This window comes from Abramis brama (genome assembly GCF_963993115.1).
Source record: "Abramis brama genome assembly, chromosome: 3".
Lineage (NCBI taxonomy): Eukaryota > Metazoa > Chordata > Actinopteri > Cypriniformes > Leuciscidae > Abramis > Abramis brama.
The window spans coordinates 35,143,727-35,430,910 of record NC_139965.1 but is presented as its reverse complement, the minus strand read 5'-3'; the positions used below and the strand labels follow the sequence as shown (position 1 = coordinate 35,430,910).

At 38.3% G+C, this 287,184-nt stretch overlaps 10 protein-coding genes across 12 annotated transcripts; 4 read left to right on the top strand and 6 right to left on the bottom strand.

Moving 5' to 3' along the window:
- The first annotated feature begins 4,025 nt into the window (after nucleotides 1-4,025).
- Nucleotides 4,026-14,966, top strand: nae1 (nedd8 activating enzyme E1 subunit 1). The gene is made up of 20 exons (XM_084107909.1): nucleotides 4,026-4,155; nucleotides 4,538-4,641; nucleotides 4,742-4,802; nucleotides 4,971-5,001; nucleotides 5,090-5,161; nucleotides 6,451-6,530; nucleotides 6,707-6,816; nucleotides 7,028-7,137; nucleotides 7,248-7,310; nucleotides 7,408-7,471; nucleotides 7,566-7,657; nucleotides 7,740-7,799; nucleotides 10,125-10,258; nucleotides 10,490-10,565; nucleotides 10,665-10,704; nucleotides 12,106-12,192; nucleotides 12,372-12,464; nucleotides 13,280-13,394; nucleotides 13,780-13,829; nucleotides 14,714-14,966. Exons 1-20 carry the CDS (start codon nucleotides 4,106-4,108, stop codon nucleotides 14,821-14,823), a joined length of 1,602 nt encoding a protein of 533 aa, XP_083964035.1. The 5' UTR covers nucleotides 4,026-4,105; the 3' UTR covers nucleotides 14,824-14,966.
- Nucleotides 14,967-73,989: 59,023 nt separating this feature from the next.
- Nucleotides 73,990-75,738, bottom strand: LOC311079103 (uncharacterized protein; the record flags this gene model as incomplete). The annotated part of the gene is made up of 1 exon (XM_084108299.1): nucleotides 73,990-75,738. The coding sequence occupies one exon, from the start codon at nucleotides 75,736-75,738 to the stop codon at nucleotides 73,990-73,992; it is 1,749 nt and encodes a 582-aa protein (XP_083964425.1).
- A 7,088-nt stretch (nucleotides 75,739-82,826) lies between these two features.
- dync1li2 (dynein, cytoplasmic 1, light intermediate chain 2) lies at nucleotides 82,827-102,879 on the top strand. 2 transcript variants are annotated; one of them, XM_084110143.1, is made up of 13 exons: nucleotides 82,827-82,957; nucleotides 83,594-83,667; nucleotides 84,193-84,309; nucleotides 84,630-84,860; nucleotides 90,360-90,526; nucleotides 92,195-92,288; nucleotides 93,711-93,846; nucleotides 93,994-94,105; nucleotides 94,200-94,259; nucleotides 95,900-95,941; nucleotides 96,191-96,308; nucleotides 96,951-97,085; nucleotides 99,528-102,879. In XM_084110143.1, the coding sequence occupies exons 1-13, from the start codon at nucleotides 82,863-82,865 to the stop codon at nucleotides 99,635-99,637; spliced, it is 1,491 nt and encodes a 496-aa protein (XP_083966269.1). In that variant the 5' UTR covers nucleotides 82,827-82,862; the 3' UTR covers nucleotides 99,638-102,879. The 2 variants fall into 2 exon arrangements, with proteins under 2 accessions (XP_083966269.1, XP_083966270.1); XM_084110144.1 differs by having other exon boundaries at nucleotides 99,533-99,692.
- Nucleotides 102,880-106,106: 3,227 nt separating this feature from the next.
- cmtm4 (CKLF-like MARVEL transmembrane domain containing 4) lies at nucleotides 106,107-127,486 on the top strand. 2 transcript variants are annotated; one of them, XM_084109736.1, is made up of 4 exons: nucleotides 106,107-106,864; nucleotides 114,232-114,408; nucleotides 123,323-123,421; nucleotides 125,397-127,486. In XM_084109736.1, the coding sequence occupies exons 1-4, from the start codon at nucleotides 106,679-106,681 to the stop codon at nucleotides 125,559-125,561; spliced, it is 627 nt and encodes a 208-aa protein (XP_083965862.1). In that variant the 5' UTR covers nucleotides 106,107-106,678; the 3' UTR covers nucleotides 125,562-127,486. The 2 variants fall into 2 exon arrangements, with proteins under 2 accessions (XP_083965862.1, XP_083965861.1); XM_084109735.1 differs by lacking the exon at nucleotides 106,107-106,864 and adding an exon at nucleotides 108,554-108,773.
- Nucleotides 127,487-127,857: 371 nt separating this feature from the next.
- On the bottom strand, nucleotides 127,858-139,782 carry cmtm3 (CKLF-like MARVEL transmembrane domain containing 3). The gene is made up of 5 exons (XM_084109737.1): nucleotides 139,542-139,782; nucleotides 129,557-129,712; nucleotides 129,359-129,454; nucleotides 129,107-129,221; nucleotides 127,858-128,836 (listed from the first exon to the last, which is right to left on the bottom strand). Exons 1-5 carry the CDS (start codon nucleotides 139,656-139,658, stop codon nucleotides 128,808-128,810), a joined length of 513 nt encoding a protein of 170 aa, XP_083965863.1. The 5' UTR covers nucleotides 139,659-139,782; the 3' UTR covers nucleotides 127,858-128,807.
- A 717-nt stretch (nucleotides 139,783-140,499) lies between these two features.
- cklf (chemokine like factor) lies at nucleotides 140,500-141,879 on the bottom strand. Its single transcript, XM_084109738.1, has 4 exons — nucleotides 141,699-141,879; nucleotides 141,171-141,326; nucleotides 140,975-141,070; nucleotides 140,500-140,794 (listed from the first exon to the last, which is right to left on the bottom strand). Exons 1-4 carry the CDS (start codon nucleotides 141,756-141,758, stop codon nucleotides 140,681-140,683), a joined length of 426 nt encoding a protein of 141 aa, XP_083965864.1. The 5' UTR covers nucleotides 141,759-141,879; the 3' UTR covers nucleotides 140,500-140,680.
- Nucleotides 141,880-144,184: 2,305 nt separating this feature from the next.
- Nucleotides 144,185-147,745, top strand: tk2 (thymidine kinase 2). The gene is made up of 10 exons (XM_084109734.1): nucleotides 144,185-144,474; nucleotides 144,741-144,778; nucleotides 144,903-144,977; nucleotides 145,099-145,152; nucleotides 146,012-146,101; nucleotides 146,268-146,341; nucleotides 146,449-146,537; nucleotides 146,659-146,738; nucleotides 146,914-146,994; nucleotides 147,160-147,745. Exons 1-10 carry the CDS (start codon nucleotides 144,321-144,323, stop codon nucleotides 147,244-147,246), a joined length of 822 nt encoding a protein of 273 aa, XP_083965860.1. The 5' UTR covers nucleotides 144,185-144,320; the 3' UTR covers nucleotides 147,247-147,745.
- Nucleotide 147,746: 1 nt separating this feature from the next.
- LOC311079996 (uncharacterized protein) lies at nucleotides 147,747-151,097 on the bottom strand. Its single transcript, XM_084109733.1, has 2 exons — nucleotides 150,357-151,097; nucleotides 147,747-149,700 (listed from the first exon to the last, which is right to left on the bottom strand). Exons 1-2 carry the CDS (start codon nucleotides 150,693-150,695, stop codon nucleotides 148,447-148,449), a joined length of 1,593 nt encoding a protein of 530 aa, XP_083965859.1. The 5' UTR covers nucleotides 150,696-151,097; the 3' UTR covers nucleotides 147,747-148,446.
- A 6,022-nt stretch (nucleotides 151,098-157,119) lies between these two features.
- Nucleotides 157,120-220,504, bottom strand: bean1 (brain expressed, associated with NEDD4, 1). Its single transcript, XM_084109826.1, has 6 exons — nucleotides 220,112-220,504; nucleotides 219,475-219,549; nucleotides 218,504-218,632; nucleotides 181,419-181,619; nucleotides 178,726-178,867; nucleotides 157,120-159,908 (listed from the first exon to the last, which is right to left on the bottom strand). Exons 1-6 carry the CDS (start codon nucleotides 220,137-220,139, stop codon nucleotides 159,551-159,553), a joined length of 933 nt encoding a protein of 310 aa, XP_083965952.1. The 5' UTR covers nucleotides 220,140-220,504; the 3' UTR covers nucleotides 157,120-159,550.
- Nucleotides 220,505-230,872: 10,368 nt separating this feature from the next.
- cdh5 (cadherin 5) lies at nucleotides 230,873-245,745 on the bottom strand. The gene is made up of 12 exons (XM_084107902.1): nucleotides 245,350-245,745; nucleotides 241,360-241,587; nucleotides 240,875-241,157; nucleotides 240,450-240,563; nucleotides 239,744-239,911; nucleotides 239,455-239,636; nucleotides 238,384-238,640; nucleotides 238,105-238,241; nucleotides 237,347-237,459; nucleotides 237,142-237,244; nucleotides 234,767-235,009; nucleotides 230,873-233,697 (listed from the first exon to the last, which is right to left on the bottom strand). Exons 2-12 carry the CDS (start codon nucleotides 241,585-241,587, stop codon nucleotides 233,213-233,215), a joined length of 2,313 nt encoding a protein of 770 aa, XP_083964028.1. The 5' UTR covers nucleotides 245,350-245,745; the 3' UTR covers nucleotides 230,873-233,212.
- Nucleotides 245,746-287,184: the final 41,439 nt, after the last annotated feature.

Genomic DNA, 287,184 nt, shown 5'->3' with positions numbered 1-287,184 from the left:
AGTTAATCTCCAACCCTAATCAAAGACACCTGCCTTTAATTTTCAAGTGATCCTAAAGACCTTAATTGGTTGCTTCAGGTGTGTTTGTTTAGGGTTGGAGATGTGAAGGACAGTCGATTGGGGTCACCCCTGGCCTAAATGAACTCTGAAGATAGCGTGGCTGGCATTACCTTCGTCATGTGGCTGACATTTAGCACTCGACACACTTCATTTATAATTAGGCCTATAACAATCAGAATGTAAACGTGCGGCAACCTACTGTTTTCTTTGTATCTTTAATTCAATTTATTTCACCGCATGTACTGTCTAGTGTGGCGTTTGCTAAAAACAAACTATAGGCTAGCCTATAAGGAATATTTCCTGTTGGGTTTAAATAACTGCAGGGACAGGACTAATTGTAGGCAATGAATATAAGCCTAGATGATAGCCTTGTCTTGGTGAGCTCTTGCGTCTGAGGCACCAGGGCATGGTTGGTAATCAAGCACTGACAAATGTAAAAGAAAATCAAGCTTTTATTATTATGACAATATCACTGAAAGACTTCAACCACCTACCAATAATTATTCTTAACAATAGGCTAGCCTATAGCCTACTGATGTTTTATAATGATAAGAGAATTTTTTTTATCACTTTTACTGTTTGATGCTGAAAAGGGGACCGAATGAAAAAAAGACAGCAGTCATGTTAAAGGAGTAGTTCAAACTACTTAGTTTACTATTTTAATACAAGTAGTACATTTTTTAGTTTATGAAAGTACACACTGAAGTGTACTCTCAGTAAACTATTAGTTTATACTGCAAGTATACTTGTAAGTTTTCTTTAAAGGGGTGGTCGATTATGATTTCACTTTTTTAACTTTAGTTAGTGTGTAATGTTGCTGTTTGAGCATAAACAACATCTGCAAAGTTACAACGCTCAAAGCAAAGGGAGAAATTTGCTTTTAAAGGAATCAATTTTTAAGGACAACAAACGGCTGGTAGGAACTACATGACATTCCTCCCGGGTTAGTGACATCACCAACCCTAAAATTTACATAAACCCCGCCCCCAGAACACGATTTATAGATTATCAAGACAGAATATGCTAATCAATGACTAGAAGATAACTACACATAAGCTACATAAATTCATATGTAAAAGATTTTGACCTGTTAAGCAATCTCGTGTTTGCTGTGTAGTTTTTTCTCTCTCTAATGAATCACAAAGCTACAGCAGTTTAAGCCACTGTTTGACATTCTGTTTAAAAAAGAAAGAAGTTGTATACAGTGTTTAAAAAATGTACACCTAGTGTTCAGGTTCTTGCAATACTGCAACAAGTTATTGTTTTCCACCGCCAAATAACAGATTCTAGTGAGATAGTATAGTAGTTATGTGAAAACAGCTGTGACAGCAATAAAAATTTCAACGCCAGCAAAATGTGCACTATGACAAGACATTTACACTTTGCTCTAACAGCATGCTAGTGCTATTACAAAACATTTGATGCAATAAAAATAATGTGTTTGAGTCAGAACTGCTGTCTGGGAGACTCTAGAACTGTAATTTCCAAAAAATAATATAACACCAAAATAGCTACTTAAAAACCTTGGCTGCCATGGTACAGATAATACAGTTGTAGAGTACAAGAAGAGTACAGTGCAACTATAAATATTATAGGATATACCGTAAAAGAGCAGTCAGTGAAGTTGGAGATGTTGTATATTGTATGTTGCTTTTATCCAAAGCAACTTACATTGAACATACATTGTATTAGTTCATGCAATCCCTAGGAACTAAAGTGAGAAAAAAGTACTGAACATTGCTGAATGATAACGATTTTGAGATAGAAAAAAGAATAATAATATTGCTGGATCGTGCTAGTCTGATGCTTTTTGTTTCTTGAAGGCCACTGAGGAGGCGGTCGTCATCAGGTAAGAAGCTGTCATGATGATGCAATGATGTGAGGTTGTAGTTCATTTGAGGACTTGATGAGAAATTCTTTTATTCTCTCTCTTTATGTGTGGCTCTCTCAGGGTTGTTAGATCGAGTGTCCACATCAGCAATATTATCCAACCCCAGACGCCGAATCCTGTCAGAAGATACCGGGTTTGTCTGGTAAGTCTTATCTGGTACCCCAAATCATACCCAAACCTGTATTAGCTGACTTAGCGAAAGAGAAAGCCAGAGAAGAGAAGAGGCAGGAGATGAAGTAATGATAATAATATGAGCAGGGTTTATTGAATAGGGAGAGTGGAGTAAGTTGAACCAATTTTTTATTTTATTTGTTTTACTTATGTGGTCCTCAAAGAGAAAATTTGGCAGAAGTACAATGAAAAGTAATTGCAGGATGTTTCCTATCATTTCAAATGACCAGAATGCATCTGTGACAAAGGGTTCTAAAAATGTGGCTTCTTATAAAAAAGTGTTCCTGTGGCTCAATTTACCCCAGGTTTGGGATAAGTTGATCCGACTCAGTGGGTAAGTTGCACCATCTGGGTGTAAACTGACCATCCAACTGAATCTGAATTAAATCCATGGCATTTTTAATTTAATTTAATTTAATTTAATTTAATTTAATTTAATTTAATTTAATTTAATTTAATTTAATTTAATTTAATTTAATTTAATTTAATTTAATTTAATTTAATTTAATTTAATTTAATAATGAATTAGAAGGAATGAATAAATGTCACTGAAACTAATAAACATTTTAGTCAAAAGGTTCTTGGCATAGTTTTTCTGCAATGTCAGCATTGACTACAATGAAGGAGGAAAGATAAATGATTAAGCATCTTCTGGTTCCTATCAGAGAAGGATTTGGTGTATACTTGTACATTGTTCCTAAATAAACAAAAACAAAAAAAAGATCAACTAAACCAGTTGCGTAATATTACATTGAAATTATACCAGTTTATACTTCATAGATTTAACTTAACTACAGTGTCTTATGGTGGGGTAAGTTAAAACGCTGGCTCAATTTACCCCACAGTGTTTGGCTCAATTTGCCCCATAGCTGCCATTTAACAAAACTAGCTAAGCTAAATTATTTGCATGGTTTTATACATAGCTAAATCACCAATATGGATCATAAATATGTTTAGACCTGAACAAATTTGCTTTGATGTAACAGCCATTACAGTTAACATTTTACTTTGACAAGCTATAAACAGTTTTTAAAGTAAATGGGTGCTTCCCTCTCCTCCCATGTGTCTTCACAGTCTGGCAGAAATGATGGGTAGTTCCAAAATATATGGTTACATAACAATAAATGTGTATAGTTGCCAAGATAAAGGTGGTGGGTCAACTTACCCACTGGCTCATCTTACCCCAATCCCCCACCCCCAATCTTATTTGCATCATGTAGCTTATCAATTCTACCAGACTGCTTCACAACAACATCCCATGAATCCTTGAAATCACAATATTACCCTCTTTCCTTATTTGTAAAGACAAACATTCCACATTCCATGAAACCACACAGTAAGATTAAATAGCAAGCTGCAACTAAAAGCAAGGAAATAAATAGGATATAAAAACAAAAAATGGAATGATAAATGGTATAAATCAAATGGAAAACTACTTGAATGATATAATGATTACAAATAGTTATAAAACACATAAGAAAATGAATAAAATAAACAAAACACAAATTTGCTCTCTTGAAGACAAACACACAGGTCGAAAAGTTCTTTTGACTGATGATGCTGACAGCTAGAGATTCAAGAGGAGCAGGAGTCATTGTGATTTTTGTTGTGATGTAGGCTGTTTTGTAAAATGACGTGGTGTGATTGACCCGAATGTCAGCATTAGTGAATTCATGTAAAGCCACCCTTTGTCAATCAGTCAAGTGATTCATCCTTTTCGCGTAGTTATGCACAAATCTAATTCTTGAAAAGAAAAGAAAAGAAAAGAAAAGAAAAGAAAAGAAAAGAAAAGAAAAGAAAAGAAAAGAAAAGAAAAAGAGCTTCGATATTCGTTCACATTTTAAGCAGCGCAATGGCTCCACCTCCTGCTCAAACGGAAGAAGAACATGTCTGTCTGCATCGAATCTGCGACTGTCGATCTGAAAATTGTGAAACAGCGGCGTGCCGGTAGGATCAAGCGGCCACGGACAGAAACAGAGGACCATGACAGACCTCAAAACGAGCAAAGAGCAGAAGTATGATCGACAGCTCAGGTATGTATATATATCAGCCTGTTTATTAAACCACAGAATAATGCAGTATACATGCACAGTGATTCCATTTCATCATTAGTTTTAGCCTTTCGTATTGCATGAACGTTGACATACATAGAGGCCCATTGGTCATGGCAAGAGCTTTAATCATGTCAGAGTTTCATCAGATTCATCATATTTTAATTCAATACTCTACTACAGCATAATCAGTCTAACTCCATAGCCTGGTAATAACATAGCTAAGCAGAAACCATTGATGTATTCATCAGCTTGACTGTTGTCTGTCTGTATACAGTATGTATTTCTCAGATGATGTTATTATAGCTATTCTTAAACATTAAACACCGGTTATTGAGTGTTGGTTATTATATGTTTGTATCAGGTTGTGGGGGGATCATGGGCAGGAAGCACTTGAAAATGCCCATGTGTGTCTCATCAACGCCACTGCATCCGGCACTGAAATCCTCAAGAACCTTGTCCTGCCAGGTATCAGTCTCTCACTCACTGTACACCTCAAATCATGACACTGGGGATCTGTATGGTTTGTTGTGTTAAGTTAACAGGATATTTTCTGTTTCCTTCTTAGGAATCGGAGCATTTACCATAGTCGATGGACACAAAGTCTCAGGGGAAGATGTTGGAAACAAGTACATTTATTGGCCTCATAATCATTCTCTTGGTTTCATAATAATCTCAAGTAGATTTTAAGTTTAAGAAATGCAGTGTGATGTACAGTATGGATAAATATACCAGATTGCACAGTGTAGAAAATGCTTCTGAAGAAGACATGGTCATGCTTTGATCTTTTTCTGCAGCTTTTTTCTCAGTAACAGCAGTATTGGGAAGGTAAGTAGATCTGTGTGGGTGTTTCAATTAAAAATACTTTACAAACCTAGTGTGACCTATTCTGAATGATGTTGTGTGTATTTTGCAGAACAGGGCTCAGGCTGCTACTGAACTGCTGCAGGAGCTCAACAGTGATGTGTCTGGAAACTTTGTGGAAGAGGTCAGTGTTAATGTCATAAAATGTATTTTGGTTTTACTACCAGTATTAAGACCAGGGGCCAGATGCATAAACATAGCCAATATGTTAAGACTAGTGTGACCAACTAGCAGTTAGTTAGGGGTAATCAGTCTTGCTTTTCGCTATCAAATTAGACCAATATATGTTTTTATGTAACTGACAGTCTTCTTGACAGTTATGAACAGTCTTAAAGAAACAAAAATGATGACTGACTTGTAGGACTGTAGTCTTAGCAGTTTAAGCAACCGGCACCAAAGTTAAATTTAGATATTTTTTTTTTATTAACAAAAATAAAAGTTTTTTTAATGACCTTTTTATTTTGTTGTTTTATATGTTTTATTACTTTTTCAATTTTCACTTTTTTTTCTTATCAAGAATATAGCCAGGGTAGCTGGCATGGCATTAAACTATAAACAGTCAATCAATCAATCAGTCAGTCAACTATCAGCATTATGATGTGTTAGGCCTAGTGTCTGCTATACACAACCAGTCAAAAGTTTGGACACACTTGCTCAAAACTATGAAATTGAAAGTATAGGAATTATGTAGTGACTGAAACAAATCAAAACAATCTTATTGTTCAAAGTTTCCACCCTTTGCCAATATTATAGCTTAAAATTATAATGTTAGTTTAAAAAAATCATTAACTGCCTTTCAAAAGTTTGGGGTCAATCGATCAATTATACTTTTATTCTGAAATTAATACTTCCATTCAGCAAGGATGCATTAAAATGATAAAAGGTGACAGTAAAAAACATTTATAATGTTACAAAAATTTTAATAAACGCTGTTCTTCTGAACTTTCTACCAGTCAAAGAAACCTGAATTTGTTTTACAAAAATAATAAGCAGCACAACTGTTTTCAGTATTGTTATTAATAAGAAATGTTTCTTGAGAACCAAATCAGCATATTAGAATGATTTCTGAAGGATCATGTGACACCAAAGACTGGATCATTAGAATAAAATATATTTTAAAATATATTAAAATAGAAAACAGTTATTTGACAATATGATTGCTTTACTGTATTTTTGGTCAAAAAAAAAAATACTTGGTGAGCATAAGGGACTTAATAATTTTGACCCTAAATGGTTTGAACAGTAATGTAAGTTGGTGCAATTTTTTTTTTTAAACTAATAGCGAGCATTTAATCGTAAGCCTTTATTTTAAAAGGGATTTAATATTGTGAGTGACATAAATTCAGTCAAGTGAGAGGTAGTGTGTCTTTTCGAGGTTTCATCTAAGTATATCTATTTTTTTATTATCTTCAGTGTCCCGATAAGCTTTTGGACAACGACCCTGAGTTTTTTCACAGATTTAGTCTGGTAATTGGCGTCCAGCTTCCAGAAAGGTATTACTAAAACACAAATCTGAATATATTGTGCCTTTATTATTAATTTTTTTTAAACGCATTACCAAACAGATATGTAAAAAAAATACATTATGCTAAAATTTGATGGGTTGTATTATGCTGTTTTTTCAAATCAGCTTATATTAACGTGTTATTTTTTATTTATTTATTGTCAGCACATGCTTGAGGCTGGCCACTGTGTTATGGGAGGCTGGTGTGCCGTTCCTTGTATGTAGAACATATGGACTCATTGGTTACATGAGGCTGATTGTAAAGGAGCACACAGGTAATAATCATAGTTTTTATATTTTATATAATAAGCAAAACGTGTTTTTATTGGCAATGCAATAGGATGTTTGACTTGTGGTCCGACAACTTGCTAGATGGACTAGTGAGTTTATGTACAATTCTTTCCTTTATGAAAGACTGTGAATAATGTTTGATGGACAGCGGCCTAAACCAGTCTTATTATACATAAAGACTTTCTCTCACTGTAGTGGTGGAGTCTCATCCAGATAATGCCTTAGAGGACCTGAGACTAGACCAGCCGTTCTCAGAGCTCAAACACCACGTAGAGTCCTATGACCTGGACAGCATGGAGAAGAAGGTCAGATTAAAGATGATGACAGAACGTTGTCTTTTTGTTTTATGTGACTGAATTTTTAAGGTGTGCATGTACTTAAAATTGATAGCAGTTTAATCTTTATTTTGTTTTAGGATCACAGTCATACACCATGGATTGTTGTGGTTGCCAAATACTTGGAAAAGTGGTATAGTGAGGTAATTTTTGACATACTCTTAAAAGCTTTCTGACCATGAGACCTCCTAAATGTCAGACATTTCGATTTATTTTATTTATTTTATGTTTTGGATCCAGCACAACTCTCAATTACCGAAGAATTATAAGGAGAAGGAAGCTTTTAGACAACTCATTAGAGAAGGTAATGTGTCATATCAGAGATTTGCCATGTTGCCATTTCATTTTCCTTTCAGCTCGGGTCTCGTTTGTTGAGGGTTTTTCTTTCCTTTTCTCAGGAATTCTAAAGAATGAGAACGGGACGCCTGAAGATGAAGAGAACTTTGAGGAGGCGATCAAGAATGTGAACACGGCTCTGAACCCCACCAAGGTGGAGCTCCTCACATTTGAAGAGTTAGAGTTTGTGTTCCTTACATTTGATTTGAATTGAGCTTTGTCCAACTCTGATGTAGGTCTCCAGTGCTACGGAGGACATTTTTAATGCTGAACAGTGTGAAAACATTACCTCACAGGTTAGTAGGAATATGCAAAACTACTCCTAAACTGCCTTTTTCCAACATTCGCATACGGTTGCTGCATTTGGCTCCTAGTGGTAATCGGAAATTTCAAATGAAGCAGCTGTTATCTTCCACTTATTCGCTGTGGTAAAATTTATGAATAATGAATGCATGAATATATCTAAACTAAATAAATGACCATCAATATGTTTGAAAGCAATACGTAGTTTGATTTCTAATGTTACCCTTATAAAATAAATATTCTGGACATAGTTATTTATAACTGCCCATTTTACAGAAATTGTTTTTAAAGAATAATGTTTTAGTGCAAAGTTGTTGGTAATTCTCACCTTGTTCTCATAGTTTTGATTAGAATACATCAGGTCAGGTCAGGCGGTTACATACGGTCTAGCGGCAAATGTTCAAATATTTTAATGCAATTAAAGCTCAAATCAGATATTAAAATTCTGTATGCATATACTATATGGTCAGAACACCATGCAGTTTTGCCCTTTACTGCACTTTTTTATTTTTCTGCTTATTTACCAATAGTAGCTAATGAATTCAGATGTCTCGTGCATTCATGGAAAATAACTTGCTTCCACATAGAAAAATAAGATAATTATGAATTTTTGTAATGTGGATACATTTTCTTTGATTTAAAAATGTTATCTGCCATGTAGATAATTTGTTTCATCACTTTTTTTCTAGTGCTGTCAAATCGATTAATCACAATTCTAACATAAAGAACATGTGTTTTATATATATATATATATATATATATATATATATATATATATATATATATATATATATACACACACTCACCTAAAGGATTATTATGAACACCTGTTCAATTTCTCATTAATGCAATTATCTAATCAACCAATCACATGGCAGTTGCTTCAATGCATTTAGGGGTGTGGTCCTGGTCAAGACAAACTCCTGAACTCCAAACTGAATGTCAGAATGGGAAAGAAAGGTGATTTAAGCAATTTTGAGGGTGGCATGGTTGTTGGTGCCAGGGCCGGTCTGAGTATTTCACAATCTGCTCAGTTACTGGGATTTTCACGCACAACCATTTCTAGGGTTTACAAAGAATGGCGTGAAAAGGGAAAAACATCCAGTATGCGGCAGTCCTGTGGGCGAAAATGTCTTGTTGATGCTAGAGGTCAGAGGAGAATGGGCCGACTGATTCAAGCTGATAGAAGAGCAACTTTGACTGAAATAACCACTCGTTACAACCGAGGTATGCAGCAAAGCATTTGTGAAGCCACAACACGCACAACCTTGAGGCAGATGGGCTACAACAGCAGAAGACCCCACCGGGTACCACTCATCTCCACTACAAACAGGAAAAAGAGGCTACAATTTGCACGAGCTCACCAAAATTGGACAGTTGAAGACTGGAAAAATGTTGCCTGGTCTGATGAGTCTTGATTTCTGTTGAGACATTCAGATGGTAGAGTCAGAATTTGGCGTAAACAGAATGAGAACATGGATCCATCATGCCTTGTTACCACTGTGCAGGCTGGTGGTGGTGGTGTAGGTGTAATGGTGTGGGGGATGTTTTCTTGGCACACTTTAGGCCCCTTAGTGCCAATTGGGCATCGTTTAAATGCCACGGCCTACCTGAGCATTGTTTCTGACCATGTCCATCCCTTTATGACCACCATGTACCCATCCTCTGATGGCTACTTCCAGCAGGATAATGCACCATGTCACAAAGCTCGAATCATTTCAAATTGGTTTCTTGAACATGACAATGAGTTCACTTTATGTGCATCCCACAAATCTCCATCAACTGCAAGATGCTATCCTATCAATATGGGCCAACATTTCTAAAGAATGCTTTCAGCACCTTGTTGAATCAATGCCACGTAGAATTAAGGCAGTTCTGAAGGCGAAAGGGGGTCAAACACAGTATTAGTATGGTGTTCCTAATAATCCTTTAGGTGAGTGTGTGTATATATATATATATATATATATATATCTATATATATATATATATATATATATATATATATATAATGTATATGTATGTGTGTGTGTGTGTATAGCACACAGATATATTATATAAACACAAACTTTTATGTTAGATGTTAGATGTTTTGACAGCACTTTGTGCCCCTTTCTGAAAATACGTAGTCACATGCTACCAACAACTGCAGCAGATCTCCTTATTTAAAGTGTAAATACATCCCCTTGTAAGGAAACATCAATCTGTTTTATGTGTGATTTTTTTTTCTTTATATATATATATATATATATATATATATATATATATATATATATATATATATAATATCAGTTTATGATCTTTAATTTGTCTTATGATAGAGCGCATCCTTCTGGGTGATGGCACATGGAGTGCAGGACTTTGTTCGGAACGAGGGGAACGGAAACCTCCCTGTGCGAGGAACCATCCCAGACATGATCGCTGATTCAGACAAATTCATCAAGTTACAAAACATGTAGGTATTCAGCTTTCAAATCAGAGTGAGTCAGGAAACTTCATTAGTAGTGATGTGTTGAAATTTAAAGTGAAATTTCCTGGGATTGTAAATTGACAAACAGTTGATACTGGTCAGGTGATTGCTATATCAGAGTAGAATCATGTGAAAATTATCTCTTGGCTTCAGATAAAATTTCCTACTGACTGTGTTTTTGGTAAAATGCCATTTGTTTGACGCTTTCAATTTCAGCTACAGAGACAAAGCCATGAAGGACACAGCAGTTGTGTCCAAACATGTTGAAACGCTTCTACAATCAGTTGGCAAGGTATTCGCATAATCAACATACCCTTGTGTAAAAACTTCAGTTTATCTCTTTTATTTGCACATTAACTCTAATGATCTGAACTATATGTTTATTCCAAAGACTCCAGAGAGCATCTCTGAACAGGAAATCAAACTCTTCTGTAAGTACAGAATGCACACTTCCATAATTTGCTCTCAGATGAGAACATTTTCAGTTTTGGGGCTTTGTCATGAAACTAGTATTCCAACATTAAAAGCTGGATGCCCAATGACTTTCTCCAGCTCAACAGTGATAAAACTGAAGTATGCCTTAAATTGAACAGTATAGTCCACATTTTCTGAAGAGACACAACTGCTTTTTACGCTGAACAGATTTAATTTAGGCTTTTATTCACATATGAACATTCATCAACTCACACATCAGTTATGATCAACAGAACCTCAAGCATGTTCTCTTGACGTGCGAGAACCAGTGAGGTTCATTCTGTTGTAATGCATCATATCTGAGCTTCCACCAATGAGGTTTGTTCTCGCACATCAAGCATGTTCCGTTAAGTTTGTTTATGTTCGCTGATCAATGTTTATATGTGAATAAAATTCTAAATTAGTGTTGTCAAAAGTACAGATTTCGGTACCAAGTTGTGACGCTTTGAGCACTGTTGAGCGGAATCGTAAACGCATCTGATTGATCATTGTGTTCATGCGCTCATCCGATATGTCTGTGATTGGCTACAATGATCAGCACTTCAAAATGGTAAATGGACTGCATTTATATAGCGCTTTCACAGACCTATGGCCACCAAAGCGCTTTACATAGCCTCACATTCACCCATTCACTCGCTCATTCATACACCGACGGCAGTGTCAGCCATGCAAGGCGCCATCCAGCTCGTCGGGAGCAGCTGGGGTTAGGTCTTGCTCATGGACACTTCAACACTTGGTCAAGTGGAACCGGGGATTGAACCACCAACCTTTCGGTTTGTAGACAACCTACATGAACCACTGAGCCACTGCCGCCCCACACACATGTTGTCCCGCTCAAAAACATGTTGTAACCAAGTCTGTACTGTTGACAACACTAGCCTAAATTCAATCTGTTCATATGAGGTGACCGCGTCTCTTCAGAAAATGTTGGACCGCTCAATTCATATGGATTCGTTTTGCGATCTCTTTATGAACCTTTTGAAGCGTCAAAGCGTAGATGCCAACGGAGGGACAGAAAGCTCTCAGATTTCATTCAAAGTATCTTCATAGAAGACAAACGAAAGGCTTACGGGTTTGGAACGGCATTAGTGTCATGAATTAATGACAGAATTTTCACTTTTGGGTGAACTATCCCTTTAAATGTGCTTCAGAAATAAAGTTTACTTTTACTAACACTGAAAAATCCCATGATCTACTGCATCATGTTTCCTATTCCATTAGTATGTTTGCATGCATGATGTTCATGGTTCCAGCAATTACTGTTTCCCTTTTTTGGGAATGCTAACGGGTTGCTTTCTTCACATATTATGAACTTCCTTGGGTAATCCCTATGATGTGTGGTGTTTTGTGTCCCACAGGTAAGAACGCAGCTTTCCTCCGTGTAGTGCGCTGCAGATCTCTGTCAGAAGAGTACAGTGTGGACACTTTCAATAAAGATGAAATCAGTATGTTTTCTCTATGGTTCTCCTCCTGACTATGGTTTATCTCAGTTTGTAAATGTTATGGTCACTGTACAGGATTGTTTAGATGGATTTACTAACATAGAATACGATGGTTTATTGTTGTGTACATCCATGCTTGGGTGTTGCTGTGTGTATTTAAGCAGTTGTTTCTGTCTCCATAGCATCCTGTATGGACAGCCTGGACAGTGAGATGGTTCTGTACCTCATGCTCCGCTCAGTCGATCGCTTCTATCAGCAACACTCACGTTACCCAGGTCAGAGGAGTTATCAAAACGGGCAAAAATAATTGGTCATTAAGAACATCTTAACCACAGCATGGTGTTTAAAATATCCCTCAAGCTTTTAAATCCCTCATTGTTTAAGTCCTCAAGCATTTTTGTATGATAAACTCTACCTGGATTTGTCATTATTATTATTTTTATTTTATTTTTTTGGGGGCGGACAGGGTACTATGGTACCATCATTTATTACTGTCATTCAGCAAGGCTGCATTAAATTGATCAAAAGTAACAGTAAAAACGTTTATAATGTTAAAAAGATTTCTAGTTCAAATAAATGTTGTTCTTTTGAAATTTCTATTTATCAAACAATCCTGAAAAATATATTGAAGTTTCCACAAAAATATTAAACTGATTTGAACATTGATAATAATAATGTAGTATCGTGAGCACTGAAAACTAGAGTAATAATGCTGAAGATCCAGCTTTGTCATCACAGGAATAAATTATATTTAAAAATATATTAAAATAGAAACCTGTTGTTTTAAATTGTAATCATATTTTAGAATATTTGTACTTTTTTATTTTTTTTACATATTTTTGATCAAATAAATTCAGCCTTGGTGAGCATACGAGACTTCTTTCAAAAACATTAAAATCGACCCCATACTTTTGAATGACAGTGTGTGTGTGTGTGTGTGTATACATTTATATTTCATTTTATATATATATATATATATATATATATATATATATATATATATATATATATATATATATATATATATATATATATATATATATATATGAACTCTGTTACTCTGATATTATAGAGTATAATATTTTCTCAGGTGTCTACAATTACCAGGTGGAGGAAGACATTAACAAACTCAAGCTGTGTGTAAACAGTCTTCTACAGGAGTACGGTCTGAACGTCAATGTGAAAGATGACTACGTCCATGAGTTGTAAGTTTAAGCTCTCAGAACTCTTTGGATTGAAGCAGTGCAAACTAAATATTTATATTAAAATTTGGTAAAACTTTATTTTACAGTGTCCTTGTTACATATGTTACATGTACTTACCATAGTAATAACAGTTAATTATGCATAATTATATGCAACTAAACATCAACCAAATCCTAATCCTACCCTAACCCTATAGTAAGTACATGTAGTTGCTTAATATTGCTCAGTACTTAAATATATAATTACTCTGTAACAATGACACCTTAAAATAAAGTGTAACCTAAAATTTGTTTTGTAATATTGATAATAAAAAGCACAAGTTCTCCTGGTCACTCTGTTTATAATCAAATGGTAACTGTGTAAATGTTATTTTCATATCTTTCAGCTGCCGTTATGGAGCTGCTGAGCCACACACTGTCGCAGCTTTCCTGGGAGGTGAGTGTTTATTTATGTATTCAGAAGCCTGCAAAACACTCCATCATACACTCATAATGCATACTGTGACATCCTCTACTATATGGATTTTATTGTATAAAGGCAGATCATATTCTTCTGTACTGCTGGCATTATTATATTCATTATTATATAACTGTCAGATAGCACTTAAAAAACTTAGCAAAAGCCAGGTGTAAATGCATCCAAGATGCATTGATCTTTTTTGAGTTCATTTCGTGATCGGATCAGCGGAACCACATTTGCAGGTGGTCAGGGATAAATTCTGACCACATTCAATGAAGATGTAAATGCTAATGTGTTTTCGTTATCCGTATTCAACTGCTTAAGTAGATAATCATTATCTGTCACTCACAGAGTGGATTGTAAATTTTCTGTCAGACTCTATTTATTTCCATCTGACATTGATGTGATTCATGAAATTCTTACCAAGCCATATCTGCTTTTTCTTTTCTGCTGTCACAGTCAGGAAAAAGACAAAAGACACTGTAGTCGTATGGTCTGGTCAACCGATTTTATTGAACAATAACCTATGAATTATTCATTTGAATCTCTAGTTGCTTTCCCCAAATCCAGGCTCATGTCTCTGTCTTTGTCTTTGTCCATTTGCATGGAAGCATTATTTTTACTTTTAATTCCTATTTAGCATCCTTTACTGACAGAATCTTTCTTAAATAGTGAACATAGAATTAGTCAATTACTGAAAACACTCGGTTAATCCAACCTTAAATGTATTATGTAAGTGACGTTTCCACTGCCATCTCAATCCAGTTACGTAGGAGCATTATTGCATATCTATAAACCATCCAGATATGAACGTGGTAATGCCATTTGTCAAGGTGCCCTTTGTCTGTCTTTTGTTGCAGGATCAGCGGCTCAAGAAGCCATCAAAATCATCACGCACCAGTTTGTACCTTTCAACAACACGTTCCTCTATAACGCCATGTCACAGACCTCTGCTACTTTTCAGCTGTAGATCAATCATCCCATATCTGTTTGTTCATTCCTCTATCAAAGTGTTGGCACTCAAGTTTGTTTATACTTGCTTTGATGAATGGTGTCGCTTATTGACACGACCAGAACTGATTCTGCACACTGAATAAACCGTGTATCTCCAAAGCTTTTGTATGTGTGCTCTTTTCACAACAGACTGAATGTCTCTCTTCACTGTCATACATGTACATACATTTGTTTCAGAAATGTCCTAACCAGCTGTTAGACCATTTTATAATTACAATGTCTCTCTTTCTGTAATCTCCCTGTGCACTCAGCCTTCATTGTTAGATATAAATGCGACATTTTGTAGAACTACTGTTTATATTTGTCATGTAATTTTTCTAAATATGTCCCAGCAGTGCTAAGCTCTAGTGTGGTGCGCTGCTGCTGTTTGTTTGAGTAGATTACAGTAGTTATTTCCTGTTGTAGGGTGGAGTGCTGTGTTTCTATGGCCGGTCTAAAAGCAGACTGCTGTCTGTGGTTTGCAGAGAATAGCTAGGTTTTCCTCACAGGGAGTCTAGACGCAGGAAAGGACACAATCAGTGGCATGTAAATGTATATTTTTACTCATTCCCAAGCCTCCAAGAATCTAAAACTTTCTGAATGATCTGGTTTACCCAGGAAAATGTTTAGGAAAAGTTATAGAAAAGTCAGGACACTCCCATCTGTGTGTTTTAAAGTCTAAATCCAGTGGAGGGCACCCTCCCTCTTTTTTTGGAGCACATTCTGACCCATGTTTTTCTTTTTTCTTTTTTGCACATTCCAATGTAGAGTGAATAATTCATAACTGCAGGCTCTCCTTAAATTGATTTGTTGAGGAGGACGATGTTAATAAGAAACCAAGCCACGTTGTTCAGTTTCCACTTAATTGTTTTCACAGAAGCGGAAATGTCTCCTCTCTCCTGACTAATATATAGATGACTGTGTTACGAAACTTTCCCTGTGACCCGTGAGGAGGATGGTGTAACTGGGCCGTGTTTATGAAGGATTGCTGGGCTCAGCCTGCAGCTTTAAGATTAGATTAGATTCAACTTTATTTTCTAACCCAATGTAAATTACCCCAAGGTGATTTACCCCTTCTAGACCAAAAGTGACATTGAAAGCATGACTACAACTAGCAGACTGAAACCATCTCATGGATCTCTTGTTTGGAAACACATATGTCCAATATCCATATTGTTCCCCTCATGTGCACGGTTTGGGCTTTTTTGGCAAAATATTCAGTTGGGATCATACTTGGCAGTGTTATTTACATTACAGTATGTATTAATATATTAAATTAGCTTTTATTTTTAGATTGTCAGTTTTCATTCTAATTTTAGTTTAAGTTTTAGTCATTTCAGTAGTTATATATAAATCTATAAAAATGTATTGTTGTAATCACAACTTAAAATTATGTATTATAATAACTTTCCTGGATTTAATTAGTTGAGATTACTAAAATATCCAAGTTGTCACTTAATACACATTTCAAGTATATATATATATATATATATACTTGAAATGTGTATTAAGTGACAACTTGGATATTTTAGTAATCTCAACTAATTAAATCCAGATATATTATATATATATATATATATTATATATATATATATATATATATATATATATATATAGTATCTGGAGCAAGATGTAGTATACTATTTTTTTCTATAAAAGTATAGAAATTATTAGTTGAATTATTATTAGTCTATAACTACCAATAAGATTAGCAGAGACAGTAAATATGTATTGGGTTGCAAGCTAACAAATGTAAAACAGAAAACATAGCACAAACAGTCACACTTATTATTTGCTGATTTCCTTTTTTGATGGGATAAAAATAAAAACCGTTATATGATTGAATATAAATACCATTAATGGTTGAAGATCACTATGTAAATCTTCACAGTGCCTACAGTTTGGATCTTTCAATGTCATTCAATATTTCTGGTTCACAACTGTTGTTTCTTCAAGTTGCTCACAAACTCCAGTTTTTTTTAGTCTTTACCATCTACAATTACAAAATCAAGACACAGGTTAAAAGCAATAATATAAGCAGATCTGTTGTTTTTTGCTTTATTTGGTCAACTATACTGAACATCTACCAAGCTAGAAAAAGGACAAGAAAAATATGCAAAAAAAAAAAAAGAATAAATAAATAAAATGCGAACAACATGTATGTGCTTGTAATTCAGACTCCAAACACATATTGATTTAGCAGATTCATAACCAATCCTTAACCGCTCCTTCAAAGGCCACACTCCAATGCAAACGGCTTGTGCTATAGTCAGTCTGTGGACGCAGGGAAAACTACCAAAGCAGTTGTGCACTTCAAAAGGAAGAGACTCCAGTGAACAAAATATATGAGTGAGCAAGAATGATTTGTTCACGTGAAAGATTCATTTAACTCAGAGATTCATTTATGAACCATGTTTTAAAACATCTGCTGAATAACCCATTATCCTTTAATGCAGTTTCTCTCACCCTGGTCCTGGAGAACCCTCAACACTGCACGTTTTACACTAATATAGCACAGTTCCTAACAGCTAACAGATATGCTGGCCTTAACAGACACCACTAGTACACACACAGATCTACTAGTAATAGAGAAGCATATAGTGCATGTAACATATAGGGCTCTAATTGACTTACAGCTGCTCATATCATGTGTTGTTTACTTTTAAATGATCCTCATCATTCTATGTCAGTCCAGCAGCATATGTTGATTTTTGAAATTAACACAACTGTCCCTGAAGCCTTGAAGTCTTCTCTCACAGCTCCACAATTTGCTAAGCCAATTTGGAAAGTTATTCTTGATTGATCATGGAGCAGCGTTGCCCAAGAAGAACCAGGGCTCTTTCCACACACCAGAGGGGGTTCTCTTCCACTCCAGACTCCTGTGAGCTTTCACATCTGGCAGCTGTGATCGGGTTGGATCACACTTACAGCTGTATCTCTGCGGTCTCTTTAGTGCACGCGTGTCACCAGGAAGAGCCCGTCTCCATCCATGGCTCCAGTGTGCAGGGCTACCAGGACATTTACCGTTCTGTGGCGGAGCCCATGATGAAGACTCGCTGTGGTCGGCACCGTCCCTACAGTCTTGAGCTGTGCCTGACGGTCAAGCAGCTGTGGGAGATACTCAACTGCCCTTCACTGGTGGAGACGGAGCAGCCCGATGGACGTGTCCTCGTCACTGAGAGCTTCTCCACACCCAGCAGAAGAAGCTTCGCTCCAAAAAAATCCATGTGGACATCAAGCCCCTGAAGAGCCCCTGCCCGAGGAACCCCGAAGAAAGAAGCCCAGACACTGAGACATCACAGTGTCACATGGAGGCTGGAGTATTGCACAACGGGGCCTACGTATGTAAATACTGCACATTGCTGTGTGATTGTCAGTACGTTGATATGCGGTTCCTAGGTTGTTCTGAGTGGTTTTTAGCTTTTTGCTTCGTGGTTGTCAGGAAGTTTTGGGTGGTTTCTTGTGCGTTGACATGCGTTTGCCAAGTGTTTCTGCATTGCGTTGTTGTTAACCTGTTTCATGCAGTTGCTGGACTTCATCCATTGCTACGTGGTTGTTGTGATGTTTTCAGTAGTTGGTTGATATGCGGTTGCTTTTAAGCAGTTAGGTTAGGGTAGGTTAGGGTCCCTCACAAGGTTTGCAGCTTGATGTGCTGTGAGGGCTTGTGTGCATCAGTGATGCTGAGAGCTACACCACTGTACTTCACAACTACTGCTAGGGTCACCCATAGTGGACAGGTCTCAGCTGAGATGCCAGACGAAGACAAACCACCTGATTATGGACAGCAGCAGATGCTCCTGGCAGAAGACCACAGTCTTGTGACGATGACAACAGCAGAATTACGTGAATGGAAGAAAACTCAGATAATGTGTGGAAGTCATCGATGGATCGGTGGAAGCAACCGTTCGGACGGCACAAGGTAATGCAGAATGGTTTAATATTAGCAAAGGTGTATAACAAGGCTGCAATCTTTCCTCAGCATTTTTGTAAAAGCGTTCAGCCAGTCACATCACACTGCTAATTATATTATATTATAATTTATTAAACGCTTGCATACCTGTGATAAATATCAAATAAATGTATGTATTTGTTTATATGATCACATAAATACAGGCAAGCAGTGAAAATGATTAAATTACAACAATTGCAATTTATAACAGGCAAACACTATCACAGTAATTTGAACTTTGTAAACCGAGGCTTAACAAAACTGAGTCTATAACATGCTTTGTGCATCAATAATCAAAACGTGCATTATAAACATAAAAACTAGCTGCGAGTTGATTAAAATAATTAATCACGTTTAATCGCAGATTATGAAAGTGCTGCCTGAAATCTGAATCTCTGTATGCACCTTTGTACCTGTCAAAAAAAAAAATTGTTTATTATTTATTATTATTATTATAATGATATATTAGTCAAGTTCATGTTATGTTTTAATATATATATATATATATATATATATATATATATATATATATACAATTGGGATCGTAGATATAAGGGGATCATACACCCACCACAAAAGATATTTTGAAAATGTTTATTTTTGACTGGACTATCCCTTTAATGTCAGTAAGGTTGATTTCCTTCAGGCCATGTTTAAAGAGTGGTCACATAATATAGACCTGTAATCAGTTTTCAAGGTTGTGATCTACCACTTATGAATAGACTGTCCAATGAATAGGTTGTTAAAGAGATTAGAAGGGGTATCTTGAGTGTAGAAAGAAACTTGTCTATGTGTGTAGAAATCATCAGTGAGGGAAACATCTAACAGCAGATTGTAGAGCATCACTTACCTGTCATTACTGATGTCAATGGCTGGTACAGAATGACCGAAGAAAACAGCCATCTAGATGGACAGAGAAAGACACTTCAGACTGCATATAAATGCATATGCACTTTTACATCTATGTGTATATGCAGCAACTCATCTGAATACTCAAACTTTTCGAGTCCTGAAGCGATTTACAGCCTGACAGACGTATACAGCTACCCTGGAAATCCAGAGTTCTCGCGAGAGCACAAGGTGAATTTGCTCAGGGAGTTTACTCTGGCGTTGAGTAATGATGCTCATTAAATATGCCCTTGAATCCGAGCTGCACCAATCACATCGGGTTATCTGATATAGGCGGGCCAGAGGCGAGCTAAACAGAAGATGACAGCGCTGTGATGTCGAAGTCATTAGTAAACATTGCAAGATGGCTATGGATGAACACCAGTTGTTTGAAACGGCTTTGACCGCTACAATGAACGAGTTAGACTTGGCTTTTTATCTAAAAGAGAAACAGAAGACGGCGCTCAAATCGTTCCTTTGTAAGAAGTGCGTTTTTGCTGTTTTGCCGACCGGATATGGCAAGAGTCTAATCTACCAGTTAGCTCTGCTGGTAGCTAAGGTATGGGGCTTGTTGTGATTGGTCGTAGTGTTATCCAATTGCGTGCAGTGAGATATTCAAACGCATGCTTGGTGCCGTCCCTCGAGCTGGTCAAGTTTCATTAGTTGAAGACAGACCATTAATCTTTCAGATTTAGGTCTGGATTTCCAGGCTTGTATACAGCTACTATGATTTGAATTTTAATCGACAATATTTAGCCTATAGAGAAATTTTTACTCCTCTTCTAAAAACATTGTCAGGGCAATAATTATATCTTGCAGTGTATTTATGTCGTCATATTTTCATCTACGTTTAAATTAAAAATGTTAAGGCTACTTATCGTTTCATACATCGTTTCATATTTTTTGCTCTTGGTCGCTAAATTCAAAAAAGCATTCAACAAACATTTTCGTCAGTGGCTAGGCCTACTGAAAGTATTTGCAAATCAGTCAAAAAGACAAATGTCTTCGTATGGCTTTAATGATAGAAACAACTACAATCCCATGAAGCATTGCGAATAACAATCGAAAAACTATTGATTTAAAGTTGCTTGTGTATTCAGAAACAACATATTTTACATGTAGTGCAAAATATCCATCTATGTACACATTTTTTGATAAATAATGTGGATTGATGGCTTCAATAAAAACATAGGCCATATAGCTAAGTCTTATACAACCTCGTAGCTCACAGCAGGTCTGTCTTTAAAGCTAATAATGTATAATTAAAATTAAATTCTAATTTTATTAAAATATTTGGTTTTGGATATTAAACTTGGGTAAATTCTGCATGAAGCCTTTTTTTTTTTTACTGCAGAATTATATTGCAGATAATAATAAGTCTCTCACATTTAGCTATAGACTATGATACAAATTTGAAATAGATGTAATTACATGCAAGTATTTTTTAAATATATAACATACAATGTAAAAACATGTAGCCTATACACAATAAACGCATTGTATCAAATGAGTAATTTAAATGTTACATTTAATATAAAAATGTGTTTTTATAATGTGCTTTTGTCATTTATATGTCAGTTTTTTTTATCAGGATTATATTTTGTTCTGCTTAGTTTCATTGTGGTTTGGTTTGGTTCTGTTCCGTCTTTGTTCCCTGAATTTATATGTTGACCTAGTCACCTCCCTAGCTTCCTAGGTCATGAATCAGTACATTGTGTCCACAAATTTGGGCACTGGTAAGGACAGCAAGGACCCTGCACTACACACTGGGACACTGTTGACTCTATTTCCGGATACAACATCACTACTGGTATTTATGAACAACAGCATAACTGATTTATTTCTGACATTATGTTTTAATGTTAAAGTACATTATGATAAATACTTTGCTTGTTACAACATGTTTACACTGAAAAAAAGTACATTTATTTATTTTAGTTCCACTTGCAGGCCGCACTGGATCGATAAACATTAAGATGTTTAGTAGCCTATCACATAAAATATTTTATATTTATAAAATATAGTGTCTTTCTGAAACTAAAATCCTGCTGTAGTATGGATGAAGGTTTCTCCTGATGATTCTCCTGTCTTAAATGTGTAAAGAATAAGGTCTGGAGTTCAGTGTGTCGTGCAGCTGTGTCAACATGTCCAAAGAACCATGTAGAGCAAACCAAATGTGGTTTTAATTACCATAATGCATTATATATGCAATAGTTAGTTAACTAGGTTTTTTAATGTCCTGGCCCCCATACCAATGATCACCAAGCCAGAGCTGGGTGGGGATAATACTCCCGTCCATGGAGGCCTATTCCATGCCGACCGTGGCCCCCACTACAGCGCCGCTGCCAATTCCAGTGGTCCCAAGTCCAAGTTATCCCTTTGTCCACAGCTCTGCCTTTGATGGCAACCGCCCTCCTGTGTGTTTGGGCCACACACACTCCTCCCGAGGTGGCGGCGACTGCTACAGCTCCTCCTGAGGCAGCAGGACCTGCTGGTGAAAACTTTGCACTGGCTCACCATTGCTCCACGATCCTGGCCCACCACTGCTCAACAGAGCAGGCTTGCCATTGCTCTACGGTCGGGAGCCGCCACTACTCCAAGGTCCAGGTCCTCCACCATGCCATGATCCAGGACCACTTCCACTGGACGGGCCTGGCCCTCCATCCCTCCCCCTGGACCACCTGCGCTCCACCACCCTCTTGAACTTTGAACATTTTTGGGTTTTGATGTTTTGTCTGGGCGTCTGGAGCCGCCCATAGAGGGGGGTGGGTATGTCACGGTTGGTTTTGGGTTTTGTTTGCGTTCATGTCTTTTATTTTGTAATCTATGCTCTTAGTTATGCTTCCTGTTTGTCATGTGCTTCCCTTGCTCCTCATGTATCTTGCAATCATGTGCTCATGTCTTGAGCTTTCCCTGTATGTGTCATGTTTTGATTGGCTGTTTTGGTCATGTGTCCATAGTTTTTATTGGTTCCTTGTCTTATGTGTCATGTTTTGATTGGCTCATTGTGTTCAGGTGTTTCTTTTTTGGCCATTAGTCTTGTGTGTGTCTATATAGATGGGTTTCTTGTATACAAACAATACTGGATGCACGCGCATTCAGGGGGCAAAACCGCTAAAAGGTGTTATGCCGAGTTCTGCATGCACCTTATGGTAGGTAACAGTCATTTATGCTGAGAAAAGAGGTGGATGCAAATCTCTGCAGGTAGCCAACAACATCTGTTCTGCCGAATTATTATCACCATTAATGAACCCCACAAATAATATTATATTGTTTACGTTTTTAAACAGTACTTGGAGGTGCATGCAATTCTTGGCATGTAACGTTATGCAGAACTCGGCATAACACCTGTAGAAGATTGTAACGTTAATAAACCATTGTAATTAACGTAGATTTCGCATTGTTTATAAATTCTTACAATCTGTATGGATCTGTTTGTTTGCGTTTCATTTGCATATTAATATAACATTATGTAAAACGTTTGCTAACAATAGTTGACTAGTAAGCTACGTTATAACATTAGTCATCAGGTCTCTGAATGAAACTGTCCAACTAAGTTTGCTAATCATAAATACCTGACATTCTCTATGAATTTATGTGTGACCATGAGGAAATGGCTAGCATCAATTACTTTGGAAGTCTAGGTAGCGTCAATTATAATTGTGAGACATTACCAGATCCCTACACTATTTCAGACCACGAATGGATCACAGATATGTCCAAGTGGATATGAAAAATACAGAATAAAAGGTTCATATTATAATAACTAAATATTACGTTGATAGTGTATTCAGGTTATTAATATTAATGTTCTTTTGTTTTTATTTTAAATGTTTTAATTATTAATATCAATGTACATAAAATGTACATATTAAATATAATATTTGACTGCTACATTAAATTATTGACTTATTCTAAAAAAGAAAAATGTCATAAAATATTATATGTACGTTTGATATTGTATTTGATTATTAATATGATAGAATAAAATGTCCATATTATATGGAATAAGTATTATATTAATAATATTTATTTTAATAATGTATTCAAATTATTCATATTAATGTTTTTTATTATTTTTATTTCAAATGTTTTAATTATTAACATTAATGTAAATTAAATGAATATATGAAATAGAATGCTACATTAAATTATAGACAATTAATTAATATAATAATTAATTTATTTGATTACTAATTTGATATATAAATTTGATATATAGCCTATTTGTGTTTGATTATTAAAGCTGCCGTTGACAATTTTTTTTTATCATATTCAGTGAAATCGATACTATAATCCGACAGAACAACATAAATAAAGTGGTTTTAGAAAAAACCCAGAGCTTCTAACTCCACCTGGGGCCTGTACCATGAAGCCGGATTAGGTGGCTAGCCAGCTATGTTTCAGCTTAGTTTCCACCAACCCTGGTGCTGAGTCCCAATTCGCCTACTTATACTACGACCTAAAAGTATGTACTTTTTTTGTGAGGAAAAAGTACATACTTTTGAGTGTGTAGCAAAAGAGTATGCACGTTCTGGGACATACTTCGATGACGTCATGCAACGTGAACTTGAACGTGGTTGCCTAGTTACGCACACCGCGACTGTTAACAAAACATTTTACATTTCATTCATTCATATCCAATATAATTTTATTTACTATTCCCATCTTTTTTTCCTCATCGTTTTTTTCCACAATACATTTACAATGTGTTCTACCAAATTGAGGAGTGAAGCAGGGCGTCGTCGTAGATTAACCAAACGCAGGTCGTTTGTGAGGCGGCTGGTTCTGACGTTCATGTGCAATCGTGTGCAATGTGTGTAACAAAAGCTACTTATTTTCTGAGTTAAAATATTTAAAGTTTATAGTATAACTATTGTTTAACATATTTTAAACTTAATTTCATCATTATGTATAATACTCAAAAATACCCCGATGAAAATGAACCATGCTTTTACTATAGTAAAAGTGTAGTAACCATGTGTCTTTTAGTTGGACTGATAAAGTTAACATTTGTACAGCCACAGTATTACAACAAATAAGTCAGTGTGGTTAAATTTAGGGTTAAACATTTGAATTCTTACACTTAAAAACTGAGGGCGCATCTCCGCTGCTGCGTCCTGTCATGTTTACATCATCACCACCATCACCACAAAGCTCCTCCCTCCCGCACGCAATGGGTTGTGGGCAATATTAGCCGTTAGAGTGTGCATTGATCTGCACTTCGAATTCTAACCGGAAATAGTAGACCATCCGGGTATCTTGGGAATACTCATTTCAACATACTACGATTTGGGACGTACTAATTCTAGTTTCGCATACTATTTAGGACGGATAGTATGCGAATTGGGACTCAGCACGGGTTTTAGGTACTATCAGAGCCCGTCTACGGAGAGCCTGCCCACTCCCTATTAAGCTCTATTGTACCGAATTTTGGTTGTAGTACCACCATAGTTCCACTGGGGGCGATCGCCATGAGTGCAAAATGAATGGGAGTCAATGGGGCTAGACGGCTAAATTTGTCTCTCTCACCCGATTGCCGTTGAGAAATCTCAGATCTGATTGTAGATTTTGCAAGTTCAACATGGGTTTTAGGTCGAAAGTTGAATAAACGAGTACTTATGTCCTTTTGATTTCTTACAGGTTGAGTTGTTGTTGCCCATAACACGCTAGCATTCTGCTAATGAACGCTGATTGGTCAGTGAAGGACTGATTACGACCAGAGATACCGCTTGATGGCATAGTGTCATCCGCAGCGGGACCAGAAACAAACAAAACAAAAACTCTTCTAGCACGCGTGTTTACCTGTGTCAGCTGTGTTGTCGATGCCTCGAGTGAAAAGAAAGTGCAGAGCGCGAACGCACCAGAGTGAGTGAAGGATTGCCGTGAAGCAGTATCTCTGGTCGTACGATGTGTATGACGTCATTGACACTTTAAAATAGTTTTTAAAGCAAATAAGTGACTCAAAAAAATCGAACACCCAGCAATGTGTAATTTATTTGCATCTCCTTTCGAATACAACATTCAAATTACTAGAAAAAAAATTATATCCTGAGAAAAGTGGATTTTTATTGGTATAGCGCCATAGACCTCCATTCATTCTGCACTCGTCCTGTGAGCGCCCTCATATGGAATCAGAGTGGAACTGCAACCAGTTCAAAAGCCGGAAGTGTACTGAGAGTGAAACTTCTCGCCATATTAGACATTCTCTGGTACTATGAAAGTAGCTCTTTAATCGGTGTTCGTTGCCATGGTATCTTACGCTGCACGGCTAACCTGCTCCGGGGCAGGTTATGTTCTGGATTCAAGATCTCAGACTTAAGTTTGACCAATCAGCTGAGAGCAAATAACATATAGGTAACGTAACCCAGCTAACAATGACCTGGCGGTCCACCAGCGTTTTTTGGGCGGCACAAAGTCAGCGGCTTGACACGGTCGGACCTCCGGCGGTACACCATCGGCAACCCGAGCAATCTGAAAATCCCGTCGGTCTGCCAGCGTTTTTTGGGTGGCACGCCACCAGCGGTTTTCCGCGGCTGGGCCACCGTCGGCACACCAGTGGCAAGCCGATAGTCGGTCCACGTGTTTCTGAGCGCTTACAGGACATCTTTAATTTATAAATGTATATTTGTTTTAATTTATATTTACAGTTTAAAAGAATCTGAAAGCACAAAATAAAAAAATGGTGAAACTGACCTAATAGCTGTAATTATATCAAAAGCAAAGAGTTGGTGGTATAAAAAAATACTGCCTATGAGCATTTTTAGCACGCGTTCAAATGAAATATGGGGCTTGAGTGTTCGTAAAAACAATTTAAAAAATCTGAAATTATAAAAAAGCCACAATTGTCCCACTATCACGTGCAGGAGTGGTAATTTGCACCTATGAATGGGTCATAGAACTTCAAAATTAGTTTTAAATTCATGATTTAATAATGAGATTTTTATTCAAGTAAGGTTCTAATTCTAGATGTTTATGTTTGTAAATGCTGTGTGACTTTGACGCGTTTTAATGTGCGTGCGCGTGAACACACGAGTCGCATTCAAACACTGGAGCGGAGATGAGTTGCCATGGAAACGGCGCGGGACCGCACTACTGCAACTGTCAGCAAAACTCCGTCTCTCGCTGTTGTTTTCACTGCTTTCAGGTGAGTTTAGCCTCTGTTCTTGACACTGCTCTTACTTGTAATTGACATGCTTCTGTTGAATATTTACTTTATAGAAATGGTTTAGTGTCTTCGAAAAAGTCCGTTAGCATGTCAACCGTTTTCAGAAGAGGTAACGTTAAGGTTAGGCTAACTTTATAGCTTGCTTTTGTTTATTAAAGTTTGGGCCTTTAATCACATCTTATGTGTAAATGAGAGGTTTTTATAGTATTGTAAAGATTTTGCTTGGAAGTGAGCTAATTTATTTAACCCTTAATCACTGTTCGAAAAGGATAACACTTAAGGTGTTTGGGGTCATTTTGACCCCAAACTTTTAAAGAGCGATTGCATAAGGAAATATACATTTTTATATGGAAAACTATATATCATTTTTTTTATTTACTTCTCAACTATACATTTATGCTGTGTTTTTGTGGAAATTTTGAAGTTTTTTACCTATTTACTGCACAATTACATAACTAGGCCATAAATTGGCTCATGAAAAATGATTTTTTAAAGAAAAAATCACTTAAATGATGATATTAATTCAATCTAAATGGTTTTTGGGCATTGCTTTATGTGTTAGGGATAGAATACTGCCATCTAAAGGTTAGTCGAAAAAACTTATTTCTTATGGGAAAGGAATTAAAGTGCAATGGCCAAATGTATCCAGAGGGCCATAGAGAACCATTCATTCACTCATTTTCACTTCTCCTCACAAATTTGATATATATATACATATATATATATATGAATATTTATTTAAACATTTTGAAATACATAAAAAATCTAATTATTATTATTATCAAATTAATTATTATAATTATATAATATTAATTATATAATTATTATCAAATTATTATATACATTTGCAGAACCATTACAAGTCACCACTATGACATGACTGTGTGTGTGTGTGTGTGTGTGTGTGTGTGTGTGTGTGTGTGTGTGTGTGGGAACAAGCTTGTTCCATGTTGCATATGTGACATTTTTCAGATTTATGCCAGTTTAGTTGATTTTATTTGCCAATTTCTATAAAAATGCTCTCTGTTGCAGTGACATACATGTGTGTGTTTGTGTGTGTGTGTGTGTATGAGATAGAAAGTTCGTTCCACTTTGGGTTTATGCTCTAGGACCAGACCTTGATTTAAATGTAATTTTTTTTAGATTTATGCCAGTTTTGTTTATTTTATTTGCCAATTTCTATAAAAATGCTCTCTGTTACAGTGACATACATGTGTGTGTTTGTGTGTGTTTGTGTGTGTTTGTGTATGAGATAGAAAGTTCGTTCCACTTTGGGTTTATGCTCTAGGACCAGACCTTGATTTAAATGTAATTTTTTTTAGATTTATGCCAGTTTTGTTTATTTTATTTGCCAATTTCTATAAAAATGCTCTCTGTTACAGTGACATACATGTGTGTGTTTGTGTGTGTTTGTGTGTGTTTGTGTATGAGATAGAAAGTTCGTTCCACTTTGGGTTTATGCTCTAGGACCAGACCTTGATTTAAATGTAATTTTTTTTAGATTTATGCCAGTTTTGTTTATTTTATTTGCCAATTTCTGTAAAAATGCTCTCTGTTGCAGTGACATACATGTGTGTGTTTGTGTGTGTTTGTGTGTGTGTGTGTGTATGAGATAGAAAGTTCGTTCCACTTTGGGTTTATGCTCTAGGACCAGACCTTGATTTAAATGTAAATTTTTTTTAGATTTATGCCAGTTTTGTTTATTTTATTTGCCAAATTCTGTAAAAATGCTCTCTGTTACAGTGACATACATTTGTTTGTTTGTTTATGTGTTTGTGTGTGTGTGTGTGTGTATGAGATAGAAAGTTCGTTCTACTTTTTATTTATGCTCTAGGACCAGACCTTGGTTTATATGTAGAAATTTTCAGATTTATAATGGATTTAATTTGATTTTTTTGACAAACAAAATTAAAAAAAGTCATTTTTTTCATTTTCCCATTCATTTTCAATGTGGGGTCATTTTGACCCCAAACACCTTAAAAGGTAAAAAAATTTTTACACACCTTTAGAACAACCAAATCAAGCCCAGTTTTTTTGTGCATGTTTAGATAGGTTATTTAGGAAAAGTCCCAGAGTTTCATGCCCCTGAGATGAAGGTAACATTTTTAAAAAATGAAAGAAAAGTCCAGTGGGGTCATAATGACCCCAAACACTGATTAATAAACGTACTGTTAATCGGTGACGTCACTTAAGTTAAGTTACATGGAGTGCTCAAATTAGCTGAAACTAGCTCAATGGTTAACAAATATTGATAAAAATTGTTCTGTGATTTCAGCAGCAACAAAATAATCCCTCTACAACAGAGGGAAGCTCCACGACTTCAACATTTCTGAAGAAAGCTGCTGCCAGAGAAGTGGGAGACACAGGTGAAGTGAGGAAGCTCTTTAAATAACTTCATCCATTTTCATGTCTGGAGAAGATGTTATTTTTCCCAAAAATACTAGTTGATGTTATCGCATTAGACTGAAACTTAGTGACTTTTTGTTCACAAAGGGTATAACTGCTTCTCAAATATTTGACAATTTTTGTTCTTTTTTACTACACTTGTGGTGTTCCTGGTCAAAAATGGCCTACAAAGAAATAGCTTATAAATCACTTGTTATGCTATATTATCACCCAATTTTGGATTCAATCTTTTGTCAACTTGTTCTCTTGCAATTAGGACTGGTTTTATATTTCTATTTGCATCTGATTAATCGTAGGCCTCATTTATCTGAGAGAAGGCATTTATGAATAATTTTGGAAATATTAAATAAAATATGAAAACATTTGCACTGTTATATCAAACTATTCTACTTTAATGTTTCACAAGGAAGTTTGATTTGTTTTGTGTGTGTATGAATGTCAGATGGATGAATTAATATTAGATGCAGGTCAGGGTAGGATCAAGTTTCTTTCTGTGAAAAAGAATGTGTGTAATACTCAAAATAGTTTCTGTGTTTTAATGTGTGTGTGTGTGTGTGTGTGTGTGTTTGGGTAGCGTCTGTATGCATTTGGGTTGTGTGTGTATGCATGTATTGACACATGCACAGGTCCAAGGGCTCGATGTTTGCAAGCACACATGCACATATGTGTACATGAACATAATGCACATGTTCATATTTTACTTAATATTTCCAAAATTATTCATAAATGCCTACGATTAATCAGATGCAAATAGAAATATAAAACCAGTCCTAACTGCAAGAGAACAAGTTGACAAAAGATTGAATCCAAAATTTGGTGATAATATAGCATAACAAGTGATTTATAAGCTATTTTTTGTAGGCCGGTCATTTTTGACCGGGAACACCACAAGTGTTATAGGGTTTTGAACACAACACAATGGGCCCTATCTTGCACCCAGCGCAATTGACTTTGTACACCGACGCATGTTTCATTCCTATTTTGCACCCACACACAGCGGACTTTTCCCTCCACAGATGCACGTCGGTAAATTAGGGAATGAACTTGTGCTCCCCGGGGCGGTTCAGCGCAAAGAGGAGGCGTGTTCCGGCGCAAACGTTCCCTCATGCTTTTTTGCAGGTTTAGAAAACAATTCCGCCACTGACCGAAAAAAAATAGTTTAAAGTCAGTGGCGCGTTGCGCATGTTATTCATATGCTATTTTAAGGGCGCATGCTTGGCCGTAATCAATGAAACGTGAGCACAACGCACACACACTTTGATTCTCTAATCCACACAGAAGCAGCAGTAAAGGGGCGGGGCTACATAAAGTCTATACTGGACTTCCCTTCATCTTTTATGCGCATTAATATCCTTATGGAAGAGTCCTGGTGGTAAGTTGGGGTTAGTCTTGAGCAGGAGTAAGTGCTGTGGGGTAAGAGCTTCCAGATCATTAATATCATTGGAAGGCATGGTAATAGGCCTACTATTCAGAATGGCTTCACATTCACAGAAGAACGTCTGAAGACCTTCCTCATCCAAGTTTTGTTCTCTCAGTGTAGCACCCATGATTTTCCTGATGGACCGGATGATTCTCTCCCACACCCCTCCATGGTGGGATCCGGATGGTGGATTGAATAACCATCTGATGTCACGTTAGAGCAAGCTGTTCTCGATTTGTGAAGTATTCCACTCCTTTATTGCCTTTCTGAGCTCATGATCAGCTCCATCAAAGTTGGTCCCATTATCAGATCTCATCTCCTTCACCTGACCTCTTCTCGCAATGAAGCGACGCAGAGCTTGAATAAAGGAGTCTGTTTCCAATGATGTTGCCATTTCTATGTGGACCGCATGACAAGCAAGGCAAGTAAATATCACCCCATATCTTTTTACAGATGATCTTCCACGTTTAATGTTGAATGGCCCAAATAGATCCACTCCAGTTCTGGTGAAAGGTGGCTCGTCTGGTACAACTCTGTTTCTTGGTAAGTCCGCCATCATTTGTGTGCCTGATGCACCATGCTGTCTTCGACAGATAGTACACCGTGACAGCATTCTTCTGATTGACGAGGGAGCATCGATAATCCAGTACTTTTGACGTACATGAGACAAGACATGATTACGTCCACTGTGTCCCAGCCGCTCATGCGAATCCTGGGGAATCAGATCAGCCACACGATGGTTCTTAGGCAGGATCATCGGGTGCTTGGCTTCGGCTGGCATGGATGCTCGACTGAGCCTCCCTCCAACACGAAGGATTCCCTCTTCAAGTTGTGGATTCAGTCTGAAGATTTGACTACTCTTCTTGATGGAGTCCTTTCTCCGAAGAGCAGATATCTCTTCCTGAAACCTACTTTGCTGACAATGGCTGATGATATCCGTCTCAGCTTGTCGCAGATTGTCCACGGTCAGGTAAGTCTGTTTGAGACTCTTTTTGTAGCTCAACATCTCCCTGTTCACTCGTTGTTGATCACTGTACAATCCATTCATCTCCTTTCTCTTCCTTGACAGGTTTACCAGGGTTCCCTTGAGTCGTGTGAGCCTTCACAGCCTTCTTGAGGTGTATCCATGAAGAATAGTTTTGAATTAGTTGTTGCATTGCATCAGTGCTTTCTTCTGCTGTTGTAGCATTGACAAGTATGCCTTTCTTGACCTCAGGATCTTCAGCTGTGAGCTCTTCTAGGTGATCATGCTTGTCTGGCCATTCCCTTTCAGGTTTACTGAGGAAGACAGGCCCTGCAATCCAAACTTCATGTTAACATATTCCAAGTGTCTGTTGCAATGACTTCACCTTTTCTTCCAAATCCGGTGGACATCTCAGCGCAAATTGTTTGACGAGCACTTCGTAGAGAAAGAGTTTTTAGCCAGACAAAATCCCCTTGCCTTAACTGATAGTTACTTGTATGAAAGATACAGATTTTCCGCGGAAGGAATGTCTTATCTTTGCAAACTTCTTGAGCCACACATAAAGAATTTAACACGTCGAATTCATGCACTTACTGTACCGCAAATTGTATTGCGTTGCGTTTTTTTTTTTTTTTGCAAGTGGTACATTCTTGCACGGTGGGTGACGCACAGAAGCTAGGGGAAAACATATGTTTGTCGAACCATTCGCAAGGGTCCTCGCTCTGCAGGAGTACATGAAAAGCTTCATTAATAATGTTCCCCGGACATTTATCGACCATGTCCATAAAAGAGGGCTTTTATAAAATTGCCAGTAAGATATATAGGGTGACATCACATGAACACTTTTTTTTTTTTTTTTTTTAAACAAATTTCACAAATGTACTATACAATATAATACATGTTAAGAATTATTTTGAATCTTTTTTATTATTATTCTGTTAATCTTATGATAGGATTCCCAAGTCATTGCAACATGTATGCAGTCTATTGCTCCAATCTCCACTGCTCTAGGGAACATGAGGCAGATTATGTTAATAGGAAGTCCTATCACAGCCAAAATGTTCAGGTAGAGATGATGTGAATATGTGAGATGATTATTTTCTGTGAGATGAATCTTTAAATTAATAGTAACTTTAACAGATATAACAATGATCTACTAAACATTTCATCTGCAGACGACTTGTGGTCATCAACATATGATCAAGTTTGGATGCCAAATGGCCTGGCTCCAGTGCTTGTCTTACAAATTTTCCATGAGTCTGTGTTGTGTCAGCACTTTGAGGAAAGCAAGTTAAATTTGGTACAGTACAAAACACTGTTAATTTGAACTGAGCTAGAAAAACCTACACAATAACCCCATCATGACCCTCAGATAGGGCCACAGCACTGCTTCAATGTGGCCCTCAGTAAAACCAGAGTGAAGATAGAGATGACCTTTGGCATCCTAAAGGCACATTTCAACTGTGTTCGGCGCTTCAGAGTCACCAGAGCGGGCATCACAAATAGTGGCTGCATGGGCCATTCTGCACAATATAGCCACCAGTAGAAAGGAGCGAGAAACACCACAAAACCAGCTTCACCCCGATGAAACTGACCCGATCACACTTGACCACCCAGCTGGTGCAGATGTAGATGCAATCACCATACAATATTACACTTAATAAAAGCACATTGAAACTGCAGATAGGTCTCAAACTGTTTTATCGGTTTTGTGGGATGGGAGGGAGAAAGAGAGCAAGAGAAAGTTGCATTAATAAATATTCATACTAAAGTGTTACTTGGTTAAATAAGTTATACATATATATATATATATAAATTCCATCTTCACTTTTATTTCCCCGTCTTTGTTGTCGTGGCTGGCGGCGCGAGCTGCTTGGCGGGAGCTGCTTTGCGCGAGCTGTGTCACGTGACGCCAAAGGTTTGGGGAGATCACGCAAGTTGCATTGCTACGGCCTTATCAAAGAACCTACTAAAATATGATTAGAGTCCGCGGGTTATGAGACGACCCGCGCATCACTATTTCCAACTATTAAATAAGGAGAAATTTGTAATTTAATTCGAGAAACGTCCCGTTTCTTTATTTCCGTTGTGTCGCCGCCAATGCCGTCATATCCGCGTTGTCCCTGGTTTCCGCTCGTGCTTGCCATGGCAACCAGAGCTATCACCAGAGCCGTCTGATAGTAACCAAAGCGACTGACGCGGACAACTTTGTAGTTCGCAATGTCTATTTGCACGCTGTTGTTGTTTCGTTCAAACATTATGGACCATGGCAAGCAGACTTTGGATAAAAAAAGGAGAACTAAAACGAGAATCAATATCAGCGCGGTGTTTTCGAGATGCCGAGAGCTCCCATAGACAGTATATAAACGAGAGCTCCACGTCCGAGACTTCGACCGCTCCTACATGTACTTTATTAAACAGGTGAGCACATTTACATAAAACTAATCTATGTTTTATAGTTCAACAATGATAAAATGTTAGAATATGATCTGTATGTTATTCTCATGTTGATCTAGCTTACTGCTAGTCTCATACAGACAGACTAACACATACATTTCAACACATTCAAATGCAGTTTAGTGTGATAGTGTAACGCTAGGTTCACACCGGACGCCGAAGCGACGCAGAACGGAAAATCACGCGCGGTCCGGCGCCTGCCTGTTCACACCAGACGCGTATTCTCCGCGGCGGTCGACAAGCGCTTCTGCTCAGTTGTTGTTTATTCAGAGCTGTTTTTTACATCGTGGGTAAGTATAACCTCATAAAATGAATACACCATGTTTCTGTAACCAAGAAGTTTGTACACTTCTTTTATTAATCCGTTTTTTCTTTGTTTGTTTTCATCTTTCTAGTCTGTTTAGATACACAAATATGATCGCATTTGTCACTCGCGGTATTTTAATTAGAAAATTGCTTATATTTTGGACGCGGATCACTCGCGGCTCGCGCAAAAAATAGACCAGACGCCGAAACTGGCGCTTCATGGCGCGGGTCGGCCGCGGCGCTCCGCGTCTGGTGTGAACGACACCATAGGTTAACATGGGCGCCGAAAGGAAGCGGCCTCCGTTCCGCGCCGCTTCCGCGTCGCTTCGGCGTCCGGTGTGAACCTAGCGTAATGTTAGACCAAGTGAAACAGCGCTGCGTTACCTCACAAGTTTAATTTGTCTAATAAACTGACCTGTGAGTAGTAATTCTGCGTGTAGTTCGGTAGAATGAAATGTCCATATTCCTTTTATATCCGCGGGACTCTCGTCGCGTTTGGAGCTGATAGCTGTCTCTTAGCAATCCCGAACTACTTCATATCACAGTCATGACAGTCATGATAAAAACATCGATGTATTCAGTCATCCATAAACATTATTAGATCGGTCGGCTTGACGTTGACGACAAGATCTATATAATAATTCTTAGCAAATGTTGCGTCATCAATCTACGCCTTTGTTATTGTAAATAGGTTAGCGACCCCTAGTGGCGAAAAATGCCATACTGTGCCTTTAAAGGCACACTATGCAAGATTTGTACCTTAATATAACAGCTTCGAAATCATTTAGATGGCAAAACCAGCAATGCAGGTTTGAGTGGTGGCGTCCTGACAAATCTCGCGAGAATCACGACTTGCTTTACTTCACGATGTCACATACATCAACAACATATGAAGCAGCCTCTATGGAAGACACTAGCACGCATTTCAGACGTGAATCATGGCAGAGTCGACGAAGAAAACGAAGAAAGCGCGGTTGGAAGAGTGCAGAGACGGCTCTGCGTGAGTGGTATTTACGACAGTAGTTAAATACAAGTACTCCACAGCGACTCTAGGGGTCGCTGTTTGAGAAAAATGGAAACTGCATAGTGTGCCTTTAAGAATAAAAGATCCATATTATTTAGAATACATATATGTAGACAAAGCTCTGTTTCTGCTAGATGTGCTGTAAAGAGTGCTGCTTTCTGCCCCCTAGTTGCGCGCGCATCTCTGTGATGACGCTGCACATAAACCCATCTATAGTCCTCATGTTTCATTGGTCTCTTGTCTAGTATTGTTCCCTGTAAACTGCTGTTGGTGAGTTTGTTTCTGTTCATGTTTAAGTTTATGGTGTCTAGTCTAGTCAAGCCAAGTCTTTATTTTGCATCTGTTCACCTTTGGATTCAATAAACTGCACATGGGTTCACGTCAGCTTGCCTAAAGTGGACTAACATTACACATGCATGCATTGCTGTGCCCTATTCATGTGATTGCCATAGCGATTACATGGTTGACACAATGTTCTTTCAGAAATCTGCAGTAAAGCACTTTACGTCTTCATATGAAGCTGTATCGAACCTGCATATCCATGTCCAGAATCCATTCCCTTTGGCAGAACTGCTGAACAGGGCAGCTCTTCTTCATTAATATGGATGACTGATGCCAGAAACACGCAGAGTCTCTCACAAACACGCCTGCTCTAGAGATAAAGAGACAGTGATGGAGCAATACTATCACCACATTCATTCACACACATACGGCATTCTTTCTCTCTCTGCCACGTGAGCGGGAAAGTCCAGGGCTCACTCAAATAGAGGAATATAAAGCTGACATGAGAAAATTCAATAGTAATCCATTGTTTGTGCTTGTTCCAAGATAGAAAATTGAAAATTAGAAAACTCAGAATCTGAGATGTTTGATATCCTTTAACCCTAATGTTGTGTTTTTTGGAAATTTTGACCTGCAGAGGATTTTCCTTTTCCCAAAAAATGTGAGGTAATGTTATCACATTTCAGACCAGGAGTTGCTGGGGATATAGCCCCATCAGAAATGTGCTGAGCACCGGCACAGCAATGTTTTAAAATATAATTTTAATATAATATAATTTTGGCAAAGCTGAATTTTCATTTATTACAGACTTCAATGTCAATGGTCCTTCAGAAATCATTCTGATACGCTGATTTGCTGCTCAAGAAGCATCTTATTATCATGCATAAATCAGTTGTTCTGCTTAATATTTCTGTGGAAATATTGATACTTTTTTTTTTTTGTCAGGATTCTTTAGTGAATAGAAAGTTCAAAGAACATAATTTATTTGAAACAGAAATCTTTTGTAACATTATAAATGTCTTTACTGTCAATTTTGATTAATGCATCCTTGCTGAATAAAACAATTAACATCTTAATTTCTTTCTCTCTCTCAAAAAACACAACTTTTGAACTGTACTGCATGTCTTTTTGAGTGTAATATAGAATTTCACTTTAAATTGTGGTCATTTATACTTTTTACTTTTAAAATCCTTAATTTTACCTGTATATATCCTAGTTCAATAACAGTTAACTTATGAAAGTTTTTACTGTAGCATTTCTACATATTTTTTCTTTTGTGTGTGCTGGAGCATGATCTTATGGAGCACAGGACAGAGTGCAGTCATGCTATATGTATATATTACCTCTATACATTCATTAACCTGAATGGTCAACCAAACACTCATATCATGAATAAACATACATTGTGTCTTTGTTCCATTCACACATTAATCTGAGCAAAGGACGCTAGGTGGTGCATTATCTGCACACACAGGAGGAGGTGGTGAACAATAGATGAGCTGGCCATGTTTGTGTGGACAGTCCACACCTGTAATGTGAAAATCAATGGGCCAATCTTGAGCACTGACACAGCACAAGTGCTTCTTTTCTAAACATTTTCGGTGCACTAATTTCCCATGCTAGTCAGTGAACGCTTATATAAATCAGCACATCTCTGCATACACTGCACCTATATTTGTATACATGTGATCTATGTCTATAAACACAGACAAAGGGTAAAGTAGGGGGCTGGGAAAAGGCAGGGAGGTTGCTGAAATCTGCTGATTATTATTTTGGATATTTGCCTGGCCGTCTGCCAGCACTGCGCTATGTCTCTCCATCTCTCCTGGGGTCTGGTGGAGCTGGGATGGATTAATAAAGCAAAACATTCCCTGAACATGTTGAGGCCCTTAGACAAAAATAATATAAAAAAAAAAAAACTGTGGCAGTACTACAATGATGGTAAATCCATGGAACTTTGATATATACCATAATATAAAATGATAACAATTTTCACATACCATGCTATTTAAATGATACGTCAAAAAATAACAAGGAATTCCATGTCCAAAAAACATGGTACTACTAAACCAAAAGCATGGTATTATCATGATTCATGTTTTTGTCAATGCGCTCCAATAGTATTATGGCAAAGTGAGAGTCTTTGAAGAGTCAATTAGCATTCTGCGTGGTCACTTAGTCAGTGTGCCGATGGGATTTTAAAGAACATGTGCAGTAGGAGGCATGAAACAGCCTATAGTGTCTTAACAGTTAGCTTTCAGAGCGCACTGGCAATTAATCAAGCTGGTAAAAAGGGACGTGTTTAAGGACAGAGCAAGGCTCCATAATGCCTGTGATGGGATCTTCAGGCTCATCCGTGACAGACAGGCTAGTTTATGGTGTGTTTATGTAACACAGCTGCGGTTACAGACACCCAGGCCCCTTTTCTCAGCTCTTTGCTCAGGGTCAGAGGTTGGGAGGCCCAATTTAGATCAATTCCTAGAGACTCACACCGGATCAGTGGATTATAGTAACTGTTAGCTTGTTCAAGAGATTTCAGTACTGGTATGCAGAGAGAGACAACAGAAATGAAAGCTTTAGCGCAAGTTCTGCCGGGAAGACTCAATTGTTACATCACTTATTACCTTCTCATCTATCCAATCGTGTTCTAATACTTGTAGTATAAAAGATCGGTACTTACACATGTGTAACCCTCCCCAGCCGGGTACACTTGTATAATACTATTAAAGGAGCCCTGGTATCCCAGCAGTAGTAAAGGGTAATGTCTGGTCCTTCCCATGAAGAATGGATAGTTAGCTACAAGAATACTACAAGAATAATTTGTTATAGCACAGTGCCTCCAATTAATAAACATATATTCTCATGTGTTTGATAAAAAAAAAAAAAAAACAGGTTGACCATAAGAAAGTTATAATAAACCCTGAGGTTTATTGAATAATCCCCAAACAAAACAAAAAATAAACAAAATAAAATAAAAATGAAACAAATGGCAGGAATATGAAACTTCAGAATAATTCACTAACACAGTGATAGAATCTTGAATGGTTCAGGGAAACCAATAGAATACAATGTTACCACATTTAAATAGTGCAACACTTAAAGTGACCCAAAACTCAGTAGGCTACTTCAGTGACTTAAAATAGTCAGACCCCCCAAAAAAATAAAAAATAAAAAATAAATACAGTTAACGTTACCTCAAATACAAGTGAATTACTCTTATTAATATCAATTAATACTTATTTTGAACATATGTGTCTCTTAAATTGACTCGTTCGAAACAAAACAGCTCAAATTGTCCTTATATTTCATTAGGCCTTCGTCTTCAGGCAGGAAATACAGATTCAGTACCCTCGGATTACCCTACGGACGGGGCCTTCGCCAAAGAACTTTATATCATAATATTTGCTTTCTGGGCTGTTAATAAATATATACTTGTTTCGGTATTTTGCCTCCCGAGTCTTTCTGGTTGAAGTACTGTTATTAGAAGGCCAATTTCTAGTTATGAAACATGCTGTCGGTTTGCTGGTCGAGGATTTCTAAGCTTGTCTGAACAATGCAGATCATGAACAGACTTGAAGTTCTATTATATAAATCTGAGATGTTTTCCTCATCCATTTTTATAGTGTCTTTGATTAGCACTTTCACTGGACAAATGAGTCTCTTTTAATGTAAACTCTTGTGAGTTTGCCCATGTTTATTTTTGTTTATTTACCATAAAAAAATTCTCACTTTAAAAACTTCTGTACATTATTTCCAGTTGGTATAAGTTTAAGTGGTTTGCACATTTTTGTGCAGAAATTGTGTGCTGTTTAAAAGTTTGGGGTCAGTAAGATTTTTTAAAGTTTTTGAAAGAAGTCTCTTATGCTCAAAAAGGCTGCATTTATTCAAAAATACAGTAAAAACAGTAATATTTTAAAAATAGTATTACAATTTAAAAATAACTTATTTTGTTTTAAAGGGGACATATTATGCAAAATTCACTTTTACATGGTGTTTGAACACTGATGAACATATCAAGCCTCCTTTATTTATATAGCGCTTATTGTTTCAAAGCAGCTTTACAGTGATAACAGGAAAATAATGCAACAAAGTTTGTTTCTGCTGTACAGCAGATCTAGAAGAAAATAGCGTCATAGTCCATCTTAAGTAAGTTCAGTGATGGTTCATTTTTGTTGTAAAATAGTTATTAATTTATTTCATTTGTAGGCTATATATAGCCGTTCTATATGTTATGTTCCATATATATATATATATATGTTCCGTTTTTGGATCTACCAATGAACATAAGAGTCTCCCGGCATCTGAGCCACTGCGGATGAAATTAGGTTAAACGTTATGAGAAACTAGGTTAAATGTTATGCTCGTGCAAAACATTTTAGGGACTGCTTCGCAAACAAGGGTCTATTCAACTCTGGATTTGCACAAAAGTTGATTCTGAAAGATGGGTTGATACCAGCTGTTCGTGCACAAACTTCATTTCCAGAACAAATAAGTATTGCACTTCATGTTTTGTGAATGTTTCCAAATCGCATCTCTGAATTTGCTTGTTAGCATGTTGTTACAGCTAATGTAGCTAAAGATGATTATATTAATTATAATTAACAAAACAATACCTGTTCTATCTCCATGCAGCATTTATTCTCTGGCTCTGTAAGCATCCTAATACAGTTCCCACATGTTTATAGATGATAATGACGAAACAAGCCAATCGATAAGTTAAATAAAGTTAACTCCAAAACAACTGCATAAATTCATAAACTAACCATTCAGAAACGTCCTTTGGCATTCTAAAAGTTGTAACTTCTTTCTGAGTCTCTCTATATGTGTCCGACTCCGGTTCGAACTGAACAGCATAGGCTGTGAAGCTGTACACCACTCAAGACAATTTCTGATATTTTGGCTGCCTGAGATTCTCCAGTTTTGTTTTTGCTGGTATTTGTGACAAATCAGGTCCTCCCTTGAAATCGGGTCTCTATCAACTATCAGTTAATGATTATATTAAAGGGTTAGTTCACCCAAAAATTAAAATTCTGTCAGTAAATACTCACCCTCATGCTGTTCCAACCCCATAGGACTTTCATTCATCTCTCGGAACACAAATTAAGATATTTTTGATGAAATCTGAGAGCTGTCTCACTCCTCCATAGGCTTCTATGTTACTGAAACTGGCCATCCCAGAAAAGTTAGACAATGTTTAAAATAGTCCAAGTGACTACAGTGGCTCAACCATAAGTTTATCAAGCGACGAGAATACTTTTTGTGCGCATCACACACACACGCATCACACACATGGCCAGCGTCGGCCAATAGTGAGCCTACGTGCTGATGTACAACCCAGACCAGACTTCTACTTTTTTAAATGCCATCGTGATGCCTGATGGCGACATATGCCTCCGAGACTTGAAAACTGACGGCAAACATCAAATGACGACTGAACGGTTTCCATCAATACTGCCGGTGGCAAATTCGCCGAATAACATACAGAGATAGCATAACCAACGAAGAAGTATACCGCCACACCTCGAGTCAGAGTGGACCTGTTTGCTGAACGACAGCATCTGCTCCATCTCCCACAACCCCGACTTCCAAAAGCGGCGATGATGTGTATGCCTGGACAAGACCGGAATAGGGTGCCAAAACGGAAGCCTGGCCGTTCGAAAAAGACTATCGAAAAATATCACGGGACGAAGCCGAAGTCGCCCCACTAGACCGAGTACACTGGAGGTCGCTTGTTGCCCAATGCGCCACTAGGCACAGGAGGAACTAAGTCTAAGTAAGTATTAAGTGAATAATTGAACATCATTACATTCTTTTTGTAACTGAAATATTTGGATATTTAACACAAAATTACAATTGATGTTTGTGAATACATGTAGGGTAAGTGCAAATGCGTGTATAAACTAAGCTATCAGGCTAATCAGGGATCTGTATGCTAGTACCTAAGCTAACTAATACAAATATTAATGGTCATTATAATGAAATTCAAACATCATTTATCATAATATGATTTTGTAGGAATTGTAATCAGGTGCAATAGAGAGTAGCTATTAAACATAATTTAAGTATTGGGTTTCAATTGAATCGAATAATTGAATGTATCTAATGATTAAAATGAAAAATAAAAATAATAATAAATACAATAAAGGTTCAAATGTTGACTTATATGTTACCAGTATGTGATTTTACATAGGCTAGTTACACTTTAGACTTTATTATGTACATAAATTGACCATGGTGAGCATTTTTAGATAGGTTTTCAACCCTGTTTTGTTTTTAGGCAGTTATAACTATATATGTATAATATAACTTATATAAAGTTTTATATATAAAATCCGGTACATATGGTACTGCTGCTCGTCACAACGGCTGTCACAGTTGCTAGGCGACAAAACCAGACTGTCCCATTGAACAACTCCCGGGACACAGCTAGCAACAATTTGTTAATGTGACAGTACATTTTGTTAGTTTCATTTTCCAAATAACCAGTGGTGGAATGTAATGACACACATTTACTCTGGATTAAAGTACAGTGAGGAAAATAAGTATTTGAACACCCTGCTATTTTGCAAGTTCTCCCACTTGGAAATCATGGAGGGGTCTGAAATTGTCATCGTAGGTGCATGTCCACTGTGAGAGACATAATCTAAAAAAAAAAATCCAGAAATCACAATATATGATTTTTTAACTATTTATTTGTATGATACAGCTGCAAATAAGTATTTGAACACCTGTCTATCAGCTAGAATTCTGACCCTCAAAGACCTGTTAGTCTGCCTTTAAAATGTCCACCTCCACTCCATTTATTATCCTAAATTAAATGCACCTGTTTGAGGTCGTTAGCTGCATAAAGACACCTGTCCACCCCATACAATCAGTAAGAATCCAACTACTAACATGGCCAAGACCAAAGAGCTGTCCAAAGACACTAGAGACAAAATTGTACACCTCCACAAGGCTGGAAAGGGCTACGGGGAAATTGCCAAGCAGCTTGGTGAAAAAATGTCCACTTTTGGAACAATCATTAGAAAATGGAAGAAGCTAAACATGACTGTCAATCTCCCTCGGACTGGGGCTCCATGCAAGATCTCACCTCGTGGGGTCTCAATGATCCTAAGAAAGGTGAGAAATCAGCCCAGAACTACACGGGAGGAGCTGGTCAATGACCTGAAAAGAGCTGGGACCACCGTTTCCAAGGTTACTGTTGGTAATACACTAAGACGTCATGGTTTGAAATCATGCATGGCACGGAAGGTTCCCCTGCTTAAACCAGCACATGTCAAGGCCCGTCTTAAGTTTGCCAATGACCATTTGGATGATCCAGAGGAGTCATGGGAGAAAGTCATGTGGTCAGATGAGACCAAAATAGAACTTTTTGGTCATAATTCCACTAAACGTGTTTGGAGGAAGAAGAATGATGAGTACCATCCCAAGAACACCATCCCTACTGTGAAGCATGGGGGTGGTAGCATCATGCTTTGGGGGTGTTTTTCTGCACATGGGACAGGGCGACTGCACTGTATTAAGGAGAGGATGACCGGGGCCATGTATTGCGAGATTTTGGGGAACAACCTCCTTCCCTCAGTTAGAGCATTGAAGATGGGTCGAGGCTGGGTCTTCCAACATGACAATGACCCGAAGCACACAGCCAGGATAACCAAGGAGTGGCTCTGTAAGAAGCATATCAAGGTTCTGGCGTGGCCTAGCCAGTCTCCAGACCTAAACCCAATAGAGAATCTTTGGAGGGAGCTCAAACTCCGTGTTTCTCAGCGACAGCCCAGAAACCTGACTGATCTAGAGAAGATCTGTGTGGAGGAGTGGGCCAAAATCCCTCCTGCAAGTGTGTGCAAACCTGGTGAAAAACTACAGTAAACGTTTGACCTCTGTAATTGCAAACAAAGGCTACTGTACCAAATATTAACATTGATTTTCTCAGGTGTTCAAATACTTATTTGCAGCTGTATCATACAAATAAATAGTTAAAAAATCATACATTGTGATTTCTGGATTTTTTTTTTTAGATTATGTCTCTCACAGTGGACATGCACCTACGATGACAATTTCAGACCCCTCCATGATTTCTAAGTGGGAGAACTTGCAAAATAGCAGGGTGTTCAAATACTTATTTTCCTCACTGTATAAATTTGAAGTACTTTAGATTGTTATTCAACTCCACTTCATCTCAGAGGCAAATATGAAAAACTGACTTTTACACATGGATATTAGATTTTGATATTAGATATCGTTTACAAAAATATGAACAGAATATAATAGAAACACAAAAAATGTCTTTTTTTTAAATGACTGTTTTATTTACAAATTTTAATTCACATAACCAAAAGTTTATTTCTCTACCAATCTGTCAAGAAGAGAAAACAATCTGTCCATGCTCTCCTGTGATCTCCTCTCTGTATCTCTCTCTGAAACTTCATGCCTTCCCTAAATATCTCGATCAGCTCCTCTTCTCGGTCTCGTTTTCTCTTGGCTGGTGCTGGTTCCTCGTTCTATCCTTCGCAGCCCGGGGAAAGGAGGACGGTAGGCAGGGTTACCACGGGCGGCAGTGGCTCAGTGGTTCATGTACGTTGTCTACAAACCGAAAGGATGGTGGTTCAATCCCCGGTTCCACCTGACCAAGTGTCGAAGTGTCCATGAGCAAGACACCTAACCCCAGCTGCTCCCGACGAGCTGGATGGCGCCTTGCATGGCTGACACCACTGTCGGTGTATGAATGAGTGAGTGAATGGGTGAATGTGAGGCAATATGTAAAGCGCTTTGGTGGCCATAGGTCTGTGAAAGCGCTATATAAATGCAGTCCATTTACCATTTTTTTTACCATTTACCAGGTCTGTGCAACAAAATAGCCCAAAAAGCCCGTCGGCTCTTCTCCATCGGGCGGCTGAATTCTCCACTGGATTTTTGCATCTGAGGGATGTTTTGGGGGTGTTGGAACCTCGAAATCATACTTACGGGGGTGGAAATCAACCCGTGTAAAAAAAAATTCCCCGCGGCAACAAATTAAAAGTAGCCCAATTCTGTGTGAAAACCTCAGACTTGGCAACACTGATGCTAGAAGGCGTTAGAAGGATCCTTAGACTTGGGACAGCCTTTGTCGCGCCGCTGTGACGCAATTGGCCTTCAAATGCGGCCTTCGGGGGATGCAGCCCCTAAATTGGGACAAAGCTAGTAGAGTATCCGAAGCATGAGCTGTAAACAAGGGGGTAATCCAGCATCCAGAAAGCGTACCTTCTATGGGGGCATCCATTGGCTAACAAGCCATCACCTGCTGTTAGCATTCCATTGACTCCCATTCATTTTGGCATCACTTTGACAGCGAATAACTTTCCATCTGAGGTGTTTAAAGACACTATTTGTCCATTGTTTATTTCTAAAGAAACACGACAATGTATAAAAGGCTCCATTACCTTGTATCTTATGGCCCCGTAGAAGCCGTTTTTGTAAAAATAGGCTAGTGATTGCGTCATAACCACGCAACTCTCTGTTGCACAGTAGAGAAACTACCGTATAGATAGGAGGAGAAGCTCGCAGTTCAATCGGGGGGACGTGGAGGCATAAAGTCCGATAAATTCAAGAATACTTAGAAAAAGTTGCTCCTGCTCCTAGCTCATGGACAGCTCCTACTCACGCTCTCCGTCTCTGCAAGATTCGGAAGGGAATGATTCAGATTTCTCTTGGCACAGCTACTAGAAGAACTGGTTACAACTGTCAGACAGGTTGCTCATGTCACATCTACATCGTCAAGCTCAGTTTGAGGCTGCGCAGTACGCTCAGCCATCAGGAAGAGAGTGCTTCTAATTGACTTCACTGGTTTCCATCGAAGTCTACGGGGTTGCTGTGTCTATTTCTTTTACTGTCTATGGCTGTAAAGGATCCGCCATCTTCTGGAAAGAGGGCAGGGAGCAGCAGCTCATTTGCATTTAAAGGTACACTCAAATACGGTCAATTGCAAATTGCTCAGAAAAACGCAAAAATGACTAATTTCTTGATGACTAGAAAAATGACTAGTGCTTTTAGTGTTTTCAGTGATGTACAGCATGTACATATCTGTTCATATCTAAAAAAAAAGAAAAAAAGAAGTGTTTTGGGGTTTCATGACCCTTTAATACTAGGTGTAAACAGAGCCTATGCTGATTTGGTGCTTAAACTATTTTTTTTTTTTTTTTTTTTGTAAATGTTGTACTGCTTTGAATAATAAAAAGTTTAAAAATAACTGCATTTATTTGTAATATAAATATTTTGTAGCAATGTAAAAAGTTTTTTTTAAAGTCACTTTAAAAAAAATGTAATGCATCCTTGCTGAACAAAGGTATTAATTTCTCAGATAAATAACAAAAATATAAATCAGAATGTGTATATTGTTTACTATTTTAATTGCGCGAATTATGTATTCACATTGTGCTTTACATTGTTGTGGACCAAACTCAAGATTTTCACACATCATTATATAATTTTATACTGTGACCAATTTTTTTTTATCTCCCCCTCTAGTGTGTCTTGTTACTCTATTCACACAAACACACATTCATCAGCTCCAGCTCACACTGAGACCAAACATGTAACACACCCTTAACTGGCCACCAGAACCCCGTGTTCATTTTATCTGCGTGTTTCTGTAAACAATGGCTCTTGAGAAGCCATACACTGTAAGCCCTCCAAAGCAAACTACAGCTAAACTATGATAGATCTCAGAGTGTGGAGAAACCCTCAGCATCACGAAGACCCTCATTCTTCAGAGATGTTATAAGTGTGGCAATATTTATCTTTCCATGACAGAGCTTTGCAAGTGTAACCACCATATCTCTAATTTTACACAAAAAAAATAGAAATACAATTGTAAGAAATACAATTCTGTACAATTCTATAAAAATTGCATATTAACATTTGTGCAACAGTTATAATATGCAAAACTACATTATGCAAAAATACATTTACACAGTAAAATAATATTACTGTCTAATCTTGTTGGCCTATGTATTTGCATTTTTTTTGCTGTTTAAAGTGAGTGGTAATGCAAACACAAATATTATTTGTGTTTGTCACAAATATGATTACAATTTAAAATAACTGTTATATTTAAAATTAAATTTATTCCTGTGATGAAAAGTGGATTTTTTTAGCTATCATTATTCCAGGCTTTAGTGTCACATGATCCTTCAGAAATCGCTCTGATGCTGATTTAGAAACATTTGTTATTATTTTCAGTGTTAAAAACAGTTGCGCTGCTTAATATTTTTGTGGAAACTGTGATACATTATTTACAAGATTTTCTGTTCATAAGAACATAATTTATTTTTTGTAACTATAAGTCTTACTGTCATTTTTGATCAATTTAACGCATGTTTGCTGAATAAAAGTATTAATTTCTTTTTGCATGTAATATGTGCGTCAAAACATGCAGACATAGCTGCCATTCTTATCACTGATTCCCCTTTTTTGTTTTTTGCATTCCCTTTCTCTTCCATCACTGTTATTTCTTTAAAGTCAAAGGCACACACACACACACACACACACACACACACACACACACACACCTGTGCTCAGTCACACACTTCCTGTTACTCAAACATGCTGTTTGAATTAATCATTCATAATTCACGTGCTGATAGTGAAGCTGTCTTTATTTCATCCTTGAGGCAGTGTGGAGTGTGTGAGAGTGTGTGTGTATCGAGAGAGGTGGGGGAGAGCTATCCGAAGCGCAAACCCAGTGACCCATACTGCAGGATGCACCTCCCCACTGGGTGGAAACATTCTGGAGGCCATGCTGGGAAAACAAGAGCCAGAGATGGAAAAGACTTCAAGAGCAAGGGGCTACAGAGAGAATTCACATATTCACATACATTGTCTTTTTCTCTTCCCTTCGAAAGTGGGGCCTCTTATCTTTACTTCAGTAGACTACGGCCTGGGTCAAACTGACAAATTTTATTAAAAAATCTCAACAATCCCAGCTATGCATGGAATTTCTTTTAATAACTAATGGCACATCCTTGAGGAAACACTAAGCGTGATAGTGTGCTTAGCTGGGACAGCATCCACTCTCTCCCTCTGAACCTGTCAGGCTCTACAGTGAGGTGTTGATGAGCATGGAGAGACACAGAGAATTCCACAGACAAGTGGTGTGGCCTGCAATTCTGGGGGTCATGGATGGAGCACGGTTGCTGCTATTCCTTCCTCTAAGAAATCATACCAGTAGCGGCAAAATCAGAGATAAAGTAGCCAATAAGGAGACACAACTTCCTACGCACAGGAACAGGTAGAAAATAAAAGAGTGCAAAAGATTATCATGTGAATAGAAAAAAAGGGTTAATTAAATTAATTTAAACACATGAGCATCTTAAAGGAGTTGTTCACTTTAAAATGAAAATTACCCCATGATTTACTCACCCTCAAGCATAGGTGTATATGCAGTGGCGTAACTTTGTTTTAAAAGGGTGGGACAGGTGGGGCAGGGGGGGAGGGGGTGGTAACTCAATGCTAAATCATAAAACAGATGTATGTACAATAACATTACGATGTCCAGCAATCGATTTAAATAGTACAGTGATTGGGTTTAATTAGTCGTTTAATGAGGCCTATTATATGTTGATCCGACTATTTTAAGCGTGTAATTAAATGGTCCAGGGGCAGAATTTTTGTCCAGCGTGTCAGAGGTTCTCGGTCCTAACCGCACTCGTATATTTTTTTATTTTTTTTTCGATTATGTTTTTCAGTGGTTGTATATCAGGCATGGACACGTTTGTGTGCATTTTGTTTTGTAATTTAACCGGAACGAATAGAGAGTCTCTCCACAACGGATTGAAGCGCGCGTCCGAGTGAAGACTGTGCGCGAGCCACAAACAAACACAGTATCCGCTCCACTGATCGCAGCAGCAACGAGCACTTTGATCACTTGATTTCAAAAACAACACATTTCAGCGCTAGATCGCCTCTTATTTGACAAACGAACGAAATTAATGCTCTGGTAGTTAACTGGAGATGTTTTGTTTATTTGTATTGGTAGATTTGTGCCGCGAGATGTTTCAAAAGTGGTGGGGACAATATCAACCTTAGCAAAAAGTGGTGGGGACATGTCCCACCTGTCCCACCCGCAAATTACGCCTATGTGTATATGACTTTCTTCTTTTAGACGACTACAATCAGAGTTATATTAATAAACACCCTGACGTTTCCGAGCTTTATAATGGCAGTGGATTGCAACCATCAGTTTGAAGCTCAAAAAAGTGAATCCATCCATCATAAAAGAACTCTGGGGGGTTAATAAAGGCCTTCTGGAGCAAAGCGATGAATTTGTGTAAGAAAAATGTTCATATTTAAAACTTTATAAAGCTTCTGGCCAAACGAACATACGGATTCGACTTAAGTCTAAAGCGCATCTTATGCGAGTAATGCAACGTACTGCTGAAATTTACGCTATGCCATGACGCACTACGCTACTTCTGACGTCATACAAAGTTGTGCTCTAGACACATGTAGACTGCATATGGCCGTTTGGCCGGAAGCTAGAATTTTACTTTGTAATGTGTTAAATATGAATATTTTTCTTACACAAACTCATCGCTTTGCTTCAGAAGGCCTTTATTAACCCCCCGGAGCCGTTTGAAGTTTGTTTATGATGATGGGTGGATGCACGTTTTTGAGCTTTAAACTGATGGTTGCAATCCACTGCCATTATAAAGCTCTGAAGCATCAGGGTGTTTATTAATATAAATCTGATTGCATTCAAAGTCATATACACCTAGGATGGCTTGGGTGAGTAAATCATGGGGTAATTTTCATTTTAAAGTGAACTACTCCTTTAATGTCTCAGCAGAGCTGAGAGCCCAGGTTATGAGTAATATGAAGACACCCAAAGGTTTCATGACCAAATATAAGCTTGTGGTCTTCCTGCATTCATGCCATTCCTTCTATGATTACTTTGTCATGGCTGATTTAACTTTAGTATATATTTTTTTTCAAAAGTACAAGGAAGGACATCATACCTAGATCCTTATCTGGTGATAGAGCACCATGTATCTTCTGTGAAAATGCTTAGGTTTTTTCCTGTGCAAAACTCACAGTCATGATACTATTTAGTTGTGTTTGCTTGCCAGGGCATTGCTGTATGGACATTAGGTGTTTATATTGGTTTTGGCATGTTACTCTTTGGTTGCTAGGGTGTTCTGGGTGGTTGCTAAGTGGTTGTTTACTGAACCACGTCAAAAGAAACCTTTTTGAAGAAGTCATGATATTCTGGTCTCTATGGCTCAGGTTCCTCCTTCAATACAACTACAAAGAGCACCAGACTGTGACTAAAATAGTCGCAAATGCGACAATAAATGATAATAAATTAAAATCTAGCCATCATTGTGCGTATAAAATACATATTCACAACAAAGTTTTGTTGTAATAAATGTCCATATGAAATTCCCCTTTAGAAAGCACCACTAATAATTTAAGGCTGAAAAGAACCTGCTGAGAACAGTAAGAAGTGCTAGACGGACTAATTTCCAACAGACCTGGAAGCTCTGCAGTCACTGAAAGCACTTCAGCATTTATGCAACATGAAAAAGATTAATCCAGGGTGTTGTATACGTGTGTGTGGATGCTGTGTGCATATGTGTGTGTAGATTTGTTAGGGTGTCTGGCTGTGCTGCTTTGCATGTGTCAGCAAGCTTGTATACACTGTGCCAGCATAATGCTACAGACCCACAATGCAGCAGTCAGCAAGAGAAGAGGGGGGGGGGGGAACAGAGAGCAGATGAGATGGGGAGTGGGTGATGGGGAGAGGGGGTCATGGAGGAGCCAGGTCAGAAATTTTTTTTTATGGGTGTAGAAATGTCTGTGTAGTGGACTTCCACAGCCACAGGAGGGAGCCGCTTCAGATATACCACAAAGGTTTGAAAGGAAACACATCCATGCACTAAGATAAGCTTCCTGAGAACGGCTGTTTAGAATAAAATGCTGTTTACTGAATACTGTGCACTGAACCTTATTTTGTTTAAATAGTAAGTAAAACAGTTAGCCTGGGTTTCCCCATGCTGCCTTGAGCGCAGCGCGATTTTATTCACGCTGCTAGGCAGCCTGGATACCATGGACCAGATTTTCGCCTCAGTGAGGGGACCAATCACAGAACGGGGAGGGAGCAGCAAGACGATGACGACGTCTATGCGACACACCGAAGCAGTTTGTTTATATCTAAACATGGCAGCAGACGCGAAGTTACCTTTCGATGCAGCCTTAGATAGTGTTCTAAGTAGTTTAGTCTTCTTCAGCCATCGTCTTCTTCCTCGTCGAATTTCTGTCGCTCTACATACGTCATCTGGTATAATTTGAAACGATTGGCTATGAGCTACGTACAGGCGCATTTGATAGACATTCGTAGCGCCCAATAAACGGCTCTGGGCATTCGTAAACCACGCCTCAAATACGAGAAAATGAACATGTGGTTCCCAGACCACGTCTCAATGAGAAAGAGGTCTGACGTTAGCCAGGCTATAAAACAGTAGGCATACTGCAACAATTAAGATATTTCAAACTCTAGCCAAAGTGAATGCCCTATGGCCTTATAACAATGCATGTGAGTGCCATTATCTTGTAAATAAAAAGTGAATTTGCATTTTTAATCAAGTGTGTGTAAAATTTAGATCAAACCTATTCCAAAAGCTATTAGCTCCAACACAGCAGGGTTGTTCACAATTCAGAATTCAATTAAATTCAATTTGATTTGAGCCATTTGCGAATTGTATTGAAATTCAAAGGAATTCATATAACTGCAGTTCTGTCATGGCAACTCTCTGAGAGATTGGCATGATAATAATGGATATGGCAATGTTAATGTATTTGGTCTTGGTGGAATAGATCTGCTACGCTGCTGCTGCTGCTGCAGTTCATCCATCCATCCATCCATCTTCTTCTGCTTATCCGGGGCCGGGTCGCGGGGGCAGCAGTCTAAGCAGAGATGCCCAGACTTCCCTCTCCCTAGACACTTCCTCCAGCTCTTCCGGGGGGACACCGAGGCGTTCCCAGGCCAGCCGGGAGACATAGTCTTTCCAGCGTGTCCTAGGTCTTCCCCGGGGTCTCCTCCCAGTGGGACGCGCCCGGAACACCTTCCCGGGAAGGCGTCCAGGAGGCATCCGGAACAGATGCCCGAGACACCTCAGCTGACCCCTCTCGATGTGGAGGAGCAGCGGCTCTACTCTGAGCTCCTCCCCAGTGACCGAGCTTCTCACCCTATCTCTAAGGGATCGCCCAGACACCCTGCGGAGAAAGCTCATTTCGGTCGTCTGTATCCGGGATCCTGTCCTTTCGGTCATGACCCAAAGCTCATGACCATAGGTGAGAGTAGGAACGTAGATTGACCGGTAAATCGAGAGCTTTGCCTTGCGGCTCAGCTCTTTCTTTACCACGACAGACCGGTACATCGACCGCATTACTGCAGAAGCTGCACCGATCTGTCTGTCAATCTCCCGTTCCATCCTTCCCTCACTCGTGAACAAAACCCCAAGATACTTAAACTCCTCCACTTGAGGCAGGAACTCTCCACCAACCTGAAGTGGGCAAGCCACCCTTTTCCGACTGAGGACCATGGCCTCGGATTTGGAGGTGCTGATTCTCATCCCAGCCGCTTCACACTCGGCTGCAAACCGTCCCAGTGCATGCTGAAGGTCCTGGTTTGATGAGGCCAACACGACAACATCATCTGCAAAGAGCAGAGACGAAATTGTGTTGTCACCAAACCTGACACCCTCCGGCCCCTGGCTGCGCCTAGAAATTCTGTCCATAAAAATTATGAACAGAACCGGCGACAAAGGGCAGCCCTGCCGGAGTCCAACACGCACCGGGAACAAGTCTGACTTACTGCCGGCAATGCGAACCAAGCTCCTGTTTCGGTCGTACAGGGACCGGACAGCCCTTAGTAAAGGACCCCGGACCCCATACTCCCGGAGCACCCTCCACAGGCCGAATGCCTTCTCCAAATCCACAGAGCACATGTGGACTGGTTGGGCAAACTCCCATGAACCCTCCAGCACCCTGTAGAGGGTATAGAGCTGATCCAGTGTTCCACGGCCCGGACAAAAACCACACTGTTCCTCCTGAATCCGAGGTTCTATTATCAGCCGTATTCTCCTCTCCAGTACCCTGGCATAGACTTTCCCAGGGAGGCTGAGAAGTGTGATCCCCCTGTAGTTGGAACACACCCTCCGGTCCCCCTTCTTAAAAAGAGGGACCACCACCCTGGTCTGCCATCCCAGAGGCACTGTCCCCGACCGCCACGCGATGCTGCAGAGGCGTGTCAGCCAAGACAGCCCCACAACATCCAGACACTTGAGGTACTCAGGGCGGATCTCATCCACCCCCGGTGCCTTGCCACCGAGGAGTTTCTTGACTACCTCGGTGACTTCAGCTTGGGTGATGGACGAGTCCACCTCTGAGCCCTCAGCCTCTGCTTCCTCAATGGAAGACGTGACGGCGGGATTGAAGAGATCCTCGAAGTATTCCTTCCACCGTCCAACGACATCCCCAGTTGAGGTCAACAGCTCCCCACCTCTACTGTAGACAGCGTTGGTAGGGCACTGCTTCCCTCTCCTGAGGCGCCGGACGGTTTGCCAGAATCTCTTCGAGGCCAGCCGATAGTCCTTCTCCATGGCCTCACCGAACTCCTCCCAGGCCCGAGTTTTTGCCTCCACAACCACCCGGGCTGCAGTTCGCTTGGCCTGCCGGTACCCATCAGCTGCCTCAGGAGTCCTGCAAGCCAACCAGGCCCGATAGGACTCCTTCTTCAGCTTGACGGCATCCCTTACTTCCGGTGTCCACCACCGGGTTCGGGGATTGCCGCCTCGACAGGCACCGGAGACCTTACGGCCACAGCTCCGAGCGGCCGCTTCGACAATGGAGGTGGAGAACATGGTCCACTCGGACTCAATATCTCCAGCCTCCCTCGGGATCCGGTCGAAGCTCCGCCGGAGGTGGGAGTTGAAGATCTCTCTGACAGGAGACTCGGCCAAACGTTCCCAGCAGACCCTCACAGTACGCTTGGGTCTGCCGAGTCTGTCCAGCTTCCTCCCCCGCCATCGGATCCAACTCACCACCAGGTGGTGATCAGTTGACAGCTCCGCCCCTCTCTTTACCCGAGTGTCCAAGACATACGGCCGCAGGTCAGATGAAACGACCACAAAGTCGATCATCGACCTACGGCCTAGGGTGTCCTGGTGCCACGTGCACTGATGGACACCTTTATGCTTGAACATGGTGTTCGTTATGGACAAACTGTAACTAGCACAGAAGTCCAATAGCTGAACACCGCTCGGGTTCAGATCAGGGGGGCTGTTCCTCCCAATCACGCCCTTCCAGGTGTCACTGTCGCTGCCCACGTGGGCATTGAAGTCCCCCAGTAGAACGACGGAGTCCCCAGTTGGAGCACTTTCCAGCACCCCTCCCAGAGACTCCAAGAAGGCCGGGTACTCTGCACTGCCGTTTGGCCCGTAGGCACACACGACAGTGAGAGACCTATCCCCGACCCGTAGGCGCAGGGAAACGACCCTCTCATTCACCGGGGTGAACTCCAATACATGGCGGCTGAGCTGGGGGGCTATAAGCAAACCCACACCAGCCCGCCGCCTCTCACCATGGGCAACTCCAGAGTGGTGAAGAGTCCATCCTCTCTCGAGGAGTGTGGTTCCAGAGCCCAAGCCGTGCGTAGAGGTGATCCCGACTATCTCTAGTCGGAACCTCTCAACCTCACGCACAATCTCAGGCTCCTTCCCTGCCAGCGAGGTGACGTTCCACGTCCCTAGAGCTAGCTTCCGTGTCCAGGGATCGGGTTGTCGAGGCCCCCGCCTTCGACTGCCGCCCGATCCTCTCAGCACCGGCCCCTTACGGTCCCTCCTACAGGTGGTGAGCCCATGGGAAGGTGGCCCCACGTCGCTCCTTCGGGCTGAGCCCGGCCGGACCCCGTGGGGGGGCATACGAGCCCCAACCCCGGGCCTGGCTCCAGGGTGGGGCCCGGCTGCGCCATACCGGGCGACGTCACGGTCCTCGGTTTAATTCTTCTCATAAGGGGTTTTTGAACCGCTCTTAGTCTGACCCGTCGCCTAGGACCTGTTTGCCTTGGGAGACCCTACCAGGGGCATATAGCCCCGGACAACATAGCTCCTAGGGTCATTCGGGTACTCAAACCCCTCCACCACGTTAAGGTGGCAGTTCAAGGAGGGGTAGTTCAAGTACTGATAATTGCTACTGTCAATACATTCACAGACATTGCTGTGAGCATATAAGACAAGCTGCTGCTGCACATGTAACATACATGATTTAACACCTGTAGCAGATCTATACAGGTGGAGCTGGGGAAGGTGGAGGGTTTCGTGCTGCAGACTGCTAACAGTAACTCTACCGCTATTTGTTTGAATGTTGAGCCGCAGCTCATTGGCCACTAATGCATAAGCAACCAATCAGCTGTTCTACAGTATGTAGATGATGATGTGATCGCTACCAAATGAGTTAAAGACCTATCAACCTGCACCAAAACTTTCATGCCAGAACTTGGTATTAAATGGATTTTTGAATGATAGCTATGATAGCTTAAAGGGTTAGTTCACCCAAAAATGAAAATTCTGCCATTAATTACTCACCCTCATGTCGTTCCAAACCCGTAAGACCTTCGTTCATTTTCGGAACACAAATGAAGATATTTTTGATGAAATCTGAGAGCTTTCTGTCCCTCCATTGACAGCAACGTCATTGCAACTTTCAAGGCCCAGAAAGGTTGTAAAAACATTGTTTTCATTTTTGGGTGAACTAACCCTTTAATGATAGCTAACATGACAAAGCCATGTTTGAAAGTTTAGAAGGTTTAAAAAGTTTTGGAGTTAGAAGTGTTTATAGCAGTGGTTCTCAACCTTTTTGACTTAAAGGAGATTCTCCAATACAATATTCAAATATTCGAAGGCCCCCTGTATTGGAGATATTTAAACTGGTATTTCTGCTGTAATTATGACAACACTTTCTTTCTTTCTTTCTTTCTTTCTTTCTTTTGCAGCCTTTATGACAGCCTTTTGACAGCAGTTTATGGGCAAAACATGTCTTTAAACATGTTCTTTCAGCTTTGAGATTGTGTTTAAACTGCAATCATTTTTATCATCAAAATAATTGCGATATGATTTTTCAGTAGTGCCATGGCCTGCCATGCCGGCAATATGAAGGCTTAAGCTTTAATACAGTTCTTGTTTTTAATACTGGCCTTGTGGTTTAATCATCTCAGGGTTTGATCACATTGTTGGCCAGAAATGAGTGTGTAATGCATGCACTCTCTTATGTGCTTTTCTCACTGCCAAAAACACTCTAGCACACTCACAGGAAGAGGTCAGTCTGCAGTCAGCTTTGTAATCCTAGACTATAGGGTGGATAAAACAACAGCTTTTTATTGTCTGTTATTAAGGGGATGTTATTGTTGATGCTATCGCTCACCTGCCTGTTTGAAAAATTTCAGATTATCAGGTTCATGCTTAACTTTGATCAGCACAGGTTACAATCCTCTCACTGAAGGAGATAGTGTTGTACAGAGATGACCTGCTTTCACTGACAGCTTTTGATTTTAATGTAGCTCTGAATTTGGGTAGAGGGGTGTTATCAGACGAGACGTCGACTTTCTTCCCACCAGGCAGACAGAGAGACAGACAAGGACCTCTGTCTAACCCCGCTGCATCAGTGCTGTGTTTGGCATGCTGCAGGGTCACAAAACGGGGATCAGACAGTGTTATGCAAGTGTTTGGGTGGCTGGATATTACTGTGTATGTGTGTGCGTGCAGAAATGGCTGCGTGTCTTGAAGGCATGAGTGCTCTCTCGCAGTGTGGTCGGTCTGTCTTTGTTAGTGTTTGTGTGAGCGACAGCCAAAACACTCCACGAATGTCCGTCGTCATCAGCGTAGGCTCTTTTTTTTTTTTTTTTATGGTTGCAAACTACAGCAAATCCAAAAACCAAATCCATCCTTTCCTCATTTCTACCTTCTCTCTTTCACTTTCATAAAAAGTATTTCTCAAAAAAATTAAAATAATGATAATTTAATTATAACATGTAATTTAATCCAAATAGGCTATCTTCAGCGGCTTCTAGAAAAGCATAAATCACATGCTGGATTATAATGAATTTGTGAGTGCTTAGTTTGGAAAACATATGTTAAAAATATTACTTTTTGTCCCTGGCAGCCTCATGGGAAGACAAATGGGGATTACATGTTTCGAGACCACAACGCTGAGTTTTTCAGATTTCATTACCTCCTTCTCTAGAAAAGCTTGCTGCTAAAAAATATTTCCACAATCCCTGAGGCTGGAGTTGTTATAAACATAAATAATAATGTTTTTAATGCACTTAGTTGTTTTGGACAAAGGTTTCTGCCAAGTGCATTAATGTAAATGTTCTCAATATTTCCAGAAATGTGTGCCGCCTGAGTGACTGTATAATATGTTTAATCCGGCCAGGTATTTATTTTTATTTTTTTGCACATAAATCACATTATCATGATGACCATGTAGTATGTTCTAGGTCTATTTGTGTTGGGGAGTCTGTGTTGTATTATATTGGGAAGTTACTTGTCCTTTCATTTCCTTTTTTTTTGCTTTTGTTTCCTAATTTCCTTTTTTTTTAAACACTCCTTGTCTCGATGGTCTCTCTCTCTCTTTGTCTCTCTCTCTCTCTCTCTCTCTCTCTCTCTCTCTCTCTCTCTCTCTCTCTCTCTCTCTCTCTCTGTGAAGTTTCATTCTCTTTTTCTTGTGCTTGCAGATGTGTCGTATCATGTTTGCATACTTCCTTTATTCCTATATTTATCTAAATACAGAACTGCTGAAAAGGCTGTGTATGAGGATGTGTGTGATAACACACTTCAGTGTAATTGCTTTATTGTCAGTACTAATGTACTAGTAGTAGGAACTGAGCTGCGCCAAAGGTAAAGGCCATACGTTTTATATAAAATCCAAACTTACATTAAAAACTATGTATGCATGTACACTACCATTCAAAAGTGGGGGTCAATAAAAAATCCTTTCTTATGATCACCAAGGCCAGTACAGTAAAAACAGCAATATTGTGAAATATTATGTTAATTTTCAAATGCAATTTAAACTTTTGAATGGTAGTGTATGTGTCTGCTTAACACATGATGAAAACAGCACATGACTATAAGTCCTCCTTGCTGAATGCATTGTTTTACTCAAGATAATGCTTTATGAATAATAGTTCATTAAGATCTCTTTATATAATTTTGATAATGTGTTGAGATTGCATTCTAGAGTGACTCCTTAATGGGGGAAGAACAAGAACAGTTTCTTCCTAATCAGATGATACTCTTCAGTAGTCAGTAGTAATCAGACAATTTGCTCCCCTATTTCAAATTCACCATCATGTCCAAGAGCATCGTATTCATAGGTTGCAAGTCTTGCTTGTTTTGAAGCTAGTGAAGGTAAGTAAGAGTGTGTCTTAGAGGAATTTTATATAAACAGGGTCAAATTGACCCATACACACTCAGAAGAGATGGTACCATTTAAAAAGTTTCTAATATGTACACTTTTGGTACCATACCTTTGAGGTACTAATATGCACTCTTTAGGTACAAAGGTGTACCTTTTGAAAGGGTACTGACCCAGTGACAGCTTTTTGTTTTTAGTGTATCGCAGCATTAGCCTACCTTTGTTATTCATGTACAAATCACAGATGTGCATGATAACATGAAGTTTCAGCATGAAAAGCTGCTTGTAAGAGGGTTAAAGTGGCCCGCAACAGCTCTGAGGGGTTGTCAGGAGACACGGGCCGCATGGTTCCAGTGGTTCTGATGGCCTCCTCAGAAACACATTAGTGGTATCAGGCCAGACCAAAGATTTCAAACATCAGAAAAACACACACACACATCACTCTTGCTTTCTCTAGTTTCTCCTCTCATAGTCTGTGTAATGATGTGAAGATAAGTGATATTAGCTAAAGCTTTTATGTGTCGACTCCAGCATTTGTAATTGCCCTTCAAGTGGTGCACTCAAGATGTCTCGATGTAGGAAATGTTCACTAATAACTCTTTTTGTTCTCTCTCTAGTTCTTCTGTTCTTTTTTTGTGATGCCTCTGCAGGATCAAGGTTGCAGGAGGCTTGATAGATGAGGATTTTCCTCTCTGCTCCATGCTTTGCTCTTTGCACCTGGGGGCACGGCTGTGTGGGCATATGGCTGGGCGGCAGAAGAGGAGGTGAGAAGTGTGTGAGGTTGAGAAAGGAAGAGGGAGTGACAGAGAGAAAGGATTTAATGAGGCCCAACCACCAGACTGGTAATCAGTGATCGCACTCATAGTGGGCCTTTTTGTTTGAAGCTTCACCGCAGGATCTCCCTCCCTAATGTGCCAACTGCCTTCCTCTCCATTTATTCACAACTCTCTCGCTCTCTATCCTCTGTTTCTTCCTCAAACCTCTCCTTCCTCTATGACACTGTCTCTTCCTCTCTTTCAGTCTCAATAAGGAGACATACTGACATATATATTCCAAATATATATTTATACAGTTCTAAAGTATGGAGGCAGTACTATTTTAGAAATTGATACTTTTATTAAGCAAGGGTGTATTAAATTGAACAAAAGTGACATTTATAATGTCACACGGGATATTAAATAAATGCTGTTCTTTGGAACATTATATTCAACAAAGAATCCTAAAAATGTATCACAGTTGCCACAATAACAATTTCCAACATGATAATAATAAGAAATGTCAGTATAAGGTCAGTAAGATTTTTATTTTACTCTATTTTTTTAAGTAATTAATTCTTCAATTCAGTTTCCAACACATGAAGCACAACTGTTTTCAACATGGATAATAAGAAATGTTTCTTGAGCAGCAAATCAGCATATAAGAATGATTTCTGAATGATCATGTGGCACTGGTTTTTAAAAGTGTATTTTAAATTGCACTAATATTTCACCAACATTTTTGTTGTATATTTTTATCAAACAAATGCAGCCTTGGTGAGCACAAGGAACTTCTTTCAAAACATAAAAAAATATTACTGATCCTAGGCTACATATTTTTTTAACTCTTTCCCCGTCAGTCACCAAAAGTTGCCAGCCACCGCCAGCATTTTTGATCATTTTCACAAAAGTTTTGTGGCGCCCAGAATATTTTGTTGTAGGCTATCAATATCTGAACATGCAACAGGCTATATCAAAATAAAGAACTGACCCTTTGCTTAAAAAATAAATAAATAAATAAATACAACGTTTGAGTTTCATTTAAAAAAACTACATTTTGAGCAAAAAGCTAAAAAATGTAGTTGTCAAAGAATATGTCTGGATCGGTTTTAGAAGGATGATCAAAACATAGATGGAGTAAATCGAGGCCATCAACACCCCTTACGCTCACATTATTTTACATAATGCATCTGCACTTTAACTTACATATTGTTTTGTTTCTGCTTCTTCTTCACCTGTGTTTTGATCAGGAGATTCAGTAGCCTACTCTATCTGAAGATGTGTAATAGCGCCCCCTACCGTATAACAGTGAAAACACTGAAAGCCGGAACATTCCGTCAATGGCGGGGAAGCTGTGGCAGCTGTATCCAAAATCGCATATATAGTAGGCGAAAAAAAAGTATTTGACAAAAGAAGTATGTCCGAAAAAAATTTAACTCATAAAAGAGTTCAAAAAGTACCCAGATGACCTTATTCTTCCACTGAGATTCTGAAGTGTGCTGTGCATACGATGGGCACTTTACTATCCCATGAAGGCAGAGGATTTGTGACTGGCTACGCCCGAAATCACATACTCTCTTGAGTAGGTACTTATTTTGAATAAGTAATTACTTCATGCCCGCTAAAAAGGTATGTTCTGTATGTTATGAATGAATTGAATCTGGACTTACTACAGTCGGGATGTTGTCATTATCATGTGACCAATCAGCATCAGTTGCATCGCTTCACTGCCATTCACAATTCCTCTCCCGTGGCCTCATGGGATAGTAAAGTGTCCATTGTATGCACACTTAAGAATCTAGGCGGAAAAAGTAATCCGGGTACTCTTTTAGGAGTAGGCCTACCTCGAATCTGGACATACTTTTGTCACACACTGATTTTTTTGCCTATTATAGTCATAGACAGTAAAAGAAATAGACACAGCGACCCTATTGGATTCAATGGAGAAAAGTGAAGTCAATTAGAAGCACTCACTTCCTGATGGCTGACCGTACTGTGCAGACTCAAACTGAGCTTGACGATGTAGATGTGATGTGAGCAACCCGTCTGTCTTCTAGTAGCTGTGCCAAGAGAAATCTGAATCATTCCCTTCCGAAACTTGCAGAGACGGAGAGCGTGAGTAGGAGGTGTCCATGAGCTAGGAGCAGGAGCAACTTTTGCTGTATTCTGATTAATTACTTTGTCATTTTGCCTCCTCGTCCCCCCGATTACCCGCGAGCTTCTCTTCCTGTCTATACGGTAATTTCTCTACTGTGCGACAGAGAGTTGCGTGGTTATGATGCAATCGTTAGCCTATTTTTACAAAAACGGCCATACGGGGCCATAACGGAAGATGCAAGGTAATGGAGCCTTTTATACATTTTCGTGTTTCTTTAGAAATAAATAATGGACAAATGGAGTCTTTAAACGCCTCAGATGTAAAGTTATTCACTGTCAAAGTGACGCCAAAATGAATGGGAGTCAATGGATTGCTAACAGCAGGTGGGGGTCCGCTAATCAATGGCGGCGCCCGGGGAAGCTTCAATGTTTTCCGAAACACTGCCCCCCTGATTATGGTTGGGAAGTATGCGATTTTGGATGCAGCCAATCACGTCACGTGTATAAATACACATTTATAGTAGATGTGAAAAATACTAACCATGATTATAAAGATAATTAAAAATGAATTATATATTTTTTTGCATTTATTTATTTTTCCTGCAGAACCCCTACCAGTTACATTGCTATTTATCTCATAAATTGGAATGGCAATGGTGAAATTTAAGGTAGTTTATTTTAGCATCAACAAACTTATCTTTTCTTGCACAATCAAAGGGGAAGAAAGAGCAGCATGCAATACTTCAGGTAGTGTGTGTTTCATGGAAAAACATGATCCTGTTTTCTCTCTTGAGACACGTTTGTTTGTCTGTTTATGTTGAGTGTCACTGCAAAGAGCGCTCTGAGCCTGAAAGACTGTAATCATCATCTAATGGACTGCGGCTAAGATAACCATTTCAACTCACTTTGAGTTTTGTAAACATAAATATAAGAATAATTTGCTTTCTGTTGTTACCAGTGTGTTAGTACTAACCCTATAGGTAGGGTTGTCACATTAATTTAAAGGGGTGGCACTAATATTTAAGTTGCGAACATCTAGATTGGACAAAATAAGGAAAGACTGAAATCTCCAAAACTGATAACCAGGAAATTTTCTAATCAGGAAATGTAAAAAAATATATTTTTCATGCAGATCCAATTAATGCACGTGTAGTTGGGGGAAACAGAAATGATCAAAAAGGCAATTGGCACTTTTAACGGTAAAGGTTTGTGAAGGTGATTGTAATGTCGATTTGCTGGAGTGCAGAACAGGGTTTGCAATGGTGTACGAGGTCTCATGATCTGACCGACAGCTTTCTGTTTGACTCAGACTCCGTTAGTGATGGTGAAACTGATAGTGTTGTTGAGCTGTGACATCCAAGCTTTATCAGTGTCATTTAGTGTCTGTGTGAGATTATGTATAGCTTGTTAGCATGTTAGCTTAGACAGGCCACATTTGTTCTGTCCTAAAGGCCTTTTTCTCCTCCCCACATCTACACACACACACACACACACACACAAAGAAACTCTGTACATTCACTACATTGTACCTGCATCAATGGGCATTAGCATATGTGTGTCCAGTGACAAGGTGTGACAGACAATAATAAAGAAAAAAAAAGCCCTGCAGAACAGATAACTGCACAACACACCATACAAACAGACATGAACTCTTATCTGGCAACACACCCAGACACCCAGACACACACACACACACACACACACACACACACACACACACACACACTCTCTCTCTCTCTCTCTCTCTCACACACACACACACACACACTCTCTCACACACACACACTCTCTCTCTCTCTCTCTCTCTCTCTCTCTCTCTCTCTCTCTCACACACACACACAGAGACTGTTATTTTGCCTTGTCTCCCTCAACTCTCTTCTCTCTGTCCCCGCTAACGGTCATCTAGTTGATAAATAATTCAGTGCGACAGGTTCTCTGGCAGCCCTGTCTTAAGTAAGCAAAGCCTCTGATTTAGCAGTGTCACCCTCATGCTTCTAAAATCCAAGGTCATCTCTTGTAGACTAAGGGCTGCTGGACAGAGGCATACTGCTGTTGCTTTTTTATGGCTAAAGTCAAACTGCTAGTGCTTCATGTTCAACAAATGAGACTAGTGAGTTTGCTCAGAAATTACAGTAGGCTACAAACATAGTATTATTGGAAAAACATGCCTATACCTAAAAACAAAACAAACAAATAGAGCTTGAGTGATCGAATGAAATTCAAGTGTAGTTCAGGCAGACCACTGATCACTAAACAATTTGTTACTCCACCTACTCTAATCAACTATAGTATTTAAGCTCATTCAATGAATGCTCCGCAGTCTGTCGCACAGACATTTACACCCACCTCCTATCTTCATCTTTCATATAGAAACTATGTACGTAATCATTGTATCTCCTTCTGTAAACATATGCTAAGAAACATTTGGTTATTAAAAGGCTTGGGGGATTTGTGTCTCAAGGATGTATCTCAGCTGTCTAGTATGGCAGCGCGAGCACCTTAGAGCCTAAGCCTCTCGCCAAATCCAAAGATTGTCAATAAATTTTATTCTCAAAGTGGTCCTGACTGAAATACCTCCGGTGTTTATCGACCCAGGATGTCATTCACTACCCTTCTCCTCATTATTATTTTTTTTTTAAGTTAGCTATATCAACCCTCTTAGTTTTCCTCAATTCATTGTTTTGTAATACATTTTTTTTGTAAAAAGTTAGGGTCGCTGACGACCCGAGGTATGTAGTAGTGTAAGTATATTTTTAAATATACTTTTTAAAATTAAGAATACTTTAAAAAATTAAATCTCAGATTATTTCTTTATTCCTCAAGGTGGCAATGTCTGATACACAATAATGACATGTTTCACGCATAATTCAAGTGCTTGGGTACGAGCTCAGAGACTTGTAGAAGCAAGCTAAAATAGCAAGTGCGTTTTTTTATCTCCCATATGCTTTTGTTAACACTATCGGTTAGGTTTAGGGTAGGGTTTATGGTAGGTTAAGTACATTATTTTCAGACATTATTAAGCATTAACCTTGGTACCACTTTATATTACGATCCACAAACAACTGTGTAAGTAAACCGGAGCAGGCAGTGCAGGAGGAGACGACCCTTCGGGCGGCCAGGGCGGAGACGACCCTTCGGGCGGCCAGGGCGGAGCTGGCTGAAGAGGCGACCATGGCGGCGCGGCCTCCATGGTCCAATTGCGGGACCTACTGCCCCCCCAAAATTTTTTCTTGGGGACAGCTACAGAGACAGGCTGGAGCAGGCACCGGCTCAGGAACAGACACTGGCTCAAGAACAAGCACGTCGGCGGCCATCTCTGGTGAGGGCTGAGGTTCTGGCATGCTGGCGGCTATCTCTGGTGAGGGCTGAGGTTCTGGGATGGAGACAGGCTCAGGACTGGGCAGAACCAGCGGCGGAAAAGTCTCTGTGCTGGACGGGACCAGCGGCGAAGGAAGCTCTGGACTGGACGAGACCAGCGGCGAAGGAAGCTCTGGACTGGACGGGACCAGCGGCGAAGGAGGCTCTGGGCTGGACGGGACCAGCGGCGAAGGAGGCTCTGGGCTGGACAGGACCAGCGGCGAAGAGGGCTTTGAGCTGGGCAGGACCAGCGGCGAAGAGGGCTTTGAGCTGGGCAGGACCATCACAGACTCTGGCTCGGCGGCGGCCATCTTGTCCAGAGACACTGGCTCGGCGACGGCCATCTTGTCCGGAGACATTGTCTCGGTGGCGGTGACCATCTTGTCCGGAGACACTGGTTCGGCGGGCGTGATGTGAACAGTCTCTGGATCGGCAGACGTGACGTGAACAGTCTCTGGATCGGCAGACGTGACGTGAACTGTCTCAGACTCAGCAGGGCTGACGTGAAGTGCAGGCTCGGTTGGACTGGCGTGAAGTGCAGGCTCGACTGGGCAAATGACTGGTTCGGTGGTTTTGGTGGAACGTGGAGCAGACCTGCGAGCTCCCCGGACGGATATCCAAGCGGGGTCAAACACTTTAGACGCCAGATCAGCACTGTCTGAAATAAGTTTTCGTGCTCTGGGCCATGTGATCTCAGGCACTGGTCCGAAACGGATACAGTGCTCAGCAGGGAGTGGTAATGTGGGTTTGCCTGGGCTGACAGTGTTGGGTGGGCTGGGTGAATGTAGGGCATACTTGGGAGTAAAACTCTCCCAGCAGATGGCAACTGCTTCTCTCCAGTCCAGCCCCGAGAAATCGGGGAGTGGTCGAGGATCGACGCAAATGGCTCCGATTATATAACCTGTTTTTAAAGTTTCATCACTCAGATCACAGTTTGTAGCTAGCTCACAAAGTTTCTCAGTAAACTCAAACAGATCGTGGCTTTCCTTCACTATCGCCGTGAGCCGATCCCAATACATCTTGAAGGACGCGTACTGCTGGATCCATAAATGGTGAGTTCTTCTGTTACGCTGACGGCTGAAGCAGATGCAGAAGCAGGATCCAATTGCAGCAAGTTTTATTGAACAAACTCAAAAGATAATAAACTCAGACAGAGACTAAGGAACAGGAACAGCCAACATACAACATTAAGAACTCAAAAAGACTGAAACAAGACACAGGGCTTAAATACACAGACAGACAAGCTAAACAAGATAACAAGGGGGCGTGGCTAATGAAAAACACCTGGGAAAACTAATCAACATAACGGGGAACTGCTAAACATAGAATGAGACAGGGGAACACAGACATGAATCGTGACAAGGTATAAGGGAACAATATGTTATGTTTTGGGTAATAAAGGGGTAACAAGCAGATATACAACCTGCAAAGAACTTCGTAAGTAAATCGAAATTACGGTGTACGTTTCTGTAATTATAGTGTACCTCCGTGTAGGTATAAGGGAACAATATGTTACGTTTTGGGTAATAAAGGGGTACAACCAGATATACAAGCAAATTATTTATAATGTAATTATTTTAAAACTAACAGGTACCTATTCTGTTAATATATTCCAGGCAAAAATTGTACGTCTGTTGTATATACATTTTTTATCACATTTCTGGCAAAATATGTTCTTGTGCAATGTAGTTACAAGGTAATTTTGACATCTGTGGGTTGTAAATTAAACTTATATATTTAAATAAATTGAATTTATTGGCTTTTCTTACTAAACTACTTAACGTTAAGCCAAAAAAAATTGTTTCTGCTATGATTTTAATTTAGAACGTACCATGTAGTACTTAGTACTTACCTTATCACATTGTATTGCAATGACACTTAAATGTCAGGGCAAATATACTGTGTAATTAAAACGTTTTTTTTGTTTTGTTTTTTTTATTATTTTTTTTAATAAGAGTACCTTTCTCTGTAATTACTGTGCAAATAGTGTTGTTTCGTATTGTTACATAGTAAGTAGTGTTTGTTACCCGTTTCAACTGTGTATTTACAGGGTAAGTGTAACTCCTGCGGGCTGTAAATTAAAGTGGCGCTTGTTACCCCCTTGTTCTGTGTAGTTACAGGGTAAATACAACATTAAACCAGTATGCTGAAACAGACAAACCTAGCTTCACCATTAGCATTATCAACAAATTTCTAAATTAGTACTTGTAAAAGAACAGTAGCACAATTAAACCAAAAACATTTATTAAAACAAGTTTAACAATAAACAATCACAATGTTGAAATGACATCAACACTGTACAAACTGTAAACAGAACAGAAATAATCTTGAAATCACACTGTACAAAGTGTATAAATAACAATAATCGCCAATAGTTGAACAGAGAAAACAAACAATTGGTTTAAACAAATTGTAAAAAAAAAAAACTTTTCTTCCGAAGTTGGGGATAGGAGGCCACAAATTGCTGCAAGTCCTTGGCCTAGGACTGCATAGTTGTCCCTGGGGTATAAGTAGGAACAGAAAACTGTTCCCCATCTGATGCTATTGTCACCTGTAATCACAAGTACAGAAATGTAGTTAGAATATCAAAAAAGGTTGCACTAGTACACCAATATTTTTTTGGGTATCACATAAACAGTGACGGCCCTATCATACACCCGGACGCAAGTGTCTTTTGCTAGTTTCAACCCGGCACAATGATAATTTTCACGTTTAGCGCCATGTAGTTTGAACATGCATTTGCGCCCGATTTTGCACCCATGGGCGTTCTGGTGTGAAAATGAGGTGTGTTCAGGCACATTGTTGGCGCATTGCTATTTTGAGGCAACTAAAATAGACTACGCCATTGACCAACTAAAACCTGCTCTAAAGTCTAAAGTCAATGGCGCAATATTGTTTTTGTTATTTAATGAGCGCATTAGTAATACGGGATGACAATGCGCGTTTGCTTATCACACATGGATGCGCAGCAGCACACAACCCTTTTTATAATATGAAAAATTAAAGGATTAAAATGTAAAAGATTATTATTGAGTCTCTTGGACATAAATGAGGACCGATTACGAGACAAAGCACAAGAACATATTTTGCCAGAAATGTGATAAAAACTTTTATATACAACAGACGTATAATTTTTGCCTGGAATACAGAATAGGAACCGTTTTAGTTTTAAAATAATTACATTATAAATAATTTGCTTGTATATCTGCTTGTTAGCCCTTTATTACCCAAAACTTAACATATTGTTCCCTTATATCTACACGGAGGTACACTATAATTACAGAAACATACACCGTAATTTCGGTTTACTTGCGCAGTTGTTTGCGGGTCGTAATATAAAGTGTTACCTTAACCTTTTAGCGCCCCTTACTGGAAATTTAATTTCCAAACTGCCCCGATACCTACAACAATTTTATCTTAAATGTAACAAAATGTTGCCAAAATCTGATTTGGATAAAACTGAGCATGCTTTTAGTGCCACTCACTGGGCATTTCACTTTGAAAGTGTTGCAAAATGTCCAAATGTTCTTTTTATTGTATGGGCAAAAAAATATTTAGAATTCATTTTATGTTCTTCAGAATTATACAGGTTTGGAACAACATTTTCTGCAAGATCTGATACCATCCCTGTAAATTATAGGTAGAGCTCACACACAGCCTAACATATACAATTATGCATTTCTCTTTATCTCACTCATTCTTGCTGCCTTCAGGCCATGTTAAAATGTTCTCATATATAAGAAAAGCTCACAATGGCATGTTTACCACTGGGAATTTCTTTAAGCACAGACTTTTCAAGCTGTTACTGTGCCAGCGTATGAATCATGGCGGAAGTGAATTTGAATAGGGACAAATTTTCAGTTTCAATTAAATGTGAATGTTGACTAAAGTTTTTGTGTACTTTTGATGAATAACAGTGATAAAGCCTGCCAAATAAACTTATTTAAACTGAATCTAGGCTTGTGTGACATTTCAGTCATTGTGGCAGCACAAACACGATGATATTCACAGATATTGCAAAGTTAATATAATAAAGAAATATTTTTTTAAACCAAAATCACACCACTTCTATGTTTATATGTGAGTATGATCTTTTCAAGATTACTATTTTTCATTGTGTGATAAATTCAGTTTGTCTGGAATAATCTAATCACTAGCCCTGTTTACACCTGGTATTAAGATGCGTTTTGGTCGATCGGATCACAAGTAGACAAGGAAGACACATTCCCGTTTACACCTGGTATTTTAATCTGTCAGTTTTTTCCACTTTCAGCCACTTCTGTCCTGATTTCTTCGAGGGGAGGGTCTACCGTCTATGGGTGGGTAAATGTATGTGATTTTTCAGATCTCTCGATCTAATGGACAAAATAAGCTTGTGCAATTTACATATGAATGCGCCCGGAGAAAACAGAAAAACATACGGAGAGCAGCAGCTTTCATTTCTGCCAAACGCTTGTTAGAAATCATGAATGGTGTGAGAATATTGTGCTTGGAATGTTTTTCATCTTCAAACCCAACTTGGGTCTCCAGCCAAAGTTGGCCAGTCTGGCTACTGCGCTTCCCATAATATTTACGCGTTAGGTCAGTAGGTGGAGAGTAGGCGATCTTTTGAAGCTCTTTGAACACATTTTGACCACATGAGCGTTTACACTACGAAAGCAATCCGGTCAAATGTGTTTTCGACTACCTCTGGAAGTGGTCGAAGGTGGAGAAGCTCAAAATGTTTTAGACCCCATTTACACCTGTTTTTAGCGTCGTCCACTTGTGATCCAATCGACCAAAACGCATCTTAATACCAGGTGTAAACGGCCATTGACAACCCAGTTTATTAGGACGTACATTTGACTTGCCAGCACGTGAATGTGGTTGTTTTGTTTTACTTGAAGAAGCAGTTCTGATGAGAAAGCACTGATACTTCCCTCTGATTACAAAATGACTGTACTGTAGGTTTCGAATACATTGAAACCAGTAGACTGTTTTCGGCATGGAAGGGCAGGAATGTGAGATTTCAATGGCTCTCTGTTTCTAACCTGCCTACATTACTGAGAGTTTTCTCAAGGTGACTGAGCTCAACATAGTTTTAATATTTAATCTTAAACACACACGCACACACACGCTTACATACCCAGTGCCACTGTTCACCTGGCTGTGTAAGGGAACGAGCATGCTGGGTCATCCAATCGTGTTCAGGGTGCTGATTTTAACTATGACATTGCAGGATACAGTTTGAGTGAGGGGCGTTGCTAAACCTTTTAAATACTGCTGTGCCCCAGTAAAAATATTACTGATAAATCTTCGACTGAAGGTATGGTTACCATACCAGCCTGAGAATCATTTTCAAGAATGCAGCAATCATGTCACGTGTTTTCTCTCTGCTGTTTATAATCAGAACTAGCCATAACAAATTTGCGAATTGGGTCTGTGCCCTAATACTGACAAAAGGCTAGAAACACTCCATGTGTGTGTTTGCATATCTACATCTAAAAATGTCATTTTAACCTTATAGCAACTGGCAAATTTAGTGATTTTCCAGTCTATAATGACTGGAGAGAGGAGTGTAACATCAAACACAATCAGTTTGGCTGGATCGTTGGGAAAATGATCGTTGTTCAGGGGAAAATGAGCTCTGCTTAGCATGTGGCTTCTGGTTCCTCCTTTCTCTGTTTAATGGTCTAGAATGATTGAGTGTTAGGGTATAACATTCTCTCCCCTAATGGCTGAGGGTAGAGGGAAGAGAAGAAGGGGGTTGGGCGGCACGACAAAGACACATCTACCCCCATAGAGGCTCCATGCTGGGGCTGTCACCAGTTCATACACACACACATACACACAACCTCCACTCTCACACTGTCTTCCCTTTCCTCACCTCTCAAATGTGCATTTGGCTGGGTCTGTTACAAAAGTGTGCTGCAGAGCTTGAAGAGACGATGGCCAGGCTGGGGAAATGTGCAATCTATATAGGCAGGGGGAGGGAGAGAGAGCAATAGAGGGGAAAGGGTAAAGAGGCAGACCCAGCCCTCTCTGTGGCCATTACGCTAACTCGTGGATCAACACTGGTTGTAAGTATGACTGAGCTCACGCTGAAAGCCTTCTGCAGACCCGCATATAATGACAGCCGTATAGAGCAGCTGCACAGATGGGCAGAGCATTGCCAGACCATGAATCACAAAGGGAGTGAGAGAATAAGAGAGGAGTAAAAACAATGGGAACCCCCCTTGGAGTTTTTGTAGCATTTTTTAACACTGGGTTTTTTTTTTTTTTTTCTCCTGCATCTACTGCTGCAATACTGATGTGACTGGACCACAGTCATCCGTTTACTTTCATCTGCAGGAATCAAAAGGTCTTCTTGTAGTCATGTGATATGGATTTAGAAAGAAACCACACTTTCTTTGTCTATGTCAGGGCTTTTTTTTTTTTTCTCCCTTTCACCACTTTACTTTCTCTCTCTTTTTTTTCTCCCTTTCACCACTTTATCGCCATTCAAATCAAGACATCTATGGGCATTTCCACCAGAATAACGTTGCAAAAATCTAACAATAAAAAGTAAATATGAGAGAAAGAAATGAAAGTAAATATTTGGTATTGTAGTGTACCAAATGTAGTGTATCACACAACAACATTTTTAGCACACATTTTGTGAAATTCTGAAATGCTCCCACTTTGTCTATTTGCGTGCTTTCCAATTTTTTAACAGCCTCAAAAATTGTTTAAAAAACAAAATGTAGGGCAGGGACTTTGGTTGTTGACTTTGGTCCATTCAATTTTGATTTGGATGGAGGCAGATCATAATTCGAGTCGCAGTTGATTGAAAGGGGCAGCTTTTAAGCAATTGGACTAAATGATTGGGAAAGTCTTGCATACATGACCAGAGAGTGTCATTTCACCGGAAGATCGAGTTATGACATATTGATTAAAAATTACAAGATAAAAAAAGAAAAAAGAAACATGCATGGCTGAATCATTAACAATAAGATCAATAAGAGGCATTTAGAAAATAGATGAAGTGAATATCCATTTCATGGCAACTTTAAATATTTTTAAATAACATAGTACTTTTAACACATGTGCCAGATTTGGCGTTGATTTATACCAGTGAAGGGAATTTTATATCATGGGGAGACAGGGAAGTGAAAGATCAAATGTCCTAATGTGTCAGGAACAGGAAAACACGTTGAGTTTTGTGCCAAGGCTCCAGTATAGAACACATAGTGCTGGTGTATCCAAGCACTGCAGCTGTGGCTGCACAACTATGCACTGTGTAGAGAGCCTTTAAATCAAGATGCAAGCAGGGCCTCTCATCTCTTGTGCATGAAAGCTAAGGAAAAGAGAGGGGGAATAAGGGAGGAAGGGAGCGGGAGAGAAAGTTGAAGGAAGGAAGGAACCTTGCTCCCCAAGCACAGTAAGATGGGATGAGGAAACAGGACACCTTGTACAGAAAATTCCTTACACTGGACCTCTCCCCTTAAATCTGCAAACCAGAGTTTATTTTTGATGACAAACAGCGGCTTGTGTAAAAAACCCTAAGAAATTACAGTGCAAGATATTATAGCGTTTTAATAATAATAAGTAAAATATTTTGAAAAATTTGTATAATGAACTTTCTTCAAAATATCTATATATTATTTTTTTTTGTTCTACAAAATAAAGTTATACTTGTTTGGATTGACAAGAGAGTGAGTAAATCATGATAGATTTTCATTTTTGGGTGAACGACCCCTTTAAATGGGCAATGCCGCTGCACAATATTTGTTTAAATAGCGTTTTTTCCACATATAATACGATCCATTCTCAACTCACAAATGGTAAAGAGAATAAGTTTTTCAGTGACTCTAAAAAACACTGAAGCCAGTGAGTTCATTCACCCATCCCACCACCACCCCCCTCAGTTTTAGAGAACATTCCTTTCATAAATCTGTACGCCTGTGTGTTTTTTTCTTTCTTTTTTTTTTAAGAAACCCGAGAATTCGTGCTTGGTATGTGGAGGAGCTCATTATAGTGCCTGCGGAGGGCACTTGGGAACCTTCAGATATTTCCAGCATCTTCTCTCGCAAAGCCTTTCTCATGCTTCTCACAGACACACACACAGTGGTACAAACATACCCTGTAATCAGTTCTGTGCATTAGCACTTTTTTTGTGCAAACCCCCTCTTTTCTTTTAGATAGTAGGTGAGAGTAGCATGTTTACAGTACTTGTTTTTTGAGCTCTTCATATTCCGTGTTGTTCATTTGTCCATGTGTTTTCCTTTCTATGTAGAGGCCATTATTTGTGTGTATGTGTACATGTAAAAATGTCTGAAGGTATTATCTTGTTTGTCATGGCCACTCTCTCCCTTTCTACACTGTGTCAGAGCTCCTCCTGTCAAGAAGAGACCTTTCAGTCCTGTTCTCCCCACTGCAGTCTTCTGCATTGTGCGGCATCACCCTCCTATTATCCTGAAACCTCTTTCCTCCTGTGAAGAATAAAAATCAGTTTCCCTTTTCTACCACAGCCTGATTGCTGAGTTAAGCCTCTGAACAGACATTTGCTTTCATGGACATGTTCCATGTTACTCAAAACAACTCGTGCCTGAGGCCCAGCCCCACAGAACAAATTTACAAAGTCAATGACTCTTGGGACATTGTTGAAATGGTGACCTGCCAATCAGATCTCTACTATCACACAAAATGGCGGAAAACAGGCCTTGAACGTAACTGTTGCAGCTGTCTACAGAACACCACTTTTGTATCAATTTAGAGTCAACGCTGCACATGCTGAGCACATGCTATTGAAACAAAATGTGTTTGCTCTATGCATTAGATTGCATCATACCTTTAATTGAAATAATCTTTTTATATTGAAAAACAGGTTCCACCCATTCAGCACAACATTCACAAAAGTGCAAAAAAGAAAAACAGTTTTTTTAAGGTATAACAGAGTGTTTTATTTTCTAAGCCAAGCCATTAAGTTAAAATGAACATTACCCACTGATTCTCCCAACATGAAAAATTCAAAATGCTTCATCCTCAAATCTCCGTATTACATGGTCTAAATTAGATTATATACTATTAAATGCTAATCCAATAAACCATTTTAATATGCATCAGGCTCAAACACAAAAGATGATTCTGTTCATTCAAATCATTTTTTACCATTGTTACTGTCGTGCATTTCTGTTCTGCCATCTTGTTTTTTATTTTATTTTCTGTTCATAAGTAATCATCATCTCCCTGGTTTACATATTCAGCCAGGCCTGCAAGCTCACCCTCTGCAATGACAGCAGGACACCGGCCACAAAGACTTCAAAGACCATCCTCTCTCTCTCTCTCTCTCTCTCTCTCTCTCTCTCTGTCTCTCTCTCTCTCTCTCTCTCTCTCTCTCTCTCTCTCTGTCTCTCTCTCTCCCTCCCATTTCCTTTTAGGCTTTCACTCTCACTGTTTCATTCTTATTTTGTTTCTCACACTTAGCTCTTGGGTGGTTGTATTTCTTTTTGGTTAACCAGAAATTCCTTTGCCTGAGAGAACACAACAGGCATTTTTCACATTTATTTTCAGAAAGCCCGTGTTGTCAGACGATTGTTTCATTTGTTTGTTTGCATCAATATGGGATTCACATTTAAGGTTTGTTTCTCAGATTAAATCGACTCACTGTGGCACCTCTACCATATCGCCAATCATAGCTGGGACCTGAAAGTCAGCATCCAAACTCAAGTCCTTTTTCATTTCACAGTCACTCAGCACTTGAGGGGGTTCTTTGTCCTTCACACCATTTACACATGCCTCAACCGGGGACTCAAGGACATCCAAAGAGCCTATGTCTGGTGCCTGCTCATGGCACTCCCCATTTACCTCAGGGGGGGCTGGCACAGATTCCTCTGCTGAGCCAGCGCTCTCACAGTCTCCATTATTCAGCTTCTCATCTATGACAGTCGGGGCAGTTTCCTCAAGGCAGAGCTCATTGGTCGAGGTTGATTCCAAGATGACAATTGTGGGAATAGACTCCTCTGCAATCTTTTGCTCTGTCGTAGGTTCGGGTTGTGTTGGCTCTGCGGGTGGCTCGGGATCTGCTTCTGTTAGTGTGACCTCAGGAAGTGCGGCAGTTTCAGATTCAGGCTCTGGGACTGTTGGGGTTTCTTCAGGGGTAGGAACAGCCTTCTCGACCTCTGCCGCACTCAATGCCTCGGAAACAGGTTCAGGCACTGGGGTAGACTCGGCGACGGGCTCTGGAGCTACTGCCTCAGTGACGGCCTCTTGTTCTGGTGTGACCTCTGTGGTTTCACTTACATTTGCAACCTCCTCAACAACCTTCTCTACTGCCTCCTCTGTGATAGGTTCTACTGGCGAAGCTGCAAGTTGAGGTGATGATACAGGCTCCTCTGGCACAGGGGCAGGATCCTCAGGTACAGCTGCAGATTCCTCAGCTTTGGGGACAGTTGCATGATCCTCAGGTGCAGCTGCAGATTCCTCAGCTTTGGGGACAGTTGCATGATCCTCAGGTGCAGCTGCAGATTCCTCAGCTTTGGGGACAGTTGCATGATCCTCAGGTGCAGCTGCAGATTCCTCAGCTTTGGGGACAGTTGCATGTTCCTCAGGTGCAGCTGCATGTGGCTCGGCCACAGCTGTTGGTTTCTCAGATAGTGTTATCGGTTCCTCTGCCACTGGTGCCTCTGGCACATTCTCAAGTTCTTCATGTGTTGTTGGAGGTTCCTCTTTCACTGGTGTCTTCACTGGTTCTTCTGTTGCAGCCACAGGTTTCTCTGTCACTGGTGTCTCTGGTGCAGCAGCCGGTTCCTGGAGTGTAGCTGCAGATTCCTCTGCTGCTGCTTCTGCTGCTGGTGCAGTTGTTGGTTCCTCAGGTGCAGCTGCAGGTTCTTTTGTCACTGGTTGCTCTGGTGCAACTGTCGGTTTCTCAGCTTCTGGTTCCTTAGGTGCAGCTGAAGTCTTCTCAGCTGCTGATGCCTCTGGTGCAGCTGATGGTGTCTCTACTGCAGCTGCTGGTACCTCTGCTGCCGGTGCCTTTTGTATAGCAGCTGTTGTCTCTACTGCTGTTGCCGACTCAGCTGCTGGCTTTACAGCTGCCGGTTCCTCTGGAGCACTTGCTGATTCCTTAGGTGCAGCAGTAGATGCCTCTGTTGTAGCCACTGGTTTTTCTGGTGCCGCATCATCCTTCTTCTCCTCTGCTTGTGCTGTTGAAGGAGATGCAGTTTTCTCAGCTGGTGCTTCAGACTCCAGCACTGGCGCTGCTGCAGCCTCCTGTGGTGCAGCCTCCGCCTCAGTCACAGGGCTCTCTGCCTTCTCAGATGGTTCAACTGCTGCCACAGCACTCTCCTCTTTCTTCTCTTTAGGGTCACTGACATCGTATCCCTTCTTCCGTTTGCTTAACTTGCCTCCCATAATGTCCTGTGGGAGCAGAAGAACATCTTATGTAAGCTATGCACATCACTGCGTTTCAATAATTGCACATGCATTTGGCAGATACTTTTATCCAAAGCAATATCCATTGCATTCATTCAGTGAATACATTTGGTCTAAAACTCCATCAGGCAAATAACCAACCTTCTTAGAAGCTCATTATGGATATGAAATTGTAAAATGTAAAATGTAAAACTACCAACATGACCCAGCCCATTTCTTCATTCTCATTCATTTCGAGCAAATGCAACCTCTGCCAAGGACTTTGAATGCAGTCCAGCTCTGTTAAGGAGGAGGTCAGTGTATTTTATTATATCTTAATTTTTTATTATATCAGTTTGTATACAGTTTTACGACATTAAATAAAAACCAATATCATTTCATATAAAATTATCATATAAAAGTCATTCACTTCTCTTAGCATGTTCCATGGTTTGGTTAGTATAGCTGCTTGGTTTGGGGAGGTGAAAAGATAAGATTCAAGGGAAAGGCTGATTATAGATTACATGAACTGAATCACATTAGGCCATTATCACAAAATTGATACGTTTAAATTAGGGTTGTCAAGCGATTAAATTTTTTAATCGAATTAATTAAATGATGTGCAGATTAATTAATCGAATCCATCGCAAATTAATCACACATCAGATTTGGCTGAGAAATTTACCCCAAAATATGCTATTGTGTTAAATTAGAAAAGCATCAAATATACTACAAAAAGTAGCTTTAAAAATAAATATTTTAATTGATTCAACTAGGAATTTATTACACATTATATATATATATATATATATATATATATATATATATATATATATATATATATATATATATATATATATATATATATATATATATATATATATTTATGTTCTGCAAAAGAAAGAAAGTAATACGGGTTTGAAACGACATGATGCTGATTCAATGTAAATAAAAAGATTTTAAATGAAATGATTCTCGTAATAACAAACTAAAACTTTTAGGTGGCGGTAAATGTCTAAATGACTAAGTTATTGAGTCATTCATTTATATGATTCCTTCAAATGGCTGATTTATTCAAGAAATAAGTAAATAGGTGTGTTGACTTAAGCGGTGCAGTGCAGACCGATCGGTGTATGACATCAAAGGAACGCTCTCGCTGTACTTTGATGTCATACACCGATCGGTCTGTGCAGCGCCGCTTCAAGTCATACACACCTATTATGAATGGGCCTTGGTTCACCCGATTGATTCGCTCAAAACGTTGATTCTTTTAGTAACGAAACACTGCTGTGTGTTGCTCGGAGAAGCACAACAGTTATGCTTTGGCTTTATAGGTAATATTTTCGTTGGCAAAATTGAGCAAAAAACAGACAATATTGTCTCTAAAATATAACACAATATTAACTTCTTATTTATTGAACTGTTGTATAAAATCAATGTCACACTTGCACTGGTGCTATTCGGGACAAGAACATCACTCGTGTGATATTGCTTAACTAGCCTAGTCCTACTGTATATCATATGATATAAATATGAGACAAAAACTCATATGATTTATAATAACATTATAATATTTTGCCCAAAAATCTTGATTTATAGGGACATTCTAACTGCATTCTATAGGCTACACTGGCCTGCGTCATGTTCATCACCAATCAACTGTATGAAATGTAAGACTTAGGTCTGGGGCGGGGCGGGTGCGTTAAATCATTTCAAAGCGTTATCTTTCCATAGCTAATTAATTAAATTAACTTATTAAATCGACAGCCCCAGTTATATATGGAATTGGTTTTAAATATATGTGAAATTATGAAAGTGTGAGGTAGATACAAAAAAAAAAAAAAAAATCTTGCAACTGATATGGTAACCAATTGCAACCTTTTAAAAATCTGCAGTTATTGCAACTCAGTTGACTAAATATCACTTAAGCTGCAGCATGGTGGGGTTACAATAGGAGCTGTCCAAAGTACTGCACTGGGGCAAACAAAGACCGGATACGCAGTCATGCCCCAGTCCAACCTGCAAATGAGTCCAGCTGCTGAGATGTGCTGCCTAGTGCCTAGTCAGCGCTCACTAAAGACAGTTTTTATTAGAGCCTCTCACAGCGCTCTGTGCCAGTATGCTTCACATTATTCCAGCAAATCTAGCTTGATGAAGTTACTCATTAATATGATGTAAATAAATCTCCATAATGACGGTATGAAAGTTATGTCCTTGAAGTCGTGGTGAAATAGTACACTGAGTCAAATTAAGCCTATCCAATTGCTGCGGGTTATAACAATCAATCATCAATGTGTAATGATAAGTGCTAAAAATGAAAAGCATAACACGAAATAGGACATTTTTATAGGCTGTATATATATATATATAAAAAAAGACACATACCGCCCACCCCCACGCTAGCACATCGATCAGCTCCTCCTTACGTCTGAATATTAATTTCTTATTAGTGCAAATTAACGCTATTTCCTTAACACTGCTTTCCATAGCAAGACGAAATACAAGGGGTTAAACTGGGTAAGAGCTACCTGTAACCCACAGCTCCATTTAAAGATAAATAAAATAAAAGCTTACTTATATTTAGCCTACTTTAACTCACATTTTGATCTCTCTCTATAGCCTACATTTAGGAAACCAGTCACACATTCCAATGATAATTTAGAAATATTAAATGTGACATTTGTAAAGTGACATTGAGATATTTCTAGGAAAACTTTTTTTTTTCTTAATAATTTTTAACTTAATAATCTAAATATGGTAGCCTATTGTGCATTTTTAGTTTTCACAAGTGACAAATGAGAATAACGAGAACAAAGAACGGCTCGTGCAGTCTGCATTGTTCAACCTCCTGCACCAATAAAACGCTTTGTTTTATAAGTGATTTTCCCGTTATTTAAAGAGACTATAAAATCGCGACTAACATTTTACTAACCTGTTTCTCAGTTTCTGTTGAAATCCGAGTGAAAGAGCGCGTTGAATGTACTTTCTTTTCTCCTGTAGTAGTGAATGTGATTCAGTCAGAGCCAGTCCTACTCTCTCCCTGAGGTCCAATCTGCGACTGGGCGTTTTTTCGTCTTTCACCCCTCCTGTTAAACCCACGGTTTGTGAGACATCTGTCGTTATCACAGCCTCTCCTGCCCACTGCCCACAATCCATATACCCTCCCTCTCCTCCTCCCTTCCCTTCCCTTCCCCCTCACGTTGGGTGCATATTTTAGCAAGATTAGATGGGCTTTATAATGGGTTTTGGGAATAATGCCCCCTTTTCTTTCACTTTTTGAAGTGATCACTATAGCAACCGTATTCCTTTGACTTGAAGTTGCTGCCTTTTTTCCACCTGCTTGAATGGTTTTAGCATGCATTTCTCTCTCTCTCTCTCTCTCTCTCTCTCTCTCTCTGTGTGTGTGTGTAAAGATAGGGGTTACAGCAATTCTCCACCCCCATGGCTGAAGGAGAGGAGAATGAAGTGAATTGTAAGCAGGGCCTTCAAATTCAGTTGCGAATTCAGACGTCCACAGACTGATCCTGTCCTAAGCAGTTATTCTGTAAAAGGAAGAACAACTTAATGTAACCATTGCTTAAAGACATAAAAAGTAAGGCATTTCAGCTGTTCTTATCTTGATGACGCAGAGTGAGTCAAATTATGCGTGTCTGTAAACCACCAGAGTATTGTTTTCTGATTGACATTTGTGTCACAAGGCAGAGAAGTCAAGAAAAGTGTAAGAGAGCCATGAGGTCATTCCTAATTATACATTCCACTTTAAGCGGTCTAATACATGACACTCTTGTGTAATTTGGCTGCTTGGTGTTAATAGTAAAGGCAGAGGTGCAATGAAATTCTACTAGGCCCGTTCATGTGTACCTTTGAAATATGTAAATAAAATGCCGAATACATACAAACATTAACTTTTCTTCTTCACCTTTTATAATAAGCTTCAGATTCAACAAGCATCTATTCTAAATGATGGTGCTCTCCAACCAAGCATATGTTGAGTATGTGTTGGAAAAGACCATTAAATCTGAGACAGAAATCACAGTAGTTGCAGTAATATTTGTGATTTTTAACATTACAATAAACTTAGAATCTTAATGTTGAGGAACAATGAATTACAGACCTATGCAAAAACAGAAAAATACAAAATTATGAATTAGACCTGCTGCTGCGCACATGTACAACAAAGGACGGTCTGTGACAATAATAATCAATCCTTATGTAGACAAGCCAATTATATATATATACAGGCTCATGATTAAATCACAGTGAGGGGAGGAATGAACCAGCGCCGCTCTTTCATCACTGTAGACACATGGAATGCTATGAAACATGGTCGTGAGAAACCAGTTTCCCCTCTGTAGTTCTGCGTGTTAGAAATTCAACAATCTAACACAGGATTTTACTGTCAGACACTAAAAATATGAGCTTGTGGTGACAAGTGAAAAGTGTAAATGTTTTGTTTTGTTTCTTGACAGTTTCAATTATCTACATTCATGTCTAAAAACTGCACAGTGTTTTGATTTCGGTCACATAGCTGGTTTGGTGGTAGTTTGTTAAAATGCCCAGCTATTCCAGGCAAAGAGTTCAAGGTTACAGAGTTCCCAGACTCTGCGAAACGCTGAAAGGTTTATGATCTGTGAGCTTCATGCCCTATAGAATGTTTGGCAAGCATTACATATCTGTGATTAATCATAAGTCTCATGTCAATGAAACAACAACAAAAATGTTTGCTCTGATGCAGCTTTCTTTTGGGCGGGAAAAGAAGACAGCAGCCTCTAGTGTCTGGAGAATGATGGTGCATCAGGAGTAATGGCCAGATCTCAAAGCCTGTGAACAAGTGGATGCGGATATTGATGAGAGACAGAATGACAGGAATAACATTTCAAAATAATAAGTCATTTTTGTTGCACAACTTCAAGTGGAAGCCTTATGAAAGCTAGATAAAAAAGATGAATCTTGAAGATCTGAGTTTAAGATTCACTGCAGTTATCTTGGTTATTAACTATATGGACAATAACAACTAATAAAAACTAATAAAAAAATAAAAAACTAATAAAAAACACAAAACAAAAGGCATACAATAATTAATTCAAATGTGATGTTTACAGTTGAGGGTTTGGTGCTTTGACTCTCATGTCAGTAAAAGAACATGTTTTCTTGACAGCAGGGTGTTAATGGCTAAAGAATAAAAGGAAGAAGGTCAAGTTACAGGCCTCTATATGAGTCAGGGTTTTGGCATGCTAATTCTCCCAGGAGACCCCCAGTCTTACCCCTCCGCTCTTGCCAGTGAAGCACAGTTTCAGTTTGCAGGGCCATATGGAGCAGCCTGAGGGAATCGCCTCTAGATGTAATTGTGGCAGTGCCTCAGCTGTCATCCCTTCACCCCAACACTTCATTTTGGGCCTGAATGATGTGTGGACCTTCATTATAACAGCACTTATAAGCACACATACATTAGGTGTGGTCTTTATTTTCTATTCTTTCCATATTTGCCTATTGTTGTTTTAGTTTACTAGTTTCTTCTTTGTATGTTTATATACCTGTTTAACCAGGTCATAGTTTGATCATTTCTTTAATGGTGTGATGCTCACCTTGTGTGTTCAAGTAGCTATCTGCTAATGGCACTTTTGTCTTGAGACACTTAAAGAGAAAAATTAACATGATAACAACAATTCTTTTATAACTGCATTTATTTGTCCATAAATTACTTTTTCATTTACTACTTTTACATTATATTAATTATTTTCGAATGTTTTTTTACATACCAAAGTTATTAATAAAAACGATGGAAGAGAGATTAATCTTATCTCTCAGTTGGAAAAATGATGGGTCTTAGCCTTTTCATAGTCTCTGTCTAAACTCACGTTGGCTTGTCATGTGATCGTTCCACCGGCAGATGTCGTCACTGCACTGCACTGCACTGACGTAAAGAACCCTTTCTCGCAAACAAAACAAAACAAAAAAACTTAACCTGCACTAACGATTAAAACTCAGTTCTTGAGAAAAAAATGTGTTTTATTTGGTTAAAAAGCGCATAGTATTTACTTGTGTATTATTCAATGTGTTACATATTTAAGTGCATTTAAGATAGAGTAACCTACTTTTCTAGAGTTACAGTTACAAAATGAATCGATAGATAAACAAAACAAAAGATTAAAATCTGCATAAAATAACATGTAGGCTACATCCAAAGTGTATAGACCACAACTTCTAGGCCTACTATAGACGTGTGACCTCTAAAGATAACAGATTAACACTTTTTAAACAGTATTTCCATCTTATTATATATTATTTTATTGTTTCTGTTTACATTTGGTACCAATACCCAAAACGATTTGTTATTTAGAGTAAAGTTAGGCCTTCTAACAGTTACCCATTCTTTGAAGACAGGTCCAAAATGACTAGACGAGGGTTTGGAGTAAATCGTACTTTATAACTAGTAACAACAGGCCTATATATTCTATAATAAAATGTGCATATGAAGAAATCCGATTCATACAGTCTATGATTCAGACGGGTTCGCAAACCATCGTCTCTAGTTCACTCTATATGCCGTGGGCCAGTTTCCTCTCCTATATTTAGATCTTCACCATGAAAAAGCAAACCGCACAACTGACCTCAGATCGGCGCGCTAATCACATTTACGCGCGCGGCAAAGTCTGAAATGACATCATTCAAGCCAACGCGGATAGTGCTGGCTTTTCAAATGCCTGACCATTATTACAAACATCAGGGCAAAGAGTATTTTATGATTTCATGTAAGCGAAGAAAAACGTGTCCTGTTCTTCTTTCGGATTTTTGTTAAGTTGTGTGTCTGTTTGTATATTGTTTTTATATTTCTAAGAGCACTGTGCGATAATTTATGACTCTTACTACGGCGAAGTCGTTCTTCATGAATATTAATTTGGTCACGCTGTCTTTGCTTTTGTACAACCCGAACCTGTCATGTGCCTAATTAATATTCATGAATCCACTTACAAACGTCTGCTTTTACTGGGAGGACGACAAGGTACGTAGTTAATATTAATGAGCTAGTCCTTCGCCGTAGTAGGATAGGTAGTTCGCGGAGCTTCTCGTGTGAGGTCCTCAGGCGCTCAGTGTGCGCCTCCCTTTGTGCATCTACACTCAAGATGGCTCCCGTTTTAGAGAAGAAGCTACTGGGCGCAGCCGGGACAGGCGACACTATGGAAAACAGTAACGAGGATGATGAAGGACAAAACCTCTGGTATGCTCGTACCCTCAAAGTGTCCAGAAGTGCAGCGGTTTGTGCAAGGAGTCCGTTAATTTGACAGTGTGAAGTGCTGCTTTGTCACCAGCCGGGTGCTGCCCAGTTCAGACGCCGGTCCCGGATGAGCCCAAAACACTTCACATAAATTTACAGCAAAGTCTGGATTAGGCTAGATTAGACCTTTACAGCGGGCTGAATAATAAAGAAAGTCTTTTGGGACGTTAAGACGCAGATTGTCTCGGTTTATATGCTCATGTCATGCTCACTTGTGTATGTTGTGTGCTATTGGCTAGCATTTAAACTCAACGGTTTTCATATTTGTTGTGTTTAGGTCGTTTCTCATGAAGCTTTGCTTGGCTAATTAAATTGAAATGCAGGTGATGATTATTGTCAAGAAACTGACTGTTGATTTGCGTTTCTGATGGGATCTAACGGTTGATTGACATCCATCTCTTGTGTGAGAGGTTCATTCTTGTAACGGCCTTTTTGTGGATGTTTTGGTAACATTATATTACCTAGTTGCAGGTATCTGCAGACGAAACTAAACATCCAACTACTTTCTACGCTTTAAAGCCCCTGTCTGCTAATGTCATGAATGGCAAGTGATCGGTGGTCATTTGTTTTGTTTTTCAGGTCTTCAATCCTCAGCGAAGTTTCCACACGCTCAAGCTCTAAATTGCCCTCTGGGAAAAATATATTGCTTTTCGGTATGTGACTTTTTTTTTTTTTTTTTTTGAATATTGTTTTAAATCAAAATTCATAGTTTATTACAAGTGTGTTTATGTTTTGCGTACAATATCGACGTACGCTGCTTCATTTTAATGTGCAAATTTCTTTGAATACAATGTATGAAGCTTGTAAAGGGATAGCCTAGTAGTTCATCCAAAAATGATACTTGTGTTATTTTTCTCGCTGTCACGTTGTTCCAACCCTGTATGGCTTACTGTTTTTTTTGTAGAAGACAAACTAAGATATTTTAAAGAATGCTGGTACTAATCAAACTGTTTTGGTTTATATTTTAATGTGTTCTACATGAGAAATAAAGTTATACAGGTTTGGAATGACACAAGTGAGTGAATAATGACAAAATCATTTTTTGGGGTGAACTATCCCTTTAACTTTATCCTAGGCATAAAGCTGAAATAATTTTCTTTGTCTTAACACTTAGGAGTTTACTATTCAGTACACCGATGTGTCATGATTTATGAGTGATATGATTTCTGGTGTTTTAGGGGAGGATGGTTCAGGAAAGACGACACTCATGGCCAAACTTCAAGGAGCCGAGCATAGTAAGAAAGGTAGAGGGCTGGAATACTTGTACCTGAGCGTCCAGGATGAAGACAGAGAGGGTAAGTGATTTAAACTGGGTCAAAGATAAAATAATTAACAAAATAATATGTAAGGATTATGAAGCTTTGGATGTTTTAATTGCCTGTTTTGTGTTAAAAGGCCGCACTATGAAATTGTATTGTTTTGCAAACAAATTGCATAAAGTCTAGAATGACATGAAAAATATAAATGGATAAAAAATGCAATAATTTTTTTTTTTTTTTTAAATACAATAAAAAGATAAATAGTTTATTTTATTTTGGGTACATTTACTCTGTATGTAGAAAATGCAGTTTATTCAGTTTTTTTTTAAATGTATATTTACAATAAACTCTTCCAGATTTAACTCGCTGCAGCGTGTGGATCCTGGATGGAGACCTGTACCACAAAGGCTTGCTGAAGTTTGCAGTGACCACTGAGTCGTTGAAGGACAGTCTAGTTGTGTTTGTGGTGGACATGTCACGGCCTTGGACCATCATGGAGTCGTTGCAGAAGTGGGCGAGTGTGCTGCGTGAACACGTGGACAAACTGAAGATCCCACCTGAGGAAATGAGAGAGATGGAGCAGAGGAGTAAGTGCTGTTTTGCTTTTTTGCTACTAGGTTGTAGTAGTATTAACACTTTGCTGTTTGTTTGTAGGGGTCATTCAGATTCAAGTGATATTATGGGTGATTATAGCGTGTGCATATCGGGAATATGAATGCAGTGTGCATTGCAGGCGGAAATATGAATGTTGAGACCGCTTAACATTTATGTCAGTTTTCAAATGTGCCTTTTCTGGTGAGAATCGTTCCTTGTCTTGTATGTTTTGATCATATGTTAATGTTTAGATTGTGACACTGGCTGCTACATTTATATATTGACAGTACAGTCAATGACAGATTGTGCAGAAAGTTGCGGTGCAGTAATACATACACTAATAAATCCCAGAAGGTGCAGAGGTTGATTTTTGGTTGGTTGTTTTTGATATAGTGAAGAATGTAGCTTAAACATTAAAGGACTTTTATTTATGTTGAGAATTCGGTAGGTGATATAGAAAGTCATGTGAATATAAGGCATCATATGCTTTTATTAAAATTATTTTGTTCATTCATAATCGAGTTTTATTATGAGGGTTATGAGAGCAGGAATGCCTGCACTGTAGGATGGTTTAATGACAGTCTGGTCTTTGTGCTTTAAATTTGCATGACCCATGTTGTCAGACTCTTGCTGTTAGAATCAGAGTGGTCACAAAATACTGCCTCACGAGGAAGTGTTAGTAAAATTAAATATTTGCTGAGAATCATCATGTTTTCAAAAACCTACATACAGATACACTGCAGTTCAAAAGTTTGGGGTCGGTAAGATTTTTTTTGTTGTTTTTGAAATCAGCATCTTACCAAAGCTGCATTTATTTGATCAAAAATACAGTAAAAAATCTAATGTTGTTAAATATTATTGTAATATTATTACAAAACTGCATGCACCCCCCCCCCCCCCCCCCCCCCATAATTCATGGAATAAAAAAAATGGAAATCTTTTGTAATATTATTAATGTCTTCACTGTTGCTTTTGATCAATTTAATGTATTCTAGCTGAATATATGTAATAGGCCTAATTACTTTTTAAATTGTACTGACCCCAAACTAAATGGTAATGTTTATCAGGGCTTGAAGTGAATATTTTGGATTTGAAAAGTTTTTTTGTAAATTTGGAGTGCTGTCAATACAGAGAACAACGACAAATATCGGTGTTGCCTACACCGTGTTATCCTCTTTTTAGAATTTGCACCCTGTTGACTTCAAGTTTTAAACCTGCTTTTAGCCTCTTAACATCCTTGATGTGTCATTACAAGTGCACAGGTCATGTGAGTGATTCCTTCAGAGTGAACACGGGTGAATCTGACTGCAGTAGATGTGAAAGATATGAATAAAAATGATGTTAATTCAGCCAGCGCACATACCTGTATTTACATCCTGTTTTCGGTCGAAGTCCACAGTAATCGATTGTCGAGTTCACGCGCATAGGTTTAGTTACCTATGATCACACGCGTGAACTCAACAATCGATTACTGTGGACTTCGACCGAAAACAGGATGTAAATACAGGTATGTGCGCTGGCTGAATTAACATCATTTTTATTCATATCTTTCACCGATGACTGTGAAGAGAGAGGCAGAGTGCTCCGACATGAAGTGAGAGGCTATTTCTGAGGATGACTGCATGTGCCCTATAAACAGGGCTGTGACAGCAGAATGGGGAAGTGGCTTGGCAATGGTACTGTTTTTTAGCTTGCATATGAAATACAAAGCCCAGTGGTTTTACAACACATTTGAATTGGTAGTTTTTGAATCTAGCTCTTTTTGTCCCCAACAGTATGACCACCTTATTGTGTGGCTTTCATCCTTCTAATATTTTTTTCATCATACAGAACATGCTTTCTGTGATGATTTTCAGTGTTTTACTTTTACAGTTAAAACATGATTTTAAATGTTTCATGGAAACATCATTCATATCATCCCCATGTTTTACAAATACATTCCCTATTTTAATCTATAATCTTGGCTGAAATAGGATCCACTGAAGTTGCCATTTTGATATTGGTGAGTGACCTATCCACTGTGCTAATTTCTGCTGTCAGAAATTGATTTTATTATACGCAACCAATCAAAAAAAATTTCCGTGGTGGACACATTAAATTGATCAGAAGTGACAGTAAAGACATTTATAATGTTACAAAAGAGATCTGTTTCAAACAAATGCTGTACAATTCAACTCTTTATTCATCAAAGATTTCTGAAAAAAGTACCAGGGTTACAATATTTTCAACATTTCACATGTTTTTACTGTGTTTTTGATCAAAGAAATGCAGCCTTGGTGAGCATAAGAGACTTCTTTCAAAAACATTGCAACAATCTGTCTAACCCCAAACTTTTGAACATGGTGTATATTTTATTTTTCAAGTTCACATCCCACAATTGCCAAATGTTGGATGTATTGAATTGGTGTCCAAACACATTAAGCCTCAATCTGCTCTCAGCTTTGTAAAACTGACCCACCCAGAAAAGGGGCCGTTGCTTCCTTAAGGAAGCACAAGCAGCCTCTGCTCACTCCTCACATCTGACCGGATTCAGTGACGTCAGCACTCTAGTGGGAAGGACAGTTCAGCCTCTCTTACAAGGCGTTGCATCATGGTCTGCTCTCTCAGACGTTCCTGACATTCAACTCATTGTTTTGAGCAGGGCATGAGCGCAACACCCAAGCACAACTCAAACCACTGTGCTAAAACATACCGTCTCACAGCTCTTAGTCAGCTAACACATTGACTGAACTTTTTTTTTTTTATGTAGAGTGACATCTGGATGTACTTTGGAAATCCTTTTTTTCATGTTGTTCAAATGTGGCCTTGTAACTGCTTTTCTTTTTACAAAAACAACACTACTTAATTGGCATTTACTTTTTTGTTTTCTGTCATCATGATTTTTAGATGCACTTGTTAGCACTCTGATGGCTTCATGCCTGCAAATGCGCACTGGATGAGTGTATTCTGTTGACCGTCCCCACCCTTGTTTGTGGAAGCTGGTCAAAGTCGACAGTAGAAAGTGATTGTAAACTTGTGCTTCTTTTGATTTAGGATATTACATTAAGTCATATGGATTAAGAAAGTTGCAGATTAAAATCTTTACCACAACTTCAGTGTTGATTGTCTGGTGAAAACAGGCTGATCAAGTTATAAAATAAAATAAAATAAAATTCACTCTGCCTGAGTTTGTTTAGAGAACTGTGGAGATTACATGAGCCGGCAGAATCAAGGGGTCTGCAGACGCTGCCATGTGATATTGAACTCTTGCCTATTGGCTATTATCATTTAAGAAGAATCACTAGACGGGTAATGTCGGCTTGCCTTCTGGAAATAATTAAAATTTCCTAATGGACTCTTTGTCCATAAAGAACACAAGTAGTTTATTGGTTTGCAACAGATTATCTTGAACTCTGGCTCCTGTGGAAACATGTACATACACTTCACATCGCTGGGTGTGGGTAACTGAGTGTGATATAAAGAGATTCATGCGTGATGAATCCAGTTTATACACTACCGTTCAAAAGTTTGTCATCAGTAAGGCTGCATTTATTTAATCAAAAATACAGTAATATTGTGTCATACTATTACAATTTAAAGTAACTATTTTCTATTTAAATATATATTGCAATGCAAATTATTTATTCCTGTGATGGCAAAGTGAAATTTTCAGCAGCCATTACGCCAGTATTCAATGTTACATGATGCTTTAATTATTATTATTATTATTATTATTGTTGAAAACCATTGTGCTGCTTAATATTTTTGTGTAAACCATGATGTAACACTTTTTTCAGGATTCTTTGAATAGAAAGTTATTTGAAATAAAAACGTTTTGTGATATAAATGTTTTTACTGTCACTGTTGATCATTTGAACATGTCCTTGGCTTGCTGAATAAAATTATTAATTTCTTAAACAAAATAAATTGTAGTGACCCCAAACTTTTAAACGGTAGTATATGTTAAATCTGCTTTTAGGACTGGCGTGTCTGTTATTCCAGCAGCATGTTGTTCCATTAACAGTACGCTAAAGGAAGTGGTGCAGCTTGCCTGGTTTCTGGGTCATCTGGAGCTGCATTCTTAAGGTTCCTGAGGAAGTTCCTCCCCCTTTCCCTCCCTCCCCACCTCCTCAATCTACCACCAATAAAAGACCATTCCAGCCACCTACTTGCGCACATCACCACCATGCCCTCTTCATATACTCCTGTGTATTTAACATTGTTTTGGGTTGCTGCTCCTGTGTTCTGTAATGTAGAGCTCAGACAGAGTCTTGAGAGTGTGCTGTCAGCTCTGTTCTCATCTGAGCTGCTCTTCTACAGGCATCGGCCACTCAAATGTGTCCATAACAAGTCATGATTTCAGGCAGTTTGAGTTACACAGATAATGAATTGTTTGGGCAAAAAAACATGCTACAAATCCTTGCCAATGTTAAGATTTATTTATTTATGTTTTTCTTTTTTTAAATGTAATCTTTTTTTTTTTTGGGACAGATTGTCTGTTTGGGTCTTATGTAACCTGACTGGAATGTCCTAAATCTGTGGATGTTCTATATATTTGTATGGCTTTTTATTGGCTGAGGCTATTTAATCCTTAAAGTGATAGTTCACCCAAAAGTTACATTTCTGTTCATTTACTAACCCTCGTGTATTTTTTAAATTTCGCTTGATTTAATTTTCCATTGAGGAACACACAATCACAGTCTCTTTTGTCCATTTTCAACCATTTCTGTCCTGATTTCTTCGAGGGGAGGGTCTATGGGTGGGCAGGTGTATGGGATTTTTCGATCTAATGGACAAAATAAGCTTGTGCAATTTACATATGAATGCGCCCGGAGAAAACGTATACAGAGAGCAGCAGCTTTCATTTCTGTTTTGACAGCCGCAAAACCAGACTGAATGCGGTGTGTGTGTGTGTGTTAGAAATCAGGAATGGTGCCGTGAGAAAAAATACTTGATACGTTTTTCCTCTTCAAATCAAACTTGGGTCTTTAGCCGACAAAGTTTAAAACCAGTCTGGCTACTGCGCTTCCCATAATGTATTTTGCGGTCGAATGCGTTTTCGACTACCTCTGGAAGTGGTCGAGAATGGAGAAGCTCAAAATGTTTTAGACCCCGTTTACACCTGTATTTACTCGTCCACTTGTGATCCTATCGACCAAAACGCATCTTAGTAAACAGGGCCTTATATTATAACTTTTACAGGTCCACTATTAATGCATTGTTGTGCCATTTAAAGAAATAACGAGTCGAACTTGGATGTTGATGATGGATGGATCCCATTGTCGTCTTATTGCTAGAAATCTATCTGTGTATAATCTGTAGCCTTTGCTTATTTAAATGTTGTCATGTCATGAATTTGTTGTAAAATGTTTAAATTGCATGTGATGTAAACAGTAATGTGTAATGTGATGCTTCTGTTATTTTGGACTTTATGATGTACCTACTGACACTGTTTACTGTAAATAAATGTTTAAAGGTTTGACCCTGCTTGTGTGTTGCTCTGTTCTCTGCAGTGGTTAAGGCCTTCCAGGAATATGTAGAGCCAGAGGAAGCCACGCCGAGCTCGCCCCAGAGACGAGGGCCAGCCGCTGCGGGAGAAGATGAGAGTGTGCTGCTGCCCCTGGGAGACAACGTCCTCACACACAACCTGGGCATTCCAGTGCTCATAGTTTGCACAAAGGTAAGTGAAAGTGATCAGATCATTTTTTTGTTTTATTATCTTAACATATCAGTATAATAAATGTAATAAATGCTTCAAAATGAATCACATTATTAAAGCACACTTTTTAATTATGTTTTGGGAGTGTTTGTAACACAATGTTATAGTCTGTGTGTGTGTGTGAACAGTCACTTTTGATCGATGTAATTTGTTCTTGCTGAATAAAAGTCAAGACAGGTTCTTTCAAGAAGGAAAAAAAAAAAAGTCTTACTGACCCCAAACCCCTTAATGTACGTCCTGTGAATAAATAGGAATTTGTAGGTACACTGTTTTGGAAATTTGAGTGGATATTTTGAGTTGTTTTGCTCAGTGTTAAGGGAATTTTGCTTCTGATGCATCGAGTGTGTTTATCCAGATGAAAAGCTCTCTTTATGGAGTCTCAGTAGCCCGCAGGTCCAGAGCTGCAGACTGACCATGCTCCTCTCACATGCTCTCTCGGATCAGAACATGCTCAATGTTCTCTACTATTGTTAGCCTCCCTCCAGCCCTGGGTGCATGCAAGACAACCTGTTTTTAAATGAGGGGGTTTAGGTCTGAGAGAAAAATGTTCGCTCTTTGTTCTCTTCGACGTCAAGAGGCAAAGTGATCAAACTGCCTCACCCTGGAATAGAGGAGAATAGAGCCTGATTGAATTTCAGAACATTTTCTTTCCAATTCACTTGAAAGCACAAAATTCATTCTAATCAATATGCATTAGCATCATCGTTACAGATCTGCGGAGACGGCAGCATTTCACTGGCCGTCTGCAACACCTATAAGGGGATAGTTCACCCAAAAATGAAAACTGTCATTTACTCACTCTCATGTTGTTCCAAACCTTTATGACTTACTTTCTTTCTTTAAGCACAAAATATATTTTGAAGAATGCTGAGGTCCAAACAACATTGGATGCCATTGATGTTCATTGTTTGGAAAAAAAAGCTTTTAAAATGATCTTTTTCAAGATGTCAGGAGTAGGTTTAGCTTCTCTATTTATAAATTGCATGGCTTCATTGTCACATTTGTAACTTTTTAAAAGTATTATAGACAGGATATGTTTATTATTGAGTGAGAGAGTATGTCCTGTGGTTCAGTAGAAGGTCAGCGGTGTTTGTGACATGCAGAGATGAGTTTGCATTTCCAGTGATGCTCATGGAAGCCTCCTGGATTAATAAGCAGTCTAGTCGGCACCTCCTCTTCCTGCCAAAACGATTATGGCTGGCAATCGGCCACAACCTGAGTCATTCACAAATATGGCTGCTGCTTCGTAATGAGTCCCATTGCGCATGTGTGTGCTTGTCTGCTATTTTTAGGATGGGATGTCTGTGTTACACCCCGTGGCTCAAAAGGGACGCAACAAAAATTGGGACACCCGAGAAAGCCAAACTGTTAAAGCAAGTTGTTTATTAACAAAAGAAAAAACTATAGAAAAACTGTAATCCATCCAACACTGGGGAAAACCCCATTAAAGACGCAGGTCGTCACAGTCTGTCTTTTAAAAACAAACAGTATCTTAGAGCTTCAGTACATTTAAAAAGGGATGGTTCACTCAAAAATGACAATTTCACTATTGTTGTTCAGGTCAAGTATGATGTTTTACTGCACCTAAGACACCTCCTCGAATGATTCATCTCTGTCTCTATCTTTTAGTGTGATGCAGTCAGTGTACTGGAGAAGGAGCACGACTACAAGGAGGAGCATTTTGACTTCATTCAGTCTCACATCCGGCGGTTCTGTCTACAGTGTATCCTATACAAAATTAGTCTCAATATATTTGCTTTTGTAATATTACTCTTTCCCTATACAGTACACTGTAAAAAATCCATGTAAATTTACAGCAAAAGACTGGCAGATGTGGTTGCCAGAAATACATCGTAATATTTCAGGTATTACTGTGTGGTATATTGGTCCTGTACATTTTCCAACTTCTAGTTGTATATTTCATCAAGTTATTTAATGTTAGTATGCCAATCTACTTGAAGTACCAAATACTATGTCTGGGCACCGTGGGCGGTATATCAAGTTTGTACGATATATTGATATGTTTTTTTATAAAGATATTGAAGGAGGCAATAACGTTCATATCGATATATCAGATATTTGTCTTGAACATGAGACGCTTTATTTTAAGGCCTTTTAAAACAACTCGTAAGATATTTGTTAAAGTGATAGTTCACCAAAAAAAAAAAATTCTGTCATATGGGTAACCAAACAGTTGATGGGCACCATTGATTGCCATAGTATGGAAAAAGATAATGTGGCTACAGTCAACTGTTTGGTACCAGCATTCTTCAACTATCTTCTTTTGTGTTCAACATATGAAAGAAACTACATTTTGCTAAAATATTTGTTGTTGGACAATGTGCCATATGTAGAATTTTAAACCTACAAGTAAGTGTATTTTTATGATAGCAGTAACTGCAAAGTGACTATTGTAATGGGGTAATGAAATAGCCTAATTAGTTTGTGCTTTTGTTATTATTTTCATTTTTAGTTTAGTGAAATTAACTTTTGCTTTAAAAATCATTATTTTTAACATTTTTAGAAAGTTTTTTAGAATGTAATGTAATATTAACCCTTTTTTTTGCACATATAGCATAGCCTACATGGTTACATTCACTATATTTGTCTTCATAGCCTTCAGTATGAACAGTATGTTTATAGGACAACATTGGACAGTATGTGAAATAACATTTTATTTTAAATACTGTTAGTACAGAATTTTTTTTTTATCCAAATAGAAAAAAGTAGAAGACATCTAGATATATATCGTATACCATTCAGCCAAAAAATACCAAGATATGATTATTTTTTTGATTTTTTTTGGCCATATCACCCAGCCCTACCAAAATCTGCTCTTTACCATAAAATGTACTGATAACCACCATAATAATTCAGGTGGTAAAACTGAAAGCTACATGATGATGAGTGAGTTTTTTTCAAAGGTGACCTGTCCGTAAAACGTGGCCACTGCTCGTTTATAGACATTAACTTAACAAAAAACAGAATGTAACACAATACTGCCCTAATGTTCTTTACTGATAACAATGAGAAGAAACCAAATTATTTACATAAAATATAATATGTGATGTATAATGCCGGGAATATTCCTGTAAAAAAAAAAAAATAAATAAATGGTGTACTCATCCTTAATCAAGTCTCACAGATGGAGCTGGCTTGATTTACACTTCGGTCAAAGAGGAGAAGAACATGGACCTTCTCTACAAATACATGGTGCACAAAATATACGACTTCCAGTTTACAACGCCTGCCTTAGTGGTTGAGAAGGACACTGTGTTCATGTGAGATCTCTGAAATCCCCTAAAAACATTGCATTTATCTTTTTATTATCTTATTTATCTTTTTATGCAAGAAAACCATGTCCAATTCAATTTGGTGCAAGTCCGTCAAACTAGTTTCTATTAAAACAATTTTAAATCTCTGCATAGTCCATCCGGATGGGACAATGACAAGAAAATTGCCATCCTGCATGAAAACTTCACAACAGTTCGACCTGAAGATCCCTTTGAGGACTTTATAACGAAACCTCCTGTACGAAAGGTGAGGAGAGAAAAAACCTAGGAATGAGATTTTGACCTTAATTTGTTCTGCTTGTGTAAAGTTTGCCTTTTTGTCTCCTTTTTTGTCTCTAAAGTTGGTGCATGACAAGGAAATTAGTGCAGAGGATGAGCAGGTCTTCCTCATGAAACAGCAGGTAGGAGAACAGACTTCAGTTTTAAGTTCAGGTTTTCTTCATTCAGTGCTGAAGTTACATATTAGAAAGGCAGCCAGAACATACCTCCACCAATCAAGTGATCTCTTTTCTGACGTCAGCATGCATTTCTCACAGTGCCCTCCGACTGTCTCTCATTAGTTTGATTACAGTAAAACCCATTTGACTCTTCAGTGTTTTCATTGGCTGACAGCTGTGCAGGATACTGTTTAATTACACAATATTTGGTCATTTTAAAACAATAATTCATTTCTAATGGACATTGTACACCAGCTTCTTGCATATTGGCACATTCTCTGGATGTTCACTTTGGGTCTTGTCAAATATTTTAATCAATTGTGAGCAGTGTTTATGTGAGAGGTTTTTATTGAGAATGATCTTTAACCCTTAAATGCATGAATGTTTCACCAATCATTATTACATATTCGAGTATTTAGCGACCTAACATGGATGGATCTCTACCTGTCTCGATAATATAAAACTCTCCTGATATTAGAGTAACAATTACAGAAGAATAAAACAAAGCATATTTTGTTACCTTTTGGATCTTGGAAGGGTTCAGTTTGAGCAGATGTTTTATACCATCGTCACAGTCCTCATCAGAGCTCATTTCCCAGTACATTCAGCATCTGGCTCATATTCATGATCTCAAACATATTCTCAAACCTATCATTTTCAACATCTTCAATATCAATATTTTGAAGTTGACGCTGACAACTTATTCACCAGATCCACCATCAAGTGACAGTGACTCTAATATTTGACTGTGTTCAGTACTTGCTCTGCAGTAAATCACTGAGTCATTTCAAGTTTTGCTGATGATTCTTCCTATTCTTTTGTTTTCTGCCTGTGGTAACTGAGTGAAACGTCACTTCATCATTGTGTATCAGTCGGAGATTGCCATCTTGTTGAAAAAGGTGTATTGAACTTATTCAATCATCAAAGATTAAATTATTGTTGTGCAGAAAAAATATACTTGCACTGTTACAGTGACCCTATACAATTTTTACAAAACATTTATGTGAAAACAGGCATTTATATATTTTTTTTATTGTTATATTGTTTATATTGAATTGATTGAGGAATACTAAGAAGGTTGTTGTCTAAAAATGAATGAGGAGGAGGGTAGTGAATGACGTCCCGGGTCACTAAAGCCCAGAGCTATCCATTTAAGGGTTAACAATATTAAGCTGCATGTAAACACGGTTACCGGCTCCTTTTGATTGCACCAAGTACATTCTTTAGTTTTATTTGTCTTTGATATGAAAAGATCACTGTCTGTGACATGGAATACAAACAAAGTGTTGTGTATCAGCTAGATAACTGTCGTTGTATAATACAATCTTGTGTTAAATGACATCATAGTGTCAGTTATAATTTAAAAAGTAGTCTACCATTCAAAAGTTTGGCATCGGTAAGAAAAGTCTGTTATGCTCACCAAGGCATATTTATTTGAAAATGTCTTTATCAGTTTTGATCAATTTAAGTACTAATTCCTTGGGGAAAAAAAAACATCTTACTGACCCCAAATGTTTGAACACTAGCATATGTATTTCAAAATAACGATTAAAGCTTTTTATTAATGTTTTACATCTCTCATGTCTTCTCTTACTTTATTACAGTCATTGTTATCTAAGCAGCCGGCCACACCCACAAGAGGAACAGTAAGTGTGACTTCAGACCGCACACTCACATCACACACTTAAGTGAGCTGCTTTGAGGATTTTGTGAGATAATATTTTGACACATATGTTTTAGAATTTTACAAAAGCTACCGAATCCTTTTGTTGGTTTAAATTGCATTTTAGATTCCTCTTTAGTGATTTGTGTATTGAGAAATCTAAATCTCCTGAATTGCTTTTGCATTTTCCTGATTCCTGTTTTTTGTTTGTGTTGTGTGTGTGTGTGTGTAGGAGTCTCCTGTCCGGACTTCATCTGGTTCACCCAGGCCAACAGGTCGAACAGGGCCTACAAATGTGGCTAGTGTCTCACCCATGACCGCAGTGAAGAAACCAGACCCCAACATGAAAGGTAATATATCTTGATGCAGAACCTAAATGAAGCTTTGTGATCTCATGGCTCTCTGTTCATCAGTGCGGCACAAATAACACATGATTGTGCAGTCAAGCACTTTAGCAGTCAAGTCGAAATATGAGCACTTTGTTCTCTTTCTCTCTCTCCCACACTCATCTCATTTTGCTGGATCATCCCTCTGCCTCTGTCTTGCAGTGTTCTTCTAACCTCTTTAAAACACTGCCCTCCTGAGGAGACCATTGGAATAATTCCCTAAACAATATATTTCTGCTGGTTCCAGTTGGTGTGGGAAAAATGAAATGTTCCCATCATTAAGCTCAGCTGGAAAACATATCTATACCAGCAGGAATAGATTCAAGTCGCTTTAATTAAATCAACTTTAATTGATTCTTAAACCTTCATGCCCTGTAGGGTATCAGGTATCATATTTCACATTTTTGAAATTTTTTCACCGTCGTTCAGTCAATAGCCAGCTTGTGAGCATTGTAGTTAGTGCCAAGGAACCATAGACCTTTCAGAGTTATAATGGTGGTAATTGTAGTTCTGGATGTGCTTTTCAGTAGCTCAGTGTAAATGAATATCAGTTGGGCCTCCCCATTGTCACTTGAGGTCATGATATTTAAATGTGTGTGTTTATAGGAGCAGCAGCAAATGAGGGAGTGCTGGCCAACTTCTTCAACAGTCTGCTAAGTAAAAAGACAGGTGCGCCGGGCAGTCCTGGGTCACCAGGGACAGGAGCAGGAGCGGCTGTACAAGGTTCTGCCAAGAAAACAGGTAAATTCTTCCTTTGCCAGCCTCAAGTCCAGGAACAGGTGAATCTCACAAAGTACTGCTATGTATGGGTCATATCTTATCCCGAAGTCTTGATTTTTATAACTAGATTACTGGATTGCATTAACGAGAGTAATATTATTATTATTATTATTATTATTATTATTATTATTATTATTATTATTATTATTATTATTATTTTTAGCAGTGAGAATTTGGGGAAATGTTTATTTTTGAAAATAATGTAAAAATGTACATAATTGTCATGTACACATGTACACAAATTGGCCTCAGTTTCTTTATGCAAAACACAAGTCGTCCCAAGACATTTGTCTGAATTACATGAAATCGGGTATGCACCATCTCAAGATATTCCTGTAAAAAGTTATCAAAATTAATGTAATTATTGCTGAGCAGTAGATTGATATATTTGAGTGTAGCCCATAGTGACTGATAGGCCTGTATCTTTTGAATGCAATGTCTCAAGTCTCAAAAACTTGGTAAACATGGAAAACATGACATTCTGAAGATGTTTTTGTCCCCCTTTTGATTTTGGGTTGAATTATGACTTGTACAATCCTTCATGAGGTTCACCTGGTCACCTTCTGTCATAATGTTCTTTTGTTCCCTCTGGACAATGCTGTTTTTTTGGAGTTTTACCCTTAGAGCCAGAGAGAGTAACCAGAAGGAATGGGCTGAAAAGCCTGTGTGAGTGACGCCACCATGGATGGTGATATCCCATACTCGCTGGTTTTCATACTTAGAATGATGTCAAATTCATACCAACTGCACTTTTCATTTATGATATTTTGTTACAGTTAGAGGTCGACCGATAGTGGATTTTACCGATAACGATAACTAAGGTTGGCCTGCGATGACCAATAACAGATTAATCAACCGATAGCTTTTTTAAATGAATACTGGTTGAAAACAAACATGACACATAAAATAGTGCTGAACTTTATTACAAAAATTAAAAAATAGTACTGAACCATGAAAATGTACTATACTAAATATAAAAAATATTAATATATAAATTATACTTTGATCATTATTTGTTAGTTCATAGTGCATTAACTAATGTTAAGAGATGTTATCTATTAGTAAATGTTGAAATTAACAATGAACAATACCTTTATCAACCTTAGTTGGTGTTACAAGTGGAATCTTATTGTAAAGTGTTACTATTTCATATACACCCAAACAGTCATGCTTGTAGAACATGGCCATCTTTAAATATCTACTCAAACGCCATTGCATTGAAATTAGACGCATATGTATATGGTATGTATACTCTCACACTTTATTTGCCTCTATTTTAGAACACTTGATTATCTAATCAAAATAGCTAAATATGTTAGTGACAAGTTACAGAAATCAAATAAGTTTCTGATTTGTTTGCATGTTTCTGTCGGCTACATGAACATATTCGTTTGTTTTCTCATGTCACTAGCTTTATATATGCAACTTCGCTACATAACGAATGCATAAAAGTGACCAGCTGGATATAAACTAATGCAAATAAGTGGCAACAATCGTGACATTAAACATTTGGGCTAGACTTGCGTGTATTTTTGTCACATTGTTTTAACCGCTTGAGGTACTACTAATGTTAGCATCATCCCAGCCTCGACGGCAAACATACTGCTGTTCTCCACTAATGCAGCATCAAGTCAACAAATTACTTTATGATGATGTAAAACCATGTACTGTGTAAATACCATTTTGTCTGTTTTAAATCCGCATCTGAAGTGTGCCGCTCTGCCTCAGCGCAGCCTCACGTGTCAAAACAAACTCCATGAGGCGTCACTAGCTGCATTTCCATTACCCTTCAAATTGCGCAAATTGAAATTGCGAATTGAAAATACGCCCAATGGAAACGCGTCAATTTCGCAAAAACTTCCATTTATCGCAAAAAAGTTTTTACGCTCACATGAGGTGGTTTTGCGCAACATCTGTAATGGAAACGCGCCTAATGATAGTTTTTATTTCGCCTCTAGAGGCCTCTCTCTTACTGTGAGACAACTCTTCTAGCAACGGACACAGCCCAGAAAAACTATCTGTATGTATTTTTTGCCGATAACCGATTGTTCCAGCAATCAGCAAATCCGATCAATCGGTCGACCTCTAGTTACAGTGATTTACATGAAGTTCTAATATATTAACACTTTTCTGTTCTTTACCTGCCGTTATGGCCCCAGCATGTAACTGAAATTGTGCTTTGATAAAGAACCCCATGCGGTTTTGTTTTCTTTCCCTTTTCATGCCTTTCTTAGTAAGTTTGCATTTGTGTAGCCGCACAGCATGTTCCTTTTGAATGCATACCAGCATGCAGCACTCATCCACCGAACTGGTTCCCACATAACCAACCTATGTTATTTTTATTTACAACACAGAAACTACAGGAGATTACTCTGTTTTTTTTTCTCTCTCTTTTTTTCCAAGGGCAGAAGCCGGGTTTGACTGACGTCCAGGCGGAACTGGACCGATTGACTCGAAGCCCCGACTCAATGGTAACGGCCAACAACACCCCAGCGACAGAGAACGAGGCATGAGCGCGTCAACAGCATTGTCCACTCTGGAAATCAACATGTAATGACATAAAGGAGAAAAAAAAAAAAATGCTATTCATGACCAAAATTCCCCCCACCTTGTGTGTCAATCAGCAAACAGACCGAACGTGTTGGGATTCTGTATAGGCTCTGATGTTATGGGGGAAAGAGAGGTAGATATTTGAAAAGATGCAACTGCTTTTCTTTGTTTTCATTTCCAGACCCTTTCTATGTTTGTTTGATTATTTGTGGTGATTAATTTTTGGTGTGGCATGGCAGGTCAGGTAATGGGTGCTCTCTCCTTGAGGCGGCAGTCAAACCTCTAAAGTGTGGGGCCTTGCTTAGCTTAGGACACCTTTAACCGCACCCATTCCCCTCCTCCTGACAAGAGCAGATCGCACTGCTGCATTCAACGCGCAGTCGCTTCCAGTGTTGAAATCTGCTACAACTACTGCTAAAAGCCTAAACATATTCATCGAAAACAAGTACTTGCAAAAAGTATATAGTGTGTACAAACATAGTTGCATTTATGCTGATGTATTTATAAAGAAGCAAGCAAATCAAGCTCGTTATTTTCTCTCTGTGTTTTATCAGTGAGACGTTAAGCTTCACTTAACACGGTTAACATCACTGATGTCATGACACTAATGACAAATACCCATTGGCCTTCAGCATACAGGAATGGCAGACATTGCCACACCGCCTCTGAATTATGTAAATATGCGCTAAATATTTGCTACACAAGCTTTGATTTGATTTTTGTATTAAATTGAGTTATTTTAACAATTTATGGAGAACTATTTCAGATGAAGCGAGCATTGATGAGTATCAGGCTGAGCTTTTTCTTTTGGCTATGGTTGTTTTTGGAGGAGAGGGGCAGGGCAGCATCTTTCCTAGTATAACTCCCAAGTGCCTGTGTCATAGTGGAGGTGCTTGTCTCCAAAAGAGGAATTGCACTGTAGCATCAACAGTCAATGGTTCTTTTCTTTTCTCTTTTTTTTTTGGTCCAGCTTCATGTAATTTATTTTTTTTGTCTGTGGTCATTGCTTTTTTTTTTGTCGCTAAAATTACACATTTTGCCTACTTCAGTGGCCTGGTTTCTTTTTTTTGCTGCCATAGAGAGCTTGCCTTTCTTTTCTTGAATGTCACTATCAACATAAAATGTGTTTAGCATCTTGACGGGACATTTCGTCCCACCCTCAAGTTTGAAATCGTGGCTTAAACCACTAGCACCATTCTCATGTGGCCAAGCGACCGACTGTACATCGTGTCTTTTGTCAGTCCTTACAAATGAGATATCAGATTTGTTTGTTAGCCATTTTTTTTTAAATATATATTTATATATAACTTGAGGACTGATTAATGTTGAACATTCCCGGTTTCTGCGCAGTGTAGGTGTCTCTGTAAGCGATCGACGCATGTTTGTTTTGTGTGCCCTGCCTCAGTGCCCACTGGAAGTGACGACTTTGCCTTCAGTGTAGCATTCACTGTTGTCACTCCACATGCTCTGTCTCTTCACTCAGGGTAGGTTTGAGTCCATATAACAGCCTCGTCCATCTTCATAGTCAATTTCTCAACATTTTCTTCCACTACTGATGCTGTATTGTATTGAATTCCTTGTTTCAAGCAAACTGTTTTCGGTTTTTCTTTTTTGGCCATTGAACATGTAACAAGTTTAGTGGGTTTAGCTTGACAAATCATCCACAGGCATGATGTAATGGTTTTCTTAAGGTTTTTAACCTTGCTGTTGTTGTGGAGAAACTGTAAATGGAGCAGCTAAAAGTGGCTTTTAAATGATCATTACAATTTCAGATGAAAAAGGAAAACGCAAAGAATTGGAATCTGGAACCAAAGATGTAGAATCCACATGTTATGTCTATGTCGAGTAGCTGCCCTGAATTTCTCCCAGGTGGCCGTTCTTGGCCGAGCCTGGAGAAGCCATCATTCCAGAACGGATCTTCTGTTTACTGTGGTGGTCTGTGTTCAATGTCCGATTATATATATATATTTTTTTCTTTCACTAGAGTTAGAAGTCTTTGTCCTTTCTTTTTAAGCTCTTCAAGGGAATAGACCACAAGACATGTTGAGTTCACTGTTGTTTTCCATGAACTTGTGTTAGAAATATGAAAAGAAAAATCTCATACCAAACTAGAGATAAGGAACTCGAATGAAATTTACATTTATTCTGCTTAATATTGCTTAACGGTTTCCATTTATGATGGGCAGGGCTATAAAGCATTTGCTGATATTCAAGCACAACATTAAGTCTGGACTATATACCTCTTGTTTTAGCGGTTAAGGTTTTACATCTATACAGACTGTGTGAGAATTTCTTGGGCTGTCACTAATGAAGCCTCCGATCGCATATAACATTCTACCTGCTTTTAAAAGCGCTCATAACCTTAAATGCACTTAAGATGCACTTAAGTATTTCATTGCATTCTACATTCGCTGTGTGACTGAAATCTCACTGTGTGTACTGAAGTATCACTGACACATTCCTGTGAACATGGCTCCTTTTTTCCACCGAAAGACGTGACGTTGTAACCGTTTTACTGGAAGCGAAGAACTGTTATTAATTCGTCTTAGTTCAATTTTTAAAAAGCAACACATTGTTCGCATTTAAACATTTCATTGTTTTTCCTACACAAATTTAGCTGGTTACTGATTTTAATAGTAGCTTGGTGCAAATATAAACAACAACTTAAAGGACTAAGAAATTGAAGAACTAACAAGCTGCTCCTGAGATGCCTGAAGTACTTGAAAAAGCTTCCTAACTCAGAACCCATCTGTTTTCCCAAAGGAGACACACAATGGATAAAAGATCTAAGGGTGGCCACCAAAAGAAACAAGTTTACTTGGCTTCAGCTTCATTGATTTCTTTCCCTCGGTTGGGGATGATTGCAATTATATAATGAACAGCACATTTTGTATGTATTTCATTCAGACTAGGATGGAAGTTGACCGCTTTGTTCTGTATAATCCTTCTAATATGCACTTACCCCTGTAAGTAAGAAAATGTTGAGAAAATATTCTGGCTTCCAAAATTTTCTATACAGGAATTGAAAGACCTTTCTATTCACACAAAGGACTGTTTGTGTGCTATACCGTAAAGTGAGTCTGATTGTATGGCTTTAACTTGATGCAGTATGTGGCCATGTTAAATCTTGCTTTTAATGCAAACAAGATAAGGAAATGTCTTTTTTTCAGTCCTGGCTTAAATAAAATACAAATCCAGACTACAACTATCTTGTGATTTTTGTTTGTCATGTCATTTCATTTCAGAAGATGCACACTATTACAGTACTGATTAAAACCTACAAATATTTAATGTTTTGTTTGCCATTATTGAGACTTGAACCGTTTCAAATGATCAGAGACGTCAGTTATCAGATGGTTTGGGAACCAAACCAGTAGGGTGCAGTGCTGTTCTCCCAATATCTATCCATTGTTTGGTGTCAGATGTTTGATGAAAATGTGTACATATGCATACATTTCCGAAATATAATCTTAAGGCTAAACACGTTCTATGTAAAAGTTCATAAAGTCATCGCCTATAACAAACTTTTTAATATAAAATGTTTCATGAATCTCTGTGAGTGTGTTTATTCTAAGTATACGGTTACTGTCAGCATTTTCACTTTCTTGGTTAAATCAATCTACAAACGAATTACTAGTTGTACAAGCTGATTTTTTAACATCAGAAAAAGTACCAACATTGCTGTCTAGGAAGGCTGCATACTAGTGTTTAAAAAACATGCACAATGTGGCAAGCTGATTTAACATTTATTTAACTAGCTAGTTTTTAGTTATTGTTACAGGTGTTCATACAATTTTTTTTTTTTAATTAGTAGTAAATAATCCTGTAATGACTACTGTCTTTTTTAATGTCAGCTGTAAGCAAGAGCGGGGTACAACCTAATACTTTTTGAATTTCTCAGTGTGTAATTACATATGGGCTTCAGTCTTTTTTTCACATTAATTAATTTCACATGTGTCTTGTACAACTATGCAGTCTTGTTTCATTAATACATTGTATACTACTTTTCCTTATTTACCCAGAAATAATGTAAGTGAAATGTGACAACGTGCCCCATAGGTGAGACATGTTGTAACAACCTCATGACAGCTTAAAATGCCACCGTATCTAACAAAAATATAAATACAATGGCTAACTTTCTCATATTAAATAATTTTTTAGTAATTAAAACAAAACTAATTTGGGAGTTTGACAATGAATACACTGCAAAACACAGCTATACAGCATAGTTCAAACGATATAGGCAAACAGAATGAAGACTGGCATTCAGACAATCAGAAAAACATCTGAAAACAACACATCCCTCCCCTACCTCCACACAGCTCTCACAGAACAGGAGACAAATCGATAAACCAGAATACTTTACATTTCTTAAAATAATTATTTCTGAACATTGAACATGGACTAAGTCTTTATTCCAGACATCCCACCTTTCCTGAAAGTTCCAGGAGTCTCCTACTCTACCGCCTAGAAATTAGTTTTTGCAGAGTCTTATTCACCTGTTTGGTATCGCAATAGAATTCATAAAAGTTCATAAAATATGTGAATTACATTGCTAATGTCATAACAGCACAGATCTAATAGTGGGGCGCAGTGTTACGCATAGGATTTAAACCTGGCTAGTGTCTTCTGCTAGTTAGCTAAGCATTAAATAAATATCTAAGCTATAACAGAAAGGATATTAAAATAATACCAGATATGCCTCATTTTAAATAAACACTAAAATCTTATATACATGAATTCAGTAAGATATTCACAATAGTTAAATGTTCAGCAATGCCTTCCAAAGATGATTTTTTTTTTTTCTGTTTAGTTATAATGGCACAAGAAACTACACTACGTTTCTGTGTGTTCAAACCATGTGTGTTACAACTAGCTCACTCTTCCCTATTGGCCTTAATAAGTATAGGGGAGCGCGGGGCACAACGTAACACGGGGCTAGTTGTAACACACTTGTTTTAAAGCAGCACTCAGTAGCTTCGGGATTTCTTCGCTGTATTCTCGCTTTTTGCTCGCAGGTTTCTCTCTAGAGCTCCCCCCACAGCTTCGGAATAGATATTTGACAACACTGTTGTAAAAACTCGTTGGTGATTCTCAGACACCAGAGGCTATAGATCAACGACATCAAAGCAGATGGGACATTCTTTAAAACGTCTTCTTCATTCGGGTTCGGACAGCGTGAGGGAGCGCAATAATGACAGCATTTTAGCAGATTTCTTTTGGCCGTAAAGCAATTGTTTACATCGCGAGACCTGATATCACGCGAGACTTCCTCAAAGTTGCAAGTGCGTATTTTCCGCTCACGGGCACCAGGGGGGTGCGAAACGACCACCATTCAACCCGAAATAAGTAATATAACCATTCCAATGACTCCGAAGCTGTTCAGTTAAGGTAAAAAAAGTTACTTAGTTCACCTTTAAATACTTCCACACATGCTAGGATGACAAAACTTGGTGTATTTACTAGTTGCCATATCAACACTATATAGAGAAAAAATTGCGCCAAAATTAAAAAAAAATTGGAAGATATCCATAGACATTTATTAAACCATAGCAAAAGTAAATTTCTTACTTAAGTTAATTTTTCATCTCTTTTTTTTTGTGTTTATTTAAAATTAGACAAATCTGATATTATTTTAATCTCCAATATGTCATTTAACAGTTTAGATAGTTCTTTAATGCTTCGCTAACTAGCAGAAGACACTAGCAGGGTTTAAATCCCAGTTGTGCAGGCGGGGGCATGTTGTAACACTGCGTTACAATGTGCCCCTATTAGAAATATGCTATTATATTCTATAGTTTTATTAATTTTATTGAGAAAACGTGAGAAAAAGGTGAATAAAGACTGAGAGTCAATGTTCAGAAATTACTAATTATTTATTTGTTTTGAACTATGTTGTATAGCTGTGTTTTCCTGTGTTCGTAGTCAAAACTCAAAAATGAGTTTATATTTAATTATTAAAAATTGCCATTATTTTATATGAAAAAGTTTTTTAATTGTATTTTATTTAGAAAATATTTTAGTTTGTCTTGTATTTTTTTTTTTATTAGATCGGATAACATTTTAAGCTGTCATATGTCATGTTACAATGTGCCCCTCACATGTTACAATGTACCCCACCTATGGGGCATGTTGTCACATTTCACTTTCATTCTTTCGGGGTATATCCAGAAAAAAGTATATACTGTATTAATAAAACAAAACCACATAATTGTACTAGACATGTGGGAAATTAATGTGGGAAAAAATAAATACTCTGAACCATAAGTAGATTTACACAAACTGAGAAAGTCAAAAAGCGTTACTTTGTGCCCCGCTCTCCCCTAGCCTACTAGAAAAGCTGGAACACTTACCAGCAACAATTGGAACACAGTGGTGAACAGAATGCCTGTAAAATTCAATATCAAATAGTTCCAATTGAAGTTAGTTTTAAGGAATAAATGTTAAAACGGCTTGCCATAGCGACACATTAATCTACTGTGTCGTCTCGCATTTGATGAATCTCATATTGCGATCTTCATCTGCATAAAAGAAGACAATAACTCAAAGCTTGACTTTATGATTACGACTTTTTTGAGCTTTTGTTTCTCTGACATAAGCCGTACAGACTTTACTTGAAAGCGTCTTTCCAAGCAGGATTGTAGTTTGGGGGCGGAGACTCGCAGCAACATTACATTCTGCATCCAGAAACTGTGAAATATGGACACTGCCATGAGAACAGTCGTGATCATTCGAGCTCGTTCAGCTCTATTCATTGCAGGATCCGAGCACAGCACAAAGGCAGGAATGGGATTGGAGATTGCGGAGAGGTGGATGTAGTGTTTGGGCTCTAGATCTAGGTCATACACACGGCTGGAGTTTACGGTGACCGTTTTGTAACGAGGGTTGTTCTTTGTTGAGACATTGTTTTCTGCCTGGCAGTTTTCAGAGGACCAGCGGACCACTGTTTCAGACCTAAATCTACTCTTGTATCTGGGCGGGACGTGGAGATAAAAGAGTTCAGCATGAGGAATAACGAGGAGGCAGAGGGCTTTGATGGCGAGGCCTCCAACACCTCGATGATTTCAGGAGCTAATAGTCCGTATCAGCCGACCACCGAGCCCGTGCACTCCAGAAACGTGTTCATGGCCATCAGGTGTGACCTGGACTATCTCAAATCACATTTCGGTATTTTAAAAGTTATCGAAGTGGTAAGTTCGAATAGTCACGGGGTTTCTCTTTTCCATGAAAAACTTATGAGCCTAGAAAGGTTTGCGTTACTGAACTTCAGCAAGGTGTATTGCAACTGAGTCAGTCAGTATTGACTTCCCGTGAGCAATATGACTTCAACAGAGCCATTGATCTTTCTTTCTTTCTTTCTTTCTTTCTTTCTTTCTTTCTTTCTTTCTTTCTTTCTTTCTTTCTTTCTTTCTTTCTAGCATTTTTTTTTCTTTCATATAGCATTTTTCTCCCCACATATTTGATTTAATATCCTCCCTGATTACATTCTTCTCATGTTAGACTTTATTGGTGTAAGAAAGACAAATTTCCCATCTTTTGGATTTTATTCAAGGTAAAATATTTAAGGCAAAACAGATGTCTCCATCATCCAAACAGTGTCATATATATATTAAATTATTTTTCCTCTCTCCACATATTTCATTTAGATATTTACTCCTGATAACATTCTTCTCATATTGGATTAGTGTGAGAAGGGCAGATTTCCTCTTTTTGGGGATCTAAAATAAAAATATTTCCTGTTGGATACATGCCGGCAGGCATCACAATCTCTGGAATGCATCGCTGACGGAGGGGAATGATGCCTGGAGTCTGAATGAATTAACTTTCAGATTGCACTTTAGGTCCACTTGATTGGCAAAACACCCAAAAATCTATAGAGTCATCGTGGTCAGACAAAACAGAAACTCGCATAAGAGCTTTCTGCCTGTGAACCTCTGCCAGATGTCGAAAAAGGAGTGGGAAGCGTAAGGAGAGAGAGAGAGAGAGAGAGAGAGAGAGAGAGAGAGAGAGATAGAGAGAGAGAGAGAGAGAGAGAGAGAGAGAGAGAGAGAGAGAAAAATGACTCTGTTGTTCTGCTGGCTCAGCAAAAGCAAAGCATCTCCTGGCCCTCATGGTGATGCACAGTTAAGAAACTGCATGCAGGCAGGAAAACAGAGTGAAACTAAGGAAGTCACAAAGGCTTGTGTACTCTGCCAAAGGAAACAACCTGTGTGCCAAGTACAGAAGATAGTACTGTCTGCTTAAAGATTGCTTAATGAATCAAGTTTTCTGCTTTTATGTGCGTCTCAAGGCTCAAGTGACTCAGATTTTAATCGGATTAAGTGATAATACTTGGAAGCACACATACTGTCTGACATAGTGGGCATGTGGAGTACATGCAAAACTTTTATCTTCATAAACATAATGAGTGGCTTTCTATCTATGCTGTTTTATGTGAACCAAGAAGATCATTTGCCTGTGGAGTCAAATTACAGGCAGGCACTGGTTGTATAGTAAAGCTCTGGTTATTGCTGACTTAAAAACAGCTTCTTCAACCTGTTTTGACTCTTATGAGAAAGACTGCAACTGATCAGAGATTAGGAAGTCTACCATAGGGATGGAAGTAAAAGTTGAAGAACAAGCCTCTAGTAGTTTGTTTAACAAACATCCTGAGGTGTTTGTTTTGTAATGCTCAGTGGAGGTCAAACTAGGGATGTGCACGAATATTCGAATTTTCGAATATTCAATCTGTAATTATTATTCGAAAAATAAAATACTATTCGATTTTATCGAATTTATGAAGCCCTAAATACTTTGCGGTTCGTAAATGCAGTGAATCCCTGATAAATCCCAAGCACTAACTCGCAGTTATAATTAAATGCACTGGGTGGCGCGTGTTTAACAAGTTGTTTGTATTTGATCATAATGTCGTCGTCTGCCTCGCGAAGTTTGGAATTACTAGTCGAAAATGAGGTTACTAAGATCTTACAAAATGGAATTACTTTTGATCAAATTAATGAATTAATCTGGAGTTATAATATCATCACCACAATGAGAAATCACATGAAATCCAAACAGCAGTCGACTGAGGAAAGACAGCTGTCCATCACTGCATCACAGGTAAGCACATGTAGTGCGAGTGATCTGAGATGATAACTTATCTAATAGCAAAATGATTTTGAGACATATTCTTCCTTTAAGTTTCGTTGAGGGAGAGGTTTAAGAACAGAAAACGCAAAGTGCTGTTAGAAACTTAGAACTAGAACACTGAAACGTCTGTCAGCGCAGCGCGTTTTCTCACTCGAGCATAAACTGCTGGCGGCGCCCCTGCGGTGAATATTATTGTTCTTCTCAACATTAACGTGAAACAATATAAACACGATAATCATATGCTGACTCGAGTGTATGTGTACGTTCTGTACGATAACTGGCGCAATCTGCTACTCTGCTTTATTAGGCGTTTTTTAGCGCAATTTTCCACCGGACAAAATTGCGATTGTTAACTCATGATTTCTGTTCTGTCTGTGCGCACCAATCTTGCACTTCTATCTACTCCTCAACCAGACCACCTAGAGACTTCGGGTTTTCGGCATTATGTTAAGGAAGGTCTAATCTCGGGAACGCACAAAAACAATCCAGGAAAAGATTTACTATCTCTTAGTGTTGTGATCCCATGAGGTCAGAAAATTGCGCTAAAACACTCACCGAGTTTTTATTACTTTTTTTTTTTTCGTTCGCGCTGCTTGAGCTGAAATCCTTTTGTTCTTTATATTTTTTTGTTTACACATAGGCCAACTGTTTTATGTTCTCAATTAAAAGAAAATTTTAACATATATTGTAAGCTTGTTGTGTATATTGTCAAATCGTAAGCTTCTTCAGAAATGGTGACAAAAACTTTTAAAAAAAAAATTAACTTAAAAAATAACGTATTTTTCGTTAAACGTCATTTAAATAAACGAATATTCGAATATTCGAATTTTATGATCCCGAATATTCGAATTCAATATTTTTGAAAAATGCCCATCCCTAGGTCAAACGCCTCGTCTATGAGTTGTTTCTTTACTCAGGTAGACAATATGGTATGGGACGTTTCGTACAGCTTAGTGAGAGGGAATTAATTAAAATAAAAGACTGATCTAAAAGCTAAACAGGATATGATTCAGAAAGTTCCCACATAACTTTTAAATTGCAACATTCCAGTGATATCCCTTGGGTGTTTTGAGACGCGACCATAATATCTCTGACTTGTTTGAATATGTGATCAATTATTCCTCAAAACAGAGATTTAATATATTACCCACTGCATATGAGAGAGGCTGTATCGAGCTCCGCTTTAGACTTTAGTTTTATTGTGTTCTTGCTTTTGTCACATTACTATGTTTTTGTGTGCGGTGACTCCTCTGGGCCTGGCATATGTCCTCATTCTGTCCTGCTAACAATCTGAGTGCTATTTGGATTGTTTGGAATTTTTTTGGGGGTTAAAAGGAGCAGATTGAGCTGTAGCACAGGGTTTTTCACATGGCTGCACGTTTCCTGCTGCTGGCTTGCCAAGAATATTCAACCATGGCTGTTTCTCCATGTAGTGGCCAATGATTTACCTAAGGCTCCCGTGGGATAAGGATAAGGAGGAGAGTATTTGACTGTTTAATCTTTGTGAAATGTTTTGTCCATCTGCAGATGTGGTTTTCTTGGCTAATATCAGTGAATCATCCATTCCATTCACAGAAGAACAAAAATAATCATTGGACTTTTGCATTCAAATATAATCTGTTGGGCTTCTACACAAATATAAACCTTAGTGGGCGTTTTTTAGGGGTTTACATAACGTGTTTTTGCAAATCTAGACAGAAAAGATGTGGGGTGCAAGCTGTCTAATAGCTATACAGTAAAGCAAAAGCATACTAATTAAAGAAAAACTGATTAAAGAAAAAATATATATTTTTAATTAAAGTAAATAACTATACAATAAAATAAGCATAATCTTGGTCAGTAAGGTATTTTTAATTTAAGGCTTTTGAAAGCCTCTAATGCTTACCAAGACTGCATTTATTTGATCAATAATACAGTAAAACATTATTATTATTGTATTATTATTTCTTTACTGTCACACCCTTAATAAATAAAAGTGTTTAATTTGTTAATAATTTTTTTTTAAACTGGCCCCAAACTTTTGAATGTTAGTATATAAGAAAAATTATAGGTAAACTAGTTGACCTCACTAATCAATTAGTCAGTTGCTCATCCCTAAATTAACTCTTTTAAATGTCCTTTGGTAGAGATACTATCCAACCTTTTGTTTTTATATGGCTTTCTTTTAGTTTGACCAGGAAGGACCCTGTCATTTTAGACTGTGGTTTTGAAACTATTGACCTTTCCATTGTCTGTGCGAGTTCTGAGAATGAAGCCACACCATTTGTATAAACTGCCAAGACTAGTCTTCAGTTAGACATACATTTTTTTAATGTTTTTCATAAAAACGTAGATTGGCCTAATTTGATATAAAAAAAGTAAGACTGAATGCCCCTTGTTGAACTGCTAGTAGTGGGTCATATACTAGATCTTTAGACACTGTCTTAACATATTGGCTATGTTTATGCAACTTGCCCTTGGCAGGTGTTTTCACCTTATGTCATCCTGACATGAGTAAAATTATAGATGTTTTGGAGCTGTCAAGTTGCATCATAAATATGTCATTTTACCTTAAAGGATAGAGTTTTTCCATTTTGATAAGGAACAGTTAAATATAATGAAAGAGCTCTCTGTAATGTAGCGAGTTGATGGACTCACCAGATGCTTTTTGCCTGTGTACTTCTCCACTCGCTCTTGTGAAACTTACGCAATGTGGAGAGTTTGCTTTTCTGCGAGCATCTCCAAGGTTAAGAAGCTTTGGAATAGTGGTTTAAATTTTGGTTTAAAGGAGCAATTCCCTTTAGGCGAGGAAAAGACTATTGGGTGGGTGCTGGAAGGCTCATTTCCAGCAAGTGGTTTAAATTTTGGTTTAAAGGAGCAATTCCCTTTAGGCGAGGAAAAGACTGTTGGGTGGGAGCTGGAAGGCTCATTTCCGTTTAAGGAGGAGCTCTTGGAACACAATGCAAGCTGTCAGACCACCCCTCCCACCATTCATTTTCTGGGCACAACAGATGGCGTGTGTACAAACTGGGGATTTGACTCCATGTGGTCATTGCTACAAGGAACTTGCTGATTGCCTAAAGTAGGGGGGCTCTGAAGGACAGCAGAATGAGGAGGAGGAGGGTGGAGAGTGACATATAAACATTACTTTCTGTGCGGCTGACACCTGCTGAATTGTAGGAGACAGTCTGTGCTGCGTTTATCAAGATCAATGCCCTCATCTCCAAATACACATCTTTTTGATGGTGTGATGCTGGCTCTGCTGGCACTGTGACAGGAACGATGATATGAACAGTCATTTATCTTTGGTACGCACTTCCCCAATGTGATCAGTGCAAAAAAGCCAGATGAGATGAAGAAGGGTTTGTGTAAGTAGGGGAAGTGGTCAGTAACAGTTGACACTTTGTGATAACGTTCAGCCTTCCTATGAAATTCTGTAGAATATTTAATTACATATAATTTTTAGAAGAAATCTACTGCTGGTGGCTATTTTAACTGAGTGCATCATGATGTAGCAAATTAGATGTGTTGCCAACTTGGGGGTCTTAAAGTTATAGTTTACCCAAAAATGATTCTCTTTTTTCTGCGGAACATCAGAGAAGATATTTTGAGAAATGTCTCTTTTTTTTCATACAATGGATGTCGATGGTCACCAAACCTGTTTGGTTACCAACTTGATTCAAATTGGGTTGCACAGAAGAAACTAAGTTATGAAGGTTTAGAATGACATAATGGTGTGCAAATGATGAAAGAATTTTTGTTTTTAGGTAAAATGTCCCTTAAACAAGGCACCTAACCCCACTTTGAGATTTAATGTTTGTTGCTTTGAATAAATGTTTCAGTCAGAATAAACCAACCAATTGGAAGGGGAGAGAACTAGGAAGAGAATGCAAATCGTAATTTGATAGTGCTTTCATGCCTTCACAAGCTGCTTTTGACTCAGAAGTTAAAATAAAACAATTCATAGCAATCACATTAACACATCATATTTTATTTTAAATGATATTTATTTATATAATTATTTAAGCCAATTTTAAAGCTGTAAGAAATACTAGAACATTGCATATGTATAACATATGCGCTTTACCTTATTAAATGTTTTATTTTCTGTATTTGTTTGTGTAAAGAAAAGAGGAAACTCTTTTGCATTGTAGATCAGGTGACTGATCTGTTCAGGTCTCATACTGTAATTGCTTTCATGCTGGCTGATGCTTGACTCGATTTGCATTTCAAATGCACAGCATGAGCTTTGGATTTTTGTTGAGTCTTATTTTCTTTATTGATTGACAAGTTGATTGAGAGTCCCTGAGCATCAATATTTTAGTCCACACATTAAAAAACGTTTTGGTCCCGTCCCAGTCAAATGGGGCCCTCAGCCCTTTGCAGTTTTCCAAATAGTCCACACAAGTTGGCAGTTGGATTTAGAATTTTATGAAAAATAACTCATGTTCACACTGCCCCAACAGACACCGACAAACGCTGATTGAACATGTTCAGTCAGGTGAGAACAAACCCCGACCAATGGCAACAGACGGCAACGGGTAACACACTGATCCGACAGAACCCAACAAACATGTTTGTTGGCGTTTGTCTGTGCGGTGTGAATTGGCCTTAATGCATAAACTGTTGAATAGCAGACCCAGCCGTCAAGTTCATTCGAGTTGGATCCAATTGGATACCCTACAGTGTCATGGTCCAGTGGATGATTTTGCTTTTATTTCTCAGCATCAGGAGAGGCTAAATTTGTCTGCTGACTTTCACTGTCGTTCCATTAGCAAGCCTACATCCAGTTCTTTATTCATCACAGAAATAATTCATTTCATAGGGAGTTTTCCACATTGTACTTCCATATCTAGATGTGTGCATCTTCTGCCATATGACAGCATCCGGTCCCCGGGCCAGCTGGAAATAGCCCCCGTCTGGATGTTGGAATGTTTTGTGGCAGTGGTTCTGTCTCCCCTGTTGGAGCGAGCCAACCTGTAATCTGTCTGAGGTTTCATGCTGGAGAGTCAAGGCTGCATAACACCTAAATAGCATTTTAACCTCAGAATTCTTCCCGTGCTGTGGTCTACTGACAAATGCGGCAGGAAAACATTGGTGAACCCTCTGCGACTTCACTAGGGTTCAACACACTCTACAAGGCCCTGTTATGACCATGTGGAAAACGCATTACAAAGTAAGCGCTGAATGTAGATGAGTCATTTATTCCTTGAAAAAGCCTTTCGAGAAAAATACTTTCTTGTGGTTCTTCACTGCTCTCCACAAAGGACTACATTGTATTATATTGTGGTCTTAAATCAGAGATAAATCTGTATAGTTGTATCGTTTAAGTCAACATCAGATGCTGGCTTTGATTTTCTGCTCGATAAAATGAAGGAGGTTGTTTACTGCTGGGACAAATGCTTGTCGTGTTATTTTAAAATAATTGTTTTTTTCCTCTCTGTTGCAGGCCCTGGCTCTCATCTCTTTCATCTTTATTGAGACCGTAATGATGTGCTCGCCTTGTGCCGGCGTCTACCTCTTTGAGTTTGTCAGCTGCAGTGCCTTCGTTGTCACAGGCGTCTTGCTCCTCATCTTCAGCCTGAACCTGCACACCAAAGTGCCGCATGTCAACTGGAGTCTAACAGTATGTCGTTCTTATTACCTCGATGATTTGATTTCCACACAAAACTTCAAAATCCTTCACAACATTAGACTTTTAAAGGGATAGTTCGTCCCAAAAATGAAAATTCTGTAATCATTTATTCACCCTCATTTTGTTCCAAAACTGATTTTGCATAGCCTAGCTTAGCATTATTTTATTTGTATTTTATTCATTTTAAGTCACTATTTAAATGTTTTCTGTGTATAAAGATTGTCCAATCCTGCTCCTAGAGGGCCAATGTCCTACAGATATTAGCTTCAACCAGCTCCAACACACTTGCCAGGAAGTTTCTAGTGAAGGGGTGTCCAATCCTGCTCCTGGAGGGCACAGTTTAACTCCAACCAAACTCCAATTAAACACACCTGAACCAGCTAATCAAAGTCTTAGGGGTCATTTAAACGACACTGTTTTCAACTAAAAACGGAAAACTTTTATGCGGCTTGGCCTTTCGTTTACACGACAATGGCGTTTTGGTGGCCTGAAAATGCAAGCTTTTGAAATCGGGTTTCAAAGTGCAAGTTTTCCATGCATAACACAGCGCTTTTAGTCGTTTTCACGGATCCTTGTGAGCAGGGATTGTTTTGACAACGTTGTCGCCTGTTTGTGAAACAAGCAAAGGAAAGACTTTTCCGTTTTTAGTACATTGTTGTCGTGAAAACACCCTTACTAGGCATACTATAAACTTCCAGGCAGGTGTGTTGAAGTTAAGCTTTGCAGGACAGTGGCCCTCCAGGAGCAGGATTGGACACCCCTGCAATGCATAATATTTTAAGAAGCGCATGTGATAATAGATAATGAGAAAGCATTAGTTATTTGTGGCATAAATGAAACTGGTTTTCTGTTGCCATGACATACTAGAACAAAGCTGCTCTCTTGTGCCCAGTGCTGCTGAGGAGGAGGCCATACACACGGGGTTCGTATTGCTCAGAATGGGAGCTTGTGTGCTCACAGCTCTCATTAAACCCGCTTCTAGCAAACATGAATTGCTGCTCATGGGAGATGAATTTACTGATTCACTGAAAGATTAATAAGGCATGGTTCCCTTTGTCCCCCTGCCTATACACACACACTCACACACAAAGCTCAGCATAATTGGACCTCAGTGCTGTGGATCTATTACAGAGCTTATGATGGAAAAGACTGTAGAGTTTTATTTCCAGAGCTGTGCATGTACCAAGAAAAGTAACAGCAACTCACATCCAACCATAACTATCTCATTGCATTATGGTATACGCAAGAATATGTGCTTAACCTCACACAGACAAGAATAAAGTACCTCTACCAATTTAAGTTAAATTTTCTGTTTTCTTTAATATTTAATTTGCCCACCCAGACGGAAGGTAGATGGAGAAAGTTGAACCCTTGTTTGCAAACTGGTTTCAAAAAGTGCTTTATTTATGCTTTTAACATAGCGATTTTGCTTCTCTCAAGTTAATAAGCATCATCTGCGATATTGCCCCACTGTTTAAATCCCCCAATCAGAGTTTTAACCTCTTAAATGGATATATTTTAGTGATCTCCATTGCGATATTCTGCTCAAATGACGAAATGTAATAAAGCTAAACATGAATCTTGACTATATTGTTTGCGATTATGGTTGCTGAATAGATGCATTTACACAAACTTTGCACTACAATGCAAAGTCTTTTTGTTGTTTTAATAGAAAAACATTCACATATTTTGGAATTATTTAGAATTAATATTATTAATTAAATGGTTTTAGCTTTTGTCAGAAGCTTCTTATGGTTTTACCAGTTTTCATAATGTAGGGAGTGTGTTAATGTATACGATAATTATGATCAGGAAATCAGGAAACTAGATGAGGTAAAATAAACTGTTGTGAGTATGAATATGAGCTGATGTTCTCTTAATGTTCTTCTCGTGTTTACTCAACTGAGAACAATCATCATTAATAATAGCAATTATAATTTTTGAGCAAAATAATCATGATTATCAGTTGAACCATTTATTGTGGAGCCCTAATTTAACCAAGTATGCATGGGTATATAAAAAAGCTTAGAGCATTAGGCTACATTTTGATTTAGGACAAGACCTTTTCTCTGTCTTAATTCTTTGACATGTTGCTTGTTTTGGCACTTTTTTGTTTTATTTACAGTGGAGAAATAAGAGGAAATGGTGGGGAATGAGATCAGGAAATGTTGAGAGCCGGATTGTGTTGGTCATGGGGGAGATATTAAACAGGGTTTTCAAGTTGTCCAGTCGATGCATGTTAGTGTACGCTCTTGCTTATTTTGAATACTGACGAGTTGGGGTTTTCTTGGTATTGCCATGGCTCATTGGAAGAACTGTGATCTTTATAACCATTTCAGCTGTGGTGGGGCTTTGGAGGTTTTGGACTGAGCATGATCCTGCCAGGCAAACCCCATGGGCCCAGGCCTCTCATTTGTTCTGGAATGGACGCACTTGGGACAGGGGTTTGTTCAGCAACAGCCTTGCTCTCCTGCCCTCCTTCATGTTTGTATCTCTGGCTTTCGTAACTTCACCACTGCTGTGCTTCAGGAACTTTCACATAACACAGCGCTAAAAGTCAACTGTACTTTTTGGTCCTGTAATTGTGGTCTCAGAAGAGGTTTTTTTTTTTCATTTTGAGATAAAATCCTTCCAAACCCAGCAGCAATTAAACTTCTCTCTATAAAGAGCAGAACTGTGGTGGACGTTTTAGGTCTTAAAATTGTTTTGTGCTAAATCTGTTATGTCGACTAACGTTGATTTAGTTGAGATGGCAGCAGATTGGAGTGTACACACAGAGCTAGCTAGTTGTTTCTTGTGGCACTTGGTTCCAGAGGGGCGGTTATGTGGGACGGTCCGTCTATTGTACGGCACCCCCTACTCCCGCTGAGTGCTTTGATGGTGTGATTCAGTGCCAGGCTCAAAGGGGGCTGGCATGGTGACTGACATTATTGAAAGTGATAGGTCAGTAGAATGAGCGTATTCAGCTCGCGGTGGTACGCTGGCACAATTGTACCAATTCACAAACCTTCTCTAACCGCACACATGTACATACATACATAGAAAAGCACAGCCAGTATTCACTTAACACAACTAGAAATAGATGGTGCATTTTAACAGGAGAGGAGGAGAGATTTGACTTTGTGAGGTGACAGGATAATGATTGGTTTTACATTGTGTGCTTTAATGGAATGGCCTCTTTGAGACTTGAGACGCATTACAGTAAACCTATGATTATGTGTCATTACTGAACATGAGCTACAGGCCGACTGAGAGAGGGTAAAGATGCATTAAAGATGTGTAATTTTGAAATCGGACTCATTAAGGCTTGTAAAACATCATACGTTATTATTCAACTAACTACGGCTGCACTCGAAAGCTGAAAAATGATGCCTCCGCAGGCAGCATATGGGAGGTACGGAGGCAACATGGCACGTCTGAAATAATCCCATGATCGTCTTCATCTGATCGTTTTTAGAAGGCAGCATTGATGTATCCTTCACTGCCTATGATATCACACTATCTGGTGCGTTAGATTCAGTAACAGTTCGGCGGTTGTTGGTCAGCCTGTGTGTAAATGTAAGTTTTTGACCAACTTTTTCCTCTTTCAATGTCTTTTTTTTGTCTTGTAGTAATTAAATATTTGCTTAGTTATCACCAAAGCTCTCTCTATTTTGTTGTAGATCATTAAACCATTATGCTTCCTCGGGAGTCCCTCTGGAATCAGTTTTGAGTGGTACCTTTGGGTGCAAATGCTGCCTGCAAATTCATTGCCTTAAAGGGCAGCCGTGTTATTGTATTATCAGGATGATTTCCCATCTACAACTTCCTTTTATAATGGTGGAAACTACCTAGGGAGGATCCAGATCAAGGACAATGGTTAATATAGCATCATGCTGTCTTTCCACACACAGAGCATCAGAGGCCCTGTTTACACCTGGTATCAAGATGCGTTTTTCGTCGATCGGATCACAAGTAGACGAGGCAGTCACATAACCGTTTACACCTGGTATTTTAATCTGTCTCTTTTGTCCACTTTCAATCGCTTCTGTCCTGATTTCTTCGAGGGGAGGGTCCATGGGCGGGTAAATGTTTGTGTTTTTTCAGATCTTTCGATCTAATTAACTACATAAGCTTGCGCAGTTTATATATGAACGCACCCGGAGATGGCGGAAAAACAGACCACACCGAACTCTGTGCGTGCGTGTTAGAAATCAGGAGTGGTGAGAGAACATTGTGCTTGGTACATTTTTTGTTTTTAAACCAAACTTGGATCTCCAGCCAACAAAGTTTGAATCCCGTCTGGCTAGCGCACATCCCATAATGTTTACGCATTAGGTCAGTAGGTGGAGAGTAGGCGGCCTTTAGTGGCTGTTCGAACACATTCGACCACATGAGCGTTTACAATACTAAAGCAATCTGGTCGAATGCGTTTTCGACTACCTCTGGAAGTGGTCTAAAGTGGACAAGCTCAAAATGTTTTAGACCCCGTTTACACCTGTTTTTAGCGTCGTCCACTTGTGATCCGATCGACCAAAACGCATCTTAATACCAGGTGTAAACAGGGCCAGAGAGGCCCAGCACACCAAAGGAAGGTCCAGGAAAAGCTTTTAGCAGCTTCATTTAAAGCTTAAATCTCACCACCGAGGCAGATGAAGAGATATGACTGAAACTTCAGGATTCAGGTTATATTGCCCTGCAAACTTGGAATGGATTTTTTTTTTTTTTCACATTTCCAAGATCTATGGGCCTTCTGTTGCCTAAAGCAGTGTGTAACTCAGTATTATGGCACCACTGAGAATATTTGGCACAGGCCGTATACAGCGCAGAAGCCTAATTCTCTGTTTCTTGCACACATATGCATATGCATGCATGTTTTTACATTGATTCTCTGCTTGAATATGGCTCTTGTGCATCAATAACTTTTTTGGCAACAGTTTGCTGAATGCTCTGTCCCCCATTAACACACTCTAATGGGTATAGAAAATGTGAGGTCTTTTTTTGAGGGTGATGCTGTCCAAGTGTACACTACTCTTTAAAAGTTTGGGGTTGGTTAGAGTTTTTTTTTTATATTTCTGAAACAAGTCTTAATGCTCACTGAGGCTGTATTTATTTTATATATATATATATATATATATATATATATAAAAAGATAATATTGTCAAATATTATTACTATTTAAAAACAACTTTATTCTATTTTAATATATTTTAATTCAAATATAATTTATCCCTGTGATGGCAAAGCTGAATTTTCAGCATCATTGCTCTTCAGTGTCACATCATCCTTCAGAAATCGATCTAATATGCTTATTTGATGTTCATTAAATATTTCTGAAACCATTGTACTGCTTAATATTTTTGTGGAAACTGATACTTTTTTCAGGATTCTTTGATGAATTGAAATAGAAAACTTTTGTAACATGATAAAGGCATTTACTGTGAATTTTGATCAATCCAATGCACCCTCGCTCAAAAGTATTTATTTCTTCTGAAAAATTCCTTTGTTAACAACTTGGAGGGCCGCAGTGGCTGTTAAATACATCAGAGATGTGAACCCAGTGTGAACACTACATGTCCCAGTTTTAGACCCCTCCTGAGGCCAGTTTGCCTCCTCTAGGGAACTTATGACTGCTTTGGTCTGTGTACAATTTCATATTACCTGCATTAACTTAAACGTTACATGTAAACCTCCATGATTATTTTTATGATACTATTGTGCTGTATGTTCATCATTAAGTAATTCTGTGGACTTAGTACTTTAGTTTAACCTCAGGCATATGCTTTGTGTTCTTACACTTAGAATATTTTAAACACGTCAGCAGTTTTTCACATTATGTGTGTTTCAGAGTTTGGTTTGGCTTGCATTTGATCCATCTGGTGAAGTATGTGTGAAGGCAAAGGCTGGCTTGGCATGTGTTTGAACGATTGAGACCGTATCCTGGTTTTGGCATATTTGTTAATGTGCTATATTGCGTGTGAGATGGGCATGGTTTCGCTTGAGTGTGTGTGGATGATAGAAAATCATGTGAGACTCCCATCATGGATTTTGTCACATGGGTGGTCATGCCTAAGTCACGCTGGAGTGCTTATTAGCTGCACACAGACAAACCACCCAGCTCCTCTCAAAGTATATTTATGCAAATTTTAAGAATAAAGCGAGAGAAACGTAGACTTTAATGTTCTGTAGTGTGGGAAATCTGGATGTTACCTTATTGCTTCAAGGTTCAACTTTTTTTTTTTTCTGCTACAAATCAGTAGTTTATATATTTACTTTCAATAAACGTACATGGTCACACTTTATAATAGGTGTCTTTAACTACTGTGTAGTTTGATCTAAGTACAATGTACTTATTGTGTTGATCTTGTATTGCACAACATTTTTGCTGATATTGAGGTGGGATACGGGTAATGTTAGGACAGGTTAAGTGTTATGGGTATGTTTAAGGGTGGGTTAAAGGTTAAAAGGTTCAAAAGTGTAATTATGGGTGTAATTACAGAAATTAATGACAGATGTAATTACATTCAGATAATTATAATAATATAAATACAATATAAAAACATGTATGTACATAAGTGCATTGTATCAAATGATTACTTTAAATGTAAGTACGTAGTAGATAAAGACACCTAATCTAAAGTGGGACGTTAAATATAATCAATTGTATATTTAATATAATAATTTTTAACAAAATGCTAAGATTTATGTTTAATTTTTTTATATTTTTTTATATTATATTATATGAAACATTTATATTTTCAACCCATTCTTAATGATGCATCAAAGATTATCATACATCATTTGTGCAATTTTTAGTTTATCTTAGTGCAAAAGTTTAATTCACAACAACAGTGTTCAATACATAACAGACAACCAAATGTTTAATTTTCCTAAGGCATAAAAACATGCACAAGGACAGTCAACAAATGTAGTGAACGCAGCACAGTTAAAACTTTCTTTCACATTGAGTGGTTGAGCCCTAGTCAGTGATCACATAGCATCCCCTTCCTCATCCAGCAGATTCACTGGCCACAAGCATCTTACTGCATGTACAACTGGAGAAGACAGTCTGTGTTCACTTGAAGACATCAAAGCCAGCGGTTCATGGTGCATCGGCCTGGGATGTGACATTTGAGGTGCCAGCCAGTGAGGTTCAGTTTGTGATGTGCTTTGAAGGGCCTGTTACATTTCACCCCCCACAGAGCCAAAGCTCAGAAAAAACCCACATCTATTCCAGACTCTGAACGCCCAGCAGACTCAATAGAGTAGGATTTCTCCTCTCCTGAAAACTTTGACTCTAATTTGTGAAAGTATTAAAGCTAAACTGTGACGTTATCGTTGCAAAGTGGTGGGTGAATTAATTGAGGTAAAACTGTAATAGCAATAAACAACATGGGAAAGAGATGCCCATCCGTCACTTCATAACTGCATGACTGTAAATGAATGACTTTATGGCCCAAATAAAAGGTACTCATGTGTTTTTGCGATCTAACATGAATGTGCAGATAGCAAATAGGTTGCACACAGCTATATTTACACGAGTCTTTGCGTGTGGTAGTACCAGGGGTTTTGAGTTAAGAGTGTTTAGTTATCATGAAAATAACAGGTTACTCTTGATAGAACTGGTTTCTGAATGATTGCCCTAAAGGGTTAGTTCACCCCAAAATGAAAATTCTGTCATTAATTGCTTGCCCTCATGTCGTTCCAAACCCGTAAGACTTGCGTTCATCTTCAGAACACAAAATGATGATCTTTTTGATGAAATCTGAATAGTTGGTTAATAGTCGGTGCTTTTGGCTCCCCCTGCCTGTCAAACTGCATCACTGCAGTCAGCATGACCACGCCTCACTGCCAGCTCTTCTCTGTTCACTCTTTGGTCATAAAAGGGTTTTCTGGAGTACCATATAACTCCAAACTTGTGAATGTGTAAATGTTGATATGACCTTTTTTTTTTTTTTTTTCATGAACTAACATGGCTTTTCTCTACACAAAGAATGTATTATTGTATGAGATGTCTCTTTTCTCCTGGAAACACAGCAATGAAATTTTATGTCTTATATTATTTGTCAGTTTTGACACCAGTCCCACATTTAAAGCAACACTAAGGAACATTTTTTACCTTAAAATAATGTTTCCAAAATCGTATCAGTGGTTCATCAAGTCGTAACAGGGTGAAAGGCACTTCTGGATTCGCTTTGCAGCCCTATATCTGCCATAACCACACTATGCAAGTTTGCCAAACCGGGTCGCGTTTCTGTAGTTCGAATGAGACATACAAGAAAACTACAAACTTGACTTGCTTTATGTCAAGCGTTACAATAGTCATTATTTAGTTTTCCTTCGTTTCCGATGATCGCAATACATCATGCTTTCATGAAATCATGCAACATACTCTACCTTGTCAGTGGACATCGTTCATTCCAAAGCCGGTGCTGGATAAACAGCGAGTGTGCGTGCGACAGTAGGCTGCGGGCGGCGAAATTATTTACGACAGCGGTAATGGACAATTCCGCTTCCAACCTGTAGGGCGACCGAAGAGGAAAAGTTCCTTAGTGTCGCTTTAAATGTGGTTGTCATCCTAAAACTTTGCAGTGTATACAGACAGTGTCCTAACAGATCAGAGATTATTTTGAATCTGAGAAGTGCAAATTTTAATGTTTGTTTTTCCAGTCTGTAGTATCAAATGATCCTTTAGAAATCAGTCTAATATACTGATTTGAATTCTGTCACTCACATGAGACCACAGCAATATCAAACCACAATGATCCAATCAATTCCTAACGGACAAAAATCAATCAAGTCCCACCCTACAATTTTTTTCTTGTTCGAGAAGCCGTTTCACTTGGATATATTAATGACACAACAGGGAAGAAAAAGACTATTGCAACTAGCGTTTTTATTCACATTCTCTCTTTCTCTCTTGCAGGATCTAATCAACACTGCCACCAGCACCTTGTTCTTCTTTCTGGCTTCAGTGGTTTTGGCAGCCCTTAACCATCAATCTGGAGCAGAGATTGCAGCTGTGGTACCTATCAAGCTTACTCAGCTCTTTATTTCATGAATCCTGTCCCTGTGGTTGTGGTTGAATTCTAATGTTTAGTCATTTCTAAAGTATTTTAAGTGGACCCTAATCTGCCAGGGCTCTGCTGCCCTCATGTGGCTGAAATGGAGCACATAGTCGTTCCTGGAGAGAGTCCTGGACAAGCAGACAGCGGGAAGTTTTGAGAAGTCATAGTCATGATCCATCTGAATGATTCATATTGTTTGCTTTGCTTCTTTGATTTTTAACACCGAAAACCTCTCTGCTTCCTCTTTTCCTGTTTCTCCATCCCACTTCACTTTTCACTCACAGTTTTGTTCTTCTCACATGTTGTTTCTATCTCAGAATTTAGATTGTGTCAAGTTTTGACTGCATCACTCATTACTAGATCCACAGAAGCACAGTTTGGACACATCACTTTTGTTTATAAAATATTTGGGCTAATTTGATTATGTTTTTAGCTGTGAGTAAAAGTGAAGCACTCTCAGCTCTGTTTAAGTCAGTTCCACAGAATTTAGGAAGCCTTTTTCCTGAGGTCAGAGAAAAAACAAACAAACAAACAAGATAACTGTGAGATAAAGTTTAAAATAAGAAAAAAGAGTCACATTGTGAGATATAAAGTCACAGTTACCTTTTTCTTTTCTTTTTTACTTTGAGGCAGAAAAAGACTTCCATAAGAATTCCATTGATTTTCCTACAAAATTCCCAAAGAAAATGCCAACAAAAGTTAGTTTGTGTGTTTTGGTCGAGGCTGCTGACCTCTTGTGTCTGTGAAGAGGTTTGTTGTGTCTGCTCAGTGAAGAGAAGTAGATGATTCCCAATATTGTGACAGGATCAGGTTCTTTTACTCAGATCCTGACCTTTATGATTGTAGACACTTCACGAATGACCTGAGCTCAGCACAATATCCACCAACACCCTAGAAGTCAAAGGCTGGGGATTTGTGCTGAGTGTTTTATGATACAGATGTTCTCAGCGGGAAACCACTTTAACACCCGGGGATTTTTCTGAAAATTCCTTCGGCTCTCACGGCCTGAGAGAGAGAGAGAGAGAGAGAGAGATAGAAAGAGAGACAGAATTTAGTATATTATGGTAGAAGTATAAATTTAATGTTATATTTACTGTGACATTCCAAAAATGCTTATTCTGTAATCATTTACTCACCCTCATGTCGTTCCAAATCTATAAGACTTTGGTTAATCTTTGAAACACAAATTAAGTTATTTTTAATGAAACATAAGTGTTTTCTGTCCCTCCGTTAAAAGTTCAGGTAACCAAAATGTAAAAGATCCAAAATGGTCATAAAGGCATCGTAAAATGTGAATGTGAATCTAGGGGTTTAATCCAAGTCTGGAGAAGAGATACGATTGCTTTACATAATGATCAGATTTAATGTAGGCTTTCATTTACATCTAAACATCAATCGACACACACAAACATAGGACACAACACATATGGTAAACACGGAAGATCATGCACTGTAAAAAATTATATGATCAATAAGTAATGACGACATATATTTTTACATTGCTTTAACATCAAAATAAGTGAAGCAATTTTGAACTTTTTTTCATAAGTTATACAAGAATCAGCACATTTTTTAAAGTCAGTTTAATGTAATTCAAGTTGAAATGACAAGCATCCAAGTTGATTGTACTTAATTTGAGTCAGCAACATTTTCTACAGTGCATCACATGCATGTCATACGCTTGAACAAACATCACTGGTTCTCATGCATCAAGCACACTCGTTTGAGCTTCTGTTTACCAAATGTGATGTATGTTTTTCGTTTTATAACCTTTTCAAAGTCTTAAGAGCTTGGAACGACATGAGGGTCAGTAAAGGATGACAGAATTTTCATTTTTGGGTGAACTATTCCTTTAAACAAAAGCTCATAGTTTAAAGCTGAAATCTTCCACCTCCAGCCCTCTTACAGTTATTTTGTGTGTGTTTTCTCCAGGTTTTTGGGTTTCTGGTGATGGGAGTATATGGCGTGAACACGTATCTGGCAGTGCGGAGATGGCGTCTCGGGGACTCACGAGACGGACCCCTGCAGACCAGCGAGTACATCCGTGCGCGCACAGCCTCGCGGGGAGAGGTGGAGTCACGGCCTGAACTACAGTAAACCACACAGACGGACCAATAGAGACCGAGACAAGCAAAGCCCCGTCTGCATTCCTGTCACAGTGTGTTCTTCTGTGTATCCTCGTGACGGCGGGCAGTTAGGATGAGCTCTTACAAACAAACAGTCTGAAGTGGAACAAACTTCTGGCATCTTCATTACCATCAAGCCTCAGGCCGTCGTCATTTGACTGTATACTTCAATCTTTCCACTAATTAAGGGCTTTACCTTCCCGTGATCTGGATGAATATTGACAGAAACTCACTCCACTGTGCTCCTAAACTTCTCCCAGCAGAGAACCTGAAAGGTTTTAATAATGCCCGCAATAAACCACTTGAACCCCCTTCTATTCAGATCCACTCCCAGTCGGCTAATATGAAAGGATTGCAACTGTTTCTAAAATGTGTCTTATCAAAGATCAACTGATTTAAGTGATCTGAAGTGGAATGGGAATTTGTGAGAGGGTTTATGAACAAAAACAAAGAGGCTTTTTCTCTCTGCTATTGTGTTCCTGTATCCAAACACATCTGAGAAAACTGCAGTTGGATCGGGCCGTTTTTCTGTAGAGACGAGGTTAGATGTTAGGAGCACCAGTATTTATTTTAATGTTAAATATTTGTATAATACCACAGCTTTGGTAGCTACATTGTACCAAATGTAGTATTTCACCTCGTGAATGTGACCCTGCGGTAAAACTGACAACAACGGCTTTCAAATTGTGTGTGTGGGTGAAGGGGGGTGTGAGTTTAATGAAACGTTTTAGATACTTCCGATTTTTAGATACTAAATCTTGTGTGCATAATCTATTGTTTTTGTTCTTTGTGGTTGTTTCTGTACTCCACTGTGCACTCAACCCTGTCCAGTTATCTGTATATATCGATTTAAGCAAGGGTAGAGTTTTTGAAGAAGGTGTATATATTATGTATCTGTGTGTATGATATGGCATTCATGAAGGGTTCCTGTTTGTATGAATTCTTATGACTGAAACTAACAGACTGTATGTGAAGGAACAAGTGTACTGCAGTACATATGAATGCATTTGCTAAACTGTGTATCTTTTTTCTGTGTGCCTTAATCGTAGAGGCTTGACTAGTCAAAACACTCAAACTCCTGGAGCTTAAGTGGATGTGAAATTTGATGAACTGATCCTTGGTATGAAGACCTGTATGAAGAAGTGCTTTATTGATCCTCTAATGAGTCTTTTTAAAAGTAACGTCATGGAACGACATTGTGGGGGGAATGAAATGTATGTTTTACCACAGATTTTAAGGTGGTTTTTTTTTGCCCCTAGAAAACGATCGTTCTTAGTATTCATTTATAGTCATACTTATGTCTTACTATCTGAAGTTCTTCAGCGAAGTCACATTTGTGTTTTGGAATAGGACAATGTTGAAATGAAGTAAGTTTGAGGTGTAGGCTCACATTATAGAGATAGAACAACACTGTGGACTTGAAAATGTTGAAAGACAATCACAAGAATGATTTACGTCTTAATGGACTCCGCATTAAAGTGCTAAAGTCACATCTTTCCTATTTTGAAAGCAATACTGTCTGTGTGCTTATGCTTTAATAATGTGTAAAAGCTTTCACTGTGCTTTGACTATGCTAAACTTCATATTGGAAGATTTTGGCATCTAAATAACTCCTGATTTTGACCATATGGTTTGGACTGTATTTTCAACTCATAAATCTTTAAAGTATTTCAAAAGGAACTATGTTGACATTTTGAGGGACTCAAATTTTGATAATGATTGTACTGTTTCTTGTTGACATTTCCCGTATTCAAGAAAGCAATGTTTTAATCATGTAACAGTGCTATAAATTTGTATTTTTGTATTTATAGAGTTGTGCATAGACTTACAAAATGCTAATTGTTTGAAAATATTTGTGATGGCAATCTTTTCCTCAAATAAATGGATTTGGATGGACTGTTGATCTATAAATGGAAAAAAAGCCTTACTATGGTACACAGCATTTATATGGAATCCACTGCATTTAAAGACCCCCTGTGGTGAAAATCAAGTTTTAATGTTGTTTATATGTCTGTGGTGTTTTTAATATGCTTTAAGACAAACCATGTGAAAATACATAAGTAAAAAAAACGAAAAAAAAAAAAACGTTTAAATATGTCATTTTGGTGATCAAAAATTAGTTTTAAGGGATACAATTATTGACTACAGGGAGACTTTAAATCAGATCTACTGAAATACACAAACAAACTCTAGATCACATTTTGCTTCTAACATTCAAACTGACTGGGCAACATTATTTGCTCAAAAAACAAACAATACTACAAAAATTGCACAAAAAAATATTTATTGATGTGGTAATCTGACAGTGCATGTTATTAAAGCATATCCACTCTTCACAGAAACACTAGAAGGTGGAATGTGGATGCATGCAACATGCCTTAAAATACTATAGTAAACCAGGAGACACTCCCATACACTGCTGAAGCTCACATTTATAATACAGGTTCAATAGCTGAGCAGTGCCACTGTAAGAAAAGTACATAGGTGCTAGGTGAGCACGATGAGACAAATCTTGCCTTTTTTGCAGTGCTTTTGGCATTATATCAATATTACAAGACTAACACCAATGTGTAGACGTGTGGAAATGAGACAGGCGACTGTGGCCAGCCAACCACCTGCCAATTTCATGTATGATGTAAACTTATTTGATTGCTACAAAACATTATTATTCCAAATCCAGGGCTTCATCACCACGTCATGGATAATTGTTTTAAAAGACAATTTAAGAGAACATATTTTGAGAAAATATTCTCCCAAAATAGTTCTAATTAGTAAACACACACAGCTCCCAAATAAAGAAATAGAAAAAGGCTCGTACATAATGTAAAAACTGAAAGCGAACTGAAGCTGTTGGAGGCAGTATATAAACATGATAAATGGTACAATACTGCCCTTTCTTAAAAAAAAAAAAAAAAAAAAAAAAAACATCAATAGGCTTGATTGATGTGAAACTTTTTCACTGGAATAATTCACAGTTTTTGGAAATTCAAATGAGAGGGACTTCGATTGTATGGATGTATATACAGAACTGTACCGGGATAAAGCTTCTATTCTGTGATGTAACATTTGAAATACATTGTTTAATTCTGGTGACAAAAAGTTCAAAATTTTGTAATGAATTTCAGAACAAATAATAAAAAAGTTATATCAAAGAGTCTGTTTTGGTTATCAGGCATTGTAGTGGTCACACACCAGGATTTTGGACACAAACACAGCTTTAGTCAGAGTCAGAGTCTGAGTCATCATCTGTGAGGAAGAAGAATATGTTATTATGGAAGAGAAATGAAGGAGGACATTCTCTGAATAACAACAGGAAGAAGAAAAAAATAGATGGGGAATTCCAAGTAAAAAAAAAAAAAAAACTGCACTGTAAGTTTAATGCATGAGAATTACTAATACAGATTGCTTGTAGCAAGGGTTAATTCATATATGATACTGAAGGAGTTCAGCCTGCCTAGTCACATAACTAGAGTAAACGCTACACTGTGGATGATTGTTTATAAAGTTATTAAATACCTTGTGTGTTTGGCGGTTCATCACTGGAGTCGCCTCCCTTGAGGAAATTGGCCAGTTCATTAAAGATGAAATAAAAGTCCAGGGCGAAGATTATTGTGGCAACAAAGCCAAAGACCTAAGAAGTGAAAGACACATGAGACCAGTCTAAACATCACACAACTGAGTCACATGCAGCAACTATAATCATAGATAAACAGTGCTGTCACTGATGGTGGTGATAAAGATAATTTGACTGAACTGATGTGAGCCTACCCCAGCAGCCTTTGAGGCTCCATCCGGATATTTGGACACAGATATTATAGAGATGATGAAAAAGATAATGGAGGCGCTGACACAGCGCAGGAAGTCCTTGATGAAACAACAGACATGGAGATTTGGAAAGGAGGACGGAATTTTGGTAGTATAATTTGATCCAGCACAGTCATTTTGTTTGTAGGTCAGTAAACTTACCATGAGGGGCCAGTGAAAGCCCTTAAATCTCTCATTGAACTTTGTAGAATAAGCAAACAGTAGGAAGAGGGCCGCCAAGAACTCAATGAAGGGAGCGGTGACGAAGGCAGCTGCTGTTGAAGCAGCAAAGCACACAAAGCAGATGAACGACAGCACCTGAGGAGACAGGAAACACGAGGATGCGTTTTTATTTAACCCTTGTATGGTGGTCATTTTTTATCAAAAGAAAAATGATACGATTACTTATTTTTTCAAACTCAGACTCATTGGCCTTGGCTCATTTTCTGTGAAGAATATACAGTGATGTGAAAAAGTGTTTGCCCCCTTCCTGATTTCACACTTAAATGTTTCAGATCATCAAACAAGTTTAAATATTAGTCAAAGATAACACAAGTAAACACAAAATGCAGTTTTTAAATGAAGGTTGTAATTATTAAGGGAAAACAAAATCCAAACCTACATGGCCCTGTGTGAAAAAGTGATTGCCCCCTAAACCTAATAACTGGTTGGGCCACCCTTAGCAGCAACAACTGCAATCAAGCGTTTGCGATAACTTGCAATGAGTCTTTTACAGCGCTGTGGAGGAATTTTGGCCCACTCATCTCTGCAGAATTGTTGTAATTCAGCCACATTGGAAGGTTTTTGAGCCTTTTTAAGGTCATGCCACAGCATCTCAATAGGATTCAGGTCAGGACTTTGACTAGGCCACTCCAAAGTCTTCATTTTGTTTATCTTCAGCCATTCAGAGGTGGACTTGCTGGTGTGCTTTGGATCATTGTCCTGCTGCAGAACCCAAGTTCGCTTCCGCTTCACGAACAGATGGCCCGACATTCTCCTTCAGGATTTTTTGGTAGACAGCAGAATTCATGGTTCCATTTATCACAGCAAGTCTTCCAGGTCCTGAAGCAGCAAAACAGCCCCAGACCATCACACTACCACCACCACATTTTACTGTTGGTACTGTATGTTCTTTTTCTGAAATGCGGTGTTACTTTTACACCAGATGTAATGGGACACACACCTTCCAAAAAGTTCAACTTTTGTCTCGTCAGTCCACAGAGCATTTTCCCAAAAGTCTTGGGGATCATCAAGATGTTTTCTGGCAAAAATGAGACGAGCCTTAATGTTCTTTTTGCTTAGCAGTGGTTTTTGTCTTGGAACTCTGCCATGAACACTGACCTTTTGTGACCTCTTGGATGAGTCGTTGCTGCGCTCTCGGGGGAATTTTGGTCGGCGGGCCACTCCTGGGAAGGTTCACTACTGTTCCATGTTTTCGCCATTTGTGGATAATGGCTCTCACTGTGGTTCGCTGGAGTCCCAAAGCTTTAGAAATGGCTTTATAACCTTTTCCAGACTGATAGATCTCAATTACTTTCTTTCTCATTTGTTCCTGAATTTCTTTGGATCTCAGCATGATGTCTAGCTTTTGAAGATCTTTTGGTCTACTTCACTTCTTCTTCTTCTTTCGTTTTTTTGGCGCATTGCATTCTCAGTGCATACCGCCACCTGCCTTTGCTGTTATGCAGTCATGATTTCTTATTATCAGTTTTTCCTTTTTTTTTTCTTTCCTTTTTTCATTCTCACTTGCCTCTTCCTCACATATCAATCCTTATATATAATTATTTGATGCTCCATCTCATTCCATCTCCCATATCCGATCTGGCGCTGCGTGTTCAGCTCCTCCAGACCGGCCTATGAAATCTGGAATAGACCAAAGCATCCTTATTCTATATTAAATCCTTTCACTTAATCCTGTAGTAAATATGTATTCTATTAACATTCTGTATCCTACTCTTTCTCTATTACCTACTTCACTTCTTCTTCTTCTTCTTCTTTCTTTTATTGGCGGGTGGCAACCGGCATTTAAGGTGCATATCCGCCACCTACTGTGCTGGAGTGTGGGCCAGAAATGTAAGCATCTTATCACGATAGATTAAAAAACAACAAAAAACTTTACTTTATCTTCTTTCTACCTTTATAATAACTTCACCAATCATTAAATCCTTTTCATTAAACCAGTTTCTTTCAAAAAGTTAAACAAAGCTCCCATTATCTGCTCTCCAATTTTAAAAAGATTTTTAAGGTTCAACATATTTTCCTCAAATTTCAGTAATTCCTCTTTTAATTTTATCCTTTGATTTTCATATTTAACACATTCACTAATCACATGTTCAGCTGATTCCTCTCCCCTTCCACAATCACACAAACCTGAAGGGTGCTTTTTCAATAAATACATAGTTTTATTTAATCCAGTATGTCCTAATCTCAACCTCGAAATAATGCTACTTTCTCTAGTACATCGATCTATAGATTTCCTTTTCCCTACTTCTTGCACAATATTGTATAAATGTCGCCCTTTCTTCCCTTCATCCCATTGTCTCTGCCATGTCTTCATAATATTTTCCTTTATTTTTACTTTAACTTCAGCTTTACTTAGTGCCACTTTTGTAATTCTGTCGAGTTTCAAAGCTTGCTTAGCCAACATATCTGCTGTCTCATTTCCCTCAATCCCCCTATGAGCCGGAATCCACAAAAATCTGACCGCTGCATTAATATGTTGCAGTCTATATACAGTCTCATATATTTCGTACACAATATCAAGTCTACTATTAGATGATAACGACTGAAGAGACATTAATGATGATAAACTATCAGAGAAAATTAAAACCTTGGTAATTTTGTTTTCCTCTACCCACTGTAATACCCTTAAAATAGCTAACATTTCCACAGTAAATACTGTCAAATGATCAGAGGTTCTTTCCTTAACATTTATCTTTAATTCTGGAATAGTGAATGCAAAACCAGTAACACCACTCTTAGGATCTTTTGAGCCATCCGTAAATGCAGCTATAAATGTATTATATATAGACCTTATTCTGTCCTCCACTTTTTCTACCCAGTTTCCTTTCCCATTAAGTCTTTTTATTTCTCCTTGAATATAGAAGTCTATAATTAGTGGCGAAAACAACCAAGGCGGCGTACTTGAAAAAGGAACATTAGGACTGAACTTATTCTCCTGCAATTTCATTTCAATTGCTATTTTACTAGATGCCCAAGCAAAGCATTCTATCTTAGCCTTCCCACTTTCCCAACAAGGGATAAGACACTTAACTGTAGGATGCCATCTTTCATTATGACCTTTTAGATTAGTCCAATAGTTCATCATCAGTTGCTCAAATCTTAAACTTAATGGAAGCTCGCCCACCTCAACTTGCAATGCACAAGCCGGTGAGGACCTTATGGCTCCACAACAAATTCGCAGTGCTTGATTTTGTATAATTTCCAGTCTCTTTAATGATGTTTTCGACGCAGATCTAAACACTATACTTCCATATTCCATCACTGGTCTTATTAAAGCCACATACACCCCTCTTAAGGCTCCTTTACTAGAACCCCACTCTTTCCCAGTTAAGCACCTCATTATATTTAAAATCTTCTTACACTTTTCCTCTACTTTCCTTACCTGCTCTGTCCAAGTTAGTTTAGAGTCAAATGTTACCCCTAAAAACCGAAAGTAATTTACCTGCTCAATTTGATTCCCATACAATAACACCTTAGCATCTTTATCCCTCTTTTGAGTAAAAACCATCATCTTTGTCTTTTCCACTGAGAATTTAAAACCCCATGAATAAGACCATTCTTCAATTAAACCTACTGCTTCCTGTATCTTCTCTTGAACTAAAAATAAGCTCTTACCATTTTTCCAAAGGGCAGCGTCATCAGCAAATAATGACTTCCCAATATCATACTTTATTTTACTAAAAACATCATTGATCATAATAGAGAAAAGTAATGGGCTTATCACACTACCCTGCGGGGTCCCATTATCTACTTTGAATTTATTAGACACTGAAGCACCAATTTTAACCTGAATATACCTTTCAGATAAAAAACTTTTGACCCAATTAAAAGCTCTTCCCTTAATACCCATTTTATCTAATTTAATCAATAGCCCCTCTTTCCATATCATAAGCTTTTTCCACATCCAAGAAAACTGCCATAACCGATTCCTTATTTATCATAGCTTTTCTAATTCCTGTTTCCAAGCAAACCACAGGGTCCATTGTTCCCCGTCCTTTCCTAAAACCACTTTGATAAAGGGATAAAAGATATTTACTTTCTATATAAAATGTCATTCTTTCTACAATCATCCGTTCCATAATTTTCCCAACATGCGACGTAAGGGCAATGGGCCTGTAGTTTGCTGGATTCGTTGAATCCTTACCTGGTTTTGCTATAGGTATAATAATAGCCTCTTTCCAACTTATTGGTAATCTCCCTTCTTCCCAGCTCTTATTATATAAACCTAAAAGTTTCATTTGCATTAATATTCCAAACTGTTTCAACATACTATAACTAATCTGATCTTTTCCTGGAGCAGTTACCTTAGCTTTATCTATTGCCCGTTTCATTTCGCTTAATGTAAAAGGGGAATCCATAGCATCCTCTGTACTTTCCTTTCTTATTAGTGCCTCTGGGTATGCATCTCTAGTCACTTCTCTTCTTCTTTTTCCAGCCTCTGACAGATTATTAGAACTATGAATTTCAACCAAGGCCTTAGCTATAATATCAGCTTTTTCCCTATTTGTTACTGCTATGGTTTCTCCTGCTTTTAAAACTGGAAACTGCCAGTCTTTTCTAATTCCCCTCATTTTCCTTATCATTCCCCACACATTTCCTAATGGAGTCGTTCTACCTATTTTATTACAATATTCTCTCCAACTGTCTCTTTTTGCCTTCTTTACTACTTTCCTAACTTGAGCTTGGGCCTTTTTGTATTCTATTAATCTTTGGAAGTTAAGATTATTCTTCAGCATTTTAAATGCCTTATTTCTTACTTTAATGCTTTTCCCACACTCTTCCGTCCACCATGGAACTGGTTTCCTATTCATTTTTCCTTTGCTTTTTGGAATACATAAGTTAGCCACTCTAATCACTACTTCTTTAAATTTTCCATCAATTTCATCTATATCCTGGCTTAAATCAATTTCACTACTCACCTCCTCACATAAATATTCAAATTTACCCCACATAGCCTTATTTAATATCCATTTTTCCTCTCTTCCTTCTTCCCTCTCATCCTTTCTCACACATAACTTACATAAAACAGGAAAATTATCACTACCCATAGTAGAGTCCTCCCATAACTCCCACTCACAAATACCTGCCACCTCTTTTGACACTAGTGTTAAATCAAGTGCTGAACTTTTACCTGTGTGAACATCTATTCTTGTGCTTCTCCCATCATTAATGCATACCAGATCAAACTCATCCAACAACTGTTCTATAATTAGCCCATTTAAATCAGTTTTCCCTCCTCCTCATAATGAACTATGGGCATTAAAATCTCCACATAAAACAATGCGGTCACTTGCTAGTTCAACAATCTGATTTAATTTATCACCATCTAATCTTCTACATGGATTATAATAATTTACCACAGAAAACTTCTCTTGCTTAGTCCATATTTTACCTACTTCACTTTGTCAGGCAGGTCCTATTTAAGTGATTTCTTGATTGAGAACAGGTGTGGCAGTAATCAGGCCTGGGTGTGGCTAGAGAAATTGAACTCAGGTGTGATAAACCACAGTTAATTTATGTTTTAACAGGTGGGGCAAACACTTTTTCACACAGGGCCATGTAGGTTTGGATTTTGTTTTCCCTTAATAATAACAACCTTCATTTAAAAACTGCATTTTGTGTTTACTTGTGTTATCTTTGACTAATATTTAACCCTCTGATGGTCCTCGGTCATTTCTGACAGAATAATTTTCTGTTTTGAATTTTTAAAAATCACAGCTTCATCGGAAGGTTATGATAGCCTACTTGGTGACTTTTATGGAATTAGATATGTGAATACAAAAAAAAATTGAGGTCATGATCCGAGCATGCTAAGTGGTCGTAAAAAAAATACTCACACTCGTGGTCTTCGGTCAAAAATGACCGACCCATAGGAAATGAATGGGAAATTTACAAAAACACAAAAATTCTCTGAATTTTTGTCTGTACAATCTACAAATCAGCCACGATTCTAAAAAAAAAGTACACCGCAGTAAAGGGGTGACACTCTACAACATCAAGAGTGCAAAAAATTCAAACCCACACACACACACACACATAGAAACACACTTTTATACACATACACACCAATAAATTCAGATTACAAAAAATCTGTTTTGAATTTTTAAAAATCACAGCTTCATCGGAATGTTACGAAACTTGGTGACTTTTCTGGCATTTGGTATGTGAACACAAAAAAAATGTAGTTCATGATCCGAGCATGCTAAGTGGTCGTAAAAAAATTAGTCATGATTTTGGTGTTCGGTCAAAAACGACCCCCATAGGAAATGAATGGGAAATTGACAAAAACACAAACATTTTCTACAAATCGGCCACGATGCAGAAAAAAAGTGCTCAGCAATGAAGGGGTGAAACTCTAAAACATCAAGAGTAAAAAACATAACATAATTAATAATTATAATATATATATATATATATATATATATATATATATATATATATATATATAATTAATATAATAATTATTAAAATTATTAAAATAATAATTAATAAAATGTTATAAACCTTGGCAAAAAGTATTATTTGAGAATTTCTAAAAAAAATACATTCAATCCACATCTTAAAAGTAAGTAATTTGGTCCAAAAACAACTAGAATTCACAAGCGTCTCCATTTAGAGCTATACAGGCATCTAGTGGTAAACCCATGCAATAACATGATTTATTTAATTTTATGTTTAATAAATTGATTTATTTTTTTTATTTTTTATTTTTTTCTGAAAGCCTAGTCTCTATTTTAACCGAAAATACTGCATAGAAAAAAAAGAAAGAAAAAAAATCATTATTTCCAATGGCAAAAAATGGACTATAAATATTGCATAAATATTAATAAGTTCAATCAAATTGTCTCAAAATACTAAATTAAAAAGAATAAATATTATAGAACAAAAATAAATTGCATTGGTTTTTACTGGGATGGAGGAAGTTTCATTTTTAGGTGTCCGGTCACTTCTGACCGGGAAGGCCACGAACGTGACTCCTAAACGAAGACCATCAGAGGGTTAAACTTGTTTGATGATCTGAACCATTTAAGTGTGACAAACATGCAAAAAAATAAGAAATCAGGAAGGGGGCAAACACTTTTTCACACCACTGTATATCAGAACACATTTTCAATGGCCACACACTCTACTTGACCTATAAGACAAAACATCAGTCTGATCAATATCTGCCTTAACAGGAAGCTGCTTCTAACACTTTAAACACTGCCTGATTGGCTGTCAATGTTTTTTTTTATTATTATTATTATTATTATTCATTAGCTGGAAAAAATCATTCTGAAAGTGATTCCAATTATATCGTTTCTCTGTGTCATTATCATTATACCGTAGTTGCGGTGTGGACTTTCCTATTCTCAAAGAATTAAAACGATTATTAAAAATATATAGTTATTGTCCTTAGTGTAGACGGGCATTTATTGTAAAGCCTAAGTATCAACCTCAATCATATAGCCTGAGAAGCCAAATATAAATATATTTTTATAAAACAACAGTTATTTCCAGTCAGCAATCTTGATTATATATAATCATTATAAATACTTTATATATAACAGCAGTGCATGAATTGGATTGAGCTTCTTTTTTTTTTAAGTTGAAATGTCTGTTTTAGACAGATAATTAACTGCAGCTTCAAAAAACAAGGCCAAAACAAGCCCAATATTATATTATTTATTATCAATAAATGAGCCTGCTACATATTAAACTGAAACCACTCAGAGTTTGAAAAGCAAAAACAGAAGTTATTTTACAAAAATCATCACACTGCAACAAAGCGGGAGAGCATGCACTATCCTCCAATCATCTGTGAGGAGAATAGATTTGGAGATGGAAAAGGAGAAAAAGACAAGAGCACTAAGGAGGACCTGTGATATAGCCAAATATTTATAATAAAATAAATTCGAACCATATCTACTGTTAGTATTAGTAACTTTTTTGGTGGCATTGTTTGTGAAAATGCACATTCGTCGATTTACGTCTACTAACTATCATCGCTTCGATTACGTCGCATGCCTGCATGCTGAACGTGATTTGTATCCAATGAGGGTGAGGAGGGGGCAGGATGTGGGAGGACGAATTACGCTACAGCACTGATTGGCTATTAGCTGTGAGCAGACATCAATGTATCAAAGAAAACAGCAAATACAAATGTGAAGAAATTAAGTTACTTGTCAGATTTTCCTAACAAGGATATTTGTAAAATAAGCCCCCCCCCCAAAAAAAAGCGCAAAAAAATAAACCTAAAGTCACGTTTTATAAGTGGAATTGGCAACTCTGATTACGGCTTATCGAAAAAAAAAATATGCAGGGTGGGGACTTGGTTCTATCCATTGGTTATTGACTGGATTTTGAGATGTGGGCGTTGCACTGAAAAATGGAGGCAGATGAACATGAGTTTGGGTTTAAGCAGACTAAATGATTGGAGAAGTCCAGCATACGTCACCAGAGAGAAGTCTGTCGTTTTCACCAGAAGATCAAGTTATGACATTCTGATTGAAAATTACGAAGTCAAAACAAAAACAAAAAACATGGAATCGTTCACAATGAGATTTATAACATGAATTTGGAAAATACTGTAAATTTCCATAAAGGAAGAGAAAAGTTGGCACACCACAGCTCCAAAAATAGAAAAATTATTAATTTATGTTCTCACCACAGGTGACGTTTCGAGCCTACAAGCTTTTCGTGCCTGGAGCTTTTAGGCTTCAAATGTTACCTGTGGTGAGAACATAAATTAATATTTTTCTATTTCTGGAGCTGTGGTGTGCCAGCTTTTCTCTTTCTTTTTGCAAATTTCTGTGGTTGAGCACCCTCATTAAGGTTTTTTTTTCTTTCTTTTTTTGCCCTTTGGATGTGCACACTTTGTGTTGAATGTTTGTAAAAATAAATTTCCATAAAATTTGAATTTCATGACAACCTTATTATTTATTTTATTATTTTATTATCCAACTCTTATGGAACTAGGCTACTTGGCATTGGCGAAGAACAAATATAGGCCTAACAAATGGCCACATTTTTGTCTGAACTATAAATAACACAATATTAGCCTAATTATTTGTTTAGCACAGCAAAATATTTGGTCCCACTTTATTTTAAGTGGCTTTAAGTAGCCTACTATGTACTTACATCGACAAATAAGTACAATGTACTTATTGTGTTCATGTTGTATTGTAAAACACTTTTGCTGCTATTGAGGTGTGATAAGGCTAAGGTTAGGGACAGGTGTGGTAGTATGGGTCGGTTTAAGGGTGGGTTAAAGTGTAAGGGAAGATTCAACAGTGTATACAAATGTAATTATACATAAACTAATTACAGCTGTAATTACATGCAGGTATTTTTTAAACATGTAGGCTACAAACATGTAGGCCTCATGGACACAATAAGTCCATTGTATCAAATTATTAATTTCAATGTAAGTAGCCTACATAATAACCTACTTAAAGCCACTTCATATAAAGTGGGACCAAATATTTTGCATACAATATCAAGGAGGTTTGGTGACCTCTATAAAAAAGCCACTACTATAAAACTCCCCTCCAGATGAACGAGGAACGTTTGAAAGCGTTTGACCTATAGCTTATATCATACTGTAGAAAACAGCTAATTTATCAAAGAAACAGAAACTTTTCAGAACAAACATATTAAAAGACAATTAGGCTTAGGCCTGAAGAATAATCAGTGAAAAAGAGATCGATAAGAAAAAGAAACTCAAATCAGAAGAATAAATGCCAAGATTTAAGTGGCAGAAAGCACTTCTATGTGAAGTGTCCGCATCCAGCTGAAAAAAACAAAACAAACAAACAAACAGACAATAACATTTAACAAATAATAGAATTCCACAAAACAATGCAATTATGACTTACACACTAGCTATCATGGGTGGATAACAAATAAAGGTAGAAAAGCGTACCACTTCACCGAGCAGCAGTAGTCCTTTTCGGGAGGAGATGAATTCTTTACTCGGCAGAAGTGAATGAATTACGGTCTGTCGTGACCGGTTACTATCCGACGCCTCGATGTCCCCCATCACGCTGACGAAACTCTTCTGTTACCGAATAAAGTTCACAGTAGTGATGCGTCCCACTATCCGCTATGAGACAGCTACACTTCGCAAATCGGCATAACTTTCCACGGAGTGGAAACGGAAATAATGACTGCGGAAACGAAGCACACAAAAGAGCAGCATCTGCATTCCCGAAATCTGGAGACCGTTAATAAGTGAACAGAGAATGTGGGCGAAACATCTTTCACATCACAAGAGTCTCCAAGTAGCAACTGTAAAGATATTATGTGCAACAACTGCACATTTCTGACTGAACAGTTAACCCTTATCCTCTGTTTGGGGTCTGAATCTGACAGACTTCAAGCCCCGTTTAGGCTAGTAAAAACATGGAAGGTATTTGACTTTGGCTAACACGTTGTTCATACTTTATTTCGACCCTCTGATAACTCTAAATTGTAATGTAGACATGCATTTTCTATAAAGCTGATTTGAAACAATATGTATTGTGAAAAGCGCTATACAAATAAATGTTTAAATAACAAACACAATAAATAACATATAATAAAGTTTCCAGACTGTTTTTAAAGGTCTTTAATGGTATTTGAGGTAATAAGTAAAATGCAACCACTGAATGTAATTAACCTATTTTGTGAACATACCAACATTCTTAAAATATATATGTTTAATATATAACGCATGTAGACCTCTGTTTTTATACTGAACATGGTTTGAAGAGATTGTTCTTGCTGGGATCAACCCCAAATTTGCATAATAATTCTGGATAACAACAAATTTTCACTTGTGGAATAAGGAAATTAAATCAGTCGGGGTTAATGTTTTAAGACAATAACGACAAGATCCTCAATTTGATTCACATGGACAAATGTATTTTGAGTGGTGATCATTTGTGCATAGGTTTCCCTTAGGTTTAACATGCATTATACATAAAAGAAGTGAATTTACATTATTACTATACAAGTATTTTACAATCTTATTTTGGTGAAAATGGTCCGTTCACAAAATGAGAGAGCTGGTCCTGCAGAGCTTTAATCTCCCCCATTTTGGGCCTCTGTGGTGGTTCTTGGCTTGTTGAATGTGATTTTTTTGAGAAGGATATAGCCATCCAAAGACAAAAAGGCTGCAGCCACAAAGCCCACAATCTGCCAACCAAAAGACACTGAATAGTGAGAAACTTGTTGTGTCATAATGTCTGGGTCATTCACAATGATATTCACAAGATGTAATAAGTATGAAAATGTCTGATAGATTTAATAAGGCCTGCATAATCATTGAAAATATAAAGAGAGAGTTCCAGGAAGAGAGGATGTGTGAATTCTCACCCCTCCGCTCAGTGTGCCCTTCACTGTGTAGGTAGAAACTGCTACCAGGCTAATAATACACATCAGTGTAGCTGCAAAGAATGAGTTGAACACATCCTGTGGAGCAAAAGTGCATTAACAAAAATTGTGTTTGCAATAACAACTGCAGTTGCAGGTATATCCACATTGATTCAATCAAGTGCATGTATGCTCTTACAATAAGAGGCCAGAAGAAGAAAGTGAACATCTTGTTGAGTTTCAGTAGGTAGAGCAGAAGAAATCCAAATGTGATGAAAAACTCCATGCATGTTGCGGCAATGTAGGGGGGCCTAGAAGCCGCTGCATAACACACAAAAGCCACAAAAACACACACCTGCCAAGACAATATTACTCAAGGGTTGTTCGGGGAATTTCAACAAGACATTTAGTAAGATGGTAAGTAAAATGGTTTTAGACTATAGATGTTGCGTTATTGGAATGTAATGTGATTTTGTGAATAATGTTTTTCAACATTCTTTGAATTTACATTGTGTCAAATCATCTGTACGAACCTTGTTGTTGTTGTTGTTGTTTTTTAAGCAGGTTTACATTGTTTCCCTTTCTAACAATGTTGTATTCAAAGTATCAAGTCTGTGCCTTGCACTATTTAAACAAGTCAGTGATTGTCTGAGCATTTGTCCTTACCAAAAAGTATTTTAAAAAGTGTGCAGAAAAGTACCATGTTAAATTTTCACAAATCTCTCACCATTTCTGCTATTTTCAGTAGACCTTTTGTGGACTTCAAAAAGCCCAAATCAACTTCCATTGCGGCATTAATATGATCTTTGTTCGTATGTTTTATGTCGATGAGTTGCTCTCAAAACACAGCTTGACAGAAGTAAAACATGACAGACGTACTTCCTGATTGAATGCTTCCTCTTAGTATCAGGAAATGACTAATTTCACATCTTTTTTAAAAAAATGCACTCAACAGTTTTTCATCAGTAAAAATGGATTCTCTGGATTTAGACTTGTTCAGATCTTATCAGATCTTTCTGTCAGGTGATAATATTCCTGGATGCATTGAAAATTATGTAGAGTGAATGCTAAAAGTGATAAACACTCTTATGTATGTATGTATATTACAGCTGGTCTATGATCTCTAGCCCTCAAGTGTCCTTCGCATAGCAGCCCTTAATTGGTCCTGCAATTTCTCTCAGGTGTGGTCCCAATTTTTTTTTTTTTTTTTTTTAATACATAATGTCACTATCTTTGATCAAATAAAAAATATCAATTTATGCTTTTTTTTTTCAGATTTTTGGGGTATTTTTGATTTTATTTACCTCTAAAAGTACAATATTTTTGTTGTAAAATATGTTTATTTTATATTTAATATTTATTTTACTTATTAAAAAAAAATCATTCCAGTAAGTTCAGACAGCCAAAACCTAAATATTTGGGAACTTTGGTGACATGATGGTATAAAAATAGCAAAAGAGCAAAAATATCAATAGCCACTAGATGCTGTACTCACTGGCTGCATATATGCTGAAATCTATAAACCATTGTTGTAATGAACTTAACCTCTTAACTGTGTCCATGTTTAGTTAAAATTGTAGAATTATTATTTAACAACCATTTGTGTTGGGTGAGACTATACAAAGATGCCAAAATATATTTAAAGACAAATGCTATATGACCATGCTATAAGGAAAAGGCAAAGTAGGAGACTTTGTCCTTTATTTCTAACAAAAAACATCAAATTTCAAACTCACAAAAGTACCAAACGGGTAAGAATAAACAATAAACCTAACAATAACTCAATAAAAGTAAATGGTAATAAACAGGTAAAGAATAAACTATGTACACATAAATGTGGCTGGCACATAAAAAAAAATGCTCAGTTATTGGCTCATTCAATTCTCTGTTTCTGTATGTATTTTTTTTTTTTTAAAACTGCTCTGTTATAGGCTCATTCAATGGCTTCAATGCAATGCTTTTGTGGATGTGTGTGTGTATGAGAGAGTGTGATTGTTTGCCACATTGAGAATGTTGTATAGGCTCACCCCTTCATTTATGTGTATTTATGATCTGCATTGTGGTGTATTTATTGATTTTTATTGGCCAAATAAAAAAAAAATTGCTCTGAATTATAGTATTTCCTATTTATTTCCTATGGGTGCCCACTTTTGTCCATGAAGTACCAATTAAGGAGGGTTTTTTTTTTCCAACCACTTAACATTGTTGAATTGAGTCCAGTTTTTGTGTGTATGTTTGAGTGTTTAGGTGGCAAACTTATAGGAAATGTAGCCAAGTCTTGTACCAATCAAGGATTAGACATCATTGTGATTCTACTGGTCAGTGATTCTGGCTGATATCTATATACTTGGTGACATATATTCATGTGAATCAAAATACAAGTCAACTTATTGTTTAACTCTTTTATTTAAGCAGCCACACATTATTTTACAGACAATTTCAATTCAATTATATTGTGACAGACAAACAATATGAAGCAAACACACTGCTTCTAATGTGTGTAGGTTTTGCTGCACACCTTATTAACATTTTCAATATGCTACAATGCACTTGAAGTAGTAAAACAGAGTGCTGCAGGGATGACGTATGTTGTAGGCCAAAACCTGGAAACAAACATTTTAGCATTCGCAAACTAACCGTGGTGTAGTCAGTTTATTGCCTGAGGTTAGCTTTTTATTTCTGGAGGTTGTATTTAGGCTTCAAAATTCATAAAAGTTGTGTTTATTTGTGAAAGTTATCTCGGTGGACAAAAGATGCAAGTATCAAACTTGTGTTGATCACAAAGCTTATTTTTGAAATCATTCAAAAGCCTATGGACAAATCCTATTGGGTTTTTGTCGAGGGAACCAGTTTGATGCTAACTTCTGGGTTGGCCTACAAAAATATGTAATTCATATTTGGTTTCAAATTAGTTTTGTAATTTGGATGTCTGAGATAGCATCATGTTCTGATAAGGAACAATATAACAAACAGGCTTCCTGAAGTGAACTAACCGAGAGAACATCCCATAATGTGATAGTGTGTGTAATAAGAAACACCCACAGTATTACAAGTGTGCATAACAAGACAATACTAAACTCAAGGCATAAAGAGAAAAGTTTCTAAAAGTAGCCCAAGCTTAGCTCTCTCAAAAAATTGTTTTAATTTATTTTTATTTCATTATTTTTAATAATAATAATGGCTTATGTTGTAATAATAACATCATTTTTGTGACGATTTAAAAATTTAGACTTTTATTTTGACATGTTTTGGTTGCTCATTAATGTTGCACGTAACACTGAAAGTTTTGCGCATCATCACACTTGCTTATTTGTTTATGTAACTACTAAACGTCGATTAAACTAGCGAGATGATTGTTAACTCGTTCAAAACGTTTTGCCGTGTTGTCTTACCTTTGTGTTCACACAAATCTCTGTCGACAAATGTACTTGTCAGACAAACACCTGCACTGGGAAAGCATTTCATCGGACATCCGCGCAACAGCAGCACGTCTCTCAGTGACAGTAAGTCCTGTGCCAACTTCCGTTCTACGCAATAAAACGGCGACCACAACTCTCATTCTTATCTGTTTTTGTAACATTTATAGTTCTGTTCATATTTTATTCAAATCTCCACTAACCGAGCCACATTATGCACAAGCAGCTTTGCATTAACAGTACTGACATGAGCTTAAGCTTGTTGCCTTGTACATCCTCGATCCTTTGACTGATGCCATAGAGATCTAACGCTGAATCCGAGAAGAAATTCATTATGTTGTCTTTTTCTCAAGGAAAACTGGTTAGAAACGGCGAGGAGAGGAAATCAGTGGTGAGTTATGACTGATGAATAGATCCTCTTCTCTGAAAGAGGGTCACAATACGGCCGAGAACACAGTGAACATAACATCCTTAAAGATGTTGTTGTTTTGAAATTTGCATCCACTTTTGTTCAGATTTGGTTAGAGGGAAATATTGCAAGTGGAAAGACAACATGTTTGGAGTACTTCAGCAAAACCAGTGACGTTGAGGTAATACAGTAAATGTGTAACATTTCTCACAGTACCTGTAATCTCTCTCCCTCTATTCTTGTTATTCATTCATTCATCTTGTCTTATTTCATAGACAACTAAAACGTGTCTTGTGTTTCAGGTGCTGACAGAGCCTGTGTCTAAATGGAGAAATGTGCAGGGTTGCAATCCATTGGTAGGGATCCAGTAGCACTTTACTGTGGATTTAATGAGCTTTGTCGTTATCCCTATCTTTACACAGCTGAGTTAAGCCTGCTCAAAATTCCGTGTAAAGATGCAATGCAGCATAAAAGCCAGACTAAATTATGCCTGCTCTATCCCACCTAAGCTCCTTCTATATCAGTATGCAGTTATTGTTGTGTAAATGCATTTATGCCACCTCTGAGCAGCATTAAAGAGTCTGTGTAAAGACACCTAATTTTCACTTCAGAGACACTTCTGTGCCACCTTTGCACTGTAAATTTGGCTCAATTGTAGGCTATACTTTATTGCATTAAGGCATCTTTACACAGAGAAAAAAAGCTGCTCTGTGCCTGCTCAAAATTCTGTGGAAAGATACTATGCCGTATAAAAGCCAAACTTAATTATGCCTGCTCTGACCCACCTCAGCCCCTAGTATCAAATCATACAGTTGTAATTGATGTGTAAATGCATTTATGACACCTATGAACAGCATTAAACAGTCTGTGTAATAACACTCAAATGCCACTTCAGAAGTGCCCCTGCGCCAGCTTTGCAGTGTAAATTTGTTATTATTAGACTTAATTATCTTAATGCATTTTTACACAGATGAGTTAAGGCTGCTCTGTGCCTGTTTAAAATTCCGTTGCCACATAAAAGCCAGACAAAATTATGCCTGCTCTGACCCACCTCAGATGGTTTAAAGTTATATGGATAACATTCCTGTGTAAATGCACCTTTGAGCAGCATTAAAACAGTCAGTGTAAAGACACTTAAATGCATCTTCAGAAGCTGTACTATTAAACTTTTGCAGTGCAAATATGACATTATAAATGTTTTCTATTCTGTCACAGGGATTGATGTACCAGGACCCAACCAGATGGGGGCTCACCCTTCAGACATATGTGCAACTCACAATGCTGGATCGCCACGTCCAACCAATGGCATGTATAAGTCCTCTTTCACATCCCTACAGTCAGTTTTGTTCGTTGCTTTACATGTATCTGTTTCTGTTCTGCAATACAGAAATGAGTCACCGCCTTCTGTGTGAATAGAGGAAATGGAATGCTAATAATTTATGACCTGTTGTTTTTCTTTCTATCATCACAGTCACTGCCAATCAGAATGCTGGAAAGATCTATTTACAGTGCTAAGTACATTTTTGTGGAAAATCTTTTTAAAAGGTAGATTTGATCAGGAATCTGAAATAACTTTTATATGTCAACTATTTATTATTAAATGTGTAGCTGTTAACATTAAATAAAACCGGATTGTTTGGCTTGGTTGACAGTGGAAAGATGCCTGAGGTGGACTTTGCTGTTTTAAGTGAATGGTTTGAGTGGATCATAAAGAACATTGCTATTCCTGTGGACCTTATTGGTATGGCAAATATTTCTGTATTGCACTGCATGTTGCTTGTTAGATGTGGATCAATTATTATTTTTTTAATTGTTGTTGTGTAATGTTACTAAAACGTGTGTTCACATATGTTTTTACTCAGTTTACCTGCAGACCTCTCCACAGACCTGCTACGAGAGACTAAAGCAGAGGTGCAGAGAGGAAGAAAAGGTTATTCCCTTGGTGAGCTGTTGTTTAGCTGTAATTCAGCTATTGTGTGCATGCAAAAAACAAATCTGAAACAAAAAACAAAGTTGAGTCTCTACTCCTACTGGATGTTATCAGAAGGATAGATTACAAATATTACACATTTTATCATTTATTTTTAGAGATACTTTCACTGATTTGCACACTTTAGGAATACCTAGAATCCATCCATAACCTGTATGAAGACTGGCTGATTCATAAGAAGTCATTTGAAGTTCCTGCTCCAGTTCTTGTGAGTTTCTGTCAATATTTGTTGGTTAAAAAGCTTTACTGCATCAATTGATGAGTATTATGACACTGTGTAATCACCTGTTGACGAGCTGAAATCATGAGTAATGTTCCATGCAATATGTATTGAAGTGATTTTTTCTTTCTTTTTTTTCACTTTGGTGGGCAGGTAATCCCAGCAGATCATGATCTTAAGAAGATGCTGCATAAGTATGAGGAGAACAGAGAGAAGATACTAATGGCACATTGCTCTTGAGTAAAGGATCTCAGAGAATGATGGTTTTATCAGTTTACAAATTTCTTCTGCTCTCTCAGAGACAGATGAAGCAGGCACTTTGTGCAAACATTCCTACTGAAATAGAAGTTGATTTAGTAAATCATAGTATGATTTGTAAATTAATTTATATAAGTGTTTTATTTGAATGCTACCTTTTATGCTTATTATGTGTATTTGCATGTGTAGTCCTTGTAAACTTGGTTTAAGCATTTAACAGTATATAAAGTAATTTATTTGTTTAGTTTTATAGAATCATTCCATATTATCTGAAACTACTGCTTTTGTTACAGGGCATGTAAATGTATTCTATGTGATTTGGTCATTCCGTGCCACTTGTTGTTCATTCTGCCACTTGCAGATACCATCACTAAACAAGTACAGATCCTGATGGTAAATGTATGTTACTTAAGGTGTTACTGAGACCAATGTATTTTAAACTGCACAAGACTTTGTTTTAAATAAACTACATGAAAAAGTATTTGAAAATATTTATTTTATTACATTTCAAATCTAGTCACATAATTGTATGGCATGCTCCACTGTAGCCTCAGTAGTACTGTAAGATTAATACAAAGAATGTAAGACCTTATTACTTTCAATAATAGGCAGTATAAGATTCACCAGAACACCATATTTTTTACATTTATATTAACCTACATGAATCCAAGGTTAAACAGTCCTGCAGAATAAGTGATCTTCCATTAAGACAAGTAGGTGCACATTTAGCTGTTTCTCTACATTTAGTAAGGCACAGTACCTAATAAATCAAGCTCTTAGAATCATTTTGACCCAAGCAAGCTCCCAGGCAACATTTCATGGTGGGGCCAATGTAGGTGTGATCTGAATTAGCACCAGTATAGGTTAATTCAGGTAGGGCCAACATGGAACCCATGGACAAACCATGAAATGTTAGCTGGGTTCATGAAAATTATAGCAGCAAGAAACCTTCCTTCACTTTAAAAAGCTATGATAAAAGGTATTGCACACAGACATTCTTCCTGTTACCTTCAGAAATTGTAAGTGAAATCATGGCTTTATTAACAAGAAACTCGGTATCAATAAAAATGCTTTGTACATCATTACTAGCACAAAGGTATTAATTTAGTCACTGCACTGCCACACGGTAGCATACTTTAAAATCTCTGGCATGGATGTGGAAAAACCTTGAATACTTTGTGTCTAAACCATCACGTATGTTTGGTCTAGCTCGTCTTCTGGTTGTTGAGATATGGGACTCTTGTGGGCGCTTGCACCCTCATTGGCAGTCTGACTGTGGTCAGTTGGTGGTCCAAACACTGTTGTACATTCGTTCAGTGCGCTAGGGATGTAGATTGACTGAGGAGGCTCTTTAATAGTGCTGTCCTGTGCAAGAACGCCATCAGATCCAGCACAGCTCCCGCAACCTGCAATGTTGCAGACAGGCTCCTGGGATGGGCTGCACAAGATGGGCAGGCTCATGCCATCTGGGGATTTTGTGGGTGGGGTTGTGATGACGTCATTATGTCCACTAGATGGCTGGGCCTGTGCGGTCTCCTCTATGGGGTATTTAAGGGGTTCATCTGCACTGAGGTCCTTCACGTGCATTTTTCCCATTCGCTCAGTGAGCTCAAGCAAGCAGTCTTCTGTTGAGCCTTCACGGTTGCGTCCTTGCAGCAGTGTCCCGACTTGAAGCACCAATAGTTTGTCATCTAAGGCTTGGGCTTCTACAAGTGGGTTTGGGATGTGTAGCTTTCTATGACCTGGGGTGGTCTCATTGTGCATGGCTATAGACTGGGGTCCACTCATGTCAGTACTGACCTCGTGGAACAGGCCTGCATTGTGGCCCCTGCATCCAGCCTTCTCCTGGGCCTTGAGAGGCTGCATCATTCTTTGAGAATTTTGGAAAATAGGCTTTTGTCGGATGGCCAGGTCTGGGTAGCTCTCCCTCATCTCCAAGATAGACTTATCATCAGTCATGAATGAGCTGGATGGTCTTGCTACATCAGATATAGCACTGTCTTGAGACTTGTTGAATTCCTGATTATGAGGTTCATGACATTTAAGTGACTCTTGTTGCTGTTGTTCCCCTGGGTTTACCAGTGAGCCGCCTTCAACATGCCCATCATCCTTAAAAACATCCTCATTTAGATTACAGATGTCATTGATAGGTTCTGAAACTTCTTCCCCAGCACTGAAGGTCAAAGGAGATGCTCTCGTTTGAAGGATGTCCAGACATTCTACATGTGATCTCTGGTTCATGAGTTCGAGAAGATACTCGCACTCTAACCTGGCAAGGAAAAGGTCGAATCCCATACTCTTGGCCTTTTCAGGATCAAAATGATCAGACAGTCTATACTCAGTGTCTGTTTCTACACAGTATCCGATAATCTGAAGAATACTCCTGGCAAAAGGCAATACTGGCTTGATGTAATAGACAAAGTTTCCTGTAAATTTCTGAGAGAACAGGGAAAAACAGTCCCAATTAATGATATGTACAGAATTTATGACATGTTTTAGGTCTCTTTTCACTTTTTAAATAATCCAACCTTGTGTCCTGATTTTGTGATAAATTAATTAAACTCATGTTCTTTTGAGATTCAGAGTGTGTATACCAGTCTAAGAAATTTGGGATTTGCAATCAGGTGTATTCATTGGTTTAGGCTGGTCTAGCAGGTCTGCCAGTCAACAGACCAGCCTGGGAGACCAGCTAAGACCAGCAAAACCATCTTTAATCCCCTCTAAAATCAGCCAGACCAGGTTAGGAAATTATTAAAGAACAGCAAACCACCTGAGACTGGTTTAAGCTGTTTTATAATCAACTCTCAGAATATTGGCTATTTGGATTTGGCAACATTTGGCATAATTCACAGACAAGGCTTAGCCTAAGCCTCGTCCCCGACTAACATGCATGTTTGAGCTGTTTTAACTGAAAGCAACTTTCCTGTCCTGACCAAAGGGAAAGTAGGCTATAGCCTACCCCAAACCCTTCTAAAACCTAAAAACAGACTGACAAGGCTATAGGAGACCAGAGAAGAACAGCAAACCTGGCTGTTATTGCCATCAGCTGGAAGAGTAGAGAGAACAGACCTATCGATAAAACTTTTATTTACCTTTAATGTTTTAATCTCTTTCTTCCACGGAAACAAAAACAGGTTGACACAGAACATCTCCAGTAACTCGGCGGCTTTTCTAAAGTCGTGGACGTGTCTCTGGCAGTCCCTGTATTGTGCGTGCTTGTACAGAGTCTCGTAGAAGTCCAGCAGCGTGTTGAATCTCTTCCGCGGCTCTTCCTCCGGCAACAGCAGCACGCGCCTGGCTTCATCTGTCACCTGTGTCTCTGAACACACTTTCACATCGCCTTCACAACTAACTTTGTCGTAGTGCTGTAAATACTTAACGAACACGTCTTTCCGCGAAACCGGCGTTTGATCGTCGACGCTGTTGGTCATGTTTGTTACAGAAAGTGATCAAGTTGTCTCCCGATGAGGAAGCGAAAGTAGTATGCAAATAAGGAGTGATGATGATGATGCATTATGAAGGTATCGCCAACGACGCAAATACGGAAGAACCATAACCTATATTTTCTGATGCTAATTTAATCACGGTCCAGATACTTTAATAAAAGGCATGAATGTCTATAATGTCCTTGACCAATAAGCGAAACGGTCTGTATCGCAAGCATAAGCGATGTAGCAGCTAATGTAATAGCGATCTCATGTTCATCTCAGCCTTAACTAGCCTATAATTTAAACATAAACTCAATTATCAGCTGCATTTGTCTATGTTTTGACCGAAAAACGGTTGATGATATACCTACATGTCACCATTATTGTTATTCTTCCTTCGAATGTGGGAAACATTACTGACATCTAGTGCAGAAAATAAGTAATTCTCATGACTTTTGTGTAAGAATGGCCAGAAGACGGCGATGTAATCATACAGTTGACGCTTATTCAAGTTTTTAGTAGGCCTACGTCACAAAGGAAAATACCTTATGGGTAGGCTATCTATGGGGGAAATCCAGCTTCAAATGGAAAACGTTAAGAAAAACTTGTGTAAAAACACTCTTGGTGTAGGAATGTGGTATTCAGTACAATATACCATGGTATTACTACCATCTGATGATGGCCACAGCACTTTTTGTAAGCTCAGCGTGCAATAAAGGAAATTCCATGTGGAGATACAGGTCTATGAGTTATGGGTCTCAGTGAGCAAGGAATTAATGCTTCTCTAGAAGCCTAACTGCACAGGGAGAGATAAGTTATAAATAAATTATATAATTGATATTATATTGTGATTATATTATTAATATTATATTATGTAAGTTATAAATAAATTATATAATTGATATTATATTGTGATTATATTATAAGTATTATATTATATAAGATATAGTTGAAAACAGTTATTTTAAATTGTAATTTTTTACTGTAGGCTATTACTGTTTTTACTGTATTTTGATCAAATAAATGGAGCCTTTCAAAAACATTTAAAAATCTTATCCACCCCAAACTTTTGAATAATAAATTAATTTGTTTGGAATATGAACAACATTAATATACAGTTGCAATCAAAATTACTGAACTCCCTTGACCTGCAATACATTTTGTTGCTGAGAACATTTTATGAAAACAATTCAACAAAGGCATCAGTTATAGAAAGGTTATTAATACACACTTGAGTGATTCTGAGAATGTAAAGTTGATGAAAAAAAAAATCAAATTGACTTTCAAAATTGTTCAACCCCCAAAAGTCACATTTTGTGCAGAATCTTTTATTCTTTATAACCTCCAATACACGCAGCCTGTAAGTCACATGATCTCTACTGCAATCTCGGCCCATTCCTCGCTTGAAAAAGCTTCCAGAACACTGATAATTGCTTTCTTCAAATTGCACCAACTATTTTCAATGAGATGTAATTTTGAAGTCTGTACAGGCCAATCAAAAACATTATACGACTGATCCCTGAACCAAGCTTAAGTAGATCTGGAGGGATACTTTACATTGCATTATATAGCCTATCGACATTATCACTTTTAATTTGCCATTAAACTGTTATAGATGACATTTTTAAATAAATAAAAACTCTGTAAAGAGCTTATTTGTAAATTATTACAGTCTCCGGGGGTTAAATAATTTTGATTGCAACTGTACCAACACATAACAATCAAGTTAACTAAAGTATCAAAACATACTGAATGCAGCAAATATTAAAATGCACAAAACTTAGTAAGCACTTATGTCACTGAACAGGGGCGTAGCCATCATTTCAAAAGTGAGGGGGACAGAATGTCAAGTGTAATACCAGTTTTTTTCCAACTTTTGTTGACATATTTTTGCTTAATTGGCTTAATATGCTATTTATTTTTAAAGCAATAAAACAAAGAAAGAAAGAAAGATGTTCAGTACTTTATATTGCACATGCAGGGTTTTTCCTGGCTCAAAACTAGGCGGCGGTGGTAAAATCCTGATCATGTATTTTAATAATAAGATAATTAAATATGTATGTTTCGTAGACCATCATATAGCCTACTGTGTTTGTGGGTGGAGCTCGGTACCTCTAGGGGGGTCCGGGGGCATGCCCCCCTGGAAGAATTTTTTTACATTTTAAAGATAAATTCATTAATCTGGTGCACTTTGAGTCACCCGAATCTGCTGTTAAAAATAAATAATCCACCCGCCAACCACCCAAACCTATGATATTTGATCATCAGATTACAATTATTCAAATTCTCAGTGTTAAGCATGATAATATGGTAAAATATCACACTGAAGTAGGCTGCTTTAAAAATAACATTTGTTTAAAATAAAAGTTCTTCTTTTGGCAAAATTACATTTCCTATAGACTAAACAGAGACTCCCTTCAAACTTAAATTGTCAATGTTTCATTACATCACTGTTGGAAAACACTCTTATCAGAAATACGTTTTTTTTTTACCTTTATAAAGGGCATTTTTTCCTTAATTTTATTAAATGTAGCCTATGCTCCATCTTTCATTTCAAATTGAAACAGTGAAACTTTGTTACCATCAGTGTATTATCAACTATAGGCTATCAATCGCCACTTAACATTAAATGAAATTAAATCAGAATCATCCTTGCATTATCTATCTATCTATCTATCTATCTATCTATCTATCTATCTATCTATCTATCTATCTATCTATCTATCTATCTATCTATCTATCTATCTATCTATCTATCTATCTATCTATCTATCTATCTATCTATCTATCTATCTATCTATCATCATGTACACATGTTACAACGCTGCCTGATTCAAGCAGGCTGTTAATGCATGAAAATACAAACTCGCAATCACCATGTTCATTCTAATTTGAAGGGCTTTGATAACATCTGTGAAAATAATAGACATTACGAATAAAAAAAAGATTGAAAATAAGTGCACGTTTGTGCGGGTTATTGGTGCTGGAGAATAATAATAATAACAATAAAGCTACTTCCATATTCTCACTTAACTTACCTTTTCTGACCTGAAAATATTCGGTAACACTTTATTTTAAGATTACATCATTACACAAGTTAGCCTACATTTTGCTTACCATAGAAATAATTAGTAAATTATGCGTAATTACTAGTAACTAACCTAAACCAAACCTTATCCCCATAACCTTAACCCTACCGTAAGTACATGTAGTTAATTAATATTCCTCAGTACTTATTACACTGTAACTTCACTTTTTAACCAAATAATCCTTGTAACCAAATAATCAGATGGTAAAATACACATTAATTACATAAAACAATACATGTTTAAAATAACTTGAATAAAATGTTTCAGATGTTTGTACTTTGATTTCTGTAGTGTGCTAGAGTTGTGTGGCTCTGCATGGATGAAATGAGCATTCCTCTGGGATAGTTTAATAGAAGAGGATCTTTGGGACAAGAGGCTAATTAAGGTGAGAGCAATGGCACAGGCCATCTGTTCAGGGCACTTTCTGTGAGCCCACCGTGCAAACAGGCAGGAGAGAGAGAGAGAGAGATGAATATCCACATCAGTGCTAGCGAGAGGCTTGTAATGCATTATGAATGACAGGAGTCAATGAGCAAAATGGTTCAGGAAACATTCTGTCCATCTGGAAGCCTTTAGTTTACAATCAACATCTGTTCCTAAACTGCACATTCTTCTCTGAAACTTGCCAGTGGTAACTGTGCACAACAAAATCTTACATTGCTATCTATACTGAATTTACTACACCCTAAAAATAATTCAGTGGCTCTGTAAATATCACAATAATAATATCCTACATTAATAAAATCTCTGATTGTTTGAGCTGGACGTACCAAAATAAATGCTTAAAAATCCAACAGTTAATTTTGTCCTAATGTAAATAAATTATTTCAGTGTTCTTTTTAGAGAAGAAAGAAGAAAATTTGCATTTTACTAACAAATTATATTTTTGTAAATATATTTTTGAGTTTCAGTCAAAATATTTGAGAATGAAGAAATTATACCTTTTTTTTTTTTTAATAATAATATATATATATATATATATATATATATATATATATATATATATATATATATATATATATATATATATATATATATATATATATATATATATACAGTGAGGAAAATAAGTATTTGAACACCCTGCTATTTTGCAAGTTCTCCCACTTAGAAATCATGGAGGGGTCTGAAATTGTCATCGTAGGTGCATGTCCACTGTGAGAGACATAATCTAAAAAAAAAAAAATCCAGAAATCACAATGTATGATTTTTTAACTATTTATTTGTATGATACAGCTGCAAATAACTATTTGAACACCTGAGAAAATCAATGTTAATATTTGGTACAGTAGCCTTTGTTTGCAATTACAGAGGTCAAACGTTTCCTGTAGTTTTTCACCAGGTTTGCACACACTGCAGGAGGGATTTTGGCCCACTCCTCCACACAGATCTTCTCTAGATCAGTCAGGTTTCTGGGCTGTCGCTGAGAAACACGGAGTTTGAGCTCCCTCCAAAGATTCTCTATTGGGTTTAGGTCTGGAGACTGGCTAGGCCATGCCAGAACCTTGATATGCTTCTTACAGAGCCACTCCTTGGTTATCCTGGCTGTGTGCTTCGGGTCATTGTCATGTTGGAAGACCCAGCCTTGACCCATCTTCAATGCTCTAACTGAGGGAAGGAGGTTGTTCCCCAAAATCTCGCAATACATGGCCCCGGTCATCCTCTCCTTAATACAGTGCAGTCGCCCTGTCCCATGTGCAGAAAAACACACAGTGGACATGCACCTACGATGACAATTTCAGACCCCTCCATGATTTCCAAGTGGGAGAACTTGCAAAATAGCAGGGTGTTCAAATACTTATTTTCCTCACTGTATATATATATATATATATATATATATATATATATATATTATTTTTTACTTACATTTACTCTTCTGATTTCACAACTTTAAAATGTACTCAAAATTTTTAAGTGTTAAAATGTTTTACCAAAACAATGAGTACATCATAGTTTAAAGGTAGACTATGTAAGTTTTTTTGTTCAAAATTAACTAAATTTAAATAATGAGTCAATACATCATCAATGCTTCTTCCAAACGTGTTTTTGTCTTACCCTGATTCACTATGGTAAGCCTATTAAGTGTTTATATTTTAGAACTGATGGGATGGTTTTTGCAGGAAATTACGTCACTCGTGTTTCGTCATATCTGTAAGTAGAGAAAAGTTGACCTGCTACTTTGACGTGTATGGTGTGTGGGAGTGGCATAGATTAGTTGTCACAACAAATAATACATCTCTAACCTCTGGGGAATCACCCATTTAAAAAAAAAAAAAGTCTTTAAAAAGTCTTTAAAAAGTAAAAAAAAAAAAAAAAAAAAAACGGAACAGAGGAGAGGAGAGTCTGAGTCAACAACTTCCATCTAAACTGGTTATCTCTTAAAGGGTTATTTCACCCCAAAATGAAATTTCTGTCATTAATTACTCACCCTCATGTCGTTCCAAACCCTTAAGACATTCGTTCGTCTTTGGAACACAAATTAAGATATTTTTGATGAAATCCGAGAGCTTTCTGATGTCTTAAGGGTTGCAACTTTCAAGGCCCAGAAAGGTAGTAAAGACATCATTAAAAAAGTGCATGTGTCTACAGTGGTTCAAACGTAATGTCATTAAGCGACGAGAATACTTTTTGTGCGAAAAAAAAAAACTTTATTCAACAATTTCTTCTCTTCTGGTCCAGATCTCCTACGCTATTCGCGTAGTAAACAGTGCAGCACTTCCGGGTTCTATGCCAGAATGCCGCCTCACTATTGGCCGACGCTGGTCACGTGAGCACACAACACATTCGTGTGATGCTGACACAGGAGCTAGCCAATAGTGAGGTGTTGTTCTGATGTAGAACCCAGAAGCTCTGCACTGTTTACACTACGTCAACAGCGTAAGAGAATGATGTCGCACAAAAAGTATTATTTTTTTGTTGCAATGCCAGTTGAAAGTTGCAATGAAGTGTCTGTCAATGGAGGGATCAGAAACCTCTCAGATTTCATCAAAAATAGCTACATTTGTGTTCCAAAGATGAATAAAGGTCGTAAGGGTTTGGAACGAAATGAGGGTGAGTAATTAATGAAAAAAAAAAAAAAAACTGTCCCTTTAAGCCTAGTAGTGAATGTTTTATGAGCAGTTGGATAATCTTCATCTGCACAGTAATGCAGAGCTGATACACAACTAAAACAATTTTCTTCCGTAAATGCATCCCGTTTAATTTTTTAAACCGCTAGAGAGCCAAAAGTTACATAGTGTACCTTTAAGTTTGTGTGTGTGTGTGTATCACTACTCTGTATTTACAAAATTGACAATTTCAAAATTCTCCCAGAAAGCATTCAGAGATTAACGTCTAAATAGATAGAGGTCTGGTGTTTTTATTTATTCAGAGGATACAGTGGTAAATGAATAAAGAGTCCTATACAAAACATACATTGACATCTGCAGCTCTATGAAACAGCATTATCACTTTGGACAACCGACCAAAACATTATGACAGAGAAATAACACACTTGAGATGTAGATTCATTAAATGTAAGTCAACATTTACAACGGGCTTTGATCCTAGGGTGCTATTTTGGTGTAAGAATAAATATCCATGTGTTCTAATGAAACTGGTGAAATAGCACACAAACATAAGCCATTTTAAAGTGATTTTCTAGAACATCAACTCCATAGATGCAACTAAAATGCACAAACCTATAAAAACAGACAGAAAATATGCAACGAATGGGAAGTAGATCTTCATTAATAATAATTTGGCAATATTCCTTTAAATCTGACTTGTGTTCATTTTATCTTTATGCACACAGAATTGCTACAGTCTCGTGCTAACAAGTGTGACTTAAACTCGAGAGTTTACAGATACAGTATTAGGTTTACAGTGCGGTGGCAACAGCTAATCCACCTCTACTCATTACATCATATAACATCTGGAGCAATTCTTCATCTAAGGTGTTGACCAATACAGCTCATGCCTTTACAGAGCTATATGACCAGAACGAGACAAGCTCGACATTCAAAGTTCAAACTACAATAGATAAATAATAGTGGGCCATTTAATATTCATTTCTGTTTTGAGCTGCTTTTCACGACACAATAAATGCATTCATGCACCAAATTCAATTGAATAAATCCCTACAGACCCTCTTTTCTATAAGAATATACTTTTGTGCGGTGAGGGGAGAGTGAGGAGAATAGAGGCGAGGCATCATGCAGTCATTTTATGGGCAACTTTTACACTCACACACACACTTGTGTATTTATATATAGTGTGTGTGTGTGACAAAAAAAAAATTAAAAATAAAATTAAAAATGTGAATGGAAAAGTTTCTTCACTTTAGCATGTTAATCTAACAGTCATGGTGCTTACTAGGCACATTGTATATAACATGCATGTGCGGGGAAGCCATTGTGTTACAGTAAATGGAGTGGGAAATGGGCAACAAAAACAGGAACAAATCTGATACATAATTATTTTGGAAGCACATAGTGTGTCCAGCAAGAACTATCTAATGTTTCATTTCATATTGACATCAATGCTACAATGGCTTTGCTTTTGAGCTACTTAGTTACCAATCTTAGCTCTTCTGTTATAATGTACACAGCATCAATGCAGTTTAGGAGAACAATGTAAAATTGCTTTACACCCTTTGGCAAAGTGTCCCCTACAGCCCTTTCTAACCATAGTTTGTATTTGTCATATGCATTGATATCATACTTATCTGTTGTTTTCTTAAGATCTTCAGATGCATTTGAATATTAGCATTGCCAGGAGACTTTAGGAAAACAGTCTCTGCAAAAAGAAGGAAATATAAAGAAATCACAGTGACCTAACCCTAGCTGGAAAGCAGTGGTTCTCAACCTTTTTGACTGCAAGGCAAATAATAATTTATAATCATTTATAATTAATAGAGCAATATTCCATAAAAAAATGAATTGTCAATTTTGATTTCATGGTGACTTTAAAAAATATAATGTCAGTTTAACGTTGTATATCAATTTCTTTTCTTTTTTTTCAGTATTTTCATTAATATTACGTTAATATAAATAATTATAGGACTTTTGGGGCTGGAATTTACCCTCTGGTTGAGAACCACTGATGAAAGGAGCAAATAAAATGTGAGTAGAAAAGTATGGATAAAAAGCATATCGATTTTCTGATGACATTCAAATTGCTTTAAAGATAATTTCTCATATTTGCTAGTTATTCTATGAAATGTACAAAATATTATCTTAAAAAAAAGTTTACAGATTACAAAACGTAAATAGTTAAAGCCAACCCTAAATTAAAAAAAAAAAAAAAAAAAAAAAAAAAAAAGGTTGTAGGAGATAGTCATGTGGAAATAGTCACTCATGCAGGAACAAATTGTCACACTTAAAAGAAAGGTACATTTCTATTCCCACGTTAATTTCTCCAGGTGATGTTTATTGGGAGGCTTTCTGCTCTTTTTAAAGTCAGGCCATCCAAAATTAGCTGTGGTTGTGAAGTTGAAATCATCTATAAGTCTATCAGTAAGAGAAGACGCACGTTGACATATAAGCAAAAGACTAGGTGAGGTGACGCACAAAAAAAGTGGTCGATAGCCCTGTGCTGTCATGGCGGCTCCCGCTTTGTCAGATAAAACAGGAGGTGCAGTGTCTGCGTCAGGTGAAGTGAGAGGTAATTGTGGGCTTCTGCAGGTGTCGGTTTCAGCTCTTGACTCAGGGAGACCTCAGCCACACAAAAGAGTCCCTCTCAAAGCTGGTTTGGTACAGGTGACGCATGAGTGTGCTGGAGAGGTCAGGATTACAGGATCCTGTGGGAAACGCTGTCCTGAGGACTGCTGTCCGCTGTAGTGTGTTTGAGCAGATCCAGGGGCATCAGTGGAAGGGGCTGGTTTTGTTCACTCACTACTGCTTCGTATGGGGGCGCTTCTTCAAAAGGTAAGGCTGACAAAGAGATGGAGGCGATCGGCTGGTGTCTGAAGTCCTGGAGTCTGGTTGGGTATTGGGAAGAGCTGCTTGCAGACACCCAGGAAGCACCGGCGGGCAGATCCTCCGTCTCTCTGTGATAGTGTGCACGGCACGGGTCTGTGAGGGAGTAGGGGGGTGGATCGTCCGTAGGAACATAAATTTGCGTCCCTTGTCCCACACATTCATCGTAACTGAAAGAAAAATACCATTTTGATTAAATATGATTATATACACATTTGATTTCAACATTTCTATCAATGTAATATCAAAGTTTGTTAAATATAGGAGGATCCTGTTGCACACCTTCTTTAGGGAACCACAAAATATGTACTGTAAACTTGGTAGGTTAACTATTCTAACCACAAGAGGGCAGGAAATGTATTGGCACAGGGATTTTCAAGGAATTTTTGCCAGAACCCCTAAATATGTTGATCCCCTTGCTCATATATAAATACATATAATCTGTATGGAGGAAATATATAGTGTGATATTATAGAAAAATTAAGAAAACATGTTGTCTCCAGAATAAAAAAAAAGGCTTTTTTACTGTAATTTTAATAAAGACACAAAAATGATTAAAATATTATATGAAAAATATTAAATATACATTTCAAATACACTTAAATGTAAGAAATCTTTTAAAAATATTGTTAATTAGGGCTGTCAACAGAACAAAATATTGTGATTAATCTCATGATTTTCTCATGATAGTTCAGGATTCTTTATTATTCTTTTGGGATTTTTTTTTTTCTTGGACTCAGCAGTGGCAATGACTCACAAATAACATATTCAAACAATGACATGAATCTAAAATTATAAATTAACCCTTAAACGCATACATTGGGTCTTTAGTGACCCAGGACGTCATTCACTACCCTCCTCCTCGTTATTTTTTTTTTTAAAGTTAGACATTAACCTCAAGTGTTCTTCAATCAATTCATTATAAACAATATAACAAGAATTTATTTTTTATAAAAGAATGCCTGTTTTCACATTAATTTTTGTAAAAATTTTATATGGTCACTAACAACTGAGGTGTGTAACAGTGTAAGCATTTTTTTTTTCTTCACAACAATAATTGAATCTTTGATAACTGAATAAGTGCAATTTACAGAAGTGGCAATGATACACAATGATGAAGTGACGTTTCACTCATAGTTACCACAGGCAGAAAACAAAAGAATAGGAAGAATCATCAGCAAAACTTGAAATGGCTCAGCAATTTACTGCAGAGCAAGTACTGAACACAGTCAAATATTAGTGTCACTGCTGGTGGATCTGGTGAAGAAGCTGTCAGCGATCAAAATATTGATTTTGAAGATGTTGAAAATTATAGTTATGAGAATATGTTTGAGATTGTGAATATGTGCCAGATGCTGAATGTACTGGGAAATGAGCTCTGATGAGGACAGTGATGATGGTATAAAACATCTGCTCAAACTGAACCCTTCCAAGATCCAAAAGGTAACAAAATATTTTTTTTATTCTTCTGTAATTGTTACTCTAATATCAGGAGAGTTTTATATTATCGCGACAAGTAGAGATTCATCCAGATAGATCCGGTTTGCTACAGACCTGAATATGTAATAATGATTGGAGAAACATCCATGCATTTAAGGGTTAAACAATATATGTATTATATTATGCATATATTATGCATATTTAATATTTAACACATCATCTTTAAAAGCTCTAGTACAATCTTTTCTAAAAAATTTTTTTTGGGTTTTCCGTGGACCCCAGAACACTCCCTTCCAGCCTCTTGTGACTCTAGGCCTGTTTAAAAAATAACATAAACTTAAAATGTATATAATATATCTAACAAAATGTATACAATACAAATTAATATAATACAAATATTATATAATAATAAATTAATAAAAAATGAACAGTATAGCCAAGACATTTTATGCTTCACCACAACAGAAGTGTCAGATTTATGACAGATTTTTACATAAAGAGCTACAAATTTACTTATGCTATTATAATGTCTGAGTGCAAGATCTTCATGGCTCATGCTAAGTATCATGCTTGACTCAGGGTGAAGCATTAGAATTGACATTCAATTACCACATCACCACATCTTCCCACCACATCAAATTGCCAATTTTACTTTCTCTTTGCGATACCCTGCTACACAAACAAAGCTCAAGTGAAGCATATCAGATTCAAAGCCCAATGTTTCCATCCAGGAGAAAAGCAAACAAAAAGATAGAGAAAAGGAGTGAAATGGCCTACTTGCTTGCTTGTGTGTGTGTGTGTGTGTGTGTGTGTGTGTGTGTGTGTGCGTGTGAGTGTGAGGTGAGCTACATTAACCAGGGTCATGGGCACTTCCAGTAGAAGTAAAGCAGTCATCTGCCTCTGACCTCAGCAAGAGCAGGGCACAGAGCGTTAGAAAGAGTAAGAGCGAATATCAGCAGGGTAATTGGATCTCGGCATGGTTAACCATATCAGACTGTCAGAGAGAGCGGAAACGGGATGCTGGAATTGGTTTAGGCCGCCACCCCAGGCTTACACATGAGAGGGGGCTTTGTGGTGGGCACAAAGATCTCTGTCATAGATGCATCATTTGTCTAGACAAAAGATGTGCATTTAAAAAAAAGAAAGAAAGAAATGAATACTGTTATTCAGCTAGGATGCATTCAATTGATCAAAAATGATAGTAACGACAATTATAATGTTACAAAAGATTTCTATTTAAAAAATGCTGTTATTATGAACTTTCTATTCATCAAAGAATCCTGACAAAGTATCAGTTGCCACAAAAATATTAAGCAGCACAACTGGTTTCAACATTAATAATAATAAATGTTTCTTTAGCATAATTATACAAATTTCTGAAGGATCATGTGACACTGAAGACTGGAATAATGATGCTGAAAATCCAGCTTAGCCATCACAGGAATAAATGACATCTTTAAATATATTAAAGTAGTACAATTATTTTGAATTGTAATAATAATATTACTTTTTACATTATTTTTGATCAAATAAATGCAGCCTTTCTAAGTATAAGTGACTTTCATGACTCTTAATGTATTCCATACAAAACTAGACAAATGTAAAAACAACTTTTAGTCATTTTCACTTAAAAATAAACACATTTATAACATTTTACATTTTCAGGCAATATAGGCTAAACAAATTATTTGAATGTGTTTTATTGAATTTTATTGAATTGAATATGCCCTTTAAAAATGAATGCAACATGTGTCTGTTAACATTTGTTTTTGGTTAATAACTTCAACTGTTTGATGATCTATGGGTTTCTGGGAATTATTATTATTGTTATTATTAAATTAAGATATTACAAAATACTAGTGAATCCAAACAGAAGGCAAGACCAATAATGCAAAATTGTGTGAATAAAACATTAAACAGTGAAAACAATAAAACAATAAAAATTGATTTGTTTTATTTGTTTTGATATTTTTTTTATTATTTGTCAAATTAGTTTTTGTTGATAACTTCAACTGTTTGATGTATCTTTCGGTTTTTAATCTCAGCCAACCAGAGATGCAGAGGCAAATCTAAAGAATGACCTTCAAGCATGACAGATGTTATTCAGAGTTCATGAAGAGGCGTTTAGCGTGTTCATGGTGGGGTTTGATCACCATTATGACAAGAGAAGAGAAACTGAAAAGACAGAGAACCTCTGAGAGAAGGAGAGAGAGACTACTTTAGTCTGAACCACGTAAAAAAAAATCTTTTTTTACTTGCTCCTTTCATGGGTCCCAGTCATGCTTAGCCGTTTTTCCCTGGTATCATTACCTCTTCCAGTTGAGCAGGTGGTGTGTTAATTAGCCCTCATCACCTCACTGAAGCTTGACGAAGGATGAGAGGGAGTAGATCTCGGAGTATATGGGAGACCCCACAATACAGCTGCTACTGCTGATATTAGATACGTTTATTATATGATCAACAATTGTAAAAGCATCAGAAATAATTAATTTCCACCTATGGCAGCTTAATTTAACAGACAGTTCCATGAGAGAGATCCACAAGATTTCTGTAACTAAAACCCATTTTATATTTGCAAATGAGCAGCCATAAAATATCGTTGTACACATAATATACTAGGCTACAAATGAAAATGTTTCAGCACTAGGCTTTTAAATTATAATTTGTTCAGTTTTTAAACTTCAAGACTACAAAAATTGCTTTAAAATGGCCATAATAGTGAAAGTATAATTGTATTTTTTTGGTTGCACTTTATTTTACAGTACATGCACTTATGTGTACTTGCAGTGTACTTACCTAAGAAACTGGGTAATCCAAAGTAACTCCGGGTTAAGGTTAGGTTTGGGTGTAGGTTAAGGGTTAGTACCTAGTTATTACCCAGTTATTGCAATTACTATAATAAGTACATAGTATGTACATGGGGAACAGGTTTGTAAAATAAAGCGCTACCTTTTTTTTTGTCAAGCTGTGAAGCTCCAAAAAAGACAAAAACCTATGAGCAACAAATGACTTTTGCACTCACACCCAAGTCTCCTCTTCTTCTACCTACTCCAGCCCTTTCAGTCCTACACTTTTTTTCCATTCTCTTTTCAAGTCATTTTCTTCAGGCTTCATCTGCGAGTAAAGTTTTGCTTTAGTTCACTGTTTTACTAGAATTATAATCATGTATGCAAGTCAACATTTTTTATTTGACTTTGTTACACTTTTTACATAATTATTATGTCATAAATATATATTTTTTTCTACCTAAAGTGTCTGATATGAGGATGAAATAAATTAACTTTAAAACAACAGCTGACATTGAAATTGGTATTAACCATGTTTTTATAAGAATTATTTCCCCCCAGCCCCTGAAAACCCTGTGACAATGCAAGATGACTTACATAACAGCACATAAACACATGCACATCAACTCAGTATACCAATACAGATGTCAGCACATTTTGTTACAGGTGGGGACCACAGCTAACATTACTCCATGCCTGGACACTTTACACTGCCACCATAAGCAGGTCAAACAATATTGACAGCTTGACTAAATGCTCATAACCCCACAATGCTCTGCCACACGTCTCTGAGAATACTGCACTCAGCTATACTGTGGCGTCACCGTGTCTAAGAATTACACACTTCAGCAGACACCGCTACTGAACTTGGCAATGATGGCCAATGACTGCATTCCTTGGATTGTACACAAATGCGTTATGCCATCTTTTCGTTAGGTTGTACCTTACCTTGCATTACATTATGTGATTAATTTGCAGACATAAAAGCACTATATAAATGAAAGTGACTTGACTTGACATACAAAGTCAAACAGCAACTTCCTCTGCAGTGCAGCATTCTGAGTCCAATTCAGTCCACATTAATATATACTTAGATAAATGAGGTCACTGTGTAATGTGTTATTCACCCAATTTTACATTCTGTTTTGTAGCTTAATCCAATGAAGAGCGAGACACAGGAAGAACAAGATACTAGAGACTTTAATGAACACAGATGATCAACTACACTTTAAACACTGACGACGCCTAAAGAACAAATAAATGGAATAGGGGCCAGTTGCACCAGCTATGCGCAAGTTACAACTTAGCCTAGTTTTGAAGTAAATGGGCACTAAGTTACAACTTACACACTACTAAATATTTTTGCGTTGCACCATTAAACTTAGTTGAAGCATAACTCTACGAATAAACGAAATATTTATGGAAGGCTCCGATCAGGAGTTACGGTTATAATAAAATAGCAGACTGACTGACTAACAAACAAGCAATGAGAACATTATAGTTACATTACACCCCCCTCCCTGAAGGCATGTCCTCGCGCTGTAACAAAACCAACAGAGAAGGGAGGAAGGGGGTTCCAGAGGTGGATGAGAGACAGGAGAAGGGCAAGAAACTGGTGGATCAATCGGAGGCAAACACCAAGAAATAGATGATGGAGGGAGGAGCTAGCGAGCGACCCAGAGCAGATCCATAATGACAAAGGTCCACGGCGGAACCGATGGAGGGAGGAGCCAGGGTGAAGCCAAAAGCTGGACCAACTGAGGTGGAGCCGAGGAGACAAAGACCCAGGGTGACAGTGTAAAACCTGGAGGGCCAAGGCAGAGCCTGAGGTGGAAACGGGGGCTCAGAAGACCAGGGGCGGAGCCGGTGGGAGTGAGGACTATGGTGGAGTCGGAGGGAAGGAAGGGTGAAGGGTGGAGCTGAAGGGGAGGAGGGACGAGGAGTAGTCGGAGGCCAGGAAATCTGTGGAGCAACCAGGATGATGACTGACCAAGGTGAAGCCAGAGAAATGAGGGAGCCTGGTGGAGCCTAAGGGATGACGGACCACAGTGGAGCAGGCCGAGATGGAGCTAGGGGATCGACACACCAGGATGAGCCACTGACAGAGGAGCCGAGGGGCTGAAGGGAACCAGTGGAGGCAGACCCAGGGAACTGAATGCCATTGTCAGACGAGGAGGGAGTGGGAGGCTGGACAAGACAAGATGAAGAAGGAGACTGGAAACTGGATTGGACCAGTGAAGATTGGAGATTTTGGGGAATGATATCATCCAAATCATCATACCATTCCTTGTGGATATGGAACCGCACAGTGGTGGTAGTATGGGCAGGACTCCATTCCATGCTCTCAAATTATACTAACACTCCCTCAGAGATGAACAGAGATACCAGCTCATACACCTGGTCTGACTGGGCAGGCTCTGGCTCAGGGTCTTTGGTGGGCTCTGGTTCGTTGTCCATACATGTAGAGAGTGTAGATTCAGTCTCTAGAGCCCTATTCGCACGGGATTAGTATTACCCCTGGACCTCTGTAATTAGGAAATTACCCCCTGACGTCTGTGTTTTTGGTGGCTCATTCACACGGGCAAATAAATGTTCGTAATTCCCTCGAGTTTACGGACTTTACAGCGTGCGCCCACCCATTCACACTTCACTAGCTGAACGTGCTGAAACGAAGATCGCGCTGCAGTATTGCAATTCAAAAAAAGAACTTATTTAAAACCAATTTATTAGAGAAATATATTACAGAATATCATAGTATTGTATAAATGTATAATATATCTTCTTTTTCTTTTATTCTTTGTCCATATTTACAACAAGCCTGCCTGAAGAAGGTATTATGAATACCGAAACGTCACGATAGGCTTGTTTTTCTATTCATTTTATTTGGTTTATTTCATTTTATATCATTTTTACTCTTTCACACTTTGATTTCTTGAGATAGCCTACTTACGGGATGGACGTCTTTAGAGGCCGTGTGAGACAAAGAAATGCTCCACGATACAGACTACTAAGTTACACTACCACAAAAAGCGTCCAAACTTTCCAAAAGAGCTTCCATGTTGCGCCAAAATACTTAATTTGACGTTTCCATGACAACGGTCCGAGTTGAGCTTCCTGATCACGTCTTTACTGTAGTTTGTTTTCTCTTTTGCAGCACTTCATAGTTTTTATTGGAGAAAAACTATAATCGGATTGGAGTAGATCATATCGAGAGATAATGGCCCATAATGGTTATTACGTTCTTTAGAAAACGATAGGCTCACAGAAAAACAGCCCAAATCACAGACATGGGGATTCGCACGGGACTGGTATTATCAGAGGACCCATGTGTTGGCCAAAATACGGTAGGTAATTTTCGGGGGAATTTTTACAGACATTTTTACAGACATGGCAGATTCGCACGGGATAAAAATCACAGACGACCTCTGCGATTATTACAAATTACCGGAGGTCCCTAGGTAATACTAATCCCGTGCGAATAGGGCTTAGGACGAACATTGGCTCAGTCTCAAGCTCCTGGACGGACATAAGGGCTGGCTCACACATCTGGTCAGACTCGGTTGGCATAGGCTCTGGGTCTGCGGTGGGCTCTGGCTTTGGGTCCTAAGCGGGTGTGCGGAGGTGTTGTCTGGGTTCTTGTTCTGTTGAGGTCATAGGCAAGGACATCGACACTAGACCTCTTGCCATGTAGGATTGTCCACATCAAGCAAATCTAGTGAGCCTTAATTCGCTCCCATCCAAAAAAAAAAACAAATAAATAAAATAAATAAAAACAGCCAACAAACAGAACCAGGCAGGATATTCGGATTAAGGAATATTCTCACAGTGAGGGCCACAAAGGCTGCTGCAATATCCATTTTTTAAATCTTTTCTAGGTTCGGCATTTTGTCACGTAGCACTGTTTATCTTAATCCAATGAAGAGCGAGACGCAGGAAGAATGAGATACAAGAGAATTTAACAACTTCAACTTGATCACAGAGAATCAATGAAGCAACTACATGTTAGTGTTGAAGTTGAGACCACCTAAACTGAGACCAAGTCAAGACCAAGACCAGCATGTGCTGAGACCAAGACAAGGCCAATACTTTGAGGGGTTGGGGTTTATACCAAGACCAAGACCAAGACCAAGACCAAGACCAAGACCAAGACCAAGACCAGAGTCTTGCGCACTTACAGTACTTCATGTCGCGTGCACACACTCTCAAGTGGCCAAGGCCGTAAGTGTGGGTATTTGGAAAGACCCAAAGAACTGAGAGAACTGAGGGCTTATACAGGGAGAGACATAATCAACATAACATGGAACAGGTGTTACTAAATTAGCAACCATGGCAACAAACAAGCAATGAGAACTCAGGCAAACAGAAAACAGGGAAAACGAAACTAAAGAGAGCATTATTGTTAAACCTGTATCATGCAACTCCAGGAACAAGCAGAGTTACCATTAAATAATCTGTTCATCTTTTTTATAACCTTATGCCAAATAGTGTTTGTAAAAAATGTTTTTAATTAAAAATAGTTTTTTTCATTATTTAATATTTATAAGCATTTAATAAAATAAAATTTTTAAACATTTTACTTTTACTTTGTTTTTGTCTATTCACTATTTCATCTTTGAGTCAAAACTACATCTGCAAGTATCCATTCATCTGTGTTTGATTATTGAAACAGTGAAAAATAATTATAATTGAAAAATAAAACAAAAATGCAGGGCAGGGACATGGTTCTATGCATTGGCTGTTGATTGGATGGACACAGAACGGAAGATCAAGCTGTGATATTTTAATGGCAAATTACGAGGTCCAAAAGCTGAAACTTAGTTCAAGATAAGATCAAAAACAAGCATTTAGAAAAAAGATAGGGTGAATTTTAAAAAAGGAATTAGAAAGACAGATTGATTCTGACAGGTCAAGTCTGGTGACCTGACCAGACTTGACCTGTCAGAATCAATCTGTCTTTCTAATGTAGGTTCATTAATGGACCAGGTTCAGGCTTTAACTTTAATTTCCTCTACTCTATAGGCTGATACAGTTGTGCTCATTTAAAGGTTCACAACACCTGCTGTGTAACCTATAATCGATATGAATAAGACATCTGTTGTTACCCTGGTTACCCTCAGCGGTGTGTTCCCCTACTCCTCATCCATAAATAATAACTCTGATTGAGAATCCTCCATGTGCAGGTGTGTGTGTGAGGTGCTATTAAGATAAAGGCGCATTCCAAATGTCGAAGCCTGCACTGCGATGAATCACAGGAAAACTAATTTGGCTTTTTTCTGTATGATAATAAGGTATAGCGCAGAAGTCTTTCTGGGCTATCTATATCCTTCTGTGTTACATAAAGCTGTTTGCTCTCTTCAGCAAAGGCCAACAGGGCGAGAAATGTTTTGCACCACACCCTTCTTCCCCTGTTAAGGACCCCGGCTCCTCAGGGACTCCTCCACACACACATACTGAGGTGCAACCTCAACTGACAATAATTTATTAATCAGGCTATGCAAATGTCACAGCCCAGCCATGACTGTGTCTCTCATCTCATCTATCCATTTCCTAAAATAATAAACAGCCTGTGTTTTCTTTAATGTGTTTTTTTAAACACACTATTGTTCTTCTCAGGAACAAATATGAGCATCAGTTGTTTTTCCACCTTGGTCTAATGTAGACAGTTCACCCTTCCCCAGAGAACATGATGAAAAACACCCACAGAGGTCTTTAATATAGTATCATTCCACACCCACACTTTAAATAAATTTGTATATAAAAATAATATAAAATATTAAAATACAACATAAATATATAAATAAACGGACTATAAACGGACTGGGCTGTATGTAAAAATGGTCATGTATTAATTGCTTTTTTATTGCCGATGTGTGAACAGCATGTAATGAAACTTAAATATCAAGACCTTTCCTAACTTCCTAGATTGTCCATGAATGCTGTAACAGGTGATCCATTGGAGGCAAGTTGTAGAACCCAAGAGCAGTTTATTGGACACGGACACGGACACGGACACGGACACGGACACGGACACGGACACGGACACGGACACGGACACGGACACGGACACGGACACGGACACGGACACGGACACGGACACGGACACGGACACGGACACGGCGCTTACCAACGGTGGTTACAGGGATACAATACTTGACAAAGACACGTGGCAAACGTAAGGGCTTAAATACAGACTACTAATGACTAAGCGAGACACACCTGTGAACATAATTTAGACAATTAACCAATGACTACTAGACACACAAAAGACACATGGCAGGATCACATGAGGGCAAGGGATTCACATGACAATACATGAAACATGACTGACATGAAACATGAACCATGATCCAAAACAAGACGTGACAAATGCCTACAGACTTGATGTTTATGTGAAGGACCGGGGCCGGTTTGCCGGGAAAATCAAAAGATTGTGACATTTACGTGCGCTCCCGAGAGCCTCTCTTCCATTCTATGACACATGAAATGTGAATGTTTATACAATGTTCAGGATAATGTCGAAAGAACCATTCTGTACTGTAATGTAAATGTGCCATGCAAAGTAAATTAATTAAAACTTTATTCTCACATAGCCAGATCTATATATCTATAGTCTATAGTCTCAAATATAAGCTACTTTATAATCAAACTATCATAACACTGTAATTTTTAAATTTCATTTGTCGACATGATGCCGTTGAATTGCAGAGCTTCTGCAAACCTAACCACATTGCTATGATCAGATGTTTTCCTAACTGCCGCTTTGTCACACTTTCATCTTTGTTGTGTGTTTATTTTGTTATTGAGAGGAAAGCGCACGGCACATATTTACATATTCATCTAAACATCACTCTCAGCAGCATGGACGGCGTTCTACATGGTTCAGCAGCATGGTTCTACATATAACCCCTCTAAATATTTATTAACATTTATAATTTAATATAAATCTAATTTTTATGTATTAATAAACATTGTATTTATATTAAAATGGATTATATATATACATATATATATATATATATATATATATATGCATGAAGTGTGTGTTTAGAATAATACGAAATATAGAAATTAAATACTATATATATAGTATTTAATTTCTATATTTATTTCGTATTATTCTAAACACACACTTCATGCACTATCCATTGCTCAAAAATATACACACATCACACACGCACGCACACATTTCTGGTGGATATTTTTGAGCAATGGATAATTCATGAATTGTGTGTATAGAATCATGAACACTGCAGAGTGTGTGTGTGTTTCTGGGATCTGCCTAGTTTTATTCTGCTCTGCGGAAGTGGCACTTCACGGGCTCCACAGGTGAGCAGCTCATATACATGCCCTGAGCACTAAGTTCGCAGGTGCCATCTGTGGCCATGGCAGCCCTGGCGTGAGTCACATGCCACAGCCCCTCCCTGTCAGCCCCACTGTGCTAATAGCTCCTCTTTCCAAAGTCCTGAAGACATCAAAGAACAGCATAGCGGTGGACTCCATGTTAGAGTCCACATATGTTCATGTAGAATAAACTGGCATGTTCCCAAACGTGGCATGCGGAAATGCCAGGGTAGCCCAGTTCCAACACAGCATAATGGTCCTATGCCAGTCCACATACACACAGGAAAATAAAAAATAAAATTCTTCCTCTAAGCACATATTTTTTTGTAGCCATTTTGCTTTAACTGTGAAGACTGGGTCTGTAACAGTGGCTGAAAGGGCAGGCTGCAATGTGCCAGTGGTGATAAATGCACATTATGATGTGACTGGAGGCTCATCTCCTCTGATCTGAAGAGCGATTCTGCACCCACTCATTTCTGGCACAGATGAATGAAGGCTAGTAGAGAGGCAGGCAGTGATGGAGAGCTCCGTTCGGCTTCAGTGCCTTAGCATCTGTAAGACCTCCCCTCTCAAATGCTTTAAATTCACAGATACCATACAGAACACTATATAACCGTATAACAGTAAAACATAGAACCCTGGAATTGAGGTCTTACAATGGAAGAAGTAAAAATAAATAAAAATAAAAAATAGCAAAATAATATTTTTAAGTAAAGCAATATCACAATAACACACCCATGCTATCAGACACATCAGACCAAAAGCACGATTATCACTGTACGTATGATGAATTGTATAACAGTTAAATAAACTACATTTTAAATGACTTAAATTGTAAATTACATTTTAGACACAATATTGCCGGTTCCGGCTCCATCAACTAAAATAGTTCCAAATGAGGACTTGTTCCGATCCTAAATGAATTAATGCTGTTGTGTTTTAAATAATCGGTTGAATGAATGATTCAATCACTCACAGCCTTCCGTTTGAGAAGCACCCTCAGTGTTGTTGAACGAATCGGCTGAATGAATGATTCAATTATTGTCTGGAAAGTTCACACATTGCCACCTACTGGCGCATAGATGTAGAAAGAGTCAGTGAAAAATCCCCATCACTAAAGACCCGGGTATACTTCATTTTCCGCATTCTGCTTCGACTTGCGCACAGTTGTGCGTATGAGCATTTCAAAGTACACTCCCTTGGCCATGAGCGCAGGAAGATGTGTCCGGCACGTGCACACTATCTAGCGGATTTTGTTTTCAAGTGCTCAAATCCCTCAGGCGCACCATCTGCACGGTCACAAAAATTGGGCTGCACGCAGACGGACTGCCGAAATATACTTTGGGCTTAACCCAGCCTGACAGTCTATCTGGAATGTGTAAACACAGACAAATAAAATATCAGCACTAGGGCTGTGCAACGATTAATCGCATCCAAAATAAAAGATTGTGTTTACATGATATATGTGTGTGTATTGTGTATAATTATTTTGTATATATAAATACACACACATGCATGTATATATTTAAGAAAAATGTACACACATATACACACATATATTATGTAAACACAAACTTTTATTTTGGATGTGATCAATCGTTGCACAGCCCTGAAACACAGTTCAGCCAATCAGATTGGAGGACCGGCACTAACTGTAGTATAATAGGTTTCTTTCCATAAAAATAACTGCATTAGATGCATACTTTTCACAGTAGGATAAAATGTGGTCAAGAGTGTGTAGTGGTAATATTTCATCATCTTGCCACATCATCTCAACAGAGGTGTGCGGGTATGGACCGCCTGTCTCTAATTAAATTTAGTATCTGGACCGAGGGTCGGATATCTCTCCCAAATAGAATTACACACCATTCAGTAATTCTTAATAGGCCTCCAGGCCAGCACTAATATTCTATATCAGTCATAATTTACTTTTTAATAGGAGGAGGCCCTGCTCTTTCAGGTAGCTCTTGCTCTTGTGGAGAGGTAATTTCACCCTGTTAAAAAGCCCCTTCACAGAGCTTTACCAGAGGGCTCTGCCAGCCTAATGGAACTGTCATAGAGATGTAAATACCATTGGCACTTTGTGAAACAAGCCATGAAGGGCAGGCAAGTTGAGCACAAGCATGACCCTAACTAAACATTTCCTCTCTGATACGCACACACAAGCACAAACAGACAGCCACATGCTTAACAATTTAGGCATCTGATGCAACTGAGGAAGCACTTCAGCACTGAGAAAGAATAACTACAGGAGTGATAAATAACCTAACTAGACAAAGTCACTTTGAGAGTAGATTAACTGACTCAACAGTCAGGTCAATCGCATGAAGTCACAAGTCAACCTTCACTTCAGTCAGGTTGAGTCAACATCTTTTACAGCAGCACACCACGGGTTATATTTAAGAGCAGGGAAACATTTACACGCAATCCATTCGATACGGTTCAATATATTCAGCCAGTGGCGCTGGAATGAATTTAAATGGGGATTAAATGGAAAGATGGGCTGGTTACGACATCATCAAGTTCACGAATTATAATTGGCTCATGCTGACATTGCCAGGTAATTTTCCTAAACTGTCCAGCCATGTAACTTAATATTCATGAGCTAAGTCTTCACCTTGGTTCACTTCATAAATATCCAGTTCAAATATATTCGAATTCCATGTTCTTGAAGAATGTTCCACGCTGTCATGACATTGAGATGTAATATCAGATCACCTTTATGTTTTTCACACAAACTTAACTGTTTTTGATGAAGTGTCTAAGTAATGTTAATCTGTAAATTGGGTCTATAGCTCATAAAAACTGAAGAGTAGACTTGAAGTACACTCTCCTGACATCTGAAAGCAATTATTCTTTTTTCTCAAGTCAAATGCATAAATGAACGACAAACATATCGCACTTTCCAGAAAAAAAAAAACTCAAATGAAAGGTTTGTTTTGGCATGTTAGATGCATGTGGGTGTAGCAATGCACATTTCTTTATTTCCCATCTACTAAAAACTGCCAGTGTGCAGTGTGTGCTGTCAAGAGCGCACACTCTCATTCATTTCATATCTGGGAGTCTCTCGGTCCAATCATTTTGTAGGTCAGTGGATAAACGCATGGGTCAGACACCTGTATATTTTTTCTTTCCTAATGTGGCTTAAAGATAAAGTGCCTTTTGCCCTCAAATATAAAAAAAAGAATAAAAACTGAAACACCAGGTACTAAAACTACAGCAATGATAGTATAGTCTATCAGAATGATAGTATAGTCCATTATAGTCTATTGTTCTGTTCTGAGTGCCATGTTTTGGTTGCTTAATTTTTCTCTTACTTTTACTCTCCACTATCATAACTCTCAGGATTTTTCATTGGTCGATCATCATCAGTAACACTATACTAGAAATGCAATTTTAATGCAAGCCAACAGAATATTTTAATACAAGTCTATTTGGTTGAGTAGGCTAAAGGTGACGGTTTGTGCAATACATTCCACAATCACAATGACCTTAAAAGTGGTATTTGAGTTTTAACATCACTGACTTCATTAAGGAATACATTACTGAATAATCAGAAGCTATACACTTCTGTAACGTCTCAAGGTAGAAGAAGATGAAGTTCCAGGCAGAGATCCAAAATACTCAATATTTATTTAAACTGACGAATACTCGAAACAGTGTGCGTGCACAGACAGAGTGCTAAACACAAACATTGACCGACAACTGAAGAGTGAAAAGGGAGAACTTAAATACACAAGATGATTAAACAGATGACGACATGACGAAATGCATCTTGCATTTAGTCAGCAGCCATATCACCCTGTAGCCCAAGACTGGTTGCCCACTGAAGCTAAGCAGGGCTGAGCCTGGTTAGTACCTGGATGGGAGACCTCCTGAGAAAACCAGGTTGCTGCTGGAAGAGGTGTTAGTGAGGCCAGCAGGGGGCGCTCACCCTGTGGTCTGTACTATACTGCACTATACTAATGCCCCAGTATAGTGACGAGGACACTATACTGCCAAAAGAGCACCGTCCTTCGGATGAGACGTTAAACCGAGGTCCTGACTCTCTGTGGTCATTAAAAATCCAAGGATGTCCTTCGAAAAAGAGTAGGGGTTTAACCCTGGCCAAATTTGCCCCATGGCCTCCTAATCATCCTCATATACTGATTGGCTTCATCACTGTCTCCTCTCCACCAATAAGCTGGTGTGTGGTGGGGGTTCTGGCGCAATATGGCTGCCGTCGCATCATCCAAGTGGATGCTGCACATTGGTGGTGGTTGAGGAGATTCCCCCCTTCTATGTAAAGCGCTTTGAGGTCTCAGAAAAAGTGCTATATAAATGTAACAAATGATTAATTATTATTATTATTATGACAACAGGTGATGGTGATACTGATGAATGAACACAGGTGATGTCGGTAATGATAATGAGGAAGATGATTAGCTAAACACAGGTGACTGAACTAAACTAATGAAGATGATGATCTAAAGAAAACAGAACAGAAGAAAACAACTAAAAGTCCATGAAAACGTGACAACTTCAAAACGATTTTGACAATTTTTGAATTTTCCCAATATGTTCTGAATTATATACTACTGTTATGATATCACGAAGACATCAGAATGTACTGTATATCCAATCCCCCAAAAAGTTACAATTGTTTTGGAGTTTATAGTTTCTTAAAATAAAATAATAGAATTTAGAGACTGTAGGATGGTCATAATCATTTTGAAATGTATTGCCTCAGATAATGTTTTTGCATTGATTTTTGTAGTGTGTTAGTGAGGTTCCTTTACATAATCAAATTGCTTTCGTGGAGCTCTTATGAGAAACAAATGCTAAAAACAGCAAATGCCACTACTCATTGGAGCTACTCAATTTTTTTTTTAGAATCTGGTTTTCGCATCCAACCTAAAGTCATTGTATTGAAATGATCTGATAAACAATAAAACCTTTCTCACTCTGAAACATCCCTCTGTGATGGGCTCCCCTACCTGAGAAGAGTATTCTATGGGTCGCTGTGTGAAGGCAGGCAGGCTAAATGGCAAGGAAGGGAACTGACAAATTCTTTGAAGATGCCAATTAGACAAGCTGCCATTTAGATCAAACACACCAAGCCTTTTTCAGTGCAAAGCCATGGCATTTATCAGCAATCCCTGCTTGTTAGGAGAACAGGCTGAAGGCTAAAAGTTGAAGGTGTCCAACCTTCCTAACAGGATGAGAGAACCTTCTGAACAGAGAAAGGAAAAGGACTGAGAGCTGAGAAGAGTGAATACAACTACCCATCTGGTTATTGCAGACTCTTTTTCTTTTTTTGACCATTTCTCTATAATCCCTAAACTTTCAAGTAATACAAAAAAATAAAAAATAACACAGACTCTAGTTTTAGCCAACACATGTCCCTAAAGAGGAGGGTTTGTGTCAACACAGAGCAATTCTGTTTTTTCCAGACTTCATAACTCATTTAACTAGAACAGGTTTCATTCTTCAAACAGACAATTTAAGACTGAATGTCTGCATTCGGTAAGGTGGGTGAAATTTAAGGCTCGGCGAGTGTCTGTCGGGCTATAGTTTTTGTGGTGTGTTCCACACATCGGCTCTTGTTGGGCTCAAGTCAGGGCAGTTTGCCCAATTCAGCATGTTGAATCGCCGCCAGGACCATCAGTGAGAGGGGAACTCTGATTGGGTGTTCAGTTTAGCGAATGAATCAGTGCACGAGAATTAAAGCGAAAGTGATGAAAGAGAGCAAGTAAGTCAAGACGACACAGACAGAAGGCTGATCTAATGTTATGTTATCCTACCCGAGCATTCCAAAACGTGAATATTTTCATAACATCATGAGTCGCTTAAAATGAAGAAAGTCATCAACATAACTGATATTCAAAATGGTAAGCAAAATGGTAATGCGGCTTTGTTTACGTTTCAAATATCTTGTATATCTTTGTTTCGGTTTCTCCTTTTGAATGACGAATATAGACTATTGATAGCTGCTGATATTATAGTCAGTTAATTCCTTACAGAACGCACATGCTAGTTTGCAGTTGGCTGTAGTCTGTGCTGTGTGTTCAGGCGCAGCTTTTTGGTCCAGACGCAGCCGACGAGAGGCGACAACACAGTCGGTTTTCGTCGCCGCTAGTTCTTTGAAGTCGGCTTGGTGTGTCCCAGGCTTTACACTTCAAGTGAAATGAAATATGGAAAATTATGGTGGACTATTTCTATCTTCATCTTCTCAAACTGGCTTTTAGCTTAGTTATCAGACCATGCTATGCTAAAGCCTTTAAAGATGGTGGAAAGGCCAGCAGAATGGAATCCATTAAAGAGGCAGTGTGCCTTCTCTGTCACAGCCGATAAAAGTGATCTCATTACTGATTACACACGCACACGCTTCCTCCTCTTCCTTCCACTGTATATACAGTATATAGGGTACAATGGGGCTAATGGCACACCTTAAGAAAAATGTGCTTTTCACTATTCTCATACTGTATGATTGCAGAAACAAATATATATGAGCAACAGATTTTGTGTATAAATAAATCATAAAAGTGGTTTATTTTGTTTAAAAACCGTAAAAAAGTGTATGAAGTGGCAAGGTGGGCCTTTTACCACACACACGAGGTAAAAGGCTCACCAGCATGGGGCAATAGGCACACATTATTTATGCAATACTTTAGCTAAATAATATGTTTTTAATAATGTCTAAGTTGATACTTGTTCAAAACAAAAAACAAAGATTGCTCTATTTTCTGTTTCTTTTGATAAATAAAATTATTCATTTTTGTTCAGTAAATATACTGTCATTAAAATGTTAATATAAAAATATATTTTGAAAATACATACAATTATTTTAAAAAGTAAATATCCTGAAAGCACTGAAAGAGATCCCACAATAATTTAATTTAGATTTACAGTAGTAACAAATAATATTTTATTATATGATATGATTAATATCATATTTTTTAAATATGATGGTTTCATTATAAATATGGTGATTATCTCACCCAGCTTAATATATGATATTTACCATCTGAATCTAATGTCATGTCAACAAATGGAAAAGTCAGTCAGCTGTTTATTATCATGTTAATTATTGTGCGTTTAGCCCCAAATACAATACTTTTACATATTCTTCCAATAATGAAAAACTGTTGCTCTAATTAGCTTGAAAAAAAAGAAAGAAATTCATTAATAAGACCTCTGTCTCAAAATGTATTCAATAATTTTAGTAATTCTCATTTGCTACTTGAATCTACAACATTTAAAAAACCATAAAATATTAGATCAAAGTAGTCCAGAATCTACGTTCATCTTGAAAAGCGGATGTTTTGGAAAGTGCTGCATGAAGCAAGTTTTTGTAGAGGAAAATAAAATCAAAGGAGCCTTTTACACCGTGGTGCCTTTATGTTGTACCCTATCAATCCAGAGGTAAAATGTTACTCACTGAGGTGGGGAATCTGGGTACATGACGTTGACTTGAGAAAGTGTCTCCACATAGGAGTCAAAGTCAAAAGCAGGGGGAAAGTCCTCAACACAAGTGGACCTCAGCTCTCCAATGGAGCCACCATATGAGAGGCCATCTGGAGCTGTAGAAACAACAACAACAACAAAACAGGTGGATTTCTGTTTCTTATATTATAAGTTTGAGAATTTTAGTGAGACTTTCATACATTGCAAATTGTTTTGTACGTTATTTATTGCCAAAACCAATATTGTCATGCTCTTAAACGGATAGTTCACCCAAACATTTTAATCATCGTCTCACCTCTCTACACTCAAGTCGTTCCAAACCCAAAACACTATTGTTCATCTTTATAACACAAATGATATAAAATATATATAAATATATTTTTAATGAAACCTGAGATATTTTGGTACCTCATTGAAAATCTATTCCACCAAAACTTTGCTGCTTTGTGGTTTAACCCAAGACTTCTAAAAAGAAATGATCACTTTATGTGATAAACAGATTTAATTTTTAGCTTTTATTCACATATATATTGATCAACACACATACATTCAACGCATCAAATATAGTGGAAGCTCAAACATAGTTGATTGATGCTTAAGAACAAGATATGTTCTCACATCACACAAGCACATTCAAGCTTCCATTTTTAATTCCAAAATTAAATCCGTTTATCATATAAAGGGATCTTGTCTCTTCAGAATACTGGGATTAAACCGCTATCTCTTCATGCACTTTTTGAACAATCAACGTCTTGGTTGTGGAGACTTTTAATTGAGGGACAGAAATCTCTCAGATTTAATTAATAACATCTTCATTTGTGTTTCGAATATGGGTTATGGGTTTGGAACGGCATGAAGGCGAGTAAATGATGACAGAATTTTCATTTTTGGGTGAACTACCCCTTTAAAGCATTGCACTAGCAGTGACAATGTAATGTGCATGAAAATATGGTTATGACATAAAACCATTTTCTGTAAAGTGTTAGTTCACCCAAAAATGAAAATTCTGTCATTAATTACTCACCCTTCTGTCGTTCCAAGGCAGTATCTTACGTTGTTCACGTGAGCACAATGATGCATGCGTGTGGTGCTGACATAAGAGCCGACCAATACTGAGCCGGTGTTCTGACGTAGAACCCGGAAGTGCTGCACTGTGTTTACAACGTGAATAGCGTCAGAGACTGACACGGAACAGAAGAAATTGTTAAATTAAGTCGAAAGCTCTCACATTTCATCAAAAAGATCTTCATTTGCGCTCCGAAGATGAATGAAGGTCTTACGGGTTTGGAACGACATGAGTTTTTTTTTTTTTTTTTTTTGGGTGAATTAACCCTTAAAGGTCTGGTACACATAAATACATCAAGGTAAAGGAACATGCAGATATCCAATCTAAAAGATTTTGTCTAAAAAATGTATACCTCTGCATAAAACATACTGCTACATAATAGCATTGTAGGTACAGACACTACCAGTATTTGTAATTGTTGAACAGCAATGAGAATGTGAATGATTTTATTTTATGTGTCCAATTCATTTTAGGTGCCTTATCTATCAATAATTGCCTGGATTAACAAAGTATGCATTACATTGTGACACAATCACAAAACAAACTGCAGTAATGTGCCACATAAATTGTAAAGATCAGAATAAAATGATCATACATAAAATAACAGTTAAATCTTTTCATAGTACATTTAACCCAATCAAAAATAAAACAACAACAATTTTCATAATATAACTGAACATAATAGTAAAAATGTCACTGCATAAGATAAAAAAAGAAAGATAGCACAGAAACACAACAACATACAGTAAGTGTGTTAGATTTCAGTAAAAAAAAAAAATATATATATATATATATAAAACAGAATATGCCCATGGAACATGATAAAATACACCAGTGATTTCTCTGCTAAGACAGTAAAATCCAAAGTACTGTATACCTAAACCTTCAAAATGCTGCAGTTTATAATACAGTCAATGCCAAATAATATAGAAAGAAGGTCTTGCTGGCCATATTACTAACTACTGGGTAAGGCTAACCGATAGACTCAGTAGAGCTATACAAGGACAGGCTTTCGGCTGGCATCATTCTCTGAACTCAAAAAAAAAAAAAAAAATGCATTGAAGGGATGCTTAAGTTTAAAATTTTCAAAATAACATTAACAAAAAAGTATGAAAAACCAACTTGTCATGCATGTCAAACAAATACTTCTGCCACAACACAGTACTTGACAAAAACTAGGTGTTTGGTGTTTTTAGCCCCCAACAGCTCCTTCCAGGCAGCGAGGGGATGGGTAGGTTAAAGGTTGAGGTTAGGGTTAGCTGCCTGGAAGGAGCCATTGGGGGCTAAAAACACCATCGAGCCAAAAACTACACACAGTAGTTTCACAGACAAGGCTTAAGCCTAGTAACAGACTACAATGCATGTTTGAGCTGTTTTAACTGAAAGTAACTTGCACTGACATATATTAAAATATGTCAGAGCCATTGTTTTGTCTCAAGATGCACACCAGTATGTTTTTTTTTTTTCTATATTTTTCTAAAAGCTACTTAAATTTCCTAATTGAACTAAGGGCTGATCCTGGCTTAATCTAAGCCCTGTCTGTGAAACCAGACCTATGTGTTTTTGATATGTTATGGAGCCCATGAAGTTAGGTCACTGACCGTAGCTGGCACGCAGGTGGGGGTTGCGCAGTCGGCTGTCTTTGCGCAGACTGCCCACAATGATGGTGACGCAGGAGAGGAAGAGCACCAGCCCGATGACGATGCCAGCCACCACCAGAGGGGACACCAGCAGGCTGGCTTCATTACCCCCTTCTTGGCAGTCTGGGTACTCATGAGCATGACTGCTCTGGTTTGAGCTCGCTGAATGGAGGACATGGTAGAACCAGAGATGGGATTGTGTGGAGGTTCGAGAGAATGAGGGAAATGAAGAAGGGAAAGAAAGAAGGGAAACAGGAGAGAAAGATGAGACTGATGGTCAGTTTTTAAAGCAGTTTCAATAATTTACAGTAGCAACTGTTACATAAAACACAAAAGATACATTTTCTTCTTTCCCACACAGATCATAATGGTGTGGGATTATGTCAGTTTCTATATAATAACCCTTCTTTGAGACACACAAACACACTCACACACCTACCTCTCTGTGTACCGCAGATCAGGAACGCTCCCCAGACTTTCATCTCTCAGTGGATTAGATTCTCAAGTCTGCAGCGTTAAATTTTTAATCCTGACCCGTTTTAATTTTTAAATATGCGGGTGGAAGACTTTCATTTCAACTCACAAGAAGCCTAACTCCAGCCATTAGCTCCCCTCTGACTTCCTTCACCCTTTCCATTCAGACCAGAGAGAAACCAAAATAAGAAACACACACACACACACACACACACACACACACACACACACACACACACACACACACACACACACACACACACACACACACACACACACACACACACACACCAGAGATACAGTCAGATTCAATAAAGCATATTGGGAAAGATGATGATATTAACACTCTGTGGGCTTGAGGCCTCCAGCCCTTCCTGGAGATAAACAAGACTGAAATCAAATCAGTGAATCTGTGGGGCCAGCAGTGCTTGAATGGTAACCATATTTATTCTAAGGACAAAGGAAACATTTGGAAGTGTTTAGTGTGATCAAAAGGTCACCCAAGGTAAACAAAACACTTCAACTTTCTCAATACATTGCACATCACCTCATATCTCAAAGAATCTGAAAACAGTTTGTTCGAAGATTTAGTCTCTCTAAGCCCCTCCTTTCCCAAAACTACTCCATTGGCCAAGGCTGTTGCGATTGGTCTACTGCTTACAGCGCATCGGAAATGAAACGGCCATAACCATATCTGAATTTTAGCTCCAGAGGCTTCATCAGCACTTGTATACATACAATGATGGCGTCGGTTTTCCATATCAATTCCAGCGCAAGTCTTCATCCTTTTGAAGAGCATGCAAAGTGAATCTGCAGCAACACGAACCAAACTCTTCCAGGCCTCAGCTACAACTACAGTGTTTGAGGGCGGTTCAAAGTAGACACTGTTTGAGGAAAGCCAATGAAGCCCATAGGCTGGAATTATGCAAATATCACACTGTTACGTGATTATGTAACAGGAAGCGAAACAGAATTTGCCGATGACTCGTTTCGGCAGTTTAGAATTGATTCTTTCGTTTAGGAGACAACAACTTTATTTGTCGTGCACTTTGATCTTTAAAACTTTGCAGACCTTTTACATTAATAAACTGCTAAAGAAATGTAATGTTCAAAAAAGCATAAAAGGGGCAACTTTAATGGTTGAGCTATATCTTGATTTAACTGATCACATTTTCTGCCTGGAATGATTGAGCAAAATATCACACCTCACTGATACCAAACAAGGCCACAGGTAGTTCAAAATACTAGAAAGACCCAACACAAAATAATCACAGTCAATCAAAAGACCTCGACATCAATAATTTAACACTTTTAACATCACATGCGCTTTCTCACACAAGGAGCAACAGAAAGAGTAACTAAAAGGGTGTTGAGGTCACTTGAATATTTGCTATTTTGAACTTGTACTGTTAGCAATTATTACTTATTTTTTTACTGAATATATTTAAACTTTATAAAGATCACGATTCTTTTTAAGGACAATGTGTAATATGGGTTTAAAATATAAATTCATCAAAAAAAGTATATATTTTTTATATTTTGATATATATATATTGCACTCAGAGAATGAGTGAATATCACCTGTGCTGCGTTGCAAACACTTGGAAAAGAAACTGAGGTGCTAAATGTTGGTCTGTTAAACTTTGTGAAGGTGGAATACAGCAGTGTTGTTAAAACACCTCAATGCTCATGAGAGACATTAGAAACGTGCTGTGAAAAACACGGCTGTGTATCAGACTTGGTTAATTATTATTAGTTCACAAACCTTCACAATTATTTAAACTACAGAATAAATAAATGAAGCAGTGGTATCAGTCAAATAGTCATTAAAATGTACTTTCAAAGACACTACTGTTAAAAAGTTTGGGGTCATTAATTTCTTTTAAAAACAGTCAATACATTTATCTATCTTTTGAACATTCTATTCATAAAAGAATCCTGAAAGAATGTATCAAAAATATTAAGCTGCACTGTTTTAAACACTTATAACAATAAAAAATGTTTCTTGAGCACCAAATCATCATATTAGAATGATTTCTGAGGATCATGTGACAGTGAAGACTGGAGTAATGATGCTGAAAATTCAGTTATTATAGCACAGTTATTTTAAATCGTAAATATATATTACAATATTATTGTATTTTTCATCAAATAAATGCAGCGTTGGTGAATGGTGAGCATAATAAAAACATATATATATATATATATATATATATTTTATTTTTTTTTTAATTACCAAGCAAACCAACTTTTGAATGGTAGTGTCACAATCACGTTCAGTCCGTTTTGTTTTCATTCATGTTTCATTGTATTTCATTCCCTTTGTTCTAGTTTCCCGCCACTCGACAGTCACCATGGACATTAACTTCATTTATCACAGCTGTTTGTCATTTAGTTAATCGTCACTAGCCGCGTTTCCATTACCCTTCAAATAGTGCAAATTGAAATTGCGAATTGAAAATACGCCCAATGGAAACGCGTCAATTTCGCAAAAACTCCCATTTATCGCAAAAAAGTTTTTACGCTCGCATGAGGTGGTTTTTCAGGCAATTCGAAAAATAAATATTTCGCAAAACTGCAATGGAAACAGTTTTTGCGCATTTACAGGTCACCTGACGTAGATGACGCGGTGTGTTTGGACATAATACGAGACAGAGTTCTTTATTAAATTCATATAAGACAAAAGAATTACAGGAATAATGGATTCTAAACCTCAAATAAATGCCACAATCAAGACCTCGAATCAGAAATGAGGGAGAAACACCGAGAAACACCTCATATGTGCCGCTCACAAGTATAATAAGGGTCGTTCCTTACCATTAATGCTTGGAAACACACATACATCTCCTTCGATTAATAATAATGGCCAGTGCAGTGGCTGGGATTAGTACATAAACCTACCAACATCCATCGCCATGGTTTTTGGAATGATTTTACTTATCGCGAGAGGAAAAAATGAAGTTTTAGTCGCATAACATCGGTTAATGGTAACGCCGTCATTTCGCAATAGTTTTTTGTCGACATTTAGAAAAAAATCGCAAAAGTTTTGCGCAAATCTGTAATGGAAACGCGCCTAGTGTGTATTTAAGTTCCTGTCTGTGTTCTGTTTAGTTGTCCGGTAATGTTTGTGCACAGCCCACTGTCTCGCACGTTAAGTATCTTGTTCTGTGTTGCTTAAATAAACCCTGTGCTAATACCTGATCTTCTTCATCTTCCTTGGATCATTGCATTACAGCTACAGACTAATTCTAACACTAAAACTATTTTTTGTAGAAGTGAATATGTAATTAATTTAGTATGTGAATTCAGTTTTCTTTTCTCCTGGGTAATTAGCAGTGGTTAAATGTCACTACTTTGAATTCAACTCATTCATCTATGTGTTCAGATCTGATTTATTAGCATTACTGTGTACTAATCCGTGGGTGGTCAGTGCTGGTTGACAGTGAGGTCTCTAAAGGCCACATGGTTGTGTCTCCAAGGCTACAGCAGCATGGAAACCTCCAGGCATCCAGCTGGTGTATGCTAACATGTCTGCTGTGTCCTCTTCCTCAAGATGTGTGCTATTATGTGCTGAATCTGACTGAGATTGCATTTGGGAGATCAGTTCACTCCGGTCAGACTGGATTCAGTCAAAGCGTGTGGCTTATGTAAGTAGTCATGTCCTTCTGCTGTCCTTCCCTCTAGCCCTTGCATCCTTGTCCTGTCTAAGATAAAAACTCATGGCTTTATGCATAAGGTTGCAGCAGACTAACATGCAACTCTATTGCACAACAACTTACAACAACGTATGCTTTTTCTGCTCTTCTTTAGCCTCTTTTACACACACACACACACACACACACACACACACACACACACACACACACACACACACACACACACACACACACACACACACACACACACACACACACATTCTTGTACATGAATGAGGACATTCATTGACACAATGCCATCTCTAACCGCTTACCCTAACCTTACCCATCACAACTAAGTGCCTAACCCGAACCCTTACCCTAAACCTACCCTTAACCTAATTATAACCTTATCCCTAAAACCAAGTATTGACCCTCAAACAGGCCTTTAAAGGGGTCTCAGAAAGTGAGGACAGGCCAAAATGTCCTCACTTTGCACTCCAATGGTCTAAAACTCAAACTGGCCCTCACAAAGATAGTTGTACAAGCGCACACACACACACGCACACACACACGCACACGCACACGCACACACACACACACACACACACACACACACACACACACACACACACACACACACACACACACACACACACACACACACTTCTTCTCTTCCTGCTCTTGTCATGGTTCCCACTGGGAACAATCCAATTTTGTGCCATATATTTCCAAAACTACAGCCCACATTTTGTGTTCAAAATTAGGTACTTTCTCACACTCCTATTTTCAGTTCTACACTAAGAAAATACTACTCTAAAACTGTTTTCTTTATTGTCTTTTTGCAGTAAAAAAAATAAAAATAAAATAAATCCAAGCATTCTTAAAACAAGATATATATTTTTTACACAAAACAGACAAAATATACTATAATGTTTAAGGTAAATTCTTACAGTTTTTCTGAATTGCTAAAACACATTTCTTGAAACCATCACTCACTTTCTCAAAACATTAAACACAAAACCAAAGAACCTCAGACTCTTCTGGCAAGATCAAACTATTGCCTCAAAAACATTTTATCTGTGCTCAAAATCATACAATGCTTTCAGATCATACACACGAGTCAATATTATAAACACTACAGATCATTCGTTAGACACTACAGACAAAAATGGAGAACACGGAATCCAAAGCATGCAGTTACAGAAAAAAAGCTTGCAATTACAGAAAAATGTATAGTAATCACAGCTTACAGTAGTAAGATGAATAAGTTGTATACTGTGGACTGCAAATAGTATTATACTGAATATTGTAGTATTGAATGTCTGTATATTCAGCTCTTGCATACTGTGAAAATACAGTGACCCAACTGCAAAAGCCAAAAAGGTTACAGTAAAAAAACTCTAAATGAAAAGCATGTTACAGTCACTCAGAAGAGTTGTGCAACAAAATCAAGGTCAGTGAGAGATTGATTCTGCTTCAGGATCATGTCTTCATGTTGGTCCGGCCGGAGGACTTTGTCCACATCACAGACAATGTCATCTCAGGCAAAGATAAAAACCCTAAAGCAGATCCAGCCTTGACAACATTCTCCACACCTTTGCTCTTTCTCATCCTCTTCCTCCTTGTTCACCACCTCTTATACACATACTCTTCCTCCTCTACCTCTTATATTGTTTCCATTGTTCCAACATTTTGAGTCAGTTTTGGCTCTGAACTGACTTGTATTACAGTTGGTTTGGTCACATCATTAGAAATAAGTGTGAACTATTTTGAGTTGTTGTGTGTAAACGATGACAACTGTGTTGTAGTTGTGTTTAACTTTCGAATACCTGTGTTTAACGTTTTGAAACATAAGTGCATCACAGTGCGAAATATGTTTTAATGAGTGAGAATGTGTTTAGAGTTTTGAAAAAGAGTGCATGAGATTTGCAAACAGTGTTTTAACTACCTGAACTTGTTTAATGTTTTACAGAAAGAGAGATTTATTTGACAAATTGTTTTAGATTGCTATTGCAATTATTCTCAATTGCTATTGAGAATTTGGTTTAGTGTTTTAGCAATTCAGAAAAACTGTAAAACAAGTCTTACAAGGGTAATACAATTTTCCTTCTTTTTGTTCCCTGTAAAAATACCGTAACTTTTCAAAACTCTCTACTGAAAAGTCTGCTGAAACTGAGTGTTAAAAAAGGCTTGCTCTAAAATGATTCGATTTCTGACCCACTCAAACCCAAACTGTAGTTATAAACTGTTTAAATAATCCAGTATTATGCATGATTCTTCAAAAAAGGGTACATTGCAAAAGACAAAAAGGCTTTTCCATGTTGCTGAAGTGTTCAGGCAAGGCAACAATAGACTCAGTGCCGAAAACTCTACTTGGACCTACGCTCCTGCTACACGTCACCACTCTGCTCACGTGGGCAGTGTGAATAACCTGTTCATTTGGACTGCTTATGTGATGATTTGCGGTGCAGTGTGAAAAATGTTGAAGGGTCAGTGAGAGGGTGGAAAAAGTTTATATAAAACTGTATTATGATGTAAGTACAGTAAGTATACGTGTATGTTCTTCACATAGATTTACTTTGGTAGCCCTCAATTCAAGATTTTTCCTGTCATTTGGACTCATTATATCATCTCAAGCTGACACTAAGAAACCAACCAAACACATATTTCAGATCATAAGACAAAATTCCAACACTTTACCACCTCTCTATGTGAACAAGCTAAACACGATTCAGGAAATTAGAAATTAAGTATCATGGCTAGAAGATTTCTCTATAGCGGATATTACAGTAGGGCCAGATTTACAAACAGCTTGCTCCAGCGCAAACCCTATTTTGGCGTTAAAAAACTACTGCCAGGATTTACTAAAGACACGCTGCAGTGAAAAATTAGCACTTAAAAGGCTTGGACAATTATTTTTGCTGCTGACCTTATTGCATATGCATTTGTAGGATTTTCCCTTTTAGATGTAAAATGTTTGGGAGGAAAGTATTTCAATTTTGGTTTGCGCTAGTCACATTACTGGTATTAGCGCCATTATTTACCATTTTGTGCCATTTTGATTTGCACTGGATTCACAAAATCTTGCTTGATTAATTAAAATTAGTTCAAGAACGGAAAGACCATGACATAGGTTCAGGTCTCATTTCAGGATAGTCAGCAGCAAACAATGTCCAAGTTTTGTAAGGGCCTTTATATTAGGGAGAGTAAAACCATTGAGTGAGATTTTATCTGAGGACTTCTCAGTGTGATTACTGTCCACATAAATAAATACTTGCAGCAGCATTTACAGAAACATAAGGACTTCATTTAGATCTCTCAGCAACCAGAATGAAAAGTGTGTGAAGAGAAGGTCACTCCTACCCACACATCCAGCAGCACACACAACAACACACACAGGAACAAATACACACACGCCTCTAGAAAGCTGATTCTAATAAACACAAGCCCTGGTTTGTCTCACTGAATATTATATGAATAACAAAGGAGAGCACAAACAGTACTACAAATCAAATGTGACGAATCTAAACAAATGATTAGTCCAACCATAGCTCAATATTAGAGTAAGAACAAATGCAGTACAGTGGGGGTCCAAAAGTCTGATCTAGATTTTTTCTCTCTCTCTCTAATTAAAGGAAGACAAACCAAATAAGACATTCTGAAATTCATGTAATTTATTTTTCAATTCAACTTGTAATTCTGGTAATATACTTTGTAATTAAAATGTTGCATGTTGTATGAAATAATTTTCAGACTTTTCCCACTTTTCCCTGTTTGTACAACTAATGCAAATATTCATACATGATATTCTGTAACCTATAACATACACACCTAAATAAAGCATACATTCTCACAGGAAGAATACTAATGTGGCTCACTACGTCAAAACAAAGTGCAAAACAAAGTTTAGAAGGCGCTGCAGTCCTGTATGTGAAACCATTGTTCTGGAGTGTAAAGAGACACACAGGCAGCATGTAAACACAGCAGGAGACAGGATGTCTTGATCAAAAAATCTGTAAATATCATTGTTGTGATTATTTGGCCCTCTAAGAGTACAAGTAACTGTCATTTTATGGCTTGTTGGGTTGCCACACTCTGCAATGATGTGAAGTGGCAGGGGTTTTAGAGGCTAAAAATAACAAGAGAGAAAAATGTGAAGTAAGTGACCTGAGAGGAAAATTGTAAGAAGGAAGTATAGAATATTATCATATTATGGGGTGTCTGGGTGTTTGAGTATGACCCATCTAAAACAGAGCAGGGTGATAATACATGTGTGATGCTTTTTAGTTTTAAAACTGAAACAACTGAAATACATTCAAATGTGTGGGGTCAGTAAGATTTATATTGTATTAATATTTCTAAAATATTACTGTTATGCAGCCTTGGTGAGCACTTTAACTTCTTTCAGGACTTTTTAAAAAATCTTACCAACCTCAAACATTTAAATGGAGGTGTATGTAAACTTTTTTATTTAAATTTTTTGAAACTGTTGAGAAATAAGTTACTGATCAAATAAAGCTTTTACTCTTACAGCACGCCAATTCGGAGCCAGCTAACCCCATGAAATGTTATATATATATGGACAAGTACCACATAAGTAAACTTGTAAATGTGCTTCACACCTTCAGTACAATATAAACTTGCCTCATACAAGCTTCTCCTGAGCCTCATGAGAAATGCCATCTGCCAGAGTCGTTAAAAGTTGACATAACCTTTTACTCATTTCCACTTCTGGGTCCTAAGAGATCCAGCTAAGAAGGACGTGACAGATAGTGCAAGCCTTGACACATCCTTCAATCTCTCCAGCTGACCCAGATAACACAGATCATGATTGAAAAAGTCTACCAGGCTTCTAAAATTGTAAAAAAAAAAAAAAAAAAAAAAAAAAGCCTATTTAATATTGTCATATTAGTCACATATAGGGAACATTTTTTTAGTATACACTTGTCACATGTATGTTCTGTTTAGTTCAGTTTCTGTGTTGTCTGTATTAGTTCTCGTTAGTCACTAGCAGGGCCGTCGCTAGTGGGGTGAAAGGTATTCTAAAGTATGATTTTTAGGTATTCTAAAAATCTAAAGTATTTATGAATTATTCAGTCAGTGACAAACATCAGATGGACCCAATAAAATTGTAAGTCCCACCCCAGCTCGTGAACAGAACCAATCAGAGTTGAGGCGGCAGCTGCCTGAAGTTAAAGGTGCCCTAGAATGTGTTGAAATACGGTAATATTTTAATTTTGTCTCTGATATCTACATAGAGAGTATGGCTTATTTAAGGGCATTTAAAATGTCCAGATATGGTTTTACAGGTCCATTTTCAACCCTAGAAATTGGCCCGAGAATGAAATGGTCTGTTTTTACCTTATTTGGAAGGGTCATGAATAGTAATGAGGAGTTCTGCTCTGATTGGCTGTTTCACTGCGGGCTCATAACAGTAGCTCAGAGTGACAGCAAAAAGGTCCCTGATGTCCAGCGTGACAATGGAGAGATTAGGCGTTCAACTGTACATCAGAGTCCTGCACGGGTCCGAATTTGTAAATCCGCACCCGCAGTGCTTCAAACCGCATCCGACCCGTTTTCCGACAGCAGCACTAATTAAAATCCGCACCCGACCCGCTTAAAATAGAACCGCCACCCGACCCGCACCCGAAATAAAATAAGTTTAGCCAATCACATTATAGACACAATTACAAAAATGTTTATTGCCAGGTCATACAGAAGTTATTACACGACAATTAACACAAGGACAACTTCAGCCGAAGCTGTAAAAAGGCCGGTACATGAAGAACATGGCTAACGTTACCACAAAACTGAGTAGCCTTGTAACATTTTACCAATCGAACAGACGCGGCTACAACACTATATCTGCCACGCAATTTCGTCTAGCCTATATCTGACAATTTTGGGTTCAAACACGCCCTGCACACCACACATACTTAACAGTGTCAAATTTGAAAAATACTGTTCGATAGAACTGCTTGGTTTGTTACCACAGTTATCTGCGTGCTTCCTCGGCGATGAAGTTCCACATTTGCGGCTATCCAACACGAAAATGCATGCAGCAAATAAGCCTTTCACAATATTTTCTTCAGATAACTCCAAATTTCTCCCACACACATGCATCCATGATGCATGTGTGCATGATCTGAAAGCATTGTTTGATTTTGAGCACAGATAAAATGGTTTTGAGGCAATTGTTTGATTTTGCCAGAAGAGTCAGAGGTTCTGTGAATGTGGTTTGAAAATTTGGTTTTGTGTTTAAGGTTTTGAGAAAGTAAGTGATGGTTTCAAGAAATGTGTTTTAGCAATTCAGAAAAACTGTAAAGACATTGTATCCATCACCCTCTCCTTCGTCGTGCTCTTTCTGACCATGACAACACTGTAAAAAAGTGGCTGCCTTAAATTTTTAAGTACAATCAACTTGGATGTTTAAGTCATTTCAACTTAAATTGCATTAAACTGACTTAAAGAATGTGTTGAATCTTGTGTAAAAGCTGAAATTTGCTTAAATACATAGTTCTGGCATTAAACTCTGGCACAGGCTGATAAGTCTTTGACTCATTTGGTAGCAATCACATCATTATCTACATGGCACAGTTGATTGGTTGCTGTTGCATCAGCGTCCAATGAGCTGCAGCTCAACATTCAAACAAATACCGGGATTAGCAGTCTGTAGCACACTTTCAGAAACCCTCCACCTTCCCCAGCTCCACCTGTATAGATCTGCTACGGGGGTTAAATCGTCTATGTTATGTGCCACAGCAGCAGCAGCTTGTCTTACATGCTCATGTCTGTGACTGTATTGGCAGTAGCAAGTCTCAGTACTTGAACTGCAGCAGCAGCAGCAGCGTAGCAGATCTATTCCACCAAGGCCAAATTCATTAACATTGCCATATCCATAACCATGCCAATCTCTCCGAGAGTTGTCATGATATAACTCATTTTTATGAGTTAAAGCAATGTAAAAAAAAACATGTTGTTATAACTTATTGATCATATAATTTGTTACAGAGAATAACTGGTTTAGAATTAGATTAAATGAGCTTTTAAGGAAAGAAATGGCATGAGAGTTGTGTAAAATGTCTAACATCACAGATCTTATGTTTTCAAATCTGTGATGCAAAGCAGGCAAAGGACTGATGAGATAAGACAGTGGGAAGAGCCCTTAGTGACAAGGTCACAGGATGGACAGACGTGTTGTCCAGAACACACAATCCATTCTCATAAAGCTGGAGAGGGTCGCTCCAATGAACAGCTATTGATCCAGGCTTTGGTGTTTTGTTTCCTTTTAAATCAAGAGAGGATTTTCATGCTTTGACGCCTCGGTGCTATCTTCTTTCCAACAACCCATTTAAAATCAGACAAGCACTTGGACTTAAAATAATGAAGGATTAAAATAATAAAGATTATTTACTCTAACTGTGGATAATACTGCTATAATTAATATTTGGAATGAAAATTATCACAGGGCTTATATAACCAACAGAGGAACAACAGTAATAAAAAACTAATAAGACTGCAAAAATTTACCCAATTATATCGTAATGAAATACAGAAGCTAATATTAGAAACAAATAAAGTGAGGCAAATTATTGCAACGGTTGAGTTATTACTGCTATAGTCTCTTGTGCACATTAATTGTGCATATTATTGTCTTTTTCATGCTCTCATAAATATCAGAATAAATCTCACTAACAACAGTTTATTTCCCTCAGAAGAAGCCTAAACTCTAACCCCAACTGTTCAGAGGCCTTTATAGGGACACGTCTGCAGAAGCAGCAGTGCTAAACTGTCACTGTTCAGTTCAGGACATCAGTGTGTTGATTTAGCAGCAGCAGTGCAGCTTCCGAGTATTGAGCAAATGTCAACTCTGATCCAAGATCAGCACTGTGGAAAGCATTAGGCAGTCATGTCAAATGAGCCACTGAGCGAGGGGAAGCATGGAAAGCCATCAACACAAAAAAACCTCTTGTTCCCTCATGCCAAGGGCAAGTCTGGGCACACACCTTCCTATAACAAAGACTTACGAAGTAAGGAAGAGTTCATCACAAAATGAAAACTGTTATAAAAGTAGTCCACACAGTGGATTATATTATATAAGTCTTCTGGAGTCATACGATAGCTTTTCATTATTAAAGGGGAAAGAAATCCCTCTCTTGGTGTTTTCAAAGGCTATTCTTCAAAATGGCACCATATGCCGAGAAACGACACATATAAACCAGTGATGGCATTAATGATTGTAATCCTGGCGCCAAGAGTGGGGCTGATGTGTGAGATTCAGTGAAGGGAAATGCTCCTCTCATAAAGCCATCACATGTCTTCAGAAGACTTAGTAAAAACCTAGTGCATGAGTCATATGGACCATGCCAACTTATACATTTTTATTTTGTGCTTACTAAATAGATAGTTCATCTAAAAATGAAAGATACGCCATCATTTATTCACCTTCATGTCATTCCAAACCTGCATTATTTTTGTAAAACCTGTCTTTTTTTTGTGTGTGCCTATGATGAAAGTCAATGTTCTTCCAATTTAATCTCATATGTTCCACAGCAGAAGAAAGTAAGTCATACAGGTTTGGAACAACATAAGGTTGAGTAAATCATGACATAATATTCAATTTTGGTGAATGGTGCCTTTAAGCTTGACGGACATGGTCATTAACAAATTTGCATAAAAAAAATATTCACAAATTCTCCTTTTGCATACATAAAAATAACAGCATACATACTTGAAATGGCTCGAGGGTGATAAAATGACAGACTGTTCCTTTTTCGGTCTACTATCTCTTAAATGTTTACTAACACCTGAACACAAATAAATCTAATGCACATTGTGATATAATTTTTTTTGTTGTTGTTGTTCCAATAAAAACATTCCTGTCAATGATTTATAGATTTAACACTGAGAAAATCAGTGTTATACTTGTATGAATCATGTTGTTATAAATGCAATGTGTTTTGAATCTACACAAAATATTCATGCTTTAAGTCAAGTCAAGTCACCTTCATTTATATAGCGCTTTTAACAATATAGATTGTTTCAAAGCAGTTTTACAGTGATAATAGGAAATTAAAGTAACAGAGATTGTTTTGGCTTTACAGCAGCTCTAGAATAAAGTTATTGTCCAGTTAAAGTTAGTTTTGATTGATTCACTTCCGTTGCAAAGATCATTAGTCATTAACTTAGGGGCCCGCTAACATGACACCGTTCTCTAACAGAAAACCCTTAATGTGCTCCGGCACGCTCATTCGCACAACAACAGTGCCTGGTGGTTTGAGAACGCAAACCTTGAAATAGGTTCCAAGGTGCTCTCTGCGCAAACTTCAAAAACGCAAACCTGTGAAAACGCTGACAGCGTGCACATGCATATTACGTGTTTAGTCTATAGGTATGCACGTTTGAATATATATATGTGCGCAGGCCTATAGTCTTTCTTTACAAATTGACCTCAACAAATTACTTGTCTGGCCTTAAAAATGTATAATACAGAATTATTTATCGCTTCCGCGTAGCCATGTGAACTGGAATTATTTTGACAGCGTTTTATCTGTACAGAGGTAAAGGGCAGGGAAAGAGGCCTTCGCAGGGGAGAGACTAGTTGACACTTCAGGACTGCGTTGCCGTCGTGTCCAGGCGCAGGTCCTTTATACTGTTTGTAGATTGTACCTTGTTACCCTAAAATGTGTGTTCATAGTTCATACCCAAACAAAACATGGCAAAACCGGATATAACTGACATTCAAATTTCATAATCTTCTGATCTATGTTCATTACACTGGTGTATTTCCTCTAAACTGTGTGCGCACACACATACACACCGATACACACCCACACAACAGTTTGGATGAGCTGTTCACAGCTGGCGTAATGCATTCATAATATTTCCCCTGCAGGGCCTTTAATGTGAGTGTGCGCGGATAAGCAGAAGAGTCAGCGGTGATCCTGCAGGCCTGTAACGGATGCTGGCTGTTTGCTCTGTGACGGATGGTGGATAATGGATCTGATTGTGGCAATGATGTTTGCTCCCGTCCGCCGCCTGTGCTGAAGGCAGTCTCTGGGAACACTGTGTCACTGTCTGGCCTTGTTTGATGAGGTTTGTTACTGGGAAGTCTGTCTGTCAGCATGCTGGGCTCATTCTAACCACCCCAAATCGACAGAACTGTGGGCTTCAGCAGCTCAAGGTCAATCTGTACCCAGCGCCATCTGACTCGGCCTGGACAACAGCTGCTGACCAGAGAGCAAGAAACTATAAAGCATTGGGGCAGCAAGCGAACACACGTATAAGATACCGAGAAACATGAATCACACTGACACAATGCATGCACACATTAGGGTAAAAATAAGTAGTAGGAGATCTGCAACAGGAGGGGATAGCTGCAACATTTAGCTTTAGCTCCTTAGCTTTAGCTTTAGCTTTGGTTGTGTTTGTGCAGAATTTAACAAAGCCGCAAGAACACTGTCCTGTGTCATGCCTAGCAACACCATTAGCTATTCTAAAATCACTGTAAACTACAGATTCACTGGGCTTATTGCTTTTATAAACCGGCTACATATACTTGGCAAGATTTATTACAATTAACACACAGCAATAAAAATGTAATAAAATATTAATAAAATTTTTTTTAACTAAATTATTATTATTTTATTTTTTTAACTAAAACCTATAGTCTTACATAAAATATGCATCAAACGGCAAGTGACCCAAGGAGCAAAGTTGATGTGTACACTAATGACATGACTTTTCATGAATAAGTATCATTACACCTAGCTGATATATCAGTCATCCCATTTACCCCCCTAATAGGTAAACTTGCAAGACATGGAAAAGCAAATGCATGGTAGTAAATATGTTGTCAGTTATCGCGTCAAAATCATGCCAAGCAATTCCTCCATTCTATCAAAAGACTAAATCATTGCTTTTGGTTTGCACATCTAGTCCAACAGGGGTGAAAGAATGCAACATGCCACAGTGAGTTTTTCTCATCAAGATTCAGAGCCATTAATTTCTGGTATAATGGAAGAGAAAGAGCCTGCTGTACAGTACACGGTGGAGCCTGTAGTGAATTGGATGTGGGTCAGAGAAATGCCGCATATCTAGGTCATACTGAATCGTACAGAGGCTTAAGCCTTCTCTCATTCTGGCTCACCTATTAATAAAGCCCATAGGGGAGACACAGATTACAATTCTGCCTGTGACGCTCCATATTCACAAATCACAATCTCATTATTTAGCCAGACAACAAAGCTCAAATGTGCAGTGAGGAGGTAAATCATAGGGAATAACTATTATATACTGGCTACTCCCTAATTTTCTCCCAATCTGATGCTGGATGAGTGCTGAAGATTTGCATAAAAGAAAATTTTGTCATAATTTACTCACCATCGTGTTTTCCAAACCTGTATGATCTTCTTTCTTCTGCGACCACGAAAGTAAATATTTTGAAGAATGTTCATTACAGTTTTGGTGACCATTGACTTCCATTGTATGGACAAAAAAGAAATTCATACAGGTTTGGACCAATATGTGGGTGCCAGCCAACTCGGGTCTCCCTTTCTGTGCCAAACACACCTAGTCATTGGGGGAAAAGCTGTAGATTGTTGCAACTGTTGGTATGCAAGTTCCCTTGGTTAACAGGGAACTCTGATAAGCAGGACAGAATGAGGTTGTAATATATCCTCTGGAGAGATGTATTTCAAATGTGGGTAAAACAAAGGAAGTGACAACAGCAGCAAAACAATCTTTAAGGCAAAATGAACCATGTCCTGCCATAATCAGACTTAAAGTCAGCATGAAACGGAAGTTGCGTTAGTCTTTTCTTTTCCATTTTAACATATATCCGAGTGATGAGGCTTCTCAAACAAGAGAAAAACATAGGGTGGTACTTGATTTTGTCCATCGGGAATTGATTCAATTATTGTGGTTTTCTATTGCTGCGATTACAGGTCGTCCCGCCCTCACACAGAGAAACACGTCATCAGAGAAGAGAAAAGATGTCATTGCAAGAGGGAGGGGAAGTTATTTTGATTAAAGATTACAAGGGCACATGAATTAAAAAATAATAATAATGATTATTTATAATAAACACTGCAATATTCTATAAAAAAAAGAAAAAAAGAAGAATAGTCCATTTTGATTTTATGGTGACTTTGAAGCCACACACATCCACATCATCCGGTCCGGTAACTTTTTTTCCTGGATCTGCCTTCATTGATGAAAGCAAGGTAACAATCGCGTTCACACAAAATGACATCACTGTTTGTCATTGCTGTGAAATTAAACCACTAAAACATCTCAATACAATCAGCCTAACTTAGGCAATAGCTCTCCATTAAGCTTAACAAACAAGCAAGCTAATCTGGTGTTGGCATAAAATAGCACTGTGCAAGGTCGAAAATGCCACTATAAATAATAAAAATGCCCCCAAAATTCAAGATATGAATTGTCCTTTTTTGTGTAATATAACATAGTTGAGCAATATTACACAAGCTATTTTCTATTGCTATTTTCCTAAATATCAGCACGATTGCAAATTATACAACAGTTAAATAAACAATAAGTGTATTATATTAATTTATTATTTTTAGACACAATATTATCAATTTGTACTGTTGTTGGTTTATTTTGCCAAAAAAAAAAAAAAAAATAGTTACAAACAGCAGAACAGTTGTGTCTCCCTGGAGCATAAAGTGATGTTTCGTTCTTGAATGATTTTTTATGCGTTTTTAAACAAATCGGGTGAGCCAGTGATTCAATGACCCATTTATAAAGACAGTTGCTCAATTCGGAGCCACATACTTCATTCATAAATGAATCAGCCTGTTTGAACGAATCGGTTGAATAAATTATTCTAAGATTCACTTATTAAGACTTGCCGCCACCTACTGAAGGTTATAGTTTCATATATAGTTTTATTTTATTTTTCCCAAACATTTCTATATTTAAAATGCTACGTTTAGAACATTCATCTCATAACATTATTTGTGCAATTGTAATTGCAGTGTTAATGGATTTTGATAAATGTGACCCTGGATAGTAGCACGGGTATTTTGTGCAATAGCCAACAATACATTGTATGGGTCAAATTTATCGATTTTTCTTTTATGCCAAAAATCATTAGGATAAGTAAAGATCATGTTCCATGAAGATATTTTGTAAATTTCCTACCGTAAATATATAAAACATTTATTTTTGTAAGTGATTGCAGCACAATCACAAACATAAATGGGCAATTTTAAAGGCGATTTTCTCAATGTTTCGATTTTTTTGCACCCTCAGATTCCAGATTTTCAAATAGCTGTATCTCGGACAAATATTGTCCTATCCTAATAAACCATACATCAATGGAAAGCTTATTGTCACAATTTTGGGTTTGTTCTTGTCATGTTTCTGTGTCTTGTCATGTTTCATGTCTGTCATGTGATTCCCTGTTTGTCATGTGATCCTGCCATGTGTCTTGTCATTTGTTAATTGTCTGATCATTGTTCACAGGTGTCCCTTGTCTTGTCATTAGTCTGTGTATTTAAGCCCTCATGTTTGCCATGTGTCTTTGTCAAGTATTGTTTCCTGTAATCTGCTGTTGTGTAAGTTCATGTTCATGCTTTGGTTTTTGTTGCCATGCCATGCCATGCCATGCCATGCCATGTTATGGTTTTGTTTATAATAAACTGCACTTGGGTGCTCATTTACAACTTGCCTCCAGTGGATCCTTTACACTTATGTACACATCTCAATTTCAATTGCTAAATTCCCATGTGACTGGTTTTGTGGTCCAGGGTCACAAATGGTAAGATGGGTTTTATGATACTGATTTAATTTAATTGGTATGAAAGCCATAAAGTCTATAGTGTTAATAAGTGTTAAGTTATTAAAAGATGTTCAACAGTATGTAACACTGCTTCTGATTTATGGGGATTATTAAAAAAAAAGAAATGGGTGGATTTTTACTATTATAGGCTGGTTGTTTACACACATTGTGGACACATCAGTGTTCAAACACCATGAACATGTATTTTAACAAAATATTAAGTATTTTAACATTTAAAAAAATACCACCACCTTCAATAGCTGCATATACATGAAGAACATAATACATTCATATTTTGCAACAGTTGATAGAGGAGAAACTTTACAATAGATTGGACTGCAGTATGAATACAATTTAGTGCTTTTTGCTTAGCCATTGTGCATGAGGCAAAGACAGCTGCCTCAGTCGGCTACGCTGTCATGGGAGCTGTCAGATGGATTTGGTAAACAGAGAGAGTACAGCAAGTCAGTGTCAAAATCTCCCCACTCCCCTGTCTAATTCAAGAAGACTAAGTGAGAGTGCAACTATCCACTTTCATGTTTACTGCTCCTGAACTTTATAATGAATCTGTGAGATGTTTGTAAAACCACAACCACTCAAAATAACAGAAGACACAAAGAATGACAAATGTGCACCTATTATAAGAATTTGACAACATTCACTGTCCAACACAAATTAAGCAAACATTGTTGCAGTACAAAAACTCTTCTATGTTCACAACAGCATACTTCCATACTTTTACTATTTCTGCTGTATGTAGCATGTGAAATGTCAAATGTTCTGCATGCGTAACATACCTGGATTTATGCCAAATTACAAAGGAAAATGTGCATTTCTGACTGTGGTGAGAATACGCAGAGACATCAAAAGCTGCAGGAGGGCAGAGAGAGCCCTCAAAACAATTTACAATTGTGAAACATCAACTACAATATAGCCTAATATTTGCAGATATTAATATGTTGCTTGCAAAAAAGAAAAAGTAAAAAAAAAAAACTGACTACCCACTGAAGTTCTGAATATCCTTGTTCTTACATATCACGAACAAAAAATTATATTAAACATGATTATCTATTTTTATCATTATCTCCCTAAACTCTAAAAATGCATGACATTTTACTGCAAAAAAAATAAAAATACAATTTGGATTTTTCCAGGAGTATATACTGTGTACAGCATATGTTACACAATGCGCAACCAACTTAAATTTAATTTTAAACAGTATCAGTTAGCATTTTTGTTTTCAAATAAGTAAAATATAATAAATAAATAAATATAAAAAATCCAATTATTGTATAGTTGTCATGCTAGGTTGTTGCAAGGAATGTGCACGACAAAGGAGATTAGAACAGGGAATAGACTTTAATGATAAATCCACAAACATGTAGCTTCAACATATACATAAACGAGATCGGACATGGAACTGAACAAAACAGGGATTATATATACACACAGGGATAATGAGGGAAATAAGCAAGAACAGCTGAAGAGAATGATAAACTAATGAGTTACCAAGGAAACAAACTACAAACTCAGGTAGGCTTAACAGGAACTAAACAGAACATACATGTTACAGGGTTCCTGAGGACGACGAGGAACAGGAGAGGGACGAAAACAGTCAGGGGCAGGTAGAACAGTCCATGGGGGAGTGGAGGGTGGGAGGAGACAGGAGCAGGAGGAGTTTGGCGGAAACCCAGAGTCAAGTCAGGACAATGCCCTACAGCGGAGTAGAGGGATGGAGGAGCCATTGTTGAGATTTCCTCTACGAAGCCATGGGGACAATGGATGGAGACGAAGCCGGTGGAGAGGGAGCCCAGAGCGCAGACAGAGAGCATATGGACCAGCGTGACACCACAGGCTTTGGAGGCTGCAACGGAGCCGTAGCGATGACCCCCCGAGGTGGAACCAGGATCCTGAAGGGCTGAGGTGGAACCGGAGTCACTGAGGGCCAAGGTGAAGCCAGAGGGACGGTGGAGTTAGACGGAGCCGTAGGGGCTGAGAGACGGGGCGCAGCAGACCGTGTTGCAGGCGAGGTGAGGAGATCTCCGTTGGAGGTGGAGCCGGAGGATCAAGGGAGCCCAGTGGAGCCATAAGTCAGACGGTCAGAGGTGGAGCCGAGGGAGGGAGGAGCCAAGGCAGAGGACTCAGGGCGATGGGCCGAGGGACGGGAACAGCGGCTGGAGGCGGAGCCGGGGGATCTTCTTGGCTGGGTGAAGCTGGAGACCTGAAGGACCAGGGCAGATCCACACAAAGAGAAGTCGAGGGGCTGAAGGGAACAAGCGGAGGTGGGGCAGAGGAACTGGCTGATTTTGGATGAGGAGGTGGGAGAGAGAGGATGGGAGGGAATTCTGGGAACACAGTAGACTCTGAGCTGGGCAAGGCCAAGAGATTTCATGCGGGGTGGGACCAGTGGGGGCACAGGAGAATTCATGTTGGGTTGGACCAGCGGGGATGTGAGAAACAGGGAAATTTCCTCATCCAAATTCTTAAAATATCTACCAAAGGTCAGTAGCAGCTCACCATCAGTGGTGAGAGTGTGGGTGGGGTCTTCCTCTATTCCCTCGTACTACACAAGCATTCCTACGGCGGACGATTTTGCTGGTTTACACACCTGGTCAGACATCTTGTGAGGCTCAGGCTCCGAGTTGATGGCTTGCTCTGCCCTATTCTTTGTCATGGGCGCGAGCTCAGGCTCTGGCGTTCGCTCTGTGCAGCTTGGCTGGCTGGGCTCTGGGCTTGGCTGCGTACCGGATGTGAGGGTTAATCCACCGCAGAACATACAAATTACAATAGTCTGTCTACAAATGCTGTACTGATTTAAAAGGCATCAGATTACTCTCATTAATTGCCTATTTTAAGTATTTTATCCTCCTGCCTTTTAGAAATGCCACTTTAAATAGATTCTTTGCAACTTTTAAAAACACAGAAGCTTTTCCAATGAGATGTTGTTGCCAAAAAGAGAGCCCCCAAACAAGGGTAATGACTCATTGGGGTTGAAAAAAAGTGTCCTGTCATGGATGGGCAGCCATTTAAAGACACCATTCCCATGTCATTTAACCCAGATTAAAGGGCACAGTGGCGATAAACCTGGGTGCTTTGGACACCACATATCCCAAGCAAGTTAAGCTAAGGGGGGATTAATGCCAGAGATCCGCATTATCTAGACCTCTAGGGTTTTAGCGGGTCGGTATGCAATAGCAGGGCCCATTTCTGCAGGATTTTCCAGATTTGATCCGACTCTCGCCGTTATGGCTGGCAGGCTGAGCCCATGGGATAAGGCATTGGCCCTGTGGCTTAATCTAGTTTAAGAGGCACCCATGAACCACTTCTGTATGTCTCACTCAATCAACCTGAATCCACCCATCTCCCTTTTCAAACCCAAATATAGATCACCTAAAAAACATTGACAAAGATTATCACTTTGGGATAATACGGACTGCCAGGCACAGATGGAAAGCGCTGCAGGCTGGAATCATTGTGCTGCTGTTGAGTAAAGCTGAATGCTGGAACTGCAGCTGTTCAAATCCAATAAAAATGGGATTTCTTATTTTATATTTGCCCCTTTACTATGGTCTGATAAACTATATAAGTGACAATCTCTAATTTAAAATTACATTAACAATTAAAAACATGCACATTTAAGTATGGCATGCATAATACATGACCATTAGACAATATTCACAGTTTTTTGGTATGAAATAATTAATCCAATACTGAAAGTAAACAATGTAATGTATTATTTTTTTTTACAGTTTCTTTTCTACTCTATCTAATAAAGTTAATGCTTGATTGCAGTTTAATATAAAATTGGAGATTTTGTGAAATATTATAATAAACTTTATTTCTTCTGTGGAACACAAAAGGTCAATTTTGTCAATATACACTACTGTTCAAAACTTATTGACCATCACATCAATTATTGACCATGAAAATAATTATTGGAAATTGGTCAATTTCTTATACTGGTGCGTTTCCAAATTCATAGTTCTATGCCAACTTTGTAAACTGCTTTATGAAAGAAGAAGTGATTTAGTCCCAAAGCAGTAGAAGGACAGCAATAACATTTAGGGATCCAGCAGCAATTGTGAAAAACTCATAAGCATTACTATCATGCTAACTCCCACTTCTCTCCTCTCACTCTCGTATATAGCTCATATGCATATAGATTCATAACTCTTGCAAGGTTGCTTCTTTCCAAGAGTGAAATTGTAAGTCATGCTCGCATGCTCGCATAAGGATCGCATAAGGATGCAATCTCGCATCAATTTTTTCAAAATTCAGGCAGAAAATGGTCTGATTTTGTCTGATGGTTGGAGCTGGTGGATATAGTTTGATAAAAATCATTTGCACTAAAATATGAGCAGATCACATGAGCATTTAAAATAGAGCCAGACTCATTTTTCATGCCAAGTGCTAATTGTCTAATGTTTCACATTTTGTAGGAATAACAGTCTCCACAGGGAAAAGATAATATCTCAGTCAGAGCAAGATCATATTTTTAATAGCAACAGAATTCATAGTTTGTGATATGAAACTGTAAAATATACGGTTATAAGCACTTTGGCTATATCAGATGTCTCAAGGATCACAAGTGAGTTAACTTGATAAACTGTGCATTATTATCAGTAGAAAGGAGAGCTGCGATGGACTAATAGTGTTTAATGTGTAGTACAAGCATGGCCAACTCAAGGAAGTATGTCAGTGTGGGTATACTCTTCCTCAGGAAAGGCTGTAATAAAGTTTATTTTGATAACCCAAAACTCAGAGCCGCCCGTTGCTCATCTAATTGAAAGCGTTTATGCGAGCAGCAGCAGGAGAGACCTTCGTTCTCGCTCTAGAATTAAAATGCAAATGCACTCGAAACAAACAAAACGAAGCCTTTCTACAACTAGGATTTGCATGAACTTAAAAGTAGCCATGAAAGTCACCAAGTTTGGGGCACCAAGTTTGAAGACAGAGCATTTAGCCAGCGTACGACGCCGTGCAAAGCCGTCTGACAGGAATAGAAGCAACCACGCATAAATCTAAAGGACTGATGCAACGACAACGGCAACATTTTTCACCACTTTGAATCTTGCTTTCTTCTTGTCTTCTTTGACGCTTCTTTTAGCCTCCCTCTGGGATGACTGTAGGAGGGCGAGTGTTTATGAGTGGGCTGTAGTAGCAATAATGGTGGATGTTGTCTGTGCCAATGATGCAGGGAGAGGTATGATGGGTGTGCTATTCCACACACACAGCAGGGGCATCCCCAGTGGGCTAGAGCCAGCGTCAGCAACCTGGCTTCAACACACAGATCTAACCAGCTGAGACACTGCCTGACTGAAGGTCACATCAGGAACAGAGGAAATGGCAACACAGCAGGCAACCTGCTGATCAATACTAACTCTAATTGGTCAGTAAGTAATATGAAATACAGTATGTACCAGGTAAAATAATATGTCATGCTACAAAAAATGGGGGAAAAAAGCATAAAAGTTGTCCATAAGATTTGATGATGAATATTTTCAATGAATAACACCCTACATTTGGTCTGTTCTTTATACAAAGCTATTGTAATACTTCAGAATACCTGCATTATGATGCACAAGTTCTATGGCCCACTTTTATGATACTTTCATAGTGCTTTTTTGTCCTTTGGTCCTTGACAGCCAAAACAATGTAGGTTTTTATCAGTTTTTATTTCTTGTTATTTTCTTCTACTGTGGGGGCTGGGAGCTTGGAAAAAGCTGGCTGCAGGGACCACAGGGCTACTGTGACATTTAAAGTGTTGGATAGATGAGCAATGTATCATGTATCAGAGTGAATTGAGGGGGAGGGACTAGAGAGCACTACTCTATAGCCGCGTTTCCACCGAAATTACCCGGAACAATTTGTCCCAGGAACTTTTTTCCCAGGAACTTTTTTTGCCCCAGACCGGTTGCTTTCTGCGTTTACACCACGGTCTAACCGGAAGTACCGGGAAGGTAAACTGCACGCAACTGCTCCTCCCAGTCTGCAACGGACAGTAATCAGTTTTGAGCGCCACATTTATAATAAGTATGGAGGAGATTCAAACTGTGCTGCAGTTATGTATTGGTTTACTAACGAGGTAATTAACAAAACAAAATAGACGAGCACTGATACTAAAGCGTGTTCAGAAAGCTCGTATGCGTATAAAATTAGACAACGTATGTTATCAGTTATTGTGAGATGCCTGGGACGAACGCGCAAACATTTCCTCTTTCGCAAATACGCTTAAAAAAAGCCTGAACCCCGTCTATCAATCATAAATAGTGACAGTCTTGTAAATAGTTGTTTGTTACTAACCTCAAAGCACTATTTCAATCCTGTTAATAGTAAATTTATAACATGGTTTGGAGTGCCTTGCAATAGATGACAATGTGTAAACATAATGACTTAATAATAAAAGCTGTGGCAGAAAAGAGACGAGCACTGATAAAGCGTGTTCAGTAAGCTCGTAATGCTAACGTTAGATATAAAATATGTTATCAGCTATTGCGGACATTGACCGTGAGATGGCTGGGACGAACGCACAGAAAGTTTCCTCTTCCACAAAATAAAGCCTGAAACTCGTCGCCAGTCCACCAGTTTTTTTAATTAAATTCCATATTTGCAGACAGACAACTCTTACTGCATGAAACCACGACACGAACCGCAATAGATTTTTTAAAAAGGGAGGTTAAAAATAAATAAAATGCTGCGTGGAGTCATCCAACCAAAATGCAGCGTGAACACAACCAATCAGCTTGTGCAGCGCACAAGTCCCACCCCTGAAAGTTCCTGAACTTTGAAAAAGTACTACCTCATGAGCAGGGACTATTGGAGGGGGAAATATTTACCCGGAACTTCATTTAGACCCTGGTTCCTGCGGTGTAAACACATCAAGTACCAGCCCAAAGTTCCTAGTTCCTGGGGAAAGTTCCTGCGGTGGAAACGCGGCTTATGTGAGTGCATTTTTAAGGATACAGAGTCCTACGACCTGCAGGCTTCTGCATCGCACATGAAATTTTAACATCTGGGGAAAGCAGCAAGACACATACGGTACATTTCAATATTTTAAATGATCTAACTCTAAGGTACTACAGGTTGTCTTCAGGTGCCACAAACCACTACCTCAGGAAAATATCATTCTGAAAGATTCTGACAATACTAATGATGAAAAATATTAATGTTAAAGAATACATGCAGGGGGTTCTATACATTACAATAAAACTGATTATATTTCAATATAGCCTAATATCTCAGTCTGTCTCATCCACTACATTACATTTCTCACAGAGCATCATTCCTTACCCATTTCTATACACAATTCCTAACAAACACAACACGATGCAATTAGGGTGACCAGACGTCCCGAAAAATTTGGGACAGTCCCGAAATCTAAGCTGTTGTCCCGAATCCCGAATCCGGCCCTAATTGTCCCGAAAATTATACTAAAGCAAAATCTTGAGTAGTTATTGTCTGATAAAACATTAAAAACTGTCCGTGGAGGTTGAGTCATCCTGTAGCCAGCCCCCGCAGGCTGCTCATTGGCAGCAGCATCTTTTTTGTTTCTTTTTTTAAAGTTCTACAAAGATACCGTAGGCGCGAATTTAGATATGCATTGATAAGCAAGCGCAAGTTGCAGCAGACAGTGAATGTGCAGGCAGCCAGTCGTAAAGAGTGATTGATTGCACTGTGTGCAAAAAAATGCATGTTCTCTTACGAGAGGTTCTCTCGTATTGTGTAAGTTGCTTACGCTACGGGAAAGTTGTCTTTTCTCGAGATCTGAAGCCAAAAAATTATCCTTAATTTTGTATTTATTGTCAACGCAGTGCGGCAGCCAGCAGACCATAGCAGGCTGTATAAGCGTGCTCATTGGCTGTCCTGCGGCAACTGCAGCAGCCTATCAGTGAGCCCTGCGTGACGTCACGCCCAATGAGGGCGCGTGGCCTCAGCCCACCAGAATGGGTGTGGCTAGCATCTATAAAAGAAGGGCTCACAGGCTGAAACTCTGATTTTCATGTCTTCAGCGAAGCTTTTCGCATCGCTGGATCTTGAGAGCCGCCGCCGTTGAGTTCAGCGACCAGCAAGCTTAGGAAGCGTCTGAGGAAGCCGGCCGCCTTCGCCGCCTTCAGCCATCCGTGCCTGCTACGCCATCCGGCGACATATCCTTTTCTGCTGTGTGTGTTCGCCGCTGCGACACACACTTTCTCTCTGTCTAAAAGAGCACGAGGCGTTTTTCTCAAAATGCCTTGTTTTTCCTGCGGCCCGTGCCGAGCCCCGCTCAGCAACGGAGACCGCCATCTTATCTGCGCTCTCTGCCTTGGCCGCGAGCACGCCGCCACCACGCTCTCTTCGGGCGGCTGCTCTGAGTGCGAGGAGCTTTCAATGTCGACCCTGCGGGCTCGACTTGAAGCTTTCAACGAGGAAGCTGTCACTCCGCCTGTCTCTGCTGGGCCGCGCAGAAAGAAGCGCCGCTCCCAGAGACCACCGGAGACTGATGTGGCACCTAGAAGCTCGCCGGAACCCTTCCCTCGAGTTTCTCTCTCCGCCCCCCCCTCCCGGCCGCTCAGCCGCCGGCACCCGCCCGTGCCACCACCGCTTCAGGGGATGAAGCGGATGAGGACGCCGCCGCTGACAGCTGCTCCATCCTGGCCTCTGGCAGCGAGGAGTGGTCCACCGCCTGCTCGTCAGTCCAGGAATCTGGCCGTACTCGAGCCGGCGAGGATGCAGAACTTCTGCGCCTCCTCACCAAAGCCGTTGACCAGCTTGGCCTCGAGTGGTCACCGCCTAAAGAGCCAGCGCCGAACAGACTCAACGGCTGTTTTCTGCATCGCCGGAAGCTCTCACAGGTTGACGGCGCCGCCGAGAAGGGGTATAATGCCATTCCCCCTGTGGAAGAAGCGGTTGCAGCGCACCTTTGCCCGCCCTCTGGATGGCGTTCAAAGGCTGCCCTCCCGTCCAAAGCCTGCAGGACTACATCAGCCCTCGTCGGCCACGCTTTCCCCGCCGCCGGACAGGCTGCATCAGCCCTGCACTCCATGGCAGTATTGCAGATCCTCCAGGCCGATCTCCTCCGTGATCTGGACGAGAGAGGCTCGGATCCTGCTTCCATCACGGATTTGCGCAGCGCGACGGATCTCTCCCTTCGCGCCACAAAATCCGCTGCCCAGGCTCTTGGAAGGTGCATGTCCTCGCTGACCGTCACAGAGAGGCACCTCTGGTTTACGCTCGCTGACATGAGGGAGTCCGAGCGTGCCGTGTGCCTCTGTGGCCCAGCGGTTAACGGGATCGTGGACCGCTTCTCGGAGGTACAAAAAACCACGCAGACTATGAACCTTTTCCTGCCTCGACGCTCAAGCTCAGCCGCACGCCGTCCTCGCGATCAGCCTGCGCAAAGTTCCGCCCAGCGTCCAGCTCGACCTCCGTCTTCGCAGCGACGACAGGGTGGCCGCCCTAGATCGCACTTGACCAGCCGCAACAGGCCACCTCCCCCGCGGGGACCCCGGCCTAAGATTGCGCTGAAACCCGAGCCCGCGAAGTCCTCCTAGCAGCTCAAAGGAGGAAAAGACGGTTAAGTCCCGCCGCGGCCGGACCACCGTCAAAGCTTCACGCTCTGTCAGTCCCCGTAGTCATGGCTACTGCAGATGTTTACTTCGCAGCCAACGAGCCGGTGATTCAACCCGCTCGCCTGCACACAACCGCCGTTATAATGGCGACCCAGAGAAATCTCAAAAAGAGTATAATGTCTGGTTGTCCGGCTCACGCCACATGTGTTTTAAGTGTAGAAAATGTGCCCACGTTTCTGTGTTCACCCCTACACACAAGCACTATAAACCCTGTGTCTCTCACAGAGCCCACTCTCATAAAGCGGACAAAAGCCGCTCGAGTGTTAGATGTAGGAAACGCGCCCACAACCCCGTGCCCGCACCTACTTACTGCCCGCTCTGTTACACGGCCACTTCCTACTGGTCATATCACAAATGTAAGTCCTGTGCCCGCCCTCGAGCGCTCACACATACTGACAAACACTTTACCCCCGGCGCCGCTCTCGTGCTCCATTCCACGCACAATATGTTCCCCGTCCGATGCCACTGGGACATCGTGTGTAAAACGGCCAGCCATCGCTGTCTGCGAGCCGCCGTATTCAAGCACCGAGAGCGCGCGCACTGCGCCCGAGCCCGCGGAACCTCAGGTTCCCGAGCCCGCGGAATGCGGCAATCGGTGCGCGGAGGCCATTCTGCCCTTAGCCGTACATGCGAAAGCATGGGAATCTATTCCAGGTGCGTCAGAATGGGTGCTGAGCACAGTAAGAGAGGGCTATTCATTGCAGTTCGCTCGCCGTCCCCCGTGCTTTCAAGCGCGAACCGAGGCGAGAGTGAATGGGGAAGTAGCACACCTACTTCGTGCAGAAATAGCGAAACTTCTGTGCAAAGGGGCCATAGAACCGGTACCCCCTTCTCTGAGCGAGTCAGGCTTTTACAGCCGTTACTTCCTCGTGCCCAAGAAGGACGGAGCTCTCAGACCAATTTTAGATCTGAGATATTTGAACAAAGCTCTTATGAAAAGACCGTTCAAAATGCTCACAACCAGACAGATCCTCGCGCAGATTCGCCCGAGGGACTGGTTTATTTCCCTCGATCTGAAAGACACTTACTTTCAGATCCAGATAATACCACGTCACAGGCCATTCTTGAGATTCGCCTTCGACGGTCGGGTATATCAGTACACCGTCCTGCCGTTCAGGTCTTTAGCACCCCGTACATTCACAAAGTGCATGGACACGGCTCTCGCTCCCCTGAGAAGTCAGGGCATGCGGATTTTGAATTCTTTGGACGATTGGCTGATTCTAGCACAGTCAGAGGAAGAACTTATCTCTCACAGAACAGTGCTTCTCAGCCACCTGAAAAGCCTGGGTCTCACGGTCAACTGGACCAAGAGCTCATTACTGCCCAGTCAGTCAGCCTCTTTTCTGGGTTTGGAACTGGACTCTGGCAATGACGGCCCGGCTGTCGACACAGCGCGCACGCTGTATTCAACGCCTGGCCGCGTCTTTCCAGATGGGCAGCGCCGCACCTCTAAAAACATTTCAGAGGATGCTGGGTTGTATGGCATCAGCTGCAGCAGTGCTTCAGCTGGGTCTACTGCGTATGCGCCCGCTACAATGCTGGTTGAACGCTCAAGTGCCTCACCGAGCCTGGGCGTCCAGCGGCATTCGTATCAGAGTGACTCAGAGCTGCGTTTCAGCACTGAGACCCTGGTTAGCAGCCGACTGGTACCAGCGGGGAGTGACGATGGGAGCCGTCTCGCACCGAAAAGTTATCTCGACGGACGCGTCCAACTTGGGTTGGGGCGCTCTTTTCGAGGGCAAACCGGTCTTTGGCCTGTGGTCAGACCAGGAGAAATGCCTCCATATAAACTGTTTGGAGATGATAGTGGTCGAGAACGTGCTCAAGCGCTTCCTCCCATATATACGGGATCACCATGTGCTAGTCCGCTCGGACAACATGTCCGTGGTGTCCTATGTGAACCACCAGGGCGGTGTCAGATCCAGGAACCTCTGCAAACTGACAGAACGCCTTCTCGTTTGGGCTCATCGCTCGTTGTGCTCGCTGAGAGCCGTGCACGTGCCGGGCCACATGAATGTTGGCCCAGACAGACTGTCCAGAGACAACATTCCCCCGGGAGAATGGTCCCTGCACCCCCAGACAGTCCAGCTACTGTGGCGCCTTTTCGGCAAAGCGGAGGTCAACCTTTTTGCGTCAAAAGACAACGCTCATTGCCCGAGGTTGTTCTCAAAGAGCGAGGACGCGCTGGCCCAAACCTGGCCCAGCCGCCTGCTGTATGCTTTCCCTCCGATCGCGCTGTTACCACAGGTAATCAAGAGGATCAGGGAAACGCGCCACTCAGTGCTCCTCATAGCCCCGCGATGGGAGAACCAAATCTGGTACCCAGAGCTAGTGAGGCTGTCGCACTCAGCCCCATGGCCGATCCCGGTGAGGAAAGATCTTCTCTCTCAAGCCGGTGGATCGATTTGGCATCCCCATCCAGAGCGCTGGTCTCTGCATGCGTGGATAATCAACGGATACCCCCTGATTTGCCAGAAGGGGTCGTAAACACGATCACGCAGTCTAGAGCTCCTTCCACGAGAAGACTCTACGCGTCTAAATGGTCAGTGTTCTCCAAATGGTGCGCTACTAAGAGCCTGAATCCACACACGTGTGGGGTTTCGCGGGTGCTCTCCTTCCTACAAGAGCTGTTGGACAAGGGTAGGTCTCCTTCCACGCTCAAAGTGTACGTTGCGGCTATTGCAGCGTTCGCAGTGATGACGCGCAGCCGTGCAATAGGAAGGAATGAGCTTATCATCCGCTTCCTTAGAGGGGCCAGGAGGATGAACCCCTCGGTTCCTATTTGGGATCTTTCTTTGGTCCTAGAGGCCCTGAAAGCGTTTCCCTTTGAACTGTTAGATCTGAAATACCTTTCGCTCAAAACCGTTTTTCTGATACCTCTCTCGTCAGTAAAACGTGTGGGGGATTTACACGCGCTATCTGTTAGCCCCGCATGTCTCGAGTTCGGACCAAATGACTCCAAAGTCATCCTCAAACCGAGACACGGTTACGTCCCCAAAGCGATTGGTCATCTCCCTGTCGGCTCTGCCAGCATCCGATAGCGAGGACAGTGATAACCTCTTATGCCCCGTCAGGGCGCTGAGAGTTTATATCACACGCTCCGCCACCTTCAGGCGTTCTGAGCAGCTCTTTGTTTCGTTTGGTGGGCGCACCAAGGGTCTCGCCGCCTCGAAACATAACCTGTCCAGATGGATAGTGGACGCTATCGCAGCAGCTTATGCGTCCAAACACCTGCAGTGCCCTATGGGCATTAGAGCCCATTCCACTAGAGGCATGGCCTCATCGTGGGCTTGGTCCAGCGGGATTTCTATTCACGACATTTGTATGGTGGCAGGCTGGGCCTCCCCCTCTACATTCGTGAGATTTTATAACCTGGAAGTTCCCGCCTTGCAGGCTAAACTGTTATCAGTTTAAGTGATATGTATGTTCTGCCCAGTTGTTCATGTGCAGACTACTCTCGTGTACTACTACCTTTTCTGGTGAGCTGCACTAAGGGATGAGATTCTCTATATACAGACCGGCGGAGCCACTCTGTATTTTCCCCATCACACGCTTGTGCACTGGTGCTGGCCCGCGTTGCTGGCCGCCTATTCTCCACTCAGCTGCGCTAGGGGTTTATACTCTCTATACATAGACCGGCGGAGCCGCTCTATTTCTCCCTATGATGTGCTTATGTACTGTGCTGGCCCGCGCTGCTGGCCGCATTCTCCACGTTTATACATAGACTGGCAGAGCCGCTCTGTATTCCTATGAAGTGCTTATGACATGTGCTGGCCCGCGTTGCTGGCCGCCTGTTCCCGCATGTTGTGTTCCCCGGGCTCCCCTGGGACTCATGCAGTGGATGCTCGGCGCGCACGGCGTTGACAAGGGGTTCCCGTAGCGTAAGCAACTTACGCAATACGAGAGAACCTCTCGTAAGAGAACGTACTCGGTTACCTAACGTAACCTCGGTTCTCTCTAGAAGAGGGAATGAGTATTGCGTAACCTGCCGTGTCGCGCCGCGAGCTTATTCGCTTCAGTCTATGAAAACCAGAGTTTCAGCCTGTGAGCCCTTCTTTTATACACGCTAGCCACACCCATTCTGGCGGGCTGAGGCACGTGGAGGGCGACCTCATTGGGCGTGACGTCACGCAGGGCTCACTGATATGCTGCTGCAGTTGCCGCAGGACAGCCAATGAGCACGCTTATACAGCCTGCTATGGTCTGCTGGCTGCCGCACTGCGTTGACAATAAATACAAAATTATGGATAATTTTTTGGGTTCAGATCTCGAGAAAAGACAACTTTCCCGTAGCGTAAGCAACTTACAATACTCGTTCCCTCTTCTAGAGAGAACCGAGGTTACGTTAGGTAACCGAGTACGTTTTCTTATTTAATGACCGACAATTTAGTTGTAATAATAATTTTGGCATAAGGCTTATTAGCGTTAGGCTATAGCCTGAAAGGTCTAATTTACACACTGTTACAACAGTCATTGTTTTTTGTTTTTTCACAATGACATTTGAGTTCATGATTTTAATGTTGTTGTTTTTTTGTGGCAGACTAAAGACTAATGACAGACTGTTGATCTTTGAATAAAAATATGTTTGGTTCAGGTTTGAAATTCATTATCTTTTATTATAGGCTATATAGTCTAATATCATAGTAGGCCTACCCGCCAAAAGACAGGCATTTTAAATCAATGAGGTAAGGTTAAACAAAATACAACGTCATGTTCTTTTGCTACGTGTTGAAAGCCTTGTGACATCATCAGTGTAAGTAGATACAATTTCCTGTGTCAGTAAACAGTTTAACTAAAGGTCAGTCCTAATTAGCAGAAGCCCTAAACGCGCTATGGCCAAAGGGACTGCCTGTCCCTTACAAAGGTGTTTAAAAGAGGATGGTGGCCTTTTAGCGAACAAGATAATGGCCTGGTTTTACAGACAGGGCTTAGATTAAGCCAGCATTAGGCCTTAGTTCAATTGGGACATATAATTAGCTTTTATAAACGTGCCTAAAAAAATTTACTGGTGTGCATCTTAAGATAAAACAATGGCAGTGACACATTTTAAGATATGCCAGTGCAAGTTGCTTTCATAAACAGCTCAAACATGCATGTTAGCCTGGGACTAGGCTTTAGCCTGGTCTGTGAAACCGGGGGGTATATGTCAGTTGGAAGAACATAATCACACTGTGGCGGATGTTGTTTAGCCTGGGTAAGGTCACTTTGTCTTTTTATTCAATGGAATTTGTTTACAGTAAAGAATGCTCAACAACATTATTTTGGTTTAATGAACTTTATTTAAACTTTCGTTTGGAGTTAAGTGCGCACACTCTTTAACGTTTAGTTTGCTGAGTTTGTTACGTCTGAGTCCCATGAGCTGGTGCACCTTCAAAAGGGGTTCGGACAGAAACATTGGATGTATACGGTTCCAGCCAATGATCGGGCCGCAACCATTCCGGTTTCTGCCCCGGGGGACTCCAAGGACAATTTCGCTTCCTTTTCTTTTCTTTATGTATAGGAACACATTTATAAAGAGAAGTCATTTGACAGTATTATTTGAAGTGTTTGTTTGTGTAGCTATATTTGATGTTTTCATATTTGTTTATTTTGTGTAATGGCCATTATGCGTCTACGTATCCCCCTTTTTGTGTTAATTGGTGCTGGCCACCAATGTAAAAATTTGTTAACTGTTTCTGTATAAGTTAGTTGTGTTCTGTGAGAGAACAGGTCCTGTAGTCCCTAGACCTCTGTAATTGTTTGAGAGGCAAATACAGTGACTCATGTTTAGTTAAGTTTTTTTTTTTTCCTCTTTATAAATACTTTGGTTTACCTCAGTTAGGTTAACATTTGCTTTACTTTTGTAACCCCATTCTGTAGAAATAAACCCCTAAGCGTTTGCAGTAGCCTGCTGCCTCCGTGTTCTTTTTTTTTCTATCACATACACATTGCCTCAGGTTTCACAAAACTGGTCTCGTATAATAATTACAGCAATAACAAAAGATGATATTCTGATTAAAATTTTGCAAGGAAAAGAAGTAACTGCAGTCCCTTGAGCATGCATTAACATTCAGGAACCATTTTTCTAATATTGAATCAACTAGCAAAACTATTTTTTTAATTTGTTTTTATTGGATTTGTTTGCCCAGGGTTGAGAATGATCCCTTGATGGCTGACAACCTGCCTTTAAGTAATTCAACGAGAAGATGTATCACTCTCAGTCAAATATATGTATGAAAACATTTAAATTCTCATTCTTATATGACATTTCTGGCACTCTGAGTAGTAGTTTACATGCTTTATATTGTGTTGCGCTGTAACTCTGAGCTCTTTCAAGCTGCCAGACAAACTGAGGAGAAAAGTGCTCCCTTTAAACCAACCCTGCTTAATCAATTCAGTGTCAAGATAGCCCAGTTGAATCACAACTTGGAGCCACGTTGCCATGGTTTCTGTCTTGACCCCCAGCTAGCTGCCTACAGTTTGGTTTGTTTGTTTATTCCTCAGGATAAAACTGGTATCAACATTACAAGTGTGTGAAGTAGGGATGTCAATTTACAAAAATTCCCATAATCAATTGTTGTTTAAATTAACAAACAATTAATCGTTACCCTTAACCTCTTAAATCCGAAGCCAGGGAGGCTAGTAAGTTATCATGTTACTTAACAACAACTTGCTTAACCAACACAAAATAGGTGTCGTTTTAAAGTTTAGAAGATTGGCATTAGTGAATATAGGGAATATGACCTTAACAAGTGCTTTTAAATTTTCTAACATATCAGAATTGCTCTATTTTTTCAGCATGAAAAAATAACTGCTTTAAATGAAAATGTGATCTGTAAAATCATCATACATAACAGATAGACTTGTGTCATATAGCATTGAAAAGGTCTCAACTAGCAGAATACAACGAGCATGTTTGTTTCAGTTAGAGGCCAAACTAAACCAAGTACTTGTATGAGAAAGTGTCACCGATGCATGTGTAAACAGTATACACATGATGCTTTTGTGCCATGTTTTGGTCTGTAAGTTCCCACAACATTAGTAAACCGTAGTAGATCCCATATTTTTATTTAGAACAGATGGTCTCAAACGAGCCCGAATGAAACATAAGACAATGCGTAGATCACAGAGTAACATGACATGCTGCTTGGCTAAAGCTATAGGACTTCCGAGATCTGATCACATCGAGTTCATGACACAGTGTTTTCCAACGTCATTTGAAAGTTCAATCAATGGAAACTGGATCTCGGGTATGGTGGGTAGATATAGAGGGTAGGGACAATATGTAGAGACCAAACGGACAGTGTTTTACAGCTGGAGAGCGCTTGGATTGGTTTGATCGCTCAGATTGACAAGTCTTGATTTACCATGCGCCATAGAATAGGAGCGCACAACTGAAACAGCGCTGGAAAATCATCACTTCTCAACCAGGATATTATTACTTGTTTATTCTGTTTACATTAATTGTGGCGTTTACACAAACAAGTATTTCTCATGTTCAGTAAAATCGATTGTTTGGTGGGTTTTTTTTTTACCCTTGGTTATGTAAGAATTGAGAAATTAGAAAATGCCGGGCAGTCTGGTTGAGGAATGACCCATCCCCGAGAAGACAAAGGACCTTTCTCGAAATTAACATTTGACTCTCTCTTGAGAAACTAGCATCCCCGAGTCAATCACCTCCCCCATGTTGTCTCTCTCTCACGCTGAGATCACCAGATATTCACTCAAAAATCTATATGGGTTTAATGTGAATAATTATCATACAGTATTATACATGTTTGGTATCATTTGAAATGTCTCTGTGCGACTGGTACAAATGTCTCATTCCCAAAGAAGTAAACCAAAAGGTAATAAAGTTAAGAGTTTAGAGAACGTGCACACAGAGGAGGGTGGGTCCTCCAGGCAAATGGCATTCTGCTCCCAAAAGGTGTAAACTATGAATGCAAATTCCCACTGTTAGCAAATGTTTCCATGTGAAAGAAGTTTCTGTCTATATAAAGAAATGCAACAAGAGGCTCTGGGCGATTTGTAACTCAAATTAGCCCGTGATGCGGAGTGTATGCAAGACACTCCGCATCATGTATTTTATAATGTCAGGTTCGCATCTTCTCTCTTTATTCCAGAGCATTTGATGTTTTGTATTTATGAAATTGCCATGATACATTTACCTGACATAATAAATTGTTACATTTGATTTTATTCCGACTGACTCTGAAATTGTTTTCCCAAGTAGATTAAATGGATTCGTATGTTACCGCAAGTTGCGTCAGATTAGTGACCACTAATATTTGGAACTAATACAAGTGTACATGGTACGCAAAGACAAGAAGTGAATTTCCATTCAGAACAGCAAAAATGCTGCTTGACCAATCTAAATTTGGGTGTGTCTTACCTCTGTTTTAATTTAATGTTACTTTAGATAAGTGTACGTGGGAAACCACGGCATGGCCAATCCAAAGCTATTATAAGAGAAGTAATGTTGGTGAACTTATATCTGTAATAGTGGCCATACCTCTGCCTGAAGTAAATTTTATTTTAATTTCAAGTGTATGCAATCACGGGGGCTATACCAAAGTATATTTGATTGTGTAAGCGTGAATGCGACCAATCTCAGGTATATAGCCAATTACCTCTGTTCGGTGACCAAAACTGATGAGCTTGTGATCGTGAGACCCGCGTTAAGCAGAAGGCGTGAGGACCTCAGAGCGACGTAGCTTCCTAATATGAACTGGTAAAATATAAGTAAAGAGTTAAAAGGAATAATCAAACATTCGCTCACTTTTAATGATGCTCGGATATCATTAAAACCTTTTTCATTTATGGAGTCAGATGAAATAACGAGGTAATACATGAGAAAATGTAATTCATTTAATCTTGTTGTGTTGCGTGAAAGGAAAGACAGTAACGCGCAGAAACCTTCACCCGTTCTATCGGATACCACCATTGGACCGATTTAGACGGGCTTACAGTTAATTATGTTTCGAAATAAACGACTAGCCAAACTAATCAATTGCATGGCTTGAAGACATTAGGTGTGTTGGACTTGAAGCGGTGCTGTGCAGACCGATCAGTGTATGACATAAAAGTTTTGCAAGAGCGATTAGAGAGCAGATGGTTCCGTATGCTTTCTAATTGCTCTCGCAGTACTTTGATGTCATACACAATGATTGGTCTGCACAGCACCACATCAAGTCCAACACACCTATTAATACATTTATAATAAGTAACTATGGTGCGCGTCTCATTTATTCCTGTGTGTCTACTGCACGTGTTTTGCACGAGCCGTACACTTCTCAATTATTGACAATTTATCTATCATTGTTTAATCGTTAGCATCCCTAGTGTGAAGCCTCTGTTCTATAAATTTGTGTAAATTTGTGGTCTGTAACACAAGATGTGTATGTAACACATAAACCACCAGCAGTAAGTGAGATAAAAATCATGGACTGGAAGAGACAGTAAAGGATGATAGAAAAATCTCCACACTCTTTGAATACATTTTATAATTACAGAATATTTAAAACTGGATGTTTTGCTTACCTGAACAAATCAGTTTCATCAACATGTACTCCCTGCCACAGTCTTTCTTATAGTAACATCCTAATCGATTGACCAAACAAGTTCCAATTTTGATTTTCTCCTTTTTGCAAAGAAGGATGATGGTCTCATCTGCAGGAAGAAGAGAGAGATTAAAGGGAGAGAAAGAGAGATAGAAAGAATGTAATAAGTATGAAAGTGACGATCACCCAGATGTTTAAATGCCCTGTGGCTACATCATCATCATATGACCACAGACCCTATATATTATTTATGACAAAGGGCATCTTCATTCAAATAAAGCCAAAACACAAGTCAGTTCAGAGGGCATTTTTCCAGACACATACACCAACTAACCATCTCTTAAACACTTTAGCTTGTATACAATGCAAAAACAAGCACAATTTTAAAATTTGCAGTGTTTACGTGGGGTGATTATAAGTCGTATTCTTGTATTTTCTATAAGTCCAGTTGCACAAAAAAAGAGATGATTAGAAAATACGGTATGCATTGAGTTGTAAACAGTTTGATTGATTTTGAAATGGTTCATTCAAGTGCAAAGAACAAAATTTACAACTTGATGACTTCATGAATATTCTGGGTTATTCAGTTTATCTTACCAGTGATTCATGATTCAGGGTACTAATGATTTATTTACAATTTGCATTTGATCACATTCAGTACTTCTCAAAAACAACAGTGCCATAACTATAATATGAAAATGGAATTTAAACAGATAATACAAATTTTCTTGTTCTGGATGATTTCCTGGGCAATAACAAACAGAAAACCACTTCAAAGTATAGTTTTTCCATTGAACTGCAGCCAAATTGTGTATATCTTTAAAATGGAACAACAGCTGATAATCGAATGGCATAGGCTACATAAAGTGTACACTAACCTCCAGATAACCTAAAGCAACTATGCCTAATTATACTGGACGCATTTGAGAAAGCATGCAAAAAAGTACTCACATGCTTTGGTGTAATTCTTGCCAGTCTTGATTATATCAGAAGTAGTAAAAACAAGAGGACAATGCAAGAGGAAAACTGGAAATTAAAAGGGGCAGAGAGACAGAGAGAGTCAAAATGAGAGGGATGATATTTTAACTTCATTATCATAGGCTATTGTTTTATTTTAATTCTGCATCCCTGCCTGCTTGCAGGGTTGCCTCTGACAGCATTGCATCTCATGGGATCTTGGGATCTCAGATGTGTGTGCAGGTGCAATCATTCAGAACCAAGGGAGACCAACTGACTAGAGCAACAAGCTACCATGGAGCCAGGCTAACAATTCAACAAACTTAGAGTGGTACATAGTGACCTTTATGTTGTAACATTATTAGGTTACGAAAATAGCCAATTTTGAAGGGAGAAGATAGATAGATAGATAGATAGATAGATAGATAGATAGATAGATAGATAGATAGATAGATAGATAGATAGATAGATAGATAGATGTTACAACATAAAGCCATTTTTTATGTGACCTGTCAAAATATTTTTACACTTTACATTTCAGCGAAAGGAGACCATAGTCTCTCAGAGTACAGCGAAAACTGTCGTGTCTGTATGACTTTAAGATAAGGAACAGGTGAAGTAACCTACTTACCCGCTCGCAGAGAAGAAAATAGACCCATGCAAGTTAAACGTCAGTGTTTCTTGCTCTGCAAAGCCCATGTGGACTCAGAGCTGCAGCTGAATGTTACTCTGCTACCCTCCTCACACGTGTTTCAGCCTATCTACCACAGCCCTGCATATTCATCTCCTCTACATGTCTAAATATCTCGCGCGGTCGATTGTCTCGTTCACTGCATGCATGTGCCGCACATCAAATCATCTGACAGAGCTGCGCAAACGCCGCTTTAATCCGAATCCAAATTCCAAAACGATTTCTTACTTGATCGCGGCGCTTTCACAGAGACTGTTAAAATAACGGTTAACAATTGATGTAGCCTATGTGCATCCTCGCCTGCTCGCCACCTCATGGATGAGTCTCCTGGCACTTCATAAGGCTTTCTGAATAAAGAAATGAGGGCAGGTGATGCTGTGCCATTACAGAGAGAGGGAGAGAGAGGGAGAGAGCACTGCACTCGCGATAGACGAATACTTGGAGAGTAAATAATACGCCTCAATACAGAATAGATATAAAAGAGAAAATCATAATCTTGGTTGCTTTTCTCTCCTCTCTGCTCACTTTCCTGTTGAGCTTCTTGAAACAACAAATTAAATTTAACACGGCACATTTGTTATTATCGTAGGCTAAAGAGTGCAGATTTGTGTGCTGTATTGTTTAGGGATCATCAAAGAAAGCAACATAATACTGTACAAAATTTTTTTTGACTGAACTGAATTTTTGCTCTATTCACTAATTTGTTTTCACTATACACAAAACTGGGAGAAAGCACAAATAAGGACAACAACAGCAGTGACATTGAACCACTAATATTTCCATAGAAAGATAGATAGACTATATCACCAAATAACACCATCAACACCCTCTTTCTTGCTCAAACACACACTAAAAATTGCTTAATTTCAACATTTACTCTTCTCATCCCATGCACACTCTGGGAACTAGTGGCCTCTGCCCAGTTAATTAAAAAACAAAACAAAACAAAAAAACTATAGTTTAGTATAGTTGTATAGTTTGTATAGTTTGTATAGTTTTGTATTTGTATATTTTTAACCACAACAGTATATATATTGTGAATTAGTAAACCACCTTAATAAGTTCTGGGAACAGTTAATTCATGGCCAAAACAGGAGTGAGTAAACATTATTACTCACATTAATATCAAACGCCTATTTCCAAGTAAGTGGCATGCCATTAAGTTGTGACAAAATGTTCACAAGAATTGTGTAAAAAAAAAAAAAAAAATTCTCAGGTGTGAAAGTCTTTCTTTGGACAACCTCACTTTTACTGTAGCTAGAAAAAAATAATGCATTGCATTTTTTAAAAAAAGAAAGGAAATTCAACCCAAAAACTGTTTTTCTAAATCGATTTGACACACTTCTCCAAATGAATGTGGTTGCTCTTAAAACAATTAACACAGCAAACTAAACACACTCTGTTGGTGAAACAGTTCAATATTCACTGCATAATGAAGCACTGCATTTAATGCATTTATCAAAAATCTAAACTACAAGCGTGTTCTCTGTTGATTTGATAAATTCACCACAAATACATGAATAAAAATACAAGTTTTGCATGTTCTTTAATCATATTCTTCAAAGTTTAGTTGTATAACAATAAGTTTTCATTTGACCATAGAATTTTATCAACATCACAGCATATATTTTCGCAGTGAATGCTGAATCTATCCTTGGCATTATTGTGCCTCAACTTTTCCACAGGCCTCTTCCATCGCTTGAAGACGACTGGTTGTAATGGTTGCAATTTGCAATCAAATACTTTCCATGTCAAAGAGAAGAGGAACTCCTCAATTGGATTCAGGAAAGGAGAATATGGTGGAAGGAACACCATCCTTAAAAGTGGGTGATGCTCAAACTACTCTTGCACCAGTGCTGGTGGATTTGGATACTGTCCCAACTACAAAATTTCGCTCCATTTGCTCTTGATTATCCTGTGGAAAGTGGTTTTCATTGAGGGAGTTTAAAAAATGTAGGAGCCTTTCTAATGTTGTATGTCCCGGGACATTGACTGTGGCACGATGGCCAATCACATCCTCTTCCTACATTCTCAGCTCTTCTTGCTTCTTCTCCTCTTCCTATACCCTCTATTCCTCTCCTCTCAGCTTTTTCTCTTCTGTTCCTCTCCCTCTCATTAATTCCCTTCCACTACCCTCTCCACTACCTCTCACTGTTATACTTCTTTTTCCCCTTCTCATTATTCTTCTTTTTTGTTGTTTTTCTTAACCCCATTTTTTTTGCTGTTGTAATTGAAATAGCTGTGTAAACAATTAGGAAATTAGCATTTCTTATGTTGTGTCTCAGCAGATTTTTGGGGCTAGTTAAAAAAAAAAAAATGCCATGTGCAATTGAGAATTTAACAAATAATAGATTTTTGTTTGTTGTGTTGGAAAAATGGTACACAAGTCAAGTCAAGTCAAATCATCTTCATTTATATAGCGCTTTTAACAATGTAGATTGTTCCAAAGCAGCTTTACAGTGATAATAGGAGATTACAGTAACAGAGATTGTTTTGACTTTTTTAGCAGCTCTAGAATAAAGTTATTGTCCAGCTAAAGTTAGTTTGATTGATTCATTTCGGTCGCAACGATCATTAGTTATTAACTTAGGGGCCGCTAACACGACACCGTTTTAACAGAAAACTCTTAAGTTCTTTCTGCGCAAACTTCAAAAATGCGAACCAGTGAGAACGCCGATAGTGTGCAAATGTGTATTACGAGTTCAGTCTATAGGTATGTGCGTTTGAATATATGTGCGCAGGCGTGTAGTCCTTCCCTACAAATCAACCCTCAACATACTACTTGTCTGGCCTTAAAATTAATAATACAGAATTTTTATCGCTTCCACGTAGCCATGCGAACCGGAATTTTCACGCCAACTCTTTATCTGTACAGAGGTAAAGGGAGGGGAAGGAGGCCTTCACAGGGGAGAGACTAGTTGACACTTCAGGATTGTGCTGTCGTCGCGTCCAGGCACAGGTCCTTCATCAGATCTGGATATGGCCTGGATCCGGCGGACTGCGGTAAATCTCGGGATAAACAGAGAGACTAATATTAGCGTACACGCCATTCTTCATATGATGTAATGAGTACATCAGGATTTATGGGAAGTGTTCCCAGTTTCGGCTGACCTAATCTATGCAGCCTAACATTGAATTATAATAGTCTATAATGTGTATGCTAGGTCAAAGAGATGTGTTTTTAGTCTAGCTTTGAACTGACAGAGTGTCTGCTTCCCGGACAATGTTACGAAGACTGTTCCAAAGTTTTGGTGCTAAATAGGAAAAGGATCTACCGCCAGAAGTAAATTTTGATATTCTAGGTATTATCAACTGGCCGGAATTTTGAGATCGCAATAGACGTGAAGGACTATAATGCATTAAGAGCTCGCTCAAGTACTGCGGAGCTAAACCATTTAGTGCTTTGTGAGTAATCAGCAATATTTTAAAATTTATACGATGTTTAATAGGGAGCCAGTGCAGTGTTGACAGAACTGGGCTAATATGGTCATACTTCCTGGTTCTGGTAAGAACTCGAGCTGCTGCGTTTTGGACCAGCTGTAATTTGTTTATTAAGCGTGCAGGGGAACCACCCATAATAGCATTACAATAATCTAGCCTTGATGTCATGAACGCATGAACTAATTGTTCTGCATTTGTCAATGAGAGCATATGACGTAATTTAGATATATTTTTAAGATGGAAAAATGCGGTTTTACAGATACTAGACATGTGACTTTCAAATGAAAGATTGGTATCAAAGAGCACACCCAGGTTCCTAACCGACGACGACGACTTGACAGAGCAGCCATCAAGTGTTAGACAGTATTCTAGGTTATTACGCGAGGAAGTTTTTTGTCCAATAATTAGAATCTCTGTTTTTTCAGAATTAAGTAGTAGGAAATTACTAGTCATCCAATTTTTTATATCACCTATACATTCCATTAATTTTGTGAATTTGTAAGTTTCGTCAAGGCGTGAAGAAATATAGAGCTTAGTATCATCGGCATAACAGTGAAAACTAATTCCATGCTTCTAATGATATCTCCCAAGGGTAGCATGTACAGAGTGAAAAGCAACGGTCCTAGTACTGAGCCTTGTGGTACGCCATACTGAACTTGTGATCGATGAGACATCTCTTCATTTACTGCTACAAACTAATAACAGTCAGATAAGTATGATTTAAACCATGCTAATGCAATTCCACTAATAATTTTCAACATAATTTTCGAGTCTATTTAAAAGAATGTTGTGGTCAATAGTATCAAATGCAGCACTAAGATCGAGTAACACTAATAGAGAGATACAACCACGATCGGATGATAAGAGCAAATAATTTGTGACTCTAATGAGAGCAGTCTCAGAACTATGGTACGGTCTAAATCCTGACTGGAAATCCTCGCAGATATCATTTCTTTCTAAAAAGGAACATAGTTGTGAGGATACCGCCTTTTCTAGTATCTTTGACAGAAAAGGTAGTTTCGAGATCGGCCTGTAATTGACTAATTCTGTAGGATCAAGTTGCATGTTTTTAACAAGCGGTTTAATCATAGCCAGTTTACAAGTTTTTGGTACGTATCCTAATGACAAAGATGAATTAATGATATTAAGAAGAGGATCTATGATCTCTGGAAGCATTTCTTTCAGTAGCTTAGGTATAGGGTCTAACATACATGTTGTCGATTTAGATGATTTAACGAGTTTAACAAATTATTCCTCTCCTCTAGTAATGAATGAATCACATTTTTTCTTAGGGACACTACAATGCACTGCCTGATGCGATACTGTAGTAGACGGTTGCATAGTTATAATTTTCTCCCTGATCTTATCAATCTTGTAAGTGAAGAAGTTCATAAAGTCATTACTGCTGTGCTGCTTGGAAACTTCTGTGCTTGAACACAAATGATTGTGATTTTTGTAAACCCAATAAAAAGAGCTGCAACTGTTTTTTTTTCCCCTCCAACCCGTTTAGGACATTAGCGGAGTTTTCGGTTCACTGTGTTAACTTTTTTGAGAGCAATTACCTGAGTTTGGAGAAATGTCAAATCAATTAAGAAAAACTGTAATTCCAGTAAATTTTTCAATAAAATCAAAGTGGTGTCAAAGCTCATTGCACATTTTGACAACTTTGAATGGCTCTATACTGATGAACAAAAGCAAGTTGAAATTCAGAAAACAATTCTATACATAAAAAAGCACATACTCTGTGACAGACAATGATGACATTTTTTTTTACACTAAACTGACTTAATTTACTCTTCACTGTTCTTAATGCCAGATATAATAACATAAAAATCAATATTTATATTAAATTTATACTTGTATACTTATATTAAAATTGTACTTGACATGTTGGTTTATGACTGTGAAAGAGCTTCAGAACAAGATCTTGTCCTTAATTTCTGACATGTGTAGAGAGACTATCAGAGGAGGGTGCAAAAGTGCCATGTTGGCATTTAAACAAGTCTTGGGATTTTAGTTCCATGAGGAAAGCGTTTAAAAGTAGAGAAAACAGTCACAAAGGCATAGAACAGTGGGCAAGAGGAACAACAGCATGCTGTGGTGTGATGCAAAGTAGCTGTATATCTGTCATTGTCTTTTATAACTTTACTGTGGTTTACGTGCAACTCAGGAAAGCCCCGTTCACTTTACTTGTCTTTCTGCAGATGTTAAATCTCAGTGGAGGTAAAGTACAGCAGGTCAGCATTTTCTAAGTGAAAGTGTGAATCACTTTCTTACACTAGTACAAGATCACACCTCTGGGATTTAAGAATGCAACAGCTCAGCAGATATAAATGGGAACAGAACGTGCATAAGCCATTAGATGAATTGCCATTGCTTGTTTCAAATCTCAACAGCCCCTCTTTATTGGCATGAGCTGTGCTGTGCCATACATCATTCACTTTGCATAATTTACTGAAACAGACGTATTATTATTAGTCCTGTCTTTGTATTTCAGAGCTAATGTGTTTGTGTCACCCTGGACACACACACACACACACACACACACACACACACTCCACCTAAATATGTTCTGTACACACAGATGACTATTTACAGAAATGACAACCACAGTCTACAACCAAATTCACTCTTGAAAACTGCACAAAATTAAAAATCATGATGTTATGGTTATCACCATATCACCAATTTTCAGAATGGCTCTTGCTTTCAGTCCTGAATTTCAAACCCACAGAACCGCACATTTTGTATGTCTGTATATACTCATTTCAGTTCATGGAGATCTCTCATAACAAGCTGATGATCTGAATTAGGTGTGTTAAATTCAGCATGAAATGGACGTTGTGATAAGCTTAAACATGAAAATCTTAAATCACAAACCTCCCCACAATATAGATGATGTATGTTTGAATTCACTGTACTCATTAAAGATTAGGCAAAAAGTATACCCGGATGACTTATTACTTCCGGTGAGATCCAGAAGTGCGCATACGATGGACAATGACAACGACAGCATGGCGTAGTCATGTAGTACGTCCAGATTACATTCATGCTATATAGAAAATGTTTGTAATGTTGTAATGAAAATGTTATAGAAAATATACTTTCACAAAGTATAGTAATAGGCTACTTGTTTAAAATAAGTACCTACTCAGAAAACATGCAATTTTGGATGCAGCCATAGTCTTTTCATGAGTTCACACTTACATATAATCAGATAAAGTATAAATTATGCGTATATGGCATGCTGTCCGAGGAGAGGGCTCCGAGCTCGGAATTTGGCACGAACCCAGAGCAGGAGTTTCGATTACAGAAGCTCAAAACCTTTAGACCCTGTTTACACCTGTATTTAACGTCGTCCACTTGATCCGATTGACCAAAACGCATCTTAATACCAGGTGTAAACAGGGCCTCAGATTCTCAGTGTTGCTGTTACTGATGGTAAAAAGACCAACGATCATGATCCACATGCACACAAGAGACAGAGAGAGACATATGCAGGTGTCCCTGATGTGTTTGTGAGAAAGAGTGAGAGAGATAAAAGGGGGATGCATGCCCTTTTGAGTGTGTAACAAGGATATGACATAAGCCAAGGAAGACATCTGATTGAACTCTCTGTGAGGGCATCAGAGTGGAAGGTACATTGTGGCTTGCTGGGAGGGGGGAGGGAGGGGTGACAGGGACTAGTGTTTCTGGATGAGGTTATATAACATTCTTTTTTCAGGAAAATCATCTTTAGTGTAGCCAAATTTTCATTATTGTAAGAAGAGGTATGTTCATTAAAATACACTCAGAGTGAAAGTGCAAGAGAGAGAAGACATACAATACGAGAAGGTTAAAACAGGTAAAGGCATTTCCTTGGATTTGCTGACCTTTCTTAATCCTAAAGTCTCCGTTTTGGTCCGTCTACACTGAAATGCAACCCTGGAGTTTACAAACTAAAGCGGGGTCTGCAGCGTTTTCGAAAGTCTCTGTTTTCGAGGGTAAAAAAATGGCAGAGTAGTAGACAACAGGTGTAACCATAGCGAAATGAAAACACAGTGTAAACGAGGCCTCAGTCACCACGTTCCTTCCTGGTCTCCTGGTCAATTAGTATCGCCTGGTCTCTCAGTCCATCAGATTACGCCTGGGCCTCCACATCTCCCGGTGACATCTCTGTCGTTTGGGCCCCAAAACTCCACCATGACTTCTCCCTCCATCAGTTCTTCTGGCTGTATCCTGTGTTGCACTGGGCTCTCATCGACCGCATACTCCATGGTTCCTTCCACCATCAGAACCTTAATGGTTTCTCCGGCTGACATCCCTACTTGGTTCCTGTTCTCTGCTGGCCCCTCTTCCACCTCCAGAGCCCCCAGAGCCTCCATTAGTTGTTCAGGTGGGGGATGTTATGTCAAGATTAGTGTGTTTCTTAGATTAGTGTACTTTCATTTTTATGGACTTTTAGTTTCTCTTAGTTTCCTGTTCCCTTTATCCTGCTTTTCTTTAGTTGTCATGGTTATTCATTATGTTACTAATTAGAACACACCTGTTTGCATTTGAATTCATCACCATGCCTTTTAAGTCCCTCAGTTTCTTCAGTTTATTGTCCTGTATTGTTTGAGCATGACACACTGTTTTGTTTGTGTTTGGATTACCTGAGTTAATTCATTAACAAAAAACACTTTTACTTTGATCTTCTTTGCCTATCTTCTTTATCCTTAGACTAAACGATACAGGTCTATTGTAAAAAAAAAAAAAAAAAAAAAAAATGGGTGTATTTAGTTAGCAGTGATCACATCCATTGTACTACATTTCTTCCTGCATGGACATACGCTACTGTTCAAAAATGTAGGGTCAGTAAATTTTTATATATTTCTTTTTTTCAAAAGAAATCTCTTATGCTCACCAAGGCTGCATTTGCAAAATACAGTAAAAACAGTAATATTGTGAAACAGCCATTACTGCAGTGTAACATGATCTTTCAGAAATTGTTCTATTATGATTATTTGATGCTCAAGAAACATTTCTTATTATTAACAGTAAAAAACAAACAAAAAACAATTGTGCTGCTTAATATTTTTGTGGAAACTGTGATATATTTATTTGATGAAAGTTCAAAAGTACAGCATTTATTCAAAATAGATTTTTTGTAACATTATGGATGTCATTACTGTCACTATACTGTATGCTCAATTTAACCCATCCTAGCTCAGCAAATGTTAATAATTTTGTTTAAAAATGTATGCCCATAAACCACAAACCAACCAACCAAAAACAAATAAATAGAAATCACAAAATAGTCCTGATGCTCCTTAGGTTTCGTTATTGTATAACATAATTTATTTTCGTACTGCATAAATAAAATGGATTGTCTGTGTTCAAGGTGTTCAAAATGTTGACATTGTGCTGTCCTCTTGTGTTCACGTTGTCAAACTGCACTTAGAGTGAAAGCTTTATTTCTTATTTCTAATCCTCGCTTACTGTTTCAATAAAGAACTAAATGATCCATAAATGATGAAATGTGACAATGATGTGATTTGCATGTATATTCTGTATATTTCCTCTGTATCTCTGTTCATATTTGTTTGAAACTGTACAGGGCTCGGATGGGGAGTGTGTGAATATTCTCATGTGAGATTGTGATTTTGTATTAGCCCATTCTTCTATACAGAATCTTTTTGTTTAACATGTATTTCTTGATTTTTTTACTTGAGCAGCATGAAACAAATTAAAAATGTGTGTATCTATGACAGTGTTTAGTTAAAAAAAATTAAACCAAAGTTAAATCCAAACTCTGAAACAACCCATCTGACAATATTGCAGTGAAGCTCTAAGAAGATAATTTTATCATTCAATTAATGGGGGGTTGACAATACATATTGACAATACTGACAATACATATTGTCAGTGCTCTGGATTTGGGCCAAATTCTAAACTCGGAGCCCTCTCTTCGGACAGCATGCCAAATATGCATATTTTACTATATCTCTGCTTATATTTAAGTGTGAACTTGTGAAATGGCAATAGTCATTGGCAGACGGCAGTCCATGACGTCACATGAAGATCGAGCCCCCTTAGGATTGATACAGGTTATACGGAATTATGATGGGCAGTTTGCAAGTGCCCCCTGTATTTTGTTTGCCTCCCTTCCCAACTATTGTTGGATTTTGAAGTAGGGATATATGCTCTCCCCTAGGATGGGTGCTTTTATAGCCAAATCGGTGTATGAGCTGCTCGCCCCCAGTTACATTGAGGTCTTTAAGTAGGGCATAAGCTTCCCTGTGTCTTCCTTGAGGTATAGAGCCTGGTTGATAAGTGTTATTGGGCAAACTGTAATAGGCTATGTCTTTCTCTTGCTTGCCTCTCTTTTCTGAATAATATTATTATTCATAATCCGGCCCAGATCCGGCCCACATCTGGTACACGTGGATTCCACGCGGCCCGGATGTGGGCCGGATCTGGGCCGACACTATATTGCTGTCTGGGATGGTAGGGACATTGGCAATACTGAAGGTTGTAGCTTGGGCATTATGAGTTGGACTACATTTAAGAAAAACAAGTAGTTGTCCACTACTTTTTTTGCACCCTGCAGAGCTTTCACAGGCAATATTTGAGGGATACCAGAGCATACCCGAGGCTATGTTGTGTCTCCCCCTACTGCTCTTGGGGCTTTGGGTAGGGGTCTGTCCCGCAAAAGAGGAAGGAAGGTTGTACTAGCCATGACTTCCCTTGCTATGAAGCATAGACAGGCACTCTGCGTGTGATGTCATGGACTGCCGTCTGCCAATGATTATTGCTGTGTGTTTACACATGCTTCAGACACTGGCCACACTGATGCCATTCCCAATAGTGTCAACAACAAGATACATTGCACTGATAAGAAAAAATACTTATTTCAGTCCTACTGACCCCAAACTCTTGCACAGATGTGTAACTAAGGTTACTGTATATAATACTTGTTTAGAAGACAGTACAATAAAATGGTGATGATAAATATTAATCATATTAATTTTCCTCATTATATAGCATCATCTCTGTGTTCATTGCAAGAAAGCCCTTTGATCTGTGAACACTATGAGTGGCAGAGTCTGAAGCCTCAGGAAGTCCCAGCTGGGTGTCTCACAGATGTGTTAGGCGTGACATCACTGTGGAATTTCTGCTAATGTGCTGCTATCTGTGTGATCTGTTTGTCTGCTCGATAAACAACAGACATTATGAATTTTCACCTCAAGGCACATTCTGCTACCCAGACAACATTGGTTTAATGAGACACACACACTCTCCTATCTTTACACTTTATTGTTCAGAGGTAAAGGAGCCCTTATTTCACATTTTGTCATTAAAACATGAAGATCAAAACATGACGTTTTTCTCATTAAACTGTATTCTACAATTTATTTTAAATGAAGGATAATGAAAGCATTTTATGGAATGTGAAGTTTATTCAAATACAAAATTGGCAGTTTTAAAAGAGAAAACAAAAAATTATATTTTAACAATAGAAACAATAGAAAAAAAGGCACATATTGTTGACCCTCTGACACATACAAAATAACCACACACTGAAATGTTTAGTCTGACTGCCCAACACTGACATCTGCTGGACCTCCTCCTCCTCATCAAATCTCAGAAACATCTGTTTGATTAGAAAAATGTTCATACATCACACTACACACTTTTAAATAGGCCATTATGTCAATAAGCGCTGATTCAAAGCATACATACTAAGATGAAATATGATAACAATAGGTAACAATCACATATACAGTCTACTGAAGGTCCCAACTTATTTCAGTTAAACAGTTCCAGCTTTTCTGTACATTGTTTTACTTGAGAAATATTAAACATAATTTCCTTTATGAGAATGAGAAGTCTATGATTTTCACTTAAGTAATAGTATTTGCCCAGCAGTTATACAGTATATTGATTAAACATCTAATTCTACAACCAGAATGATAAAGATACATTTAGAACTATAAGATATTCCCCTAAAATAATTTAAGAAAAAGATGAAAACAAATTAAATTGTATGGTAAAAAAAAAAAAAAAAAAAAAATCAAGAGCAGCACCTTTTGTCTTGAAGGACAATTATTTATGACCAAGACAGTGTGATTTATGTTGTTCTTTAGCATTTCCCTGCTCTCCTAAGTTTTCTTTCTTTATCCCTCCAAGACAAGAAAACAGGAAAACGGTTTCAATCTGTTCCTTCACTTGAAAGATAAGGGAACAGGAAGTGTGTTTCCTTGTGCTCACACAGACAGGAAGTTGACATTTCAGTGATGGAGCTGGTCATTTTAAACAAGACGGTAGAACAGTACTTGGCATGTAATTCCCTACAGGAAAGTGAGAAGGTGGCTTCCACATATTGTGCCCATGGTTAATGGGGGAAATAGGTTTGTGCACAGAGGTAAATTGTTTAAGGTATAAAGACAGTTTACACATTTTTTCAATGGAAGGAGATCCTTTTGTCTATTTAGTCTTGAATGAAGGATGAACAATACTGTCAAGACACTGGCTGGCCAGTGTTGGTTTTAACAATCATCAAAATAACATTTAGCAATTTCAGCTTTGTATTATTTTCGTTTGATGCTGTTAAATAGCCACGCTTATAATTCACATGGTAGTACAGTTGTTGAGACCACTTCTCACATTTCAACAGGCATACAACTCACTACACATTTCCTGAGACGTCTGCAATTGCCTTATTATGGTTGACCTTTGAGATTTGGGCTTTATACATAACAATCGATGTGCTGATGATTCCTGTCAAATAAACTTGAAGTAGCCTTTAATTCTTTCAAAGTACTGCTATCACCACTTCCTCTGTTGCTCCCATGGCAATACAGTAGTTTTCCTGATGAGAAGAGTCTGCTGAACAATGCTGGCTTCACAATTACTCTGACTGAGTCCAGAAAACACTTGTATACATAGAAAAAAAAGAGATAAACACAAACTGAGGGTTTCTACAGAATCATTGCGACTCATAACTTTTACGTTTTAGTGAATTGGTTGCAAATTCGTATTAATTTGTATGATCTCATTTGTAATTGTATGTTTTCATGCGGTCTATTTACCACTCCCTGACAGTTAGGTTTAGGGTGGGTAATGTATTCACATGAATCTTATCATACTAATGCATACAAATTATTTATCAATTTGCCAAAAAGTAAAATGGTTACGCTTTTTCATGAGATTGGGTTGGTTGAGTAATACAATAGAGGCAATAAAAAAAAAAAAAATCCTCCACAAAATGGTGTGAGCAAGAAAGAACAAATATATTGTAACAACACAAATTCAAATCTGCTATAAAGATAATACAGCCTAAAAGTGAATTTGTCCAACCAGTGTCCGATGCTGTTTTATAAAATTCCACCTAGACAAAAAACAGTCTAAAAGACCAAGGCAAGTTATTCTACCAACATACACTGATTCTATGAAAATTACAAATACAGTAGTAGTGCTCATCATAATTTCATAACAATGCTTGAAGGAAACAAGTATTGGCACTTCTTAATCACTTTCTTAAAGGGACCCTTACAAAAATTCCCTTGAAGAGAAGACAGCAGTCTCCATGTGTCTCCCTAGGACGACCACCTGATGACAATGGGCTTCAGTCTAGGATCAGTAGGAGCTATCGGTATCAGAGCCGTCTACTCCATAGAGCTGAGCCAGGGTCCTGAAACGAGGTCCCCACTCATTTAAGAAGTCGTAGTCCAAATTGGACCCACTGGAGGACGAGTCCAAAGAGCTGAGGGAACCGGCCAGGGATTCAGATCCCTCATAACCATAGATGTGTAAAGTATCGTAGGGAATCCCATCACGGTCATGGTCCGCCTCATCCTTCTTCACATTGATCATCATGGCCATGTCACCCTTACAAGCAGGAGGTTTCTTCACTATGGCATAAAGCGAAGGCCCCACGCCAGGCCGAAAGCTGCTGTCGTGACAGGCGGAGGTCAGGATGGAGACGTCATAACCATTGGTGTCCATCTCTCCACCGCCCTCTTCGTCATATCTCACCAGCTGCTCGTGGATCTCGCCAGACGACTTGGTGACCAAAACGTCTTTCTGATAGCGCCTCCGCAACACAATGAGGATGACGATGACTAATATATGAGAAATAAACACAATATCAAAATAATCTCTTTTTTTTGGCTTTCTTTCTTTCTTTCTTTCTTTCTTTCTTTCTTTCTTTCTTTCTTTCACAAATAATCATTTTAACATCTTCCTGTTTATTTCTGTAATATAAACTCATTATAAAATTTGTATTGACAGCACAAGTAAAAGAACATAAAGTGGAACCTTTGAGAATTTTAAAATAGCCGTAGTATTGAAAGTCTCTCATTATCATGGGAGTACATGAACCTCAACACTTCTCGTCTATCTCATGGTGTGAGTGCAGATCAGTGGATTGTCTCTTAATTGTCATCACTCCTCTCTCGTTTCACACAAGAAAAGGTGTACAGACGCAAGCAAAATGTCTTCATCTCACACTCAGAAAAAAAGTTCAAAATCTGATATTAGTACCAGGTACTGATATGCACACTTTACATTTACATGTATGCATTTAGCAGACGTTTTTATCCAAAGCGACTTACAACAAAGGAATAATATGTGTCTATACTAATACGCACCTTTTAGAGTTAAATAATGTACAAAAGTGTAACTTTTAAAAAAAGTACCTCACCAGTGACGTCTTTTATACCTTTATTTCTGAGAGTGCACAACATCTCATCACATACAGTGAACTAACCAACAATGACAATGACAGAGAATATGGAGCTAAGTGCCTCTCTTACATGCTTATTCAGACTGTTCCCTGGGTTATTTATACAATCACACCACTTAAAGGATCAAAAGATTGTAAATTAAATAAACACTGCCTCCACTTGGGAAATTACGGAGAAAAGCCTTTCCTCAAAGACAGGATTTAAAATGTTTGCATGTATTATTAATATGATAACTCTCATGTCATGTCATGAATCCTTCATAACCTGTTTTGCTGGGCCTAATTAAATGATGCTTTTGGTTTTTAAAAATGTTTCCTTTTTTTTTTTTTTGCCTTAAAAAACACATGTGATTCTTAAAAATAAAGAATGTGTCATTGACCTTGCAAGGCTATCTTTGCAACAGAAAGAAGAAAAGCAAATGAGATAAGAGATGTCTGAAACATACCCAGGATGGTGACGATGCAGAGAAGAATGGCTAAGAGGGCGCTGACGCTCATTCCGGCCTGGGCGTAGGCCTTACAGTACTCTATCCGTCGTCCCGTCTGACATTTGCACACTTTAATCGGGAGTGGGTTAATGCTCTTCTTTTCTGGTGTACCTCCATCAGCGATTTCGATTTCGAGCACATGTTCCACTGAGTGCTCTGTACTGAAACCTCCTTGCTTCAGCTCAATTCTCGAAGTGTTGTCTACAATGAATATTAATAATTGAAGAGATGCAGTTATTAATTTTGCTCTTATTCAAGGGAAATGTCGGACTATGTTTGCCACAGGTGCAAAGCTAACAATTTTCATCAGCAGTGCTATTGTTGTCATTGAACTCTGCTTTTGTTTTCTGTTGATGCTTTGAGGGAAATTTTGCTGAGATTTTTGTGACAATTCAATGCAACCAGGCCTAAGAATATCCCATTTTACACAATAGTAGGAAGTAAATCTTCACTTTGGCATTCATGTGGCATGAAATGAAATGCTCCAGCACATTTTGAGGAAAGCCAGTTACAGTTGTAAAAAGAAACATTCTTTTGTCACTGAATACATGGCTAGGAATAAAATAAATTATTTAATAGATTACATTAATAAATAATTTAAAACATGTACACTACTGTTCAAAAGTTTGGCATCGGTGAGATTTTTCAACCCGATCGCACTGCAATTAGATTTTTTAAACCGTACATATTTTACGAGTTGCCCAATTTGTGTGAATTTGTACCCTGACCCCATCCCTAAACCTACCCATCACTGGGGTTTACACAAATCGTACGAATTAGCCACCTTTTACTCACTCGTACGAATTCGTACGAATTGGTCGCGAGACAGCGTTGGATTTTTGGTAACGCTTTATTTCGAAGGTGCACTTTAGACATTCTACTATTTTGCAACTACATGTCATCAACCAGTCATTAGAGTATTAGACTGTCTGCTTAATATATGCTAACACTTTATTGTGATGGTCCTCCAAAAGATATTCTACTGACTATAAGTAACTTTGCAACTACTTATTCAACTAAACTTTACTTAACAGTCTACTAGCAATTTACTAGTCTACTAATGGTGCTTTTCCATTACCAGCACCAGCTCAACTCGACTCGACTCGACTCGGCTCGGCTCGCTTTTCGCTCCGTTTTTCATTGCAGATAGTACCTCCACAATAGTACCTGGTCGTCATAGCGACGCCGCAGGAAACTGCCGTGACTTAATCTTCTACGCGAGACACACCCGCTACCCACACACACAGGACAATGGAGGAAATCGAGTGTATGCTGTTTTTGGATGTTTTTGTTTTTGCTGTTTTTTATTCAGGATACTCCGTCTGGCGCGTGCAGTGATGACGCAGTGAATAGTGACGATTCTCTCTGACCAATCAGCAGTCTGTCGTGTTTTCACGTCACATTTTAGTATCGCCTCAGCCCGCTTACAGAACCTCGCCGGAGGTGGTACGAAAAAAAGTACCTGGAAGCAGGTACAGGTACACCTTTTACACAGTGGAAAACCAAACAGAGCCGAGTCGAGTCGAGTCGAGGCGAGCTGGTACTGTGTAGTGGAAAAGCGCCATAATACTCTGAGAGTTAGTTGACCTGTAGTTGCAAAGTTATACAGTTGGTAGAGTGTCTGAAGTGGACCATTGAAATAAAGTGTAACCAGATTTTTTTAATGTTTTTTTTTTTTTTAAATGAACAGTTAATTAACTGTTTTCTATTTTAATATATTTTAAAATGTAATTTATTCCTGTGATGACAAAGCAGAATTTTCTGTATTCAGTCAGTGTCTCTTCAGTCGGTGATCCTTTAAAAATCATTTGAATATGCTGATATGTCATTTTTATTAAAGAGAAAACTCCAAGACATATTTATTAGTTCCAGTCAAGGCACCTTAACAACCTACTTTCTGCCAGTTTAAAATTAGTAATCTGTCATTTTAGTTCATTACACAGCTGCGAGGAAAGAAACCAGTGTTCTGAAAATGTTCCTCAGTCTGGCACATTTAGAACATGGAGTGTCAGATCATAGATTTATTGTGCAGGGCTGCTGCTTTTAGAAAGCTTGTACCTAATGCTTTTTAGAGTACTTTGGTGGGTTTATTTCTATTCTTTTTATGTCTGATTACACTATGATCAGCAGTTAGTTTGCTTTGGAGTAGTTCAGGGACTAAAGATAAAACAATCTTGATGTCCATCATGAAGAAAAAGTATACCTGCACTAGAAACACCCTTTTTAAACTCAATGTTACAAACATTATCCTATATTTATAATGGTAGAACAATTGATTGAAGATGATTAGCACTACTATATGGATCAATTTTAGTGAACATAATTTTTCTTACCTTCGTTATCAAGAAGGGAAAAGTTTGAGTTCTTTTTTGTCAGGGTGAAGCGGAACCTGCCTGAATTTTCATCCTTGTCGTAGGCACCAATAGTCCCAATGATCTGCAAAAGGGTAATAAATTAAGGGTTATGGAAATATAGGCCTATCTAAAGGAAAGTCATTATAAATTTAATAATGTGAAATGTATTTAGGTAATTCCTTACTGTTCCAGGTGTATCACTCTCACAAACATACACGTAGCTCCCATTAGTTAGCTCTGGTGCATTGTCGTTAATGTCAAGAACCTTTAGATTAACCATCGCATAGGACTTTAGGCCTGAGAAATCAGAGAAGAAAAACAAAACAATCGTTTTTTATTGTCTGTGATGATGATAATAATGATGATGATGAGATGCCTATTTTATTTAATCTTGTCAAACCTATTATTAACTACTTCTATTTGTCTATGAACTCCATCAAAAGTTCATACAGTATATTACTGGTGCTTGTCTAGTTTGTTAATTCTTCTTTTATAAAAACAATTTAACTACCATTTTTTGCTACTACATACATTTTTATTAAAGTAAAAATTAAAAAAAATAAAGTTAAGTACTAACCAAAGTTGCAAACAACAACAACAACGACAATAATTAGCAAAGCAAAACAAAACAGTATCCAGAAGTCACATTTTGTTGGATTTCTTGAAACAAATCCTTGATTAGATAATTTAGCCTGGGCTAATTCAGTGACCTTGTGATCCCCCCAGTATTTTATTAACACTGAAATCGCAAATTTTGACTAACTTATTTCCTGAAAAAAAATATTCATATACTGGAATTTGCGTTATGTGCCTTCACTGCTTTTCTAAAACGTGGAAAAGAAAAGATAAATAATAAAAAATAAAAAAATGAAGATGTGTGCAGAATTTTGATTGGTAGTGTAAACGGGTAGCCTAAGTTGTGAAAGCTTGTTTATATCCTACCATTTGGTTTATCCTCATGGGCTGTAACCTGGAATGTGTATGAGGATTCTTGCTCTCTGTCCAGTTGCCACTTCAAAGACAGATGTCCTTGGACAGGATCCACAGCTACAGGACAGTTTGGGTCTTCAATGGAGTACCTAAAGGGATCATTAGATTAAATTTCAGTCTTACTGTATTTCCGTCTATTTACTCTGTCTATACCTTTACGACAGTACAGCAGAACACAGAAAGCCTTTCATCTTTTTTGATAAATGAATAAAAATACAGTTCAGTTTATACCGTATTTTGAAACCAGTGCTATCTGGATCCCTTGCTGAAACAGCTCCAATGCGCGGGTTCTTGAAGGGGCCCTCGTAGATGCTGAACGTGTATTCAGTTTGGCTGAAAACAGGTGGTTCGTCGACATCAATTACATTGATGAAAACTTCGGCTCTCTTCAGCAGGTTTGGTCCTCGGTTATCTGCTTTTTTAGACACTGTGTGCTCGTCCACGTTTACACTAAAAGTGTACATCTTTAATTTTTCATAGTCAAGAGGCTGTAAGTGATTGGAAAGAAAAATTAGCAAAATAACAATAAAGGCACAAGAGCTTCAATTTCAACTTTGATTCAAATCATTAACAGCATTGCTCAGTCTTAAGTATTCATATCCCCTTCCCTCTGTCATCAGTAAAATCACATTACTTAAAACCAGTTTATATTGCTCTAATGCTTTGCCAAGAAAGCTTCTTTTCAATTTGGAAAACAGAACAATTACATGTATTAAACATCAATCATTGGTTAAATTTACTATAGAACACATGGCAATGGAAAAAGATTTTATAGCTTCTTTAGCAAGAAAGAGCACTGGAGTCTATTTGGAAATGTGGTGCTCCTTTAGAATGCTTTTTTTAATTTTTTTTTTATGGGGGATCTTAAGTAGAGAATTTAAGGATTAAGTTTCCTCCTGATAGTTAACCCTGTTCAGACATATGCCTCCATCTTTGTTACTTTGCATTCTTATATAATAGGACATGCTGGAAATGTGCTAACATTCTTTTTTTATTATTAAACTAAAGTACTTCATATATTAATCTGCAGGCATGTTCAGAATTACAATACACCAGTCATACAGTAGAACTCATAAATTGATTATTTTTAATATTTGGGTATTCATTATTTATTTCAGGTATTATTATTTTTGGATCTGTAAAATGCAGATTACATTAAGTATGGCAGTATGTTTTTCACACTGTATTGTTGTAAAATACTTTGTGCTAGACTGTGTTTTTGAGGAAAAAGGAAAAAAAACCCAGCATTCTTAAAAAAAACAAGTTGGTCAATAACCAAGTATTATAGCTTGAAATACTTACCACTTTGAGGCTAAGAATTCCATCTTTCTCATTATTTTGTTTGATGCCAAACATTTCACCATATCGCTGTTGTATAGTAAAAGTTGGATCTTTGTTTTGTGTCTCGTCTTTGTCCTCGACCTCTAATATGCCAATTGTAAATCCGATTTCACTGTCTTCTTTCACATTAAAATGGTATTTTCCTGCAGGAAAAAAATACGTTCTGTTGGCACTGACTCTAAAAGTACTCTAGTCTAACACGCAGTGAGTCTTTACAAAATATTCAGTTACAGTTTTTAAGTTGACTTACCTGTCTTGAAGGTGGCAATGTTGTCATTTATGTCAGTAATGTTGATGGTCACAATGGTAGTAGCAGAATACCCATTAACATTTCCTGGTATATCTTTGGCATGTATAGCAATTAGGTACTGACTCTGTTTCTCACGGTCCAGGTCACTTTTCAGTGTAAAGATTTCACCTACAAAAAAATAAAAAAATAATATATATATATATATATATATATATATATATATATATATATTGTTACAAAAACAATTCTATTTCATAATATTTCATAATATTTCATAAACTTAGTAAATGCTGTTGCTTTCTGTACATCAAAAAATACTGGGATTTTTTTATACTAGTTTCCAATAAAACATCAACCAGGAAAACACTGATACTAACAAAACATTCTTGAGCAGCAAATCAGCATATTAGAATGATTTCGTAAGGATCATGTGACACTGAAGACTGGAGTAATGATGCGGAAAATTTCCTGAATGCCCTCATAGGAATAAGTTAATTTTTTTTTGATAGATTCAAATAAAAATAAATAAATCGTAAACAGTTTAAATTGTAAAAATATTTCACAATATTACTATTTTTTATTTATTTTTCATCAAATAAATGTAGCCCTGATGAGCATAAAATACTTAATTTAAAAACGCTACAAAAACCTACTGACCCCAGTCTTTTGAATGGTAGAGTGTGTATACTGTATACTGTAAATATACCTTTATTGTTGATGTTGAAGAGGTCTGTCCCATTTAGCAGTCTGTACTCAATCTTTCCATTTGGAGTGGTGGGATCATCACCATCAGTCGCATTTACTGTCATTACTAACGATCCTACAAACATAATGTAAACATAAACATAAACACAAAAATAAAAATCATAATAGTTACTTTTTCTTAGTGTAACTTAATAGTTTTGATATAAATGTGAGAAGTGTACTTATTTTTATCTATAAAATAAAATAATGCTGTTATTTTGTATTGTTTTAGAGTACTGCAACATCCACATTTCATAAATCCATGAATTTAAGCTCAAGTAATTCCACATCATCTGTCTTTATATTGGTGAATGTGTTTTGTGGTCCAGGGTCACATATGGCCACCATGAAAAAAAAGAAAGAAAAGAACGTATGATACTCTGTTACCTGCTATAGAGGACTCGCTGATAGATCCAGAGAGGTCAGGTGGAAAAACAGGTATATTGTCATTAACATCCATGACCACTATAACAAATGTAAAAACTTCATCCATCGACAGGTTGTTTTTAATGTTGATTAATGAAGCCTTGAGCGTGTATCTACTTTTCTTCTCCCGGTCCAGCTTTTCATGGACAAAGACATCCCCATTGTCATTTACAGAAAAAATGTCATCAGCACCTTCTCCAGAGAGAATGAATCTTGTGTTCACAGAGAAAAGTGTATTATCTAGCTGAAAAGAGAAAGGAAGTGAAAAGAGGGATATAAAAAAGAAAGCTTAATGTCAAACAAAGATGATAAAGATTCTGTTCATTAGGCCTTTTTTTAAACTATAGTAACACCTCAGAAGACTCTTCAATAACCTTTGAAGTAAATTTGAAAAAGTAGTCGATTAGCATAATATTCAATCTAGCACTATGGTTTAGAACCTTTACCTTTCCAATTGTTTGTTTTTGTTTTTGTTCCAAAGGTGTTTCCTCATTCACATAAAGTTTATTCCATGTCCAAGCTCTCTTATGTCTTTGGAGTACTGTGCTCGGCATGGAGGGTGTTTTCAGAGCTTGCTGGACATCAGCTCCCATGCTGAGTGTACATAACATGACCATGATACCTGCCCAGCATCCAGGCTCAGTCATCTGCCTCCAGGCAGACAGTTTCATCATCTGTGGACCATATGAATGGAACAACAAAACATAAATATATACATTAATTCATGTCTTTCAAACATGATTACTTTAGCCTCAAAAAAAAGAAAGAAAGAAAGAAAGAAAGAAAGAAAGAAAAGTCCTTAATTATTATACTAACATTTTAAATTAATTAATTGATACAATGCAATTATTGTGTACATGTTTTTACATTGTACTTACATGTAACCACAGCTGTAATTAATTTATGTAATATACATCAATGTTGACTCTTCCCTTACACCTTAACCCACCCTTAAACCTACACACACTGTAAAAAAAGTTGCTGCCTTATTATTATTATTTTTTTTAATTACGATCAACTTGGATGTTTAAAGGGGTGGTATAATGCCCTTTTCACAAGATGTACAATAAGTCTTTGATGTCCCCAGAGTGTGTATGTGAAGTTTTAGCTCAAAATACCCCACAGATATTTTTATATAACATGTTAAAATTGACAATTTTTGATGGTGAGCAAAAACGCACCCTTTTGTGTCTGTTCCTTTAAATGCAAATGAGCTGCTGCTCCCAGCACAGAGGGCGGGGAGCAGCAGCAACTTGAACAACTTGCACTCACACAGACATGCACTGAATTTCAAAAACTTTTAGCCTTTTACAGTTTTTTACATGTTCAAACCGGATTCAGACATTGATGGAGAGACTCAAGAAGAAGTGACAACATGTAGAATGCAACAGGACATTTCTGAATGGTTAGTTGATGAATTTATGTAGCTTATGTGTAGTTATCTTCTAGTCATTGATTAGCATATCTGTCTTGATAATCTATAAATCATGTTCAGGGGGCGGGGTTAATGTACATTTTAGGATTGAGGATGTCACTAACACTGGAGGAATGTCGTTCCCTATACCAGCCGTTTGTTGTTGTCCTTAAAAAGAGATTTCTTTAAAAGCAAATATCTCCCTTTGCTTTGAACTTTGAGCATTGTAACTTTGCAGATGTTGTTTATGCTCAAACAGCAACATTACACACTAACTAAAGTTAAAAAAGTGAAATCATAATCAACCACCCCTTTAAGTTATTTCAACTTAAATGACATTAAACTGACTTTTAAAAAATGAGTTGAATCTTGTATAACTAAGTTGTAAAAAAGTTTGCTTAACTTGTTTTGATGTTGTCATAACTTATTGTTCATATACATTTTTACAGTGCATACCACCAAACCTGTCCCTAAGCAGTATCACACCTCAATAGCAGCAAGTGTTTTTGGGTAAACACAATACAAGTACAATATTTTGTACCTAACAACTTTTTTGACATCTAATTTAAAGTGTGACTGAAAGAAAGAAATCCATTGTTATCTCCGACTATAAAATCCCTTCATTAAATTGTCTGTCTAATTAGGATTCCTCCTGTCGCACAGTCTTTCGACTGCATGCTTTTGAATCATGGGAAACTGCACACTCTGTGTGACACTGTAAAAGCCTATACTAATACATTATCCAGACTACTATGTGCCTGAAAAATTCAGAGGATATTCCAATCCCAGATAACATGCTTTAGCTTGATGGACCATTCTTATGTTAGACTCATTTAGATGATTATATTAAGATGAGGTGGATTATGCTTCTTAAGTGTTCCCAAATTGCTAAATCTTTGCTTGAGGGTTTTGCTTGAGACTCTTCCACTCAAAATGATTACTTTCACATAAGGTATAAAATGCCATCACTTCATAACAACGGGTTCAGAAATGTATGGGCATTGCATACGAAATGTACAACACTTTGAGTTCATTCCTACTCAGATGTTCCTGTTTATTCATGTCTGATTAAAAAAAAAGAAAAGCATGTCACATGATCCTTACGAAATCATTCTAATATGCTGATTTGCTGCTCAAGAAACATTTATTGTTATTATCAAAGTTTAAAGGACAAAAGGGAAATGCTGTTCACTATCCACTATTTTGCTAAGCTATGAGATTCAAAACAGTTTTTATACTTAAATAACTTAATAAATAACTTATTTTCTGCAAATGTATGTCAAAATGCCAATGTCCCAGTACAATACACTCAATGGTTCAATGGGATTCTACAGGATTCTTGACTCAGTTTTGAAGAACTTTTTATGGCAAAAAAGTTCTTTATAAGGAGAAATGTATAAAATAAATAAAGTATAAATGAAGTAAAAAATACTTTTGTGTTTAATTGGTCATTTCAGATAAAAAAAAGAAAAGAAAAGTATTTTAAGTATGTTTGAGTTATTTAATTCATAAAAAAAACAAAAAAAACAAAAACAAGTAAAAACAATAGTTAATTAAAACTTTTAAGAGTATACTTTTATTGTATGAGCATTGTTCCATAAGTGCTAATATTTGATGTAACATATCACTGGATGTAACAGAACACTTGTCTGTGTTTGCTAAACTAAATTCCAAATGCTGATTCTGCTTTGGCTTCTTTCTGTTGGTTTCACTGGCACAAAATATTGTACAAGCCATATTGTTTTTTAAATGTTGGTAACTCGATTTTAACTTCTTGTCTGTATAAACTTTTGATGGGCTTGTGTCTATGGCTCATATTCAGTAAGAAGCACTTCTGGTTGTGTTATATTGTGCAATATTAAAAACAACAGCCTTAATGCAGTTTAGTTCTAACACTCTCTCGTCCTTCATTTCTATTACATTTTTGCTTAGGAAACAGAGTAGATAATTTCCAATCAAACAAGTCTGAAGTTAACCATCACATATTTTTCATATATATATGTATAGCCTATATATATATATATATATATTTTTTTTTTTTTTTTAATGCAGTGCTATCAACAGCTTTCTAGCTGAGACTCATTATAGTCTCATTACATTGACACTGAAGCGTTTAATACAAAAATTGTTCTTATCATTTTACATTACTAAAAAGAACACCATTTCCAAAGCAATTGTTGTTTAAACCAGTCATTTTAAAGTCTTTATGTGTATGTGTATGTGTGTGCGGGCTTCAGATTAAAATAGGTTTAATCATGGAGCAGCTTCCAGCAATCTGCAGTCTGCCTACTCTCTCCTCTAGGAAATTCAGCCTGATATACATCAACTCTCCCTCCATTATATCCCATATCTTCCATGTCACAAGTTCCAGAGACCTTTTAAAGGTGTCACTGTCTGAAGTGTGTGCATTGCACCTGTTCCCACACCTCTGACTCATCTGGTACACCTCTCTTAATTTACAAGTATATGCATAGCGTCAAGCATGTTTTATATTATTTATAGACTGAACTGTGCTGTTTTACATGACCCTTAATAATTTGTATCATCGGCTTTCATTGTCTGATGTGATTGAACTGATTTCTGCATCTCTTAAAACATTATTCCCACAGGGGCATATGGGATGAGACATTAAGAATAACCTGTAACTGCTGTGCTGTTTCAAGAAAAAAGAAGGACAGATGGTGTAAGGATTTATTATTGTTTCTCTGTCCCTAAGTAAAATGTTACATCCAGTTCAACGTATTCCCATGGGTAATCAGTGTTCCTTGGGAATTTCCTTCCTATTAGTCCAGGAAGCATCTTTCAAATTAGAGTTTTTTTTAGTTTTTTTTTGTAAAGATACATTTTAGAAATATGACTTAATATAATTTAAAGTAAATCACACACATACAGTATATATTATACAGTCATTAAAATATGTAAAAAATTTGAATGAACTTCATGGCTTTGACTTGAAATATATCATTAGAAAGACAAATATATGCATAATATATATAACATATATATTAAAAAAATCACCTACCGGAGTCTTGGTCCCTTCAACAATCGTTCTTGATTTGAAAATCCCTTTTTATTGTAAAGTTGAGTTATATCCTCCTCAATTTCAGGTCAGCGGTGTCTGTTTCCAGCAGCTGCATGTGAACCTGTCTGAGCTCCAACAGAGCTGCTCACTGGACAATCAGGCCACTCCAGTGGCAAAAGTGATCAGCCCAGCCCAGCCGTTCCTCTGGCCGCTTCCTGTTATTGTCCCAGCCTCTTTAGTCCAGCTCCAAACCCCTCTCTGGAAAATCAGATAACATTCGCAGCCCCCTGACCACCAGTAGCTCTGTGAGGCAAGTGGCGCATTACGCCACTGAAGGAGGGAGAGAGAGAAAGAGAGAGAGCAAAAGAGACGGGGAGCGAGTGCAGAGAGAGAGACTGAGGGGGTCGGAGGTGGGAGATCATTAAGTTCCAGCTCGCTCCCTGAGAGGAAAGCAAAATTGATTTATTATTCAAACCTATAGAATAAAGAGCACGATAAACAGGTTAACGGAGTTATAGTAATCCTGGGAGATTTTCCTCAGAGTGGTATTAATTTTTTCAGAGGCTGTGACTATCATATCTGAATCTGTGATCTTGTCTAAACGAGTAAGTGAGAAAGGGGCGGAGGGCTGGGGGACTGCGGGGTCTACTCGTGCGTTCAGAGGAGGGTAGAGTTTAGGGACTGGGACGTGCTTCGGATGTATGTATCTGTCAGAAGTGCTTAGCGTCGTGCCCCATTGATCTAAGTGGAGAGAGTCAGTTTAGTAGGATTAGTTGCAAGGAATGGCCGAGCCGTTTTGACAGAGGACCAAAGATAAATACCCCTGGGTTCTTAGACAGAGAGGCAATTGCTGAAGTGCAGCCCTGCTTGACATTTGCTTTTGTTTGTTTGTCTGCTCCTTGGCTTTTGTGAGGATATTCTTATTTCTTCGAATATGTCTATTGGCCTTCACTTTGGAAGACATGGCTGACACGACAGGCCACGAAAGTCTGTCTGACTTTTGATCCTTTTTAGCCCTCGCTCAGACTGCCCTGCAGAACTTTTGTTAAAATTTGGTTGACTTCAAATCTGCTTTCTGTCTCTGAAGGTTACTTCTTGTCGACCTTGTTTTTTTTTTATGTAACAAACTAAAGCATGACAACTATTTTGATTATAATAATGAGAAGAAAGAGTTTCACCCCATAGTCTGGAAATTTCAAAATTCAAAACGGCATGAAGTGTAAAACGACTAGTGTCCTTTAGCTAACGTGACTAAAGAAACACTTCATTCTGTGATACCTGTTCAATTCAGATGGTACCTTGGAAAGTTAGACTTATAAAAGGTTACATGATTGTTTGGAGACTGAGGCAAGAATTTTATGCTTATTGAATGTCTTACAGAAATGGTCAAGGTCAACTCTCTCCACATAACTTGTTTTTTTTTTTTTAAATTGAAGCTATTTTTTATGGTATTGTCACCGTAGACATACAGTGCTATACAGAACATTGCTCAGGTGTCAGGTATATTTTAAGAAATATATCCTCAGGTTACATGGAACAATTATTGTATGAACTTCAATAATAATTATAATAATAATAATAACCTTCGTGATGGAATGGCCACATGTCCAGGATGCTCCAGCACTCCTTAACCCTACACAGGAAAATATGACTAAGAAAAATAACACCTCTGTGGACATTTAAAATCATGATGTACTCTCTATAAAAGTATTTACATGTAATCATTTAGCAGACACTTTTATCCAAAGCGACTTACAAAGGGCCTGCTCTTCCTAATGTTGTATAAGGCAAATCTGCAGGGCCGGGCAGTTCTAGCAATGTGGTCTTTTAAGTTTAACTGATCATCAATCACAACTCCAAGGTTTCTGGGTGTCCTGAATGGAGTTATTATGGTTGAAGAACCAAGCTGAATGGAAGTTGTGATGAAGTGTTGGGCTGGCTGAGACCACAAGCAGTTCTATCTTTGCAAGGTTGAGTTAAAGGTGGTGGTCCTTCATCCAGCAAGAAATGTCTGTCAGGCAGGCTGAGACACAAGCAGCTACTATCAGATCATTTGGCTGCAAGGAGAGGTAGAGTTGTGTGTTATCAGCATTGCAGTGATAGGAAAAATCATGTTTCTGAATGACATATACTAGTGATGACATGTAGAAGAGAAGTGGTCCAAGCACTGAGCCCTGAGGCACCCCAGAAGCTAGATGTTGCGACTTAGACACCTCACCTATCCATGACACCCTGAAGGAGGTAAGATCCTGAGATGCCCTTCGTCATGAGAGTTGAGAGGAGGATCTTGTGGTTAACTGTGTCAAAAGCAGCAGACAGATCCAGCAAGATGAGTACTGATGATTTAGAAGCTGCTCTTGCCAGTCTCAGAGATAACTGAGAGCACGGCAGTCTCAGATGAGTAGCCGCTTTTGAAACCTGGTTGTTGTCCAGGAGGTTGTTCTGTGTAAGAAAGGTAGAGAGTTGGTTGAACATGACTCATTCAAGTGTTTTAGCAATAACCTTAGAGCAGGGGTTTTGAAAATGTGTGGGGCACGCCTCCCCAGGGGGGCGCGGAGAGTGGTAAAAAGGATAGCCTAATAATTAGTTTAAATTAATAAATTAAAAAGTTAAATTGTTATTATTCTGAAAATAAGGCCTTGTTTACACTGCAGGTCTTGATGACCAATTTACCGTCCGTTTACACGTTATTTCTACTGTATCCGATTCATGTGTTTACACTTGCTATACTATATGAAACATCGTGCATGCTTCAAGGGTTAAATTCTCTTGCACAGATGGACGTACGCGAAATATGCTTGATGCTAGCTCTGAAATATAGGCCTATGCAAAGTTCGCCAACCATCACTATGATTTTGAGGCGGAGGAGGACGAAAAGTGCCATCATTGCAGCCTTGCGCATATGCTTCAGTTATTGTGTGCGAGAGAGATCTTAGGACTGGTGGGAGCATATTCTGTTTAAATATAGGCTTTAATGAGGAGCAGTGGGTCCGAAAATTTTAGGATGAGTAAGCCAACTTTTGATATGTTGTGTCAATGTTTGTCCACATTCCTCTCTCGGGCCAACCATCCCTTTACAGATTATATATAGGGTATATACATATGGTATAGTATAGGGTTTCTCTCGTCATTAAACCGCGGAGACGTTGCCTCAGAAAATCTGATCTGCCTGTTTACATCTGATTTATATGTGATTTATTTCCACATATGAATGAGGCCTGAAACTGATCTCGAAATATCCGAATGCATGCGTTTTTTCCTGTTTACACGTTCATAGAACACATCCGATCCGGCCTTAACTGCACTTTTCATGTCAACTCAAACAATGATAAAAGTGAGGAGTTAAGAGTCTGACATTGCTGTGTGTGTGTGTGTTTGGGGGGGTAAGTTGTGTAAAAAGGGAGGCCCACTGTCTTAGACTTTGAAAACCCCTGCCTTAGAGGTTATCCGAGGTTATCTGAAATATATAAAAATATATTTATATAAGAATAATTAAATATCTATTTAAATGGACAATGATCTCACTTAAAGCTTCTCAGCTGTGGATTTCTCATTCCAGAAGGTAAGATGAACTTTATGTTCCTCATTGTCATCTGAGACCTTTCCTTATGCCTCCTACAGGCACGGCTGTGGTGTTTAACCCTGCCTCTGTCCAGCAGACATTCTTTGCACCATCACCCATCAGACTGCATGAGACAGTGGATGCCTTGTGAAGTGTGTGCTTTAAAAATAGCAGGGTTCTTGTCATCTCTCATTTGCCCTGGGTGAGCAGCCAAGCACATCGAGGCCCTCCGAGAAAGCTGATGTACAGCATGTTTGAGGCATTTGGACTGATCTTAACGAGACATTAATGTTCACTTAACGTGATCCAAAATTCACCCTGGGGCATGGTAAGGCATGTGCTTGAATCGCCCTCTTTCCACTTTAGTCTTACTGAAAATGGACCCCTTTAAAGAAAACAGACTTTCATACTGAGTCCAAATTATTTGGTGCCACAATGGGGATGAAGCAATGAAAGCATAAAAGTCTGTAATTTTTAGCTTTGGCAACATGTCTCAGAATAATTGTGTTATGGTCATACCAGAGAAAATTTGTTTTAATAATAAAACACAAAGAACCCCTTCAAAAGCTAATGAGAAGCGCCTGAGGAATATGCATCAAATGCTTCCTGCTGTTTGCTAGACTTCAACTAAATTATGCAGTATGAAAAACACAATAGCATCAAAACTCATTCAAGTTAAAAATGTTTTTGCTTTTGATGGCGTCTGAAGTTTAAAAATGGCTTTTGATTTCTTTGTATTTGGGGAACAATGGAATCCGTATTGTAGTAATAAGTTGTCAGTATTAGAGATTCCAAACATTTTGCCTAATGCAATAACAAAGAAATAAATACATAGACATATCAAAGCCGCTTGCTAATTTACTTTTCAGGAAGCATATTAATGCTAATTTTATCACCCCATTCAAAGAGGCAGCTAGACTAACAGAGCCAGCACTGGCAATGCAGCATCCAACAGCCAGTTAGTGCATTATTTTTGAAGTTAAGATGTGTGAAGAGACGACCTGGAGCAGAGAACTACAAAATAAGAATGCAGCCGCAGTTGTAAGAGAAAACAGACCCGGGCGATACTTTCATGTCGCTTTCCTTGCACTCACATGTTGAATTCATTAATTCCCGGAACATATTCCCTTCAGGTTTAAGGACTTGAGAGAGTCAAAATTGCCAGAGAGTTTCATCATGGGCCTACTTGCCCTTCATACCCTTTTCAATAACAAATGGGGGAAGCATATTCAAGGGTGGGTAATCACAGTAGAGGTATTGCCTCATAGCGGGAAGCCAGAAAAAAAGTGTGATTTCGCAAATATGATTTAAAATACAACATGGTATTTCAGAAAATATTAATTGTACTTTGTAACATCAGAATCAAAATATAAGAACTGAGGTGAAAGATTGAGTGCTTCCGTTCCCCTGTGACTACGTTCGGGTGTGAGATTCACATAGGAAGGGCTGTTAAGCACGACATCGGTGACATGCTAACGGAATTAGTCACGCGGAATGTATCATATTTCATTTTTTATATTTGATGTCACAACCCCATGTATGGTATACAGAGTACTACGCCCACCGTGATTAGTAATGCCAGCTTCAAAGTCATTCTCCCCTCCTACACCTTTCCAAAATGGAGAGGTCTGCTAATCCCATCACTTCAGTCCTAATCAAGCAGCTCCAGCCCTGCAGTAATTTCCGTAACGTCAGCCCCAGCTTCCTCCCAGGCCCAAACTAATCTTCGGCTCATGTCCTGTGTTTGAACCTTCAGAAACATAGCTGCAGAGGCTTGGACCAGCACCCCTGAACTTTTAATCACTGCACAGATTTGTGCTTTGCTAACCGATTACACACACATGCTGAAACATACTGGTAAAGGGCAGGGATGGCGCAATTGAAAGCACATTTTGGTCACCTTGGTGCTCATGGCAGGTAATCAGGGACAATGATGAAAAACAATTAGGTTTGTGAAGTCAATTTTTTTATTATTATTTCATAACTCTTCTTAGCTGAGGGGCTAATGCTATTTGGACTTGAAGCACACATCTCACACAGAGACTCATTTTTGTCAAGTCTCCTGTGTGTAATCATCTCAGTGTGAGCAGAAAGAAACATTCTCAACTGGCCAGCTGTGTTGGATCCATGGCATTTCCATTCTGTCAACAGGAAGCTCAAGGTTAGGGGTTTAAATGGGGATGTTGCTACTGTTTCAATAGGAGGAAGTGAATTGACCTGAGGCTGAATGAGACATTCCTTAGCCTGAAGAGAAACGCAATTCCAGTTCACTGGGGACTTTGAGCTCTGTCTAGGCTTTTTTTTTTAGCACCTATAATTCCTTATTCCTTATCATTTCGATCAGTTTTTTTTTTTTTTTTTCACAGAAGCAACCATAAATGTCAAATTGAAAGTGGTTCGCTATTTTTACTTGTTCAATTAGTCTCATTGTGGTTCCAAGAATTAATCAAACTTAAATACGTGGTTCTTTGCCTCCAAACAATGCATAAAAATTGTGCACACCCGTGGATTTTTTTTTCCCCTTATGTAATAAAATAATATTCCGGGTTCAATACAAGCTAAGCTCAATCAACACTACATATGTGACCCTGGATCACAAAACCAGTCACAAGTTGCATGGGTATATTTGTGGCAATAGCCAACATTGTATGGTTCAAAATTATCGCTTTTTCTTTGATGTCAAAAATCATTAGGATATTAAGTAAAGATCATATTCCATGAAGATATTTCGTAAATTTCCTACCATAAATATATAAAACATTTTTTTTTGTGAGTGAATGCAGCACAATCGCGAACATAAATGGAAAGGCGATCAAAGGCGATTTTCTCAATTAGTTGTATCTGGGCCAAATATAGGTCCTATCCTAACAAACCATACATCAATGGAAAGCTTATTTATTCATCTTTCATGTGATTTTTAAAAAAAAATGACCCATGTGACTGATTTTGTGGTCCAGGGTCACCTATGTCATAATGTTCATTACACTGAAAATTCATTTTGACTTGTCCCTCCTTTTGTAAAAATAAAATAAAAATTCAGGGTTATATTGACGCTCTTAAAATGGGAGTGAATGAGGCCAATTTTTGGAGGACAGAAATATTAAGCTTATAGTTTTTTATATAAGATTCCATTAATTATTCTGTAAAACAATGCGTACTATTCAAGCTGTAAAATTGTTCTAGTCATTTTTATGTTGTCATGGCTGTCGAGTTAAAAATAGGATAAAACTTTACACAGAAGAGGTTAGTACAATTTTTTCAATAAATGATGGTAACATCATATTGTTTACATATTGTGGTTACACTAAATGACATTTTAATTATGTTAACTTTTATGGATTGGCCCCATTCACTTCCACTGTAAGTGCCTCATTGTAAACCTCTCGTTTAAAAGAAAAGGAAGGCCAAGTTTAAGTTTTTTTTTTTTTTTGTCATCAACATTATGCCACAAGTGCTGAGTTGAACTTGCATTGAACCCAGAATATACTTTTAATAGTTATCTGATTTAATATGAGATGATAGGCAAATGATTCAATAAAGCTCTTTCTTTCTCTTCTTTCTTTATCCCCTGTTTATCTGCTTATGCTTTCACTGGTAGCTTTGGTTTAATCTATAGCCTTAAGAAGAAATTTAGTGGCCCAGTCATTAAAAAACGCAGTGTTCAGGAACTTCCATCTGGACGATGGGTGACGGGGTCATGTTGTTAGACAACACCCCACCCTCTTGCAAATCTGCACTCTTTGTATTTTCTTTCTCTGTGAAGTATAACCAACCTCGTTGTTAAAAACGACAAAGTTGTCATCTCAGATCTTCTGCTGCTATAAGGAAGATAACAAAGACAGCTGAATATCAGGTGGGGTTGAAAAAAAAAAAGCAAACCTAACAGATATTTTCTCTATACATTTGTTTAGGCTTTACCCTGTTTAGAGGAAAGTGTTTGTTTTACAGAGTCATTGGTGATTTTCGATTTTTTAAAGGCGAACGACCTGAAAGTACACACTTCACATTTTCTGAAAATGTTCTCAGGCCACATTTTGAGGAAGCGTTTCCATTTGCCGCCATACCGAGAACTGAGTCAGTGCAACTCAGCGAGAGACAGTAATATTGCTCTGAAAGCCTCTGTAACCTCGAGTCACTTGCTGGCAGCTGATTGTTTTCTGAGGGAGCGTAATTTGGTTGAAGCGCCTTGCCTTATAAGAGATGGACGGGATCAGCTCAGATATCCATTAGTAAAGACTTTCTAAGCCTGTTATTAGAGGGGAGAGGGGGATCTATTATACGATATCAGGGAGATTTTGAGTTTTTAGTGAGATTTGAAAGCCACCCCCCTTCCCACACCTTCTTAGCGATTTGCATTCTCTTTTGAGATATTATCAGGAACATTGTAACATTTTCCCAGGACCTCTGTCATAAGCTGGTCCAGGCGTTTGGCCTTCTTTGGGAATTAAGACTTTAATTTGGTCATTTAAATTAGCTAAACATTGCCTCTGACTTAGTTAATTATAGCATCCATTTTAAGGACTAAGTCTTTTAGTCACACATACAAATGACATGAGTGGGCAAACAGAGGAACAATAGCTATTCCTGTAACTATGCTATCATACCCAAAATAAGAGGTACGGTTCCTCATACCGCTGCAGGCTAAGTCTTAATTGAAGCATGATTAATGGATAAAGTTTACTCCCACATATTATGGATTATGTCTAAATATAGCTAATTGGTTCTGTACATTACATTGCAGTTGACTGTCATTAGCTCATTTAGTTGTCTTTTTGAAAAACAGTGTAAACATTTCAGTCGTACTTTGATGAGAACAATTAGAAGACCTGATCAATAGACTATTAGTGGTTTGAGAGGAATCACAGTTATGGTATTTTCAGTGATTCCATGCAAGTTTTGTCATTGTGCCTCTGAAAATTAGACTGTTTCCTTAATTTTGTAATGGAATTACACTATCATTCAAAAGTCTGAGGTCACCAAGTTTTTTGTATTATTTTTTTTTGAAAGAAATTGATACTCAGCAAGGACTTAAAAAGATATTTATTATATTTTCCCAGAAAATGCTTTTGAACTTTTTTTATTCAGCAAAGAATACTGGAAAAAAAATGATCACTGTTTCCACAAAAAAAATATTAAGAAACTCAACTATTTTTAACATTGATAATAATAGGAAATGTTTCTTGAGCAGTAAATCAGTATATCGAAATGATTGCTGAAGGATCATCTGACACTGAAGACTGAAGTGATGCTAAAAATTCAGCCTTACAATCACAGAAATAAATTACATTTTAAAATATATTCAAATAGAAAATAACTTTTAAAAATGTATAATATTTCACAAAAAATACACTTTTTACTGTATTTTTGACAAAATAAATGCAGCCTTGGTAAGCATACAAGACATTTTTGATCGACAGTGTATACTAATTAATATTATTTATTTATATATATATATATATATATATATATATATATATAGGCTATATATGTATATAAAATATTATTATAAATATATGTATTTGTTTTTATTTTGTTTTTGTTTATTTTGATCCTGGTTTTGAATGTGGGTCTTGCAAGTGAGACTGAGAGACAAAGGGAGTAAGTGTGTGTTGTATGTGGGGGAAATGAGAGTGCAGCACTCCAGTCCGTTTATCCATTCACCATGAAGTTACAGCCATGCAAAACAAAAACTCATAAATGATGCATACGAAACACAGAAATAAAATTAACCACTTTCAGCATGTCTATGCCCTTAATGTCTGGCCCTGAAGATAAAATGGATCTGAAAGATGGTGTTATGAAAATGTCAGGAATTAAACACATAATCATATAATAATAATAATAATAATAAATAGCAAAGCTAGATGATTATCAAAAATGTCGCCGTTGTTGGTCATTCATGCGGCATCGAAAATTGCCATAGTAATTCACATCCTCGTTCAGGGAGAAAGTGGAACTATGTCATACTTTTTTTGCCTTTTCTATGTGTAAAAACACTAAGGGAAGCAGGTTGAGTGGGTGACGAGAAGACGCCGGATAGTAAATCTATTATTAATGTCACCGCTTAAACCCACTGCCCATCACTGAATAAAATAATCACATTGGTGAGATTTACCTTTGTGAGTATGACTCTCACAGTTTATCGGCTTGTGAATTTGCAGAACTTGCAGGCAGCCACTACAAAACTGTTCACAAGCTTCAAGGGTTTTGATTTTGGTTGTCGTGTGTTGAAATAAATCTAGAAAAAAAAAAAAAAACAGTGTGTCTGTCCGCTGAATATGACCCTCAATCTCTGATTCCCCTCCGTGGCACTGGAAAGTGAATATCTATAATGACAATAAACATCAAATGATCATGCAATGCAATAAAAGAGCTTCTCTTCCCTTCAAATGATACCATGGAAAATGTAAATATTTAATTTAAAGGCAAAAACGAAACAAAAGGTGCAGGTATCGGTATTAAAGGTGCATTGTGTAATGTTTAGGAGGATCTGTAGACAGAAATGCAATATAATATACATAATTATGTTTTCAGTGGTGTATAAAGACCTTACATAATGAACCATTATGTTTTTATTACCTTAGAATGAGCCATTTCTCTCTACACACACTGCGGGTCCCCTTACATCGTCATGTTTCTACAGTGGCCCTGAACGGACAAACTACTACAGAGCGCGTTTCGTCACTATGTTGTTCTTTGTGCAAAGAAGCTATAGCTAAAGTCAGCGAATAAATCACTGACACAATGATGAACAAGTAACAATAATATTCGCAATAACATCGTTTTACTGAACAATAAAGTAAACCTAATTTCTTAATTTATCTTTGTAAAGAAACCTCATTGCTTAACTGGCTACTCTCTGCTGTCTCAGCTGACGACATCACTTCCTGTCGGCCACCGTAACTTCTGTTGGGTGCAATTCACAACCTCACCACTAGATGCCGCTAAAAATCACACATTGCACCTTTAATTTTAGTATCAGTAGTAAGTATATATACACATAATTTTCTCTCTCTTAAAATGTAAGCGAGTGTAAATGTCAGCATTATCATAAGCGCTGTTTGATTCAGTCAGTCTACTATTTTATTCCAACCATTTCTCCTGGTCGGAGGCTTCCGTAAATATTTAGTCTACATAGAGTTACGCTTCAACTAAGTTTAATGGTGCAACGCAATTGCATATTTAGTAGTGCAATTGCGTCAAAACTAGGCTACATTGTAACTTACGCATAGCTGGTGAATAGCTGGTGCAACTGGCCCCAGGTGCGGCGTTAGGCGCAGTTAAGTTCATAACTCTTCTTAACAACGATAAGCCCCGCTGCTGTAGAGAAAGGGATTGTGGAGAAGTCAAAACAAATCAGAACAGAAAAACAAGTGCATTCACATGGTAATGCAAAGTGCGAGATTATCAAGGTTAAAAATCTAATCCCTTTATCTTTCTCATCTCTTGATTGCTTCACCAAAGCCACTTCCCCTCACTTGGCACAGTACACACCTTGCGACCAGCTTTTAGTCTAGATTAAGAGAGGCCCTAATTCCATTCAGAGGATCTGATTAAACCGCTGCTTCGAGAAATCCAGTCACGCCTTACTTTTGTTCTATCCCTCTTCCCCCCCATATCACAACACAGAAAACAATTCTCGTTCTCACTTATTTGCCATTATCTTAGATTTATCTTCTTTTCTTTGTAACATTGCAGAGATTGAACGAGAACAGAAGATCTTTTTTCTAACTAATTAAAATTGGACATTAAACCGACAATTACTACTTTAAAATATAAATATTATATATTTAGATTATAATCTAAATATGTATTGTGTAAAATCGAAATCAGGGTCAAAATGTGCAACAACAACAACAAAACATATAAAGTATGATATACAATTAGCCTATAATACACTAAATTGAACATTTCCCCAATTTTTGGATTGGATTATCATATACTATAAAAAAAACATACAACAACATGTTAAACATTTGTGACATGCAGTGTCATAACTGTAGTGTTCTTCAACATAAAAGAGGATGTTTATCTGCTTTTTTCTTGTTTATTTGATGACTAACAGATTACTCAACTCAAGGAATCAAGGGGTCAAGCTTTAGCTGGTTAGCATGACCCTGTTAGCCCCTGCTTGTAGAGGCCGTGACTACACCATCTGCTTCCAAAAAGTTACTGACGGTCATTACGAAGTAGCCATGTACTCTGATGGACGGCCAGTTTCAAATTGCATACTTCTAATCTTGTGGCAGCCGTGCAACTGCTAATAACGACACTATTGTTTATTGTAGCATATAGTTTTTTTACAGCACTAATTGAAGTTAGAAAATGAATGAGGGGACATTAATGTTGTCTTGCATATTACTGGGAAGCTGCTTTAAAACAATCTGTATTGTACAAAGCGCTATATAGATACATGCGACTTGACTACAGTTTATGCTAACCGATAGCTTTCTTCACAGACTTTTTAGCAAGGAATCACAAAGCTGAATGTCTGCCTGTGAGATTCCCGAGAGCTTTTTTTTTTTAGCTCTGTATCACCATCTTGTGGACAAACGCGATTCTGCATCCAGTATAAGAGCATGTTATCAAAATGACAGAGGGGGAGAGTGCTGAAAATTGTAATCGTTGTAATTTCCTTGTAAACTAATAATAAAAGACTTTTTCAAGAAAGACAGTGATTAGTCTGCAAGTGACTATGTGTCTCTATCAAGGCTTCTCTGTCAGCTTAATTTTCATGGCCCTCGTTGGAGCATCTCCAAATGGCATTGGCTGCCATATTTGAAGAGGCAGTGAGCAATTCTGTGTAATTATCACTGATGTGTATGCTTGCGGTGGAGTGGATCATTCCAAACTTGGATAACATTCAGAGGTAGTTATCTGCACAAGCTCTGGGATATCACACAGACATATGCAGATCAGATGCACACACTCTCACACAAGTGTTCACACAAAAACACCCACACGCACACAGAGGAGGCAGAGGATTTCAGATTAACTGACAAACAACATACTATTTGTTTCCAAAATAATATATGCCATCTCTCTACATGATGCAACTTTGATCTGTGCTTTATTATTTTTGTAAATTCATCTTAGATGTTAAATGCAGATATGGCCGCATGCACAATACCTTATTTATGTTCACACTATCGTTCAAATGTTTGGGGAAATTAATAAATTAATACTTTTATTCAGAAAGGACACATTAAATTGATAAAAACTGAAAGCAAAGACATTTATAATGTTACAAAAGATTACAAATACATGCTTTTGAACTTTCTATTAATAAAAATAAATAAATAAAAAAAAAAGAAAATCCATAATGGTTTCCACAAAATTATTAAGCAGCGCAACTGTTTTCAACATTGGTAACATAAGACATTTTCATCAGAATTGTTTCTTGAGCATCAAATCAGTATATATAATGATTTCTGAAGGACACTGAAGGCTGGAATAATGGCTGAATGGCTGAGAGAGAGAGAGAGAGAGAGAGAGAGAGAGAGAGAGAGAGAGAGAGAGAGAGAGAGAGAGAGAGAAATTGTATAGTTTTTATAAATTGTAAAAATACTTCGCAATATTACTGTTTTACTGTATTTTTGATCAAATAGAGGTTGATTACAGAACTTTTGAACGATAGTGTACACAAAGTTCTCAACCTTTTGTCATCCCTCATATTCTCTTTGAATTCTTAATCTGTTTCAATGGCTTGAATAAAATACTTTACATTCAAGTTTCAGGTAGAATCCTAATTACTATTCAAAATCATATGAGAAATTATTATGACATTCATCAAGTCTTCCATAGCAAATGTTAGGCTACATTACATTAACTTTCACAAAACAACATTCTCTGACAGTTATATGCACTTTCCTGTCCATTGTTTACTTCGATTTGTTTTATTGTCTTTTTCTACAATGTGATTTTGCTGGGGTCAAACACATCCCAAACAGACTTTACCAGTCGCATTTCTGTTACAATGCGACTTTCTGTTACAGTACATCCCGATGTAGTAAAACATAGGGATTTAGCTGCAATAATATTTTTTTAAAGGTTAGTCCACAAGTTTTTGTGCCCATATATTCTTAGAGCAAGTGGTAAACAGATTTGTCTCGCTGTCTGCTATAGAGGGGCTCAGAGAGGATATTCTACTCAAGCTCCGACTGCCCCCCTATTACATAGGCAAAATATACATAAAGGAGGAAAAAGGGACGAGGAGGAGGACTGATGCCAAAAGAACTGACAACGGGAAGTAGTAAGTGGCTGTTTTTATACCTTGGTATTATTTAGAAGATTAGATGGGTGTACTCCTACTGAAATTATGTTTAATAACTTCACATGTATACAGAAAATCTAAAGGCATTTTTTTTGTTTTTTTTGTTTTTGTTTTGACTATTACTCATTTTTACAGTCTCTGGGACCTAAAACAGGAACGTATTAAAACTATACAACTATAAAACTATACAAGTACAACTATAATTCATCAAGAAAGATTCATAAAGGGCCCTATGGTTGTGACTTGTGAGGCCTTCACACACTGGATCATTAAACAGAAGAATTACATCGTGAGATTGCATTGCATCATGGGCAGCACCAAGGCCAGAGGATGACTCACATTTGAAAAGGACTCCACAAAGACCTAATTAATAAAAAAAAAAAAAAGTTAAATAATTTAATAAGCAAAATATAAAATGTTTGTCATGTGTGCTTTTGTAGAGAAAAATCACTATAATTAATGAATAAATAGGAACTAATGGGGGAGAAACAACACCATCAAAGTTATGTTACATTCATCCTCATAGACCTTTTTATCACAGAATTATGAACCACAAAAAAAGTCTGTGTCTTTAATTATCTTTTGTTTAGTCGTTATTTATGTAAACTGCTAGGGTAATGACTCACAAAATCATTAAAAAGCATTTACTAACGATGCTATGTCTTTAAGACAGATGTGGTGACTGTGGGGAAAGTGAAGTCATGGCTGTCAGATATTTCTAATCTCCAATTTCTAATCTACGATTTGCATAAGAATCATATTTTGAGCATCTAAATATGTTTTTTGTACACTTACTTTAAGAATTTATGATACTGCATACAAACGGTTAAAGAACTGGAAATTGCGACTTGCGGCAGGACTTGATATTATCCATTGGGAATTGATTGGCTTGTTGGATTGCTGTTGTTTGCTTATTTATTTATTGCCCAGCCCTTGTGCCAGTCAATCCACCTTACCTTTATTTATATAGGGCTATATACAATATAAATTGTTTCAAAGCTGTAAAGCAGCTCTAAAAAAGACAATAGTGTCATTATTCAGTTAAAGCCACTTCAGTTCATTAACTATGTAAATTTCATCAATTATGAAATGAGTTCAATTCAGCAACATAAGCAGCTCTATCTATAGACTCTAAAAAATGCTGGGTTGTTTGTTTCAACCCATGTTTTGGTCAAATATGGACAAACCTAACAGATAATTAATTAAAAAAATTAAAACAACTATTGGGTTTGTCTATATTTGACCCAAACATGGGTTGAAACAACCCAGCATTTTTTAGAGTGTCGTTATTCACTTTGCAAAATTCATCAATTATGAAGTGCCAGTGTCCACCCCAAGAGATGTCATTGCTAGGGTTGAGGGGCTGTGAATGTTTTTATAAATAATTTATAATACTGCAATATTCCATTAAAAAAAAAAAAAAAAAAAAGATTTGTCAATTTTGATTTCATGGTGACTTTAAATGTCTGTCTGTACATATGAATTCAACTCAGTTTCCTACCAAATTTAGTTTTTTATCTTTTTCTCTCTCTGTCAGACATCTCTGTGTTTGTCCACTGTGTTGTTTTGATGTCATGATGTATGCAGTTATCTGTCAGTGACAGCTGGTGGGATGTGTTAACTTGAGCTCAACAGGAGATGACTCATGTCTGTACGTACATGTCACCTCTTTGCCATGCCGTAACTTAATGAAACTCTGGGAAACTCCACTGATGTGCTCCCAGAAACATCCTGTCAACTTCACTCATGCTACTGAAGACTGGAGTGAAGCTCTGAACCAGTCATAAGGGAACCCATATGAAAGAATATTTCATGAAATCTTTCCAAGCAATGCAATGAAGCAAGTTTGTAGAACAGATGTCTGAAAGAATAAGACATATAAGATGATGAAGGAAAATATCTGGCTGTTTTCCACAGCACACAACCTTCGTTGCTTCCATTCAGCAGCTGAATAAAGTTATCAGTCTCATTCCCGACTACAAGTTGTTACATGAAACAGAATTTTGATACTAAGTTCAGTTTTTTATGTCCGGTAACTCCATGATTTCCCCCCCCAAACCAGTTCAGAGGAAACCCTGCCCTGCAGCCGTTTACTGGTCATGTCAACCACAGTACTGATTGCCTACACCAAACACTGATCCCTAAACCTACCCATCACTGTAACCCTAACCAGTGAAATTAGCTGCAGGGCGGGATTTCTGACAGCTTTAAGAATTAGACAGCTTTAAGTGTTTGGTGAAAAAAATGGAACTGGAACTAACACACGAGAGTATACGCAGACTTAAAAGTTACTTTATTTGTGAGTCAATGAATAGGGCTGCAACTAACGATTATTTTGATAATCGATTAATCTGTCGATTATTTTTTAATTAATCGATTAAGCGGATGAAAATCTAAAAATTATTTATTAATTATGCATTAAAAAATAAATAATTCTAATCCATTCTTTTAAACAATGTTATGTTATTCCACATCCTGCCCAGTGCTGTCCTCCAAACAATGTGTAATATAAAGCCCATGACAACAAATATAGTGAATGTATATTTATATAAGGGAGGCTGTATATTGTAAGCAAAAATACAAAATACAAACATTACATTCTAAGCCTAAAATCAACTGACTGATTAATATTCTAAAGCAGACATTTAAACGACTAAATGAAAAATGATAATAGATAAAAACAAAAGCACAAAGTTTTAACTTGTAAGAGATATGCGGAACACACACATTCACTCGTCTGAACAGTTACATTAATAGGCTATTCCAACAATAGTGACTTTACTGTAGCCTACTGCTCTTATAGCCTAGCTTATGATTACTTTTGTTAAATGTATATTTTAAAATCTAAGTTATAAAATCTATATAAAATCTAAGTTTCAAACCAAAATAAATAAATAAATAAATATATTTTGCATATAAGTTATTTTAGTCAGAATTATTGCACTCCGTCTATGACGAGCATGCGCCCACCAGCGATCGTTCATTTAAGACTGTGAAGTTTAACTAGACGCTTGTTGTCAGAATATCCTAAATGGAAATACTCGTGGTACTTTCTAACATTTACAGATAAGGATATACTCGTGTCAAAGGAATTAAACAGCGCACACATCTATCAAAACACGAGGTAATTGCTTATGTTTGTTTGAAGCCCTTGTAAAAATAAAGAAAGTATTTTGAAACCCACATACTGGCAGACCTGTTTGTTTGAAAAGTGTAATGTAATTAAGTAAAATGTGGAGTGTGTGTGTATATGAGGATGTTAACTGTGTAGTTAGAGTAGCATCTCTAACTAACCACTTTTATCATAACTTTAATATAGCAGAAATAGTAAGAGTAGGCTTAGTATGGTATAGTATGCCTTTCTGTCTTTATGAGTGATTCACTGAATCCTTCATTCGTTCAAAAACACGATTCATTCTTGGACTCCACCAGACGCAAAACAGCTGATTCTGCTTGGTCTTCGTTTGGGACAATTTTCATTCCCAAAAGGAAAATGAGTTTCTCAATGTTGAAGTCATGTTAATTCAACTGTTGGTGATATTCAGATTGCGCTCTTGCTTTTGTGATATATCTTAAACTGCTAGTTCACCCAAAAATGAAAATTAGCCCATGATTTACTCACCCTGAAGCCATCCTAGGTGTATGACATTCTTATTTCAGACGAATACAATCGGAGTTATATTAAAAAATGTCCTGGCTCTTCCAAGCTTGATAATGAGAGTGAATGGCTGTTTGACTTTGGAAGTACATTAAAGCGCATCTATTCATGATTAGAGTGCTCGACACGGATCTGCGGGGGTTAATAAAGGTCTTCTGAAGTGAAGCGATGCGTTTGTGTAAGAAAAATATCCATATTTAAAACTTTATCGACTAAATAAGTCAGCTCCTCAGGTGAGCTGAGGAGACTGTAATTCTGGATGAATCTGCGATAGAAGTTGGCAAAGCCTAGGAAGCGTTGGAGTTCCTGACGGTGACAGGCTGGGGCCAGTTGTGCCACTTCTACAACTTGATATAGGCCACGTTCAAAGGCCACGTTCGTATAGCAACACAACAATACAGCAATACGGTTGTCAGTCCTGTATTTGAGTTCTTAATACAGTTACGTTCACACACAGTTTGGTTATTTACAAGAGTGACATACCGCATTCTATTACCAAACTCACACCCATAAATTCCTATCATTATTTCATAATTTGCGGACTCGCAACCACATTCTTAAGAAACCTCCACTGTGTGAACGGAACTGGACTGGAAAACTAGTTGTCTGTCATGCCATACAGTGTGGGAGAGCCACTCTGCACTGCACAAACGCGTGTCTACTGTGTGTTTCACCTGTTGTTTTGGTAAATAACAGTGACAGAGATATGAGCTGTGTGTCATCTGAAGATTTTAGATCCAGTCACTTTTCTGTTCTGTCAGTTTTGTGTTCTATGTGCGAGCAATCCCAAAAACTGACAGTGTGGATGTAGTGAAAACGACTGGTGTGGTGACTTATGCATGACTTCTCCAATCATTTTGTCTGCTTAAACCCCACCCCTGTGAGCTTGCATTTATCTGCCTCCATTTTTGAGTGCAGCTCCCATATAAAATCAACAACCGATGGATCGAACCATGTCCCCGCCCTACATTTTTTTTCTTTTTCGATAATCTGCTGCACTCAGACGTACGTCACAATACAGAAGAAAAGATCTATCGCTACCTCTTCTTCATCAATAATTTAACATATTTGTAAATGCACAAATGGGATTTCCACTGTAACTCCCAAGTCATAGTAATTTCAAGGAACAAATGTGGAGGCTATCAGGCAGACCAGCACAGGGACTTTAATTTGGCACAAGAGGCTATCAGTTGGATGCTCATAGCATAATTCTTCAATAAGAGGCTTTCCTTTACTCCGCGGCCTACCGTTCAATCAGACTGCATATCTGAATCCAGCTGATATTTCTCCAGAACAATGAATTATCTCTTTAAATCCCCATGAACACATGCACCATGAGAAAGAGGTTAATCATGGTCACTAACCATGCTGTGCATTGTCCAAAGGAGAAGGTTGTTTGATTGTCTTTAGCATGCTGTGTTTTCTTATCTCAGGAATACATGAGCCTGGCAAATCCAATCGTGTGCAGCTGACTGAGATGCACTTTGTAGTAAATCTACAAACAGGGGCCAGAAGAAGAAAACATATGCTGTCTCTTGCGTTAAGGAGATGGTGATAACCATCTGTGGTGAGCACAAAAAGTAATGTTAAAGAGAGGCTGTTTGATGATTCCTGATGCAGGTCTGTTTTATCAGGTCTATCAACATATGTACAGAATATTGAACATCACAGTGAAATGGATTGCATCCACCACATTTTTGAGTGAAAAATGGCTTTTGCGAAGATGGCATCCATGTGACAGACATAAAGCACGTCAATTTGTTCGTCTCAGAACGTCATGTTGAATCCCGTCAAGGTTTCCTCAGAATTTGTCTTGTCTACCTTGATTACTTGGATCATTTATAGTTGGTAGACAACACAGCATGACAAGTCAATTTCAACTTAATTTTAATCAAAACAGCAAAGCCTGTTTTTACATGTTTCCATTAAAGAGAACAGCTGTAGTTTTCGGAAAACAATAGTGGGCAAATTTGCTAATAGGCGTCCCACGGCTTACAGGCGCATGTTTAAGCAGCGTCAAGATAAAGTAAAAGACGTGCAATGGCAAAACACACCTTAGAATGCGAACAAATGTTTAACTCGAAACATTTGCGAATCCAGACAATGTCCTCGCTCTGTGTTCTACATGGTTGCTTACTTCTTCTCTGTAGGGGTTTTCAATAATGCATATCTGAAGCCAACAGGTGTTAGATGAGAAAACAGCATGATTCAGCTGCTCTCGCTGATGTATTCTTTTTAATATGCTATGTCCACTATGTCTTATTAGAAATTAAGTTGCTTTGTTTCTGAAATCGTAAAAGTGAAGTGAAGACTCTGAACAGATCGTCCGTTCAGGATAATATCCGTGCGCTTTTAAAGCAGGCAATGTTGATGTCGCGTAGTAAGTTCTGCAGATACAAGCTGTTCCCAATTAACCATTTGAACGTTTAATCCAGCAGGCCTCCCATCCCTGAGCTGGGTGGGAGGGCCCCTTTCCCAGCATGCACTATTCCAGATAAGCAGAGATGGAGATGCAAAGCTGCCTAATATAATTGCATATTAGCTGGCTCAGGCCTGAGCTCCCAGCGGGGCTGTTAATTTATCGCAACCAATTTAAATTCCTGCCACTTTCTAATAGCACTAATGAAAGGCCTCTCCCTGCACTAAGAGTACATTTGAGCTTTCTCATTCAGGCACAAGGTGCATTAAACTCAACTATATGCACAGAAAGCAAGCGGGAACAAATCGGCGGCAAATGTTTACCATATGTCACCTAGGCCCTAATTAGTGCAAGCAGAACATTGGCCAAAAGAGTATAATAGTAAAGAGGAAAATGTTGGTTTGTTGGAGTGTAGCACACAAGGGCGCTTTCACTGGGATTCATTTTAGAGGCATAATGTGCACAATTAAGCACTTCTAATTCTCCTTTGTAGCATGTTGCAGCTCTTAAGAGGGCTATAAATAGAGATCTTTCAGAAAATTGGTTGCCACTGCATGTTTGCAGGAGGTGCGTGAGCTCTCATCAACAGCATGCGGCTTACTGAAGGTGGCAGGCTTCACCTTTGCAATGTTTTGTTGTGGATGCTTATAAAACCGAATGGAGGATTCCAGAAAGAAAAGTTCTCATGATATAAAAACCAAGATTTATATGCTCCGTTTAAAACCTGCAGTATTTACTTACTGCTTGAATGGCTATGCCTACCTTCAGACATTTTAGTGCCCTGAGAGGGCAGTATGGTTATGAAATGGCAGAGAAATGGTGACATAAAGGTCTTTGAAAAATACTCTGCACCTACAGAATGTTCTCCATTTAGATTGAAATAAGAAACAGAGGTGAGAAAATCAATAAATCCAGTCTGGACTTGTCAATCTCTCTAAAAAGAACGAAGACATGCTTGTTAGCATTTTCTCGCAACAGAGAAAACAGAGCAGGCTCCCTGGAGACCGGCTTCACGCAGGGACCTAATAGTGTCAAAGAAAAATAGCAGTTACTGACTATTGCTTGTTGATATATTCTTTGCGATCATCGTTCCTGTGATCATAATTGGATTTCATGAAGTAAATGAAGCTTGATAAAAATAGCAGATGAAATGAAAAGACCTTCTGAGGTTGAGGCTAAGATGTTGTAAGTGGTACTTTGAGATGTATCAGGCCAAAACTAAACTCATTTAACAAGCCATAGTTTGAATTGGTAGACCAGTTGGCAAAGACCTCTCAATAAAGTTGTCAAGCTAACCATGATTTCTTGAGCTTCAAAATAGGTTTTCTGGTAAATCTGATCGATACTTAACTGTATCTAGCCATGTGCTTTATATTTATGGCTTAAGTTACTTAGACATCTATGAAGATGGCTCCTTCTCCAGTGAGTGCATCTCTTTGAATGCGCTTCATATCCCGCTTCCATGCCACGGCTTCTGGGAAGGGGCACAGCGAAAGTGCTTAGTTTCCATTCTTGTTATCAGGAAGGCATGGGACATGATATATCACAGGCACTTACCCAGTGAAACTGACAAATGAAATGGCATTGGGCTGTGGACAAAGCCTGTTGGATAATGGAAGTGGCCCTCGGTCTAACACCAAGCTGCAGAGAAAGTACGCCACAAGATTAAATCTGTAGTGAGGCCTTTCATGCAGATGCTGCTGTCCTTGATAGTGAATAGCAATTTCTATAAGAAAGAAAGGAATCTGAGTCAAATACGAATATTTGTGTGTGTATATATATCTATCTATCTATATATATACATATATATATATATATATATATATATATATATATAATATATAGACAGAAAGAAAAAAACCTATACTGACTGGTGCCAAGTTAACATTGATTACCCCCACAATGCACTTGAGTGATAGATGAGAAGATTAGGGAGAGTTTTAAAAAAAGTTTTGAATATCTATTTGGTACATAGCCCAATTGCACAAGGGTGGCATATAACATTTGTTGACTTGTTTTTTTCTTAATGTTGGATAGTACCCCATTTCATGTGATTGCAAAAGATCAGCAGGCTGTTTTTTTTTAGAGCTTTGGAACAAAACAGTTAGCCTTTCCACCTGCTCAGCTCTCAATTTTAATGAGGGTTAATGATTTGACTATGCCAGGAGAAGTGAAGTGCTAGAAACTATGACCTGTTGTGGAGAACTTGGATTAAAATACAATTAAGCTAAGCTCTCTACAATGGTCCTGGACCTCACAGTGTCACGCAGCGTTCAACGAGATGAGCCTAGAACAAGCTCTTGGAAATTCAAAGCAGCATATTTTAACCTTGGACACTCTTCACTCACCATAAGAAATGACCGGCTCCGGCTTCTTAAAGGGAAAGTTCACCTGAAAATTAAAATTCTGTCATCATTTACCATCATAATGTTTGACCTTGTTTCTTCTGTGGAACACAAATGGTGAGTTGTGTGTGTGTGTGTGTGTGTGTATATATATATACAGAGTAGGGCTGTCACTTTTTATTCGATATTCGAATATGCATTCGAACATGACGTGAAATAGCCGTAATTGAACTATAAATAAACTATTCGGTTTTTAAAGCAGAACTCGGCAACTCTAGCGAACTCTAGTCACTTCTTCGCTGATTTTCCCTTTTGTTGTCGCATGTTTTCCCCACGAGCTCCCCCTACAGCTGTGGGGCGTATATTTCACAACACGGTCGTAAAAAACTCACTTGCGGTGGCCTCCTCCCCCTCCCCGCTGCTCATGTGCGTTTGTTTTGATCGGAGCAAGCCAACTGTATCGTGTGGAGCTATGTCTACCGAGGTGGGTATCTGGTAATACATCATACATGCGTGTGTGTTTATGTCGAATTGCCGTAAAGCAATTTGTGTTTCGCGCTCGTTCTCGTTCTCGTTCTCGCTTCTCACGAGACTTCCAATTTCTATCTTGCCGGGACGGTAGTCCCCAAGTTGCAAGGTTGGTTTTCCGCCTGGGAACGCTGGGGGGAGCGGGGAAAGTCACCAATATCACCAGAACAGGTTGTTTAACCATCCAAATGATTTATTAAGTTAAAAAAGTTACCAAGTTCTGCTTTAAACTGCCATAGCGCATTTTTTACAGTCAATGATTAGACCGTTTTTATTTTTTATTTTTATTGTTTGCCATCTCATCCAGTAGCGGGCGCTCTAAACGTATTGTAGCGTAGGCCCATGACCAAATCAAGCGAATAATAACCACCCTGTTTTGAAAATGAAAGATAACGCACATAACGGCCAGCCTGAGTGGACAATTACGACCCCAACTCATCTAAAAAGTAGTGTCTTGAAATATTTTGGTTCCTACACCATAGATGGTAAAGTAACCGTTAAAGATAAGGTAGTTTGCCAAATTTGCATCCTCGACATCCAATCTTCGCGCTCACCTGTCAAGTTACCATCCAAATGAGGCAGCGGAGACACTCTGTCATGATTCTGCCTTCTAGTCTTTGATTTCCCTGGTCTTGAGGCAGGATCATGACAGACCCATGTTTTATGTTCACACACATGGCCTTTTGCTGGGCCATGTGCTTGTGTTGTCTCGTTCCTCGCCCCGCCCCCTTGTTATCCTCGTTTAGTCATCATTGCTTTACCCTTGTCACCTGTTTCCCTCATTAGTTTCTCCCTATTTAATCCCCTTGTGTTTGCTGTCCTGTGCTGGTTCATTGTCATTCATTGTGTGAAACAATCCGTGAGTAACCTGTTGAAAGTCTTGTCTAGAAAGAAGAGTTTGATCATGTCTTAGTTGTTAGTTTTTTTTGTCTGAGTCTTAGTCTAGTCTTGTCAGTCCAAATTAGTTTATCCTGTCTTGTTTTGCCCCCTCGTGGGTTTTGTTTTCCTGTTTATTCTGTCTAGTTGTATCAATAAACCGTGTATATTGCATACTGTCTGCATTTGGGTTCATCTTCTCCGCATCACCATAACAGAATGAACCGGCCAAGACCGAACCCAGCAGACATTATGTCCTCTTATGTCAAGCATAACCCAGATGATCTTAAGGATTAGTGGTACAGGACCATCGCTGACTCTAAGAGGGGCAAACTCCCGATTCTCTCCCAGGGAGAGCTATCATTGAGGGAGTATGCTCGGGTCGCGAACGAGAGGAGGTTTTTCCTGCCTGATGTCCTCCTAAACCACTACCTCATTGCGGGTCTCAACTCTCCTCCACCCCTGGCTGAACGGGAGAAGCTGGTTTGCCATTCGTTCGCTGATATGGTGGATTGTTTATCGAGGAGGAGGTCGCGGGGTTCCATCTTGTCTTCACCACCAGTCAAGCTGCCAGTGATTCCGGAGGGTTGTCCTAGGTGTTTCCCAGGGGGATCAAGCTGGTCCCACTTCCACTCCCGAGACGTCTTCTGGACCCGAAGGTCTACTCGGCAAGCGAGGGAGACGGACCTCTTGGGAGTCGGCATCAGAGTCCTCCGCGACGGAATCAGCCCTCCTAGAGACGGATCTTCCAACCCCAGACACAGATCCCGCCATGGTTCCCCAACCACTCACCAGTCCGCCAACAGCATCTGCACCGCGACCTAGGAGGAAGAAGAGTAGGAAGGGAGCCTCCCGTCCTTCGTTTCTGCTTGGTCCTGATCCCGCTGCTGCAGAGAGCGCTGTCCCAGACCCCTCTGCTCCTACTGAAAGCGCTGTCCCAGACCCCTCTACTGAAAGCGCTGTCCCAGAGCACGTTACTGAAAGCACTGCCCCAGAACCTGCAGCAGTGGAGGCTGTTCCCGTGCCTGCAGTCGTGAGCGCTGCAGAGAAGGCAGCGGCCGATTCAGCCGCGGAAGCAGTGGTGCGGTCTGTTTCTGCTCGTCAGGAGATGCTGGTCGTCATTGCTGCTAAGACCCTGTCGGATTATTTTTCATGTCTTGTTAAGATTCTAGAAGTCCCTGTCAGTCCTGTCTTGTCCCCAGACCCTGTGCCCAAGCCAGCTGCAGAGAGCGCTGATCCCAAGCCAGCTGCAGGCTGTTACCGAATCGGAGATGAGGGGCGTAAATTCTGAGTCTGCTTCGGGCAGTACTGGTTCTGAAGTCGCTTCTGAGAGCCCAATTCCTGTTCCCGCTCCACAGCTGCCTGCTGAATCCCCTGTCATGATTCCTGTCCTGTCACCCGCTGTACCCCCTGTTTCTGTTCCTGTTGTGGTTTCCACCCCTGTCAAGCCGCCGTGGGTTTCCCCGGTCACCCCTGTCTCCACTAAACCCCGGACTGTTTCCCCCAAGACTTTTCCTCATGTGTCCCCATCCAAGTCTGCCCGGACCCCTCGCCATCAGCCATCATCCCGTCAACCCAAGACCCCTAGTCAACCCATTCACCCTGGACTTCCCCCTAAGAACTTTGTGTTTCCTCCACCTCCCCTGCCTTGTTTATTGTTTTTGATGTTTCACCCTAACCCAGTTATTGTCTTTTCTTGTCTGCCTTTATTGTTATTTGTTATATTTTGTTGGTTTGTGTCCTTGTCTCAGTCAGTCATGTCCCGTGTTTAGTGTCCCCTTAGGGAGCGTCTGGAAGCCGCTCCTTAAGGGAGGGGTTCTGTCATGATTCTGCCTTCTAGTCTTTGATTTCCCTGGTCTTGAGGCAGGATCATGACAGACCCATGTTTTATGTTCACACACATGGCCTTTTGCTGGGCCATGTGCTTGTTGTCTCGTTCCTCGTCCCACCCCCTTGTTATCCTCGTTTAGTCATCATTGCTTTACCCTTGTCACCTGTTTCCCTCATTAGTTTCTCCCTATTTAATCCCCTTGTGTTTGCGGTCCTGTGCCGGTTCATTGTGTGAAACAATCCGTGAGTAACCTGTTGAAAGTCTTGTCTAGAAAGAAGAGTTTGATCCTGTCTTAGGTGTTAGTTTTTTGTCTGAGTCTTAGTCTAGTCTTGTCAGTCCAAATTAGTCTATCCTGTCTTGTTTTGCCCCCTCGTGGGTTTTGTTTTCCTGTTTATTCTGTCTAGTTGTATCAATAAACCGTGTATATTGCATACTGTCTGCATTTGGGTTCATCTCCTCCGCATCACCATAACACACTCAAATACATTGCTTGATATTTGATACCCATTCGAATTTGACTTTTCTCAAAAGTGACAGCCCTAATACAGAGAGAGAGATATGAGAATGTCTTGTAGGGCTGGCTATCGATACAGATGTCTCGATTCAATTAGATTATGATTTGATTTAAATGGATTCCAATTCATTTTGTTTTTTTACATATGAAAGAAATGTTCTCTTTTCTAATTCTCTAAATTATAAAGGGCAGTGTTTCAGTGGCCCTGTTTACACCCTGGTATTAAGATGCGTTTTGGTCGATTGGATCACAAGTGGACGACGCTACTTACAAGTGTAAACGTGGTCTAAAATGTTTTGAGCTTGTTTACTTTCGACCACTTCCAGAGGTAGTCGAAAACACATTTGACCGGATTGCTTTCGTAGTGTAACCGCTCATGTGGTCAAAATGTGTTCAAACAGCTTCAAAAGACCGCCTACTCTCCACCTACTGACCTAATACGTAAACATGGGAAGCGCAGTAGCCAGACTGGATTTAAACTTTGGCTGGAGACCCAAGTTGGGTTTGAAGATGAAAAACATACCAAGCACAATGTTCTCTCACCATTCCTGTTTTCTAACACACATTCACCTTGTTCTGCGTGATCTCGCAGCTATCAGAGCAGAAATGAAAGCTGCTACTCTAATAGGTTTATCCGTCGTCTCTGGGATGCATTCATAAACTGTGCAAGCTTATTTTGTCAATTGAACTAAAGAGATGGATTAAAATACCAGGTGTAAACAGGTATGTGTCTCCCTCGTCTACTTATGATCTGATCGACCAAAACGCATCTTAATGCCAGGTGCAAACAGGGTCAGTGTTTCCTCTTTTTGGACTATTCATTTAAAGAACAGGCTTGTATAATAGTCAGTCTTTGAATCGGCTACACTGGTCATGCTGTATATTTTGGGTTTTCTAAAAAGAACCAGATGTATGTTTGATTTGAATTCAGCCCGCAAGAAATCTCTGCTGACATATGTTTTCTTCTCACTGAAGATTCAGCCTGAAAGTGGGGCATGAAACACTGATAAAGGGAATCTGCTTACTTGGTACATTACAAAAATGCTAAGCGCAGTACAAATATGTTTTCATGTAGCCACTTAAAATAGACTTAACCGTTTCACAGACGAGGCTTAAGCCTAGTCCCAGACTAAAATGCATGTTTCAGCTGTTTTAACTGAATGCAACTTGCACTGACATATCTTAAAATATGTCACTGCCATTGTTTTGTCTCAAGAATAGATGCTAACCAGTAATGTTTGTTATTTTTTATTTTTTATTTTTAGGGCATGTTTAAAAAAGTGAATTAAATGCCCTAATTGAACTAAGGCCTAATCCTGGTTTAGTCTAAACCCAAGTCTGTGAAACCAGGCCATAGGTTAAAAGAATTCAAAAATCAGATTTGTTCATTTAGAGACTGTGGTTAATTGGAAAATCATTTATTATTATTATTATTATTTGTTTTTTGGTAGCACCAACTTATTTTTTGTATAATAAGTAATAAAGTACTTATAAAGCATTAACAAACTATACGTTTATAATTGTGTTTATAACAAACACAATTATTATTGTTTAATTAGCTCATAGTAAAGGAATTGTTAACTGGTTATTTATTAGGAGTAAATAGTTAATATTTAAATAGTTTAAACATAAATAGTTAATTAGGCCACGGAAAATGTCATTTAATAAGTGTTTTAAACCAACCTTTATTAGACATTAATTGTTTACTTCCTAAAAATGTTTACATATACATTAAGCACACACATTATACACATCATATGCATGTTGGCATGTTGTTTACGGGAACTCTCCATAGGCGGAATGATTTTTATACTGTACAAACTGTATTCATATCCCCCTACATTAGCTCTACCCCTAAATTTATATAAACTTATACCCCTAAAATATATATATTTCTTAACATTAATGCAATTAATGTCTATAGGTTTGTTATAGCTTTTAATGACCTTAATTTTCCCATTTTCCGTGACCTAATCTAACGTGAGAACTATTTACAGTTATTAAGGTGTTAATGGAGCATAAAAAAACATTATCTAACTCTTTACATTTGAGCTAATTAAACAATAATAATTTGGTTTATTACTGTGACAATGAATGAAGAACTCACTATTTGTATATAGCCTATTAATATATTAACAATGTAGAGACTACAATATATTTACTATGAATTAACTATAAACTAATATTTTGCAAATGATTTGTAAGTACTTTATTACCATAAACTTATTCAAAAGTGTTGATTTTTTTTCTCACCTGATATAATATCCTGGCTATTTTTTAAATCGAATGCATGTGAAAGGGGACTGAAGCTGTCAAACTACAAAATAAAGCATCTTCATAAAATAGTCTGTATGACGTGTGTATTATATTCCAAGTGTTCTGAAGCCACAGAAAACTTTGTGTGGGAAAGAGACCAACATTTAAGTTATTTGTTCAATGGTAATTGACTTCAGTTAAAACTGAAATAAACTACAAAAATAGTTGCCAAACACCATTGATTCTCATGTATGCGACATCAGATAATGCAGTGCATCTAGTGCCAACACATTTGATTTGAGTAAATGATGACACAAATATTTTTTGGGGGGTGAACTATTCCTTTTAATTGTGCATCGTTAGCTATTGATTTCGCTAGACTAAGAATCAGAGCTTTTATAGTCCAAAGAGGAAGAGAGGAGCCGGGCCTCATGTTGATCGCTCTGAAGTCTGTTCCTCCAGGGTTTCGTGATAACATATTCTGTTCCCCCAACATCACACACAGGGGGCCTGAAAAGGAAAAACAAACACGCAGTTTCCTCCTCAACACACCAGTCTAAATCTCAGTCACCTCTCTAATTTGTCTAAATTTACTCAGTTATCAATAATACAACGTGAGCGAGGCTTACTAAAAAAAAAACTCAGTGGTTTTTAATTGCCTTTCATTTGTAGATCGATTTCAATTCAAAGTTGGAATAATTTAAAATTAAATTACTTGTGTGGCTAGAGGGAGAAAAAATGGTGACTTCACTTGGATGATGCAAAGGGATGAAATACATTTATCTGGTTTGTGAAAGAAAGATCAATGAGAAGATTATTTAAAAAAGAGAACTTTCTACTATGTATCCGTTCCAAATTCCTCATCAACCAGAATGTTTGATCACAATTCATAATCAACGATCTGTCTATGCCTAAAAAGGCTTGATTTTTCAATTAGAGATGTTGTTGCCCTTGCAGAAAAACACTGCCCTAGCTAGAAGCAGAGGAGAAATGAGGAAACATCTCATTGTACGAATGAGATGAGATTGGCATAGCAACGAGACCACATTCAACAGTTTGATATAATGTGTTGTGTGTTGCTATGCTTGGATGCTAATTTTGCAACAAAACACATGGCTCTTTGTTTAGTCGGGCACTAATGAATCCTCCTGCTGTCTACCCATCTTAATAGATGAGTTGTTGATACGGTGGGATATTTGTCGCAGACCCAGTGGAAGCTGTGTGGGACCCTCCTCATGAAAGTGTCCCTTTGGTACTCATCAAAGTTCCTGTTGAAAGGCTGGCCCCTGCTGCGCTCAAGCTGTCCCTGAGAGGGAGGGCCCTCAGTCTGGGGCCCAACTCACCCAGCAGGCCCCTTTTCTGAGTCTTCTCTCTGATAAAACTCTGACTTGTTTACCTACTCGACTGAATCGGTTCCACTGAGCTCCCTCAACCACAGCGCCCTCTGCTTCCACCAGAGAGCCACAATGAGAAGATGAAGGACAGGAGAAAGCCAAAACTTGAACGAAGAGAGTGGAGCAGATAGGCAGAATGCTGCACAGGGAATAAGTGCAGCGAGAGATAAATAAATAATCATAGTCAGTGCAGCCAAGTGTAAGGAGCATTATGCCTGTGTTCCCTGGAGAGACACAAGGCTTCAAGGCTGTATCACAACATATATGATGGGGTGTGGAGTTGGACCTACTGTATCACCTGTGCTGATGTGTGCAGATGCCATTAGACTTTATGTGCCAGCCAGATGATTAAACGCTTCTCTCTAGAGATCTGCTCCAATATTTGTCAAAGACGGCCAACCAACAGGCCATGATTCTCTTTTCAAATGGTCTTTACACGACACCAGGATGTTAGAGCAGGTTTTGTGAGATGGTACAGTATGTTCAGTGCCACATTTTATTTTTTATTTTATTTTTTGATGAGGTTGCGTTTCAAATAATCCTTACCCATCAATCCAATCTGATGGACTTAGTTGTAAATCGTTCGTCACTGTCTATTTGTATCCGTCATGTTTGTTTCAGATTTCTGTGATTATTATGCCATATCATCCTAATATAACCTATTTTTATATTTTTATAATATAATAAAATATATTTTATCAAATGTAATATTATAATTTAAATATATAATACTTTTAATATAATTAGTGTATATATAACACTTTTTTCATTAAAATTACTTTTTAAATATATTGTTGAATCATATAATAATTTTAAATACTATATATTTTATAGACAATTAACATAATATTTTATTATTTATTTATTATTTTATACTTCAAAATTACAGTTACACACAGAAGCCACATACCTATGTACCAGGCGAAGATGCTAATTGCCTTATGCTCCTTTTTACTGTCATAAAGATTGACAGTTTTTAAAATTCAATAAATGACAGGCCGTTCCCAGTTACTGCAACCTTTGGTATCGACATCACCAAGAGCCACTTAATTCTATAAGACATATATAGAACTACTAATATAATATAATATAATATAATAGTCAAAATTTGTCTGCAGCGGTACATCATTGTGTATATGCGGAAGGCTATGTTTTTATGAAGACTCATTCAAGAAAATAAATGAACACATACATATACAGTGTAAATAAATACTTGTTTGTTATTTGTTGTAAATATATATGATATTTCTGATGCAGAAAAAGATTCCTGAGGGGGTTCCTTATTTCTTAATACAAGAATACTTTGAACCCATCCTTTCCTTTGGTCCTCAGTGATGCACTCTACATAACCTTGCTTGTTTTTCTCTCTCTAATGTTCTCCTATACTCTGTATAAAAGCCTTGACTAACAGCAATAGCCTGGTTTCCTTCCCGTACAGACACTTCCTCTGTGATCTTAAGATCTGCATAATGCATTTCAATGTTTGGCAGGTGGAGACATGGGATGGTGTTCTCCTCTTTCAAAACTATAGGCTTAACGTCCAAATCCTTTCTCATACGATTCATCAGCCTTTGCAGTGGTGATCCGTGGTGGTGTACGTTGCCATTCTGGGAGGTAAATATAGGCTGTGTTGAAGCACACTGGCATGTACGAGGTGTGACATTTACGAGTGCTGAGAGAGTCGCAAGAGCCCCGGCTGCGAGACAGCTGGAAATCAGTGCCGGCATGCAAAACCTAATAACAACACTGATATTTACTCTCTCTCTCCCTCTCTCTTTTGCTCTTCCTTCTGTCTGAGTGTCTCCCTCTCTTCGATCCCTTTGATTTTCATCTTTCCTCAGGGGGGCAGCACATCTCCACATTTGATGGAATCTGATAATCCTTTCGCCCCCCCCACACAGATTTACTTCATTCTTATTTTCGTTTTTTTCTTTCTGCATCTTCTCGCTATACTCTTCTAAAATCTTTTTTTTTTTCTTCTTCTTCTTTTGTGAGAGGCCACCGTGAGTCAAGCTCCACTGCTTTACCAATTCCATCAAAAGGCTAATCTACAATCTCAGAACGGGGCAGTTCTCAGAACAGTCATTCTTCCTGTGCCCAACTGGCAATCCAGCAAAAGCAAGCAAGTGCTGCAGTAATAGACCTTGAATTACAATTAATCCTGCCTGGCTCGATTTGCCAATAGTAATTCCAGTGCTGCGAGAGCAGGCTCGGCCGGAGACTGCAGGGGTGGAGAAACGAGACAACTGGAGTGAGAGAGAAGGAGAACGAATGATTTAGAGCCATGTTACCTGTCACTCAGGCAAAAATTACAGCTTTTTTACGGCCTCGGCAGAAGACCGGGCCATTAGTCTTTTCAGGTGCTTATTTTACATTTGTCACCGTGTGTAGCACAGCACCCATAAAACACTGTTGTTTTGGAGTACATTTAGAGGATCTCTGCATTGCTTGTGCTGGTGGTATAAGTTGTTTGATGTGTAGGCCAAGGCAGAGGGTAGATGAGGAAAGGTAATGGGAAAGCTCTGAGCAGCAGGTTGGTTTCCTGCCAGGCGTCTGGTGAAGTGCCCAAGGTGCTCTCTGGTATTTAGATTAGGAGGCAGAGAGGGATTTCATTAGTTGTTTATCTAGAGTCTGTGAATATGTTATACCGCTCGTAAGGAATAACCTCACACACGCTCAAACGAAGATCAACGTGCACACACACACAACACAGAGAACAAGGGATTTTCTTGCACAGCTGGGCAGCAACCTGCATTTCTCCCCACAATCTCTCTCTCTCTCTCTCTCTCTCTCTCTCTCTCTCTCTCTCTCTCTCTCTCTCTCTCTCTCTCTCTCTCTCTCTCTCTCTCTCACACACACTATACCCAGATCCACATTTCAAGAGGACTCAGTCAGCAGTGACAGACAGTAGCAGTCAGCAGACAGATGCCATTTAGTCCAAGGGCAAACACATTACGGCTGTCTCCAAGCTACGCCATGCCATCCTCACAAGCCCGTCATCAGCACCAATGTCAGTTTTGCTCATCTTTGAAACATAAATGAAGATATTTTAATGAAACCTGAGAGATTTATGTCCCTTCATTGAAAGTCCAAGCAACCAAAAATGTTATGCTTTGAAAAGTTTATAAAGACATTGTACAAGTAATCCAAATGAATCGAGGAGTTTAATCCAAGTCTTCTGATGAGATGAGATTGATTTATATGATTAACCGATTTCATTTAGGCTTTTATTCAGACATTGATCAACACACATAGATAGAGCATGTCAAATATGATAAACGGAAGCTCAGTTGTGCTTGATTGACATGCAATAACTGATAAGGTTTGTTCTCACGTCATGTAAGCACGTTCAAGCTTCTACAACAACCAGTGAGGATTGTTCTCGCACATCAAGCAAGTACGGTTCTATGTTAACCATATTTAATGCAATGTGTGCGCATTGATCAATGTTCACATGCGAATAAAAGCTTAAATCTGTTCATGATAGAAAGCAATCGTGTCTTTTCAGAAACAGTTTAATTCAAACTATATGTCTTTTTGTACTTTTTAATGCATGACAAGTTTGGTTGCATGGACTTTCAATGGATGGACACAACATTTTTATAACATTAAAAATGTCTTATTTTGTGTTCTAAAGATTAACGAAAGATGAGGGTGAATAAATGAGTTTTTTTTTTTTCGGGGGGGGGGGGGGGACTATCCCTTTAAATGAGATGAGATGGTACTGTTAAGTCTTTTCTGTTCTTATCAGAGTAGTCATTCACTTGTCAGGTGAACTGGGAACAGTTAGTGTCTTTTTATGATACCTTAGGGAAAGACACATTCATAGAAGAATCAGGTTATGCTTTTGTGAGCTGAAGTGGTCTGAACAGACAAGGGCATATTTCAGATCTAAACCTTTATTCCCTCTCTTCAGTTCTCTTCCTTTCAACTGTCTGTCCCCCACATTTACTCAAGATTCAAAAACAACATTATAATGGCTCCTTTCAGGCTTCTTTTGAAGAGAGATTTTTTAAAGAACTACAAAATACTCAAATGCTTTTTTGATAGTCATTGAGGCTTTTGTAAAAGAAAACCTAGTCCCTCTCCAGATCGGACCAATATTTAATCAAATAGTATGACTCAGAGCCTGCTTGACCTTCGTCTTGATTCTCTAAATAGCTGTCTCACATATACATGGAAAAATTAGCACATAAAGCCAAATGTGTGACACAGCTGTGCTGGACAGACCTCCCACCACTAATAGAGATAGTGAAAGAGTGTTAAGTTAGAGGGGGTTGTGGATCTCTACTTGTTTAGAACAGTCCTAGTGTATTTGGCCATAATATTTTGATGAGCATTGACGGAATGGGACAGTAGGAATATATCATGCCTCGACTGTCAATTCAGTACACATAGTCATAGCCGTACAAACACACACAGGCACTCTCATACAGCCATTAGTAGGCCAACATGGCATCGTCAAAGCGCTAATGGAATCAATAAAGTGATGGCAAGCGGTGGAACATGCTTGACTGGCTTTGATTACCAATAGCATGAAACCTGTCACATGCGTAACTTGTTTCTAACATGTTTGGTTGGGCTTCTCTGCTCTTGTGTTGGTTCAACACAATTTGTGATTATGTTGTGTAGCCTGAAGTTAACCTTAGTTTTGCTTAGCAACACATCTTTCATTACAAAGACTATGGGCTTAAAAAAAAAAATATATTTTCCTTGATCTTTTGAAAAAAAAAAAAAGTTGAATGTACTGTAAAATCAAAAACTGTCCAAAAACTCTGATGATCTGTTAATAATTACTGACCCTCATGTTGTTCCAAATTTGTACACTTTTTTTTTTCTTTTTTCATGGAACACCGAACAACAATTTTTGAAGAATGTTCATGTAGCTCCTGCTATATATTAGAGGTCGACCGATTCAACGGTTTTGCCGATATATCGGTACCGATAGTTGATTGGTGGAACTATCATTATCGGCAAAAATCCACACCGATAGTTTTTCCGGGTTGCGTCCGTTGCTGGAGCGGCTGAGAAGTGTGCGCTGTCATTACACAGTAGGAGCGCGCTGAGAAGAGACTGCTGGCATTATACAGAGTGAGAGCTGCCTCTAGAGGACAAATAAAAACTATCAATTCAATTCAATTCAGAAAGCTTTATTGGCATGACAAAACATACATTTTGTTTTGCCAAAGCATCAAAACAACATAGAAAATGATTTAGAACATTTAGTACAGAAAAAATAAATAAAGTAGTTAAATTAAATAAAAAAAGATAATATTATATATATTCATGGCTAGATATAGCAGAAATAATAATTCTGATAACATAGAACAATAATAATACAATAAATAAAGATTAATAAATAAAATAAAATAAATTGGATTATAATACAGAAATCATGTTTAAAAAAAAAAATGAACTTGGAATTGAACATTATATACATGTGTGTAGGTCTGATTGGGTGTGTTAGGCTGTGAGTGAGTGTGTGTTTATTGGATGTTTGCTGCTTTCTGGTCGTCCCTCAGGAGGTGGCAAGATGCTACAAATTTTGCAGCTATATTGGAGCATTTGGCTTCTTTGCCAAGAATGAATCTGAGTTTTTGGGTTGGATTACAGGTGTTAAATTGGGGGATTTTTTTGAATTAAATATGGGGTAATAGTGGTCTCTGATGTGTTTATATTTTGGGCATTCTGTGAGGAAGTGCAGCTCGATCTCCGTCACTCCCAGGATGCAGTGCGAGCAGAGTCTGTCCTCACGGGAGAGCCAGGTCTGTCTGCGCCGGCCCGTCTCTATAGCCAGACTGTGCTCGATGAGTCTGTACATCGTCAGTGTTTTCCTGAGTTTCACATCACTCACTGTGCTCAGGTAGTTCGCAACAGTGTACTCTCGATTTAGTGCTGAATAACATTCCAGTTTGTGTTGGTTTTTACTGGTGTTCTTCCAATGGGTGATGTACTTGTCTTGTTCTGTGTTGATAATTTGTGCAGGCCGAATGTGTGTGCGTGTGTGTGCTGAGGTGTGCTGATCTCTGCAGGTGAGAGCTCAGTCAGTCTCAGCACCAGCTGGCACAGGGGACTCCTCGTTACGCTCAGCTGTTGGTGTTTTAGGGCTTTGTAATGGTATGTGTTGGGGTCGCCCCAACACATACCATTTGAAAATTTGAAAATGGTTTGAAATGTTTGAGCCAAATTTGGATAGGGATGTCAATTTTGATTGATCTTTTTATGGCATAGAGAGCCCTTTGAGCTTTCTCTTTGAGTTCATTCACAGCCAACGTAAAGTTACCAGTTGGAGTTATTTTCAGGCTGAGGTAAGTGTATGTTTTTGTGCTCTCAATGGTTCTGTGTGATAGTGTGAATGTGTGTTTTGGTCCCCGAGATCTGGAGCGTTTCTGGAACATCATTACTCTAGTTTTCTGGAGGTTGACGGTCAGGGTCCAAGACTGACAGCAATCCTCCTGTCCTGAAGCCCCTCTTTAGTGGGCGACAGGAGAACCAGGTCATCTGCGTAGAGAAGACTTTTGATCTCTGTGTCGTGTAGAGTGAGAGCTTGAAAGGGAGCATGTTCTAATATATTGGCTAATTGGTTGATGTAAATGTTGAAGAGGGTGGGGCTTAAACTGCAGCCCTGTCTCACTCTGCGCCCCTGGGGTAAAGATTCGGTTCTTTGGTTTCTAATTTTAACTGCGCATTGGCTGACTGTGTACATTGATTTGATCAAATCATAGAAGTTCCCCCCTATTCCACTGTCGATAAGTTTTAGGTATAATCCTTCATGCCAGATTGAATCAAATGCTTTCTTGAAATCAATGAAACAAGCAAAAATGTGTCCTTTGTTTTGATGTACATATTTGTCAGTTAGTGTTTGTAATGTAAAAATGTGATCAGATGTGCGACATTTTGGAAGAAAGACAATTTGGCATTTACTCAAGGCATTGTGCTTCATAAGGAAGTCTAAAAGTCTGGAGTTTAAGATGCTGCAGAGAACCTTCCCCAGGTTACTGTTCACACAGATGCCTCGGTAGTTGTTGGGGTCAAATTTGTCTCCGTTCTTGTGGATGGGGCTGATGAGGCCCTTGTTCCAGATCTCAGGAAAGAACCCTACACACAGAACATCATTGAACAGTTTTAGCATTGCCAGTTTGAAGCTTTGGTCTGTGTGTTTCAGCATCTCGTTCAGGATGCTGTCAACACCACAGGCTTTCTTGGGCTCAAGGACTCCTAATTTTTCTTCCAATTCTTTCATTGTTATGGGGAAGGGTTTTGATTTGCTTTAATTGATCTTTCCAAATTGTCTAGTTTATTAATTATTTCATTTTGATTGTAATTTTGAATTTCAGTTGGGCTGTATAATTCTTGGAAGTGGTTTTTCCACTTCTCCCCGTCTTGGATTGCCAGAACTTCTTGATCTGGTTTGTATAACAATTTCCATTTATCCCAAAATTTGTGTGAGTTTAGCCTTTACATTTTTCAATTTCTAAAAACTGTGCTTTTTTTCTTTGGTTTAACAATTGTCAAATTACTTGTTTGTGTTGTTTTGTAGAATATGTTGTTTAGATCTTGTACTTCCTGATTGATGCCAAATAGATTTTTAGGGTATACCTGTATTTGGAATGAATGTATGAGGGATTGTATTTCTGAAGATTCAACAGCAGTGCTGTAATTAGTGGCACTGTTTTCAGTCAATTTGAAAGACATTATTTTGTTTATTTGATATGGGGTCCTAAATGGTTTGGGTGATGTTTCAGATTGCTTTATATAGAGGATGATTTGGCTGTGGTCTGAGAAAGGTTTTAGCGGTTTGACTGTGAATGCTCTCAAAGAGGAAAGGTTGAGATCTGTGATGGTATAATCTACAGTGCTGCTACCAAGAGCAGAGCTGTAGGTGTATCGGCCGAGCGAGTCTCCTCGCAGTCTTCCTTTGATGATGTACAGAGCCAGTCCTCGGCAGAGCTGCAGCAGCTGCCGTCCGTGAGCGTTCACGGTTTCATCGCAGTTTTGTCTGGTGGGGTAAGAAGGGTACAAGTCGATATTGCCTGTGATGAATCTGGTACCGTGTGATTCTATGAAAACTAATTCTTCTCCTGTTCTATCGTTTAAATCACCCATAAGCAGCACATTTCCCTGGGCCTGGAAATGGCTGATTTCTCTTTATATTTTGGAAAGTTTCCTCTTGGAAATACGGAGACTCGAGGGGTGGAATGTAAATTGCACAAAGGAAAACAGGCTTAGATGCTGATATCGTTCCTTTTTGTATTTTTAACCACATGTGGTATTGTTCTCTTTTGATTAATTCTATGGACCATTCAGATTTAATCCATATTATCATCCCTCCTGAGTCTCTCCCTTGTGTGACTGATGTGAGTTTGACTGATGGTAATATTATCTCTCTGTATCCTGAGGGACAGCCAGTGAACGCATCTCCTCTACACCAGGTTTCCTGTAAGACGATGACATCTAGGTCTTGAAGTTCTTTCATAAAATCGGAATTTCTACTTTTTAGGCCAAAGACTGAGGAGTGCAGCGATGCCATAGTAGAACCAGTTTTGGTTCCTCAAAGAACCTTTCATTGAGCAGTTCTGAACAGAACCATTTTTTTCCTTAGTGTGAAGAACATTTTAATAACCAAAATAACCTTTTTCCACCGTAAAGAACCTTTTGTACAATGGAAATGTTCCATGGAAGTTAAAGGTTCTTTATGGAACCGTTGATGCCAACATAGAGCCTTTATTTGTAAGAGTGTAGACACACTGAGTGATTTCATCATAAACTTTTAAAATAATGTGTATGGTTTGTTTGCTATTTTGAGAAAAGAAAAATTATGCAAAATTACAATAGATTAAATTAAAACAATGAGTGATGGAAGTAAAGTTATGCTAGGAACTCAAACATCAACACTATCACTGACTGAGTTGTTTACGTTAACGTGAGGCTGAGTGCAGCACGGAGAGAATACGCTTCACGGAGAGCGCTGACACTTCAGATGCGCATTTAAAACACCGACAGCGAAACGGTATGCATACAGAACACTAAAGTACATATTGCCATATCTTTATAAAGTAATTAATTTGCTTATGCTGCATTAGCAGAGAAAGACCAGAAGTAGGCCTATGTTTGCCGTCAAGTCTGAGAGGAATAACAGTAGTGGCTACCTCAAGCGGTTAAAGCAATGTGACAAATACACATGCAAACCTGACACAAATGTTTTATGTCGCATTTGTTACCATCTATTTCCATTAGTTTATATCCGGCAGCTGGTCACTTTTATGCATTCATTAGCCGGCGAAGTTGCATAGGCTATTTGAAACTAGTGACGTGATTGCTTTCTCAACATTGAAATGTTCATGCAGCCGACAGAAACATAAATCAGAAATGCATTTGATTTCAGTTATTTTTTTATCACTACAATACATATTGTTATTTTGACTAGATAATCATCAAGTGTTCTAAAATAGAAGCAAATAAAGTGAGAGACTATACATGTAATATAGGTCTACATTTATGTAATTTTAATGCTCTGGCCTTTGCAGATTTTTAAATATGGCCATCTTTAAGCATGACTCTTTGGATTTAAATATGAAATGGTAACACTGTACAACAAGTTTCCATTTTTAGCATTAACTAAGGTTAATAAATGTTGTAGAAGTATTATTCACTGTTAGTTTGTTAATTTCAACATTTAGTAATACTAAATGTTGAAAAAAAATTACTCAAAATAAATTGAGTTTTAATTTAAATTGTATCTGTTATTACCTTAGTTAATGTACTATGAATGCTCAAGGTACTATTGTATTGCTCAAATATTAATACATGCAGTAAAAATGCATATTGTATATTGCATAGTGCATATAGTTCATGAAAGCTATAATACATCCTTGTTAACAAATGGGACTTGCAAAGTGTTACCTATGCAATTTACATGTTTCTAGGTTATAGCTAAAGAAATACACATTTGACCTTTAATATTTTAATGTGTAAATTATTTTCTGTAGATTTCGTTCAGTAGAACTTATTTTAATATATTCATATTTATATATTTATTTAATTTAGCACATTTCAGTTCAGCACTGTTTTGTTTGGAGTGTTATGTTTGTTTTTAATCCAGTATCCATTAAAAAAAATATCGGTTGAATAACTGGTTATCGGCATGCACGATCAAACCTAAATATCGGTATCGGTAAAATCCACCATCGGTCGACGTCCGTCCGTCCGTCCATCCATCCCTCTCTCTCTCTCTCTCTCTCTCTCTCTCTCTCTCTCTCTATATATATATATATATTTATATTAGTAGCGGGGCTTGGGGAAAAAGGAGAGCAAACACGTAAGTTGTTAAACCCGGAGGGTGCGTTTTATTTATTGTACAATAGTGAGGATTGAAGGAGTATTGGTGCTCTTATGCTTCTGTTGTGAGAGTGCTGGAGAAAGTGGAGTGAAGACAGCAAACTTCAGCCAGACAGCAGGGAGTTAGCTTGTCCAGCAGAGAGTTCTATCAAGGCTTCCAGGTTCCTTCTCATTAATCACTCTCTGTAAGAGAAAAGGGTAAACCGACATTAGTGAATGTCTGGGAGATCAAAAACTCAACTGGTCTTTCTTCACTGGTGTTTATATGGCCCCAGTGATGAGTTGGTCGATGGCTGTTTGGTGTGCGCGTTGATTGCTGGTCAGCTGCTCTGTATGTGTTGCCAGGGGCGACTGATGTCGGGATGAAGGGAGATAGCTGTCAGGTGTGTGTGTTGATTGCTGGTCAGCTGCTGTGTGTGTTGCTAGGGGCGACTGATGTCGGAACGATGGTAGTCCGCCATATATTTCTATTTTTCAGCATTTAACCTGTTCTCTGGCTTGTGTAATACTCTAGCTTACACTTGAAACTTGGCATTTACTAGAAAAAAAAATAAAATAAAAATATCTATAGCACTATCATATTGTTTATTTGGACGCGTTATATTGAGCTTGGAGTACTATAGGAATACCATACAGGAATTCTGTTATAATGGTGCATACAATAAAAGTGCCATGGTTTTACCATCTAAATCCATCACTGTACTGCCACCATGGTACCAGTACTTTTTTTTTTAAATAAAGGTTGTGTTCTGCAAATGTGTTAAAGATGTGTTGCTAACTTGCTAATTATTTATTTTACAGGCAAAGTCTTAAAGGTACAGTGCCAACAATGGGTAAGAGAGAGGACAAATAAACGTAAAACTAAATTATTGCTGTTGTTGATGCAGACTAAGATTTTATACCGACCTGCTTAATAATGTCATGCATCTTGTTTATGATCTCTCTCATCACCTCTCTCTTACCTTTTATTTTTATTTTTTGGACTTAGATGCCAGTCTACGCTGCTGTGAATCTCTGTCCTGTTGGTATGTTCCGATTTATTAGTTTTAATCATCAAGAGTAGTCATCAAGCTGTGAAAGACAATCTACCTGCTGAAAGAGTGCTGTTTTGTGAGTCCTGTTTTCTTAATTATTGTTTTTTCCTAAGATCTGCAATTCTCAGAATGGATCTGCACAATCATTTGAATGAGCGAATAAATAAGGCACATGTATTTTGCTAATTTAAACTCATAGTTGTAGGCTCTTTAAAACAGGAGATGGCATGGAAAATATATCTATAAAAGTCAAAGAACACTGATACATTTAGGGACATTAGCTCTTGAGCTATTTTTTTAACAGTTTGAACTGTAAACTTTCTCATAATCTGAATAGAGAATAAACTAATTCTATACTGAATGCTTTTGGCTACCATCACTAATGTTACTTTCAGGATTGAGCATCATTCAGATTCGAATTGGGAATGCTTTTGAATAATTGGAATTTAATTTGAGGTAGAATGTATTTAAATGAATGTTGATTCATACAGTATTCAATAAGTGTAATTTTTAACAATACAAACTTTGAATGTTGACTTGACACCATTGTTTGAAAATGACTTGATGGTCTTGATGGTTTTATGACGGACAGACAGATTTATGAACCTGATGGAGAACACTTCATGTGACAAAATGCCATGCCTGTTGAATTCCACTTCTGCTTATTCTAATTCAAATTCCACTTCAACTTCCTAAGGGGTGACACCATTTCAGTTCAGATTCTCACCCATGCGCTGAAAGGGAGCCAATTGTTAAATTATGAATTTTGACCAATCCTGCTCTAATTTTGCCTGAGATACTGTATAA

What these genes read in the sequence shown, in the direction of transcription:
- nae1 (XM_084107909.1), top strand. Translation starts at nt 4,106, where the DNA reads ATGACAGACCTCAAAACGAGCAAAGAGCAGAAGTATGATCGACAGCTC. An exon ending in CAAGAACCTTGTCCTGCCAG is followed by an intron (nt 4,642 to 4,741) that starts GTATCAGTCTCT and finishes TTTCCTTCTTAG; the next exon opens with GAATCGGAGCATTTACCATA. An exon ending in TGGACAGCATGGAGAAGAAG is followed by an intron (nt 7,138 to 7,247) that starts GTCAGATTAAAG and finishes ATTTTGTTTTAG; the next exon opens with GATCACAGTCATACACCATG.
- tk2 (XM_084109734.1), top strand. Translation starts at nt 144,321, where the DNA reads ATGATTGTTAACTCGTTCAAAACGTTTTGCCGTGTTGTCTTACCTTTG. An exon ending in TGCAGGGTTGCAATCCATTG is followed by an intron (nt 145,153 to 146,011) that starts GTAGGGATCCAG and finishes ATTCTGTCACAG; the next exon opens with GGATTGATGTACCAGGACCC. An exon ending in ATCGCCACGTCCAACCAATG is followed by an intron (nt 146,102 to 146,267) that starts GCATGTATAAGT and finishes CTATCATCACAG; the next exon opens with TCACTGCCAATCAGAATGCT.
- cmtm4 (XM_084109735.1), top strand. Translation starts at nt 108,579, where the DNA reads ATGTCGTCGTCTGCCTCGCGAAGTTTGGAATTACTAGTCGAAAATGAG. An exon ending in TGTCCATCACTGCATCACAG is followed by an intron (nt 108,774 to 114,231) that starts GTAAGCACATGT and finishes TCTCTGTTGCAG; the next exon opens with GCCCTGGCTCTCATCTCTTT. An exon ending in ATGTCAACTGGAGTCTAACA is followed by an intron (nt 114,409 to 123,322) that starts GTATGTCGTTCT and finishes TCTCTCTTGCAG; the next exon opens with GATCTAATCAACACTGCCAC.
- dync1li2 (XM_084110143.1), top strand. Translation starts at nt 82,863, where the DNA reads ATGGCTCCCGTTTTAGAGAAGAAGCTACTGGGCGCAGCCGGGACAGGC. An exon ending in TGCTCATAGTTTGCACAAAG is followed by an intron (nt 90,527 to 92,194) that starts GTAAGTGAAAGT and finishes TCTATCTTTTAG; the next exon opens with TGTGATGCAGTCAGTGTACT. An exon ending in CGAAACCTCCTGTACGAAAG is followed by an intron (nt 94,106 to 94,199) that starts GTGAGGAGAGAA and finishes TTGTCTCTAAAG; the next exon opens with TTGGTGCATGACAAGGAAAT.
- cklf (XM_084109738.1), bottom strand. Translation starts at nt 141,758, where the DNA reads ATGGAAGTTGATTTGGGCTTTTTGAAGTCCACAAAAGGTCTACTGAAA. An exon ending in TACTGAAAATAGCAGAAATG is followed by an intron (nt 141,327 to 141,698) that starts GTGAGAGATTTG and finishes TTGTCTTGGCAG; the next exon opens with GTGTGTGTTTTTGTGGCTTT. An exon ending in TCTTCTTCTGGCCTCTTATT is followed by an intron (nt 141,071 to 141,170) that starts GTAAGAGCATAC and finishes TTTGCTCCACAG; the next exon opens with GATGTGTTCAACTCATTCTT.
- cmtm3 (XM_084109737.1), bottom strand. Translation starts at nt 139,658, where the DNA reads ATGGGGGACATCGAGGCGTCGGATAGTAACCGGTCACGACAGACCGTA. An exon ending in TACTGCTGCTCGGTGAAGTG is followed by an intron (nt 129,713 to 139,541) that starts GTACGCTTTTCT and finishes CTGTCTCCTCAG; the next exon opens with GTGCTGTCGTTCATCTGCTT. An exon ending in GCTTTCACTGGCCCCTCATG is followed by an intron (nt 129,455 to 129,556) that starts GTAAGTTTACTG and finishes TGTTTCATCAAG; the next exon opens with GACTTCCTGCGCTGTGTCAG.
- LOC311079996 (XM_084109733.1), bottom strand. Translation starts at nt 150,695, where the DNA reads ATGACCAACAGCGTCGACGATCAAACGCCGGTTTCGCGGAAAGACGTG. An exon ending in AAGAGATTAAAACATTAAAG is followed by an intron (nt 149,701 to 150,356) that starts GTAAATAAAAGT and finishes CTGTTCTCTCAG; the next exon opens with AAATTTACAGGAAACTTTGT.
- cdh5 (XM_084107902.1), bottom strand. Translation starts at nt 241,587, where the DNA reads ATGATGAAACTGTCTGCCTGGAGGCAGATGACTGAGCCTGGATGCTGG. An exon ending in AAAAACAAACAATTGGAAAG is followed by an intron (nt 241,158 to 241,359) that starts GTAAAGGTTCTA and finishes TTCTCTTTTCAG; the next exon opens with CTAGATAATACACTTTTCTC. An exon ending in AGAGTGATACACCTGGAACA is followed by an intron (nt 237,245 to 237,346) that starts GTAAGGAATTAC and finishes ACCCTTTTGCAG; the next exon opens with ATCATTGGGACTATTGGTGC.
- bean1 (XM_084109826.1), bottom strand. Translation starts at nt 220,139, where the DNA reads ATGGGTCTATTTTCTTCTCTGCGAGCGG. An exon ending in ATTTTCTTCTCTGCGAGCGG is followed by an intron (nt 219,550 to 220,111) that starts GTAAGTAGGTTA and finishes TTTAATTTCCAG; the next exon opens with TTTTCCTCTTGCATTGTCCT. An exon ending in TACCCAGATTCCCCACCTCA is followed by an intron (nt 159,909 to 178,725) that starts GTGAGTAACATT and finishes TTTTTCTTTCAG; the next exon opens with TTACGATGAATGTGTGGGAC.